This window comes from Pholcus phalangioides, unplaced genomic scaffold (genome assembly GCF_987345545.1).
Source record: "Pholcus phalangioides strain wild (caught in Gottingen) unplaced genomic scaffold, Ppha-v1.0 ptg000003l_1, whole genome shotgun sequence".
NCBI classification, from domain to species: Eukaryota; Metazoa; Arthropoda; class Arachnida; order Araneae; family Pholcidae; genus Pholcus; species Pholcus phalangioides.
Window position 1 is genome coordinate 45225015 of NW_028301596.1, and position 288358 is coordinate 45513372.

Consider the following 288358-nt stretch of genomic DNA (forward strand, 5'->3'; position numbering starts at 1 on the left):
GTCGGGAGGGGCCGATTTATTGTATAGGTTCGTTGGATCATCCCGTATTTTACGACAGACAGATTTTTCCTATATTATTCGGCTTTTGTGGGGGGAGGATGATCTCTCTTCCCCTCTAGATACGCAACTGTGAACCATTGAAATTTACTGCTACAGAAAGTGTCGAAGAGTGAAGTTCGCATTGGGTTGCTCTCCCCAAGGAATGGAAGAGAGAAATCTTGAAGAAACGAAATGTATCGCACACACATTCCCAAAAGGAAGATTCGGTGACATTTTCTTTGACTACTTTGGCGGGATAGCTCTTTTTTTAAAAAGAAACATGTTTTCCCGTTGTCCCAGAAGTCCCAGTTGTTTCTGCTATGACATTTTTTTCTGAAACGGAAACTCGCATTCGAACTTCAAAGTTGGAAAACTAGGGAAAACAATCTTTAGTCGACCACCACTGCAGGACTGCGGGTATCTATCGGGCTTTCACGATGGGAAGCCCGTTTCTGTATTTACAAATTACTCTTAAATTAAAAGAAATTTCTGAAAGTTTGTATAATCGAAATTGTCTCTGGGAGCAGGGCCGTAACTAATATTTTTGCCGCCCGGGGCAAACATGATTCAGCCGCCGCCACAACTTGCTACCAAACAATTTTGCTGCCCGGAACAGTTGCCCCCCCCCTCCCCCTCCCCTCCATAATAAATTCTAGAGGGGAGAACCTAACCCGGCCCTGCTGGGAGATTGTCTGCAACACTAATAATGCAAAGAATTGCACATTTGCAGTATGTGAAATGTTTTAAACTATATAAGCTTTTATCAAAAGTTAAAAACTAATTTTTTTTTTCAAAAAAATTAAAATATTGGACAAACAAGCGTACAGAGAGGAAAACAATAGCTTTTTGTGACACTTTTTTGATAGCAGTGGTTCTCAAAGCCGCTGTGCGGTCGTGTGGACTGTGAGATTCAAACCCGTTTGCGGCATAGTCAGAGCCGCCCTTCGGGGTATGCGACAGGTGCGATCACAAAGGGCCCTGCGTTTCGAGGGGCCCTACATTTACGGTTACAAATTAATTAATTAATTTTACAAATTCTGCATTTTCATCAATTCTGTAAATCTGCATTTTCATCAATTCTGTAAATCTGCATTTTCATCAATTCTGTAAATCTGCATTTTCATCAATTCTGTAAATCTGCATTTTCATCAATTCTGTAAATCTGCATTTTCATCAATTCTGTAAATCTGCATTTTCATCTAGGTAGAAAACTAGGTAGAAAGAAATAATTGTGGAATTAGTATTTCTTTCATAAATTCTGAACTTCCACCATGTGTCTGGAATTGTTCTTTTAATAAATTCTGAACTTTCATCAATTCTAGGATTCTGAAAATTTTCATCAATTCTGGGGTTCTGAAAACATTCATCAGTTCTGAACTATTTTTTTCATTTGTTGTGAATTTTTCCTCAATTCTGGAACTATTTCTTTCATTCATTTATTGATAATTTTCCTCAATTCCGGAATTTTGAATTTTTTTCAATTTCCAAACTATTTCATTCATTTGGTCTGTCATTCAGATTAGAATTATGGAAGAGTTCCAAAACTAGAATCTAACTGAAATTAGTGTATTGCTATAAATTATTAGTTACCATGGGGCTTCGGTTCTTCAGAAATTTAAGGCGTATTCGTTCAGATTTGAAGTTGTCTTCTGGCAACTAAGGAGAGGGGATGGGGGGAAGAGGGAGACGAAGAATTAGAATGGATCATGATACGAACTTCGAAACTACTTATGGGGGCAGAATGTTGCAAGAACTTGCATGAACTTGCGCTAAGCGGTTTGAAGACGTGGCAGTAACCAAGTGGCTTCTAATAGTGCGTGTGCTGAAGTGCAAGCCCAGCACTTCCGGGATCCAGGACGAAAGTATCCGTTCAGGCCCAAAATGAGAACTGATCGGCCAGGGCCGTGAACAAGATGGTGACCGCGCAGGCCTGAGAGGAAATGGCCGTCCAGACTCGCAAATAAGAACGGCCAAAACGAAGGCAAGAAAGACTGATGGTTCAAGTTTAAACTAGAATGGATCGTTTCGAAACTGATAGCAAACTGGAATTGCGGTGTCACGCCAAATTATTGGTTGCCGTGGCGTTTCGTTTCTTGCAATATAAACGAATATGCTTTAAAATTCCATTTCGAGAAGCCTCCCACAAAATGAATCATTGATCTAATTCTTCTTGAATGACATTCCACGTCCCAACTTAGGAGGGGGGGGGGGATGGTGGAAGAGAGACAGAGAATTAGAATGTATCATTATACGAAACTGAGTATGGGGACGATGTCCCTTATTGCTGCAAATTATTGGTTACCGGGGGGCTTCGGTTCTTTGAACGCATATGCCTTACATATCTGATGTCTTCTCGGCAACTAAGGAGAGGGGATGGTGGAGGTAAGTGTTATTAGAATGGATCATGATACGAACTTCGAAACTACTCATGGGGGCAGAATGTTGCAAGAACTTGCATGAACTTGCGCTAAGCGGTTTGAAGACGTGGCAGTAACCAAGTGGCTTCTAATAGTGCGTGTACTGAAGTGCAAGCCCAGCACTTCCGGGATCCAGGACGAAAGTATCCGTTCAGGCCCAAAATGCGAACTGATCGGCCAGGGCCGTGAACAAGATGGTGACCGCGTAGGCCTGAGAGGAAATGGCCGTCCAGACTCGCAAATAAGAACGGCCAAAACGAAGGCAAACAAGAAAGACTGATGGTTCAGGTTTAAACTAGAATGGATCGTTTCGAAACTGATAGCAAACTGGAATTGCGGTGTCACGCCAAATTATTGGTTGCCGTGGCGTTTCGTTTCTTGCAATATAAACGAATATGCTTTAAAATTCCATTTCGAGAAGCCTCCCACAAAATGAATCTGATCTAATTCTTCTTGAATGACATTCCACGTCCCAACTTAGGAGGGGGGGGGGATGGTGGAAGAGAGACAGAGAATTAGAATGTATCATTATACGAAACTGAGTATGGGGACGATGTCCCTTATTGCTGCAAATTATTGGTTACCGTGGGGCTTCGGTTCTTTGAACGCATATGCCTTACATATCTGATGTTGTCTTCTCGGCAACTAAGGAGAGGGGATGGTGGAGGTAAGTGTTATTAGAATGGATCATGATACGAACTTCGAAACTAGTTAAGAGGGCAGAATGTTACTAAAGAGGAATACAAGAAAGTGCATGAAATTGCACTAAGCGGTTTGAGAACGTGGCAGTAACCAAGTGGCCGTTATTAGGCTTCTAGCAGTGAGCGTACTGAAGTGCAAGCCCAACACTTCCGAGGTCCATGACGAAAGTGTCCGTTCAGGCCCAAAGTGAGAACTGGTTGGCCAGGGCAGGGCCGTCTTAAGAGCATCATGGGCCCCCGGGCCAAGTGATCTTTCTGAGGCCCTACCAGGCAAATTCTCGTAAATATCAACCGGATTTCATTTTTGTGAGTCCTCTTTTCTCTTGAGTGCCCGGGTGGGCCCATGCCTTAAGACGGGCCAGGGCCGTGAACAAGAGTGGCCCGAGCAAGGCAAGACTCGCAAATAAGAACGAAAGTGGCAATCCAGACATTTCAAACTAGCATGGTGTATTCTAGAACTGCAATCAAACTAAATTTCAAGAATGCTTAAAATTATTGGTTACCGTGGGGCTTCGGTACTTTAACTTCAAACGAATATGTCCTACATTTTTGTTTCTCGGCAACTGGACGGGGGATGGTGTAGGACACAATCAGCACGGATCATGAAACGAACTTCGAAAATACTTCAGGGGACAGTGTCTCTAAAGAGTACGAGAAATCGCATGAAATTGTGCTAAGCGATTTGAAGTTGTCATGGTGGTAGGCTAATAGCCGCTGTTAGACATGCGCTAACAATTAGCATACTGAACTTTGAAGTGCAAGCCCAATACTGACAGGAACGAAACTGGCAGTAGAGGCTCGCAAGCAAAGTGACGGTCCAGACCTTTCAAAATAGAATGCGTCGTTCCGTTGTTGTTACAAATTATTGGTTGCTGTGGGGTGGGGCTTCGTTTCTTGCAATTTAAATGAATGCCTTAAAATTCCGTTTGGGGATTTCCCTCACACACAAAATGAAAACGGGTCTGAAATTGTATTCTCGGCAACTAAGGAGGGGGAGTGGAAGAGAAAAGACAGAATTGGAATGGATCATGATGCGAAATTCGAAACAAATTACTGGGAGGACGACACCAAAAAAGTGCCAGAGAAAACGCATGGAAATTGCGGCTATTTGAAGTTCTCTATGTCGGAGCAGTAAACAAATGGCCACGGCTAGGCTTGAGCTTCAGTATGCACTTCTAAGATTCAGAACGAAAGTGGCCGCCTAGGCCCGCGAACAAAAACGTGTGTGGCCGTCCAAGCAAACAACGAAATTGGCTGTCGAGGCCCTTCAAATTAGAGCGACTCGTTCCGACCAGAAACTAATTGGAATACCGCTGTTGCAAAAAATTATTGGTTACCGTGGGGCTTCAATTATTTAAATCTGAACGCAGGGCTGCAACTAGATACTTGGTCAACCGAGGCAAGCACGCGCATTGGCGCTTCCCTGTAATGTTGGTGAGGTTAAACAAGGTCAAATTTGCACTCCTAGTCCGGCGCACCAGACCCGCCCGCTTCTCCCCCAGGATCGTTTTAACAGCAACATGGGCCCCCGGGCCAAATGTTTTTTCTGAGTCCCTACCTGGTAAATCCTAGAAAATTTCAACCGGATCTAATTTTTGTGAGGCACCCGGGCCGTGCGTGGGTCATAGGCGAAGAGACCTGGAAATCTGCGGGGGGGGGGGGGGTCCACGATGATGTCAATTTATATATATATATACATTAGATCAGTCGACTCCACCTTTGACGCTAGGGGGGGGGCATGCCCCAACTCCCCCTCCCCCGTATCTTCGCCATGGCCCGGGTGGGCCCATGCGCTAAGACGGCACTGCTCTCCCCCCTCTTAGTTGTGGCCGTTTGAACGAATATGCGGTAGTTTCTGAAGTTGTCCTCTCCGCAACTAAGGAGAGGGGGATCATGATACGAACTTCGAAACTAGTTAGGGGGACAGAACTCAATATTTCGAAAATAAACATTTAATTCAATTTTTTAAATTATTGATGTGGTGGAAAAACCCCCCACTAAAAATTTCCGCATTTCTACGCTAAAATCGGCAATTTTAACATTGATCTCTATAGGGATCATCTAGTATTTGCCTCTCAAAGTGATGCTGATGATGACGTCTATTCCAAAAAAAAGCCTCATTGCTGAAAATTATTACTTACCGTGGGGATCCGTTCTTTGCAATTCAAACGAATATGCCTTACATTTTTGATTCTCGGCAACTATGTAGGGAAAATGGTGGAGCAGAGATCGTGAACCACAATGGATCATGATTCGAAATGTAATAATTATGGGGGCCGAATGTCACTTAAGAGGCGTGTAAGAAATCCCATGAAAATTGCGCTAATCCATTTGAAGTTGTGTATGTTGTGGCACGACCACCAAGATAAACGTCGTGGTTGTGGCCGCTGTTAGACTCTGGTTTTCTGAGGTGGTTCAATAGTCCTAAATTTAATTCATGTAATCCGCTAGAAAAATTAGGTAACATTTTGTGAAAACTGGGGATATCATCTAAAAAAAGAAGTGGATATACTCAGAAAGAAAAGGCAAAGCTACAAAAATAGTGAAATTATAAATCAAGAATTTATTTCATAAATGAGCATTTCATTGCTAACAAAAAAAAAAAACAATGCCACTACTAATAATCATTATTGTTGTATTCCAATATAAAAAAACTGCAAGTATATAGAAATGTTGCAAAATTTTGATTTCATTGCATACAATTTAATTTCCACTCTGATAAAGATTCTCTGCATGACAGTTCTACAAGAGGAAGAAATTTCAAAACAGCTACTCAAACACAGCATCCTACAATGGCAACTGCTATTTTTGGCAGCAGTCAAATATCATTAACACAAAATACAACTTCAAGCAAAAATATATATCATATACCCAGCATGCTGTGAAAATCGGGGAAACCAGCTTTTTGAATGCTGGAGTCTGTTCCACATTTACCTATATTTATATTAAGTACAGGATATAAATAAGTGAATACATACAAAATAATGAGTTTACACTGTTCTGCAAAAGAGTGTGATAATGATCATAAGAAATTGAGCATTTACTTATAGCCCTGATTTGATTGCGGTCAACCAAATATGAAATACACTGATGGGGGATGCTGAGCTCTGCTACAGTTTTGACTTTGTATGATGCCTTACTTTTTCCCACATTAAAATTCTCTGCAAAATACCATGGCTAATTTTTTCATTGTCAAACACTTTCAGCCTATTGCCCATGTTGTTCCAGCTATGCGTGTTCGAGAATTATTTTGTACACTTTGATTTAAGGAGGGAGTAAACTTGTCAGTTCAAAGACCCAATTTCTGTACAAGTGATCTACGAACCCATGATGAATATCACAAGGAAGCATTCTACGGTTAAATGTTCATAGTTTTTTTCATTCATCTTTTTCCCATTTACAGAGCACACTTGTGTGGATATTTATGTCAGCAGCATGCAATATATAGGCGAATAAGGTATGAGTGAGCCTCACAGATGCATAGGTGCCAATACTCAGACTTGAAAAATCTGTAGTTTGTAGCGTGATGAAACATTTCCCTGAAAAAGAAAATATTTCACACAAATAAAAGGGAACATTAGAGATTTTTCGGGGTGTGTGACCCTATGACTCATTTTCCCAGAACATTCCGCATTTTCCTGTAATTTTCAACCTCCTGACCTTCTTGAAATAAAAATTGTCCTGCTTCTTCCCGTATTTTTAATGAAGCCTTACTTGAATTTTTATTATTTTAATCCACTGATTTGCAGTAGCATTTCCATTCTCACCACTTTTTGGAGATTTTAATATTAATTGGAAACTTTGCATGGTTTTAGTACCATATTTGGCAAAAATTTCATCATCAAACATCATCATCGTGCCCCCCCCCCAGACTTCCAAGTTTATCTCCACCTATGATGCAGCTCCATTCTTGTGTTCGAATGCGTGAGAGAAAACACAATTACATGGCACTCCTATTAAGCTTACGTTACTTATCCATTCCCATTGCGTTAGAATCTCAAAAATATGAATGAGAGACAGATTGGCAGGGCAGTCTCAACAGCACCATGGAAAGACTGGCAAAGAGATATTCTAAGGAAGCCCAATTAACTGAAAGTACCTGGTTATAAATTTTTATGGTTTCTCTTGAAAATCATAGCACCAAATAGCATTATCACACAGCCCAAGGGTTGTGCCCTGGTGGTACGGCTGGTTCAGACCATTTTCCAAGTGTAAGCAAATAATGTTTTGGTGATAAAAAACCACCCCTCCCCTTTAGTTCGCGCCCTAAAAAAATTGTCCTCCTTCAGTTGCTACATTAAAAAAAATCACCCTCTTTCAGTTGGTGCCTTCTGCGGGCCACAAGATCCGGCCCTGCATAGTGGGGCTCATACGTTATGACTGGTCAAGATTTTCATATGCGAGCGCATGGATATCAGCAGTGCAACATATAGGTGAGTAACGTGTCTATATATTTTCTTAATACTGCCATATTAGGAATTTTGTAGTTCAATTTCATTGTTAGCCAGCACTCTAACAAAAGAAGATTTGTTTAATGATGAATTTGCATTTGATCTCATTTCATTAATGATTGGTTGTATGGAATCTAATTGCTTCATCACCACCAGTCCTTCGTTATAAGTTGCAATGTAATTCAAATTGTCATCAAAAGTTTTTCTTAGTAGAGTTTTTAAATTTTCTAAAGGTGATTCTTCATTTCCAGATGAACTAAGAGGCTCATTACTCATTGAACTTTCAACATCTACTTCATCTTGTATTGGTATACTCGAACTAGAATCTCCATCCACATCTGTAACAATAACGTTCTCTAGACATGGAGTTAGTTTAACACTATGAGGATCAGTTTTCATTGATCGATGAAACCTTTGCGGATCGTCATCACAAGCAGAGTTTCTGATATCCTGTAAGATTGCTTCAAATGGCCGATTTGGCAGAATTTCACTGGCAACAGCCAATCTGTCTTCCTGAGAAAGAGGTGAATGACTTGTGTCATTCGAGTGACCAGTATGCGTAGAACAAAATGTGACCTGGCATTCATCGTTCCTCACAAGGACAGAGATCGAAGCAGGGCAATAGGTTTTGATCTTGCTTGATCCTTCCATTTCCAGATGCCGTAGAGGTCTTCCACGAGGAACACATTCACTGGAACGATGGCACGCATAATAATGATATTCATTATTGACGTGTTTACTGCGGCATGTATTGACGAACGTCGACCTGGTCTCTCTTTCAACATTTGCTTTCCACTGCAGGAATTCTTGGAAATCCTTAAATTCCAGTTCCTCCGAAACGCATCGCACGTCATGTATACGCTTTAAATGGTACAATATACTATCCTTCGGGAACCCTACCTTGCACAGTGCACAGCAATACATCTTGGGTGTCTTCGGGGTAATTATTGAATGGATTGTTTTCATGTGGAACGTCAAATGCTTGAGGTGGTTGAACTTTCTTCTACAGAGGCCACATGGGTGTTTATAAGTTTTCACTTTACCTGAGAGATGGATTTTCTTGTGACGGCTCAAACTACTGCTCTTAGAGAAAATCTTTCCACATTCTTTACAAATGATTAAACGTTTGTTGATTTCATTTAGTTCAGGTTGATTTGAGGAAGACCTGGGAATCGAAGCCATGATTTTTTTCGTTAAGTAGGTGAACTATTGAGTAATCAATTGATGTTGTTAAACTATTTAAAAAAAAGATAAGCAATAAGTGATTGATACAACGTTGAATCAATTGAGATAAGGCATAATGTTCATATTTGCATTGAGCACGTTTCTTTTTATGGACAAAGTGTCTCAGCTTGTTTATGTTTTGTGAAATCTATTTTATTTTGTGCCCTGTAGATACTCTGGACCTACCGTCTCTCACCGAGATCAACATCAATTTACTTTTTTTTGATAATTTCTTTCTAAAATAGAAATTATTGAAGTTTATTTGATTTTTTGGATTTTTCATCACGTATTTTATTGAAAAAATGTAATTGTGTGATCTAATTTCCACTGGAGAGGTGTGCCGCTTTTGCTTGATCAAAGTATGGTCAATATATAACAGTTTGTAAATTTAGAAATATTTATGGCAACGTGTAAAACGGCGCGCTTGTGAAATTGCTATGTTTACTACAGGAGTTGGAAGATAAATAAAGAGCACACATGTTGACAATGGCAGTGGCACGTATTTAATGTGCATGTAATAAATTTTAACATTTTACATATTTACTCAACATATTTTATAATATTGTATAGCGTATTTATTTTTCACAACGTTCATTTAATGTAATTTTATAGATATTTATGAATTGATGGGATTACCTTTCTTGCTTCAAAAATATCGTTAATGAATCCGTTTGATTAGACCAGGGGTCCACGGACCTCCCGGCAGGATCTGTTTGTTCCTCATAAGTCCTACCCCTGGGGGAAAAATATGAATTTTTGTAGTATTCCCCCAAGTATTCTTTGAAGCAGAGGCATGTACGCCGGGATGGGAGGGGGCAAACGTGTCCGTGTTTAAAATACAAAAGCTAGCTAGTTTTGGGGCCCCATGCATTTGTGGGCACGTGCCCTTTTTGCCATGGCTTTTGGCAAAGATTTCATAAACGGGGTTACTCAAATTTAGTTTGATGACAAAATTATTTAACTCATGTAAACAAACCTTTACACAAAGAGTATCATTCCATAAATGGTCAATACAGTGAAACCTGTGTGTAATGATACTGCCTATAATTTGGTCTCCGTGGAATTCTTATTCAATAAGAAATAGTGCAAATACTCAAACTGTTTACAACAATAACCTGTCTATAATATTTTTTCTAGGTTCCTACAGTATTGTTATATATACACAGGTTTTACTGTGTATGGTGTTAAAGGTCTAGATCGTTTGATCACTTCAAAGTGTAGTGTCTGTTGGACACCTGTTATTGGAAAGATGATTATTAGAGGTAGTTTTAGTTTTCATGGGTTTACTTTTAAACTTGTATTCCTTGTGGGTTTTATACTACTGTTATTTTTACAGGCACCGCAAGAAGATGGCATCTGCATTTGATGACTTTATCCAGCAGTTTACAATATCCTTTACATGCATATATTTATTGTATTAATCTTTTGTACTGAAAATAACAATATCTTCTATAACATGGCAATTAACAATTTCATGGGAACAAGAAAAGATATAAAGGCTTTGTTACATGTGTACAAATGCGTCTCATTGTTTAAATCAGTGAATTCTGAACATGAAATTTCACGATAAAAGAGGATGGGGTATAGTAAAGGGTGAGTGAAAAAGTATAATCATCCCATATCCAGGACCATTTTGGGAGTTTTGATTCATTTAACGGAAGTTTTATCTGTTGGTATTGAATATTGGTTTTTACACACTGTCCTCTAAAATTATGGCATATTTTGCCCTTGTTTTAGTGCTACAGTCAACGCCGCCTATTAGAATCACGGATAATGCTATCATTCGGGTATTATTATCACTTTTGCAAGTAATGGAATGGACCAATATTATAACGGGAAAATGCTCTAGTTATCAGGACTTCAGATAATGCTTAAAATTTTTTTCCCTGTTGAAAGTTTTTTGTGCATTGTGAAACTAATGTTTAACCAAACTTATTTTTCCCCTGTAAGTTATCATTATCAACCGGCATGACTAGGTAGGAGATTAGAAGTCTCCCTTGTTGACAAAAATTTTTGTACTCAGTTTGAAATGTCCTAATCGGGTCACATGTGATTCATACCACTGTTCCACATGTGTGAAAAGCAGTGCTACACGTAGTGGCGGCATGTGTAAGCAGAGCTGCCAACTGCTACTGATTGTCCGTAGTTTCTACGAACGGCCACAATAAACTACAGAGCTACGGGAGATACTCTCAATACTACAGGAATCAATTTAAAAAAAAAGGCCTGGGTTTCTTTTATTATCATTTTTTAAATTTCACCAGTCTTTACCATAGCAATGAATTCATATACACATGAGGGAGAGTTTGAGAGAAGATAAACTCGGAGCTGGTCTGTTTTGTCTGTGTGTGTGGAAAGCAATCTGTAAAGCCGGGTCTAAACCTGTCTCTCTTCACAATGCCCAAACATGCAAAAAACCTGTTTCCCATTGAAACCGCCCCCCACATCATGGGTTAAAAAAAGGTTTTTGAGTGGTTCTCAGCACGGTGAATCTGGGCCACTGCTTAATTTGCATAGGGCATGGTCAAACTCTCTGAACTTGTGTCGGAATAAATGTTTCTTCGTAGGTGCCATAGGAGCTCTGATACGAAGAAAACAGGGATGGGGGGTCTAGGGTTTGCTACACGTCCATATATATATACAACCCATAAGGATGTTTATAGGTTGGGATTGTATTGAATATTCACGAATTATTAAGGGACTTGGTGACTTCTGAAAGTTGTATCGGGAGTGGGGGGAAATCATATGGCTTGAGCCTTCTAAGTTCCAGTGCCATTGAAGTGCTGTATTTATTGAACTTTCAATTTGTTTTTAATTCCACTATGATTATGTTGTCTTGGGGGTACCCCATCCCCCCACGGAAAGCTTAACATTTATCACTAGTGACAAGCTTCAAGCCAATATTGGTATGTCTGTGTAAGGTAAAACAAGTCTATTTTTCAGTTCCTAGTCAGTTTCTTTCAACTGACTATATTCACAGAGTTCCTGAGCAGAAAAACTTTCATATGGGATCTATGAAACCTAGCATACTGTACTTTATAAAAAAGTATCATAATTCGTGATACACATTAGACAGTTCCAACCTCATTCCTTACAATTTTGTATTTAGAAAAAAGGTTTTATCTTGCAAAATAAAAAAATCCTATTTTATAACCATGTGACAAAAAAAAACAAACCGCACAATTTACCATTTTAACCAGTTATGTGGGAAGGACAAACAGAATCGTCCAGTTTTCATGTGTCCCGTTCAACCGAATGGAACATTGGCCAACTTGTGTACTACCAGGATTTTTTGGGATACAACTATCAATCTGTTATTGTTATCAGAATCCCGGAATCCTGATGTGATCACATCAAGCACCATGGATCGTATTCAACATGTCATTAGGTTTATTATCACATGCATTTAGATAATGTGGGATGAGATAGTTTTGAATTTTTTCATAACCATTTTAACATTTGAAGTTTGTAAATACTATTTTATTTAGTCAATTAGTTTTCTACCTTAACATTTCTTATGCTGCTTATGACCAGAATCAATATGAGGATCTTAGTGGTAAGTCTGAAATGTATGAGACTTGCTTTTATTGCATCTGAATTTCTTTTTGAACTAGATGTTTGTAAAATCTATTGTTTGTTTTTTTTTAAATTATTTCTGAATTTAGTTAAAGTTCAGTTTCTAAGAATATTATACTCTCTCTCTTTTTACAGAATTGCTTGAACATTTGCCTTCTAATTTCAATCCTGAGCAAAAATTCTGGGTAGAAAAATTCTCTTTAATTCTTTCCAGAGTGAGTAATTTAAAGTGTTTCACACATTAAAAATATATACGCAGTCAAACCTTAGTATAGAGTCATCCAGTTGAAAAGTCATGTTAAAGGTCACTTTGTTGATGTCTATGATTTTTATATTTATCTGTTTTGAAGCATAGAAAGGTAATTTATTCTTCAATTATTTTGGGCATTCATAATGCTAGTCCATCATCAAGGTCTTATCCTTTTTGTTTCTGTAAATTAGTTCCAGGAACATACATGCCATATTTTACATGCGGAAAAGGAACCCCTCTTTTTTTGCTGAAAATTGGGTCCTATAAATAGGGGGTTCCTTATACATGGATAGTGTTATAGATACATCATTTTCAACTCTCTTCCAAATTTTAAGCCCAAAAAATCAGGAGTTCCTTATACACTTAAAAATAGAAAATAACTGTTATGTCACATTCGAAATCTAACTGATAATTTGACTATAATGTCAATAATTGACTGTCCTGGCTGATTACCATAGAGAATACAAAGACTCTCGCTAATCCAGCATATATCAGACCAGGGTATGCCAGATTAATGGAAGTGCATTGAAAAAGCCCATTTAACCCATTAATGCTGGTTGGTTTTTTCTTTGCCAATAAATGGTGGAAGTGCTTCCACTCATTATTTTTGTTTAAAAAAAAAATCAGTCGTCGTTAATGGGTTAAATAATATAAACTTCTGTGCACAGACATGTTTTGTTTTCAAATACTTGAAAAAAAAAACCAGCCTAAAAACACATGATTACTGGATGAGCCAGACTAGTGCACAGCTGGATTATCAATAGTCTACTGTATTTGTTATTAAGACTGAAAATGCAGCGACTTCATATTTTTCTTTTTTTTCTTCTGTTTTTATGGAATTTTTCCCTAAAAGATCCTACGATCCACATTGAGGCAATTTTTCTCTGTTCTTTGAAAAAAAACACATGACTTGTTTAATGCTCTGACTTGTCCATTGGCATGACTCTTTTTTCGAGATTATGGGATTTATTTTGAAGTTTAGTATTTTGTCAATAAAGGTTTTGGTGTGTAAAGGGTATGGGTTAATAAAGGGAAATATAAATACTGTTTATAATACTTTTTTCCCCATAGTTGATTTTAATTTACTATTTAATGAAAAAAAATTTCACAGGGACCTGAATTGATAATGAATGTTTTTATACAAGCACACGATCCTGTAGTCTACGAGCCACTGAGTTTGGTGAGATATTTTTTTTTTTTTTAAATTATGAGTTCTAGGAGTTTTTACAAAAATATGTTTTACAATTTTTGTGATTTTGCAATTTTAGATTTGCAAATTTATCGATTGCCTCACATTATCCATGGATGCAATATCTAAGATGAGGTTTGATAACTCTCTTTCAAGCAGCCATGCTGTAGAGTACTTGAAAGTTTTAAAGAGCATCTATATTTCTAGCCAGGTATAAAGTCCTTTATTGTTAAAATGCCATAAAGTCATTTCCAATTAACTGAGACATTGCATAGAAGCATTTTAAAACTGAATTTTGTATTTATTATTATTTGGAAAGTTAGTTGTATGCAATTAATATTTTTCCTTTCTAGCATTTCTATATTGTTACAAAACTCTTTAATCAGGGCATCAATGTTTTAGATATATACAACTGGCAACATTTGTAGTAAAAAATTAAATCAACCAGAACACCAAATTATGGTTCATACTTTATTTTAGAATTCCTCTTTTTCTTTCCTCTAGATTAATAGTTTGTAACTAGGAGTGTGGGAAAGCATTTTCGGCAGGTGCGACATGGAAAAAAAACCAGCACTGATTATTCAGAAAAATTAAAATGATGAAAATTGAATTTTTCGATTCTTAAAAAAAATGAATTATATATACATTTTGACAACTTATCTTCAACTTTCGCTTTTAGAAATGTATCACATAAAGTTAGTTGCAAAAGTTTTTTTTTTCTATTAGCCGTTGTACTTTTGTTGTACATTTTGATTCAGAAAAACACCATTAATACCCAAAATATTTCATGGTTTATTTACATTTTACCTTGTGTTACTAGTATGCTGCTCGTTGATTTGATACTGTCGTGAGCATGACTCAGGAAGAACGTCGGAAGATCTAATCAAGTGCCAAACAAACACATATACAGGGTGTCCTGTAAGTGCTAACTCTATAGGACTTTATCTTGTCCATTATTCGTTGTAGAGGAAAATAGTTTCATTTTAAAAAATTCTCAAAACGTGTTCAAAAACTGTACTAGTTTTTTATTCCCAAAACCTGTACTAGTTTTTAGAGTGAAAATACAGCATGTCAGGTAATAAATTTTTATATGTGGACTCCCTGTTAAAAAAAAAACTTGATTACAGAGAAAATTGTTGTACTGTCTCTTTTGAGCTTCCAAGTACAATATTCACTGAGATATTTGAATTCATTGTAAAGGAACAACGTAAATGAGGGAAAGAAGCATTGGCCTTCACCATTAGTTTATGTCGTTCTTCCCTAATGTTTCTTAGTTTTTTAATTCCAATATCTCAGCGAATTGGAAATGTGAATTTTTATTTATTTGTTGTTTTTTTGTGGTCTTGGAAGTGACAGGGAAACTTTCTTGATTTGAGTTTTTTAGGACAAGGCATTCATATAAAAATTTAGATTTTTTTTATGACACACTATTTTGTAATCTCAAAAATGGTACAGGGTGATTTTTAACACATTTTAAGCATTTTTAGATTGGAACCTTTTCCATGGAGAGGAATGCTTGAGATAAAGGCTGAGTTAGGACTTACAAGACACCCTGTATATTGTTGTACTGGCTGCAATCAATAAGTGAAAAACAATTCATTGAAACTTTTTCCCAAATTTTGAAACGCTGAAAAAACAGGAACATTTTTAAATTCAGTTTTTTAATTTATTTAAAAAAATGATGCATAAATTAAATATTAACAGTAGCCGAAAAAAGGAATTAAATAACAAGTAAAAGATTTTATTAAAATTAATAAACATAAGATAATGTAATTGATTATAGATTAAAAAAAATGAATGGAAAACTGATTATCACTGGTAGTGAGATAAAGGTTAAGAACCACTGCTCTAGATGTTAACAAGTAGTAGTAATATATATGTTATGATAAAATTGATAAATCAGTAATTATACGTAATCACTAATCGTCTCAGTAAGTTTGATCAATTTTGCTACATTAAACACTTTTACAGAGAGAACTGCGAGAAATGTGGGTTCTATCACAACAGAATTTCTTATTCCAGCACATTGTTCCATAGGAACTCAGATTTATTTTAATGATATTCTAAACTCTTAAAAAATATATATTTTTGTGCTGTTTCAATTGTTTTGATTTGCACAATCATGGACTTCTAAACTCATATATATTTTTGTTCAATACTCTAACACCATTTTTTTCCCACCATCTTTTTTTCCTTTTATTAATTACAGTTTTCATCTGAACACCGAAGTCACAAAGGATTTCAACAATTTTGTACTTCAGTTTCAAAGTTTGAAGAGGTATATATTTTTGTAATAAATCATTTTCTTAATGTGTTGTAATGGCTTTTTGTGAAAAATGTTATTATGCATAAATTTAAATTTTAACATGTCTGTGTAAAGTAGATTGGTGTGAATTAGCTATGTATATATACATATTGTTGGTAGTTATATAAGGATAAGATTCATTAGCTCAGTGTGTGATGAGAAGTGGAAACAGACAAAGAAATGTGGAAGTGAATGGCAGGAAAACGGTTGTTCAAACGAAAAAAAGTCTCTCCACAGAAAAGAAAAAAGTCTCTCCATCATGGAGGTTGAAATGGTTGTTCAAAAGAAAAAGGTCCCTCCGGGAGGAGGGGGGGGGGGGTAGAAGCTATAGGTATAACAAGGATCCTATGGGTGAGATTGTGTTGGGAGAAAAAATTTCTGGAAAAGGGGGCGAGATGGGACAGAAAAGGTAACTATGTGCTAGACAGATGGCAGCATTTTTTGAACACTAAACATACATAACCCTGACATCATGAAATACAGTAGGACCACAAAATCAATACACACAGAAGCACTTCCAGGCAGGCACCAATTTGTTAGAAGTTCTCCCAGAGGAATGTTTAGCTCTCTATGGGGGTTAAATATATAGTAATATATTTTGGGGTTATAGTAATGTATCATTAATTAATATACAGTAAGTTATATGACCAAGTTGTTAAACAACAAATTTTCAAAAGAAAAGTTTTGAATATTCTGTTTTTCTCTATTCTTTCTATAATAATTTAGTGCCTATTTTGATATTGTTCAGCTGGAGTGCATCGAGAATGTGTACCACTTGATACCCATTATGTTGTTCAACCTATGGATCAAGGTGTACCAATCAAAATTTGAATCTTTTTATAGTCAAAGTATAAATTGCAATACGTTACTGAAAGTGTATTTCATTGATTGCATAAGAATGACAAGCAAAATTTGGAAAACAGTTTCGTAACCGATGATCATGAATTGTTTCTGTAAATAAGGCTTTAAGCATGATCAAAAAAATTTGCACTGATGTTGATTCTAGAACAGTAGCTAAGATCAATTATTATAACTATAAATAATTAAAATTTGGGAAACACTTTCATTTGCAATTTGTAGCCTTTTTACAGGTTGAGGATAATTCAAATTTTGGATAAATTGAACTTCTTTCCAGTAATTTTGGATTAACCAAGTTCGACTATATATATCATACTTAAATTTGATTGTCAGTATCATGACAATAAAAAGCTTTCAATTACCACAGTTTTTAATATTTATTTAAATAATAAATTGCATAATTGAAATGCAATATCATTTAAAATTACCAATAATTTCATTTTCAATTAAAAACACCAATTTTATTTATAATTCTGATGAATTTTAAGAAAATTGATATTTGGCTGCCAAATATTTGGTATTTGGCGAAATCACTATTTGTGCCATCCCTAGAAGCTCTACCAAGTAAGAATAAAATGTTCCTTTGAAGCATTTTTTATTTTGTTTTATTCAATTTTTTTTGCTTATTTTCAAATATTTGACTTTTATTGCATCAAATATGTAGCCTAATTAAAAAAAATTATATTTTTCTTAATCACTTTGTTTCTCATAGGTATTGTCATTTCTGTTTACCAAGTGCAAGCATTCAAAAGCGAAGAAAGATATACCACTAGTCTGTGATTTGCTTTCTGAAATCTTTGACACAATGAAACAAACTGATGATAAAAATGTAAAACAACTTTACTTTTTGGGAAAAATATATGAAAGGTTTGTTAGAAGCTCATCTGTTTAGAGAAGTGGCTATCAAAATTGATTACTTGAATATCATAATATTATTGACGCTTGTTATAATGGTATAATGAACATACCTTATAGCAGGGGTTCTTAACCTATTGTGACCCAAACTTGGTCCCCAAGAGCTTCTGAGATGGGTTGGACTTATCCACTTATGATTTGGTTATAAATCCATTTGTTGTACCATTTGTTTCAAGGGCATCTTAATGATTCAGGTTTCCTTGGTAACACCCAAACATTTTTGGATCCGTCTTGAGCCATGATTTTATTAAATATTATTTTTGAAGGTGTCTGCATCCGAATTCGCATATTATTACAGAATGTACTAAAATGTTGAAAATTATCCAGGTCTATATAAATAAAAATATGAAAACATTAAACAAGCATTAACGAAAATTCAGACATGATGAGAATTTGAAATTTGTATAGTTAATGTTAAAATAAATAATATAGAAAAAATAACTGCATAATGAATAGAAAATTATTCTAGATTTGATGAAAAATACTTGAAAATTAATGAAAAATAATTCTAAAATTGATGAAAAATGGAAAAATAATTGATAACTAAAGAGAAATACTTCCAGAATTGATGAAAAATTCAAAATTTATGGAAAAAATAATTTCAGAATTATTGCGGTTTCAGAATATTTTGAATTCAGAATATATTTCTTTCAGTATTTTGGGCCATGGATTGGGGCCCTGTTGACTCATCTGTTAAGACCCCCCCCCCCCGCCGCATAGTTGGTAACGACTGATTCCACTAATTTTGAAAACTAAACATTATGTTAATTAAAAACAATTTTTATAAGAATATTTTTGAATAAATAGACCGATGGGTTGCGAATTCGATCATATTGATTTTGGGCCACAGTTCAAAAAGCTTAAGAACACCTGCCTTATAGCAACCATTCTGTTATAATGACTAGTATTATAAGTCCTAAATGTTTTCATATAGTGTATCATTTTTTATTCACTTTCAATATAATGACCAACCGATTTAACAGTTTTTTTGACAGAACAGTGGGAGTCATTATTATTATGAGCATTGATTATATTATTTATATACAGTGAGTACACTGACTGTATATAAATAGTCTCTCAGTGCAACAGTATTCTGTAGGTATTCTCAAGTATTGTCAGCATAATCATTATTAACCACTGAATTTATGCTGTTATTGGCATCTCTTCTGAGTCAGTGTTGTTAATGGCACCAGAAAATGCACTTGTAATTATTTATTTGCCATAATAAAAAAATTATTTTTTATCAGTTGATTGATGAACTTCGGTTGGACGTCGTGCTGCTATAAAGGTGCTAACTACAATATATTTCTGTGTACTACACAAGAAAAAAGCAAATACTGGAAAATTCGTCAACACTTTCAGTAAGCAGGTAGTGCGAAATACAGCTGTTATCAGAGGCTCTTTGCAGAACAAAAACTGGTGACAAGTTTGAAAATATATTTAACACAATTTTGTGAGTGAGATTTAATAAAGCGCTATTGTAGGGGGTTTCAAAATCTCTTTCAAAATTTTCTTATAGAAGGATTTATTGTAATAAAGGTCATTTTTATACTGAGAGAAGTTTAGACTTAGAGAATAGGCAATGCCAAACAATATTTGAGAAAGTACCATTATAAAGGAATTTATCAACATATCAAGTATTGTTGTAGCGAGGTTTCACTCTATAATAAACTACAATTGATTGTACAGTATTATAATAATTGCATGATATAATGAGAATACAGTCAACGTACATTATAACAATCGTTATGCGAAAACATATGGGACTTTTCCTACGGGTCGTTGTAATGGAATGGACACTATAACGTGTGGTTGTTATAACAAGCATTGACTGTATCTTGCTGTGAATGTATTATCTATAAGGCAACCACTGTGTTGTCACATCTTCAATCGATGCCATAAGCTTCAGAAAATGAAACTAACTTAGAACACTCAACACAAGGTACACCTAAATGGTGGAGCACAAATCTGTGGTACTTGATAAACAAACTGTTATTTGTTATAATAATAGTCACGAGAATTAGGTTCTCTAGGTTCTTGCGATATTCATTATTTGTTCTGACATAAATTCAAACTTGAGAATTTGTAAAATTATTATAGAAAACAAAACTCTAAATACTCTCAGGAGATTCTTAATTTTGTGTCTTTGTACCTGTAGTATTTCCTAGTTTTTTTGTGTGAAATTTCAATATGACCGACATTTTTGTCACTGTTTTATTCACAGTTTTTTTGCTCTGCATCATTTGGAAATGGGGAAAAGTGTGGATTATAATGGAATGATTCTCTTGTTTTGTCGGATAAATTACAAATATATAGATTTCATACAGAACCTGAAAGATGCCTATTGCCAAAATGGTCATGCTGTTATTCCTCTCCACGTACGTACCCACATAAAATATCATTGCAATTTTTTTTTCATCTATAATTGAATATATCAATTATTTCATTGAATACATCAATTCAGTGAAATGGCTATATACTCAAAGGACTGGAGAAACATTGTTTTAAAGGAGTTATCATTATAGATATAATATACATTAATGCTATGAAATGTGCATTGGAACCAGAGAGTAATATATCACCATAGAAGGTATCGCTATGCAGCCAATGCTGCTTTTCTTATTAGAATCAGATAATGTCATTTGGGTATTGTTATCATTTTTGCAAAGAACGGAATGGACAAAAATCATAACATGGGGGAAAAATTTGTTTATTGTTATCAGGACTTCAAATAATGTTATAAAATTTTTTCCATCAAAAGTTTTTTGCGCGTCCTAAAGCTAAGGTTTAATCAGTCTTATTTCTTTTCCTGTAAGTTATCATTATCAGGCTGCAAGATTATATGTAGAAGGCATTTTCTCCCCCTCCGTTGTTGACAAACATTTCTGTACTTAAGGTCATAATCAGCCTGTAGTATTTGCAGTGATCCATGTACGTGTGGAGCTGCTTTTGCAATGACCTTCCTATAGTGAAGGCAAATTTATGATTAAAAAAAACCTTTCCTTCAGTTCTTGATCAGTTTTGCTCAGTTGACCAGATTTAAATTTCTTTTTCTAAGAAGAGGAAGGATCTATGAAACTTATTGTTCATTAAAAATATAGTAATTTGTAATATATTTAGACAGTTCCATTCAAACGCTTTGCAATGGCTGAATAACAAAAATGCAGGATTTTGGCTCAAAGAAAAAGGTCTAGTTTTAGAACTGAATTAAAAAAAAGGAATGATACTGAACATTTTGCAATTAGTTACTGAGGAAAGAAAAACAGTTGTCCAGTTTTACCAATTACCTGTTTACCATATGTTCCCTTTCAGCTAGATGGGATAAGGATGTTCTTGAAAACAGGATTTTTTCTGGTATAGTTATTGTTTGGTTATTGACATCAGAAACCCAGAATTCTGATGTGATCACATTAAGCGGTGTGGGCTGTATGATTTTCACTGTATAAGATTTAAATTGAAGATTTATTGGAAAATTTTACTCATAATTTATATAAATAAAGTCATATAGGTGAACTTTGATCAATTATCCGAGAAATATTATTTTTTTCAGGATTTTGTAGAAATCATCAAACTGTTTTCTGCATTTCCAAAGACTTTGTGTAGGTTACGGAGTTTGAATGATTATGATGAAATTACTGATGAATGCAGTCAAGTTTTCTTGGTAACTTTGAAACTGTACCAGTGAGTTGTCTTGTCAAATGCATCATTTTAAATAAAGGATAATATTTGAAATTATGAACTTATGTGCAATAGTTTTTTTTTTTAATTTAACAGGAACACATCTTGACGTTTTGTTTTTCTTGAATTTTACAGGCCCTTAAAAAAACAAACATTTGATTGGAATAGCACATTATATTTCAATGAAGTTGATTTTGAAGCATAAAATATATTAACAATAAAAGCAATATTGGAAATATTAATAACTGATCTTTTAAATTTTTTTCATTAGTCAGAGTATCACTGTCTAGAAATAGAAGTTCAAGTTGCATCCTACAGCTCACTTTTACTAATACAGTAAAACCTACCTTAATGGTCACCCCTCTTTTATAGCCAAATAATGATTTTCCCAAAGAAAAAATTCATTTAAGTAATGCATTTTTATCCTCCCTTAATGGTCGCCTTGAAATACGATCACAGGTGCTATTTTCATCATTCATTCCATTGGGTTAGAATCCCTGAACAGACACGATCATTTCAATATTCTTCCTCCCGCAATTCCTTTCAAGAATTCAGAAATAAAACTACAGCTTATATATCTTCAAGTTAATTTTTAGCTCTTGTGGCTTGCATTCAAATTCACAGCCTTATTCAATAGCTTTTTTTGCTCTGACTTTGAGGAACTTTTATGAAATTTTATAAAAAAAATTTTGTTATTTCCATTGTGGTAAAAAATATTTTTCCCCCCCAGGATAATGCCTAATGTTTAATCAGTATTATTATGAAACCCTCAAGGAAAATTTAAACGATAATTAAAAGTATACAATCATGTTTCATTCAATTGATGCTGCTGCTTATACAAAGCGTTGACGGTTTTCTTGAGAACTTTTTTCTCTGGCCATTTTTTTGGGTTCAGCTTATTTACAGAAAACTACGGTAATTTATATTCATGTTCCATTGTTAATGAAATTGAACGGTAAAAGTGGTAAACATTGTAAGTGACAAAAGTGAAAATGTTAGGAAATCACAAAAAACTGTTTTCACAGCCCATAGGTACATTCACTCTTGAGACTTGTTTATACACTCTTTTGAACTACTGTATATACTCGTGTATAAGCAGAGTTCCCTGAGAAAATATCCTAACAAAAATGACACGTTTAAAAAGAAATATGATAAACATGTTGTAGTAAATCAAGAAGCTATCCATACTTAGAATAAAACAACCAATAAATATTTTTCTATGGGAATTGCATAATATTTTATCATGCATATGTAGTTTTTATAGTTGTATTTTTAATTGGATTGCTGTATTTTAGAAATATATGACACCCATATTTCTTATGGGCATTTTTTTCAGCCACCTTGCTAGGCATTTTGCCTGCTAAAGCCTTGTATTTAGAACATGCAGAGCAGGGTTTAAGCTACGGTCACATTTTTTGCAAAATGTGAAAGAAAATCATAGAATGTGAAAGAAGTAGTAGCGACTTTTGCAAAAATGCATACAGGAGGTACGAAACGAGTAGACATCCAACCATCAATCATTACATTAGCATTGTAGCATTTTGCTAAAGCTTTCCCCCCCCCCATTTTCGCTTTTTTGCGAAAGGAATTTTTTATCCAGCTTAAACCCTGATGCAGAGGCATAAACAATGTTTTCAAAGCTCTGCAAAGAGCTAGAAATGAAAGTGCTTCATTTGTCAAAAACAATGATACTTGTTTTGAACAGTAAAATGTAAACAAATCCCTTTCAAAAAAAAAAAATGGACAATGCAGTAAAACCCATCCAGTTCAACTTGACTTATTTACATTCTAAATTGTAATTTACGTGTTTTGCACGATGCTTTTGTAGGTGGACTCGAAGGAGCAGCATTCTTAAAAAAAAAAAGATTCATAACAAAAAAATGTCTTTCTCCTCCAAACATGCCTTCATAATTTGCTGTGCATCAATGAAGAGAGTTGACAGACTTGATTTCGGAAGACTCCAAAAAAGAATGTAATATATTGTGAGGAGAAACAGAAAATCTGTGGTCGCTAGTATACACTGTTTTGGCCAAAATTGTTTTTGTAACCAAGTCATTTCTGTCATTTTGCTTTGGCTAGAGTCACTCTTATAGGATACTGAAATAGTGCTATGAGAAACATTTGTATTTTTAAATCTAAAAAAAAAATTTTAAGGGAATTTTTTTTATTTTGCTATGATTGTACGTTGCCTGTAAGGGGGGACACATCCGTCCTACTTTATCTAATTTTTTGAGTGGGAGCCCTGACAATACCAGCTTCACACATGATCTCTAACTTTTTTAAAATTGAAACTTTATTTATTAAAAAATGAATTACAGTCGGCCCCCTGTATTCGCGGGGGTTATGTTCCGAGGATGACCGTGAGTACGGAAATCTGTGAATAACCGAAACCATAGGTTTCTCTTTGTATATCTCGTTTACTAAATATCACGAGAAAGAGCAGGGTGATGCAGAGGTAGAAGGGAATGTAAAAGAGGGTGCAGTGATTCTTGGCGATGTTCTTTGAAAGAGCATAGTGATTTTTCTGTTTGCCGTTTCTTCTTCATATCATCAAGTATGTTGGAATATGTTGACAAGGCTTTCTCTACTAATTTTTCTACATGTGAAGAACGTAAAATATAGGGATCTATGTTATGAAAATAATCTATTGCTTATTTGAGCTGAAGCCCTTCCGCTATCTTACTTGTGGTGAACTTGTCTTTGACATCTCTATCTTGATCTTCTTCGTCTTTCTTTCATCTGGTATTGCTTCAGTTTCGAAACCAGTCAGCTGCATTAATTCGTCCTCGGTCAATCCAGTATGAAAAGAACTTTGAATGGCACGTATTCACTCCCAAGGTACCACCTAACTTCCGGAACGAAACACTGTTTAAACCAATCCAGGAAAAGTGTTTTCGTAGTCTAAGTCTTTTCATTGTTCGTCCAAAATACTGGGAGTTTTGATTTACCCTTTCCCTTCAATGCTCACGGATTTGCAGATTTGAAAATGACGGTAGGCTTTATCATGTACCCATACACATTTGCGTAAAACTACAACATAGTAAGTCTATCTCTACTTGCCTTAAAACCATGAGCTCGCTTTTTTTCTCTTGCTTAACTTCTTTACTGCATTTTCTTCCAAAATAGTGTAGTTTCGTCAGCATTAAAAACCTGCTGAGGTGCACATAACCCTTCTCTTCAATACTTTTCTACAAGTCTGGAAATTTTCTAGCTGCCTCCTGGTCAGCAGAGACTTGGTCTCCAGTGACTTTTACATTGCGTGATCTGAATCGTTTCTTAAACCTATGAAACCAACCTTAACTTGCATAAAATTCTGATGAAATAGACTTTTTAAATTTTTTGCTTTTTCTGTTATAATATTACAATCAATTGGAATACCTTTTTGTAGCAGTATTGTACCAACAACAAACAGCATTTTCTGTATGAGAAACACATAGATCCTGTAGGCGCTGCATAGTTTTGACTGACATGGGTGCAGCTACAGCTGAACGAATTTCAGATTCCTTTTCCTTGATATATCTCACCTAGATTCATTGATTCCGTAATAGCGGACCACAGCAGTTATTGATTTACTTTCATCAAGTATAGTCAATACTATATCCAATTTTTCTTGTCAAGTTTTCACTTTTATTTACTTTTTCAAAGCATTATCAGTAGCACTAGAACGAGCCATCCTAAACAAGCACAACTCAAATTTTGTAAACAGACACGTGAATAACAATTGCTGAGTGTTGTCAAAAAAAAAAATTCAATAACGGAAAAAAAAAAACCGCGAATATGGAAACTGTGAATATGGGGGGGGGGGGGGCGACTGTACTTTAAAGGATTCAATAACAACCTTATTTTAAGGGTTGAATTTTTTCTTTGTCCCTTCATTGTCTGCTAAAGAGGGGTTTCGATATACTGTTAGTTTTTTACAATTTATTACTATGTTTTTTCATGTAAAGAATGTTGCACAAATATATATTTCTTTTCAGACTTATAATTATTGACTTCTCAAAAGAAATACCTACAGTCGAATTGCTGGAGACATTATGTGAGCACTTGGCAGTTTTCATTATTCCACTTCTAAGCAGTATACGAGGGGACCTTATTCATCAGTTAGTCATGGATAATAACTCTGTGTATGGTAATCAATGATCCATTCTTTTTTATATACATATTTCTGTGTTTAAAAGTCTTTCTATTAGGTGATTTACCAGCACTAAACTGATATGTCTGACATTTGACATTTTTTAATTTTATTTTTTTACTAATTTGTGTATATCTTGTGTCTTTTTGCTAAATTACAGTTGCACCTCAATTCTATAAGTTCTATCCACTTGCAACAAATACGAGAGCTAAAAATATTTTATGAAAACACTCTAACTTGCCCTACAAGCAAATGAGAAAAAAACTCATTTGCTTGCAAACACTCAAATCTTAGACACTTTAAATAAGTCATATAAGTCAAAAGTTTTTCATTGTCAAAATAAAGTGTACTTTATTTTTCTTGCGCACAAAATTATTTGGCATAAAATATATTGCACAATATGTCATACTAGCTTTTTTCCCTTTTGAACTAAACTATGTTAATTTTAGGTCATGGCTAAAAAAAAGGATAAGCACCCCCAGTTTAGATAATACTGTATTACAATTGCTTGGGAAAAACAACATTTGGAGGATTTAGCCATCTTTCTATCAGTTCTTTTAGAAAAATGTTCATCGCTGTGATTAAAAATTTATTTTGCAATGATTTTACGATTATCATTAATGCAAAATCTGTTCCAAGATATTAAAAGAATGGGAATAATGTCTTTTATTGTTTTAACCTCCCATGTTTTAGACAGCTAAATAAACACTTTATTCTGAATTTTGTCATTTAGAAAATTAAAACTGAAAATAACACATGTAAAGCAATAATGTAATAATATGGTTCTCTCATGAAAAAGTTAATATTAATAATTGCAATATCTTTTTTATCATAGGTATCTTGTGCAACCTCAGGATTTTAGGAATTGAAATTTTGAATTATTGGTTTATCATCGTAATACTAATGATTGATTAAAAAAGTTTAAAGTAGCACTTGATATAGGAAAAAGTATGTTTAGGTAGTTAATTTTTTTTTCGTAATATGTTTTTTCTTGTCAGCTTCACCCGAACTCCATGTTTCATACTGTTTGGCAGTGCTTACGATGTTATCACAGCAAAACAAGCAAAGTAAGGGTCGTTCAATGTTACAATTTCTGTTAGAATTCATTCCATTTGAAGGCTGCAACCCCTCATCGGTTGATATATATATATGTGTGTGTGTGTGTGTGTGTGTATATATATATATATATATATATATAACAAGAATCAGGATTCTGTCTAGTCTAGCTTCTAGATTTAGATCTGTTTTCCAGGCTTTTCACAAAATTCTGAATCTGAGAAATGATTCTTTTACAAAATACAAATTGGCAAAACCGTAAATTTGAATTTCTTTTCTTTTTTTCAAAATTAACTAGAGTGGTTTCACTTCCAACAAAATTACTTTTTTTCAAATAAAATTATCATTTTCATAAAGACAGGACCCTATACAAAAAAGTTCAGCTAGTCCCCCTGATAATCTCTGACACGTTGCCTTTCGCAATCAGCAGAAAACTATATCTCATAGCCCTAACTCTATAATTAGCCCTCAAGTGTGGAAAATGACCAGTGGTGAGACAAAAATTATCAATGATTATATGCGTTATATTATTATATAGTATAACATATACAGGGTGCATAGGTAACAGCACACACAGCATTTTACTGGCGAACTGTTGATGCAAGAGACATACTTCTAATTAGAAAAATTTCCAAATAACGTGTAGAACTCAGATACTTCATTCATGTTGCAAAGGGTTGTATAGGTGATTAAAATATAAAAATGAAATTTTTATTCACACATCTTGTCCTCAGAAACCCAGTTAGAAAGTTTCTGCCCTCTCTCTCCTGAGGCCAACAAAGAATGTTTCTAAGTTAAATATTCATATATTTGAGCTCAAAAACTGGAGAAAAGTTGGAAAAGAATGGCTTAAGCTAACAGACAATGTTTCTTTCCCTCGTTTATGCTATTATTTTCCAACTTTTCTTATGTTATTGAATTCAAATATCTCAGCAAGTATTGCACTTAGAAACAACATTCTTTGTTAGCCTCAGAAGAGACAAGGCAACAACTTTCTAATTGGGTTTGTGAGGACAGGATGCTTGTATAAAAAGTTAATTTTTATATTTAAATCAACTATACAACTCTTAGCAACATGAATGATGTATCTGAGTTCTACATGTTAGTTGGATGCAGTTTCTAATTGGAAGTCTGCCTTTAGGATCAACAGTTCGCCAGTAAAATGCTGTGCATGCTGTTACCTATGTACCTTAAATATATTGTACTAGCTCTATTACCCGACAGAGCCAGACCGGCTCTATTACCTGGCGCTGCCCGGGTTTTCTTCAATTACTGAGAGGATTGAAAAAGTGACACACTATTACAAAGGCATGAACTATACTATACAATATCATTTTGGGCATTTGCCCTGCTCTGACGAACTTTTAACGTAGCCTATCATTCAAGTCTGGTCCCATTTGGTATATATGCAAAGTTTGGTGATGATAGATCTAAAATAGTAGATTTTTGTATAGAGAACACGCATGGACAGACAGACAAAAAAATCAATTTTATATATATAGATATGTGTTATATTATGTACAAAAAGGCTCAATTTCTCTAATTTTTTTACATTGGTGTAAAGTATATTTAATCTTGTGGTAAAAAGATCAAGATTTATTGATTGATTAGAAAAACACAAGTTTCAAACATGTCCTCTTCACCCCTGTACCAAAACTCGCTATCAACAAAAAAATTTTGATTGGTTTGTGTTTATTGTATGTGAAAATTCTCCTTAAAAAGAAAATTTAATTTTTTAAAATTAGTTAATTAATTTGGGTTGATATTTTTACTAGGACCATCAAAGTTAGGTACACATACACGTATCTCAGGTCTTGAAAGAAAAATTATTTGAAACCATTCAAAACCATTAAACTCGAGGGTCCACATACCTTTGGAACGAAAAGAATACAGTAACTGCTATCAGCTATCATTTGAAATAAAATTCATTCCTTATGCCTTCTAATAATAGACTTTGTCTTGAATTGATTTCTGATGTGAGGTAAAATATCTCAATGAAGATGTACCACAAAACATATTGGTAATTTTATATTTCAGTTTAATGTCCATTATTTTTGAGTTCATTATTTGGAATAATTTTTTTTTTTTGGACATATAAGTACTAGATACATGAAATTCCCATAGTTATTTTAAAGAAATCTAAATGTTTGATACACATTTCAAGAGTATTATAATCACATTTTGTTGGTATTTTCCCTTTAATGCATGCATGTTTACTAAAGCGAAATCACTTGATGTACTGCGTATAGTATTAATCGATGAAGCATGATTATTATTTATCATAGTTTATCTAATTTTGCATATTTGTGCTGAAAAATCTAGGCATCAATTCCTTTTTCAAGAAAAATTTGTCGAAAATTATCTCCCTTTTGAGTTTTTTTGACATAGCGACCCTCTTCCATGTTGGTAGGAGAATTGATATAAATTTTAAAAAAATTGTGTTATCCTCAGACTCTAATTTAATAACCACACATAGAAACATTTAGGTGCCATTACCAATTTTTTTCACCATTGCAGCTGCCTTGTGCTTGGAATCTAACACACTCCCTGCTTATGTAATGTAATTTTTTTTTGTGCTAAAGGCATGTTATTCACGTAACAATATTAACTCATTGTATTTGACAATAGGTCAATGCTGTTTCTGTGACCAGTTTGGAGAAAAACTTTTAAAGAGCTTGTTTGAAGTCATAGCTAAGAGTAAGTATCTGTTATATAAAAATTTATAACACCGTGCTCGTTTTTTACTGCAGTACTCGTTTATTTGTTTTTGTTTTGATGCCCTCATATTTAAAAAAATAGCATCGAGAGACTGACAATTTTTCTACTGATAATGACACTTGGCATCAAAAACAATTTCCAACACTAAAACAACAAAAGCAGTCCTTCTGACCGCAAAGCTACTTTGACATGCAATTACATCCAAACGCAAAAACTAGGTTCTAGAAATTTCATGATTTTCTCATCTTCTTAAGGCTTTTGAATTCCTAAAATATAAATGTTCTAGGTTTCTTAGTTGAGTGGTAAAACAAAGTTCTACCTAGCCACTATAGAGATATTCAACTAATACGATCACAAAACATGTTGAAATGGACAATTTTCTTTATGCGAATATTAATATTAAAAGAACAGATGTTCCATCATAGTGTTTGCCATGATTGGCCTTCATACTTTGGCTTTTTTTTAATATTTTGAAATAGGTTTCAGTTCTTGTGATATGTTTTAAATTTTTAATCATTATCTGTTTAACCCTTTCAGTGGTATGCCCAGAAATATACTTCCTATAGTGTTTCTATAGTCTTCCTATATTTTCTCATAGTGTTCAACAAAACTCACCACTGAGGGGGTTTAAAAGTTACTAAGGGTTATGTTATGAGGCATATTTTTATCACATAACATTATCTTGTACTAAGTTGGATTATGAGGAAATGTCTATTTTTCCAAAGTAGCTTATTTATTTTTCTTTATGTCAAAAAATTCTTTATAGCTATTCATTCATTTCCATTTAAACAATATTTTTAAAGTATTTATTTCTTCTGTATCATCTCAACAGTTAGAGGGAAGGAGGTGATGTACACCAAACGAATATGTGTTCCATCCTCTCTTAAAGACAACCAAAATGAAAACTGCATGAGGTATAATTATCATTTAGGTCATCATCATTATTGTTATTACAAATACCAACATAATAAAATTTAGATCTGCAGTGAAATACTGGGTGTTTGTGAATTATTGTCTGGGTTTCATTGTCCTATAACTTTTGAATAAGTGACATGACCGAAAAATAATAAATAATTACAGAATCATAAAGTACAACCAAGGATGATATCACTTTTCACTGTCCACATGAAGGTTTTCAACAGCTGACTGATGAGAAGACAAATTTAGAAAAGAGAAAATTCAAGACCACTAAAGTACAACTCAAAAAATTTCAGCAATCATATTTGTTTGCCTAAAGTAAAAGACATTACATCCATTTTTGAAATAATGCTATCAATTTGCTATACTCTCGTCAGGGTTGGCAGGTTTTTGATGCATGACAGTTTTTGACGGTTTAAACTGTCACTTCAAATATTGATTTTCCATATAAAAGTTCCCATTGGAAATGCACACATTAATTGCATCTGATGTTAAGAGTGACTATGCTATACAAAGAATAAATACTTAATATGATTGTAAAATAATTTTCTATTTTTTACAAAATTAATTTGGACAAAATATTTTTTTTCCTTATAAAATATACAATTTGAATAAAGCATAGTACAAAAGCTGAAGGAAAAACTATGAAATGAGTTGTTCTTCAATTCAAGATGATTCTTGACCTTCCAAAATTTCTTTAACTGCTTATACTATATGTGTATAGATATAAGAAGCATCTGCTGTACACTTTTCATAACAGATGGGTGTTTAAAAATATTTTACACCATATATGTAATGTTTATTTCTGCTATTATTGAATTATCTAGATAATCACTGATACTTAAAACCAAACCTGTATTGTGTATAACATTATAATATATTTAGCAATCAAAATACTAGATTGTAGGACTGAAATGTCCTTTAATTTGGCAGTGCTGGCGTGCATATGATGCTTACGAAACTCCTATAACTTATTTTTAGTGCAAAAGTAAGAATAGCTAAGTGTGACTATGATATGGTATATTTACTAGCATTTGTAATGCAATGGTTTTTCAATAGAAGCTCTATGGTATACTAAACATGCAAAACAATGCTTTGAGTATCAATCCAACACAAGTAATCGGCAGTTTAGATAAAGTGAACCATAAAATTATATATTATCCATTCTAGACTCTTCATTTGTCGAAAAATTTAAAATTCGAATTATAATTAATATTTTGTTTTAATTATTGTTATAAATTAATGTTTAAAAATAAAATAAAATATACAAAAAAAAGTTTCCCATTATGTTATATGCCTATTGTTTTAAAATTATTATCCAAAAGCATTCATTTAGGTTTTTGACAGTTTAAACCAGTTTTTGACGTCAAAAACCCAACCCTGACTCTCATTACACTACACAGAGGTGCAGTGATACCTCTGTTTTCATCTGGAATCTTTCCAAAATCAATGGGTGAAATCCAAAACCGTGACAATTATTTCCATATGAATCAATGTAAATAATGCCCAATTAATTTGTTCTAGACTCTTCAAAATAATACCAAAAAACACATTTTATAAAGAATAAATGTAGTATATTAAAAGCGGTAAAAAATTTATATAAAATGAATATAAAAGACTAATGTAAAGAATAAATGAACATTTAACATAGAATTTACATATTTATACCTTTCATGTGGCTCTTCTAGGCATATGAAAGACATCAAGAGGAGGGGGGGGGGGGAAGAGCGACTTTTTTTTCCATATATTATTGTTTGGAAGGGGGGAATCCCTCTCCATAAGATCTTAGGTATCAAGGCCTATATCACTATTTAGATATATATCACCTCATCACTATTTAGGGTCACTTTCTGGACCACTATCTGGTTCACTTGAATTCGGAAATAAATTTTTCGGCTCCAAACTTGTATCTGCGCCTTGCCTAGTAACACTGTATATGCCACCATAACTACAGTAATGCTAGTTTTGCTTTACAATTCTGTAATTTTTTTTTCACTTTTTTCATTCAAAAGTTATAGAACTCAGACAATAATATATAAACACCATATAACTGCTCTATACAGAGCATAGTTCATTTATTTGGCATCTGCAGTTATGATAATAATTGAATAGGCTTCTTTATGCTGGATATCTGTAATTAAAGTGCTTCTTTCTTGCAATGTAGGGCGCAGTAGCCCATGTTGATAAGGTACTCGCCTAAAGTGTTGAGAGGTGTCGCGAGTTTGATATCCGGTTCATCCTTGTCAGAAAACTTTCCTGACACAGGGGTACAACAGAAACGGTGACATGACCGCAGAAAAAATTGCTACCGCAGGGAGTCCCCCATCGAGGGGTTAGCGCACCAACCTCTCGATGAGTATAAAAATAAGCCTGCCATTTGGAATCGGTAATAAATTGTAGGTCCCAGTCTAATTAGCCCTCGTGTGCAGAAAATGACTGTGGTGCGACAAAAATGATGAATGATCTTGCAATGTACAGCAGAATATACTAAACAGAATATCATAAAATATTTTGTTTTCTCACTAGAAACTTTGTGCTGAGATATAATTGATGATGTGTCTTGGCAACATTTGCTAACTCTTTATTTCTGATTTTGTGTCTAATCCACGTTATAACTGCATTTATAAAATTTTATTTTGAATCACCTTACAAAATAATATTTAATTTCCTACATTCCTTCATATTTATTTCATTTTTGCTGTTTCCATAACATTCAAAACAGTTTTCATGCAAATAAGTAAATATTTTTCCTTATACGTGATCTTTAAATTTCAGGTTCATGAGTTTATATGAATATTTTCTCCAAAAACTTTGTTTCATCTTCAAAAAAACCTGTACAGTCCATTTTAATTCCCTGGTAAGTCATTTTTTTTTATAAATTAAGGAATAATTTTCTCCATCAAATAAATCTTCTTAACCCATTAAAGAAATTGTATTTTTTGCATAGAATGAAATTATTCATTTCTAAGTATGTCAAATGTACCTGAAAATATCTGTTAAATTTGTTTAGTCAGTGTTTCTTCACATTTTTAATCTTTATACCCATCCCTTAAAATAACCTCACACTCTAGGGAAGCCCTATTCTGAAAATTGTTTTCTAGAATTGCACCAAATTTAGAGAGATAGATGGCTTTTTCTCAGCCAAGATATCAAGGAAACATTTTATTTTCTGGATATTATGCTGAGGTGAACTCGGAAAGAAAAGTTATCTTGTCCCGGCGGAGACAATATGACTTTTTGACCAGGTAAGCAAAATGACGCATTATCTGGGTGACCCACTAGCGAGGTTTGGCGGTAGATCTTATAGAAGGCACCACCAAAAAAAGGAATACTCAGAGGTGTAAAAACTTTTTTTCTTGAAGAAAATTGTTTAGATCTGATATAAAAGTGACTAATTCTGCTTGAAGATGTAGCTGTTACTTTTAATAGAAAATATACATTTATAAGCTAGCTATGGACTATAATAATAATAATGCATTATATATATATATATATATATATATATATATATTCACACATTAATTTTTGCTTAAATAGTGTTATCAAGGTTTTACTAACAGATGTGATCTTGTGTGTAGTTTTGATATAAAATTAGTAAATCATAGATTTTTTAAATGAAATTTCAATATTGGAAAATTACATCTCTCTTGACACTGACTACAATAATATTTACCGTATTCAGCATCTAGCAATAATAATAATGCATTATTTATTCCTCTTTTAAGGAAAAGATCTTGCTCACTCATTTACTCGCTCGCAGACAGATCTTGTCATTTTTGATCTGTGATGTCTGGTGCTGTATTGTGCGGTATGAATTTCAATAACTTCTGAGATATATTAATCACATTTTACATTTTTCAGCATTAATGAATTTTTTTTTCCTATTTTAAAACTAAAACTTCTTCACAAAAAAGAATCAAATTAGAAATAAATTCTAACAACCATGCTCATAGTTGATTCAAGTGTGAATCAACTGTGCTTGTAACGGTACGGACCTGCGGTGGGTGGAAAGGGACCACTCCATTGAAAATAAGTGCTTATTGATTAATTATAACCTTAATAATTAATGATTTTTCTCATTATAATATCACAATTATCCAATATCTGTCCGATGTCATCGTGATGCCGTGCCATCTTCCGGAAAAGCTCACCTGATGGCTTCGCCTGAATCGCCATTGTGTTACTGTTGCTATGTCATCCTTCCAAAGTGAAGAAAAGAGATTTACAAGACATGTAATCTGGCTTGATCGGCGCTGATTGGTCGCCTTCTCCATGGCAGTGATGAGGTTGTCTCTGGGCTTATGTTTCCTGATCGCAAGCTTACATTTCCTGATCATATCTGTTCTCTAATGATCATGTAGTAGAATCTCGACTCTGCCTGGGGAACCTGAACCTCCAAGCTATGGATTAATTTTCCGTCGATTCCGTTCCTGTGTCCGCAAGTGCTGCTTCTCAAGATGGGGATAATTGGATGAAAGGAACAATTGATTTTGTTTGAGGACTCAAAGAGGACTTCCGAAATATGGTAGAGACTGTACTTTCCATCCACCGGATTTAGTGATTGACTAGTTGTATCCAAGGACATATCTGGTGATAAATTTCATTTTGTTAAATTCTAAATTGTGAACTTTAATTGCTAAATTCTGTTAATTAAAAGTAATTTAAGTTAATTCATGATCTCGACTCTTGTTGGGTTGGATTGATTTCATGGTGATCGCTTTGATCCCGGGTGTGACAAACTCATTACATGCTGTTAAGCTGAAATCAATAATATTTATTTTGAGGTAAGATAGAGTACCATTATACTACACACACACAGTGCCTCTCTGTAACTCCCATTTGAATATTTTGGACCTTATACTAAAACAGAGTTTAGAATTGAACCAATATCACAGAAACTAGATGACGTAATCAGCCATGTTGCTCTTTTGCTTTGTATCCTGACTATGGTCCGTTTCAGGTTAACTTTGCAGTGAAGAGGAAGCTACGAGGGAACCGCATCACTCATTGCTATGACAACGAAAGCCTCTTAACCTATGTATCGATGCACGGCTGCGGTAAGGTAAAATATTCTATATAAATGATCATCATAAACCTCAGATGTATGGGAACTATATTTTGCGGCGAAGGGTTACACTCTCTACCTTTCTCTCCACTGCAAAGTTAACCTGAAACAAACTATAATCATTAGTTGTTACTCAGACATTCAGACATTGGTGCTAAGAATGCCAGCGTTTGACAAATTAATAATAAAAAAATAATAAGATAGCTTATGTTACATACAATTTATATGTTTAATTCTAGCTAAAATTATCAGTTATTAAAAGTGGGTACAGATGGTATAGATTCATGTGTGAAAAATATTTTTTATAGGCTCCCTTTCACTTTGTTATAAGCAGGGTCTGACTATACCAAAATTTTATTTATCTGATTAGGACAATCCAAATTCATCAAGAAATATGTGTCTACGAAGAACATTCGTGAGGAAATTACTATATTTTTTTATCCAGGTACAGTCCACCCGAAGTTTGTTATCAACATTTCTTGATGCTGAAAAGATTGTTGAAAATTGTTGCAGATGTTGAGATTAACTTTTGGGTCTATATACTACTGCAGAGGATATTTTGCTTCTTAAATAAACAACAGAAGGTGATAATTTATTTACTGTTTTCTTAATTTGTTTTTCCATGTACTTCAATCAAATTACTTTTTTTTGTAGCACATACAATTTACAGTGAGACTTGCAAGAAGATTGTTAGCAACAAAACCACTTATTAAATCCAGTCACTAAAAATAAATTTTAATCACTCATTAATTCAGTCACAATCATTTTTTAATTGAAAAAAGATCAAATTTCAATAATTAAGTGCTTATATCAAGGATGTAAAGCATTATATTAATAATTTGATTTGTTGACTTGTTTGCAATCGTTAAATAAAATAGCGGGTGATTATTGAGAATTTTATACAGTGGAACTTTTTGGTTTATGAGCATAATTCGTGCCAAGTATGTGCTCATAATTTGAAATGCTCGCAAATTAAATCAAACTTCCACATAAAAAGAAAAAAAACCCAAATTGTTCCACACCCATCTTATCTCACTCACGTCAGCCATGATTTTTTTTTTGGTTATAGTGTGATTTGGTTTATTTTAAGTTATTCTGTTTTTGCTTATTTCATACTAGTTTTTACTGAAGGTTCGAATCTTCCCTGAATGATATAGAAGAGCAAGGGTTTTCACTTTAGAAATTTTTTCCAGCTTGCATTACATACAACAAGGGGGTGAGACAGTCTTTCATGGGATTGTATTACAAGAAGGGTCAAAAATCTGTGAAAACTTTAAAAATTCATAAAAACCGAAAAAATAACCGAAATAAAAAATGGTTTGCAGGGTTAGCATCACTAAGTTACTGGAATGTTTTTAGACAGGAAGAAAAACATCCAATAGGTAGCGCTGACCTACACGAGTCAAAGGAAAGATACACAAATAACAAACAAGATGCCTCCAAATGCTTGATTACAGCAGTATATGTTTCACATGACCACCACCACAAGAGATAACACATTGCAGGCAAGTCACAAATCCAGCAACGGCAAAGTTCAGCAGGTCCACATACACCAGTGATTCCCAACGTGGGCGTTAACCCCCCCCCCCCCCACCCCGAGAGCAATGGAATGTTCCAGACAGGGTCGTAAAAGCTATGGGTATAACATAGGATTCTATGGGTTCGATTGTGTTGGGGGGGGGGGGGGCGATAGGCGAAAAAATTTCTGGAAAAGGAGGCAATGGGACAAAAAAGGTTGAGGAACTATGACATACACAGTTTAAAATGGTGAACTGGTTGGGGATTAGGAGCGCAAGTTCTTATAACAGTCTCATTTGCATATTTCCACCTAAGTCCTTCATACCAGTGCTACTTATCTGCTGTTTTTGAGTTTTTTCTCCTGTCTTAAAGAAACTCTGTTGACCTAGCAATGCTAACCCTGCAAACCGTTTATTTTGGTTATTTTTCCTGTTTTTATTCATTTTTAAAGTTTCTATAGACTTTTTGCCCACCCTGTATGAATGCTAGAGATGGGAAGAATATTCAGCTGCTATTCTGCATTTGGCAAAATATCTGTGAATCTAGGAACAACAAACTAATTAAAAAAAATTATATTAATTGGAATTTTTCCCTTCCCATAAATTAAAATTTTACTGATTACATTTTATTGTGTGTTGTACACCCCTTTCTGTGAAAGAAGTTATGTTGGTGAATTTCTAGAATAAGGAGAACATGGAAACGGGAAAATATAATCCTACTGTAATTAGGTATTAGTACTTATTGTGTTTATTAATATTACATTAGTCAATTTCACCACTGAAAGATGCACCTAGACAAAAAAAAAAGATAGGTATTGAGCTACTGAAAGGGGAAAAGAACATCTAAAGAGAAAGAATAAAAGTAATATTAAAGTACAATATATATCATTGATAATTTGATTGTCAGTATCATGGCAAAAAAAATCATTCAATTACCAGTTTTTTTTATATTTATTTAAATAATAAATTGTAGAATTTTAAAATCCAATATCAATCATTTGAAAAATAATTTTATTTTCAATTGAAAATACCAATTTTATTTATAATTGTGATGAATTTTAAGAAAACTGATATTCGGTCAAAACATTAGCAGAATATTCTGCATATGGTTATTCTGCCAAATCGCTATTCATCTCATCCCTAATGAACGCCACTCCTGCAGTCAGTGGTGCCTTAAGGAGTGGGGGGGGGGGGGGCCCAAATCAAACAAAGCTCTTAATCTAATTGAGGGTTTAGTTAATACATGTTTGTATTAAATATGTAATTTTCAATTTGGTCTTTAATTAAAATAATAAAAAAGTAGCTCTGAAAAATGCTTGAGTTTAGTCTCATTAGGATGGCCTTGCTTGCTGTAAGAGGAAAGTGAATTGTCTGGTTTCTAGTTGTGATCATGTAGTGCTCGACAGACAAGAGTGAATATGCGAAGCTATAGTGCTCATCTAGGAGTCTTTAATATATGTACTACTCTTGTTGCAAGAAGTATTTTGTTTACAAAGTCAAAATCTTGAACAATTCTAAATTTTTTACTCATATTGCGAGACATTACTTGTTAATCAAGTCAAAATTTGTTCACAGTTTTTGCTCATCTTGCAAAACACTCATAAATCAAATTACTCATAATCCAAGGTTTTATTGCACTAGAAAGGTTCCACATATTTTACTATTTTCCCACCCCCATATTTTAATTTTTCTGGATACAGTTGTATTCTAGAAATTACAGTATCTTGAAAATAACAATATAAATGTTTCAGATGTTTGACATCATGTAATTTTAGTGTCTATGAAATATACAATAAGAAATTTATCAAAAAATTTTTCATGAGAACATATAGATGCTGCATCAAGCAAATTGATGCGTTGTGTTCAGAGTTTAACAATTTATCAATCACGAATAAAAATCTGGTAGTGTATTTCATTGTACTTATCTAGTATGAGTTTGTAAATTGTTTAGCTTTGCAAGGATACAGGTTTTTCTGCAATTTATTATAAACTCCGGCCGTGAAAGTCTACCTTCTCATTTATTTTTTTTTGTCTTGCAGAAAGAAATTCAAAGCATTCACAATGATTTGCTTACTTTTGGAGATCATGGACAGTGTATGAATCCAGGGGTTCTATTTTTTTTGCAGGACTGTAAGAAAGATGGTCACCAGTTCTGTAATTCTGCTGTAAGCTTTATTTATTTCGCAGGTTTATTAGCTATACATATCAAATTTATTTTCTGTCTGTGTGAATGCTCTCTACATAAATCTACAGATTTAGATTGATCTCTGCCAAATGTTACATATAGACCAAACAGGACAGACTCAAACAATAAGCTACTTTAAAAGTTTGTCAGAGCTGGAGAAGTGTCTGAAATGGACAAGAAACTGTCTGCAATGATGGTTCACAAGCCTCGATAACAATTTTTGGAATGGTTATTTTGATTACTGTGACTCTCCAAAAAATGTGTTTCAGATTAGTTTATTCCTGTGTCAAGAAATTTGTCACCTATTAAATGCTGCCAGTGCATGGAGGAAACCCGGCAACACTAGGTATTATAGCTAGTTCTTTATAGAATGAACTGCACCTAATCTGCCAAACGAAAGGGGATTATAAGCAAGCCCAGGTGAAACTATAAAACGCCATAGTAACCCTGTTATATCTCTAACCATTTTTGAGTTTTGGCGGATAATGAATTATATATGGAAGGGAAATACATAAAGTCTGGAAAACACCCAAATTTATCAAATTTTCAAAAGACCTGCACACAAAATAAGCACACATTTGGAAAGAACAGAAAAATCTTATAAAGTGACATTCTGATAGTGCCGGACTCGTGATGCGAGGATCCGGGTTCGAACCCCACAGTGGTGGTCGGCTGAAGTTGGTTTTCTGTGGTTCCCAACTTCAAGGCGCAAATGCGAGCCGATCTCCCCGTTAAAAAGTCTCGCCACAGAGAGCAACAGTCCTACAACGGTAAATCATTCAACCATGACACTTCACTCATAGTTAGTAAAACTGGGGGCAGATGACAGCACTACACATAACAAGCATTACACAGAAACAAACTTTACGTCAGGTTGCACTACAAGTACACGCACATTCCCGCATGTACCGGTTTGTTGGGGGGTTCCGGGGGGAGTGCATGTGTGGTGTAGCAGTAGTAGGTAGGGGCTCGGGGATCCATGATGTTCTTAAGTCAGCCACCTCGTTGGGCAATTTGCCTGTTGTGGCGTTGTATTTGTATTGTATTGTATTAGAATATCTGCATTTAATGGCAAGCCACAAGAGCGAAAGATGAGAAATTTAATTTTCGCCAAAAAATTTGTAACTTCTTATTCAGCAAACACCCTTTTAGCTACAATTGGTCAAGTTTAGCAAAACTTCTCCATTCCAACAGCTTTCAAAAGAGCTTACAATAAACCGTATCAGTGTTCAGGAGAAATTTAGCCTTTGTTCGCAATACATCACTGAAATCTGTGCTCGTCGAAGTAGTTATTTGACAAAAATTTGGAATTTAATGCAGTTACTGATCTTGGTGACAGTTTGATTTTAGGGGAAAAATTCTATAAGCACCATCTCTTGCAGGATATTTGTATTCAGTGGTGAGCTACAAGTGCTGAGAGATTAACAAAGCATGAAATAGAATTTTCACTATAGAAAATATACTAAAATGTGTGTGTATATACTTTGACAAATGCTGATTTCTGTGATGTATTGCAAACAAAAGATTGAATTTCTCCTGAACTTGAACACTGAGATAGTTAATTGTAAGCTCTTTCAGAAGCTGGTGCAATGAAAAAGTTTTCAATAAATTTGACTGATTGTAGCTAGAAGGTTGTTTGCAGAATCAGCGATTACAGGTTTTAGCAAAAATTCGATTTTAGGGTTCTTTTAGGATTTCTTCTGTTCTTTCCAAAAATGTGCTTATTTTATGGGTAGGTCTTTTAAAAACTTCACAAATTTGGGATTTTTTCCAGACGATGCATTTTTCTTTCATTATGGCTCACGAACCCGCTGCATAGCATAGAGAAGACTGTTATACCTTGGAACATTATTTTTCAAACTTTTTTCTCAGCCAATTTGTATAGTAAAATTCCACGTGGTAATTAATTTTTAGTATCTGCATACTGTATGAAAGATCATATAAAATGTAAATTGTCTTTCTTACTGTTACTTTTCAGTTACTTGTTAAAAGTAGATATTTCACTGCACGCCAGCACCTGCCATATCTCTATACTTGCCATTTGATGCCACTAATGACTTCAGTTGGAAAAAAAGACACCATCTATTGGTTGCCTCAAGCTCATTAGATAAAATTACATATCTGTATACTTTTCTCCCAGTTTGAACCTGGGACCTGATGGCAACCTTCACGGTGGTAGATAAGCATCTTACCATCATGGCACTCTGGCATGCTGAAAGTAGCTAGATTAGGGATTTCCCACAAATTGATGTTTTGTTTATTTTCTTATCGCTTGATTATCTTGAGAATAAGCCAGCAGCATTATGTGAATGAGCGAAGATGCCTATCTGATGCTATATCAGAGAAATGCTTGAGCATAACACACATATGTATGATGTCAAAATGAAAAAAAAACAAACAAAGAAATAATCAGGTGACAGAAAATAATCAAAATAACAATTAATCCCTTATCAGTCAGCTACTTTCAGTAAGTAACTGAAATTACTGCTCACTGTGTTGCCGATATCTTTCTGAAATTTTGTGACGTTCAACTGGAATTTTTATTCATGTTGCACTATATATATGGCAACCAAATTATAAAAAGATAAAATAGATATTTCCCCTGTGCATTTGTTATTAAAAATCATCAACTTAAATGATCAACTTAATCTCATTGAATACTAAATTGTGTGTGTTACATTTTAAATTTCTTTACAGTGTGCCACATGTATTAGGTAAAATTTTCGGTAAGTTTGCAAAAATTGGTTGAAAACTCGCCATGTTATAAGCAAAAACATGCAATGAAAATTGGAATTTCTATTAGCAACATTTATATCTTTGTGAATATGTATGCTATCTTTTTTTTTTACAAGCGTGCATACAGGTATTGCACAAAACAAGTAAAATATTCTGTGAAAATTACAAATCATTTTCGGCTTTTTATGGTACAAGGTTGGTCAAAAATATTTTTTTCGGTCCCCACTAAAAACATTTGTGTCTGAATCTGCACTGGAAAGTTTCAGTTCAAATATCATGTTTACATTCCCGAAATTACAAAACAATGAGATGCTATTGCTCATTTTCTTGAAACTGTCAAGTAATGAAGTGTCTACTCAGTGTATAACAATATTCAAGGGACAGGAGAAACATTCTTATAGGAGTGATATCATTATATAAGATTTTTACTGTATCTGTTATTCAAAACTAAGGTTACATTCCACTTGCAGTGTGAGAAAAGAGTAACTTCTTGATATATGTGCTGTTGCCTGTGGCTTAGTCTCCCAGTTCCCCAGACCTTAATCCACTGCATTTCTTAATGGGACACATGAAACATGTGTAGTGTACACCCACATGCTTCACCTACCGCTTCATTAGAAGATCTTGTAGCAAGAATCATTACTAGGAACATGAGCAACACCAGAATGAGAGTCTATGATATATATTTTGAATATTCTTATTCATCACATGCAATCAAAATTCCGCATTACGGATTGCTTCTGCAAGTAGAAGTTGACTTTGCTTTCATTTATCAAATTTTGTTTCGTATAAAATATATATTATACGGGATATTGAAATTACTTCAAGACATAAAAATTTGTGCTCTGTTTTTCAGGTCAATAGATTGTATCACCTTCAGCATTTTCTTAAAAGTGAGAGTATGCCTAAGGTAGCCAAAGCTTGCTTGGATGAAAAGATTGCTGTAACGGTGCTTAAAACTACTACACATTTAATTCCATCTTTTCCAGTTGAAAATGAATCTGATGGTGAAAGACTTAGAATGGTGAGCTCGGAATGTATTTTAAATACATGTCGGAAAATGTAGAAAATAACTCATCAGTGTTGACAATTAAAATCCTCTTCAGTGTTGACAATTAAAATCCTCTTTTGGGTTATACTTGTGTTGTCTTATGAAATTATAGGACTAAATTAGTTTGCCACAATTGTTTTCCTGAAAGAAATTTCTGGATCAAAAAGTTCTGGGCATATTACAATGAACTTGCTTTCAACTAATTTAAAATATATGATATTAAGATGCAAATAAACATCCAGTATTTTGATGGAAGGATTTCATACTGTTTGGCCATCATGAATGAGTAAAACTTTACGCTTTTCTCACATGAAGACAGTGATCAGTATTTATTTAGTTATCTGGCCAGGCTTGCGTTGCTTTGATGTGATTGGTCGATAGTACTCAAACTGTTTGATTGTTTCAAATTTGGTCCACACGGGATGCAATTTTGGTACAGTGCTTGAACTTATGAATTTTCATTGTCTCTGAATATTTGGAAGTGGAGGGTGGGGGGAGTAGTTTTTATTTGTGAATAAAATCTGGGTATTGCTCAATAACACATTGTTGTCATTATTGCCTTATGGTCTTATAAAATGTGGAGGTATGATCAGCTGCAGCTTCTCGTGTACTCAAGTTCTAGTTGCCACGGATCATTCCATGGTTACAATATATACCTGACCACTAGGGTGGCCCTTATTTTTAAAAGTTTTCTTTTAAAAATAAGGGCTTTTCTTAAAAGTTTAGCTCCCCCCACCATATTGGCAGCACAAAAAATTCACACAAAAAACACTATATATGCACACACTTCCAACACAATCCGTAGTAAATCGCCCATGACGGTAAACCAGAGTTGTGTTCCACTTGAAAGAAAAGAAAGACACACCCCCCCCCCCCTATATCTTTTTCCAATCAACCGGGAAAAAAAAATCTGTGTAACATTTTAGCTCAATCGAACAAGTACTAAGCGACCCTCAAGTGCCTTGAATTTGAACATACAATGATTTTTCACTTATGCGTTAGTACAAGGGAACAAGAAAATAAGACGCATAAGTGAGAGAGGTGTATAAGTGAGCAGTATTTACCTATATCTCTGATCGAGAGTGCAGAAAATCATCTTATAACTGAGAGAAACATATAAGTGAGAGATTCCTATAGTAAGCAATGCTTATTCCTTGATTAATTCTGATTAATTCAATGATTAATTCTGTTCAAAAGCAGTATGCTCTTTCCTATCCCAACCATTTTATTTTTTCCTTCTTGGAAAAATTTATGAGGACACATCCAGGCAACCCCAGTTGTTTAAAACATTCTGAATCAAATTTCCCAAAAGTTAACTAAAATTTTAAAAATACCTGAAATAACATGAAAAATTTAAGAAGTAACTTATGCTTTTTTAACATGCAACTTCTATAAGAGAAACACATTCTTATTTACATCAATAATTATTATAGTATCAAAACAATGTGAACAAACAAACACATTGAACATTATTTTCTCTAAAAGAAGAGTTAGTAGAAGTTGGGTGTTTTTTTATTGTTTCTAGCAACAATCTCCAAAACCAGTTGTTTCTCAGTTTTACTTTTTTGTAAGAATGAGCTTTTCTTTTGATTTTTGTATTGATTTTTTCGAATTTCCCTTTTAACTTCCATGTTGAAGCTACCATATGAGCTACTATAGAGAAATTTGCTCGCCAAAAGCAACAATTACTATGCAATTCGTAATATATGGAAGGGTATTATACCAAATAAAATGCATTAATTTGCTAGTTAAAAAATTCAGACTTGTTAAAAGCAGGCTTGAATGTGCATACATATAGGTTACTGCCATAGGTGTATTTGTTTCTGATTTACTCAGAAGCCCCTTCTGCTTTTTCAACCTTATTAACATCTTCTGGTCGGAAACAAAATTCTTCTAATTTTTCACATCTTCATTAAAAAAGTCCCTGAAAATCTGCAAATTGTGCTTCACAAAAATGAAAAGTCCCTAAAGAAAATCCCTCAATCCTTGCGATTCTCATAATTTCTCGACTTAAAAACATGGTCAAGTGAGACATCAAAAAACACTGAAAATCATCAATTCTTGTTAAATATGATGGCAAAAATTAGTAAAGCTGTGCCAATTATTGCAAAAATTGATAATGATGAGAAATAAGTGCAAATCAAAGGAAATTAAAATAAATTTTACAAAAGAAGAAAAAAAACGTTTAGCATGAGGCACACACATGTGAGATAAATATTCATATTTATAGCCATAATATATTATCATAATGTACTTCTTCCAATTTTTTCGTATTTTTATAGAAAAGTCCTGAAAATCCTCAAATTGTGCCTTGCAAAAATGAAAAATTCCTCGGTCTTTATAATCCTAGGCTTACAGTTTCCTCGACAAAAAGATACAAGAAATTGGGATTAAAAAAACTGTAAATCATTGATTGTTGCCAAAAATGAGCAAAGTTGCCAATTATTGCTAAAATCAGTAATGACCAGAAATAAAGAGTGCTACTGGATCCAAATCACTGGATTAAAATGAATTTATATATAAACAATATATTTAGTATGACAAATATGTGAGATAAATATTCATATTTATAGTCATAATTTTAATCCTTGGTTTTAATGAAGAATAAATATTCAAATGGGTTTTATTGAAAATACGAAAAAAAAAGAAAAACAGACATCTTAGAAAAAGGCTACAATTAGGAAAAATATAGGAATGTTCCGGGAAAACGGGTTATGTGATCATTGTATGTAGTCACTCAAAAATCCCCATTTTTCACTTTTATTTGTATGACTTTTTTTTTTTTTTGCAGCAAAATATTTTGTCACTTGACAAACTACAGAAATTTTCAAGTCTGGGAATCGGTACCTATGTACTTTATAAGATACTTTACTTGAATATATCTCTTATACCAATGAAGTTTAATTTATTGTTGAATTTTTTTTTTTTAGATTATAGATATTGCTAATCAATTATGGCAACCAGAAAAAATGTCTATTGTATTGACGGTTCTATCCCTTCTAAACTCTATGGACAAACTTTTCATTGCTCAGAGTGTTGATGAGAAACTGGTAAGTTTCAAAAAAATAATAATAATCCTAACTAGTGCTATTAAAATGAAATATTGGTGTTTTAAAGCTCAATGTTTTATTTAAATGAAAAAAATGTAAATCAATATATTAAAATTTTAATTCATAGAGATAATAATTGATTTATTCAAAAGTTTCGAATGCTTTAGTTAGTGTTAGTTTTGAGACTCAATGAAGAAGCCAAGGATGAAGGGGGAAACCCTTTATTTGGCATTGTTGCTCTCAAGCAACATGAGTTTCTTAAATTTTTCAAGTGAAAGCATTTTATATTTTGAGCTCATTTCATCATCGTTGCTTTTAAGCAACTCCTGAATATTCAATTTTTACATGTGAGTTGTTCATAAAATTTCTATAATTGCCTGCAGAATGGTTCAAGGGTACACATATCTCCTATTTCTTGATAAGCCAAGAAAGAATGATTTCTGACTCTTGCATTTTGGAGGGAAATACCATGTGTGAAGGAAACATGTTGCTGTGCATTCTTGATCAATGATAGACAACTAAGTTGGTAAACAATAAATGGCATTTTTATATTATTCAAATCTAGGTAAATCATACAAATACAGTATGTTCCCGGAAGTGCAACATCCTATATTTTTTTTAAACATTCACAATAAACTTTTTTTTGTAATGTTTTTGTCTTCAGGGTACCTCATTTGCTTAGTATAATCCCCTCCAAATTTTTCATATGAAAATCAATCTCCTGTCCAACCTTTGTGAAAATCAACCTCCGGTTACTTTGACCACTATCTGTCCTAGATTGGTGATCTCCAACATGGGGCCAATTTTAGAATGAGTTTTTCCGTTGAGGCTTGGGAACTTTTCAGAGAACTCCCACCATTTTTTTATATCTGTTCAAATTTATATTTCAAAAATTTCTTGGAGACTTTTATTTTCCCCCTTTCTGTATTTTCTTTGGAAGGGGCTTGACCATGGTCCCCACAAGGTCATGGCAAAAGCAGCTCTGCACGTACATGGCTCATAGCGTCTATTACGGCCCAATCAGGGCATTATGAGCTGAGAATGAAAATGTGTCCCAACAAGAGTACACCTTCTAACTGACCTTCTACAGTCTTGCAAGTTGATAATGTTAACTTAAAGGGTGGGGGAGGGGGGGAGAGATCATGTCTGGTTCAGCCTTAGCTTAAAAATGTGTAAAAAAATTTGGATGAAAAAAACTTCATTTATTTGATAGATAAATTGAAATTTAAATAACTATAAATGAAACTTTTTCCATGTTATGATATAAGTCCATTCTGTGCTTTAACATGAGTGATAACAATACCCAAATAATATTATCTGTAATTCTAATAAATGGCGTCTGCTGTTTTTCAAAAAATGTTTTTTCCCTGTTTTAGAAGCAAGGCATACTCACAGACTTTTCAAATCTATTTTTGAAGATGTTGATGCATAGCGATCAGATAATATGCAACGAAAGTATATATATTCTAGCAAAGTTGGCATTCTACAACTGCAACAAGGAGATAATATTGAGATGTAAAATGGTTTTCCCAGATCTGCTGGAGAAAGTGAAGAACTACTTGGTACTAAAATTTTTTTACCTCTTTAGTTTCTTTGTTCTATCAAATGGTTCTATGATGGTTTTGATTTGTGATCGATTCTCAGTTCAATGGTTAACTACTTCTTTAATTGCAGTAGCTAATTTAACAAGAAATCAACAGTTCTCTTATTTAATAGTTTGAGTGAAAATTCTTGATGTTGCATTTTTATCATCAAGATGATATAGGTAGCTACCAACTTTGGAGAATGAGAATTAAGGAGGTTTTCGCACAGGTCCAAATTCTTCACAAAAGTAAATATAAAAGGGATTTTGAGAAATAATATAGGGATTTTTCACTAATAAAAGTAAAAATGTGGGGATATTTCCTTTTGCAAAAACATGACTTCTTGCAAACCATCGCGATTAGAATCAAGTCACCAATCATCGCCAAGCAGGCGGTTAAATTACCTGTCATTACTACTCCCAAATCAAATCACGCCAACAAAGAGATCATTATTGGGCTAGAAACGAGACATAGACTTAACACAGTGGTTCTCAGACTTTTGTCCCCTTGCCCAATTCCTGGTTTATCTGCAGCTCCCCATGGTAGTTTAGTAGATACTTTCACTTATGAAATAACTTCTTTAAAACATAAATAAGCACACCTCACCATCACGTCCCTAAAAACCGCAGCGTACACTTCGAGAAACGCTGAACTGGACATACGGTCAAATTAGATACAAGTCATCTCACGGATGCAACTCCCTGCAGAGACAGAGAGCGACCATTCCTCCTGTGAGAGACCACTACCAACCTTTCATCACAATTCATTCAAGCCCTTTGTCTCGAAAGACTTGTTAACTACTCCATCAGTGTTCATCCCACAAGACTGTAAGCAAACCTCTACAACAACCATACACCGGTCCATTTGAAGTTATTTCAAGAGCTGATAAGTATTTTATGGTGAACATCAATGGTAATCATGAAAAATGTATCCATTGATTGCCTTAAACCATCTTTTATGTTAAATACTGATTTTTGAAAGTCACATAAATTATTGGTTTTAGATCTGGCGAAAGAGTAAGATCTCTGATTGACCCTACGAAGTTATAGGATTCATAATTATGTATAATATATGTGTTACAGTATTATTATTCAATTTTTCTTTTCTTAAATGTTTGTCTTTGACTGGAGGGGAAGTACTGTAGTGTATTATTGTCTGTATAGATGGCGCAGTCCCATGCTTCCTGCTCGTGATTGTAAAAGTCAGTTTTGACTTGTACCACCGATATGTAAACATGCGTTCCTTTTCTTTATACTTCTTCCTCAATATATATTAATAAATTGTTAAGTTTTTAATGTTTTTTATCTTATGACTACAAGCTTCAGATTAGCTAAATCACTATATCTGTAGTTGGTAAGCAGAGAAAATATAGGCCATGAGGACACTGCATATTGAAAATGAAATCATGGACGATGGATTGTCCAACAAATTGATTTCACGACTATTTATGATCTTTCATTCCGCACATGCAATCTCTCGATGGTATTATATTTCAAATCTTGTCAGTGGACTATAAAATGTAAATTAGGCAAAAAATTACAAGAGCTGAAAGAATTATAATTAAAAAACCCATATTGAGGTATCAAAATACAAGTTTGTGGTGTTTATCATACTCTGAAAATTTTTGTCTAGAATGGCAAAAAAGAAATAATGAATTAGGGTTTATTAGAAAAAATTCCAGTCACTCCAGGGAGTTCGAAATTTCTGTTGTAGGTTAAATTTTCATGAATATCTCTGCAGTAGAAGCTCAACCTACTTGCTTTATGATTGCAAATAGAATGAATATTTTTCATCCCCATTCCCACAAGTGTGTGTCTTCCTGAGTGGGATGGAGGGTGGGGGGACTTGGTGCATTCACACTTGTTGCACACCCTTAAAGGTGGTTGTATGTTCACATCCAAACTTATAGCCATGTCATCCTGTTCTTCGCCACTTAATAAATTGTTTTTGCTCTTTCAATGAAGAAAGTTACTTATGATTAATGATATTATATCATATAATTTATATATATACATATTCTCACCTTTCTCAGGTTCATAAGATGAACTTCCGGCGTGAAGAAGATAACTGGAGAGAATGGAAAAAGATTTCATCTTTGTTGAAACAATACCCCAAGTGTACTAGTCTTCCGAATAAGTTTGATTTTAGTCTTGCCCATAGCACTCTCCGCTTCAAGTTGGCAGTTTCTGAAAAGTCATGCAATACCAATTCAGAGGTAGAGGTACACAGCGTTATTTTCTAAATTGAAATGACCCTGTTGATTAATATTGCTTCTCTGCAGGCTTACAATTTCAACCTATTATTCTAATTGTCTCATGATGTTACCATGTTTTTCTGGGATGGTATGCGCAATCTTCTTACAATACTCAATGCTAAGCTTATGACATGGATTCAATTTCAGTTTTACAGACACTTTAATTGTTATCACTTGAAAATCTGTTTTGATTTGTTACCTATGCATCAATCTCTTTTGAGGAAGCCTCCTAAGTAAGACATTGTTGTCCATTATTGCATGTGCGATTTCATCTGAGTAGCTTCACCATTAAGTTTCTGGAAGTTTAAGTCATACCTTGGTTTGAACTTTTTAAACCTCCCATAAAGGTCATCTCCAAATGATGGTAACCTCTAGGCAATGGCTATATTTTCTTAGAATGTAGAACCCATCTTATTGGGTACAGTATCAAGGTTAGCCTCTGAATAAGGATTTTCAAATAATGACCACTTTCTGACATGAAAATAAAAGCAAAATGATACATATCATAAGAAGAATAACCCTCAAAATTTTCTCTGTGAAGGATTTTTTCTTAATTGAACGCTGCAGACATAAAATAAAAGTATTTGTTTTTTCTAGTAATTTCAAAATATGCCCCCCCCCCCCCAGACATGGGGTTCCATAAGTAGTTAACAGATGTGCTAGATGTGTTCCTGAAAAAAATGAAGCAGAAATTAGGGTTAAAATATAGTGTTACTTTTACCAGGGAGTCTTTAGTATCTACGCTATTTGATGAGTGATGCTTAAGTAAGCCCTATCTGAAAATACTGTCCTAGATAACAAATAGCTGATTGCATCAGAGGATGAATCTGATCTCAACGAATGCAGGTCTGTAGGGGACAAGGATTACAGCACAGTACTATGTATTTTCTTCATGAAATTATCATGGTTTTTGGCAATTGCATTTTGTATCTGCTAGCTTTTTTATACTCATTCCGGTAAAATAGAAATTTCTAAGTTTTTCACGAACAAAAAAACTTAATTATCAAGGATAGTAATGACATCTTAGCACTGAAATTAGCTTAAATTTTCTGATGGGGATGCACGAAATAAAACAAATTTTGAATAACAGTTCAGTGTTTATTTGGTGTAGGCTTTTCTAAAAGTCTGCAGCAAAAGCATCTAAATAGTTGCACTAAAGAAATCAACAACTTGTTGTTTGAATGAGATTAACGATAAAAAAAAGTCCAATCATAAATTAAAAGTTACCGTGGAAAATTCATGTATCTTCAAATCCCAAAAAAAAAAAAAAAAAAAAAAATGTGCTACTAAAAACTGTTCCTTTTAATTAGGTATAGCATGAATTGCTATAATTTTCATTTAATAAAAAACTTTGAATTTTTTTCCATTTAGAAATACTGAATTTCTTTAACAATGGTAACCTTCCAATAACAGCCACATTTTCTTGGTCCGGTTAGTGGCCATTGTTGAGAGATTTCACTATCCATATGTTGAAGTTTGTTCTCTGGCTTAATTTTCTGCAAGGACTGAAATATGTTTGTGATATTATGCACAAGAGCATGACGGGTGATAATTATAACACCAGTTTCAGATACTGCAATCAAATTCTTAAACTTTGAATATTTCTGCTCAATAATATTTTCACATGATTTCTAAAATAGTGTTATAACATTAATTATGTATTTTCAGTTGGATTTTGTCATGTCATCCTTAAGTGAAGCGTATGAGAGGATACAAAGTCTCCGAAACATATCACCTTCATGTCAAGAGAAGATTCGTGAATACTGTCAGCATATCCTCGATTCCACTTAGGACCATTTTTTATGTAATCTTTGTATTTCATTTCAATGTATTTATGTGCGTTACTTATTTTCCGATGTGTAAAACAATTGTATATGTAAATTACAAATTAATTTTTTTAAATGTACATTTTAATTTACATGGAACGATTTAGAGATAAATGATTTACAACAAAGTGAGAAGGAATTATATAGGTTAAATTTATTTTTGTCATATGAATGACTGCCTACCAATAATATAATAATCCAACCGCTCATAAATATAACTAGTGGTTAGTTTTGATCTTGACATTTTCTATACTATTAGTTTTGATCACAGGTGAATACCATGTCAGTACTACCAGGGGTCTGTCCAGCCAAAATTTGGGTCCCATTTCTGGACTTTTCACATAATTTCTGATTGGAAAAATAAACCCTTCACAAAAATCTGGATATGAAAAATGAACCCTTCACAAAAATCTGGATATGAAAAATGAACCCTTCACAAAATACAAATTAAGAATGAAACCACAAATTTGGCGTTTCATTTTTTGTGATAAATTATATGTATAGATTATTTCTCTTCCCATAAAATTATTTATTTTTCACAGAATTAATGACCCTTTTCACAAAAACAGGGCCTTACAAAAAAAGGTTTGAACAACTCCCTGGTTCTATACAGTAGAGTTGGTGATAGTATGGTGTATTGCCAACCCAGTAAAAACTTTTTCTTTCGAACCGAGCACAACTGAGATCTATCATAATTTATGGGCGATTTACTACATACTGAGTTGTGCCAGAAGTGTAAGTGTGTGTACCCAACAGTCTGAGTGCGTATCTAGTGTTGTGTTTGAGTTTTCAGTGCTGCCCTGTCTATATTTCAATACACCACACCATGCTACAGAGGAACAAGCGAGAATACTCTTTCAAGAAGACTTATAACCTATTTCTGGATGCCTTCATAATGGTGTCGCTTTTCCAATCCTCCCAGTAATGGAAGAAACCCCATGCAGCGCCGAGTGTTAGAGCCAGTTATAAATGTTTCTTATATTTTAACAAAAACCAACTTTTGTAATTTAATTATGCATATTATAGAGCGCTCAAACTTTTTTTGGTCCTGTTTTTGTGAAAATTTTTATTTTTGAAAAGGGTCAGTAATTTTGTGGAAAGAGAAGCTTAACTTAAATTATTTTGTGTTTGAAAATTCTTAATATTAGCCTATTATTAATCATATACAGGCTGTCCCAAATTGTTTGCGCCACAGATATCTTTGCAACCATTGGCTTTAGAAACTTTGTTACAAATGTTTTCAAATGGCATGCAGTAACTTTAAAATCTCAATTTATTTCAGGGGTCATCCACATTAAAAAATAGATATACTATCGACAAAAACAGAGATATCACTGTACATGTTTACGTTAGACATTTTGAGGTTATGGAAAATAATCAAATTAATCGCTATAATACAAATTTTTCACCGAATGGGGCATTGCCTCTCCCTTTGTATATCTGCCTATTCTCTAAGATATATTGGATAGCTCACTTGTCTGGATTGCTTGAGAATGATTCCTGGCGGAGGCAGCTGACTTTTATTTGTCCATCTTGGGAAAAATACAGTAAAAGCCTGTTATATGAGAGCTCACAATCACACGAGGAAAATTATCATTGTTGAAAGCAAATTCTAATTTTTTGCTCTGTTCATCTCAGACGAATTTTTATGAAGAGCGTGTGTGTGTGCACTTCATCCTTAGTTAAATATTTGAAGATAGAGGCGTTTCTGAGAATTTTTGTTGATGTTATAGCGAAAGTGTTCCAATTTTCAACTTGTTATAACCTAATATTCTTGTATCGCCGATAATTATTTGCAGATAGCTAGCTCATTACAGTGAGATTCTCGTAATAAGCTTTACTCATTATATCAGACATTTACTGTATTGTGGGTAGAGGAAAATCTCTCTCTCAACAAAGTTTACACTAAAATTAGAAGAAAATTATTTTTTTAGCTGCAATAAAAGATTTAATACATTTCTGACAAGAGAGACATTTCATGAGTAAAATAGAGAAATATATGATGCATGGTATTAACAAATGTGATGAGACATCATGGAGAAGGCATCAATTAATTCAAGTTTGAAAATATGTTTGAGGTATCATATTTTATCCAGTGGTTATGCAGAATCTGATGTAGAAGGAGACGTGACTGGACTAGGTGAACTAGCTCTGCTTCCTGAGCTACTGTTACCAGCTATCAAAGGATTCGGCGCTGGTAATCTCTTCTGGCCGATGCTGCAGTCTTTCTCGACAGGTTCCTCTTCCTCATCTAGTATATTGAAAACCTCAGGACAAGCTTGAACAAAACAAAAAAAAAAAAAATTTTTATTGCTCTTATTTTAATTGTCTAAATCATCACATACATAATTTCTCTCGTAGGAAAAAAATGGTTTGTGTGTGTGTTGTTTTTAGTCTTGGTCTGAATTTTTTTGTATTGCAGGTTGCACTGTTCATGCCTACCATAGAATGTCTAGAAATGTTCTGGAGCAGTTTCGGCCAGTTATTTTAAGATTCCATGGTTCATTTGCACAATCAAGTATTGACAATAATAAGACAACAGCCTCTGACAACCATTTTTCCTCAATACAGAAATCTCGACATTAATATAGGGTTCCCAGAAAAATTCTGCTAGGTCATTTACCCGACCAAAGCTAAAAAATTTCCCTGACTAAAACTGCTGAAGAAAGAAATATAATTTGAAATCTTGACTGGCCTAATGTTTTTCGAGTTTTGTTTTCACTCCACAGAATTTTTCGATCTTTTCTCAAATCACTTTCTCTGAACATTTTTCATTTCCAGGTTGCCAGAAACCCTGTAATACGAGTGAGTATTCTACAGGAATTCTTTTTGATTGGTGCAATTCCTTTTGCTCTGGTGTTTTTTTATTTTGAATTAGAATCCTGTTTCACCCCCCCCCCCCCGATTTCCTTGATGGTTCGTAAGGAGAAAATGAGTCCAGAGTTATCTGGAATATAGAGAACTTTCATTTGACAAGGTGTCTACCACATATTCAAAGGAAAATTGTGTGACTTTTTTCCTTGACTTATATGGCAATATTGGCAATTTAACAGCCCTTATTTGGTGGCATCATTGGCAAAAAGCTCTTTTGCTCGCAAAATGGAACATCTTGTCAACATATAATGACAATTGAAACACTGGTTGTCTGCTGCTTGCTGTGGGGACATGTTTTTTTCAAATGGAAACCGACTCACTTTCACGCTTCTAAATTGGGGAAATTAATCTTTAGCTGATCACCACTGCATGATTACGGGTATCTATCAGGCTTCCCATTGCAAAAGCTTGGCGGGGGGGGGGGGGGGGGGACTTGTGGGAAAGATCAGAAAATTGATGCGTAAAAAAATCTGAAACATTTCTTATTTCATGACTTTTCCTTGACTCCCATGGCCTTTTCCTTATTTTGCTACTTTTCCATGATGAAAAACACCCTGATTAGTAGACAATAATTGAAATATACAATAAATTTACTTGTGATCTGCAAACTTTTTCCCTGTACATATCAAGGCCTAATCTCATGCCGCTTTTGAACTTTTGTCTTTTATTAATCATCACCCTTCTGCAAGCCACCTGGCAGTGGTGGAAGCTAGCCCTATGGGCATGGATGGCTTAGTGATTCACTCAAACATTTAGCCCCTAGACCAGTGGTTCTCAAAGTGTGCATCAATCCATGATGCATTGTCAACCTCTGTCAGAGGTGTCTTAAGGAATTGGTGTAGTGATTTGTGCCCATGTTCAGTGCATTGAAGCAATTCTTTTGTAGACTATTCTGGGGAGCTGCAGATACACTATGATAAGGCCAAGGGAGCAGCGGATGGGAGAAGTTTGAGAATCACTGCTCTGGACTGACAATGTTGATTTCTTAGAAAAAAGTATTTAAAAAGAGCAGCAGAGATAAGAGCTTCTTGGGCACACTGCTGTCTAAACCTAGCCATTTCTTCAAGCATGCAAAAATCAGGCTTTGTTTAACATGCACTCTCTTAAGACAATTTTTTAGACAAAAGTTATTCATTCCTTTTTGTGTTGTTTTCCGTCTCTGACGATTGTTTTTTCCAGCGCAATAATTTTAGTTGATTCTTTCGATAGAATCTCCGGTTTCAAGTCTTTCAATTGGTGCTAACCCCCCCCCCCCCGATACATTTATCTTTAGTTTTTAGTTTTTTGCTAAAACTTGCCCGGCCACACTATAGGGAAGGATGTACATCAATTACAGACCATGGTCTAGCCATGTGCCTCAATTAATTGATGTTTTACTATTCCAATTATATATTCGGGAAAAATTTCAAAACTTTCTGAAAAAAAATTCTTGTTTCAGACTAATATTAAAATTATGATTTCAAAAACAACAGCTTTTCATGGCACATTGCAATAAAGCACATACAGGTACTTTGTGTCTTTTAGTGCAAATTTTATTCACCAAACTGAATTGGCTTTTCTCCTCAAAACTGACCTGAATGCAAGCCAAACACCCCCTCCCCAATATAGGAACAGATTATTGAACAAACAAATGTGGCTTAAACAGAAGTGTATATGGTAATAAAAGAATAGACAAGCACAGGAGTACAATTATGTGATAGCTAATACCAATTAAAAAATAGAACTAACCTGCAAAGGCAGACTCATATTGTTGTGATAATTTCATTTTCAGGAACCTGATGTGTGATAAAAGAAAAGTTTTACAATGATTAAAAAAAAAGATTAAAATTTTAAGTAGCCAAAATGTTGTCAAACATGAAGGCCTACAACCATTTATGTTATTACTGTATTGCTTGAAGTATAGATGCAAATTTTAGTTGCTTTATGAGAGAAAAAAAATAGTGAGAGCTTGAGCTTATCAGTTATCAACAGCCCAAGCAATAGAAACCATTACCAAACTATAATATTGATCATGTGCTAGGGATGAGCATATCGTTGCCATTTGTGCAAAATTTCATCTATCAAGGTTCTCAATTTTTTTTTACGCCACTAAAAGCTACTACTACTAAACTATACATGCACCTTGTCCATATTCCTTTGCAGAATTTTTAACGAATTCGTACATGTTGGAATGTGTGTGTGTGCATGTGGTGAACATAACGTGAAGTTTGTATGCTGCTATCTACCATCAATTTTTCCAACTATAAGTGAAGTTTAATGATTGAATAATTGTATCATTGTAGGCTTGTTGCTCTCTGTGGCGAGACATTTGCGCCTTGAAGTTGGGAATCACAGAAAACCAACTTCAGCCGACCACCACTGCAGCAGCAGTGGAGTTTAAACCTGGACCCTCGCGATGCGAGTCCGTCATTATGACCACTTGACCACCATAGCGGCATTTAAAAGCTTCACATATTTTATCGTGTTCTGTAAAAATGTATTATGATACTTTTACAGAATACTGGAACACATGTGAAGAACGTTTTAGTGGTCTAAAAAATTGATAATTTTACCTATGACATTTTGCATGAACGGCAACGATATGACAGTCAATTGAAATTCCCAGATAATTGAATACGCCATTATTCAATCCCAGCAATCTACTATAAAGTTTCCAGGGCTTGACAAATATAAAAAAAAAAAGCTGCTTGCCAGGTCTCTTAGGAGTTTACATTCAAGAAAACCTTTAAAAACTTTGTTAAATAAAACTTTTTCAACTTTCTCGGGGTCTTAATATCACCTTCCTATATTAAAAGATGCACTGTCGTGAAATCAGAAAATGTTATGCTCAATTTATCAATCATAAATATAAAGCTTTAGGTACCAATATAGTTTTTCTAGTAGCCATGGCAAGCTGTTAATTCCTTCAGATTTCTGACATGGATTTCAGAACACATCTTCAAATTCACTGTGAACCGAAATTTGACGTACCATTCTTTTCAATTATTACAGTTGTTGAACATTAAAATTTCTTTTGCTTCTCATTCAGAATTACAATTTTTTTTCTTCAAAGGACTGTATGGGTGGCGTAGGCGCCAATGCTTCTTGTTTTTTAGCCTTTTTAAAATCTTGTGGTCAGAAAGCAGATTCTTCCGATTGTTCTAAACAAGTCCCTGACAATTCTAAAATTGTGCTTCGTAAAAATGAAAATCCCCAAACCTAGGCTGACCATTTTTCCTTGACAAAAAATTGGGATTTTAAAAACATAATCATCGATTTTTGATAAATATGATGTTAAAAAATGAGCGATAATGACAGGTAATAAAGTGCTACTGCAAATCACAATGGATTAAAATGAACAAAATAATAAAAATACATTCAGCATGATAAATATATGAGATAAATAGTCATGATCAATACCTCACAAGTACAAAATCTGGCAAAATGATTCAAACAATTGAAAGTCATGGAAATTATTAGTGTTGAGGATGTAGAGAAATTCCTAACTACATAAGTCAAAGAAGAAATAAGCTTTTCTATTTTGCAAGACTGATAAACAAGGGAAAAAAATCTCATGGGCTATTTACAATGTAAATACACTGTACATCGTTGTCGTTCGTGCAAAATGTCAAATTCTCGATTTTTTTATCATGCCACTAAAAGCTTCAAATGTGTTTCCATGTTCTGTAAAAATGTCAATATATATTTACAGCTGTTTATTGGTCTTTCCATTGGTTAGAAACATGTAGCATTTTTACAGAACATGGAAACAAGAAGCCTTTATTATCATAAAAAAAAGAGAATTTTGATATTTTGCACAAATAGCAACAGCTTAAGTATATAATTCATGTTACAAATAGTAATTCATTTCAAATCAATCGATAACCAAAAAGACAGAGCAACAATAAATACCTTATCCTCCGAAACACAGAATCTAGATCTTTCTTCATTTCAACGAGTAAGTGAATGTGCTTTTTCAGTTCTTTATTTGCTTCTCCATAACGGGTAGCAAGTAAGGCGTTGCAATTCACCAACATCTCATTTGTTTTTTCGAACCTTGCTAACCTGCATGTGACATAAGAAGAAATTAACTTAATGAGAAACTGTTTTATCGAATACTAAATAATATATATTTTAGTGTGAATATGGCAAGACAGTTGTATATCTGCAGGAAATTGGTTCCAGACTCTTACGTGATGGGTTCGAATCCGGGCATAGAACATTAGAAGCAAGTTCTTTATCTACCGAGCCTAAGGTGACCACTGATGGATGGAGCCTTCATTTCCCACCCAAATTCACTGGTTGGAAATTGCCGTACGGCGATATATGACTGGAGTTGGCGTGCGGTGTAGTGTAGTAGACTCTTCCATGGATAGTACCTGAAACTGCTGGGTATACGTCAACATGAGGCTTGATTCTACATATTTCTGATTCATGAACTGACACATTTTTATGAACTGGTTTTCGAGTTGCTGAATGTTATTCTTCCTGTTTACAAACTTTTCTTCTTATGAACCAATTGTTACATTAGAGACCAGTGGGTTGCACAACCTTTCAGTCTGCGGGCCAGATATGTGATATTTCTGCCTCTCACAGGCCAGAAACTTGTACATGCAGAGTAACCAATAGCCTACGACAGTAATATAAATATATTTATCTCTCATAATTGTCAAATGCAGTAAAACCCCTGTTTTATGGCCAAATAATAATTTCCCTTTGTATAATAAAAGTATGCATTTCAAACCTCTGATTAACGGTCACTCCTCTTTGACAGATGAATTTTTTTTGTCCCACCGGTGTCTACAAAAAGGTTTACTGTACATGCGTTTTTTGACTGGTAGTACCCATCATTTTCCGCGACTGGAAATTTTTCATCAATTTTAGGTGCCATTGACCAATTTATTGGATGTAATTGGCAACTTTACTTGCATTCGATAATATTTTTGGCTGCAATTGGCAACTTTATTTGCCTTTGACAATTTTTTGGCTGTAAATAACTCCTGTACACGGCTTTGATAAATGTTTTTGGTTGTAATTGGTAAAATTACTTGACTTTGTGATAATTCTTTGCTGTAACTGGCAACTTTACTTCCCTTTGATAATTTTTTATTCTAAAAATTTCAACTCGGAAAATTTTCTGGTTATATCAATCGCAACTTACCAAGTTTCTTGGCTGTGAATGGCAACTTTACCTGCCTTGACAACTTTTTTGATGATATCCCATATATTTTATTAAAAAAGTATGATCAGCTTAGGTATCTATCATGTTGTGTGTATTGATACTTTTGTATTGGAACAAGTTGTGCAGGCTGCATTTGGCCAGAGGTTCCATGGCCACTAACAAAATCGAATCAGTGATACTGTAATTGTAGAGAGGGACCACCCCATTCAAATAAGTGCTTATAATTTAGATTATTTTCAATATTTAATTTATACTTTCAATGATTTATTTATTTTTCACCTTGGGAAGTCATTTATCACTGGCCTGTGAGCGAGTGTGATGTCACATCAAGTGCCGCCCATTTGGCTGTTTGTTTGTGCTAGAGATAAACATAGCGTCAATGTTCCTGCTGCCATGTGATAATTCCGAAATTGTGAAACTATATATATATAAAGCAGTCAGTGCTATGGTTTATGCTGTAGGCAGGTGGCCAGTTCCTGTCACTAGATCGTCTCAAAAGCAACTGGCTGGCTGAACTAATAGCAACCGCATGAATATTGCTTCACTTTAGTTCATTTTGCATCTTCGTCACTTGCCTCACTGGTCGTGTTTTCGACTAACTTGGAGAGTCAGCGCCTCGGAGCCAAAATGTAGCCCTCGATGTGTTCCATTCCAAAATTCCAGGGTGCTTCATTCTGTAAGGCATAAAGAGCTAATGGAACCGCCGTCTCAGTACTGAGGAGCTCTCATTGGACTTCCGGTTACACTTTGAGCTGATCCTGATCTCAACGACCGCGAGCAACACATCGCATGGAGACTGATGGGTGAAATTAAATCATTTTAAATCTGTAAAATTCTGTTTAGTTTAATTCCCAATAAATTATTGATTTTGACATCTCAAATTTTTGACTTTAGTTGTGCTCTCTCATGATACTCAACTGTATTCCCGGTTGTGTGAGACGACGTTTGTCGCAATACAACTAACAGTATCACTTGCCACTTCCTGTCCTTATCTCATGCTTATATACACATTCACAAACACATGTGATGCAACGAATATGTGACTACTATGAGTAGACTTTTGCGATGTGTATATTTTAAATAAAAATATTATATTTTTTTATGCATTTCTATCAGAAACATGACAGCATACGATGAATGTTGAAATAAAAAAAAAATATATGGTTCTCAAATCTTTTTATTTTTTTTAAAATGCGCCTTTGAAATGGTGTGTGTACACTTTTGTGACTACTACTAAACTACACGTGAACCTCGTCCATATTCCTCTGTGGAACTTCTAACGAATTGGTACACACGTTGGAATGTGTACATTATGAACCTGACATGAAGTTTGAGTTGTGTTCAGTTTTTTCTAACTATAAGTGAAGTGTAATGATTGAATAACTATCATTGTAGGACTGTTGCTCTCTGTGGCAAGACTTTTTAATGGGGAGATCGGCCCGTACTTGCACCTCAAAGTTGGGAATCACAGCAAACCAACTTCAGCTGACCACCACTGTGGCAACGGTGGGGCGTACGTCTCTAAAGACTACTACTACTAAACCCAGACATGCACCTTGTCCATATTCCTTTGTGGAACCTCTAACGAATTGGTACATGCGGGAGTGTACGTGTAGTGAAACCTGATGTGAAGTTTGTTTCTGTGTAATGCTTGTTATGTGTAGTGCTGCCATCTTCCACCAGTTTTTCTAACTATGAGTGAAGTGTAATGATTGAATAATTAATCGTTGTAGGCCTGTTACTCTCTGTGGCGAGACTTTTTAATGTAGAGATCGGCTCGCATTTGCGACTTGAAGTTGGGAACCACTGCGGTGACGGTGGGGTTCGAACCCGGATCCGTCTCTAAAGACTGGAGTACAATGTAATTACAGCATGAGCTATAGATGGTAAAAAAATATGGCAAATCCTTTGCTCATATGACAACAAAGGCAATCTGACATTGCCCACTGAAAATAACTTCTACACGCTACTCAATTCGTGACTGCACTCTATTGCAGATCAGTGCATTTGATAAATAATCTTGAGGAAATATTAACAAAATTAAAATTTATATTAAAAGTCCATAGTTAATGAGACATCTCATGTAAACTCTGAGAACAAACACATTCTTGTTGTAAATAAATGAATAATTATATTTAATCGATTATTACCTACCATCACAACCCATGAACGGCAATTATCAAATTATCAATTTACATGGGGGGGGGGGGGGAGAGAGGAGGAAGATAAAGGATAGGTGAGGAAAAAAAGTACGCAACCATACTGCACAGATAATGCAAGGACCATGTACTATATAGCCGCCCTGAGCTGATGCGCCAAGCTAACAAAACACAAACGCGCAGCGTGATCATGTAACACGTTTCCGCCAATGCGAAATGGCCCAATTCGGTTTACACGGCGCAAAAGCCTACTCCAAGGAAAACGGCTTTAATCACATAAGCCGGGTTTTCCTAGGAGCAGGCTTTCTGTTCCGCACGCAACATGATCCGCCCAGCTTGACACGCCGTCCACTCACCAATAAGAAAATCAGTATGACTGTTTTCCTACAAAGCGCAATGCGGCTCATGACAGCGCTTTACGTCGGGCGTTATTGGCTGACTGCTTCTGGAGGAGTCAAATGCGTCGTGCGCCACGCGTTTTGCCGATGTTCTCTTCATTCTTGTGTGCTTTCTTTCCCTTCCCTTCAAACCGGTTACATGCAGATGACAGAGTAGCTGATGCCAAGGCCATATACTATAATATAGCCACGCTAGGAAAACACAAACGCGTAGCATGATTATGTAACAAGTTTCTGCCGACGCGAAATGACCCAGTTCGATTCACGCGGCGCAAGAATCCTATTCCTAGGAAAACCCGGCTTTAACCCGTGTAAACAGGCCTTTTTAAATGCTACGATAATCCGTGCGACGTCACTTCCGTTGCGTCGGCGACTATATACATATCCTCAACCAATAACAAGTGATCCACGGGCTCAATGTGTAACAAATAACCAATCGATGTGTTGTTACAAAATCGAACTCAACGTTTGTGTTGTTACGAAATCGAACTCAACGTTTGTGTTGTTACAAAATCGAACTCAACGTTTGTGTTCAATGCAACTCACATGTGCTTTTGTGATTGTATTAGAGCTTGAACGTCTTGTTCATTGACTTGATGCTTCAAGGCTTGAACGAAAGTAACGGCGGCGGATTGACTAGATAGGTTACCGCTAGCAGAAGAAAGATCTTGTTGGTGGAAAGACGGCTGGTGAGCCATTTCCGAATCGCTCAGAGCCCTCGCTCAATATGATCGACCATAGATTAAAATTACGTATACGAGTACATAATGCAAACTTGTATGTCAGACGACTCGGGAAATGTAAACAATGCATTAATTAAACGGCTTTGACTTTCTAAAAACTTTGACATCGTCATATAAATCCGAAGCAAATATATAAATATTTTCCTTTATTTTTTTGATAATTTTTAGGAAAAAATCACATATTTATTCATAAGCCTTGATATATAAGAAAATTTATATCACTGAGTAGGAGAAAAATCAATTTTTAAAGAACAAAAAAATGCAAGAAATTATTAATGAATTTTCATGTCATAAATGTTTATTTCTCTTATATTTACAAAAAATTATAAAATTGGGAATAAAATCGATAAATTTTTATTATTTTAATCAAGGAAATTAATTTTTTGTGACTAAAAATGATCTTCAAAGTTTGCTTCAGGCTATAGCATTTTTCAGCGATTTCTTTCTATAAACATAAAAAAAAACTTCTATACATTCAATACCTTAAAATATTCTTAAAGTTACTATTTTGTGACTTTTCGTTTTTTTTAAATTTCATTATATACTATTTTTGATGTTATTTGCATAATTTCACACGCTATTACAAAGGCCGTATCAAGGAGCTGGGAGGGTTGGAACTTGAACCGTTTTTTGTGTTTGGCGGTATTCGAATTCCGTTTTTATTAATTTTAGCGCTCGTAGTGCAACTTCTTCGGAAGTTTTTTATATTTTTTTAACGTTTTTTTAATTCAACTGTTGAAAGTTTTTTTTTAATTTTAAAGAAACCCGTTTCTTCGCCGCAAAGAACTCTCAAAACAGTCAACGTTATCAAAAGAAATTTGAACTGCTTTCACTGGTGAAACTCCGGACAGGACATGAATCATAGCATGTATTACTCGGACAAGTATTTCGATGACAAGTTCGAATACAGGTAAGAATTCGCTTAATAAATGCCCGATTTGATTAATGAAGTGTAGTGTAAGTTCAAAATGTGTTTTAATTGCGTTGCTTTCAGTGCTATTATGATGATTAATGTTAATGATTACAAGGAAAATAATGTTCGCTTTGCTAAATAAATGGTGTTCTCTGTGGTTAGGTTGCTGTTTAATGGAAATGGGAGAGGGAAAGGTATAAAAGATGGTTATGATTTACTGAAAAATATGTACCAGTTCTAGTTACCTTCATTGTTACATTGAATAAATCTTGAACTATGGATTCATGTACAGTTGAGTCCGCTTATAATGAAATCGGATATTAGAGTGCTAGTTCTAACAATTTTTTTCCATCCTAGTTAACCTGCAATACCTAAATGTTAAAAATCTTGCATGTAACTAATTGCCATGTTCATGAATATTAGATAGAATGGGTTCACATCCTTTGCTAGCCAAATGCGGTTCGCCAACGGGTTCCATCTGCCCATCGCATAGGTGGAGATAGACTTGGAAGTCTGGGATGTCAACCGGGGTTTAAGCTGGATAAAAAATTCTTTTCGAAAAAAGGTGAAAATGGAGGGAAAAGCTTTAGAAAAATGTCTTTAGAAAAGTCTACTCGTTTCATACATCCTGTACGCATTTTTGCAAAAATGGTTACTACTACTTTTGCATTCTACGATTTTCTTTCACATTTTGTGAAAAATTCGACCGTAGCTTAATCCCTGATGTCAACTCATGTATACATTAGATCAGTCGACTCCACCTTTGACTCTGGGGGACGATGTGCCCTCGTATCTCCGCCCATGGCCCAGCAAAAGGCAGTTTTGGTAGATATCAACACACACACATGATAAATGCCTAGCATCACCACGTTTCCTTCATAAAAACACTGGAAATTGGGATCTATTCAGGACATTGTCAATCACTGTAAAAAATTCTTGATGCAAATGTTACCAATTAAATCCACAAAACATTGCCAAAGGCCAGTATTTCAATGCTATAAGTTCGATTATAGGTAAAAATTCATATAATGAATTCATGATTTGTTAAAGTGTAGCTCAATGTGTTTTAATTACTTTCTGTGCTATAATCATGCTTGATAATAATTGCGAGGAATAGTGCTTGTTTTACTAAGTAAATGGTGTTCAGACTTCTCTGGGTTAGGTGGTTGTTATAGTAAATCTAATTACAGCTGAAAAATTGTCAGTGTCAAGGAAAGTTGTAATGGCAATAGTGATTGTTATTGAAAGAGTTGACTGAGTTGAGTTGCCTGTTCTCCTTCACATGGCGCTATTATAAAAATATTCAAAGCCCGGGAAACAGTAAAAACAGCAGAGTCTGTAGTTTTCCTTATCTTCCAGTATTATCTTGTTAACCAGGATTTCAGCTCAGGTAATAGTTTCTTTATTTCAATTGATATTATTTTGAAATGACAATAAAATAGTAAAATTGTATAATTTTTATTTGTTTTGAGTGATTTCAAGGGAGAAATTCGTAATAAAATGTTTTTCCCCTCAATAAATATACCTCTCGGTATGTATATGTTGGATTTATCATTATATTAGTTTATTGGTTAAAGTAATGTCACGTAGGATTGTGAGTAATTTCACATGATAAAGCAGCAAAAACTGCCGTTCCAAGAGGCAAAAAATAAACTGTAAAACTAGAGACAAACAGCATGAATTGTTTGTTTTAGAGAATGATTTTCCCGAATACTCCCATGTACAGATGTGTGTGCACGTGACTTAAATTAGACATTCTAAGCAAGGGGGGAATCAGGGAACATCCCTATAGAACATGTCATATTTTGAAAATTCCTAGAGGTGCTTATCCAGGGCCGTTCGTCTCAAGAGTACCTGAGTCATGTTTTTTCTGAGGCTTTACTTAGCAAATTCACTTGGTTAATCCTGAAATTTTTTACCAGATATAATTTCCGTGATTCCCAATCTTTTGAACCCTCCTCCCGGGGGTGCCCATGTGTTAAGACTGCACTGTGTTAACCACAGACCTGTCATTTATGGAAGGTCAGTAGGCAATAGCTTTCAAAAGTACACTAGAAATGGTATACATACATGGTGAGTATATGCTCTTTGTCCCCTCCCCTGGAAAAAGTTAAAATGATGGGTCTGGTTTACCATTTTCATCAGTGGCGTCGGAGCTGTGGGTTGCTTAAGCACCCATGGTAATTTGTGACATGGATCCGAGCAACACCAGAATTGATTCAGAAATTGAAATTTCCGATATAAAACTAACAACAAGCTCTCACAGTTTTGAAACAATTCTGACGTGTCTGATTTCAAAATAATATCAATTTAAATAAAGAAATTTACCTGCGAGCTGAAATTCTGTCGCAATTTCATTAAATTCTTTTTCGGTGATCTTTTTTTGACTATTCTTTCAACTGAATCATTTATTTTAAATCAGCGGTTCTCAACCGGGGCTCCGCGGCGACTCGAGGAAAATAAAATGAATCGGTAAATTTGATAGATGAGTAAATAAGAGATGCCTACAAGGTTTTGCCATAAAAATTAAGTACGAATTAGGGCTCCTTGGGTAAAACAGGGCTCCGCCACAGAAATTATATACTAAAAAGGGCTCCGCGAGTAAAAAAAGGTTGAGAACCGTTGCTCTAGATGCTTTTCAATTTCCGAAACGAATTTTTAAATTTAACGCTGGGTCACCCACAGGGTTTAAGCTAGATAAAAAAAAATTCCTTTCGCAAAAAAGTGGAGAGAAAAGCTTTAGCAAAATGCTACAATGCTAATGTAATGATTGATGGTTGGATATCTACTCGTTCCATACCTCCTGCATTTTTGCGAAAGTGGCTACCACTTTTTTCGCATTTTGCGAAAAATTCGGCTATAGCTTAAACCCTGGTCACCCATCATCTAAACTCGAATGACAAATATGAAGGGATGCTAAGCAGTTTCGCAACAAAAGTTGGTATGCAATTAGCGTGTCAGTCGCCAAGTGACTGGGTTGCGTTGGATATTTCGTTGCCAATATGCCAGTTTCCTCGTGTGAAGGCTTCCATAGCAGTATACGATAGAAGCTACTGGTATAACATAGGATCCTATCTGTTCTCTCGAGTTGGGGGTGATAAGGGAAAAAATTTCTGAAGAAGTGGGCAATGGAACAAAAAGTTTGGGGAAACTATGTTCTAAGCCAGGGGTTCTCAAACTGGGTGCCCTGGTGCTGCTCTAACCTTTGTCAGGGGTCCCATGGAGCTGTGACCCTGACAAAGGTTTTCGAAAATATTCTTTGTTAAACAGCTCTGGGGAGCCGGTGGAGCTCATGAATAAGCATCAAATAGGGAAAAGGGGACACCTCGGGTGGAAAAAGTTTGAGAACCCCTGCTCTAAGTCAAGGGGTCTCAAACTGTGTGCCCATGAAGTGACAGCCCAGACACTTTTTCACGAGGTTTTTGGGCAATTCTTTATTAAACGGTTTAAGGGAGCCGTGTATAAGCATTGACTGGAGAAAGGTACGTCACGAGTGAAAAAGTTTTGAGAAACCCTGTTTTAAACAAGTATTCAAAATAAAATGGAAGGGCGGGGATGCATGCTGGCAGAAAGAGTATATAATTGAGGCCTTAGGGCTAAAAACTGGTTATCTACCCAACAGCCATTTCTCAAAAGTCATATTGTGGAATTGTAGAGCGGGGAGGGGGGGGGACAGGCACACTTGTAATTGTTTTGCTGAGCAACCAACACTATTATCCAAATTTGCCGAATATTGCAGAATAGCTTCTTTATTACCATGAAATAGCAGTTTGATAGTTATTCTTGGGTGCCAATGTGAACCTGCCATCCACCAGGGTGTCCAAGAATACTTGAGAAATACAAAAACCAGTTTTAAAGTGCTGCAAAGTTATTTTTACACTGGGTTGCAAAATATTTAGTTCTGTTTCTGAATACAGTCCATGCGACTTAATGTGATCACATCTGGAGTCTGGGTATCTGATAACAATAACAGATTGATAACTATATCTGAAAGCTCCTGGTTGTGAGTGTGATGACTATATGTCCCATTAGGTCGAACAGGACGTATGGAAATAGGATAACTTTTTCTGTTCCGCATAACTGGTTTAAAATTTTTAAATCGTGTCATTTTATTTTTTATTTTAAAACTGGATATTTTTCTTTAAGCTTAAATCTATTTTCCCCCTCCCAATAACATTTCAAAGCAAAAGCCCCATTATTTCAATGGAAAATTGGCATCTCAAAGTTTATTTATCAGTGGTAAAAAATACTTATTTGTTAAAAAATGTTAAAATTTGTTATAATATCAACTTCATTATAATTTTTTTGTAACTTGTAGGCATGTTGTGCTGCCAAAGGATAAAGCCAAAGAAGTTCGGCCTACACACCTCATGACCGAGAAAGAGTGGCGAAGCTTGGGTGTTCAGCAGAGCCAAGGATGGATTCATTACATGATTCATGAGCCTGGTATGACTTCATAGTCTATATATTAATCTTTCGTGAAATTGTGTTTTGATGGTGTTCCATCAATGCGTGTCCTGTTGTGGAACAGCTATTTGTATTTTGCCAAATTCAGTCTATTATACAAGGGCTCCCACTCCTTTTTGGTAAAATGTTCTTTTGTCTTACTTTTCCTACCAAAATGGTTCCCAGCAACCTGGAAAGTCAGGGAATCAGAAAATGTTCAGGGAAAATGTTAATATTTGTCAAAAGTCAGGAAAAATCTGAAGGGGAAAAAATTAAAAAGGGATGAATTCCTATTCCAATGGTTGGTTTTCTTTTTTCCCTCCCATAGAAGATTATCTCTTTCAGATCCTCTGGGAGAGGAATAAGGAAGCCGTACCGACAATCTGTATCTGTGTTTTCGTCTGGATTCCCTACTGAGAGACTGGTGTACATGAACAAAATGTGTTATTAGTTGAAGGGCGAGATTTTACATAGTGGGAACTAAATGCTGATCAAGGTCACTGAAACTGATTTTTCAATAAATGGAGGAGGGGGGGGTGTCTAAAGCCGGGATCACACTATAACATTTTGATAAAAGATCTTTTATAAAACTTTGAAAATTCAACCAATAAGCGCATCAGTTACATTCGAGCAAATGCAACCGGTGATGTTGAATTTTTTTAGTTTTATCAAAGAGCTTTTACAAAACTTTTATAGTATAATCCAGGCCTAAGGAGGAGACCCTCTTTTGCATTGTCCACTGTTGAAAACAAAGCCACTACCAGCTCTAATTTCCTTTCTATCTCTTCTGAGAAAATGGTTTGTCCTCTTTCTTTTTTTGCTGCCTCTGTATAGGGGGCAATTCAAATGTCAGGGTTCTACCTGTGGGTTGTATGGAAGGCAGCTGAATGGGATGAAACAACTCCTCAGTGATATATATTTTTTGTTTATAGACTTCTCTTTGCTACACACAGTTCAGACATTACAAGACCACAAATGGGTAAAATTGAAAGATAATTATTTTCTCTGAATTTTTTTAGTAAGAGATGGGTTGAAATTCACTTCCAAAAGGGACAGTATAGTGCTATAAACATTTGTGACAATGTGTTATATAGAACAAGTCTCTGAGGTAAACCTGTTACCTCTATTGGCCTGGCAGTAAAAGATGCCCCATTAAGTGCGAGATGAGTTTTTAAGACTCCCTCCAAAATGCAAGTCATTTCTAAAAAGATTTCAAAGCTCCAAACATTTTGCTCTTTTTTTGTTTGAAGCTCTTTTCAAGATCTCGTGTGAAAACTTATTGCAAGATTGGAATCTGATAAGTTGGCGGCTGCAGCTTTTGCAAAAAACTTCCTGAAATAGATCTGGATTGGAAGTTTTCCCTGGTTTTAATTTTCCTGAATAATCAGTCATGTTTTTTTTCTTATCTCGCACCCTTAAAATGCTCTTTCACACTTATAGTTAAGAACCTCTGATTCCAAGTTTTGTGACTCTGATGCTACCCAATAGCATTAGATTGTCTTCTGTATTTTTAGAACATGTAGAGGCATAAATAATGTTTACAAAACTCTGCAAAGAGCTAGAAATGAAAGTGTTTCATTTATCAAATTATGACAGTGGCATTGAACAGTAAAATATAAACAATTCCCTTTAAGAAAGATTGGTAGTGCAGTGAAACCATCCAGTTCACCTGGACTTATTTACATTGGCCTTGCAACTTAAGCATTTTGCACTGGGATTTTTGAAAGTGGTCTCATAATTTGGCCTTCATAATTTGTCGTGCATTGCGAATGCACACACTGTACTCTCTTAGTAATACACCTTCTAGTTTGAGGGTACAACAAGTAGAATAGTGATTAAAAACTTCTACCTGGTTGAAGAAATTTTGTGATTACAATATTTCATAGTCTTAGGCAGTAACATTCATCATTCAAAACTATGGTGCACATTTTGTGTATAGGTGACACAACAGTTTGTATAACAAAGCATTTGAGTACATAGGTCTATTCTAGATTTTGTGACTCTAATACCCAATTGTCTTCTGTATTTTTAGGGCATGCAGAGGCATAAACAATAGTACAATGCTTAGCAAAGAGCTAGAAATGAAAGTGGCTTTATTTGTCAAAACTATTACACGACATTGAGCACTAAAATTTAAACAAGTCCTTTTTGAGAAAGGGATGGACAATGCAGTAAAGCACTATCTGCCCACTTTGACTTATTTATATCGAACCTTGTAATTTATACATTTTGTACTGTGATCTGAGGTCATTCTTAAACTTGTCTTCATAATTTGCTGTGTGCATTGTCAGAATTGACAGACTGGACTGTGGAAGACTTTAAAAAAATGTCTTTAAAAAATCTGTGGTTGTTAGCACTTTATTATGGCCAAAAATTGTCATTTTACTTTGGCTCGAGTCAACCTTACAAGGTACTGAAATAGTGCTATGTGTGGGAAAAAATATTTTTTTTATTGCCCTACTTTTTTCTAATTTTTTGAGTGGGAGCTTTGATTATATTTCCAATTTTTTAATAAAGAAATTCTTTTCTATATTATATGTGAAAAGTATTTGCATGTATTTATTCCCATAAAATATGATAAAGCTTAAACACGTATCGCTCAAAAATAAATGTTAAAACTACTTAACAATAAATAAACCTATATATTCCTGTGGAATTTCTGACATGACTTGGAAGTATTAACTGATAAGGAAACAACTTTTATGATGTGAAACTAATTATCATTCCAAATACTTGTGATTACTCGTGCTACTAATACAACTAAATTTTTTTACAAAAGAAAAATTATCAATACACTTAATTTTGTTCAGTATATGAAAGAATGTATTTCATTAAATTTTTGCTCAATCAAGTTCACTGATCCCCCCCCCCCCAAAAAAAATTGCTCTTGTGAACCAGGAACCCATGCCCTAGTGACTTTTATCTCTTCTTCAAACTTGGGTTTCTTTGAGGAAGATGTTTTAAAAACAATGAACACAGAGATCACAGCATTTCTTCATGGAATGATGGCAGAAGACTGGTTTGTGATATTCAAAAGCTTGTTACAAAATATGACAAGTGTTTGAATTTAAATGGAACCTATGTAGAACAATATCATATTGTTCCAGATAATTTCCGCAAGACTTCGAGATTGCAAAACAAGAAGTGGTTCGACGGACAAACAAATTTATTTATAGAACAGCAATTTACATGTATTTGCAAACTAATCAGAGAGCTAACAACTTTCTCGTGAAGTTCAATCACAACTGACTTTTCATCAATCTCTCTAATCTGGAATTTTGAGAGCCATCGAACGAATCGTGCCATCTATCGTCTATAGATTGTAACAATATATATAAGATGAAAATGCAAAGAAAAACGTTTTGTAAAAAAATACTTTATTTCAAAAAGGAATTGCTTTCCCAACTTTTCTTTGTATCAATAACTCTTGGTACATCATGATGAAAATCTTAAACACCTTGCATTTGACACCTGCATTTTTCAAGCCACTTTTACTCGCTAGGTATTAAGCTTTTGACAATATTCTTACCCCGTATGAATATTATGAAAATTGTTACTCGCTATACATGAAGCTTTTTACTACATTTTCATAGCTGCCAAGTCTCCCGAATTTTTCGGGAATCTCCCGAATTTTAGCTTCATCGCTCGACCTCCCGAAAAGTTCTTAAATCTCCCGAATTTTTACGAAAATCACAAAAATCCCTAATTGTCTCTTAAAATTCCCTACTTCATTAAAAAAAATCCCCGCTTATGAAAACAATCCCTAAGGAATTTCTTGTGGGGCATGAAGTCTCTTTCTTTTTCCCTTTCGAAATGACGTCACACGTCGTAAATCGGGGCTAACGAGAAAGAGACGGGGCTTTCTCGTTAGCCCCGTCATAAATGGGGAAATTCCCTTTTTAAGGAAGTTTTACAAACCCTCTGATGGTAACAAGAAAGTTGTTTGTCTTATCGCGCAGGGAAATGGCTTAGCAGCCAATAGTCCTGGATAATAATTGAAGATTATAGTGACGCAAGTGGTCAAAATTTCTTTTGTTGAAGTTACGTACGTGCGATATAACAAAGCATGAATAATGATAAGCAAAAAAATATTTAATCAATTTTAAAGATACTTATTCCGATGAATTTACTTTCATCAAGAAAAGGGCAGACGTTTCCTTTTTGTACAAGTTGTGTTACGGACATAAACATCGGCCATGGAAAGACTGCCATCATCACTCGTGAAATGAAAAAAAAAAATATCAAGCAAGTGTCACAAAAAGTCAGTGTTCTTCAAAAATTGACTGTGTTTTCCTTCATCTTCCGATGGTTTTGGGGTCATTCGCTCAGAATGTTTGTTCACAGAGTTTCTGATTGAACACGATATTTATTTTTACGTCATTGAAGTTTTGGCCTCCAATTTCACTTGTTTTTTGCACAGGAATTTTATTCCCAAGGGTTTAACTTCCATGTGTGTAAAATCCCTATTTTAATTTGACTTCAGTTTTTGAGTAGGGATTTTATTCCCTACGTTCTAACTTTTATACTTGGAAAATCCCTATTTTATTTGGAAAAATCCCTGTTGTATTTATTAACGAGTGGTTTTAGCATAAAATACGGGTTTGCGCGAAAATCTCCCGAATTTTCATTTTCAAAAGTTGGCAGCTATGCATTTTTAATCTCTATATAACTAGCTTTTAATAATCACTCCTTTGTATAAGAACACCTATTCTGCAACGATTACTTGGCTGATTAAAAATGTTCTGTGTAAAATCCCTTGTAGTTTTTTTTATGCAGAAAAGTTCTTATATGTTAATTTTTGGCATACTATTGAACACAATAGGTATATAACATGATGAAAAACTTTTTGCTTGTTACAATGTTTTATTTTAAAACACTAATTTATTACAATAATTAAAAAAAATATGAATTATAATTTGCAATTTTGAATTTTTTGACAAAGAATGTAGAACAGATAAATAATTTCATGGTTAATTTTATCTAAACTATTGATTCTGTGTTCAATTCACCAATTGAAGTAGAGCTGCTTATTCAAACTATGTGTGATCAGGGTTAGGTTTTTGACATCGGAAACAGTTTTGAAACTGAAAAATGTCAATGTTGTCAAGTATTTTTTTTTTAACATAACAGATATATTAAATAACAAAACACTTACTTTCTGGTAGATTAACGTGTGTATTATATTTTGAATTATAATTACTGGGTGTAAATATATATATTTCGATGTTTTAAATTTTCTGATCTGCCCAAAATGTTGTTCGACATTATAAATTCTTGCACAGCTTCTGTCAGTGCATTAATTAATCTCATTTATTCTCATCTCAAAATTTCTTAGCTAAGGTTTTATAAATTCAGAGTTTTAAAGAGTATTTTCAATCAAAGCAGAACTTGATATAATCAAAGCATTGTTTTGCATGTTTAGATACAGCTTTAATTGGAAAAAAATTACATTATATAAATGCCAGTAAATATAGGCCTACCATGTTTACAGTCAAACTTATTCTTACTTTTGCACTAACAATGTTACAGGAGTTTCTTAAGCACTATATGCAAGCTAACGCTGCCAAATTACAGGATATTTTAGCCCTACGATTTAGTATTTTGATTGCTAGATATTCTAATGTTATGTACAATAAGGGAATTGTTTTAAGTATCAGTGATTATCTAAATTCAATAATAACAGAAATCAACATTGCATATATGGAATTTTTAAACAACTATCTGTGTTATAAAAAGAGTACTACAGATGTTTATAGCCATACACATATATGAGCAGTTGAAGAAATTTCGGAAGGTCGAGAATCATCTTGAATTGAAAATCAAAAAGTTCCATAGTTTTTCCTCCACTTTTTATGTTATGTGCTATTCAAATTGTATATTTTATAAGAAAACAATATGCAAAATAATTCTTTAGAGAGTAGAAAATTGTGTAAAATAATCATATTAAGTATTCATTCCTTGTATAACAGTCCTAGGGGTATATTTCCAATTAGAGAAAGTTTTCAAACAACATGCAGTACTCGGATATGTCATTCATTTGTTCAAGGGGGTTGTATAGTTAATGAAATAAAAGAAAATTAACTTTTTATACAGTCCATTGTGTCCCAAAACCCAATTACAAAGTTGCCCTGTCTCTCCCGATGCCAACCAAAAAAAGTTCTGTTTCTAACTGCAATATTTACTGTGATATTTGAATTTAAAAACTGAGGAAAGGTGGGAAAAAAAAAACGTTAAATACGGGTGAAAACTATTTTACCTGCGTTTAATGCTGTTTTTAACTTTCTTCCATTTTTCAAATTTGAATATCTCAGTGAATATCGGCAACAAGAAAAAAAACAGAAAAATTAAATTATTAGAAACAACTTTTTTGTTGGCGTCGGGAGATACAGGACAACTTTCTAATTAGGGTTTTGAGAATAGGGTATCCATATAAAGAACTTAACATTTTTCTTCTAATAGCTATACAACCCCTTGAACATAAATGACACATCTGAGTACTACAGGCTATTTAGAAACTTTTCTAATTGGAAGTATATCCCTAGGATCAATGGTTCGCCACTAAAATGCATTATGCCCCGTTACCTATGCACTCTGTATGGCTTCAATAAATTAACATTTCAAACTCTAAATTTAGGTGATGAATACAAATTGAAAAATCCAATTAATTTTTTCTTTGAATCATAATGTTCATCAATCACGAAAGGAATGCCATTGAATTTTTTAATTTCACCTGGAATTTTTTTTATTTTCATTGAACCATGGATAATGTGTAGTCAATCCACTATGTCCTTATTAAAATGTTTTGTTTTTTTTACTCTAATAGAACCACATGTTCTGTTATTCCGTCGGCCACTCCAGGGACCACCGCCGAGCCAAGAAGACCAGGCAAAAATGAACTATTGATTTTATTATCCTGTCCATCTATGTGCGAGTATGTGCTGCAATTGTAAATGATGTACATTTTTATATTATGTCTGCCGAAAGGTAGATTTTTATGTTATGCTGTTACATTGTCTTCCAGTATGTAATACTAGAATCTTTTTGGTTTTTTAATTCAATGAATGCTGTTTGGTTTTATGTGTGGTAAACTTCCTATTTTATTCTCTTGTGTTGTCTTTTCTTTTTTTTTATTTCACTTCCGATCTTTTATTGAATCACATTCAAGGCTTGTATATTTTTAATTTTGCCATTAGAAACCATTCAGTTTGTGTTATCTATCCATTGGTTTTGAGTCAATAAATGTTTTAAAATCCCATACCGTGTTTTGGAATAGTGTTTTGTATACAATGGTCCATAATTGGTGCAGTCAATCTGAGTTTTCAAGAATTTAAATAAAGTTTGATTTATCTTCTATAGATCAGTGTTTTTCAACTGCGGACTGATGCCAATCTGAGAAACACATCGACCAATTCATAGATGCCATAAAATTAGTTTTTATTTTAAGTAATATACTGTATCTATATTTAGCTTTTATTTCTCTTAGACATCAAGGTCTCAAAATTATATTTATTTTTTACCCATCTGAACATTTTTCTTTATTTATTGGCAGTCTGTAAATTGTTTTATTTATTTTTGTTGCCCATAAATTACAGTAAGATCTCTGTATAACATCACTTTTGACATGGTATGGCCTATAACCTCATTTTTTATGTCCTTTCCAGCAGAATTAATAAATAAAGGTTACTTGTTAAGTCACCCTGTTCATGGAGTAATTTTTATTTTGTCATCAGGGATTGACGTTATACCAAGTTCTGACTATACTTCTATTTATTTCCCTTCCATTTACTTCTTAACAGTCCAGAAATTATTTCTCCTGTTTCCACTAGTCTTTCAATTAAACTGGTGCACAGGTATCAAAAAAAGTTTAACACTGCTATAGATTGTATCGACAACAATATTTATAAGGCTAGATTTACACTGATCAGACAAGCTTAGTCATTGTTTATGTTGATTTGTATGGCCCAAGGCACACCAAAATCTAACATGAACAATGACCAAGCTTGTCTAAAACGTTTTTTTTTCTGACCAGTGTGCACCCAATCTTATCACTGCTACCATGCAATTCTTCGTCAATCAAATAAGTATCACAAGCATCTCGTTTAATACGATCTGTGTCGATATAAACAAAAATCAGATTTCCAAAGGATTTAAACTTTTGTTTTTTGGGTTTTTTTTATATGAATAAGTCTTTTTATTTATATATATAAAAATCATCTGAAGATACTGGAAGGATCCACAAAAAAGTTGAGACAAAATGCAAGTCAAAAGCAATGGCATCATGAGGGGCAGAGGTGCATTCAATGATATTACTGGTTTTAATATCTTCTCATCTGGGTATCAGGCCTGCTCTCCCGATTCATAAAATTGTTTTCCCGCTGTATCTCAAAGCACTTTACGACATAATTCAAGGCACAAAAACTGTTTTCACGGCAAAATTTACAGCCATGTCTATGACAAGCCTACTCCGATTTCCTCCCCCCCCCCCCAAAAAAAAAATGTAACAGTGGTGACTTCATGTTAGGAGCAGGTGGTCTTATAATCCAATAGACACTAGTTGCCCTCAGAAGACACAGACCAGTGTTATCAAGGATCTACTGTGCAGTAGTAAGTGGTTTATGTATATAATCGGCTCTTATACAAGTTTTGATTCCAAAATATAAGAACCACTGGTCAGAATGAAAATCTGCACGGATACTCTTGAAGCAATGGAATTTTCATTGGCAAAAAAAATTTACTATTTGATAATTCTGTACTTGGCTACCAGTATGATCCAAGTCAAAAAATATTTAGGTCTAATTTTCTTGAACATAAACTATGAAATTTGGCTGTCTAAATATTTTTTCTATTTGTCAAGGCCTGGTTTAAACCGGTAGAATAAGCACGTCTGCGTAGTGGTGGAAGAAACATTCATTGTAAAAGAAATGTCTCATTCACGCTATAACAACCAGGAAAGTTTCAATAGTTCTTAGAGAGACAGGCATATTTACTGGCAGGTAGACCAAGCACAGGACAGTGAATTTGAGAAAAAAAAAATGGTCAAGAAAATTAGACTAGAATAAGAGAAAGGCAGCAAAACCATAAATTCGCCTCTGATTGTATCATATAACAAAGTTGAACTTAATATCGGTATAGACACATTGAGATCATTCTTGTTTTACCGATTTTTAATATTTGGAGATTGCTGTAAAAACCAATGTTCTGTTTTTATTAAATCTGGTTTCAATGTGTGCTTAAGCACTGCCTAAGTCTAAATTCAAGATTTATGTGAAATTACAACCAGGTTTAAGCATTATCCATGAATCGATGTGCTTATAAGTCAGAATTTGGGATGTGGCACACTTTTTTCCCAAAATGATCAATCATTTCATCATCAAATGATGCATCAATCTTTGAAAATGATAATACAAGTATTAGGAAAATATGAGTTTTTTTTTCTTCTGGCATACATGAACGTTATATATACACATGAGTTTTATAAGTCATCATGTAAACTGTTCAGAATGTGGCTTTTTTTCTTTCCCTGGCGGGTTCGATATCTACTGGTGGTCCCTTTAAAACAACTGCATCACATTTTTTACCAAGCAACTCTACTTGAAGCTCTGTTCCAGGGGTTCTCAGGAAAGGAGGAAGGTACGCATATGCAACTGCATGACCAACTGTATAGCCATAAGCACCAGATGTTGTGTTGCCAACAACCTATCAAAAAAAGTTATATAAAATTAACTGGTGTATATTTTGGAGATGTTATCACTGAAAGTAATTCAAGAATCAATTATGGCTGTTACAAATATATATATGTGGGTGAAACTAACTGGCAAAAACTGAGTTGTTGGCTGATAGTATCTTTTCAGTAGCTCATAATATTCTGCAGGGCTCGGCACGGGTCACTTTTTCCCCTAAAAGTCACTTTTTTAGAAGCTGGTCACTTTTATTACCTATTTTCGGGCCCAGGTCACTTTTTCCACTTTTTTTAGCAAAAAAACCTCGGTCTCGCGCGCTTTTCGGCTGTCAGTGTTTTTCTTTTCTTCAAGGAGGAACTTTACCGGTTCAAGGTCGCTAATTTTCTCCCTCCCTTCATTGAACTACGATCGTACAAGGAACCCCTATATATATATGAAGGCGTCTTTATCTTCCCGGGAGCATACCGTGTGACGTCAGCATAACTTGATTTCAAGGCGCTTGGAAAGAAAGCTCCTTATAGTTAAGAGTCGTCATTTTATGGAAAAGCCGGTCGGAAAAAAATAGCGTAAAAGGCGTATTTACAACAAATAATTTTTTCCCCTCCTCTACTACCATTCTTTCTTATTTCCCCACTCGTTCTTTCATTTTTATCTTATTTTAAAATTGATCCTTTATTTTATTTGTTTTAAAAAGTTTGTCCTAAGGGCCGAATTCCTTTCTTGGAGCATCGAGCAAGTTACATTTGTTGTTTGTTCTATCGTTACTTTTGTTAATTTTTTTTAATATTTGAAATGACGATTTAAAGGCTCATTTACATTGAGCGAGTTTATAAAGAGAGCCCGTGCAGAAACTAACTTACGCGCAGCGGGAGAATACCAAAGCGCGCATATTAAAGATGCGTACTATTAATACGTATTAAGCGTATTATTAGTACGCTTTGGAGAATACTCTTGTAGCTGGCCAACGTTAAAGAAGCTCGCAAGTATTTTGAATTTACTTACAATAAAAAAAAAATCATCCGACTGAAAATCGCGATCTATCTAGAAATAAAATTCGTGCTATTTTTCTAACTGGATTTAAATCTCAGCAAGAAACCGTAGCCCCAAATTGGATCGAAAGGAGAACTGTTTATGAAAAGATCACAGAATCCTGCAATTCAACGTTTATGGAAGGATGACGTCACTCTCTGCTACCATACGAAGGTTTTTAACAACTGGCTGTTGCGAAGATATATTTTGGAAAGAGAGAAAATTCAACTGCCCCTGCTGGGAATCGAACCCACGTCCTTTCACTTTCCGGTTGAATTTTCTCTTTCCAAAATATATCTCGCAACAGCCAGTTGTTAAAAACCTTCGAATTCAACGTTTAGTTTAACCAAATCAGATGAAAATTGGTCATCAGGCTGATGAAAACTCAGTTAACCTGCATGCGGAGCCGTTCATAGAGGCAGATTTAACGGTGGGCACAGCCAGGGGCGTAGCCAGAAATTTCGTTCGGGGGGGGACCAAAGTGACAGAACAATGATTTGGCCATCTTTTTCCCCTTTTTCGGTCATTTTCTCACATTTCGGGGGGGGGGGGGACCAGACCCCCAAGTCCCCCCCCCCTGGCTACGCCCTTGGGCACAGCGACCGTGCCTTTGGCCCCTACTTTATACTTTTTTCCTAATTTAAGGGGCGTAATATTAATTTTTTTTATGCCCGGGGCCGTCAACAACTGACCTTTATCCGCTTCTGGCCGTAACTTGATTTAGGGCATCTTCACGATGCTGATTGTTGACTTAATATCGACATATTGCGCTCCATTCTCCGCGCGGTGTTGTGTAAAAAATCCCCTTTTCAGACCTCGGAAGTTATTACAACGTTTTTGTCTCGAGTCGCTGTTATGACCGCAATAGGAGAGGGCGGGGTCTGGTTCCACGGGTGTTGAACGAGGAAGGGTGCCAGGGTGCCGAGTTTACTCTTTTTTCCGTTGTTAAAAATGGATACCGGCCCCGGGCGATAGTAAATTTTCGTTCGTACTTGCGGCCCGGGTTGCTACATACCGTGATCAAATCCGAAACTGGGGGGGGGGGGGCAATGCCTCGAATGGAATTTTTGATGGAATGGTATATTTAAGAAAAGGAAATAAATTCCTTTGTAAAATTATCGAATTTCACAATCAAGGGGCAGTAAGATTACGTTTCCCCTCCAGAAAAAATATCGTATTACGGCCTTGGTAAATCGGGTGCCCCGGGTGGGGGCGAATTCACTGTTTTTGTTCTTTGAAAATTACGGGAGGAGTCCGAGCTAACTTGGCGACTTTTTTTCGCGCTAAAATAGGTAGCCCTGACAGCAGCATCCATAAACTCTATATCAACCGCATTTATAAACCCCGTATGTCGTTGATTCGATTTTTGTGTTCATTTTATCCTAATTTTCCGTATTTCCCGATATATTTCTATCGATTTTCGCATATTGCCGCATATTTGGTTGATTCATGTTATAAATTATATATTTTTTTGTAATTTTATCTTTGTCAGCCATCTTGAATTGACCGCCGCAAAACGGCGATTGGTTGGCGCGGAAAAAAGTCGCCACGTTGGTGCTTACCAGGTTCATGGGAAATTTACCGGGGAAGACCGCGGAGTCTTTTTCTGTTAAAAATTACGGGGGGGGGGGGGCAAAATTATATTGTTTCTGGGTAAAGTAGTAAATGTTTTTTTTTGCAGGGGTGTATGTTGTGTGTAAAAAAAAAAGGAAAATATATATTTACAAATTTTTCTCTCAAAAACCAAACAATTTCAAAACTGATTTGTTTTCTCCCTCACCCAAGAGCAGTATTATTTTGGAGCCCCCTCCGCCTGTAAAAGAATAGACCCACCCACCCTTCCCAGTCCAGCCATAGGTGCAGATAGACTTGAAGGTCTTAGAGGTGTGGCAGATGACAATTGATATACATCAGTAGGCTCTGCCATTGACGTTGGGGGGAAGGATGGATTGCCCTCCCTCAACGTATAAGGGGCCGTTCAAGTATTACGTAAGCAAATTTTTAGCCATTTTTGACCCCCTCCCTCCCTCCCCCCCTTGTCAGCAAAATTTCGTCATCAGCTCTGCCCCTCTGAATCCTAACTCATATTTTCATAAAGGGTGGTTGATGACGTAAGCATTATCTAAACCCCCCCCCCTTGTCAGCAAGTCAGAAACCCCCCCCCCCTCCATCGATGATGACGTAATGCTTGAACGGCCCCGAACAATTAAAATAATTTAGTTAATTTAATGATTTAAATAATTTATTTAATTCAGTAGTTTAAGTAATATTTTAATTTAATAATTTAAAATAATATTGTTAAAAATGTAATTTTAGTTTTTTTTTAAATCAATCATTATAGTAAATTTCTTAAAATTTGTTGGAAGATATTATACAAACCTAATTATGTAAATCAATTTGTACTAGTTAAAAAAAAGTGTGAGTACATTTTATATACTGTCATTCATACCATAACATAATGAAAAATCCACTAGAATGTAGATGGGACAAATTCTCTCATCAAATTTTGTGTTATTTCATTTTTTTTCCTTCTTTGAATGTGAAAATTTTTTCCCATTTTGAAGTTTGTCCTGCTTAAATTGATTTTAAGCTGGGTTGTGGATAGCAATATGGGGCCATTCAAGTATTACATAAGGAAATTTTTAGCCATTTTTGAACACCCCCCCCCCCACCCATCAGCAAAACGCTGACCCCCCCCCCCCACTTGTCAGCAAAATTTCGTCATCAGCTCTGCCCCCCCCCCCCGAATCCTAACTCATATTTTCATAAAGGGTGGTTGATGACGTAAGCGTTATTCAACCTCCCCCCCCACCCTGTCATCAAAAGTCAGCAAATCGGAACCCCCCCCCCCTCTATGATGACGTAATACTTGAACGGCCCCTTTGGGGGGGGGGGGAAAGGCATTACTACTGTTACTTAGAAAGGATGTAATGTTACTCTCTCACACATAGTTGTTGATAAATTTGATAAGTTATTCAAAACTTTTCTGGTTAGCAGAATGCATTCGAGTTTGATTTATTTCACCCTACTATATGTAAAAAAAGCAATTTCGATGAGCTCCATTGAAATACAAAGTTTAGTGAAAACTAAATTCAATTTCAATTCATTCAATTTGGTAATAATCAAAATTCATTGTCCATTTGGTCTCTTTCTAAAATTATTTTGGTCACTATTGGGTCACTTTTTAAACATTTTGGTCACTATTTGGTCACTTTTTTAAATATTTTGGTCACTATTTTCACTAGTTTTGAGGCCATGATCCGTGCTGAGCCCTGTATTCTGTCTCTGATCAAAATTAAGGCCTTCCTTGCACAGCGAAGACTCTATGTCCAGGCAGCACAACACATGTGTTTCTTAGACAATGCTCAGATGCAGGACCATAGACATTTGCTTAGAGATTTTCCTCAAGGAGGATAGGTTCATTTTTAGTGAAAAAACAAATGCTTCGAATCTCAGCTGGAAAGGGGGAGTCTGCGTGCACCAGTGCATACGAGTATTGGTGACTAGAAAACCTACAGGAGCAGTTGATTAGAAACTTGGCATGCTAGTCTCCTTGCTTCTCTAGTTTTGCAATCATCTAATTGCAGAAAAACTTGAAACCTCTCAAATGTGGTCATCTCTCTTTTACGAACAATTTTTTTTTCTCCTGCTGGTGTCCACAAAAGAGATGTTTTACTGTATTTCTTCATATTCTTATGCAGTGGCATCTTAATGAGTAGGCTGACAGGGGGGGGGGGGCAAAATTACTGAGCACTCATTTTTCTGGAAGTAATACAGTTGATGCTTGACATGAAGACCCCGTCGGAAATGGATGCTATATTGAGAGCATTGTTACATCAAAAGCAAAACGTATATGATAACCTTTCTATGAAAACATTTAGGACTTATATGTTGTTAAAATGTTAAATTACTCATTTTGAGAGTCATAATCACAGTTAATAATTAAATTACAATTATGAATATCACCCAGTTAGTACATTACAAACCATACATATACAATACATGTAACATGTCTTATCTACATGTATTATACCTTTGCAATGAACTTTGATTGTAAGCAATGAATTTTCAACATCAACTCATTGACATTGTATTCCAAATTACTCATGATTTAGAGATTCTCATTATGAGCTGCATTCATTACATCAGAATTTTATTTGTATTTCTGAGTCTCATAGGAGATATTTAAAGGGTTACCAGGTTCCCTATTCTCAAAATGCAAACACCCTCCACTGACAATACTTTGAGGTGATTAAATTGCCACAATCTAATTAAAAGTTGCTGGTTTCCGACAAATGATCAAGTTAGGTATTGCAAAACTGCTGTGTTGAAGTCTTTTTTTTTATTTAAAACAGATTTACACCATACAGTTAAAATCCTATATGTATAATGATAACAGATAGCATAATATAACGATATTATCATCTTGTTTGACAGTGGTAATAATGCATATATTCTACAAATAAAAATATAACTCTATTAAAAATTATACATCTCTGATCTCTTGAGTGTCTTTATATAGGGTTTTCACGTTATTTAAAAAAAATAGGGACGTAAAGAGTAAGAAATAAAATAGTATGATACAAACACAGACCAGGCCATCGAAATCTGGTAACCCTAGCATTAATTTTTAGTTTTAAACAGACTACTAGAAAAATTATCAAAAAAAAAAAAAAAAATGTGAGCAAGAGACAAGCATATACAGTGGCATGAAACTCAAATTAAAAAATAAAATCATAATCATAATTACTCTTCCAGAGCACCACACAGATTCGTTACCCTCCGGATCGACATCAGTAGTTTCCACTCTGAGGTATGTGAGTCTTCTCTGTAGGCCTTGCCTAAGGATATTTTGTAAGGCCTGTTTGCCAATGAAATTAGCCTTTTTGTTCATTTTGATGAAAAAATGAAGTCCAGCTTCCAACGGATTCGTATCCAGATTCATCTGCGAGATTAGATGCACCAATTTATATATATTTCAAACATGTTGCTCATAAATTTCAAAAGGTTTTTACAAATTTACTGAGCAGAAAAAACCTGTTACAGTGAAATCTTTCTGAATGGTCATCCTTTATGACCAAAAAACAATTATTTTTTTTAAGCTCTTCAATAAAACCCTTTTCTCCTTTACCAGATGTGGTCAATCCCTCTTTTACAGACAAGTTTTTTGTCCTGGTGTCTACAAAAGAGGGTTTTCATTGTATTATTATGACTACATGTTCTGAATTGTAAATGCAACCACCATAATTCCTCTGTTGCCAAGAACTATTATCTATCATAGCTGCCATCTCCTGGATTTTCTGGGAGGCTCTCGCGAATTCCTACTCCTCCTCCCGCAAAATTCTTGTATCTCCCGAATTTTGACCATGATTATAAAAAATCCATACTTTTAGGGAAAATTATTCCCAAAGAATTTACTTGGAAGAAAAAAAAGACTGATTCTTTCATTTTCAACCTCCAAAATGATATCACAAGCTTGATGTAAATTGTAACCATTGTGTCAAATAACAAAAAAGATTTTCAGCAGTTCAAACAGCATCAATTCGGCCTTGCGACATCTAAAATCAGCGTTACGACTCATATTCGCTTCTTTTGACCGCATATCCCGTTTGGAGTCGATGACAATTTTTTTGTTTGCATGATGTGAGTTGAAAGTAGTAATGAGTGGTAATTTAGCCTACTGGTTAGTGATGATTGGCGACTTGGCGCTGATTGGTGTCTTGCAGGATGTCATGTTTCTGCAAAGGGGAAAAATCCCCCTACAATTTTACTTTCCTTCATGAAAAAAATCCTATATTTTTTTCCAAAAATCCGTTTTTATAAATTTTTAAACAAGATTAATTAATTTTATTTTGGATTCTTGTAAAATCATCCCTAATTCTAATCCTACAAAGGTGGCAGTTATGATCTATACATCATTTGCAGTTTTAACAATGAATGGACAAAAGAAACAGTTTATCACACCTTTCATAAGTAAAAGATAAGTGTTTCTACTTACTTCTGCTCCCCACATGCAAAAGCCCTTCTCCAATCTGAGCGTGTTTAAGGCATACGTCCCAAAATCACCAATGCTGAATTCTTGACCAGCCGATAACAGTGCTTGATATAATGCTGCAGTGTGGTTCTTGTCATGATATAACTCCCATCCAAGCTCACCTATGAATACTCATAATTTTTCACACAATTCGCTTTGTTTCATTAATAGTTTATAAGAATGCATTATACAGATTCAAGTCTAATTTAACCCTCCGAAAAACTTGCCCAAAACCTGATAGGCTCAATGTCCTTTTACATCTTTAACCCTTTAAGCAGCACAGCAAAAATCCCTAAACCCCCCTTCAAAATGTCATATCTTCCTAATGAAGTAGGGTTTCTTCCGATTTTCAGCAGGTTCAAACTAAAGGGGTAGAGAGAAAAGTGCTCTCTCATCTCTAAAAACTGTTAAAGGGTTGAAAAAAAACATCATACTCTGAGACATTTATTTTTACTTAAAATTTGATTTTTTTTATGTTCATACGGATCATCACATCGGAATAAAAAAAACTAAGAAAACATTCTTGTGTGTCAATTTTCTGGACAGTAGTGTCAAAACATAACTTTATTTCGATCATGACTTGCAAACGGTTTCCGGGTTATTAGGCCATGGTCTAGGAGATTTTCTTCCTGACATTTCCCCCACATCTGTGGCAGGCATCATCTGAGGTTATTTGGAAGGATTTTTATTTTGAGGTTATTCAGATGATGTCTGCCACACATGTGAGCGAAACGTCAGGAAGAAAATCTCTTAGACCATGGTCTAATAACCCAGAAACCGTTTGCAAGTCATTTAACGCTGGCCATGAAAGCCTCAGACAATATTTATTTCGATCATTTTCTGCTACAGAAATACTGAAACTGAGCCTGTAACGATTGAATGTTCTCCAGAGCATTAAATAAAATACAGTATGTATATAGACTCTTGGTAATCCAGACCTGCACTAATCCAACCTGTCCAATAATATTTTATAATATAAATAATAATTTTTCTTCTAGCACAGAAGAGGAAAACATGTGATTGCATGTCTGTGCGCAGAAGTTTATACAGTGCATGCCGCTTAATGTTATCACATCAGGACTCTAGATTTCTAATACCAATAACCAATTGATAGTTATATCCGAAAGAAATCCAAAAGCAAATATGATGACCACACCTCCAGTTTAGAACTGGACGTGTGAAAACAGGACAACTCAGTTTTTCTTTTCCACAAAAGTGATTGTAAAATGTTCAATCTGCCATTCTTCTTTTCCATAGTGTTCTAAAACAAGATATTTTTTCTATATATATTTCATTATTATTATTCAGCCATTATGAGGAGTTTGAATGGAACTATTTGATGTGTTTTATGATACACAATAATTTTTTCAATATACAATAAGTTCCATAAATACCCTGAGACAGTCGGCCAAGTAACTGTGAAACTGACCAAGAACTGAAGGAAGGGTTTTTGTTTTAACATTACATGTGTCTTCACTATAGGTGGACCATTGCAAAAGAAACTTTGTTGCTTACATCGATTATAGCTGCTTCTACTGCCCAAATAGGGCATTGTAAACCAAGTATGCAAATGATTGTCGATGAGGAAAGACTATCTTCTGCCCTCCTACATAGTCTTGCAGGATAATTTATCAGGGAAAAGTCTGGTTCAATCTCAGCGTCAAAATGTGCAAAAAAACTTTCGACAGAAAAAAAAAATTGATAACATAAACCAAAATCCTGATAACTATACATAAATTTACTCTTATGTAATGATATTGGTCCATTCCATACTTAGTAAAAGTCTTAATAATATCTAAATGTTTGTCCATGATTCTAATAAGTGTACTGTATTATTTAAATGGTTTTGCAACTAGCTTCCAGAAATCCGGCACACTCTAGTCTGATATGTGCTAGATTAGCGAGAGTCCATTGTATGTGGGATACACACCTGTGTAACTGATTCGAATTGCTCTAACAGGAATTCCTGCAACCTCGATTGTCCTTGCATTAAGGAATGGGAAGTTCTTATTATCTATACCAGCCTCAGTTAGCTTTGAAAGTACATGTCTTGAGAAGGGGCCAGCTATACTTAAGCAAGCCATCTCATCTGTTAGATTATGGAAAAAGACGTCATAGTTCCATTTCGCCGCTTGATCTTGCATCCACCTAGAAGAAAAGATGTTGTAAATAATGAGTACGATACATTTGCATGTGTGAATTGATGCCACCTTATATTTTAATTATAGCACAAATCAACTTGAACGTAGCTGAACTAGTGTGATAAGCTTGAATGACAGACATGTTCAGATTGCAAACGTGTGTGATACGGTGTACAAGATGCGACAAATTTTATTGTAGGACATATTTAACCTCATAATTTTGTTGGCTACACATTTTTCATATTAAACAGTGTAAACCTATGTGATTGACCTTACAACAGTCTGCGGTTTGACCACCGCTGCTCCACCGAGCCTTTTAGCTATAACCCAGAAATCTTCAACATGGTGTTTACCGAGACACCCACAAGCACTCAATGCTTATGCACTATTCCTGAGGTATATTTACAGATTTCCCAATTACATACTCAGCCTGAGAATTGTTTTTATGGAAATATTGGCTATAAAGTCAATCTTTTTTTTTCTGGCAATGATTATAGATGGTACTCGCTACTCAAAAAAAAAAATGTTGAAGATTAATTCTTTGATAAGAATATTAAAAAATTTGTTTTATTGAATAGCAACTTGCCTCAGATCATGAAGCTCAGAACCAGATCCAGTCACTAGGAAATAATGGTCATCAGACAATCTTGTTACTGTGATTTCGGCATAGACTCGTCCTTGTTTTGTCAGCATATGCGATATATTTGTCGTCCCCACCTGAATTAAAAATATACAGGCTCAGAAGTACAAAATGAAAAAAAAATTAAATTCATGTATTTTTTTTATCAGTTTGGGAAGCAACTGAACATCTGTTCTGCTACTATGTGTGACTGCACACATATTTCTCATAAACATTCCTCTAAGGAACTAATAGTGATAAACACAGTAGAACCTCACTATAACAGACTTTGCTTAGTATAAACCGCTAAAACAATTGTAAAATTTTCATCTGGTGAGTTTAAAATTTTTTCTAAGTATTTAAAAAAATATATTAACCCCTTCGCTTACAAGCTTTTGGAAACAAATTTGGATGATCTCTATTTGATGAATCGGTGATAAATCTGGTAATCTTGTCCTAACTTAACCCCAAGTTAGAAAAAGGAAGAAGGGGAAAGAAATAAAAGGGAGAAAAAAATAGAAAAGAAAAACAGTGTACAGTCAAATCCTGCTGCAACAAATTCTAAGAGACTTGAGAAATCCCTTCACTATAACAAAATTTTGTTTCAAAGGAATTCCAGGTTTTTGCATTGTTCCAATACAAACTTATTTGGGGGGGGGGGATTAGAAAAGTGTTCATTAAAAATATTTTTTGCTATTTTTACTATAACAGTATTTGTTTGCTAAAATGGGATTTGACTGCAGTATGTAAATAGATAAGTAAAGTATATAGTAGATTTCTCTTTTCACGCACACCCTATACATGTGTTCTCTTTCGCTCTTACATGTAAAAATAAATCGAATATAGAAAAAACGGAGGGGGAAGAAACAACTGGCTCATACGGTTACAATAAAGCTTCGTGATGATGAGAGAGGAAAGAAAAAACAGAGAACTGGATTGAATTTATTCCACTGGCGTTTTGACAAAATAGTTCATCCGTGATCAGAAATAGGTTAGAAAAAGTATTAACTCATTTAAAAAGAATTTCCAAGCGAGAGATCAAACATTGTGATCGTTGTTTTGCGTAAACCTTGATGTGTGCATAACTGATAAGGATCATTCAAGTATTGCATCAGCATCGATGGGGAAGGGGGTTTCGGTTTTGCTGACTGATGACTGGGGGATGGTGGGTAAATGATGCTTACCTCATCCGCCACCCTTTATAAAAAATATTTAATATTGTTATAAAGGGTGTGATTATAACAATTGGCACTGGTATTGAAACCAATATTATGGGACAGTTAAAAGAAGAAAAAGTGATGGGTGTTTGAAGACCAAATCTCAAAGATTTATTTAGAGAAACTATCATGGATACCTATTAGACGACATATTATGGTGGAAAAATATAGCATATATTATGTTCCCATAACAGAGAGGTGTGTTTTTTATTTTCTAAAAATCTATTTTGCTACTAAAAACGTGTCAATTATTATATAATGAATATGTTTCCCTACCCTTCAGAAATAAACCAATGGATACTCATCATTTATATGATAAAGGATAATCATATATTTTAATTTCATTTACATTACTTTTTACATATGGTGGTTAATGGTTGTGAAGCATTTTTTTTTTAATTTTCCCAATCTTTTGGTTGTAAATAAGTTGCTTCTATGACATATGGAAGGGCTTCTACCTGGTCTGAAGCCATAACTAGTGGCTTCAATATTCTTAATGGCATCTTACTAGGTGTGCCAAAAACGAGAAAAACCTTTCCTAGTTTGGGGGTCCTAAACTAACACATTCTCATTACTGATAAGTTCTCTATAGAGCTACTTTAGAGATCTTTAAACGTTCTAGGGATCCTTCAAGTAACCTGAAAATGTGCCTGGGCTGCTCTAGTGCTCTAGAAATGTGTTGCGAGCCACTTAAGTGCTTCTGGAACTATGCCGCATGCCACTCAAGCAATCCGTAACTATGTCGCAGATCACAAGTAATCTAGGAATGAGCCGCGGGTAACTTGAGTGATGTAGAACTGCACTGCAGGTAGCTTAAGTGCTCTAAAACTGTGCCACATGTCACTTAAGGGATCTCTAAATGTGCCACAGGTCACTCAAGTGATCTGTAAATGCGCCTTGGGTCACTTAAGTGATCTGTGAATCCTGATCTAAATGAATAACCTTATTTTTATTGGTAGGAGAATTTCAGACATCAGCTATAATTTTCTCATTCCGAATGACAAAAAATTTGCACCAAGAAAACCATAGTCAGCTAATGGAAAGTTCCAGATAATCAAGGTTTTATTGTATTGAATTTTGGTTTTACGTATTGAACCTAAATAAATTCTATGAAGGGAAGTTGCTTTTGAATAGTCTGTAAAATACAAGGTGTGTGAATGGTATTTAACTTGCCTTAGGAATGCTGTTGGCTAGCAACTGATCAAGAAATGTTGTAGCATCTTGTCCTTTGACATCAATTTTTGCAAATGGTGTCAAATCAATGATACCAACATTATTCATTACGGTGTAGCACTCCCTGCAAACTGGCTCAAACCAATTCGTTCTTGTGAAGCTAGGTTTATAACTTGCATCATCATCATCTACAGCAAACCATGCTGGCTGCTCCCAACCTAATATAGTAGTGAATACATTATTAGTTTAGTAACTTTTGGAAACGTTTCAGAGGTGGTTGGAATTTATCGATTTGGACTGATGTAAAGAGATAAACAGCTTTTTTAATTACTGCATTCCCCGCATTAGACAGTATGCTACTACTAAACCACACATGCACCTCGTCCAACATGCTGTAAAAGGGGGGAAAATATCTATCTGTCTCCCCATGAATTGTTGAATTGATATTTAATGAAATGTTAACAATTTAATGAATTGTTCACACAGTCTAGTCAGTTTTATTACTTTGCCTTAGCAGGGCGAGAGGTTTTCCTCCTCTACCCTCTGAAAGTTTTTTTCTTTAGGGGCATTGCTTTTTTTTTGCCAGAAGCAATTCGAGCATAGTAACCAGTATTATTTGCATCATGTTTTCTTCATTTCTTTTGGAAGAGGTACCCCCCTTCTGTACACAGCATCAGTTGTTGGTGAGCAAACAATGGTATTCTCAGAATGTATGTTGCAGTTATGTTCTTCCAGAGTTGTTTTTCAGAATTTTCATATTATTCTGGAGCAAGCTGGGCTGTGGTTAAAATAGCATTTGCCCTGTTTGGAAGTAAGGTTTTCAGGTTTTTTTCCTCAGGTTTTCAGTAACTTTCACAGAATATTTTACTTGCTTTGTGCAACACTCGTATGCATTTTCTTGAAAATTACACATACAGTAAAAACCTTGATAAGTTGTCACCTCATGTTATCAAAAAACTATGGCGGCTTAAGTGGAGTGATGACTTAATCAAAGTGCCATCAGTTTCAATATGTAATATTGTGAAAAAAAATCATGTAAATTTAAAGTAATATAACATTTATTAAAATATGAATTAAAATTACAACATTAATGAAATTTATAGATTGCAAAAGAAAAAATTGAAGTTTTTACCTTTTTAGAGCTCTTATTACTTAACTTATTGAGAACACTTATTGAGTATTAATTTAATACTGAACTTAAATCAATGTGTACACTTTGATTTGTAACTAGTAATTTTTAATTTAGACTAATCAGAGCAACTGTTAAAATACATAGCTTTTCTTCACAACAGAACTACTGCACATCAATTTTACACATACACAAAATTTAATTTTAGTGTTTTAATTTTTTATCAGTAGTTCATGAAACAACTACAAGGTAGTGTTGGTACAATTTATCCAGGCAATCTTTCACATGCTAACTACAAGGTAATCTCAAACACAGGGTCTACTTTGAGGGGCCCAGGGTGGGGGAAAAGCACAAAGACCTCAACTTTGGAAAAAAATGTTCAACAAAAATATAATTCGTTCAAATTTGAAGCCCTAAATTAGTGGGGGCCCATGCAAAAATCAGGTTCGAATGTTTCAAAAACTCCCCAGCGTAACTTTTGTTACTCAAACTGTTCCGTTTTGGAACATAAGGGCTTTATTAACACGCTATTTTTTTAAGGAAGCCATAGAAATTATCTGTTCCCTCTATTTCAAACCTTTTCATGGTGATGAATTAACCAGGATTAGCGATGAGTATACAAGGGTTTAATAGCAGTTGTCTATGAAAGCTGGACAGGCCTGTAGAAAAACTACTACTTAACCGGAGTGACGGCTTACCACAAGGTTTTACTGTATATTCATCAATATATGAATGTGTTTCTTATAAAAATTCCAATTTTCACAACATGTTTTTTGCTTATGGTATGCAAAGTTTTCAACAAATTTTTATGAAACTTACAAAAAGTTTGACACAATCCATGAGACACATTGTAAATAAATTTAAAATGTAATAATTTAATATTTAATGTGATATGAGCATTTTAGCTAAATTATTTTTAATTAGGCATGTGTAGAAAAAAAATATCAATTTCATTTCTTCATAATTTGGTTGCCAGATCCATATACAGATACATAGTGCAAATTATATAAAAATTCAAGTTGAATGACACAAAAATTTCAGAAAGATATCAGCGATACAGTGAGCAGTAGTTTCAATTACTTGCTGAAAGTAGCTTTATAATAAGAGATTTCCCACAAATTGGTATTTTGATTATTTTTTGTCACACTTAATTATTTCCTTCAGTTTTTCATTTGACATCATACATATGCGTTATGCTCAAGCATTTTTCTTATACAGCATCAGACACGTGTCTTTGCTCATTCATATAATGCTGCAGAATTATTCTCGAAATAATCAAATGACAGAAAATAATTGAACTATCAATTTGTGTGAAATCAACTATCATTCAGCTATTTTCAGCAATTAACTTAAATTACAACTCACTGTCTCGTCGATATCTTTCAGAATTTCTGTGACATATTCAACGGAAATTTTGGCAAAGTTCCCCCACCTATCTGAGGTAACCAAATTATGAAAAAATAAAATTGATATTTTCTGCACATGCATAATCAAGAATCATTTACCTAAAAAATGCTCATATCTCATCAAATACTGAACTGTTACATTTCAAATTTCTTTACAATGTGTCTCATGTATTGTGTCAAAATTTCTGTACGTTTCGTAAAAATTGGTTGAAAAATCTATAAGTTTATTATAGCAATTACAAATATATAAGCAAAAAAAAACATCTATGAAAATTGGAATTTTTTTATAAGAAACATTCATATCTTCATGAATATACATGCAATTTTCATGAAAATGTGTGCAAGTATTGCTCAAAGCAAGTAAAATATTTGGTGAAAGTTACAAATTATTTGTAGCTTTCTATAATACAGAGTTGATCAAAAACATATTTTTTCTTTTTTAATATTTTTTTGGTCCCCTAAAAACATTTGCTGGAAAGTGTGAGTTTAAGAATTAAATTTATATGCCCAAAATTACATAGCGTTACCCCATAGCTCATGTGCTTAAAACTGTGAGGTGGTCATAATAAAGTGGACAATCAACAATATATTGCATACAATAACAATATATGTATTAAGTAATTTTTTTATGTCTCAGTTATTATGTTCAATCCAAGGATCATACAATGAAAATGGTTTTAAGTATTAATTGGTTAATACAGTTAATTACTAATTAAAATCTTTTATAACAAAATAAGTTGATAATTTTAAATTAACTTGAAATTAAATTTTAACAACATGCAGAAAACATGGACTTCAATTTTTTGTTTTACACCTTCAATAGAATCCCTTAATTTTTCAATTTGTTAAGTTGAATTGGAAAATTACTGAACTCATGATGTCATAAACAACCAATGGAGACAGCGAATAAGGACAATTTAAGAGACAACAGGCATTAAACCATAAAAGAATGTTTATCTTTAATAGATTCAAATGGAAGCTATTGATCCTATCAAATTTTATTTTTCTGATAGAAAATTTATATTTTATTTGAAACTATTTTGTTACACTTCAGATCAATATAAAACCTCTAGATTGTGATTTATTCTTAAATATCAAATATAAATGGAAACATCTATATCTCTTACCTGCATGGAAGCCCATCTGTGCTCCACGATTGATCATCAAATCATATGCACCAGAAACTCGAGAAGTAGGTCGACCAGCCCACCTTTCTTCTTTCGGGTAAGTGTAATTATTATTCATGCCATATGTTTCACGAGTCTTTGCATAAACGTACTGTCTTTGAAAAAATTAGATTATAGCATTAAATATAAAATAAACTAAATTATCTGAGTACAAAATATAAGCACCATTTCAGAATCATAACTTTCAAGACTTGGAGCCTTTCATTAGCTTGTAGTTTCCCATACTTTTTGTTTCATGTTCTTTAGAAATTTTTTTCTCCCATCGCCCAGACCCGAGCAAACTCATAGGAACCTATGTTATACTCGTAGCTTCTACCCCCCCCCCCCCGGACCCTTCCATCGCCCACCTGGGGGGCGATATTGCCCACTTTGGGTAACACTGTATTAGCTAAACATTAAACATAACATACTCTATAAAATTATTCAAAGGCAAAAATCACAATATATATTAAGCAGAACTGGAACTTCGGGGGGGGGGGGGGGAGGGCACTTCTTTGGCAACAAACTTTAGGGGGCAGCAAATTGTAGTCAGAAATGAAAAACACTTGTAAAAATATCAAATTTCAAAGAGAATGAGGTGGAAAACACAAGTTTTTGCCGCCGCCCCGACAAAAATTACAGTTATGGCTCTGCTATCAAGACAAAGTAGCCCATATAGATACCATCACATACTAGAAACTTTAAATCAGCATGTTAAAATTTATAAAGCAAATACCTTGTCGTCCATTTTCCAAAACGATTGGGGTCAGTTTCGAGGAGTTCATAAGGGGGTTCGCCATCAACCATCCAATGAGCCAAATACTTGCCAGCACCACCAGAGTGAATAATTCCATAGCTACCAAATATTTATTCAATGGAATTAAAAAATCATCCATATTATTAAAGTGAATGAGTAATTTAAAAAAAATTATACAACACATAAACTACAACATATATTTAATCTTAGAAAAAACATTTATACTTACGTGAAGCCTACAGCCATCCACATGTTAGGCATTTCAATATATGGTCCCAACATTGGAAGTAAATCTGGCGTGTACATGATTGGTCCATTAACGACAGTCTTTATGTTTGCGGAATTCATCAGAGGTAACAAATTCATGGCGATCTCTAGGTAATCTGAAAGGCGATCTAAATCTGGTTGGAAGAGCTCTTTTCCAAATCCTAAGAAAAATTCTTGATATTAGTCTCTCTGTTTTTTTTAATATATTATACTCAGGAAATACCAAGAACTTATATTTTGAATAAGCCCTACAATACACGTATTTTAGTCTATCGGTTGGAGAAATCACAATGCAATGATTGATATTAATTCAAGTTATCAAAAATTTGAGTTACAGACATTCGACTTATCACAGTTCAACTGGCGTAACAAGTTTAGGATCTATCCCAAATGGACCAACCTTTCGGAATGCCATCTTCTATCCAATTGTCTAAAATCTTCATTTTGTTTTCATGCTCATATGGCCCTACTAGAATTCCATCTCTTTCTGTTCTGAGATAAAACGATCCTTCCAAATGTCTCAATACAGGTGGCTCAGTCTGAAAGAAACTGTTACAGTCATTTAAAGATATAGAATTATTGAAAAATAATATATTTTTATCAATCATGAAATTTTTACACAATAAAGTTTACGGAACTTATCTGAATGAATTTGATATGTCATTGTTGATGGCGCATTTGACTCCAATAATTGATAGTGACGTTTTTTTTTTTTTTAAGATACATAAAATTCAATTAAATGTGATTAATAAAGCATATGTACAACAGCAGAGAGAGCAACTACAAATGTAAAACGTACAGTGCACCTTAAAAGTTTAGGCTGAACACTGATTTTGAGTTTTAAGTTATTTAATGTAAATTGTGAGGCACATTTTGTGCAGAATTCCTGTGACAAACGAATAACACATAACAAAAATAGAACACAAATCTTGAATATTTGCTGCATTACAGCGAAAACAATGAAAATGTATTGCACAAAAATTTAGGCACAAATTTTTAATTTTTTTTGGAAAAAGGTGAACAAATTTTAGTAAGTTGTGATTGCCATTGCTTTTTACATCAAATACACACATTTTCATTGAATTTTTGAAAGATTTTATAGTAATTCTTGACAAATCAAACCATGCTTTCTCAATTGCAATTTCGAACAATTTCTCTTGAAATATTCAATCAGTTCTGTTTTATTTCACTAGCAGGGTGTTTTTGTTGCAGAGCCAGTCTTTGTGTTAACTGGTCACTCAGTGTCTTCCAGGTCTTGATTTTGGTTTGTAATTATCACCATGTGCTAGCACTCTATAGATGCTTCACTTAAATCTATTTAATTCAACAAAAACTTGAGAAACCGATTTACCTTGTGAACCTCAGTACTCATATCCACAATAATTCCTTGTTCGAGGATTGAGTGGATTTTGGCATGGTGCATGATCCACGAAAACATTCAAGGTTTGTGTAGCAGTAATAGGAAACACCCCTTTGTGATGTAAACCTATGTGGTATATTGAAATTTACATAAATTTGATTGCGTGCCTACATTCTTAAGGCACGTAAAATTCAATATTTTAATTTTTTTTCTTTGAAGTTTCAGTTTTTATGAAACCTTCACCTCATATATTCTAGAATTACCTAACTTCTGATCTTGGATAAAATTATTAACAAAATCCATCAGTTATTTCTAATTTTATTATAGAATACACTGTGTGCCTAAACTTTGCACACTGTATGAGAGCTGGAGATCGACTGACTGATACTAACACACCTAGCCCCTCAGACCCGCTAAAGGAACACTTGATCATCTCGTGCAGTACACACATTGAAGTTCTTTCACGGGGGACCAGAGTGTGCTTGGTATGAGCCAATGGGAGAGAAAATATATGAATGTAGAGGCTTTACACAGATTCAATAAATTCTCAACTCAATTTATTTAAATTAAAATACAATAAAACAGACTAAATTGTTCTACCAGTATAAACGGAATCATTTTTTACAGGACAATACCTAATTCCTTTCATAAGTAGACCTCTCTATTTTAAACCTATAATTGATTCGAAACAAAAACAGTTAATAGTCTTGGAGTATATTTTTTTTACAAATTTAAGACAATGAAATTTGCTAACAAAAATATTTCAAGAGCATTAAATTCTCTCTTACATGTTCACTACACTAGACAAGTAACCAAATATTGTTTGTGGCATTCTTAGAATATTTAACAGTGTGTATACTAAAAACTAACTGATAATGATTTTGTATACATGTTTATTATCATGTGTGACTTGTTATTTTTAGTTTAAACAAAATTTTATCTTTGTAACTTGACCACCTGTCTATAAGTTGACCATAAAATTGTTCAACAGCAGGTGGTCAACTTACACAGGTTTTTGCATTCTCAACTATTCTCTATCAGGGTGAAAAAACATTTTTACCTTCAATGCTTTAACTTCGGGAATTGAAGAAGTGATCAAATATTGGTGTTGTACAGGAACAAGTGGAAGCTCCAATCCAATCATTCTACCAACTTCTACAGCCCAGAATCCTAAATAAGAAAACATACACCCCCCATTAAATAAATATATATTGTTATAGTATATTGTATCGGGGAAAAAAGCCTATGCAGTAATCTCAAGACTGGAATTGCCTTTAATGTCTATCATGAAAATAAGAGCAAGGCGACATCATTTCTCATTGGGTTTTGAGCACATGGTATCCCTATAAAATGTTAATTTTTTTTTATTTTAATAACTATAACCCTTTGCCACATAAATGAGACATCTGAGTTGTACACATTATTCGGATACTTTTTCTAATTGGAAGTATGCCTCTAAGATCAACAGTTCAATAAATGTGATGCTTGCTAGTAGCTATGCACCCTGTATAGAGGGCAGCAAAACTGGGGACTTGAACAATAGGCTACTTTAAAAGAAGTTCATACGAACTAGAAATTGGTGAAAAACCCGTTGGTCAACAATGGTTAGTGGGCCTCAACGATAACTTTCAGAATGTTTACTTTGGTAACCATAGTTTTCAAGCAATACCTTTTAGCCATATTTATTCTTTTACACTGGTTTGCCACTTTATCAGTGCATCGAGTATTACAGCTACTTAAAAATATTTTTCTTTAATCATCTCAAAAACCATAGCCAAATACTGACAAAAAAGTTTCTTCCATTGGCAGATCTACAGGCTTAAGGTCCAGTTTCTAACTATGGTCCTATTTATAGAATAGCAGAGCATGCACTACCTCAAACTTCACTACAAAAACAAAGAGCATTATGACTCCAGCTGCACTTTCATCTTAACATTGCTACTGGTCGGATACTGCTAGCATGTTTCATAATTATACTCTAATTTCACAGCCTGAATGTTTTTAACTTTGTTAATCAATGTTTGGTACTATCTCCTGAGCTTTCGATCCTAAAGGATGTAAAAAAACCTTTTATGAATATGAAGTCCTGCCCAAGTGGGAGTTTGACATATTTACCCTCATTCATCTTCGCTGCACATGGTGACCTTGAAATTATATGATGAATAACTATCGATAGCTTTCCCCATAGATCTTCCCGACAAGATCTTCTATGCAAGTCTTTTGTCACAGCGTTAAGACCCATATTCCATTGCCCAATGAGAAAAGTTCATACCATACAAAAATTCATGAATGATGAGTATTCATCAATTTACCAGATGCATTTACAACATGATCTGTTATTATGGATCCTCTATTTGCTATGACTTCCCACTTATGATCATGAGTGCGCTTCAATGATTTAACTTCAGCTCCCAGAAATATTTCAGCACCATACCTTCTCGCACCAGCAGATAACGCCATTGTTAACGAGTAAGGATCGATATGCCCATCGGCTGGATTATACATGCCACCCAAAATCTGAAATCATTTCAAAATAAATGAGAGGGTGTAAACACAACTTCTGACATTAGAGTTCAAAATATTATTCATACAAGTGATTTTGTGATAAGTGGAATAAGCTTTAGATAGGAGAGAAAAACAAAGTATCAATGAAATAGAAAGAAATCAAAACGTCACAAAAAAGGTTTCAGTTGAAAATTAAAGCATTCTCAGAATACCCTATCAACAATTAAAAAAAACAAGTACATTAATCATGCAAGATTCGTTTCAAACATGAATGAAAATCAAAAATGGCTATTTTTTTTCCCCGTAGAATAATCTTGCTTTCGCTTTATTTTATGTGTTTTGTTTGTCCAAGCATTGTGTGTATGTTTGTATTCATAATATAGTATGCATGTAATATAAGTTTTTTTGGTTTTTTTAAATTCTCATTAAATAATTAAATATGATATATCATTGGAATAATTCATCCTCATCAATTTTTTTTTCAGTGGTGTGACATTTTTTACTAATAAGACATTCATAAATAGCACCGTTATTTTAACAGATGTTTTTTCGTTGCCAAAATCAGAATTTCTGATAAATCAAACTAACAATAACTTGAGGCATTCAGGATTCAAACTATGTGCTATTTTTCCTGTTACTTAAGTAGTGTCATGTAAAGTTCAAATAAGTTGGACACAAGTTTTTGTTAGTTAGAATGCAATAATATCTAAAACAAGCGAGCATCAAAACTATTAAAATCACATCACAATGTGTGTGTGTCGATTTAAGATAACAAAGTAACCCTACAAAACTTTTGTGAGAGTCAATGAAAACATTTTTTCCCCCCAGTCTTTTTTTCTCGGCTCATAGTTTTTCTTAGGCAATGTATATTAGAATATTTTTATAGAAAGAGGATTTCACATGAGCAATGGTCAATGGACTTTGACAATGTGGGCACTGTGGCTGACTCTCTCGTAATAAAAGATATGATTGTGTGATACGACTGTGTCCTATGCGCAACCGGGCAAGCAAAACTTCCTCCTTTCAGTTAATTCTGCAGCCTGAACGCCAATGGCCAAGTGTGGGCTTGATGGCATACAATTTATTACTAACTTGATTATTCCTAACACATTTCATTAATAGCTGTAGTGTTGCTTATCCAATGAATAATAATGTAAAATTTAAATCCTGTGTTCTGAGACAACGCATAAAACTTCCGATCAAAATAAAACAATGAAAATAACTTTATTATGACTGGTGAGTTATTCGAGCAGGCAATATTATTGCTGAGAATATCTTCATTTCTATAAAAGCCATAATTTTGAATAAGAAAACTAATCATACAACAGAAATTTTTAGATCATTACCCTTTTATACTGTCATTCTGCCTATATCGTCCCCAAGGGTGTAAAGACGGTTACAATATATTAAATCTTTAAGCATCTTTTATTTTTCTATTAACTTTTGATGTACAACATGTAATACTAACCCCATCCATGTTGAGCAATGGGAACATCTTATGAATTTCATCGGGCGATACTAACATCTGAGGAGCCTGCTGCCAGCCTTGTCTTTGCATTTGATAACGGAATTCATTCATCCTCTCATCTGTGGTAGCGAGTCTTATGCTTCCAGGCTTATGGAAACTTAAGAGCTGAAATAATAGACACAATTATAAAACTGATTTACAATAGTTTATTTTCTAATCATGTTGTACCAATATAGTCACACCCAAACTCTTACATCAGTAGTTCATTCCAAAACTGACAATGAGAGCCGAGGTAAACTTTTCCAAAAGTAATAACCGTCTCTCCTCTGGAATAGACGGGAGGAAAATTTTCAGATTTTATTCATTCTTTCTAACCTATTCATCTTTTTTTTCAATATGACTAGCTCAGGAAACATTTCTATCAAATAAAGCGATGTCAAAAGCCTTCAAGTTTTGCTCTAAATGCATCTAGTTGAATAAAATCATTTTTAGTACCAGACAACATAAATGCAAGATGACGTAAATGGAGGAGACATTAAGTCTGGGTATTACTGTATTTAAGAAAAACTTCAAATTGTGGGATCAATACATTGTTCTTAGTACAACAAAAATCAAGTTGTTTTTTTTACCCATGAAGTTACACCCAGTGCAAGAATCACTACCACTGCTGAACCCATACATGCGCAAAAATTATACTATGGTTCATGAAAATTCCTCAAAGGAATTTTTAATGAATTATGACATACTTGAAAGTGTTGTGTGTGTGCCCCATACGTATTTATGACGTCAGAGTTATGTTCTGCATTAAAGGAAGTGCTGCCATCTCCCTTCTATATTAGAAGTGAAAGTGGCAGATACCTGAACTTCCATGCTTCTGTAAGTATCAAGTTGCTACAAATGAGACAGTCTTCCTGCTTCTGACTCCAAAATCTCAAGTTAGCAAATCGGTGCGATTTCAACTTATGAATGAAACTGGAAACAGACCATGATTGTACATTTAAATGAAAACGATTGCAATGACTCTTACATCTCACACAGGTTTATTACACTTCAATAAAGACAGATATTTGTAAAAAATCAAACTACAGTAGAGCTTCTAAAACAACTGAGGCATATCATCAATTACCAACCTTTCGCTGGCTTAGCACGGTGCAAGACGAGTAAGGATAGCAGTCAAAACTTGTAATTTTAAAATATTTTTACCTACTTTTTTTATTTACCACAATCCATCTATATTCTGAATTTATTCGCAATTAGCAGATATTTATTTTTCACATTTTTCATGAATTATCTCCATTAACCGAGGGTATCAGCACCCATTACCCCTAATTAATTAAGGCGAGAGGATCTACTGTACAGGACGAAAAGAAGAAATCAAAAGTATTTTGATCAAAAACTTGAGAGGAGGCTACATAGTATTAGGACATGAAATCTGATGTGTTTACATGGATCATTAAATTGAAAATACAATACAATACAATACAAATACAACGCCACAACAGGCAAATTGCCCAACAAGGTGGCTGACTTAAGAACATCATGGATCCCCGAGCCATTTTTTGGAGGCCCTACCTACTACTGCACACTACACATGCACCCCCCCCCCCCGCGGAACCCCCCAACGAACCGGTACATGCGGGAATGTGCGTGTACGTGTAGTGCAACCTGACGTAAAGTTTGATTCTGTGTAATGCTTGTTATGTGTAGTGCTGTCATCTGCCCCCAGTTTTTCTAACTATGAGTGAAGTGTTATGGTTGAATGATTTGCCGTTGTAGGACTGTTGCTCTCTGTGGCGAGACTTTTTAACGGGGAGATCGGCTCGCATTTGCACCTTGAAGTTGGGAACCACAGAAAACCAACTTCAGCCGACCACCACTGTGGGGTTCGAACCCGGATCCTCGCATCACGAGTCCGGCACTATAACCACTCGACCACCACAGCGGCAAAAAAGTGTAACTATTTGGAGGTGGGTGGGTTTGAACCCATGTACCCTGAACTCTTCCCATCTTTAACTCTGTATCTTACCAACCCACCACTACAGTACTATGTATAGGAAAAAACATGTATAGGTACGCCAAATGGAACCAATTATGATCTGTAAAATTCAATTCGCTTCTGGGAACAGTCTCTTGCAGAATTTTTCTTTCTTTCCTACTTTATTTTTCAGCAAAAATGTAATTGATAAGATAGGTGCTTGTACAGCTATCTATTTATAAGTTAAGATGTTGTGGTCATGTCGCTTGTTGTGCCCATTTGACCATTTCTGAAAGTCTGAGTAGGCTAAATAATGATTTTTTGGTATCAGTTTTTCCCTTTCTCATTATTTTATCTGTCATTTTAGTATGATTATGATGTTTCTTCAAGGAAAGGAGGAATTAAGGAATTTATACCCAGCCCCTCCTGTTTTTCCTCTGGTGAGGCAAGTGGAACCCAATGCAATTATGCGAATTCTGTTCCTACTTCCACTGGCTTTATCAACTGTTGTACAAATGCGAAGAACTTCATAGACATAATGTCAGAAGCCATTTCAGAAGCAAAGGTCAAAAAATGACTGGATTCTCCACAAATTTACAAATAAAAATTCTGTATAGATAGATGTTTGTTGGGCAACTAACAGACGGAAAACAAAATTTGGAAGAAGAATCGGTACTACATCTACTTTTCAATGGCCCAACATACAAGAGACAAAAGTATGATTAGAGGCAATGAAGTTCTGTCATTTCCTTCACCTCTCAAGTTTGATACACCGAGAAAATCCACATTTCCTTTTTCATAATATCGGTTGATTTTTAAGGGGAGGGTATTATAATATTGTGAGTTTTCTAAACACCAAAGTTGTTAACCACTTTACGATCAAAGGTGTAATATTGTGTCCAAATGCCAGTGGAATAAATTCAAACAAGTTCTCTTAATTTTCTTTCCTCTCTCCTGATCATTGTGAAAACTTTGTTGTAACCCTATAAAATAAAGTTGTTCTTTTTATCTCAGTTTATTTCTAAACTCCTATTAGTGATTCTTTTCTACATATGATGTATCCTTATACGGTATACATATAAGAGCGAAAGAGAACAGGTAGGGCAAAGGTAAAAAGAGATATCTACTCCATACCTACCCTCTTATCCATCACTGCTTTTCTTTCAATTGTTTTTTTCCTTCTTTTCCTTTTTCTAATGCACGGTTATGTTACTACAAGGTCGCCATATTTATCACGAATTCATCAAATGTAGATCATTGGAATTTCTTGCCAATAGCATGTAAGCGAAAGAGTTAATTAACATTGAGAGTTTATTGAATACTAAGAGTAGTATAAATTAGCTTTTAATATGGCCAAATAATAAGATGTTTAGGGTTTTTATGGTTTAAATTAACTTTTTCCCGTTTGTTTAAATTTATTTCATTTATAAATTGTTTATGATAATAAAAGCACAATCAGCCATGGGAGGAGAGGCGAGCGGAACCAGCACCCCCACTAAAAACTAAAATTAATCTTCTACAGAGGACACCGAAAAAATGAGGTTAAAGCTCTAGTCCTAAAAATAGAACGATACAAAAAATCTGCTGCCATATTTTCAGGAAGTTTCAGTGGCTTCTTCAACTTGAACTGATGAAAAAAAAAAACGGTTCCACTTACCTCAGCATACCTTACTTAGTAAATTATATTATTATAAAAAAAAAGTTGGTATATATACTTGTCCTGTTTCTTCTTCTAATTGAGAATATAAGTTCATGCTGTAGTAATGAAGTTTCTTCATGTTGATTCCTCCATTGTACAGGGCTGTCAAACCAGCCTAGATATATACCCGAGAACACAGAAAAAAAAAATTAATTTAATGATCAAAAAATGTTCATTAAAACCATTTATTTTAACAATTGTAATAACATATGTGACTAATGACATTAAAGCACCAAATCAATACTTCCTCTCCTCCCCCCCCCCCAAGAATAATGGATTATTCAAATTGGCGTGACTTAGAGCACTTTTGATTGAAGCCTGGTGTTCCTATTCATGCCTGTGATTTAAGTAGGTTCATCCTTTTGTTAAAATTTTTTCAATCATTAAAACAATCCAAATAAGGCTTGACTGATTTTTTCATCACCAACTGGAAGTCATCCTGATAAGCAAGCGGTACTAAATGATGTTTTCATTGTTTCAATAATTGCTAAAAGATTCACACTTCAGTTCAAGCTTCAATTTAGTAATTATGAATAAAAAATTTCAGACATAATACTGAACAAAGACACTTACCGCATGCCATGTTGAACCAGCCGTCAACTCAGACTTCTCAAGCAGTACGACATTCCTCATCCCGAGTTTACACAAATGATATGCTATGCTGGTCCCAACGGCACCCCCTCCAATAATCACAGTGGTAGCTCTTTCCTTCCACTCTTGCCCTTGTGTTGAAGCATGTCTGTTGAATAATAAATGCTATCAAGTTATCAGCAGAAAAAAAAACTAGATCAACTGTATCCCCCTACTGAATAGTGTAGCACTGCGAGGTGAATACAATTGCACTGCTGCCAACTTTGGAGAATGAGAATTCAGGAGGTTCTTGCGCAGATCCAAATTCCATACAAAAATAAATGTAAAAGGGGATCTCTTAAAACATTTTAGGGATTTCCCATTAGTAGAAGGGAAATTTTAGAGACATTTACCCGTTGCAAAAACTGTGCAAGCCATCACTACTCGTGGCCAACCAGTATGTTAAGTCCCTGGGTTAAATTACTTCTCAAAAATCAAATCTTCAAACCAAAAAATCTCAGTCGAGCCCAAAATGGGATATATAGATAAAGCAGATACAAGCGATCATGCCAGTTTTGGATTTTCAAAAGCTGGATTGACGCTTGCTGATTGGCTATTTTTGTGTTTTCTCACCAAAAAATGAAATATTTATTTGTGATTTGATGAAATGGTGACAATTTACACAATGCTTATGAAGAAGCAGGTTTTTTTCCAGGTAAATCCTTGGGCAATAATTTTTTACAACCACAGGTGAAATTCAGGAGATATAAGAATTTTTTGCAGGTCCAGGAGATAGAGTAGAAATTGGGGAGCCTCCCAGAAAATCCGGGAGACTTGGCAGCTATGCAATTGGCCACTAATCTGGTGGCATTTCAATAAAACAATGATGCTTTTAAAAATCAAAAGACTAACAAATATTATTACCTGCACATAACCTACAAATTTCGCTACTTCAAGAAAAATGTTTTTTGCCGTTTCTCCTGAGGCCAAAAAAAAAAATTCTGCTTCTATGTGCAATATTTGCTGAAATATTTGGCTTCAAAAATGTGAAAAAGAACAGCAAAAACGAATGAGCAAAATGCTTCTCTCCCTTATTCAGGCTGATTTTTTACAATTTATGAATTGAAATATCTGTGAATATCTGCACTTGGAAACAGGTTTTTTTTGGCTTCAGGAGAGACACGCAACAACTTTTCAATTGAGTTTTTGAGGACAGGGTGTCTGTATAAAAATATTTATATTTTAATAATTATACAACCCGTGACAATAAAGTTCGGTGAATAGTCCTGTAACATTAACGTAGATGAAATGTTAACGAAAGTTATCTTACTGTCCTTCGAAATAGTCACCTCCCATTACTATGCACCGCTGAGATCTCCTATACATGTCCTGGAAACTTTGCAAGAAGTCTTCTTTTGGGATGGAGTTCAAAAGCCTCGTCACGTTTCGTTGGATGTCAGGAATATCGTCAAATCTCTTTCCTTTCAAAGCAAGTTTGAGTCATGGGAATAGGAAGAAGTCTGGAGGATTGAGATCTGGCGAGTATGGTGGATGTTCAATTTGCATTACCCTCTTTTTTGCCAGGAACTGTTTGACAATAATGGCTGTGTGAGGGCGAGCTTTGTCGTGAACAAGGAACCATGAACCTTGTTGTGCATACTGAGGTCGTACCCTGCGTAGACGTTTCATAGAACAGGTCAAAATTTCAATGTACCTTGCAGCATTCATTGTCATTCCCTCAGGTAGAAATTCCTTGTGGATTTTCCTGTTCTCAGTTAAGAACCAATGCACTAAACAAGCACTTTGTAAAACAAGTTTTTCACGGAACACAAATGACGCTCAACTGGTCAACGGTGGCGGCAGATGGTCAACACCTGCCACTACGCATGTGCAACATTTTGCTTCGCCAGTGTTGCCAGATCGGCCGTTCTGACTTCATTCACCTAACTTTATTGTCAGAGGTTGTACAACTTTCTCCTTGCAATATGAATGCCTTGTTTGCATGTCTACATGTTAATTGAATACTCTTTCTAATTAAAAGTATGCCCCTAGGACTACCTGTTTGCCAATAAAAAGGGGCCAAGGGATCAGTGCCGTCTGAACATGTGGGCCCAGGCACAGACCAGAGCCTGTAAAGAGGGGAGGCCCTCACAAAAAAAAAAGTGATTTGGTTGGAATTTGAGAATTCGCTAGGTAGTGATTCAGGAAAATCAAATAGTGAAAATGGTCAATCCTAGCTTTGTTGATTCATAATCAGAGAGGGAACACGCATCAGAATGTAAACGCTTTGGAGATTACAGTTTATTTTTGCCTCTAGTCACAGTACTACTTTATAATATCAGGAATATAAATCCAGACATACAGTAGAACAGGGCTTGACAAATCAGGAAAAAAAATTAGGCAACAGACAGTTTTTAAGAGTCGATCATTTCTTTCCCAAGAAAAAAATATTCCAACATCGGTTTTTCCCTCTCACTTTTCCAGGTTTCGGTGATATTTTTTTCCTATTAGTGGACACGCTGACATTAGTCCTGAGAATTTTGTGTTGCCTTTCAGGTCAAATTTAATCGTGCATAAAATATTTGGGTGCAAATTCCATTTATTTAGTTGCCATGGCGACGGGATTTGTCAAATCCTGCAATAGACTGACCATGATAAAAGTTTAATGTTAGACACCTGTCCTAAAACAAGATGTCTATCACTTACCTGAAAGAAAATTTGGTGACTTTTCCTTGGCTTATTTAGAATTTATTCCTTGAACTTCTACATAGCGCACAAATTTGAATTTGCTGACTGGAGCGCTTTCGGTTAACAGATGTTTTGGTTGATCGTATTCAGATAATCGATGCTCTACTGTAGATATCTTTATTTTTCAAGATAACTGATATTTCAGTTAGATTTTTTCAACAGCTGAATATTAATCGGGCCGGACAATTAACCCTTTCTGGCAAAGTGTCCCCATTGTGAGACCATGTTTTTATATTGTTTTCTATGGGTTTCGGAAAAATGTCTGCCCTCCAAAAAGCTAACCTGTTTGAATTTCTTTATTTTTTCGATTATAACAAACCTGAAAGTTCATGGAATAATTGTTACGATAAATGCATTAAATAAATACAATAATAAAATCAAAAATGTGCAATAAAAAAACGACAAAAAATTCAAAGTGTCAACACGATATGAATGAATGTGAAGAGAATCATTTAATAGCAAAAAATAGCATTTTCTCGGACTCTTATTCAACACATTCATGTGTATATAGACTACACAACTCATTGCCAATATAAGATAATCATGACAGCTTCGTTTTTTTCTCAGCTGGTTGTTCTCCGGTGGATTCTTCCTCATCAACCTCATTAGGTTTTTGAAAAACAGGCTGCGGTTGAGTTTTAGAGTAGGCCGGAGTGACCCAATAAGGATTATCTTCAGCATCCTTTGCATATTTCAAGATGGCTTCACGAGGATCTACAGTATCGTCCACTCGTTTTTTTAGCCCAAGATTCCTCACAATGAATGACGACAAAGTGCTCCCGGCAGAAGCGAGTCTTCCACCTTGGCCAGGTCCAGTCACGGGCAGGTCGGGTCGGCGTGACTTCAATGGATCTTTACGATCTTTTTCCATTTGCTTCTTAGTACCCTGTGGTCTATCAGTTCGAAACATTGGTAGTGCATGTGGTGTGATTATTTGCTGCTCTGCGACCATTTCCACCTGCTTGATCTTGCGTTTCGTCCTGACAACGCACAACTTGGCTCCCCGTTCGCTCATACTGGGGTTGTAAAAAACTTTAACCTCACCCGATTTGGTGGCTGCAATGATTTGATTGAGCTTGGGATGCCACATGCTGCGTACAACATCAGATTGTCCGACATCTATCTCATAGGATACTTCAAAAGTATCTCGGTTGAGAAAAACAAGTTTTCCAACTTTCTCGTTCCTTTCCAAAGACAATCCAGTCAAAACATATCTGTCATCGGGACTAAAGCTGCAGTCAGTCATCGGATACCTGTTGAATAAACCAGTAGCCGTTTTTACTGGCTTCTTAAAGCTCCTGAGGTCCCAAAGTTTCATGGTATCGTCACAACCCCTAGAAGCGACATAATTCCCGTCATAAGAAAACGATAAAGACGACGTATCTGTGCCATTCTGGTGAGCATCCCGTATCAGGAACGCAGTATTCACGAAATGCTTTCGGTGATCCCACATTTGAATTGAACCATCTTGACACGCAGTGGCCACGAGCATACCATTACGACTGTACTGACAAGATATCGGGATTGCTCTAAGCCCTCCTTTTTGCCTCGGCTTTATAACGTTCTGCTGTTTGGCGATTTCTTCCAAACACCAAATCCTCAAGCTACAGTCATTGGAACATGTTAGAAACTCGCCTCTTTCTCTAGGGTGCCAGCACCCGTCGTTCAACATAGCACAATGACCCTTCGTCCTCGCCATGTCCGTGATGTACTGGTCACCTTTCGGGCATTCAAAGATTTCAAAACCATCACGATCGAGTAGTTTAGCCTGGGAGTTTCCGGACACTATCAAGATGCTATCCCCAGTTATACTGTAAGCCAGATTTTTAATTTGATGGCACTCGCATGGCCGTAGAGTACGAAACGACTGCAGCGTCGCATCCATGCCGGCGAAATCCCAAAACTTGACATCAAAGTCGTAACCCCCACTAACCAATCTGGCCCCACTCGGATCCATACTGATTGCGGAGACTGTTTTCGAGCCATGCTCCAGGCATATCTCGTGACTGGCTGGTATAGCGCTGTACCTGCTGTTGGCTGAATCAATGTCTTCGTCAGAGTCATCATCACTGTCATGTTTAGTGCCGGGCACAGTCACTGATGGGGTGACCAACCCCGGAGGAAGTGGTGGGCCAATCAAAGAGTCATCCGAGGAGCTACTGGAGGATTCATCAACATTTTCGGGTTTATTCGATCTGTTTGAAGTTTCGAGTGGATGTTTGTCGAGATCACTGCTTACGGCAGCGAATTTTTCTTTGGCCGCTCGGCGAGTTTGTTCAAACATGGCTTCGAAATCGAATGTCCTAGCTTTCTTACCGAAGCTTGAAAATCCCATCTTTGAGGACACGGCAGCATCATCAGTGTCCTCTCCTTGTCCTCCATCAGTGTCCTCCGACGCTTTTTCTTCGTATCTATCTGGCTTGCGATGATGATTGCGGCTTCCACGGAGCGCTCGCATTTCTTCGAGATCCTCTTCTTCCATATTTTATTCACTGAGGAAACACAATTAACTCAAAAATAAACAAATCGGATAAATACACAAAAAGCTATGTTGTATTTACTTAAAAAGTTCAGTTCGGACGGTGAAGGAGGAGTAAAGTTTCGATGTAGTCGATAACCACAAAATTAATTTCTCGTCTGGTTTTTTTCAATCATCATCACTGATGGGTGACCATACTTAAAAAAACAGGACATTCCATTGATGTAAAACTCGCGTGAAATAATGAATTGAAAAATTTATAAATGAATGCTGTTAGTATACTTGACAAAAATGAGCATTTTTACCAAAATGATGGTTAACCAAATCCTATGGAAAAAATTTATCAGTCCCGGAAATACGGGACGTATGGGCCACTTCTTTCCCGATATCGTTATTGAAAAAAAATCGGTTAATGAAAAAAATTAAAGATCTGAATTCAGTTTTTTCTTCTGTGTAATTTTTCACGTTAATTCATCTTAAATGAAAAACAAAGACGGATTGAGATTAAAAAATATATAAATACCGACATATATTTTCAGTCAACTTTCGGTTTGGAACTTCGAACGAACTTGGCCGCTGTGGTGGTGGAGTGGTCATAGTGACGGACTCGCATCGCGATGACCCGGGTTCGAACTTCCACCACAGTGGTGGTCAGCTGAAGTTGGTTTTCTGTGGTTCCCATCTTCGAGGTCTGAATGCGAGCCGATCTCCTCGTTGAAGAGAACAACAGGCCTCTCTACAACGACACACTTATTCAATCGTTACATTTCCCTCATCTTTAGAAAAATTGGCGGTAGATGGCAGCACTACACATAACAAGCATTACACAGAAAACAGACTTCATATGAAGTTCACAACACTTACATTCACAGCTTCAAGCATGGCCCAGGTCTTCTTTGACCACCTGCTAAAATTTCTTCATTGAGAGAGAGCAGTAGGCAATGATCTGGTTAAGAGGAAGGTTTACGAACTCGCAGCCGGGTTTTCCAAGGGGCAGGTTTATGTTCCACATGCAAAGCGAATCGCCCAGCGCAACACGCCGCCCACCCACCAATAGGAAAAGCGGTATGACTGTTTTTCCTACACAGCACAACACGCCTCAGGCTAGTGCTTTAAGTCGGGCGTGATTGGCCGACTACTTCTGGAGGAGTCAAATGCGCCGTGCGCCGCGGATCTTCTCTAAACTTTTTTGTTCTGTTTTCTTTCCCTTCCTCTGTCTCCTTTTATTGAACGTGAATGTGCGCGACACACAGAATAGATGTTGCGCCACGCTAGGAAAGCACAAACGCGTAGCATGATAAAGTTACACATTTCTGCCTACCTGAAACGGTCTTATTCGGTTCACGATTCATCGGTTCTTTTCTGGCAGGGCCTTAGCATGCCTTCTTGGGGTCCTCCTTGAAAGGGTTATTACTATGCAAAATAAGTGTAAATTTTTTTGGGCCCCGTAGTCGTCTCGGGGCTCTGAGGGCAGTCGCCCCACCTCTCCAGCCTAGTTATGGGCCAGTTTTTCGGGATTTAATCCATTTTGCATGCTTGTAAAACTTGCTTTTCACCGGCTTGTGTGTAAACGAAGACTAGTTCGTAAACCGAACTATGCGCAAATCGAGCCACACGTTAACCGAGTGTTGACTATTTCTCGGAAAGCAATCAACTTATAGATGAAAGCACCAATTATCGCATGAACGTGTGCATTAATCAAAAAAGTCTGGAATTCGTCTTTGTTTTAAACAGATGGCATTACAGAAACAACTAAACCCTAATTGCTTTTCCATAGGTTTGCCAAATCCATAAACTGAGAAGAGAAGACGCCTGCGCACGCACCCAGGGTGATGTCAATTTTTTTAATTTTCACAACAGATGGCGCTACGGCATTGACAAAAAACCAGCCAACGCAATACTTTTTCCCAACTAAAACAGACCCATTGAAGAAAAACAACAAATACACACTGATCCAACTCCCTTCGCTAATAATGAATTGTTAAAATATCATCTGGTTAGTTTTATTGCTTTGTGGCTCTTTCCTGGAGCATGGCGAAGTTTTCTCCGCCTCGCCGTCATAACACGACAGTTCTTCACAATCAGAGGGAAAATTGCCGTTACAATGGATTTCTACAAGTACTTACAAACGAATTTTAGTTTTTTTTGGAATAACTAAACATAAAAAACATATAAAGGGGAAACATAAATGGGGGGGGGGGGACGAACTAGATATATTTACCTTTCTTTTTCCTTTTTTATTTTGAACTACTTTTCTTTTCATCTATAAAAACAGAAGGTAGGTTTTCACGGCTGGAGTTTATTATAAATTTCATACTTTTTTCAGGCGGGGGCTGTTATGCCGTGTTCCAAGCATCTTTCATGCAGACGTTTCGTCCACTACTGCGATCGACATCTTCAGTGCGGTTTTGGTGAGCGAGGAGCCGAAACGACCTCCTTGAATGATCGTTGTCCATTGACTCTTTCGTTGGCCATGCAGAAGGATCAAATTCGTCCTTGAGACTTCGAGCAAGTGATATGTTGATGGGGACTTCTGATTGGGTGGGTGGGGATCGGAGTCTTCAAATTTTAATTGGGGGGGGGGGGTGTCCGAATTCCGAAGAGTTCATTTTCCAACCATCCTGATCTTGGTATTTCGGATGCCATATTTTGCTCAAGTGCAGCCCTTCTTCCTTCCTGTTGAAATTATCGCTGTGCTTAACGATCTCAATAGTTTCGTGGTTTAGTCGGGAGTAGAAGTAGGGTTTCTCAAGAGAGAAACAGTGTCTTGGAAGTGGTTGTCATGAGGGTAATAATAATGAACGATAAGATAACCCTCCTGAATTCGTCATCGCCCATTTGCGCCCCATTCATTGCAGCCTTTAACGAAACCATGCAGTTGATCCGCTAATGACTCATAAAGATTTGCACATTTTTACATTCACGTCATTATTCTGTAGAACTTAGTAGGTTTACTCTTGATACACGGGGCCTCACCCGGACACAGCGCGAGGACTTCATGATCATTAGATCCGTTTACAATTTGCGAGAGTTAGCATGCAAATTGGCAGGTAGATATTTTTAGCTAGGTTGGGAAGCTAAAAAAATCAGTCAAAAAGCTCTCAGAAAAATCAGTTTGCCTAAGGGCCCCATGATGCTGTTAAGGCCCAAGCTTACTTTATAGAAATTGCACGAAATTTCATTCCAAGAACTCAGTTTCTCATGAATTATTTGTTACTGATAGAACTTTCCCCGTTCAATCCCAGAAATGCTGATTACTCATTTATAATAATGTGAGGTCAGCGCGAACGCTAACCCCGCTACCAAAAATTGTGCGCCCCAAGCAATCCCAATTAGCGAATGTGGCAAAATTCAGCCAACCGGAGTGCAATGGAAGGCCTCATCCCGGGAAAGCCGCCTTCTTGATCACGGCATCTCCAGCGCCAGGTAAGTATGAATAATTTACAAAGGCTCAAATTCTCATACAAAATTACTTCAAAATTTTTTTAACAGATTATTTAAATCTTCAAAACATTATTTACAATATTTTTTTTTAATTTTGAGAGCCATATATAGATTTCTAGAATTTATTTTGTAATTTTTTTAACTTTTATACTGACTTACACAATATTTTTCATAATCTCTCAACCAACTTGTTGATGGTTTTGCACAATAGATGGCAGTACACACGTTCGTTTCATGAAGTCCTAGCTTCCTCTGAAATATAAATCATCATCTATCTATCTATCTATATATATAAAATTGATTTTCTGTGTGTGTGTGTGTGTATGTTCTCTATACAAATCTACAATTTTAGATCGATCGTCGCCAAATTTTGCATATATACCAAATGGGACCCGACTTGAACGATAGGCTACTTTAAAATTTCGCCAGACCAGGGCAAATGCCCCAAACGGGCAAAAAAACTGTCCGGCAACAATGGTTTTTGGGCCTCAACAATCACTTTCCGAACGTTTACTTTGGTTACCGTGGTTCCCTAGCAATGCGTTTCAGACGTGTATATGCCTTTACAACGGTTTGTCCCTTCTTTAATCCTGTTAGTATATGTATAATAGTTTATGCCTTTATAATGGTTTGCCACATTTTCAATATACTCTCAGTAATGAGGCTTTTTGAATAGACGTCATAATCATCATCAGCATCGCTTTGAGAGTCAGGAAAAGGGTGATCCTCATAGAAATCATTGCTAAAATTGTCGATTTTACTGTAGAAATGCGGAAATTAGTGGGATTTTCCGCCCCATCAATAATTTTAAAAATTGTATTGAATTCTCGATTTTTAAAATATTCAGTTCGCTTAGAAATATACGAAGCCCAGGAGATTAAATATGAAGTAATTAGCCAAACGCAGATTCTTTACCAAAGTTTATAACATATTTCTCAAAAGAATCAAAAATTGCTGCATCGCAATCAGTGATGGAAGGTCAAGTGAATTTCAATATTTTTCAAAGAAAAAAAAATACGATATACTCTACACCAGTGTTTCCTCAAAGCTGGCAATATCGATTCCCCCGGAGGCGTCCCCCGGAGTCGATGGAAGAGTCCTGGGGCGGGGGGGGGGGGCAATAGAACCAAAGGGTTTAGTACAGGATCGTATGGGTTGACTTGTGTTGGGGGCGATAAGAAGAAAAAAAAATTAATGTGGGGGGAATGGAGCAGAAAGTTTTCGAAACTAAAATGCTCTACACCAGTGTTTCTTAACCGCCGGGTCGTGACATCGATCAAACCGGGCCGTGAATGATTCAAAACTGTCTCATTTTTTCCCATTCATTCCCTATTAGTCGTGTGTATGACAGGGACTTCCTTCCCCTCACAAAAGAGAAATCAACCTTGCCGCGGGCTTCCAAAGCTTGTGAACCACTGTTCTGTACACTAAGACGACTGGAATAAGGTCATTTGATCATTTTTGTCGCACCATGGTCATTTTTTGCACACGAGGGCTAATTAGACCGGGACCTACGACTGGAATAAAGCTATAACTATTATCTAGTGGCTAAGATCAGCGGTTTTCAACCTATTTTGACTCGCGAAACCTTTTCTGGTCAATAAATTTCTATGGCGGAGCCCCGTAGGCCTATTTTTTTATTTATTCATCAAAGTTGCTGATTTATTTATGTTATTTAAAATATTTATCACTATTTTTTTTTTTCAAATTTACTGTTTTTTTTACTTTGCTCGAGCTGCCACGGAGCCAATAAAGAGTGCACACGGAGCCCTTGGGGAGCGAAGAAGCGGTTCTAGATCCATGTGTCCTTAGCAGGGCAGGATTAACCATTAAGCAAAATGAGCACGTGCTTAGACCATCAGAAGGAAAGGGGCACCACAAAAAGGTCAAATTGAATTTTTAAAGTACATTTTTTCAGCTTCAACCATACGATGCGATAGAAGATCCTAAAATTTAAAGAACACTTGATTGTATAGTTGAAGTTTCCGAGTTTTACATTTTCGGATGCACCTCTCATGAACCTTGGGGAAGGTATATTCAGTGATAGCAGATTTTTCTGTTTGCCCCAGAACCGATATTCTTTCTTCAGAAATCCACTTCTACTCCCGATTAAACCGCGAAGCTATTGAGATTAAGCACAGCGATAATTTCAACAGGAAGGAAGAAAGGCTGCACTTGAGCAAAATATGGCACCCGACAAACAGAAATACCAAGATCAGGACGGTGAGAAAATCCACTCTTCCGAATTCAGACCCGCTTCATTCAAATTTGAAGACTCCGATCCCCACTCACCCAATCAGAAGTCGTCTCGTCCCATTAACATCAACACGTCACTTGCCCACCGTCACAACGACGAAGTTGATCCTTCTGCGTCTCCAGCGATAGCGTCAGTGGACAACAGTCATCTAAGGCGGTCGTTTCGGCTCCCCGCTCACCAAAACAGCACTGAAGATGTCCACCGCAGTGGTGGACGAAACGTCTGCTTCAAAGAAGCTTGGAACATGGCATAACAGCCCGAAAGGTATGATATTTATTATTCATGCATAGTTAGCTGCTTATGCATACACAACGTTGATTTTGATAACAAATTTTTTGCACTTTGTGGAATGCAACGGTTTTTGCAACTGGAGTATTCATTGCACTATAAAAGTGTCCAATGACATCCAAGACAGAGAAAATTATACGATCTATTTGCCTTGTGTTCAGTTTTGGAAGTTTCTAGGTGGGGGGGGGGGGTTTAAAGGGAAATAGCAATGATGTCAAAACCGGAGGTCGTGCCCCACCTGCACAGCCAACTCACCTACAGATGAAATGATGTGTTTTTCTTCACCTTCTACAGTATAAGATGACAAGAATATCCCTTTCAGATCCGCATCAAATTCACCGGAGGAAAAAAAAAATTTATAGCAAAAATTATATTTATATAGAGCTTATATTAACCCCATGCAGAAAAAATTATGAAAATTCAATTTTTAAAGAAATTAGTACAGCTATGTCTATTGAGATGGACACTGGGTCTCAACGGTTGCAAAACTCGTGAAATCTTGTTTTTAATGTCAGTCTAAAATACTGTGAAATATACTAATAACTGCAATGTAGATTCAAAAATAGTCGTGTCTGAATGCGGGCTTCATGACCCTTCATGTAAGAGCCCTGTCAACGCATGGGCTCACCAGGGCATGGCCTGGGGGTGGGCCTTTTGGTGCCCCAGGAGCTTCTGATGACCTTTCATAGAAATTAGCATCAATTGTAAGAGGGGAATAGGGTCCATTGGATTGCTCGGGGTGGGGCCCATAACGTTGTCAATATGGCATTGCCCATATGGTGGTGGGGGAAGGGGGTGGTCTGGTTGCCCGTCACGAATTTTACTGGTTTTGTTTCCTCGCACTAACTTATAAGTTTATAATTAGAAGGGCCGTGGAAAGTCCTGGACTCTGACCCACAAAAGAATCCAGTTTATAGGGATCCAGAATAGGTGGGCCATGAGTTTATTGATATGAAATTTCTGTTCGGTTTCATCGCTTTTTAACGTGTCAATATTTGATACTTCCGATTGATTATACAGGTTGGGCCCGAACACATGCCATAATTTATATATTTATATAAAATCACCGAGTTTATGACAGGGCAGTGAAATAAACATATTGCTACAGATTTTTTTCTGGAAAATGGAAAAAAAAGTTCAAAATTTCATGCATAGATTTGTAATTACATACATGCTCTACCGTTTGTAATTGGTTAAAATTAACAACTTTGACATGAATCATGAGAAGAATCGATAATTTATTACGTATAATCTCTACTGCAGATCATGTTAGCAAATGCATGAATTGAAATAAAGCAAATTTAAGATACGGCTTGGTTGGCTTGCAAATGTTATATAGGTCAGTTCTTGGGGAAAAGCAGGTCAAAACTCAAATGCGAGCTGTTACTGTTTGTCAAAATTTTGCTTTTGTATTTTACCTGTTTTGAGGTATAATACAAGCAATGCATGAAATTTTGTGCAATTTCTTCTAATACCCAGGAAATAACGCTTAACCAATGCACTGCAAGCATCACTGTAAGTGTAAGATGTCAGTTTGTTGATTTTATATTAATTTTTTTTCAAATAAGTTATGGAGTTTTGGCTCACCCTGTACATTACACATAACCGCTGAAATGTCTTGCATATCTTTCAATCATACTTTTTTTGAAAATTCTTTGTCATGACAAATAGAATGATTCTATATAGAGTCAGTTTTCAATGAAGATATAATTAAAATTTCAAGCATAAGAACATATGAAGACACCAAAATGCTGGAAGGAAGAAGTTTTGCTGCCTTTAAGTCCCAGTGTCCATCTCAATGGACATCACATTATCTTCATGCAAATGCTTAAATACGAGTGCAAATGAAAGTATCTTCTATGGTATAAGAAGTATAGGTATATAGAAACGCTGTAAACAGTGAAGAAAATTCCACCATAAAAGAATTTTTAAGAGAGAAATAAAAAATATAAAAACGAATTTATTGTATAAGCCAAGAAGCACGATTACTAACATAAATAGTGGCAACGTTGCCACCGTAGTGTTGTCAACGTAGAAATATAAATCTTATACAGTGGAGGGATTGTTGCCAATACCAAAAAGTCAATAATGTACCTTATCACATGATAAAATATCAATGATAAAATATTTCATAACTTTCCATATAAAATTAATAATGAAAATTAAATATATTGTGTGGTGCACGTTGCACGCGGCACAGAAAACCTACTCCTAGGAAAATCCGGCTTAAAGCCGTGTGTGTCGCACGCAACGTGAATCACTCAGCGCGACACGCCGTCCAATCACCAATAAGAAAAGCCTCACAACAGCGCTATACGTCGGGCGTGATTGGCCGACTGCTTCTAGGGGAGACAAATGCGTCGTGCGCCACACGTTTTCCCAATGTTCTCTTCACTCTTGTGTGGTTTCATTCCCCTTCCCTTCAAACCGGAGCATGCAGACGACAGAATAGATGATGCCAAGGCAATGTACTATAATATAGCCGCCCTGATCTGATGCGCCATGCTAGGAAAACATCACGCGTAGCGTGATTATGTAACACGTTTCTGCCGGCGCGAATTGGTCTAATTCGGTTCACGCGGCGTAAAAAGCCTATTCCTAGGAAAACCCGGCTTTACATTTTTCTGTCAGCGCAATAAGGAAGCAAAAACAAATAACCTAGAAAGAAGCAGACGACAGCAGTTCATTTCAGCTCCCTATGAATAGAGCCCACAAACTGAACTTGGTTTACAGTTCAGTTTTTGGGTCAGCACATAAGGAGGCATATAAAACTAATAGCCTGCGAAGAAGCAGAAGACAAGTGAACATCTGTTCATTTTAACTCCCTATGAACAGAGCCCACAAACTGAATTTGATTTCTAGTTCAGTTCTTGGGTCAGCACACAAGGAGGCATACAAAACAAATGGTCTCCGAAGAAGCAGAGGACAGAGGGGGGAGGGGGAACGTATATTCATTTCAATTCGCTCTATGTATAGAGCTCGCAAACTGAACTTGATTTACATAGTTCAGTTCTTCGGTCAACAAAATAAAAAAGCCTTCAGAAACTAAAAAAAGTTGAAATGCAAAAATATTCGAGATTGAAATGCTGACCATATTTCTTCGAGAAAAATACGGGAAATTACAATCCCAAATACCAAAAAACTGACTTTTGACGCCATAAATGATGCCAAAGCCGAGCAAAGTTGCCAATTACCGCTAAAATCACCGAAAAATTCGTCAATGGGGAGAAATTAAGCTTTACTGGAACCGCAGTGGGTTAAAATGAATTATGCGAACAAAAAAGTCAATACCATAAATACGTGAGATGAATATTCTGATATGCATATTTTCAGTCGTAATTATCGTAATAAAAAAAATAATTAGTGAGTCAGGAAAGAAATTTTTATCTTGGATTTCAGTGAACAATGAAAGTTCAATTAGGTTCCAATGAAAATACAGAAAAATAAAAATGGGGCAGTTTTCATAAAAAAATCAGAATGGCCGAAATTACGGAAAAATAGGGGCACGTTCTCTCTGAGAAACACAAGCCATATGGCCAGCCCACACATCACCCTTATTTTGCAGGACAAAATTATTATTATTTTTTGCGATATTCAGCTCATTGTTTTAGCAAAAATGTTTTTTTCCCCAAAATTTTCTATATATAAATCGGGAATCTCTAAACGAAAATATATTTTTTTTCGTAGTAGTCTAAACAAGGTGTCTCAGCTTCAACACTGATTTGGTTCTGCAATCTTCATCAATTCTGGGTTTTTTACTCTCATTAATTCTGGATTTTCATAAATTCTGGGATTTCCTCTCTCTCATTAATTAAGGGATTTTTCTCTCATTAATTCTGTATTTTCATCAATTCTGACATTTTTTTTCCCCCATCAATTCTGAATTCATCGATTTTAGGATTCCTCCTCATTAATTCTGGAAATTTCCCAGACCACTTTAATTACCCGTGGCTGATTTTCAGACAACTCAAGTGTCCTGCGGCACATTTTCAGATCATCTGAGAGGCTTGAGACACATTTCAAGATAACTCAAGTAGCCTGCGACACGTTCCCAAACCAATGAACCGTCCAGCATTATCAAAAAAAAAGGTTGACCATCCTTAGTCTGTAGTTTATCGTTATGTTCCGTATTTATTTGGATTAAATATGGTCAACAGATACATAAGAAAATCATGGTTTCCGATAGGCTGTGAGCTGGAGTATCGTCGGGAAAGGTCATGTGATGAGTGTAATCCAATCACAAAAAAGCGCGGTTAACTGGACTTTCGTGAAATCGGGTCAAGGGGAAGAGACGCCGCCATCTTTTTCGTACCTGCTGACGTTCTTCGCCATCGTTTCGTCGCGTCGGAAAAGCCAACGAAATATGGAGTCAGTGGAAATGGTAACGGATCAACCATTTATTTATATATTCAGTGTTTTATCTCATTTCAATTTTAATTGTTCATGTCATGTATACTCAACCCGTGGCCCTATGAGATATCTAATGTGGCCCGCGAACCAGGGCCGTAACTGGGTATTTTGCCTCCCCCACCACTTTAAAATTCGATAATTTTATAAGAGTGCCCTTTGTTTTCATCTAAAACTGCCGCCCGGGGCAGTTGCCCTCTCTGCCCAGTTTCGGCCCTGCCGCGATGTCAAACCTAATTTAGTAAAAGGGCTTGCCCTTTAAGTAAGAGGGCTTACCAGATCACTTAAGGGAGTCATGATATATTTAAAGTGACTCGCGGTACATTTATAGATCGCATAAATGGCCCGTAGTAAATTTATAGATAATTTAAGCGAGAATTTCATAGCCTTAAGTGGACATGTTACATTTATAGATAATTTAAGTGACGCTTGGCACATTTGCAATTCACTTAAGTGACATGCAATACAATTCCACATCACGTAAGTGAACCGCGGCACAGTTCCATAACACTTGAGCGGCCTGTGGACTAGATAATTCAAGTGACCCTCGGCACAATTCCATAGCACTTGAGTGGCCCATGGTACATTTATGGATAATTTAAGTGACCCGTGGCACATTTGCAAATCACTTAAGTGACCTACAATCAGGGCCGTCCTAAGAGTATCATGGCCCCCTGGGCCAAGTGATTTTTCTGAGGCCCTTCCGAGAAAATTCTCAGAAATCTCAACAAGATCTCATTTTTGTGAGGCCCCTTTCTCTCTTGAGGCCCCCGGGCCGTGCCCGGGTGGGCCCATGCCTTAAGACGGCACTGCCTACAATGAAATTCCACATTACGTAAGTGAACCGCTACATATTTAAAGATCACTCGAGTGGCCCTTTTTTTTTTTTTCAAACCGAGCACAACTCAGGTCTATCGCCATAAGCAATTTACTACCTAGTGAGTTGTGCCGGAAATGTAAGTGTGTGTACCTAACAGTCTGAGTGCGTATCTAGTGTTGTGTATGATTTTTCAGTGCTGCCATCTATATCTCAGAAGTGTAGTGAGTGATGTGTAACAACTGAATATTTGTACTGTTTGTAGGCCTGTTGCTCTCTGTGGCGAGACTTTTTAACGGGGAGATCGGCTCGCATTTGCGCCTCGAAGTTGGGAACCACACCAAAACCAACTTCAGTGCGGCACGTTTTCAAACCAATGAGGTGGCCCGCACTCTCCTCAAAGTTGAGCACCCGTGGTCTAAGTATATGCTTGAGTGAATTGGTCTATTTGTGAATAGGTTTTGTTTCCTTTTTTCCCATCTGAACAGCTCTCATGCGCCACCCCCGGTAAGTGATGTCCAGGGCCGTAGCGTACTTTCTCGGGGCCCTGGGACAGGATTTTTCTAGGAGGGGCCCCGAAAGGAGTACTTAGAAAAGGAGAGGTTTGTACCCCGTCCCCCAATTTTGCAGATTATTTCAAACAAGAAACTGTCGTACAAAATCAGAGTACATTTTTTTGGCACCCCTGTTCTGCTTGGGGTCCAGCCTCCAGCCTAGTTACGGGCCTGGCCTAGAAAAAACATATTTGTGGGGAGTTTAGGGTTGTCTCGTGTAAACAGAATTCAAGAGAGCTGCGTTGCATTCACCAATTATTGGGGGGGGGGGGAAAGCTCACAGCCCCTAAAAAATTTATTTAGGTAATCCTGAGCTCTCACGTTCCGGCCTTTATGTGTAAGCCCGTATTCCGTAACTAGGATTTTTTCCGCCCCCAAAACATTAAAAGTTCATAATTTTACAACGGTGCTCTTTGTTCTCACCTAAAATTGCCCCCTCCCTAAATTTTGCCTCCCTGGGCCCTCCATTTCCGGCCATGAATGTGTGAGCCTACCGATTTAAAATAGAATTCTCGAAAATGTTAACATCAGATACTATCATGCTCAAGGGGTTACTGTGGTTGGATGGATCCATAGAAATAGAATAAATTTATTCTTTGTCTGGCCCCTGCGCACCGTGGGGGAAAGGGGCGAGCCCGAACCGAAAATTTTGAAAGATGTTATGTAGACCAGTGTTGCTCAACCTTTTGATGTAGCAGACACCCTCCCCCCCCGTTCAATGTTCAGCAAAACCCTTGTAACGTCAGAAGGTTAATTCCGACATCAACTCCCACAAAATTTGAAATGTATTGTTTTTTTTTTATAATTTTGCATTCATAAAAATCTAATGAATTGCAATCTCACGGTACAAAATGTGCCATTCATCCTGCGGACCCAAAGTACTCACGGACTCCCCTCTCAGGGGTCCACAGACTACAGGTTGGGAAACATTGATGTAGATCAGTGATTCCCAGCGTGGGCGTTAATTCAAGTATTACGTAAGCAGATTTTTAGCCATTTTTAACCCCCTCCCTCCTTGTCAGCAAAACTCAGCAAAACACTGACACCCCCCCCCCCCCCCTTGTCAGCAAAATTTCGTCAGCAGCTTAGAATATTTCATATCTTCAAAAAGGGTGGTTGATGACGTAAGCAACCTTCAAACCCCCCCCCCGTCATCAAAAGTCAGCAAATCCAAACCCCCCCACCCCTCGATGCTGACGTAATATGTAAATGACCCCTGATGTAAAGATGCGCTGGCATAAGGTGATATAATTGTTTTTTTTTGGGGTGGGGGAGCGGATTACTCAAGTCATGCACCCTCTCCACATACGGCAGCTGGACCCTTTGGCTGGTGAATTTATAGTGAAAAATTATCCCGGGCAGGAGCCCTGCCAGCCCCCTTTTTTTGGGGGGGGGTGCTGTGACTCAAGTGGTTTTTTTCATTGCAAAACCGAAAACGTAGTTTTGAAGTTTACAGGAGGGGGGGGGGGTGTACGGATGAGGGAAGAGCCTTTAAAGCTGTGGAAGTATTAAAAATATCTGAAAATAATCTCTTATTTTGATGAGCCAATCGTTTAATTTTTCTGTATGAAATGTTCTCGCACAATGAAGTCCTGAGGAGGAGGAGCCCCCACCCCCTTCAAAATATATGGTGCCCAGCTCTCGTCGGTGGAGGGGGGGGGGCATTGTCATGCTTTTCCAAATTAGTGTGATTAAAACGGTAGTTTGGTGTTAGAGGCGCCGACATGAAAACATTGAGGGGGCTGAAATTTGCCTGTTAACCCGTATATATATCGGACTCGAACCTGAACGCAGGAGGGGAGGATTGTGCGGCATTGAATATTCATTAATTATTGGGGGGGGGGGGGAGAAGCGCAGCCCTTTAAAAGGGGGGGGGGCTCAGTCCTTACAAAATTTATTGAAGGGGGGAATTCAAATATCCTCAAGTTCAGGCGCCTATGCTTCGCGTGCTTGTGACGCGGCGACTCTTTAAATTGAGTCTAAACAGCACCTCCTTGAGATAGATCTCTTGAGATAGATCTAGAGATCTATGAGGTGCTGGTCTAAACTAGTGGTTCTCACTAACCTATGTCAGAGGTGTGGCGGCGAACTTTGAAGTGATTCTAGATTAGACCAGGGGTCGTCAACGCATGGCCCGCGGGCCACATTTGGCCCTCAGAACTTTTTGTCGTGGACCGCAGATCATTTTCAGAAAGTGGATCAGAAAATGGATGAAAGCATTAGAAAACGATTAATCCTGGAATAAATGAAATAATTTCGGAATTGATGAAAGAAATAATTTTACAACCTTTGAAACAAATAATTTCAGAATTAGTGAGGAGAAATAACATAATAAAATAAATAATTTCGGAATTTCTGATAGTTAATAGGAAATTACGAAATATACACTCATAATTTCAATAAAAGAATAATTGCGTAATTATTGAAAGAAATGCTTTCAAGGCTTATTGAGAAGGAAAATAATTTTGGAATTGCCGAAATAATTAAAAAATCATTTGAAGGGATTTCAGATTGAAGTTATTCTCAGAATTAATTTACTCAGTAACTAACAAAAAACGTTTTCAAAATTATTGAACAAATTATTTCAGAACTAATCTAAATTGGTAATCAATAAAAGAAATAATTTCAGAATGAAGATGAAAGTCTTCAATTATTTTTATCTCTGTTTAACTCGAAGCCTCATTGGTCCCTTCTATTAAGATGTCACTAAATTACATGAGTTGGTTGTTCGCGGGCTTCATGGGAAAACAGAAAAGTTGAAGACCCCTGTATATTAGACAATTCAGGAGAATAGACAATTAATAGACAATTCTGGCGAATTAATGTTTGCTGAGGCAAGGGGGCCGCAGACTCGGTTGGTTTTTTTTTCATTTAAAATTGGGATACTGTACTTCCCTTTTATATCAACTCTCCCGACGATTAAAAACTAAGCCCCGAGATGTATCGCCGAGGGGAGTTGCAATAATCTCGCCTTCATATTAACTTGGCGGAATGATAACGGTGGCGAGCAGGGACCGCTATAACAAGTACCCAAATTGGTAGTCTTCCCCGATAACCGACCAGTAGAGCATCAAATTACTATCGCCAACGAATATTAATATTTCTACATCACTCGCGAATGCGAGCCGGTCTCGCCACAGAGAGCAACAGTACAAATATGTGCTCAATCATTAAACTTCACTCATAGTAGGCATCACCATAACAAACATTACACAGTAACAAACTTCGCGTTATGTTCACAACAAGTGTAAACATATTCCAACATGTACAGTGTGACCACGGAAAGATCTCTGAACCTTGACCTTGATTTCAGAAACTCTGACCTTGGCCTTCATGACGGAGAAAAGGATTGATTCAGTCTTCAGTAGAGAGAAATTGGGGGTGGGGAAGGACATAAACATCCTCCAGGGTTGCCGCTGGAGTTCTTCCCCCCCCCCCATTCCTTTCTGCTGAAGAATGAACCCTCGCTTTTCGTGATGAAGGTCATACAAGGCCGGAGGTAACTTTTTGTGGTCACACAAAATACCAATATACCAATTCGTTAGAAGTTGCGCAGAGGAATGTGGATCAGGTGCATATGTGGGGTGGTTTAGCAGCAATAGTTCTATATGAGATCACCTGGAGCCTGCAGCTTCTGAATTAGTAATCCTTGCGTCACCCCACAATAAAATAGACTCTCTTTACAAGTGACGTGCTTTAGTCCGATCTGGTGGTTGGAAAACTATGTATCGCTTTTCAGATAGTCTGTATTAAATATTTATTTCTATTGTAGGGATCGCCGAAAAGCTCTGTATCTGATCTCGACGAGGATATGTGTGCTCGCAAGTTAGAAAAACTCTCAGACAAAGCCGAACTTATCCTAGTAATTATTTTTACTTATTTCTCAATATTTCGTTAAAAAAAAAAGCACTGATCTATTTTATATATATATTTTTTTTATCAAATATGCTTCTTATTTATCGTCAATTCCAGGGGCGAGTTAAGTCAGGAGTGCTGTGCACCCGGGCAGCAGCTTGGACTTTAGTCGGACACCAATTTCTTAAAAAATTTCCAAAAGTAAAAATTCACGTAAGATCACGCTTTTGAGCCGTGGTCTGACGTCAAAATTGTTGAGAAAACTTGAGGGAACTGGCACGGCCTAGGACCCTTATATCAGAAACAATGTACCTGCTCCACCACAAGGGGCAAGTGTGCATTTTGGTGCGCTCAAATAAACATTTTTTCGGACTGGTGAAATGAGGCAAAAGAATCCTGGAGCACCAGAATCGCCTTTGAAATGAATTTATTAATAAAAATTGCCTCGTTTATACATGTGTTTTTTCCTCCAGAAATTGAAGGATCACGCGATGACTATCAAGAAGCACGAAGAGGCGATTCAGCTGAAGAATGAAGAGATCGCCAAGCAAATGGAGCGGATTCGTCTCCTCAAAGAGAAGCTCGATATAACGCGTGGATTTCTTACTGAGGCACGCGAGCAGCTGAAAGTCATCCAGAGCGTGAGGGTGTTTCAGTATTAACATTTATTAATTACAGCCCGAATTATATGCGCTAAAGATGTGGAAATATGCACTAAAAATTTTCAAGTTTGTACTAAAAATGCTGAAATATTCGTTTAAAAATTTTGAAATATGTATGTAAAATACCGAAATATGCATGAAGTGCCTTAAAAATTCTTCAATATGCCTTAAAGGGTATATGCATTATAGGTATATTGAAAAATGTACGTGAAATGAAAAAATATGCATTTAAAAATGCTGGTTTCCCTAAAAGAAAATATGTTCAAAAATGGTTTAAAAAATGCAGAAATATGTCCAAAAAATGAAAAATATGCACAAAAAATATTATACATAAAAAGAAAAATATGTATAAAAAGATAAATATGCATATTAAAAGCACTGAAGTATAGCCTAACCTAAGAGAAATAACATGCAGTAAAGCTGAAAAAAAAAATACGCGGAAAAATTAACACATGTAGGTAAGTGCAAAAATATGCATTTAAAAATGCCAAAATATGTGTCCTAAAATGCAAAATACTGAATGGTGAAATAATTTTTGTTTGAAAAATTGAAAAAACTTGAAGAATGAAAAGATATAATCTTACAAACATTATTAGTGCAATGCGATAAATAGAAAAAAATTCACTTATTCTAAAAAATTTCGGTGATTTCATGTATTTATATGCACTTAAGCGTGTATTCATATGCGCTTTATATTCGAGTGAATGTAACAAAATTATTGGTTGAATTTTTCAAGTTTTATAAAAGAACTTTTCTAAAACTTTTATAGTGTAATCCTGGCCTATCCATAAAAAGTGATAAAATATGCAATTGCATACACACCTATGCATTTGTATATAATCCGGGCTCTACTGATGATATTTTATATGTGCATATTTTAATATTTATATCTATCTGTATAACTCTAATTTTGTATTTAGAGCAGTGGTTCACAGGCTGTCTGGTCCGTGTGGAGTGCGTTACAGGCCATTCAGAGGAAAATAATCAGCAATGGAGGAAAAAACGAATTAAGTTAATTTTATAAAAAAATCATTTATAGATCACTTCAGTAACCTGCGGCTTGTGATTTACTGATCACTTAGATAACCCGTGGCACATTTGCAGATCACTTAAGCAGTCCGTGGTACCCTTACATACTACGTTTGTAACCTATGAAGTAGCCCACACTCTCCAAAAGGTTGAGCACCCTTGGTTTAGTCGTTTGAGAGAGGTGCCACTCTTTATTACCCTCGTGCGGTTTCTTGTTATGGATACGAATCCTAAACCGTGAACCAACCAGAGGGTTATACAAGAATAGGGGGGGGGGGGTCGTACGAAAGTGTCGACAAGCTTACGCATTTGTAGAGGGTATATACCGCTCTTTCTTCACACGCATTTCAGGAGTTGGGTTACACAGGGCCTACTTAATTGCATCGTCAGAGCCCCCCCCCCCCCACCACCACCAAGAGCCCCCGCCCCGACCGTGTCCAGGTGAGCTCATGCGTTAAGATGGTCGAGGGTACGAATGCCTCTAATCTATAGGCATACGCATATTTTCTACGCATGTCTAGAGGTACGCAAGCATACTAATATTTAGGTGGTACCTGTAGCACGAAAGATTAGAAATCACTGGATTATATGGCTTTTTTTCCCACGTGGTTTTCCTCAAAATTTGGACAGCACATTCCCTGATTAAGATACATTTTACCCTAGCCTGTTTGCTTTTTTCCTATGGTAAGAACCTTAGGAAAAAGTCTTTGTTGGGGCTGGCCAGCATCTGGGATTTTTTTAGGTTGTAGTGGTTATTCAGAGTGTTAACAGTAAGCATTTTTATTTTTTCCCCCAGTTTCGTAAAGACCAATTGAAGACCTGGAACGAGGACACTGTGCGAATAACAGCTCTGATCGAAGCCCTGGACATACCCGATGATCAAGATGAAAGCTCAAGCGGTGACGAGGGAAATATTAAAAACAATAATGACGCGCGATGAAAGACATAAAAATAACTTGTATGTATTTTATTTGTTTCAAGGTAGTTATTGACTCGAAATGACAGGTCATTCTGGACAATTATTGCTTGTGATACATGTGTACATCTCCAACGTGTGAGCGAAGTGTTGAACACCGCTCTTCGGCGTTTATATGAAGCGCCGAAGAGCGGTGTTTCTTAATAGTTTTTTCGTCCGCGGTTCCCCTCCGGACAATTTTTCAAAGCATATTAATAATACGCTTTGCTATTTTTTATTTTCGTGCTCCCTTTCCCAACCTCACCAAAGAACGAAGCTCTTCCTTCATGTTAAATTGATCTTTTTGAGTAAATTTACAGTGAACAAAAGTTTATTAATCTAATCCGCTGTGGTGGTCGAGTGGTTATAGTGACGGACTCGCGATGCGAGGATCCGGGTTCGAACCTCTCAGTGGTGGTCGGCTGAAGTTGGTTTTCTGTGGTTCCCAACTTCAAGGCGCAAATGCGAGCCGATCTCCCTGTTAAAAAGTCTCGCCACAGAGAGCAACAGTCCTACAACGATAAATCATTCAATCATAACACTTCACTCATAATTAGAAAAAAAAAACTGGTGGCAGATGGCAGCACTACACATAACAAACATTACACCGAAACAAACTTTACGTCAGGTTGCACTACACTACACGTACACGCACATTCCCGCATGTACCGATTCGTTGGGGGGTTCCGTGGGGGGGGTGCATTTGGGGTGGAGCAGTAGTAGGTAGGGCCTCCAAAAAATGGCTCGGGGATCCATGATGTTCTTAAGTCAGCCACCTCGTTGGGCAATTTGCCTGTTGTGGCTTTGTATTTGTAAGTCGATCTCCGGATCCTTTATTCAGTGAAGGTTGCATGCAGGGCTACTTGCTACACCAGGAAAAATGTTTTTCTAGAGCTCCGTACTTAGTTTATATGGGGTGCAACTAAACTGATGGTCACTGATACAATTGTAAGGTGATAGAACTCACCAAAACAAACAACTTTCCACCATACAATGTGGGGTCGGAAAGCAAGCGGAGAGCCGCAAGAGGGCGCTTTCTCTGGAGTAGATGAAACCGTCACCTTTCGCAGAACCCGTCATTCAGCTGCAAAGCGTATTAATTACAATTTAATACGCTTTGTTCAGCGGCTATTCGTCGGCAGGGATGCAGCAATATTCGAATGCTTTTCAAGGCCGATGTGCACGTTATTTACGGAACTGTAAACGACAGTGCCGTAGAAGCGGTAAGATTTTACCAGGAGCGATTTCCAAACAGGGCGGTACCCGATCGGAGAACATTTCAACGCTTGTACAGTCCACTCGTGGAGACGGGCTCGTTCCTCGCCCAAAGACGATACAGGCAAAACAAGGAGTGTCAGAACGGTAAATCTGACAGAGGCAAACTTTAATGCAGTGGATGGACCAGCCTGAATGATGCTAGAAATCCTCCGTGTACGTGATTCACTCCGTCACCGATGCGACGCCTGTATTGCAGCTGGTGGTCGCTCATTTCTGTGCTCAGATAGCAAAATGTTATGTCCAGAGTTCGGAAGTTTAGGCACTAAAAATGGTCGAAATATTATCCAAGTTAAATTGATTTCAAGCCCGAAATGAAATGTTACTAGACTCTCAGAATTAGGTTAATTACGGGGCCACGCTCACCCATTGCCGTCTTAACGCAATCGGCTAGGAATAACTGCTCCTTCGAGTTGCGAAAAATTCTCGTTTATTTGTTTTGTGTATTATTTGGAACAATCATTATCATTTCTATAGTTGAAACATAGCTACTTGTTCTGTTGTAGTAAAAACACTAACTTTTATTTTATATTACCACATATGCGAGACTCCTTCAAGCGCTTGACCCTGTGTGGCCGCGGCTGTCGCACACCCCTGAGGGCGACTCTGGTCAGTTTAATTGAATACTAAATATGTATGTAAAATAAATAGCCATGGTTGATTGCATGCAGTGCATTTATGGTGTAAAAAACAAAATCAGAATAACACGGGCTTTAGAGCGCTGTCTGCTCCTACCCAGCTTGTGTGAGCCATTCTGTGAACTGATGACCTTTTGGGACAGTCATCGGTCAGCTATACATATGCAATGCAGTCCAATGTCTCAGCGAGACATGTGAAGTATGTGGAGAAGCAAAAATGTCCAATTTTGCTCTGCTTTTCTAACATGAGCTGCGTTCATCTGCAACAAAATCATTTACGTCTAACACTATCCGGTTAAAGCAAAAGTTAATGCATGGAAACACGATCTCTCAGATCAGTTATTCACGTTATGCCGCCTTGCAGTCGAGTGGTTAGGGAGCTAATCTCTCACTGTGCCAGGTCTGGATTCGAATCCCGGTTCGGGTATGTTAAAATAGGCATTCATGTGGCAAGAAAATTTTAAAAAGGCATTTCTTACCAAAAAAGTTTGAAAATAGGCAAAAAAAGGCATTTTGCCTGAACTGGCTCTAGTTATGTCACTTTTTTAAAATTTGAAGATGGCAAATTTTTAAATGATATTTTTCCAATATGCGATAACATGGCTGTTTGACTTATTACTAATTTGCCTCCGTTGTTTCCTCATAAACTGAAACAGAAAGGGAATTTTGCCATATTTCAAAATTTTTAATGTACGAGACTCCGAAATGCGAGCAACACAATTTTTTGGGAAAAACGACTTTTTTTATATATACACACTATCTACCAATAAGTATTTGTACACCTATGCAAATGACGATATCTGCGGTCCTGAGATACGTCACGCCCTCCGCCGGTATATATCGTGTAGGAAACAACATCGGCATTAGTCGCATGCAAGATGCCGCGCAGTTCGGAGCTCTCTGATTTCGAGAAAGGTATAATTATCGGGTATCACAAAAATGACCGATCCTTAAGGGACATATCTAGCGAGCTGAAGTACCAAAAATCGACAGCGGTCTATGTGATTAAGAAGTGGAAGGTGAGCTGTGATTATCGGAATTTGCCCCGAGTCGGCAGACCAACGAAACTGGGAGATAGAGACCGACGGGTGCTGTCCAGAGAAATTCGGAAGAACCGCACCCAACCGATGGCCCTCATCCGCGAGGAGTTTCAACAGGCATCCGGGAGTATTGTTTCAATGAATACCATCCGTAAGGAAGCACATCTGATTGGTTTTCATGGTCGTGCTGCTGCCCATAAGCCTTTGATCACAAAGTCCAACCGCGTTGCTCGGTTAATGTGGTGCAAAGCACATCGAAATTGGACCGTAGATCAGTGGAAACGGGTTCTTTGGAGCGACGAATCAAGGTTCACCCTCTACCGTTCGGATGGCAGGGTCTGGGTCTGGCGTCTGCCTGGAGAACGTCTCCTGCCAGAATGCATTGGTCCAACAGTCAAGTTCGGCAGAGGTGGAATTATGGTCTGGGGGTGTTTCTCCTGGTATGGACTGAGACCCTTGGTCCCCATTCATGGTAAGCTCAACGCCGATGCCTACTGCACTATTTTGGATGACAATGTGCTTCCTACGTTGTGGCAGTTTTACGGGGTGGACCCCTGTTACTTCCAGGACGACAATGCCAGCTGTCATACTGCGAGGTTAACCAAGGCTTGGTATGGTGCCAATGGGGTTCATCGAATGGACTGGCCTGCCCAGACCCGAACCCTATCGAGAACCTCTGGGACGAGTTGGATTGCCGAATTAAGGGGTGCCCTATCCGTCCAAAATCGGTGAAGGAACTGACATGTCTTCTCCAAGCCGAGTGGAAGAAAATACCACTAGCCGTCACACAAGGACTTGTGGAAAGTATGCCCAGGAGGGTTCACGCTGTAATTGCCTCTCGTGGAGGCTCTACCAACTATTGATTTTGAATAAAGTTAGTTTTTCTTTTCTATCACAGGTGTCCAAATACTTATTGGTAGATAGTGTATATTATTCGTCTTTACTGTGTTCTCAATTTTCCACTACGTAGACACTCCCTCGCCGCTTGCTTTTCCGACCGCCACCCCTTATACAGTTCTGACCATCAGTTTAGTTACTCCCTGTATATTTACACACTCCTGAAAATCATGGCACCAGAACGAAACGATGGACCTCTCCCTGCGCTAATTGTACGAAGTACAGGTGACTGGATGCCAAGCGAAGATAATTGGAAAGAAAAGTCACATTTTTCTCTGTGGGGAATCGAACCGCTACCGTTCAGCTCTAAGGAACACAGTACGCTTAAGAAAGAAAATGAATATTTTCTGTAGCTTTTAATGGTAGAGCACGCTCCCGGAAAGTGCAAGGTTGGTGTTTCGATTCCCCACAGAGGGATGTGACTTCTCTTTCCAATTATCTTCGCTTGGTATCCAGTCATCTGTAATCTGTACTTCACATGGTTTCATTCATTATCTAGGTCCCCACGGACATCAGTACTCGGATGAGCCCCTATACAATCAGATGCAGGGCCGTAACTGAAGGGGGGCAACTGCCCCCGGGCAGCAAAATTTAGGGGGCGACTTCGGAAAATTCGTCCTCTTAGGTGGGAACAAAGAACACCATTACAAAATTATCGAATTTTAAAGTTGTGGGGGCGGCAAAAATCCTAGTTACGGCCCTGATCAGATGGCCTTGGCTTTATGCAGAGCTATCTTAATAGCACCAGGGACCCCTTACTTAGCTGGAAGTACTTGCTTCTGAAAAACTTTCTGTATATATGCTTTACTTATTTTCGAAAAACATAGTATATCAGATCCTATATTACAATGAGGCCTCTCTCTCATATGCATTCGAAGTGCCCGGGCCGTGTCTGAGTGAGGCTCAGCGTTAGCTCGGCAATTATTTTGTGGGCGCTTCTGCTGGATTCTAAAACTACAGTCGGCCCTCGGTATTCGAGGATTTCATATTCGCGTTTTTTGTGTTTGCGGTCTCGTTCCCAGTTTTCTCAGAAAACTCTGTTGCAGTGCTAATTCTCGTATCAGAACGAAATATGAATTTTCTGTGTTAAATAAACGTGTTAAAAACTACTTCTGAAGCTTTTGTTAGTGCTTAAGTGCTCTACATGCCTTTTAACTCCACATCGCACATTCAGCTGTTTGTTCGGATGTTATGCCAACATTTATGTCTCGCTTTCCACATCAGTCATTGATGATTGTGCAGGCATTTGAAGAAGATGCAAATGCAGGAATCGTCTTAAAATCCTGGATGAATTTCACCGATGCCATTAGCGTCACTGATGTACCTAGCAGTCTGAGTGCGTATGTAGTGTTGCGTCTGATCTCCAGCTCGGAAGAACTTTTGGCCACCCAATATGAGATTTTCTCATCTTTACAGCTTCCACAGCTATAAAGTATCACACACGCACACTTTCTGCTCAACTCACTAGGTAGTAAATTGCCCATGGCGATAGACCCGTAGGGACGTAGTCACAAGAATTTTGGGGAATTGATTAACAGCAATTCAGAAATTGACGGGAGGGATTAATTGAACTGAATGCTCCTGATACAGCATGATGATCAAGACTAAGAAGTGGTCGACAAGTTCATTATAAGCAACATATAGCCTAAGGGCTTCATAAATTTAAATCGGCAATGGATTGTTTCCATGATAGACCCATCTATGGTACATTTTTCACATGTAGAAAAATTGGAAGAGGAAGCCTTGTTACCATACATATTCTTTCTTTCAAACCGAACACGGTCAAGGCTCTATCGACTTTGACCAATTTCAGACATTGCCCCTGTCGTGGGGGAATTTGTCATATTCATACAAATTAATTAAAATGGAGAAGAAACGGCAAAGAAATGTTATAATATTTTTTCAGAAAGCTTCGCCGAGAATCACTGGACGCCCCTTCTACTTCTGCTGCACAAAGCAGATATAAAAAAATTCATAGTTTGTGTTATTCGCGGATTTTCCGTATTCGCGGTATTCGGGTATATACCTACCCCCCCCCGGAACGTAATTCCCGCGAATACCGAGGGACGACTATATAGTTACTTTTTTCTTCATATTTCGCTTAGAAGCTTTATAATCTGAATTTTTTTTAACGGCTCTTTGTGGGCTTCCTTGGCAGAGATTGTCATAGCTGTCCTTCAACTTCATTTTTACCTGTGACATCCCTTGGAATATCTCAGGACCACAGGGGGTGGAGGGGAGCTTATGGTTGAGGAAACTGCCGTAGAGAAAATACTCGAGTATAATGACGTGTCTCAAAACTAGGATTGTCTTGTATTATGTACTAGCTATATATAATATAGCGCGGCGCTTTTTCCGAAACGCATTGCTAGGGAACCAAAGTAAACGTTCCGAAAGTGATTGTTGAGGTCCGGGAACCATTGTTGCCTGGCAGTTTTTTTTGCCCATTTCGGGCATTTGCCCAGCTCTGACGAACTTTTAAAGTAGCTTGTCGTTCACGTCAGGTCCCGCTTGGTACATATGCAAAATTTGGCGACGATTGTTATAAAATTGTAGATTTGTATGGAGAACACAGCCACAGAAAATCAATTTTATATATGTAGATTTAAATTCACTGACAGATAAGCGATTTTTTCCCCTGATGCTTATCAGAGCAATAACCAACCTCTGAATAGAGTCGAAGCGCAACGTGCTTTGACTTATAACTGCTGTCAGATAACCTTCAGATAAAAGAACTCTAAGATAAAGTTCGATTGAGGCTCGTGTTTTCAATTTTTTTTTTCATGGCTGACTCAGGGTTCAAGCTCAAGTTTATGTGACCTTAGATGCCCTTTTCATTATAGTTGTGTGAAATATTTCTACGACTGAAATAGCGGCTCATTTTTATGAATAAATAAGTTATTAGTATTTCCGAGTTTCTTTGCTAGTAAGGATTGAATGATTTTGCTAATTTTTTAACATTTGATTCAAAGGTACATGCATGCAAGCAAATTTGGTATTAGTAACTCCAAAAAAGTGATACTGGATCACCGTTGAAGAAATGTTAAAGTGATGGCCGTTGCCGTCTTAACGCATGGGATTCACCCGGGTACGGCCCGGAGGATTTAAGTGCAGAGGGGTCGTCATAAAAATGAGATATGGTTGAAATTTTCGAAAGTAACTGTTTCGCCAGGTAGGGAGGCTTCAGAAAATACACTCTGCCAGGGGGCCCAGGATGCTCTTAAGACGGCCCTGGCGATGACCACCAACTTTTTGACATCAAGTGGGCGTAGCTAACGGAACACAGCGAGGGTTACGAGTTGGCTTCGCATGAATGTAAAGCAGAGGTGCAAAATCTCCGCCCGCGGGGCCAAAAGCGGTCCGCCGATGGGTTCCATTCGGTTGAAAAGTATCAATAAACTCAACACGATAAATACCTCAGCTAACCATATTTCTTCCATAAAAATACGGGATATCGCAAAAACAATTTGCCAAATGCACGTAAAGTTGCCATTGAAAGCTAAATCGATTGTCAAACGCACATTAAGTTGCCATTTACAGCTGAAACGATTTGTCAAAGGCAAGTTAAGCTAGCAGTTACAGCCAAAAAAATTGTCAAAGGCGAGAAAAGTTGCCAACTATCGGTGAAATTGCCAATCGCGGAAAACCATGGGCACTGCAAGTCAAAATGTAATTGGCCAAAATACCGTACATATTTGACAGTGATATGTAAAATGAATATATTTATATGAAATATAAATAACTATTTATATTCCTATAAATACTAATCATTTTAGTCATATTCTAATTATAATTAGAATATGACTAAAATGATAATTAGTCATAATTATCATAATATAATTTATAAATCATGACTTCAAAAATTCTAATAAGCCTAATAAATTCTAAAAAGTTGGGACGGCCAAAAATTACGGAAATATCCCGTAAAATACGGCCGCTTTTTATATACAAGTTTCTGGTCCGTGAGCGTGAGTGCCAGCAATACCGCATATCTAGCCCGCTTACTATAAAGGTTGGGCACTCCTAGTGTGAAGTGTCATGTATTTAGTTGTTACTACTGCAACCTTAACAATGTCAGTGTACCAGCTCTCCAAAAAAACAAAAAAATTGTTGGATTTTCAGCCTAGATCACTACTAACTGATGATGACATTATTATTATCTGGGGAAAATGGCATTTCTGGAAGTACCATAATGATACTTCCAGAAGCCACTTTTAACTGTTATGGTTATGAATCAATCTTTGCAAGGGCCGCCTTATGAGCATCATAGGCCACTGGGTAAATTGATTTTTCTGAGGTCCCTATCTGACCAGCAATGATTACTTGCCGATTTGTATGCTTAATCTGGAAAATCTTAACGAGATCTCATTATCACGAGGTGCCAGGGTGAGCCCATGTGTTTAGATAGCACTGTGCAAATCATGGGCATCGATGAATGTTGATTGTAGTCTCTGGGGTGTATGGAATCTTCCATAATGTTAACGGTATGCTACGTGACCTTTGAAATGTTTGAAAATAGCTGGACGACTATGACCAAAAACGTTCAAGTACTTCCCTGGTCTTCCCGATTTCTGAAACTTGAACCCAATCGAACACATTTGGGACCAACTCGATCGTCATGCATGCATTTTCCAGTAACTATTGAATGGACCGCCGTCCGCTTGGCTTCAACTACCTATTTCCAGACAGGGCTATCTTAACAGCATCATAGGTCCCCGGATAAAAAGATGCTCTGAGTATCCTTTACAGACCTGTAGTACAAACCATACACGTTATTTCTAAATGTTTAAATTAATTTTTTTTTCAAAATTTAGTGCCTTTAACATATTTTATATGAACATGAGCTTTTCCATGAACTTGGGGGCCCGGGGCCGTGCTCGGGTATTCCCCCATGTTTGAAGATGATCCTCTTTCAAACCAACCATCTAGCTGCTGACGGGACAAAACCCCGTAATTCTGGATATAAATTGGTGGTTATATTAATGTGACGACTATGTACAGTTACATGAATGAATTGCGCCTTTATTCTCCACTCCACTCCCTCCCCCATGAGCTTCTCGATTTTCGTTTCATTTACTTATTTATTGGACTATCACTGATTGGGCAACTTATCAATAAAGCATAGGTAGATACGCTGTAGTGCGGATTCGTTAGCCGTTTAAGCGGTATAGAAGAATGTGGTACTTGTGATGCTGCTTGTCTTATGCAATTTCTATGTTTTTTATGCCACCCACTAGCTAGGCATTATCTAGTGTTTCTTTGCATAGGAGTTCAGTCTGACTCCGACCATCGACCAACATGTAACAAAATCTTCTTGTCTTCTATTTCTATACATTAAATAAGTTAAAAAAGAAAAGAAGTCATACATGACTCAGTCTATTGTCAAAACAACGAGACATCCACCAACACTCGCGTCCCCGTACATTCGACCCTCTTCAAAATGCCATATACATATTTTTTTTAATGAAAAGTAGGTTCTCTTCTGATTTTCAGCAGGTGCAAAGTAGGGGGGATAAAAGGAAAAGTGCTCTAATGAGAAATCAACTTCACAAAATATCTGGGTTTGTCAACGCTAAAGTAAGAGGCTTTTAAGAAGGCGATATATCTCGTCAACGCCGCTTTAAGGGTTAATGCATCAATGTTAATATCGATGCTTTTTTTTTTTGTTTGCGAAAGTGTCATCGGTGAAGTCCAGAAACATTCGAATTTTTACCTGAAATAGGCGGGTCCCGCAAACAGTAGGTTGCGACTCCGTATCAGAGGCGAAATCGGAACTCGCCGAATAAAGCTCATATTGTTGGTTCAGCGGATTTCCTATTTCAGCCGCGAATCTTTTTCAATGATATCAGTTGACATCTGTAACAATGAAAATAGTTAGTCACGTCATGAGCATTAAAATAAAATCCACACTTTTGATGTAATGGCGAAAAAAATAGAAATGAACTCTACAAAACATGATAAAGCATTTGCTACTCTATACTGCCACAACATTCACTGTTTTATGATAGGCTGTGCAAACAGCAACTGCATTACACCTAGACCAAAGATACATTCGCGTGTGACTATACCAATGCTATTATTATTACATAGAGAGTAGCCAGTGATTCAAATTTAACCGAAGGTCTTCCGAATTTTCGGCCTTATTAAAATCTTCCGGTTGGAAACCAGATTCTTCCGCTTTTTTAAAGAAAAATCCTCGAATTGTGTCTTATAAATAAAAAATCCCTCAGTCCTTACAATCCTACGTTGATCAAGCTTCCTTGAGATAAATACGGGAAATAAGAATTCTAAATACGAGAAGTCGCCAAATACGAAGCTATGGGGCTGGAAGAGATCTTGATAACGGGATAAGTCAAGCGATAGAGTTCTAGCGTTCATTCAGTGGTCACTAAATACGATGCCAATAGTAGTGAAGCTTCCAATTAACGGTGAATTCGCCGGAAAATCGCTAATTGTGGGAAATAAAGAAGTGCTACTGTAAATCAAAGTGAATTGATATGAATTCTACAAAAAAAAAAAGGTTTTAACTGACTAATATGTGAGAAAAATATTCATTATCATAAAAATTTGCCCGGGAAAACTGATCATATGGTTCCCCTTATGCCAGTGATGAGTGAACTTTTCTAGAACCCCCAACGAATCGGTACATGCAGGAATGTACGTGTAGTGAAACCTGACGTGAAGTTTTTTGTTTCTCTGTAATGCTTGTTATGTGTAGTGCTACCATCTGCCACCAGTTTTTCTAACTATGAGTGAAGTGTTATGATTGAATGATTTATCGTTGTAGGACTGTTGCTCTCTGTGGCGAGACTTTTTAACGGGGAGATCGGCTCGCATTTGCGCCTTGAAGTTGGGAACCACAGAAAACCAACTTCAGCCGACCACCACTGTGGGGGTTCGAACCCGGATCCTCGCATCGCGAGTCCGTCACTATAACCACTCTACCACCACAGCGGCAAAAGTGTTATTTTCTGGAGGTGGGTGGGTTTGAACTCACGTACCCTGAACTCTTTTTCCATCTCTAACTCCGCATCTTACCAACCCACGACTACAGCACTAATATCTTTCTCTCTCTCAGCTGACAATTGGATCACTCATAGTGTTTGGCATGCCTGCTTCTAGAGCTTTATGCCACTCATTCTGGGTCCAGTGTTTGTCTCGAGCTTGGCTGCCCCACGTGCAAAGAAAGCATAGAAATTTTGTGAATCCTTTCTGTTGGCGAAGTAGGATGTTAACCATTTTCAGGCCTATACAAGCGATCCAATTATGTACAACTAATCTGCAAGAACTAAGCTAGTGTTAGCCGATAGCACGGGACCTTTGGCCATGTATTATGACTTAACAGGGTATAAAGTTAAGTCCTTAGACACCCTTTATGTTTTGAACCGTTGGTTATAGAAGCATACTTTTTCAATAAGAAAATTTATCCAAATAATATGTCCATCTTGAATGTCATTCATTTTACTAGGAGCCATATATGTATCGAGACACAAAATTTAATTTTTATACGCCCCCCCCCTTATCTAACTTTTAATCAGAAAGATGTTAGCCTGTCTCTTCTGAACCCAACAAAAAAAATTCCATGTTTCTAAGTGCAATATTCACTGAGATATTTGAATTGGAAAACGGAGGAAATTTGGGGAGGGGGAAGGTGAACAGCTGTAAATGCGGGTAAAATGATTTTTCCGCATTTAACACTGTTTTCCCCCAAATTTCCTCTGTTTTCGAATATCTCGGTAAATATTGCACTTAAAAACGTGGAATTTTTTTGTTGGGATCAGAGGATTTGTTGGCGACAACTTTCTAATTAAAAGTTAGGGAACGGGGGGACCGTATAAAAAAATTAAATTTGTGTATCTCGATACATATACAGCCCCTAGTGAAATACATGACATATCTGAAAACCACTTCACAGCGAAATCTGATTACATACTTCATACGGATGCGGTAGTCCAGGTCGATAAGATACTGGCCTAAAGTACCAAAGGATGTATAGAGGTGTCGCAAGTTCGATACCCGATTCCTCCCTGTCAGAAAATCTCCTGAGGTAAAACATAAACGGCGACAACACGGCTATACAGATAAAGATTGCTACCGCAGGGAGTCCCACACCAAGGCGTTAGCGCGCCAACCCGCTTGGCGAGTATAAAAAAAAAGCAAAATGCAGAACGCTGCCGTTCGGAATTGGCAACAAATCGCATGTGTCAGTCTTATTACAGCTCATGCGCAGAAAATGACCACGGTGCGACAAAAAAAAAAAAAAAGGATCAAATGAACATATTTCACACGAAATGCCAAAAAGAGCCTCGGTCACCATTTCCAGTTCCCCTGAGTGTCTGACTGCCCATCTAATTATCTCTTCTCCGTCACTTCACCCATCAGAACACTGACGCTGTTTCTTTGATACAAGCGTGTGCGAACAAATCTTGAAAACTCAAAATAGTCAATACACAAGCTAACCAAACAATTAAATTTCCTCACTTATTTTGATGACTCCATGTGTAACACCAATGACGCACATCGGCGCAGAGTTCAGAAAAACATTTTATTCGTAAGAACATTTGTGGGGGGGGGGGGTTGACCGATTCCAATGCGTTCCTTAACCCGATTTGCGTCATCGTTTTACGTAAAACAAATCGTGTGAGCGTCCGAATCAATATAAACATTTTCTTAGAAACTATTTCTCTTATTATTTATCAATATATAGCGTTACGGAGAGAGGGCTTTCTTTTGAATTCGAGAGTTACGCACACGAAATTGATATCGGAGAGACGACTGATGTGCCGATCAAATATATATTTATTATTACGGCGCATCCAGACGAAATTCCTTTTTGTTTTTGCTTCACCCGTTATCATTATTTTCATCATCGGATAATGAATGGGAAAAAAACAGTCGCGTGACGTTTGTGGAGGAGAATATTCTGCTGAATCCGACAAAAACAAGATAAACAATTCAAACTTCACAGTTGAAGAATGCGATCGTGATCTTATGCCCTTAATAATTATTATCCTTCTTTTTTTTGTGTGTGTGGATAAAATATTCACGGTCAATAGAGATAGAAAAAAAGAAGAGATAAAAATAATTGTGAAATAACTATGACTGGGATAACTGCGCCATTCAAAATTGTGTTATGTGTAGAGAGAGAGAGAGAATTGAATAGAAACCACATAGAATTGAATCCCATTACATAGAAACCTCGATACAACGATATTCTGACGACCAAAGAAAAAAAATATTGTTTTAGAGAGGTTATCGTTATATGGAGAGGTAGCATCATCATCATGTCCCCCCCCCCCCCATCAGATCTAATTGTGCTGTACCTAAATAGCTGAATGAAATTCTGTAGTTGAACATTTCACTGCACGACACATTTTGTGTACTACACAGAAAGCAGCTTCACGGAAACTTCATTAAAATTTTTGAGACCTTGAATGGTGGAACGACGGTCCTCGCTGAGTGCAGGGCCGTCTTAAGAGCATCACGGGCCTCCGGGATAAGTGATTTTTCTTACGCCCTACCTGGCAAATTCTCGAAAAATTCAACTACTTCTCATTTTTCTGAGTCCCCTATTCTTTTGAGGTACCCGGACCGTGCCCGGGTGGGCCCATGTGTTAAGACGGCACTGGCTGAGTGTGGGCTCAGCTGATAACCTCTTCATCATATCCCCGTAGCGCTTTTGGAGGGAAGGTAGAGAAAAATACCGATGTTATCGAACACCCCCGAAAGGACAAAAACTGGGGAGGAATTTAAGAACATGCGTATCGAATATGATTTTAATCAAAGTATAAATAACTAGCTATAATACCCGGCGCTGCCCGGGTTTTCTTCAATTCGTGGGAGGATTGAAAAAGTGAAACCCTTATAAAGGCATAGACTATTGTACATAATACTGGCAGCATTGAAGAAGAGACAACACATTGTAAAGGCATGTGCATGTAACGATAGACAAGTTCGTCAGAACTGGGCAAATCCGGCAAATGCCCGACGAAAAACCATTATGCAACAATGGTTCGTGGGCTTCAACAATGGCTTTCGGAATGTGTTTACTTTAGTTACCGTGGTTCCAAAACAATTTGTCTCCGCCATTTTTATTCCTTTACAATGGTTTCTTACTTGTTTTCTATGCCCCGGGTATTATAGCTAGTTGAAATCTGTACTCAGATGGCAAAATGTATCAAGTAACTTTTTCAAAATTTCACGAGGGCAAAATTGGATACAATATTTTGCCAAAATGTGATACTGTGGCTTTTCGACTTACTGCAATTTGCCTCCGTTGGTTCCTCATAAACCGAAAGAGATGGACGAAATTTTGTCACTTTCCATAATTTTGACAAACGGGATTTGCCGCCTGGCAGTCCAGTGGTTAGGGAACTAGCTTCTCACTGTGCAGGTCTGGGTTCGAATCCCGGTTCGGGCATGGATGTTTGCTAACACTAAAAAATTCCCTGGACGGATCATGCTGATCCCTTGGGAATACGTGTGGATCACGTTATTATTATTAAGATTCCAGAATGCGAACTCAATTTTTTGAGAAAAGTGACTTGTATCTGACCACAGAAATATTTTATCAGAGAATATGGATGTTTCACAGAGGGTTTCTGGAATGTATAAAAATTCTGCAGTTCATTCTAAAATTAAAGTAAAATGCGAAAAAAAAAAAAATATATATATATATATATACTTATACTAGGGGGGGCTCTGCCCCCCTTCCGCCTTTGGCGGCCAACCCCCCCCCCCCACTTCTCTCCCGGACATATCTTGTTTATTTCGTCCCACTTCATCAGCGTGCTATGGAAAAGGGGAAAGGGACGTGTGAAAGCACCAGCCTACTGAAGAAGCGAATTTTAATGAAAATAATAATAAAGCAACAAAAAACAAATGAGATTCATCAAGTATCCCCAGAAAACTTCCCCATGGGGGTCCCCAGATTCAATTCGCTGAATTTCAGTGGGGCCCCCACACTGGATATATCTTGGGCTACCGATGTGTTGCAAATTTTACAATGTTAAACCACAAAAATCAATGAGATACATTCAGGGGCACTGAATTACAACCTGCCAACATTTCCATGAAGCCCTGACCTGCAAGCTTGTCGGACACCCCCCTGTGAGAATTTTTCATTTTTATCAATTTTACAACGAATAAAATCCAGGGCCCCACATCCAGTAGCGGGGACACAATACGCAGATTTTTAGTGGGGCCCCAGACTGGCTATATCTCGGGTTTCGGCTGTGGCAAATTCTACAACAGAAAAGAATGAGATTCATCCAGGGCCCCCAAAATGAAACCTGTAAACATGGGCCCCGACTTGGAAGCTTGTCGGTCATCCCCCGGAGCGAGTGCCATGAAAAATTTTCATTTGTATTCGTTTTACCAACGAATAAAATCCAGGGCCCCCAACCAATTACCCGGGACACCAATTCGCATACTTTTGGTGGGGCCCCAGACTGGCTTTATCTCGGGCTTCGGCTGTTGCAAATTCTACAACAGAAAAGAATGAGATTCATCCAGGGCCCCCAAAATCAAACCTGTAAACATGGGGCCCCCCGACTTGGAAGCTTGTCGGTCATCCCCCGGTGCGAGTGCCATGAAAAATTTTCATTTGTATTCGTTTTACCAACGAATAAAATCCAGGGCCCCAAAATGAAACCTGTAAACATGGGGCCCCCGACTTGGAAGCTTGTCGGTCATCCCCCGGTGCGAGTGCCATGAAAAATTTTCATTTGTATTCGTTTTACGAACGAATAAAATCCAGGGCCCCCAAAAAATTACCCGGGACACCAATTCGCATACTTTTGGTGGGACCCCAGACTGGCTTTATCTCGGGCTTCCGCTGTTGCAAATTCTACAACAGAAAAGAATGAGATTCATCCAGGGCCCCCAAAATGAAACCTGTAAACATGGGCCCCGACTTGGAAGCTTGTCGGTCATCCCCCGGAGCGAGTGCCATGAAAAATTTTCATTTGTATTCGTTTTACCAACGAATAAAATCCAGGGCCCCCAACCAATTACCCGGGACACCAATTCGCATACTTTTTGTGGGGCCCCAGACTGGCTTTATCTCGGGCTTCGGCTGTTGCAAATTCTACAACAGAAAAGAATGAGATTCATCCAGGGCCCCCAAAATCAAACCTGTAAACATGGGGCCCCCCGACTTGGAAGCTTGTCGGTCATCCCCCGGTGCGAGTGCCATGAAAAATTTTCATTTGTATTCGTTTTACCAACGAATAAAATCCAGGGCCCCAAAATGAAACCTGTAAACATGGGGCCCCCGACTTGGAAGCTTGTCGGTCATCCCCCGGTGCGAGTGCCATGAAAAATTTTCATTTGTATTCGTTTTACGAACGAATAAAATCCAGGGCCCCCAAAAAATTACCCGGGACACCAATTCGCATACTTTTGGTGGGGCCCCAGACTGGCTTTATCTCGGGCTTCCGCTGTTGCAAATTCTACAACAGAAAAGAATGAGATTCATCCAGGGCCCCCAAAATGAAACCTGTAAACATGGGCCCCGACTTGGAAGCTTGTCGGTCATCCCCCGGAGCGAGTGCCATGAAAAATTTTCATTTGTATTCGTTTTACCAACGAATAAAATCCAGGGCCCCCAACCAATTACCCGGGACACCAATTCGCATACTTTTTGTGGGGCCCCAGACTGGCTTTATCTCGGGCTTCCGCTGTTGCAAATTCTACAACAGAAAAGAATGAGATTCATCCAGGGCCCCCAAAATGAAACCTGTAAACATGGGCCCCGACTTGGAAGCTTGTCGGTCATCCCCCGGAGCGAGTGCCATGAAAAATTTTCATTTGTATTCGTTTTACCAACGAATAAAATCCAGGGCCCCCAACCAATTACCCGGGACACCAATTCGCATACTTTTGGTGGGGCCCCAGACTGGCTTTATCTCGGGCTTCGGCTGTTGCAAATTCTACAACAGAAAAGAATGAGATTCATCCAGGGCCCCCAAAATCAAACCTGTAAACAGGGGGCCCCCCGACTTGGAAGCTTGTCGGTCATCCCCCGGTGCGAGTGCCATGAAAAATTTTCATTTGTATTCGTTTTACCAACGAATAAAATCCAGGGCCCCAAAATGAAACCTGTAAACATTGACCCCCCCCGACTTGGAAGCTTGTCGGTCATCCCCCGGTGCGAGTGCCATGAAAAATTTTCATTTGTATTCGTTTTACCAACGAATAAAATCCAGGACCCCCCAACCAATTACCCGGGACACCAATTCGCTTACTTTTGGTGGGGCCCCAGACTGGATATATCTTTTGCTTCCGCTATCGAAATTTTTCAACGTTAAAGCAGCAAGAAAACAATGAGATCCATCAATGGCCCCTGGAAATGAAAACTTTTTACTTATACGTGAAATCTTCCCCGGGTACCCCGACCCTGTGTTGGGAGCACTGCTGTTGTGTGTGTATATTATACATATATATACCTCTCGGCATGGACCTCCCCCCCCCCTCCACAAAGGAAGGGCTGACAGGGGCCACAACGATTCTTATCACTTTTTGATTTTTCACACTATAAATTAATCACAGAGGGGCCCCTGAAAAGCTGGTTTGGGGGCTCGAAATCTAAATTCCAGCCTAAGGGCTCTGCTGTAGGATGTAGGAGCCTCTTGGTACATGCACATAACATGGTCCCGATGGGTCAAATGGGTCCCGATATGTGAATATCGACCCAATATCGATATATGAATGTGAATATCGATATATGAATCGAACCCACTTCCGTAACAGACTTCCGTCACTCGGTTGCTTAGCAACAGGCCCTTTTCGAGTTTGTTTGTGATTTTATATTATAGAATAGATAAATGGATGAAAGATATTAATGATTAAAATTAATGAAAAATAATTATTGAGAGGGAAGATATAAATATTTTCATTCTGCCTCCAATCAAAAGATGCCAGAAACGGTAGTAAAATTTGAGCCTCTTTTTTTATCATCAGGGCCGAAAAAACATTTTTAGCCCCTAACATAAATTCCACTATGGAATTTTCTTTTCTCCATTTTTTTTCCACTTTTCTACTTGCTAAGACTCAAAATAAATGCAGAGAAGGTCGTTAAATTTTTTTAAAAAAGAATTTCAATTATCGATATCTGAACGAATTTTCATTCAATAATTAAAATTTCATTTCGGTTTAGAAGAGAGAAACTCAAATTTTACTGACAATTGTCTGTTGGGAGCTTAGAGGAGAAATGAAGTATTTATTTATATTTCTTCTTAATGGTTGGGAGCCGTATAAAAACTTCAATTTGTATATAGTCGAATCACGTTATAACGAACAAGAAACCAGAGAAATCACTTCGTTATAAAGAAATTTCAGGTTGTTTGCATTGTTCCTATGTTCGTTAAAATGAGATTTTCGCTATAACGGTATTCGATTGTATTATTTATTCTTTAATGAAACCGAAACCATGTTCTTCATTCAGGTTTTGGTTTCGTGTGTGTTTTGTGTACAAACAATTTTGTTCCCCCCAAGGACATGCCGAAAATAATCCTACTAACACACTTTTTTTTTTACTTCTTTCTCCTGTAATCGCGTTACTCCCGAGTTATCTCTCGGGTTTTGAGAATGGAACCGGCTGGATCCGGATCCATCATGGAAGAGATCAATGAAAAAAAAAAAGAAGCTCTTTTCGTCCTTTTCTTTCCCTCCAAATCCAGAGACGATGATGGTAATTTTTGACGCAATCTGACCATTTGTTTGGAATGGACAGTTGCGATACACATCCTGAAGCTGATCGTACTCCATTAGCCTCACCCGCTTCTGATATGCTGAGAAAAACGGTAAAAAAAGATTGTTGTACTGTCAAAGAAATTGACAATAAAATTGAAATACATAAAAAAAAGAGCTCGCCAAGTTCATATTATAATTTCCTGCCAGAAAATCGTGCTACTAGACGTATGGGAATTCACCAACACCTTTGAGTAGGTCTCATGTTGCACATGTTTCGTAAATAAAAGGTTTACAAAAGATTTTTTACTTTAAACAGTCGGACTCGCTTATAACGAACACAGGTGTAACGAAGTTTTTCCCGTGTCCCATGAATTTCGCATTGCTTATCCAAGCTATTTTGATTTCATATAACAAACACCGATTTCAGCAAAGTACGTCTATAACGAATTTTTGACAGATTTTCAAACATGGAATTGTCACGAATTTCTTTGTGATCTTATCTTAAATCTTCTCTTGCCCGTAAATTTACCTTTCTGCAACTGATAATTGTCCCCTTTTTACCTTGGAAAACATTCTAGTAGGACTGTTTTGCGGACTGTAAAATTTTATTTTGCTTCTTTTTTTTCCTACTTTTCTCTGCTAAATCTTATATTGTTTGCAGAAAACCTCATTATAGGAAGAAAGGATTGAGGTTATTTATTCCGAAGAATCTAAACCACCTTTCTTGCCATTCTGAAGCTAAATTCGGACGTTGGTTATAATCATTGGCGTACGCAAGGGGGAACTCCCCCCCCCCCCCCCCGAGCCAAGATTATAATGTTATTTGCAGGGAAAAACGTAACCTTCCCCCAGAAGGAAAAAAAATTTCCTTGGTCCGGAATACCAAGCTTTGGTATTTTTTTATTTACGGGGTGGATGAATATCACATAAAATTTTCATCATTTATGTGCCGCTATTATAAGTTATACTTTTGACCCAAACGTGAAGGTTTTAAAACACTTTGGTGACAACTGAAAAGTATGGATTATCTGCATGTGGAATGATTATTCTATGCATTCTTATATAATGCTGGGTTACAAATAAAAAGTTGTAATTTCTGAACCCGCTCTACGTCTATATTTTTTGGAAGAGGGAAAATTTGTGTGGCAGATTCAAATTAAATTTGCATATGTGCCGTCGTGTTGTGAACGTGTGTAGTTTTTTTTGCTGTAAAACTCGTAAATTCTGAAGACTTGACTCTTTAAAATCTCCTCAATTTTTATTTAGGAAATTTTGTGCTATGCCAATACTTTTGACGACGTGGACTCCTGCCCGGGAAATCTTGGTGTCTGCGATGGATCCACATTTATAGCAGCAGAAACTAGTCATCTATCAGCGAGTATATTGTCGAATAATCAAGGACATCCTTGATTAGACTGTGAAGCGGGATTGGAATACCGAGAAAAAAAAAATACTTTCTATCGAAAATTATGAAATATGCAAAATATGCTCTATCACGAAAAAATAGCGAAATATGCAAAAAAAAAAAAAAAAAAATGTGCAAAGACATAGGAATCCGAGCTCTATATAGTAATAACACATAAAAAGATATCTTCCGAAATTTTAATTTTTTTAAAAATATTTTTTGCACCAAATAATAAATTTTTGATCGTTCGAGGGGAAACAAGTCCTCCTATGCCCCTTCCCCCTACGTACGTCTCTGATCCTAATATGCGTTAGGAGGTAGGGGGCATGGCTGATGCTGACAAAGTGGGGGCTCAAAAATGGCTAAAAATCTGTTGATGTAATAATACTTGAACGGCCCCTAATCCGGCTCGCCCTGGTCTGATATATGCCGAATTAACGAGAGTCTACGGTACGTAAAATAAGATTTTACTTATAAAATGTATTACTACAGTATTTACTATTCAAGAGCCTGTAGAAAAATCCTGGTTTTGGTTCTCAGAATCCGTTTCCAGAATATAAAGAATAATCCTCAATGAATGGAAATTTATAGCTATCCATTTCTTCCAAGTAAAAAATTCTTAAAATCTCAAACTCTAAAAATAAATTTTAAGATATAAATATAATATAATATAATGTAATGTAATGTAATGTAATATAATAATAATATAATAATAAATTTGCAATATAATAATTGTAACTATAAAAATTATAATTAGAAAATAAAATTATGAAAGTTGATTAAATTTCTTTACTGGCTAGTACGAAAATGTACAGTGATCGAGAAAATACAGTGGAATTCGGTTATAACTAAAGCCCGGATTATATGCACTAAAAAGTGGCGAAATATGAACTAAAAATATGCAAATATGCACTTAAAAATGCCAAAGTATTCACTTGAAAATGTCTAAATATGCATGAAAGACTTCAAAATATTCACTAAAAAATACTGAAAAAGTTAGAAATTCAGAAATATGTACCAAACAATGAAAAAAGTATGAATTGAAAAAATCACCATGCAAAAAAAAGCTTGCAAAAATATTTGTAAAATGTATATTTTCTATTTCTTAGTGTATATTAATTTACGAAAAAAACCCACATATATGCAAACAACATCTATCTATTTTTTACACTTAGGCATCTATAATTTCTAGTTTGCTGCTCAGTAACGAAACACCAGTAACAAAAGAATTTCGACACTGTTTCTGAAAAAAAGATCGAATACTTTCGACGTACGTCTAGAGATAGCCTTACACAATAATATACTTGGAAAATACAGTATTACCTATCAATTAACTTATTCCCACTAGCGGGAAAAAAAACCTGTCATGACAATATTATGAGCAATATTTATGTGAAAAATTATAAAAAGAGTGATTAAGCTTAAATAAACCTTCAAAAATATGCACTTATTATGAAAATTCTTTGACTTTATTCATTAATGCCAAAAAAACACCAAAAGCATATGCCGGACTCTAGTTATAACTATCTGGGCTGTAACTTGGGTTTCTCTACCGCTCGATCACGCATCTAAGATGTAATTTGGGAATCTTACCGTAAATGGGCATCTCGAAATTCGTATTCGAATATATAAGAAATTCTGCTGCACATTTCCGACAATACTTAAAGAAGTAATTGAGGAAAGACAGTCAAGCACAAATTGGTTTTTCCCCCCTCATGTAAGACACTCCACAATTTTTGGTCAGCAAGACAAGACAACTGTCTAACGCTTTCAAATTTTACCAAGAATATTAAGAACTAGCTGTAATACCCGGCGCTGCCCGGGTTTTTTTTTTTTTTTTTTCAATTACTGAGAGGATTGGAAAAATGGCACACCATTATAAAGGCATAACCTATTATACATAATACTGGCAGCATTAAAGAAGTGACAAACCATTGTATAGGCATATGCATGTTGTATAAAACGCATTGCTAGGGAATCACGATAACCCAAGTAAACATTCCGAAAGTGATTGTTGAGGCCGAGAAGCCACTGTTGCCCGACGACAGTTTTCCGCCCATTTCGGGCATTCTCCCTGCTCTGAGAAACTTATAGAGTAGCCTATCGTTCAAGTCGGGTCCCGTTTGGCATAAATGCAACATTTGAATACGATAAAGTTATTTGAAAATATTATGGTGTGAAAATAATATTTCTACGAGTTTATTACGGAGTTGGTATCAAATACTTGGGGAGGTCAGGTCCGGGGCTCGGATCCCCCATGGGGACCGGTACAAGTTTACGCATAATGAGATCGACAGACAGAAAGAACATGCAGCAACAGGTTCAACGGTACTTACTGGTCTGTATTTCTTTTTTTTTTCTTTCCTTCACAAGAATATTTTCACTGTCATGTGAACACGCCTCTCTCTGAAAAAGAGACCTTGGACAAGGAGGGGGGAAAAAAAAACAACCGCTGATTCTTCATAGATACGCAGGATCAGTCCATTTTATCATCATTACACGGGGAGGGTGAACAAGTTTGAAATGAGACGAAATATCCGACGTCGCGCTTTAAACCAATTAACATCAATTCCGTAAACAATGGAAGAATCAAAAACTATTCGTTAATTTCGTAGTAACGGGTGTTTGGCTGGCTGGAATGGCCCATTCCGAAATCTCCAACCTCACCTCCCTTGTACTCTATACCTGGGTATTACGAAAATGGGGGAGGGTTGAAAATACGCATCACGTGAACAAGTCCCCCCCTTAAAAGAGGGTTGTTAAACGCCAAATCCAGATATTACAAGATTCTTCACTGGTTAGAACTGGTCGAAGATAGTAGCGTTATATTGCTTCGGAACAGAAAAACAGCAACCAATATTGAAGATGGCTCCGGTAAGTTTGCCTTTTAAAATTGCATTATATCTATTTCTCACCATCACTAGCTTTGGCCAACGTTTCACTTGATGGTTGTAAGATACTTAAAAACTTTGAAAAAAAAAAATGGTTCTAAAATATTTTCGTTTGCGCCGTACGTAGAAATATCCTCGAAGTTCTGGGTTTGAGCCCTTGCTGTGAATCGAATTCAGTGCCTTTCGATTCAGTTTTGGTTTCTTGTTATGTTTTTATTCTTGATCCTCCTCTCGCGAGATAAAACAATCCTATTCCAGTATTGTTTGCGTGTAAAAAAATCGTTTTTCTTTCCTCTTCATTCGGCGTCCAAAAGTTATCTATGGCCGCAGAACCGGCTGGATCCGGATCCCATAGGAAGATATATGAAGTGGGGTTACGTGTTTAAGTATTATGTAACATATTCCTCTTCTTCATTCTCTGTTTTTCTCTCTCTCTCCAATATATATCTCAACTTTAGCGTATCGAAATATCATGCCGATGATTTGAGTGATAGAAATGTAAATCTTTTTTTAGCATATAAAAATATGATTGTCAGTATTTTTAGCATATCGGAATCCGATGTCACATCGGTAAAGAAAAGAAAAATTGGGGTTCAAGGCGTTCAAGCATATGGAAAATATGAAGATATATAGAAATATATGATATAATACGTTCGGAAGATAGTTAAAAGAAAGTATGTTTTAAGCTATAAAAGTTAAATAAAAGATCTTTCACAAAACTTGAAAAAACGACCAATAAGCATATCGGTTATATTCACTCGAATGTAATAACCGATACGCTTATTGGTTGCATTTCTCAAGTTTTACAAGAGAACTTTTCTGAAACGTTTATTGTGCAATCCCAGCATAATAAAATAAAAATTCAATTTCAGCAATTCAAACATATAAAAATGCGATATCGCTGATATTTAGAAAACAAAAATGTGGTCAGCATTAAAAAACATATGATGCCGCGGTGATTTCAAAAATTGTCAGTTTTTGAAATATGATGATATCAGTGAAAACAGTAGTGATTCAAGCACACAAAATGCAATGTCGTCGATATTCAAATATGATGATATTGGTAATAATAATTGATTTAGAAATATGATGGGATATTGGAAAAACTTATAGCGAGATTCAAGCATATAATTATTATAATGTCGTTAATTGTTTAAAAAAAAGGCCAATTTGAGAGTTTAAAAAAATGTATGATGAAGCTGATTTTAAAAATTATCAATTATGGCTAAATATGAGGATATTTGGAAAACGGTAGTGATATTTAAGCATATAAAAAAAACAACAATGCCACATCCATATTCAAAAAAAATTTCCAATTTTAGCTTAATTGTTGGTAAAACTAATAGCAATTCAGGCATATAAAAATACGATGCCGTTGATATTAAAAAAAGATGTCAATTTATGTATATAGTCGACGCTCGATACAACAACCCCCTTCGCTTCGTCGAAAACGGACGTTATATTGGGAAGGGTCGTTACATCGAAAATAAAACATATACAATATTTAGGCGGGCGCGGTAGCCCAGATCGGTAAGATCTCGCCTAAAGTACCGAAGGATGTTTAGAGTTCGATACCCAGTTCGTCCTTGTCATAAAAGTTTTCTGACAAAGGGGTACAACAAAGACGCCGCAGAAAAAATTGCTACCGCAGGGAGTCTCCCATCGAGGGGTTACGGCACCAACCTCTCGATGAATGTAAAAAACAAGCCTGCCGTTCGGAATCGGTAATAAATTGTAGGTCCCGGGGGGGGGGTGGTCTAATTAGCCCTCGTGCGCAAAAAATGACCATGGTGTGACTCAAATGATATTTAGGCTGACCATATATTTGCTCGAGAAAAATATGTGGAATTGTTCTTCGAAATACGGGACATTGCCAATAATCACCAGAAATTATACCAAAAGTAAGTAAAGTCGCCAACTTGTGCTTAAATCACTGAAAAGTCGCCAATCGAGGAAAATAAAGTGTCACTTCTCTCAAATTGTAGTGAATTACAAAAACCATGACAAATATATGAAATAAATGTTCTTATTTTTAGTCGTAATTATCGTAATGCATAGTTTCAGAGTTGGGAAGATAATTTTAATCGTTGATTTGAAGAATAAAAATTCAAGTTGGTTTCGTTGGAAAACCGCGACATTTTTGCGGGACAGCCAGAAAAGCAGAAAAAACCGGGACTGTCCCGGCAAATACTGGAAGTATGGTCAAACTAACGATAGCTGTTCCATGAAAAAAAATTTGAGACTCATCCTGCCAGTCGTTGTAATGGAATGGTCGCTATAAAATGGGGTCGTTGTAACGAGCGTCTAATGTAGCATAAAAATATGATACCTTTGATTTACAAATTGCCAATTTTGGCGTACAGAAATATAAAAATATTTGTGAAAGAAAAACTAGTAGTGATTCAAGCACATAAGAAATACAATGCCGTTGATTTCAGAAATTGCCAATTCAAGCGTATGGAAATATGATGCCGTCGATTTTTAAAAATTGCCAATAACGTATCGAAATATAAACATATTGGTGAAAATTGTAGTGATTCAAGCATATATAAAAATACAAAAAAAAAAAGTCAATTTTAGCATAGGGCTATATAATGGGAAATGTGATGATATTTGAAAAAAGAATTGGGATATCCAAATATGATATCATTATCGGAATTGATGAAAGAATTTTTTTCAGAATTAAGGAGGGAAGTTATATTTCAGAAATAATGAATATTTTTTCAGAATTGATGAAATTTTTTCAGAATTGATGAATATTTTTTCAGAATTGATGAAATTTTTTACAGAATTAATGAATTTTTTTCAGCATTGTGATGAAAATTTAGAATTGATGAAAGAATTATTTCAGAATGAATTAGAGAAATTATTTCAGAATGAATTGGAGAAATTATTGCAGAATGAATTAGAGAAATTATTTCAGAATGAATTAGAGAAATTATTGCAGAATGAATTAGAGAAATTATTTCAGAATGAATTAGAGAAATTATTGCAGAATGAATTAGAGAAATTATTTCAGAAATAATGAATTTTTTTTTTAAGAATTGATGAAAATTCAGAACTCATGAAAGAAACTTTTTCAGGGTTAATGAAAGAAATTATTTCAGAATTTATGAGGATTTTTTTTTCAGAATTAATGGAGCAAATTATTTCCCAATTATGAGAAATTTTTTCCCAATTAATGAAATAAATTATTCCGGAATTTGTGAAAGAAAAATTTTCGGAATTTGTGAAAGAATGTATTGCAGCATTAATGAGAGAAATTTTTTCATAAAAAATAAAAATTCAGAATTTATGAAAGAAATTATTTCAGAAATAATATGTCTTTTTAATAATTTTGGGGAACCCGAGCCTTGGGTTGGCTCACTCGTTAAGACGGCCGTAACACGAAAAACCAATCTATAAGAGAAAATCTATTAGAGAGAACGTTCGACATTTGGATTATATATTACAGTAAAAAACGTTGGCTTCGGAAGATTTCGGCTTTGAGAAGACGTTGAAAAGACGGAAATGTCTGAACACACGAGTTTTACTTTTTGTTTTGTGAATGTGATTTCATGAAAAGACGATTTTCCTATTAATGAAGCAGTCGATGGACATCGATTTGATGGGATCGCGGACGTCTCGCGTTTGTTGCACACCATTCCCTACTTCGGAAGAGTGTTACGCAATGGTAACTATAACCGTCTTAATTCACGTTATCTTCCGGTGTGTTACTCATTCCAGCAGGGTTTGACAAATCGAAAAAAAAATTGAGGCTCCAGGAGCAAGAAAATTATTTTTCTCACGGCCAATATAATGGGCCCTGGTGACTTTTTTCCCTTATGTTTGTGGAAACGCTAACATAAGTCCCAAAAAATTGCGTTCTTCTCATACTCCAAGTTCGCCATCACACATGACATTCGCCATGGCGACCTGGCTCCCAGATTTTTCAAGCCCTGCATTATTAAAAAAAAACTGAGCTCTCTCTCACACAAACGTTTTTCGTATATTTTCCAGTTAGGAGAATTTTTTGCACTTGCAATGGATGTGTTTACGAACAAATTACGCGCGGCTCTTGCAAGGAGGAGGCCGAGAGGGCTCAAGCCCGTGGCCCGTGGGGACAAACCTTTCGAGACTATTTACGCTGAAGCTGCATTAATTCTGGCCTATGAGCAGAGGCGGATTTATGGTCTTACTGCCAGTGGGCTACACAAAATTTTGCCGCCCTCTTCTGTTCTAATTCCAGCTTTCTTGACAACCTCATTCCTCAAATATGCAGCTCTTTTCAATATGCCTATGGCTCTAAGTCACTCTTATGGTCACTCGCATGCTTTGTCACTCTTTTCATCACTCACTAACCTGGTTTTTTTCTTCGCTTTCTCGGTTTTTCTTCGGTCTCTCTCTTTTGTCACTCCCATGCTCACACACACTGTAAATCACTCTTTTGGTCACCACTTACCCAATGGTTCCCCCTCGCACTGTAGGTCAAGGTCACTGTTTTGGTCATTCACATGCTTGCATACGCTCTGGGTACCCCCTTTGGGCGCTCACTGACCTGTTTCTTTTCTCTCTCGAGGTCACTCACTGACCCTGTCTGTCTTCGCTCTCTGGGTTACACGTTTGGTTGCTCACTGCCAAAAGCGCCTTCCACACGTGCCTGTTGTCTCGTTATTGGTACGCGTGCTTCAGAATGACCACCAACTGCTATTACTGCTGGCGCCTTGCTCTCTAGATCAGTATTTCTCAACTTCCGAGCTGCTGCCCGGTACCGGGGCTGACATCAATCAAACCAGGACATGAGTGATTCGTCATTTCGTTTTCCCCCCATTCATTTCCCATTAATAATGTGTTTGATCAGGCTTTCTACTCACAAAAGGAAACCAACCAGGCCCCGGGCTGAGAACAACTGTTCTAGATTACTCACTGACCCGGTCCTCTGCTTTCTAGGTACCTCTTTTGATCACCTGCATGATTGCAAACTCCCTAGATCACTCGTTTGATCACTCACTGACCAAGGTTTCCCCCCCCCCCCACAATGTCCAATTTCACTAATTTTCTTAATCACTCGTTCCTCAAATATGCCGCCTCTCCGAATTTTGGGGGGAACGCTAAGCGCCCTTCCCCCACTGTAAATACGCATCTGAGTATGGGTTCACAGAAAGATGTCGGGACATATAAAATGTCCGTAAAAGATTTCAGCAAAGGAGCTCGGCTGCAGCAGAATGTCAGAGCCATGGATCTTTGAGACGACCGGTGCCCTCAGTCACATTCATAAAAGCGGGGATTCCCATATTTATTACGTCCGCGGAACCGTTGGGATTCATCGGGGCCGGAAGTTGTGCTTATTCTTATTTGTTTTTTCTTCCTTCAGAGAGACTGTCATTTTCATTAATTATATCCAGAGCGAGCTGGGCCGGTTAGAATAGCATCTGCCCTGCTTGGGGGCAATTCGGGTTCTTTTATTCTGAGAAATTTCAACGGCGATTGGTCAAATCGTGTAAACGTATGTTGAAAAAACACATAAAAACTCTCATATCAATGAAGAGGCATCAAAATATAAGGAGGGCGCGTGAAATGACATCAAAAAAGAGTACACGTCCTCCTAAAGAAGACGTTCTCCTAAATTAGGACGTCTGGTAACTCTATTGTAGGGATTTAACCTCGCAAGCGCCGCCTATAAGCGTATTTCTATAATTTGTGACAATTTGTGACTTATTCTATTATCATTTCAGGCAAAGAGAGGACTTATAGAAAGACTGAACGAAGGCGTTGTGATTGGAGATGGAGGCTTCGTGTTTGCCCTCGAGAAGCGAGGTTACGTCAAAGCTGGTCCCTGGACACCCGAGGCCAGCGTTGAAAACCCCGAGGCCGGTAAGAAAACAGTTTTTTACGTGAGAAATGAATATTACAGGCAGTTATTGATTGGTTCGTGACATAACTGCAAGGGGGTGTTCAATCTTTAGGAGAGTGCGAGCCACTTGAGTGATCTTAGCATCGTGGAGGTTACTTAAGTGATCTGTAAATGTGCCGACGGCCACTCGAGTGATCTGAAACTGTGCCACAGGTCACTCGAGTGTGATCCGGGAATGTGTCGCGGATCACTTTAATCTGTGAATGTGCAGTAGGATACACAATTGATCTAAAAAAATGTGCCATGGGATACTAAAGCGATCTGAAACTGTGCCATGGGATACTAAAGCGATCTGAAACTGTGCCGTGGGGCACTTAAGTGATTTTAAATGTCCCACAGGTTTGCTTAAGTGAGCTGTAAATGCCCCGCGGGTCGCTCAAGTGCTCCGGAACTGTGCCGCGGTAATCCGTAAATATGGCGCGGGACACTTAAGTGATCTGGGAATGTGTCACGGGTCACTCGAGTGATGCGGAACTGCATCACAGGTCTATGTGATCTGGCAACACCAGCTATAGCATTGTTGGATCTGGAAATGTGGCACTTGGTTCATTCTTACGAAATTAGGTGTGAGGTCGCGGGCCACATCAGATGGCAGAGAGGGATCCTGGTTTGAGCATGTATGACATAGTGCATGAATATGTAGTGATTAATTGATTTTATTTATATTTATTTTATTTATTGCTTTTGTTTCCCAGTTCGTCAACTGCACAGAGAATTTTTGAGAGCGGGTTCGGACGTGATGCAGGCGTTCACTTTCTACGCCAGCGACGACAAACTGATCAACAGGGGAAACAAAGCCGGCAAATCATACACAGTGAGTTTTTATTTGCTATCATCAATCACAACCATGAATTGGATGTAATCGTGGTCGGTTATCACAGAGTTTCCCGGTATGGGCGATGGAAACCGTTTAGGTGGGGAGTTGATAGAATTCACAAATTCATTTTGGGACCTCACGTGTCATAGCTGTAAAGTCTCCTGGCGGCTCCCGGGAGAGACATTATTCGGGGTTCGAAGCAATGGCGACGACAATTTATGGATGTGATGCCGTTCTGCAGGCGGGACCGGCACCCCGAAAATTGTTCAATCTTCCGAACTTTGAAAGTGATTGACGAAAATTACAACTGTTGGGGCAGGGCAACCTGATGCTTGGTCATTCGGGGGGGGGGGGGCGAAGAGGCAAGCTCGCATTTTGGAGCCCCCTTGTAATGTTGAAGGAAGGTTAAAAGGTGAAATTGGCGCCCTCTCTGGTTTGGCGCCCGTTGCTCTCGACCCACCTGCCCCAGTTGTGGCTCTGGTTGGAATTAACCTCAATGAAAAATTCCGTTTTGTTAGTGCCGCACCCCCTCTATCGTCTGGAGAAAAAAGCTCATGAAGAAATGTTTCATTTTGGCCTCGCTAAAATGAAACATTCAAAATAAGACCAAAATTCACCTAGCAGCCCCGGTCAGTTCGGCTTCTCTACAGTCGGAATTGGCAGAATGACCTGTGTCCTGGATGACAATACGTCCCGTTTAAGCTGTCCCGTTCATTGGCGTAAACTTGTATCATATGGCCCGAGCACCCCCCCCCCCCGTCCTCAATATTTGCCTTCTTCATAGTAACTCATGAAAATATTAGATTTGGGCCCCCCCCCCCCCCACCATCCTTCCCAACAATTCTGAGCCCTCCAAATATTTCCAATACTTTTACGCCAATGGTCCCTTTAGCAATTCTTTTGTTAGCGTGATTTTGATTTAAGTAGAGTAACTATAATATTACTCAGCTCCCATTTATGGTGAATTTCTCCTATGTGATAGATGCCACTGTGGTGGTCGAGTGGTTATAGTGACGGACTCGCGATGCGAGGATCCGGGTTCGAACCCCACAGTGGTGGTCGGCTGAAGTTGGTTTTCTGTGGTTCCCAACATCAAGGCGCAAATGCGAGCCGATCTCCCCGTTAAAAAGTCTCGCCACAGAGAGCAACAGTCCTACAACGATAAATCATTCAATCATAACACTTCCCTCATAGTTAGAAAAACTGGTGGCAGATGGCAGCACTACACATAACAAGCATTGCACAGAAACAAACTTTACGTCAGGTTGCACCACACATACACGCACATTCCCGCATATACCGATTCGTTGGGGGTTCCGCGGGGGCGGGGGCTCGGGGAAAAATGGATCCATGATGTTATTAAGTCAGCCACCTCGTTGGGCAATTTGCCTGTTGTGGCGTTGTATTTGTATTTGTAATAAAATGCATTCTAACCAGGTAATTTGTTCTTCTATTCAATTGGTGACTTCGAATGACCGACTGAATCAGGAGTGCCGAGTATGTTTGCCCGACTTTGTTCTCGTTCGAGATATTATTAGACAAGCAACCAATTAAGCTGCCCCCGTTAACAAATTAGTATCAGGCCTATGATAATTCGACTTCATGAATATGTCTTAACATGGCTTCGCAGAGGCGCATTTACAGGCAGTAAGTCAGTTTGAAGGGCTATTGCCCAGAGCGGCAAACTCGAATGAGTGACCAATTTGCGGAATGAGTGGCCAAAAAAATTGTAGTAGAACGGCAAAAACCAAAATCCGCCTCTGACTAGAGGGTGAGGGACAGGTTGGTGAGAGACCAAAAGAACGCTCCTGAGAATGAGCGAGCGTGTGAGCGAATACACAACAGTGACTTAAGGAGTGTTTAAGCATAGGAGTGACCTAGAGAGTTTATGAGCATGGGAGTGGCCAAAATAGTGACCTAGAGACAGGGGGGGGGGGCTATTTACATGGGGGGGGGGAATCTAAGAGTGAGGGACTTCCGAGATGGGTCGAATGAATTCACTTACATACAGTAAGAGATTCTTGAACTATGGGTCACGACTCAAACTTGGGTCGTTACCCCATAGCTCAAGAACCCCAGGCTGTTAGTGGATTTGAAAGACAGCCCCGACGACCCATAGGTTGAGAACCCCTGTAGTGGTCTAGTAGAACTAAGAATGTAAGCTTTGTAATTACTCTTCCCTGCATGCACCAATTCTTTCAATTGATAATAATTCTTTATTGGTATTGTGTCCGGCTGCCCATAAGTCCGAGTCCCTCCCCCCCCCCCCCAACATTTTTCACTTCACATCAATGCTTTAAGTTTCATATTTCTCTACACACATTGATTAATACCTCTGTTGTTGTTCGGATACAGGGTAGCGACATCAACGAGGCAGCTTGCAAACTCGCCAGGGAAGTTGCGAACGAAGGAAATGCCCTCGTCGGTGGCGGCATCTCTCAAACGCCATCTTATTTGAGCGGCAAAGGAAAGAAAAATGTCCAAGAGGAATTCAGGAAACAAGTCCAGGTCTTCGTTAAGAACCAAGTCGACTTTCTGATCTGTGAGGTAAGAAACAAATATTCATACCTTTTGTAATTGTGGTCTCTCAACAGGAAAGGTATAGTTTGAAAGAAAATCGTGTCGAAATATTATAATAATGCGGAACATTGCATGTGTCTGAAACTGAAACCCGTTGTGTGTTTCAGTACTTTGAGCACGTGGAAGAGATCGAATGGGCGATCGAAGTCTGCAAGGAAACGAAGCTGCCCGTGGCTGCGACCATGTGCATTTCAGCCGAAGGAGATCTACATAATATATCGTCCGGGGAATGTGCTGTTAGGATGGCCAAAGCAGGTATGTGAAAATAATTTTTTGTACTGTAGTTCGTATATCTCCTCGGCAGTTTCACTCAGTATTTCCAGCCTCCACCGTCGCCACAGTGGCGGTCGGCTGAAGTTCGTTTTCTGTGGTTCCCAACTTCGAGGCTCAAATTCAAGAGCCGACCCCTCCGTTAGAAAGTCTCGCAACAGAGAGCAACAGGCCTACAAACAGTACAAATATTCAATCATTACACTTCTCTTCTGCCACTGAAAAATCTGATACAACACTACATACGCACTCAGACTGTTAGGAACACACACTTGCACTTCCGGCAAACTCACTAGGTAGTAAATTGCCCATGGCGGTAGACTTGAGTTGTGCTCGGTTTGAAGGAAAAAAAAGAAAGCATTTCCAAGAACTCCTCCTCCTCTTTACCAGATCATGGCCTGCTGCTCTGTCTCAAATTCTGTCCACGACTGTCTCAACACACAAGAGGCTCTAGTGCATAGTGTGTGGGGATAATGATATTTGGAACTATTTTTTCAAGAATAAGTATGCACATTGTTAAGCCCTTACTTTCAAAAGACAAGCAAACTTCCCCCGCTCTCGCTCCGATTACAGAGCTAGACGCCGGAAGCGTGTCGGACCGGGTGTCTTCCGGGAGAAAAATAGTAAGGCGGCGTCAAACTTCAGAGGAATATGGACGAGATGCGTGTCTGGTTTAGTATTAGCCCTTACTTTCAACTGCTTTGAGGCTCCTCAGAATATCACTTTGCCCGTCGGCTAACGATGCCTTCCTTGGCTACGATATTTGTAAAGGACATGTAGTGCGTTTTTTCCCCAGAGCCATTTGAGGCCCCGGGGGTTCTCAAGCGTAGAGGGCTCATGAAAGCGACATCTGATTAAAAATTTCGAGAGCAAGCATGAAAATTGGTGGGCGGGCATTTCTATCCAGATGGGGCGGGCAGCTCAAAAAAATCACTCCGCCGGGGGGGGGGGGGGGGTCCATGATGCTCTTAAGATGGTCCTGATTATACCTGGATATATTTGTGTGGCCGCCTGAATTTTTATAACTCAATGTTCCTGGCATAATCCCACGTGGATGTTTCTTCTGTGACTGAAAAAAAACATTCTGGGTGGAGCATTGCCATGTGACTGCACATGGCAAAAAACTGAAAAAATGCGCTCGACGTGAAAAGAGTCCAATTGCAGCACTTGGTTGTACAAGCTACGTAGAATGAATTTGGCTGTATAGAGTTTCCCAGCGACCTGGAAAGTCAGGGAAAGGAAAACCCCATTAGAGAATACATAAATTTTCCCTCTGGGTCATTACCTCCTAGACTATCTCTAGGAAGTATTGGTTTTGGTCAGGGAAATTTTTTGTGTTTTGGCCTTGTAAAATCTGGGAATGTTTTGAGTAGATTTAGTATGTATGCATTCAATAAAATTCAATTTTTTTTTCTCTGCAGGTGCAGATGTTGTCGGTCTGAACTGTCATTTCGATCCATTCAAGACATTGGAGGCCATATCGGTGATGAAGGACGCACTCACGAAAGCTGGTCTTTCCGTGCATTTGATGACGCAGCCATTAGCCTATCACACGCCCGATGCTGGAAAACAGGGCTTCATCGATCTCCCAGAATTCCCATTTGGTAAATCACGTGTCTTTAATGACAATATTGTTCTTTGCTGAGAGGACTATATCGATTTATTTGAAACTCGTGTCGAATTGTATTTGATTTGATCTTACATTTATGTAAATTTTTCAGCCCTGGAACCTAGAGTATGCACCAGATGGGACATGCAGCGCTACGCTAGAGAAGCGTTCGATCTAGGCGTGAGATACATCGGAGGCTGTTGTGGATTCGAACCTTATCATATCAGAGCTGTTAGTGAAGAGCTCTCAAAAGAGAGGGGTGGCGTACTTCCCGAAGCCTCGTCCAAACACGAGCCTTGGGGTGCAGGCTTGAAGATGCACACAAAACCGTGGGTTAGGGCCAGGTAAAGCAATTTATTTTCAATTAAAGTCGTTCAATTAGAAAATATTTATACCAAGAGACTTCCAAACGTATTTCTGGACATGCGTTGGCCCCGTATTTGTGAGGCAAAATCATTACTTTCCATATTTTCAGTTTTTTTTTGGGGGGGGGGGGGAGAGTCATTTTTTTCCAACGCATCGTCCCCTTTGGATCCGCGTCTGTTGCAGCACATTAACAAACTGTACAGTCACTCGAATAAAGAGGGAATTTAGATTCTTGTGGTTTGTCGTAATATCGTCAACATTGGCGGTGTTCTTGGCGAAGTTTGAAACGAAAGTAGAATGGAGGTTTCTTTGTCTCATTTTTGTTGCCTATTGTTCTTATTTTCTTGCGTGGTTGCTGGCGCTTTCTTTTGGTTTATTAACAAATGAAACCAAAAGAGGGGTTTAGAAAGCGAAGACCAGCTTCTTCCAAAGCTCTCTCTTCCCTGGCTTCATTTCTCGTAATTGGCAATTTTATTTACCTTTGACATCGTTTTTGTCTATGATTGGCGATTTTTCGGCGATATTAGCAATTGGCAATTTTATTTGTGCACCTTTGGTGTAATTTTTGTCAATGATTGACGATTTCCTGTAATTTCCCGTATTTTTTGAGGGAATACGGTCAGCTCTTACTTTGTAAAAGCATATTTTTAGGTTTTACGGCATATTTTTGGGGTTTTTTTTGTAGGGAATAAATGCATTTTTATGGAGCATATTCTGTAGGTTTTTAGGTCCCAAAAATCCTAGCGCCACTAATCAATAACGATAAATTGCTTATCGATATTTTGTGTTTTACCGATATTACCCATGTGTGGGGAATTTATATTTTATCTCGATTTTTTTATTTTCACCATTTGTATACGCAACAGAGCGAGGCAATCCTACTGGGAGAAGCTGAATCCAGCGACTGGCCGCCCATATTCAGCATCGTGTTCGGCACCGGACAACTGGGGAGTGACGGCAGGTTCCGAAGAACTGATGCAAACGAGTGACGCCACGTGCGACAAGGAGCTGCAAAAATTCTTCAGTCGTGCTGACTGCAAATGAACTCATAACTCATTGTTTTTGTTTTCTTAATAAGAATATTTTGACGGAAAAAAAGGATACTTCCGGATATATCCGTCTTTTACTCTACGAGTTATCATTTCACTGGGGAAAAAAAATAAAAAGTTATTTTGTGCATTTTCCCGATTCATTCGTTTTTTTTGTGCCTGCGTTTCAATGACTTATATAGTTTCCATGATGTACTCCAGTGGGTTTTCAACCAGGTGCAATATAACCTCCTTGTGGTCTTGACCCAAGTCTCTTGGAATAACCTAAAGAGGCCATGGGTGAAAATGAGGCCACAGAGAGCTGCAAAAATAAAATGTGATGTGAAAGAATAAGGTTGTAAGTCGAAATCTGGGGAAAAAGTGTGAATATTGTCTGAATATACAGTAGTAAAATCAACCATATAACCAGAACCGTCCAACGCATGGACCATCGGGACCTCATGTCCATAAACATAAAGGTCTCTATGATACGATCTGGTACAGGATTTTCAGGAATAAGTACGTAAAATACATGCGTTTGTTCCCCCCCCCCCCCCCAGCTCCTCCGAACACCACTTCTTCCAGTAGCCCATGATATTGAGGCAGCCTTGAGTACAACCAAGAGAATATAAGAACTAGAAATGAAAATGCTTCATCATACAAAAACTATCATACTGGCATTGAACAGTAAAATGTAAAAAACATCCCTTTTAAAAAGAATGGACAGCGCAGTAAAACCATCTGGTTCACCTTAACTCATTTTGCCCTGTGCATTTGGAATTGGGTTCCAAAAATAAGGAGCATCATTCTCAAAAAAAAGACTTACAGGTCTTCATAACTTGCTGTGAATCGTGGAAGAGAGTTGACAGACTATGCACTTTGGAAGACTCCTCGGAAAAAAGCATGTAATATACATTGTGAGGAGAGGGACATAGAAAATAATTATCTGTGGTTGCTACTACACTGTTTTTTGACCCAAAATTGTTTTTGTTCATTTCGGCTCGAGTTAATCTTATACGATACTGAAATAGTGATATGAAAAAAAATGTAATTTCAAACATTTGTTCCCCCCCCCTCCATAAGGCTATGATTATGTTGTCAGGGGGGTATGCCCCGTCCTACTCTTTCTAATTTTTTGAGTGGGAGCCTTTGCTTACAGCGTAAATAACAGAAAACAAGTTTTTTTCATTATTATTATTTGCTGTTATGGGAGGGGGGGGGGCATTTATCAGCTTGCAATTGGGAAAAAAATATATTCTTGAAAATAGGTGGAAATTTTTAGAAGGTTTTTCTACTGTGGCAATTATAGTGCAAATCAGGAAAATTTTAAAAAATCGTTTAAAGCGTTACTAGTGAACAATTAAGAAATAATGACAGAGGAAAAGAGAAACAATAAGAATATTTTTATTTTACAAAAGTTTCACTACACCGACACACAACTAGTAATTTATTACATAAATAATATTTAATGTAAGAACATCTGATAACAAAAAAGAGTGACCGAAATAAGTAGCGAACATTCACGATTTTTTTTTTTTTAATACTTACAAGCGAGAAATGCTCATTCTATACTGATAATTTGATACACAAACACTAAACAAATATTCTCTCTCTATAAAATACAAAAAAATTAAAAACCAATAAAATTGACTATAGTACAAAAAAAAGTGCTCGGGGTCATCATCTGTAGGAGTTTATCCTTAACGGCTACTGGTTAACATCATCAGGAGGTGCTTGTAGTTCTGCGATCACAGAGAATGAACCGAGAAACCTCTTCTTCGATCAATGACTGCAGAGGAAATCTGATCAGTTACTGACTATAGAATGAGATTTCTTAAACTTGGAAAAACTTTAAAAAAACCTTTAGCCCTCAATTTTCTTTGAGTAAAACATCACAAAATAATTTTCCACTGATGTCTTTATTAGATAAAATTCGAAGGAAGATTTGTAACAGTTCAAACAATTACAATGTGCTCAGGGTATCTTTCCAGCTCGAACGTATTGAGGTACAAACTTTTTGGACAATAATGACCTGGTATGTTCAGATTTTAACGTGTGGTGGATTTTGGACCGACTGGGTTTTTAAGTAAATTTTAAATCTCGCTAATAATTTGAGATTACTATGAAAAATCGATTATAATCAATGGAAACATAAAATGCTATCTAGGTAAGAAAACCTCATAACGAGAAAATTTATGTACAGTAGAACCTCAGTTATCTGATTCTAGCTCATTCGGATTGTTCCGTTATGTCAATTTTTATAAGCTGTATAATTTATTTCTTTAAAGATGAGAAATTAAGGAAATGAAAATCTGAAATTCAACTGCCAGTGGAAAAAAACAAAGCAAAGGACAATATCTAATATGTGTGCATCAATCTCACTAAACCTACGTACATTTTTGAAAATAACTCCACGATCATAAGACATCATGAAAAAAAAAATGAATACTCAAAAAGAAGGTGAGTAAAGCTATAAGAAGCAGTTTTACACCCCAAAAAAGGTTTTGATAAATTATTAAATGACATTCCTCGGTTGGGAAGTAGCTGTAGTTTTGCTTGAACAGATTTGTCAGTTGTTGCAATGATTTGCTTCGAATAGTAAAAAATTAAAACCGCACTGATTTTATCAACACACATTATTCACGGAAAAGCTTTGCGATTTTCAAAAGAAAAATTCACATTTTAGGTGAACTTCAAGATCGCGAGAATATATACTTAACGACTTGCAAATTTAAAAAATACAATTAAAATATTCAGGGGCATAGAATGTTTCTCAACATTCAGAACATTAAAAACATTCAACTTGAAAATATTGGGGGATTTTATAAATACCTGATGAATGGATAAGTAATTTCTTCTTAGTATGTTCTGGCATTACGTTACTAAGTTAATCATATGAATATTTCACAAACGAAAGCAAGTATAAATTTTATTGCCTGTTAAAGCTAATCTATTTTTTTTTTGCCATAGAATGCTGAGCATCTATAAACACGCCACAATAATTTCCTTCAAATTTTTGAGTGTATTTACATGTTTGCCTTTACATCTGCCTTTTTTACATGTTTTTTATTTAGTTTGGAAAATATACCGGAAGGAAGGATCAATCCTCGGGTGTTACAATCTTGTCACTTTGATTCAGCCCCCCTCTTGGTGGGTTATCATACTTGCCGATTATGAATTGTTACATACGCAGGGGGGGGGGGGGGAAGCGCTCTGAATTCACATGACTTATCGTCTTTTTGAAGAGATTTTGTGAAAATAAGCACCTTTTTTTGAAGAGGTTTTGTGTTCGACCCTAAGCCGTTGATAAGGTTAAGAAAAGCGGAACTGACCAGCGATTCATTGATGAAGTCGTTTGTGGTCTCAAATTGTTACATTTATATTGACGACATTTTAGTGGTTAGTGAAGATGAAACCACACATCTGCAGGACTTGTGCAAAATTTCTGAACGTATCAACAAGTATCGTGTTCTCCTCAACGTCAATAAATGTATATTTGACCAAACAGAATTGTACTTCCTTGGTTGTCTCATATCTTAGAGAGGTATATCGCCATTACCCAAAAAGGTCAGTGCTATTGCAGAATATCCGAAATATTGCAGAATATAATAATCGTCTTATATGATCGTAACATGTGTGTGTGTGTGAGGTTTATATCGAGAATCTGATATAGATCTTTGTCAGGTTCACGATATAGATCAATGTTTTTCAAACTATATTAAAATAATTTATTGTCCCAAGTTGTTGTCCTTCAAAGTAAAGATTATTCGTATGGAATCAAATACGTATTCGACTGAAAAGTTAAAGACTTGATCAATTAATATCATAAATAATTTGCACCATATAGGACGAGATCGTTCTATATCATAGTTATGACATCTGATATTCCTCTGACATTCCGATATATAACTATATGTTCCAGATATTGTACTACGTCGTTGTGCTACTGGGGAAGACAAGCCAATTCCCTTTTTTGATTTTGAGCATTAAATTTATTATTTTCTGTTTTGGTCTATATTGGGTCTGGTCTACCCCCGTGAAACCATTTACTACTGTCCTACTTCAGCTATTACTTTGTAGCTACATTAAAATACAGTATTACGTTAAATAGTTTGTCCCATAAATTCCTGAATAGTTTGAATCAATTTCCTGAATAGTTTAGTTTAAAATAGTTACTTAGTTAGACCTGTCCCTGACACATTGTTACAATCTGACTTTAGGGACACATCATCAGAGCCTACAACATCTTCTTTGTGGGCACCAGAATGCCGGGATAGTGCGCCAGTGACACCGTGGTAAGATGCTCATCTTCCACTATGAAGGTTACCATCAACGTCCATGAGTTCGAATCCGGGCATAGAACGTTAGAAGCAAGTTCTTTACCTACAAAGCCTGGGGCGACCACTAATGGATGGAGCCTTCGTTTCCTACTCAACTCCTCTGATTGGAAATTGGTGTATGGCGATATATGACCGGAGTGGGTGTGCGGTAAAGTAGAATGCCGGGAAAAGACAAAGGATGTGACGTGAGCAGAGAAGAATATGAAGCAGTCAGTTACTGCCTCTTCGCCTTCAATCTGATACCTGACATGAGCGACTGAAGGCACGTGCACCTACAGAAGCACGGTAATTTGCTAGTGAACTCAAGTTCTCCTCAGTTTCGACAAAGACAATGTCGGTTATTATATTTGCCGAATTCTAATCGCTGGTGCAAATAACAAAGTCCAGAAGCGTGTTGTGTGACTTTGCAGGATGAACACTAAGCAGATAGATATACCCTCTGCTGGGCTGTCATCTATTTCATTAATATAGATGGCAGCATCTAATAGATCTAATCTAGATACTGACTGCATAATATCAGCAAAGATTGAAAAACGGGAAAAATTGGAGCTTGAAAAAATACATGATATCATTCGTGAAGAATGTCGAATTATGACTAAACAGATGGAAAAAAAATTCTCTGAAGAATGCAGTGTGTTGAAATCCGAAATGATCGAATTGAGAAAATCAATCGAGTTCAATGATGAAACACTCAGGGACATGAAAGCTGAACTATCGGAGGTAAAGAAAGAATTACAGATAATGAAGAGATCGAACGAGGGGTTGCGAAGTGAAAATAATGTTTTGAAGGAAAAAATCAAGAACATATACGATGAACTGGATAAAATAGAGTTACGATCGAAATCAACCAATATAGAGATACAAGGAATGCCGGAGGAAAAGGGGGAGGATGTGATGGAAATAGTGACTGAAATTGGTAAAACTTTGAATGTGTATAAACCGAATGATATAATGAAGCTACATAGGGTAAATTCGGTAAACAAAAATAGGATCAGACCAATTATTGTCCGATTTAGAGACTCCGCGGTGCGAGATGAATGGATCGAAGCTAGCCGAAGCAAGAAGGGACTAAATGCAAGTGAAATTGATGAACGTTATGGTGATTCAAGGCTATTCATAAATGAACATCTTACTAAGACTCTCAAAGACCTTTTTTATCACGTCCGGAAGTTCAAGAAGGATAACGACTTTGACTTTGCGTGGGTGAGGGACGGCAAGGTCTTACTGAGAAAAAGGCAGGGTGAAAAACTTCATTATATTCGTAACATAAATGACTTGGATAAAATTAATCAACAGCAGAATTCCCAGGAATCAATAATGTAAGTATCAACTCATCTTGCCTTGAAACATTCGATGATTTGGTGAGTTTTTCAAATAGTCCTGAAACTTTCAATATATTGCATGTAAATATTAGAAGCGCTCGTGAAAATTTTAATAATTTATTATTGCATTTAGAAAAATTAGTGGTTCCATTTGATGTTGTATTACTGTCTGAAATTTGGATCAAAGATCATGAAACTGATCTGTACAATATTTATGGCTATAATAGTTTTTGTGAATGTCGAAATAGAAATAGATCAGGCGGCGTTATTGCATATGTAAATAAAAAATATTCATTTTTAAGTACTGCCTTGAATATGAATACAGCTGAAGGCTTATATTTGTACAGTGAAATGTTAGATCTATGCATAATTTTAATTTACAGATCCCATGATTTTTCTCGAATGGATTATATTATTGAGTTCAGATCAATTATTAGCAATTTAGGGTATAAAAATATTATCTATACTGGAGATATTAATATGGATATATTGAAGTCTGACACGGACAGTGATGAATACATGAGTCTCATGTCTGAATTTGGTTTTTTATCATACATAAATACACCAACAAGAAAGTCAGCGTGTTTAGATCACGTTTTCATTCGAAACGCGAGGTTAAATTATCGATTTGAAACAGCAGTATCAAAATTAGAGATAACGGATCATTTACCACTGGTTATTAAATGTAATCTTGGAACTGATACAAAACTTTTAAATAATAATCAAAATAATAAAAATCGGTTTTGTCAAAATGTGGATTATGATAAGTTTGAAATATGTGTAAAAAATTATGAATTTGATGAAAACATTTTCAATGAGACTGATGCAAATGTATTATATGACAAATTTCTTGATATTGTGTTTAGGCATCGTAATTTCTGGACAAAACAGTCTAAATGCAAAACAGGAAATAATTTGAAAAGTGAATGGATTACATATGAATTGAAATGTATGGTCGATACTAAAGAAAGACTTTATAAAGTTTTTAAACGAAATCCTTCAGATCGTGATAAGGAAAATAATTACAAAAACTATAACAAACAGTTAAAAAAGAAGCTAAAAGCTGCAAAGGATGCTTTTTACTATAATAAATTTATAAAATGTGGTAACGACGTCAAGAAACAATGGAAAGTTACTAATGATATCATAAATCGAAAAATAAATAAAATAGTACTTCCAGTAAATACTAATCCTGAAACAGTGAATGAAATGAATGAATTTTTTATCAATTCTGCAATAACTGAAGATTCTGAGTTAATAGATGAAATAGAGCTTCTAGTACCAAACCAGTATAATTCTATAGTTGTTACTGAGATAGAGGAAAGGAATGTAAAGAATTTAATAAACATACTTGAGAATAATAAAGCGGTTGGTTATGATGGAATCACTCCAAAAATGCTAAAAATTGTCAGTAAATACCATTTGAAGTTTATAACCCACATTATAAACTCTTCAATTCTCAATGGAGTTTTTATTGATAAATTAAAATGTGCTCTTGTTATACCCATTCATAAATCAGGTAATGTCAATGATTTCAAAAACTATCGTCCGATCTCTATTTTGCCCGTCTTTTCGAAAATTTTGGAAAAGATAATGAAACACAAAATTATAAATTTTCTAAATCAATTTAATTTTTTTTCGAGCAATCAGTTCGGTTTTCTTGGAAATAAGAATACTGAGATGGCAATTTTGAAATTTTCAGCAAAAGTATATGAAAGTATTAACGAGAGCAAAAGAACCCTTGCTATGTTTTTAGATTTAAAAAAAGCCTTTGATAGTGTCGATCATCCAATTCTTATGCATAAGTTATATTGTTCAGGTCTGAGAGGCAACACTTATCACTGGTTTAAAACTTATCTGTCAAATAGAATGCAAGCAGTTAAAATAAATGATACAATAGGTACATACAGGATTATTAAAACTGGCGTCCCACAGGGTTCTGTTCTTGGACCGATTTTATTTCTAATCTTTGTTAATGATATCAATAACCTGGATCTACATGGTGATTTGATTAGCTATGCCGATGACACAGCTATTGTTTTGTCAGAACAAACGTATACCATGCTGAAATCTGATACTGAAGAAGATTTAACAAAAATTAACACTTGGTTGAGGCATAATAAGTTAACCTTGAATCTCAACAAAACTAAATACATAAATTTTCAATTATACAATAGAAATATTGAAACACTTATAATTCGATGCCATGAGTTGGGATGTTCTGATGACCAATGTTTTTGTCCGATTGTCTCGGAAACTGAAGAGTATAAATATTTAGGAGTCACTATAAACAAAAATTTGAAATGGAACTCTCATGCAACTGCACTTAGTAACAAAATAAAATACATGAATGTTCGTTTATATTGCTTAAAAAATATTATATCTCCTCAATTTATTCATACACTTTATTTTGCTTGGTTCTACTCACTTATCCAGTATGCTATATGTGTTTGGGGAGGTGATTATGAGTCCAATTTAAATGTTTTAATAAGTGCTCTGAAAAAAACTATAAATATTATTTCCTCTCGTAACCCTACACCATCTGCCTATAATTATAAATCAGACTATAGATTTAATATTGAAAAATTGTATATATACCGAAGTCTAATGTTTATTTATAAAAATCCTACTTGGTTTGAAATCAAGCAATGCCCAACAAACACACGTCTCCGTCGAGGTTTTCAATATAATATTATACAACCTAAAAAAACATTAACCCAAAAGCAATTTATATATTTGGCTCCATTATATTTTAATAACCTGCCAAATGAAATAAAATATGAAAATAAATTAAGAGCTTTCAAACAATTAATTATCAATTATATTAATATTTTACTACAATAGGAAGGTACTTCTCGGCCCCCAGTATACAGTGTTGTGTCACCTAGGCCTTTGAAATATTTGTCTATTTCTATACTTGTATTTTGCTTAGTACTTGTTAGTAGCCTATATGAAAGTGTTTGCCACCACAGAAAAATTTATGTTTGTATACTCTGGACGGATCAAGCGATCCCTTGAGTAGAATACTGTATTTATATATTTATATATATTGTTTTATTTTTTTTCTTCTCTTCTCTTAATAATAATCTTAGCTTGTTTACAATGTTTTAATGATTTCAGATTGTTGTCTGTACTGCTTCTGTGTCTCTCGCTCTCTCAAGCATTCGTAATCATGTAGCCAACATGTTAATATCTATCTCTTTCGTGCTTCTTCGATTATCATGTGTGTATATAATGTTATAATTCAAAGAAAGGTTGAATAGTCCCTGTTGAGAAGTCAGATTGAAGATCGGGACCCATTGGAGTTTCGATTCAAAATCATCGATCATGAACCATCTGGAACCAAAATTGAGGGGGCAGCAATTTTAGGTGGGAACAAATGACACGGTTATAAAATTGTTGAATTTTGAAATTGTGGGGGGGGGGGGGTGGCGGCAAAATAATGTTTGCTGACCTGGGTAGCCGAATCATGTTTGCTCCACCCAGCAAAAACCATAGTTATGGCCCTGCTTGAAGGAACTGGCAGGGCCTGGAACTGCGCATTTTGGGGTTCCCCATCTAAATAAAACTAGCCTCTCTCGTTATACTTCCTTTTTTATAGGATAAGTGAAAGTATAAGATGGTTCATCAGTAAAACATGTAAGCTAATGTGGATCAAGTTATCGGCCACATTTTAGAACAGTAAAATAATTCTTAACCAAAATGCAGGACAGTTCCTTTAAAAGTAAGACATATGGTCATTCTCATTATCTTGAGAGCAATGGTGTTTGTAAACTTGTAAACAATGGTGTTCGGCTTTGTACTAAAAAAATATTAGGTTTTTCCCAGGGTCACGCCAAGGCTAAAGCTCTGCCAGCTCTTCAACCCTCCCTCTAGGGTCATCTTAAGAGGCAGTAGGTAAGCTTGAACCACTGTTGGACACTTGCCGCCTTGGTCATTTCGCTCATGAATTACGCATAGTGATGAACAGTTGCAGTTAATTTTCTATTTGAATTTTAATTCAAGAAAATGTTCCAGTTCCATGAATTTCCCTGTCGACCAAATGGCAAGGCAGTAAATTGTTGGTGGTGAATTTTCCCCTTCAACAACTTTTGAGTTTTTTTTAAGCATTGCTTGGTTTGAGCAGCAGCAGCAACCAATGATTCAAATCATCAGACATTATATTGCAAAAAATCGTCGCGATACCATTGCACAAATCAAGCAAAAGATGATAAAACTGCCTTCTTGTCGTGGAATTTGATTAGTATCTATGACACTGTGCTCTCAAATTTATGTATATCTGATCACCCAAAAATTTTGATTCACTGACATAGACTCATCCTAATCACATCAGATAATCAAGGTTTTACTGTACTGCCAATAATGAATAAAACAAAATACACAATACATTTCGGGTTTCAAGAACAGAGGAAAAAGGAAGGAACAACCCGTTTGTAATAGTAATACAAAACATTGCGATGAGGAATGGTGAAGTATGCACATTCAATGTTTTTTCCTTGGGTCTACCACTGGAAGGATTAACGCATCAACATCAAGCTCTTTCTGCCGTTATTGCACATCTTCAATCTGTGCACAAAATATGTGTGACCATCTACATGAAAAATAAAATAAAAATTGGCACAGTTTTGTGTTGATGTGGTTGGGACCGGGGGAGGGGGTGCTAAGACAAGATGATATATGTGTGCATTTTTTCTCTGGAGGGTGATGACGAACTATGAGTAAAAAGTTAGAACTGATGTTTGATTGCCTCGAATCAATAGGAACGGAGGCATGTCTTTCGTCAGCATTTCCATCCAGGCCATGTAAAGGGCGGCAGAACATGTACTCTTACGTGGCATCGGTAGAGTCCTACAAAATAGATCAAAGAATAAAATTAATTGTTGATAGCGAGAGACAATGGTGCTGGTTTGATTTGTTCCTGAAAACTACTCATCTTTTTATTATATAAAATAATAGTGATTGCCCTGTTCCATATCTGCATGTTATTTATATGAAAATTAAGTACCACGGCACAGTGAAGGGCTGGAACAAAAGGACGTCAACTGCCTTGGTCAGGAAATTTTAGGTGGTGGAAAATTTCAGCAGGGCACAAACACAACTTTATAAAGTTATTGCATTTTAAAGTGGTGGGGCGGCAAAATCTTATTTGCCCCCTCCACAAAAATCTCAGTTACGACCTTGACACAGTATGTTATATTCAGAAGAGTCTAAGAATCACTGCCAGCTTCAATTCATTGAAAGCTCTTGAGCTTTCCCTCATCTCCCCCCATCCCCGGCCAGAGTAAAACTTATTCAGTTAACATGATTGCTTAGCAATGCGTTCAAACATCACAGGAATTAATACACCGTGCAGCTGCGTGCATGATCCAAAGTGATCCCTATCCTTATTGGTCTCTGCTTATAATCAGATAGTTATCAGACTACTATAGAAAAAAATAAACAAAATTTCACTAAAAACGATCAAAATTTTATATTACAATTTTGCATCTCTAGGGAACAAAAATCTATAACATATGAAAATTAACACAGAAATTGTAATCACTACATGTATAGACTCACATGACAACTAGCACAGACTCCTTTGAATACTGGTCGAGAAGTTCACGCAAGCGTATGTGGCGATTCGTCTGGGAAAAAAATTAAGAAATAATCTCTGTTACTCACAAATATAAACATTTTTATGAAAAAAAAAAAAACAACAACATTCATTAGTCTACATGTGTTTCCTAAAGGGGGTGATGGAAGGGTCCAAGGGGGTGGTAGAAGCTATGGATATAACATAGGATCCTATGGGTTGTCTTGAGTTGAGGGGCGATAAGAAAAAAAATTACTAAAGTGGGGGGGGGGGAGGCGATGGAACAAAAAGTTTGGGGATACTCTGATCTACATCAAATAGATTTTGAGATATTTTTCCCAATATACTTCAGCGAAAGAAAAGCGATCCTCTCAGTTCCAGCATATTTTCAGTATATATTATGGCAGACCATCAAAAAAAATTCATTAGACCTAATTTGTATTTTTTCGATTGATAAAAATTTTTTTTAAAAATCCTATCATATATTTTGCACAAGTAAACCATGCCCTCTCCCAACCGATATAAAGGGAGGATTGGTTCTACTGTACGTCACAACAAACATTCCGCTCAAATTGACAACAAATTAAGAGACAAAAGATCTTTTCTTGGAAAGGTAATTTGGTTGACATTACCCCCCCCCCTTTCAGTATTCTAGTTAAATCTGAGATAAAGAAAAAAAAACTTGCTTGCTAAAGACGACTGAATTTCAATACAATTAACACCAACTGTACTGTACAAAACAAAATACATAAATCCACTCCTAATACGCAGACTCTAGCTAAATGAATGCTTGTTATAAGTGGGTCCTACGATGATCGAGGAATTAAAACCTCTGTCAAAAACATGTCAAAATTGTGAATGCTGTCAATAAACATCCCGAGTAAAAGACATTTCGATGAGAGACAATATAAACTGCTTGTACAGTTGAAGAAAAGACTTTATCGGATTTTGTCATTAAAAATGAGCTACTTTTTTTGTTTTATAAACAAACGTTAATATAAAGTTACATACTATATTTTCCTCCATATAATCTGAAAATTATCTGTTGAAAATGTGGTTAAACATTAAAAAATGTGGATTATCTACTGCTGCGGGCAATCTGCAGAAAATTATGTTATCAGCCGCTACTAGCACAGCCAGTGAAGTTACAAAGCTTTTTTTTTCTGCAGTTGCTATATATCCCACACAAGCAAAAAGACTTTTAATATCGCTGGTCAGCGAGTGAGACTACATCAGATTTAGGAATAAACAGGCCGTTTAAAATCAAAGTTAGAACCTATTGGGAAGAGTTTTTTTTTGTATGACTGAAGGAATTCATTCCTATACAAAAGGAGGAAATTTACACCCAGCTTCCTATGCTGCTGGGTATGCTAGTGGGTTAATGCCTGGAGAAAGAGGTGACTATAAAAACTATAGAGACTTCATTCCCCAAATGTGGATATAAAACTTTGGGCCCCAGTGATTCCGATTCTGAAAGTCCTCTTGACAATTACTCTGACTCTTTTGAATTCTGTGAATAACGGTTATGCTTATTTAATTCCAATTCAGATAAGTTTGAATTTGAAGTTATTTGATTGAACTGTAAATTTTGTTTTGTGTGCAAATAATGATTTTGTTTCATAAATAAATTTCACCAATTACCCTACCAATGGATTGATTATTGAAACCCAAGGCAAGTTTTTATTTGATTTTTTTAAATCCTGCAGATAATATGCCGCTGCTGATCATACATTGTTTTTTTTCCCTTTCTTCAAATCTCTCATGCTGATTATGCACTACCGCGGATTATATGCAGGGAAATATGGTAAGTTATGCCATCCCCCTTGTACCAGAAACATAAATGTGCAAATTTCAAAAACTTACTAAATTATGTTGGAATGAATGATTACTTTACTCATGTTACTCTATGTGAAAGTGGTTTTAATAAAATATTTTGTAACACATGTTTCAGTAGGGGATACACATTTGCATTTTTGACAAAACTTAGCTATACGTATAAGGCAGGCGTGACCAACAGCTGGCCTGTGACTAGGTAAAAATACTGTGTATTAAATTTAATTTCTGATCAATATTTGAGGTACTAGTTCCTACAGCAGACTTACTGATTAACCACACTATTTACATGGTGCTCATACACCATACTGCTTTTACTAATATACAAACTGCTTTCAAAGTTTTATACAGGCATTTTTGCCATCTTTTTGGGCAAGTTGTGTGTTAAACATTGTAGTCTTTGTGTTTCTGTGTGTATGTGTGTTGTAGTCTGTATATTTGTATCTGAATGCATATTTGAAGTTCTGTGTCTGAATATGACATAATTATATCAAATATTACACAATTCCAAAGGGCAAAATTGTGTCATATTTGATAGTTGGATTCATATTGTGCTATTGACCAAGGGAGTTACACACCCAGACATTATGATGACACGTGCGTAAACAGAGAAGCATTCACATTTCTGAATTTTGATAGAACAGGTTGTTGTTGACATTAAATGCTGCATCATATTTGCACTTCAAACTGAAATATCAATATTCTGGTTGAAGAATGTGACTCGCATGATAAGAATACATATATTGCAAATTTGATTTCGTGTAATCTTATGTATATACAGGAGCACTAGGTAATCATGTGTGCAAACATCTACAAGTAGTCTGCTTGGTCCGTGCAAAGTTGTCTGTCCAATACCATACTAGAGATATATCTTATTACAGATATCTGTAGTTTGGTGTTGGATTTATCTTATCATGGTTCATGTGTTTACCCATTGCGGATGGTCAATAACATCCTGCGGTTGGCTTCAGGCATGGATTATATGCATTTTCATCCCAATAGTCAAACTCTTCTTGAAGTCTACTGGTGCATGAATCAATTTCTTCAGCATCTATTTGACTCGTGCAGCTGCACAGGACGTTGCTATAGGAGGGCTGCAAAATCTCTCATGAATAAGGAAAACAAATAAATGCAGAACAATGTGAAAACCTTTTGTCCATAAAATTCAAACTACAGATGTATTGGATGGAATAATTTACAGAAGAAATTGTAATTTTTCACGCATTGTATCTTGCTGGGAATGCAACTAGAGTAATAATGAATATCAATTGTGAATTTATGATATATCAGTGCCAATTTATGAAGAAGTGGGGGAATACATACAAAACTCAGGGTAGAAGCTAAATTGACCATGTTTTTTCAATATCAATTATGACGTATACAAATCAGAGTTTTCAGGGTCATTTTATGGATGAGGCTTGTGAAGCAGCAGCTGATTATTAAGTTGGCCCTTGAACAGAAAAATGTTGGCCACCTCTGATATAAGGGATATAAACCTAGTTGACAAATCCAAAAATACAAATTTGCACATTCATGTCTCTGAGAGGGGCAAACAATATATAAGTAAGTTGATAAAAGTTATAGCATGTTAATATAGAGTTCATACTTTGTCTTTCAGAGCCAGTAGCTCAGACTCTGTGATTATAGCCTCTCTTCCATTCTCATTGTTTTGCCACTTCTCTATTATAGCTTCGAATTCCTTCTTACTGAAATCCACAAAATTATTTGTTGTTAAATAAAAAACAAATTGACACACTCTTTGCCAAATAAATAGTGATTATACATAGAAAAGATTATTTATCAACTTAATTTCATGTTGAGCATAAAACTAATAGACTGTATATTAGGGCGCTGGACTAAAATTTACATGAAATAATATGCACCCAAATAAGCATTTTATATGCCAGCATTGGACATGTAGTGGGGAAGAAATGTATGTCTGGTGGAAATTTTTACATTCTCCAGGCTTGTCAGGAAATAGAGGCAAGGCTGGTGGTATATCGCCGGATGCGAGAATCCGGGTTCGAACCCCACAGTGGTGGTCGGCTGAAGTTGGTTTTCTGTGGTTTCCAACTTCAAGGCGCAAATGCGAGCCGATCTCCCCGTTAAAAAGTCTCGCCACAGAGAGCAACAGTCCTACAACGGTAAATCATTCAACCATAACACTTCACTCATAGTTAGTAAAACTGGGGGCAGATGACAGCACTACACATAACAAGCATTACACAGAAACAAACTTTACGTCAGGATGCACTACACGTACACGCACATTCCCGCATGTACCGATTCGTTGGGGGGTTCCGCGGGGGGGGGGGGGTTGCATGCGTGGTGTAGCAGTAGTAGGTAGGGGCTCGGGGATCCATGATGTTCTTAAGTCAGCCACCTCATTGGGCAGTTTGCCTGTTGTGGCGTTGTATTTGTATTTGTATTTGTATTTGTATTTGTATTTGTATACAGTGATATACAGCAGCCCTGATGTGTATCAACTTTTTCAAAGCACCCAGGGTTTTTGTGAGTTGAACAAGCTTCCTCTCATATAATATTTCATGCTTGTTAGTTTGTTAGTTTATATAGGATTGCAAGTTAAAATACTTCTAGGCAACTCAGTTTTTTCTACTGTAATTAAGATTACTTCTAAATAAATTTACCGCTGTAAATAAAAACATTTGAAATGCAATTTTATGCCTATAGGCATAAAACATTGCTATTATTCTACAATTCAAAATTAAGAACACTTATACCGTAAAACCTGTATGAAAAGGAATTTCTCAAAGGCCAGAAATAATTTCCCATTTCATAAAGCTAAACACCAAAATCACCAATCACTGATAAGAGACTATCATTTTATTTCGTTCAAAAACAGGCTTCTCAGACCACTTTTTATTAGTAAAAAGAGTTCTTGTCTTTCAATGTGAATATATTCTGTTTTCATTAATAGATTTATGACGCTGAAATCTACTTTTTCCAAGATTAAAATCTGGACATAATATCTAAGCTGTATGCATATGTGTGTGTCTTTTTTTTCGAATATGCAAGTAACGAAATTTTGATTTCAGCAAGAAGAACTATACCTTGCATCTAGAGGAGGATTCACTATACCAGGAACCACTGTGACATCAGAGTAATCAATGCGGAATTTGCTAAGCAGCGCTGCCATGCTATTAAGAAAATAAAAAAAATTTCAACTATTAGCACTGAAAACAAAATTTTTTAAATATTTTTGTCACATGTATATATATATAGTAGATACTTTCACTTAGAAAAGAACCACTTCAAAGCATAAATAGGCACACAAATCAATATCTCTATCTTGCTATGATGCCCACTGACAAGGATGTACAAAATACTGCTATAAGCAAAGGAAACCATACCATACTGCTGAGCCTGGGAGTAGTAGTCATGATTCCCTTAGTAAAGGGGGTTTTCAACATTTTGGTCACTGAAAGTAAAATTTGAACTTTCCATGAAGCCTGCAAGCCACCACAAGCCATACTGCGGTGTTTGGAATTGTAAGATGGAATCCAGGCTCACGAGGACTCAATATTATGTACAGTCTGAACTGATTAACTGAAAACAAAAAAAGGGAAGAAAAACCCACAGTAACCCGGACACAACCCGCTTTCCATCTCAGAGAGGTATCGAAGCGACCCACAGCAACCACAGGGTTCCCAATATTTGAAGATTTTTATTTGTTCTAAAATTTTGTGATTAATTAGTTCTTTTAATAATTCCGAAATTGCTTTTAATAACTCTGATATTTATTTCATTACTCCTGAAATTATTTCTTTCTACGGTTGTCTCGGTAATCAATGGTAGACAGCAACCAAGACCACCTGGAATTAACAAACACTTGGATTATCTGAAAAACTTTAGAAAATGGCCAACAGCTCTAACTTGTTTTCTTTAGACCTAGTAATTTAAAACTTACTCTTATGTGCTTTGTTTCTAATTTAATTCATAAAAGATTAAGGTTACCAGTAACAGGGCATCTTTATAAGAGAGGCTGACTGAGGCTCCAGCTCTCACGCCTGATATGAATATTACATTTTTTTTTCACTATAAATATATTATATGTGATTACCACAAAAAATTACCATAAAAAATATCACACTATGAGCCTGTAAGAAATTCTGGCCTAAGGGTCCACTGAAGGATAGCCTCAGCCTAGGGATCAAGATGCCTTTAAACCGAAATTAATTGCATTTGTAGAAAATGAAACAAAACACGCTCTTTGGAAAATGGTAGTGTTGAGAAGGAATTTGGAAAAACTCTAGAACTTTGGATTATCCAGGACCTCAAACTATCGAGACTATACTGTATTTATCTCGAAATTATTTCAGTAATTCTGAAATTATTTATCTCCCTAATTTTTGAATTATTTCTTTTGAAAATTCTAAAATTATTTCTTTTGAAAATTCTAAAATTATTTCTTTTGAAAATTCTAAAATTATTTTTTTCACTGGGGGGGGGGGTTTGAGAAATTTCTGTATATATATATATACCCCAAAGCAGAATATACCGAAGTCTGCGATGTACGTCACAGAATAAAATATAAAATAGGGGTAATATAAACTGAAGAGCCAAAAAAACTGGTACAAGCATGCGTATGCAAATAAAGAGATATGGAACCAATCAGAGTACGGCGCTGCGGTCGGCAACGCCTATATAACACAACAAGTGTCTGGCATAGTTGTTAGATCGGTTACTGCTGCTACAATGGCAGGTTATCGAGATTTAAGTGAGTTTGAACGTGGTGTTATAGTCGGCGCACGAGAGATGGGACATAGCATCTCCGAGGTAGCGATGAAATTTGGATTTTCACGTACGACCATTTCATGAGGGTACCGTGAATATCGGGAATCAGGTATAAAATTAAATCTACGACATCGCTGCGGCCGGAAAAAGATCATTTAAGACCGGGAACCAACTACGACTGACGAGAATCATTAAACGTGACAGACGTGCAACCCTTCCGCAAATTGCTGCAGATTTCAATGCTGGGCCATCAACAAGTGTCAGCATGCGAACCATTCAACGAAACATCATCGATATGGGCTTTTGGAGCCAAAGGCCCACTCGTGTACCCTTGATGAATGCATGACACAAAGCTTTACGCCTCGTCTGGGCCCGATAACACCGACATTGAACTGTTGAGGACTGGAAACACGTTGCCTGGTCTGACGAATCTCGGTTCCAATTGCTTCAAGCTGATGGACGTGTACGGGTATGGAGACAACGTCATGAATCCATGGACCCTACATGTCAACAGGGGACTGTTCAAGTTGGTGGAGGCTCTGTCATGGTATGGGGCGTGTGCAGTTGGCGTGATATGGGACCCCTGAAACGTCTAGATACGACTCTGACAGGTACGTAAGCATCCTGTCTGATCACCTGCACCCATTCATGTCCATTGTGCATTCCGACGGACTTGGACAATTTCAGCAGGACAATGCGACACCCCACACATCCAGAATTGCTACAAAGTGGCTCCAGGAACACTCTTCTGACTTTAGCTGGCCACCTAAATCCCCAGACATGAACATTATTGAACATATCTGGGATGCCTTGCAACGTGCTGTTCAGAAGAGATTTCCATCCCCTCTTATTCCTACGGATTTATGGACAGCCCTGCAGGATTTCATGGTGTCAATTACCTCCAGCACTACTTCAGAAATTAGTCGAGTCCATGCCATGTTGTGTTGCGGCACTTCTGCAGGCTCACGGGGGCCCCTACATGATATTAGGCAGGTGAACCAGTTTTTCTGGCTCTTCAGTGTATATATATAAGCTGTGTGATAATACATGCAGACTTTTCCCTCAAGAGACAATGAAATTGAGTTCGCAAAAAAAATGTTTGCCCCTCTCCCAAGATGGCCCAGCTAATGATATCAGATGTGTTGATGATAGTGGAATCAGGATTTATCAATTTGCTATTAATTTTTATTTAATCTTTCTCAGCTTTAAATAAAGCTTTAAAGCTACTTCCTTAAAATTATCGAAGGCCCACAGCAAAGAGTTCACAGACCATTTGGCTTGCTAGCCCCATGTGTTAAAAAACCCATCCCTTAGCCTATAGACAATGACTATGAATACTGCTGAAGCTTGGGAGCAGTGGGTGCCAAAAGTTTGCGAGCTGACGGTGTAAAAGATCATCGAAAAAACAGTTCATGAAATAAAAAGCGCCTTACTTCCTCTGTTCCCGATCAAGCTCTTCTTGCTTGTTAGCAAGGGCAAATATCCTCAGCCTACAGTTACTCCACAATGACCTGGTTGTCAAGATGTGAGGAATGAGCATTGTCAGCCCTGAAAATATTTAAAATACAGAAAAAACAATTTAATAAAACAAGGAAATCCAACTTGCATTAACAGTGCATGTGATAACAATATAACAGTGAAAATTTTTTTATTTCTATGACTAGATCTTCGAAGTTTCAGAGGAAAAAAAAACGAAATTCAGCAAGATAATTATACCTCCATCATCATAAAGCCACCAAACATCAATGTTTCCTTTCTTCTGCTTGTGCTGGAACCTGTTCACCGCCAAATACACATCCTTTGGTATAGACGGAATGCTGCTACTACTGGTCGACTTCACTTCATCAGTAAACTTCTCGGTACTACCAGAATATCCGAGGTTGATATGTCCCCGCGGGTTCTCACAGATTACACCATTGGGTTCTGAACGCAGAGTGCATGGTGTGGAAGGTGGCGTGGACTCCCTCGAACTGTTGTCCAGTGTGCCAGACACTAAAATCAAAATTTCAGCACATTTAAAATACTTTAGTTGAAATTTTCACTCAGCTTCAGAACTTTTTCCATATTTTAGTGCTAAAATTGTCCCTTTAATTGAAGCTGTTTTCCTTTAAGTTGAAGTTTTTGGGAATGAAAAAATTTTGAAACTTATAGCACTTAGCAATAGAATTCAGCATTTAGCAAAAACAGAAATTCACATTTAGCAAAAACAGAAATTCACATTTAGCAAAAATAGAAATCCACATTTAGCAAAAATAGAAATTCACATTTAGCAAAAATAGAATTTAGCATTTAGCAAAAATAGAAATTCACATTTAGCAAAAATAGAAATTCACATTTAGCAAAAATAGAAATTCACATTTAGCAAAAATAGAATTTAGCATTTAGCAAAAATAGAAATTCACATTTAGCAAAAATATAATTTAGCATTTAGCAGTAGAATATAGTAATGGAATTTAGCATATAATACTAAAAGTTTTTTTTTGTCACCCACTGCATATTCGACTTATCAAGATTTTGACTGTATTGAAAAATTGTGGTATGAAGACTTAGAAGCAGGATGATGTCACTCGTGGAGATTTGGTAAGAGCCAATTAAAGTTAAAATCTGAAATTTTTATTTCCCCCTAAGTCAGATATTACTTTTTACCAACCTGTTGACAGCTCAGACGATGACTTGTTCCTGAATAATACTGCATGGTTCCATTGCTCATCATTCTTCCCCGAATCATTGGACTTGACGAACCTGTTCTTTTCTTTCTTACTGAGTGCATGGAATTTCCTGAACTCTCCAGCATACTGTGAGTAGTCAAGGCCATCTGGGAGTCTAAGAATACCGATAGACATGTGCATGTCCAAAGCATCACTGTGGAGGAATTATAACAATAATGTGTTCAGTCATTCATGCACACTTAACACCATAATCAGTATTAGTTAATCACATTTGCATACTCTGACTTATTATTCAGTAAGAACAAAGGCAAATTATGCTAAACATCACCTGAGAAATGGTGGCCTCTAAGGCATTCACTAGACTTTGTCACTTTGGTAAGTGGTTAGATTGGATTTTCGCTTTAATTGGTGCAAGCACCTAAGGTCCTGATGCATCTCCAAATCAAAAACATTAGTTAGTAACTGAGCAGCAAGTACTCTCTCAGTTAGTTATCACGCACAGTTTAGTAAGTACAACAACAGCAGAGACCCATAGTAGTGCTATAGTTCACTATCAGGATGTTTGACCATCATGAGCATGGTATTCAACGATTAATCTACATCAGTGGTCCTCAACCTTTATTGACTTGCAGGGCCCTTTTTATACTATAATTTCTATGGCCTCTTTTTTTATACAATTTAAAAATCAAATTTTGACTGGTTAATTTTATTTTAAGCCGCACAGCCCTAAGGGCTCCGCAGAGCACCGGTTCAGAACAGCTGACCTACATGAGTAAAAGAAATCTTCACAGGGTTAGCAACCAGAAGTCAAGAACGAGTTATTTATTTACGTGTGCATCAGGACAGATTTGTGTTGCCTTGCTGGGATTTGTCAAGAACAGAGACTGACAAAACAAATAAAATTTCAGGTGCCAGCCAAATTTCTTAGGGGAAGAGCATATTTTTTTCCAGAGACAACCGATTAAAAATGTTTTCCAGGATTCAAAGATCCCTTTTCCTGTTGGTTGACATGCTTATCAAAATTAAGAGAATGTTGTGTTTTTCCCTCTGACTCAAATGTAGTAACAATGCCTGGAAAATTTTAGGCAACAGTGCAATTTTTTTTAGTCACCTACACCATGGAAACCTAGCACCTGGAATTTTTCAATCCCTAGTCAAGAGCATTTGATCCATATGAAAATTCAGATTCCTTTGTGAATAGCGGGTACCATCCCCAGATTTTCAGACGAATCTTAATGCAATATTAGTAAAACCAAAAACTTTGTTAAAAAAAACAAAGGATTAAAATTAACAGCATTTGCATTCCACTACTAAGAATGAAAATTGCACCTAGGCTGGGACATGAGCTAAGCAGCTAATCAAATAGTTTGAGTGTCCTTAACTAATCACAGTAAAGCAGTGCAAGTCTGACTGGACATACACTTAAATATAGGCCTCGTCTTCAATTTCTGATCAATGACTCTTGAAAATGCCTGTCACTCATGCTGACAAAACATAAAGCATGTCCGCTCATTCACGACAGCTAAATAGCCTGAAATCCTTCGACAGTAACACTACAATAAACATTCAACTTAGCAGGTTGCTCAATGTAATTTATTCTGGTAGTGGATCATTAAGAACTGAGCGTTTCTAATTAATATTTTATTGAATAATGTTTGCTAACTGTGTATAAATACTATAATAAAAAAAAAGAGATGTTTTTTTCTCAGAAAACAACACATCTAAGAGAGATTTTCTGGCAGGCTGACAAATCCCAGGCATCAGGTCACTATGGCGACTAAAAAGTGAATATTGGAGCCTTAAACATTTCTATGTGTCGTTTCTAATTTCTTAATTGTATTCTGAAGACAGCACACAATTTTTAGGAAAGGCATTGATAGCAAAATCCCAAAATAGTCGAAAAAGAGTTTTTAACATTTTTCTTGAAAAATAATACTCTCTCTTTTTTGGCTTCTAAAAACTCTTTTGCTGGTGCCTAAATGTTTTGATTTTTCAAGCCCTGCTTTTTGGAATTATGCAGAGTGCAGAGACAAACTTTGGAAACAAAATGATGTCTCCTGCAGAAACCAAACTCAGGTCATCTTGCAAACCTAGTATGCACACTAATACACTAGGAACGCAACTATCCTCTCCTTACAACACACATTAAGTATTGTCGAGGAGATATGATCAAAGTGTTCAAAATTTTCAACGGGACGGATAGGATGGATCATGAACTTTTAGTAAACCGCCAATCGACTGCTTTTACAAGGGGACACCAGTATCGATTGGTTTGGGACAATGCAAGGTTATGGTGTCTCAGGGAATTTTTCTCTAATAGGGTTGTCAATAAATGGAATAGCTTACCCCCGGAGGTAGTAAATTGTAACACAATTGACACGTTTAAAAAGAATTATGATAAACATGTTGGGGTAAATCGAGAAGCTATCCATACTTAGAATAAGACAACCACAATATTCTTTATGGGCATTGTATAATATTTTATCATGTGTATATATTGTTTATAATTTTTGTAATTGCATTTTTAATTGGGTTGCTTTATTTTTGAAATATATGACATCCATATTTGTTATGGGCATCTTTTCTCAGCCATCTTGCTGGGCATTTTGCCTGTTGTGGTATTGTATTTGTATTAATAGCTAGATAGCAACAACAATGCTTCAGTAAAAATAGTTATGAACAATTTATATTAAAAAACACTCTAATTAAAATTTGTTGAAAGATAGAAAATAATCAAGGTTAATAGCAGCAATCTGTGATAACAAACATCAGCACTTACTGGATAACATTGAAATATTCCTTCACTTCCTCATAATCACAGCCTTCCCAGTTGCTTTTGTAACCCATTAGCAGCATGTTAGGGCGTAACTTCCCCATTCCAGCAAGCTATGGAAGATAAGATGTGGGGAGGGGAACAGATCAATAAAGCATAAATTTCATTAAGGGTTGCAATTAGCGCAAACCAAACTAACAATATTTCTGGAGATGTTATGAATTAAGTAAGATACAGTGAAAAATTCTATATAACAATTCACTCTATAACAATAATTGTCTATAAAAAGACTGTTCTCTGGTCTTGATTCACTTTGCATAGTGTTCATACATTCCATCTATAATCATAACTCCTTTATAATGATACATTTCTTTGGTCCCTAGAGTATCATTATATAGACATTTCACTGTGTTACTTAGAGACACAATCATTAGGGATATATATAAATTTCACAAATATAGTTTCATAACAGGAAATTTTGCATTTATTTGCAAAAAAACCCAAGAAACTTTCAAATAAAAAATTTTGCTAGCTAAAAACAACACATTTTTTTTCAAGTATAATTAAGGCTGTTTTTTTAATTCTAGCATGTTTTTGATTTAAATTAATAGCTGCCCTTGAAAAGTTGAAATCTACTACTACTTATATATAACTGTACATACAACTCATAAACATTCCTTTAGGAAATTTCTAATGAATTGGTCATGCAGGTGTGTACATGTGTGGTCCTAACATGTTTATGTTGCCAAAATTATGCATATTTCGAGTTATATACTGTTGGCATTTAAAGTCTGCGTGCCATTACCGAAAGTCTTTTGGTTTACCACCAGATGTAGCTGTCTGTTAACATGATTGTTTTCTCCCATTCCATGTCTCGTCTTTATGAAAACATTTCTCGGGAAAGGCTTCCAGTAATAAATTTGGGTACAAAGATGATGTAGGTGTTGCAGCTTGAGATGACCAAAATATCTATATGCCGGTAGATTTCATCCACTGCATCGGATGCCATGTGTAGAGTTAATTTTTTTATTTGAATAATTATCTGCTGCTGTCTTTAGCATAATATTTTACCCTTCTTAAATTCGCCATTCTCATCTGTCTAATTTTTTGTCTTTTTTCAAATATGCCCTTACTTAGGCGTTCAAAAGATTTCAAGACAATTACCTTACTACACAAAATTTGCGTGAATGGGTAGTTTGATCATTCCAAATTGTCAATTAGTTCCATAATTTCCTTAGGCCAGTGTGTACCCGGCTTTACAGAATTCAGAAACAAAAGCGAACTGAACACGTATCATACGAGTTAGAACTTCATTTTCAAAACTGAAGGAAAATTACATGAACCCGGCACATTTATTTTGCAAAACAATCACGTACAAAAAGGTGATCTAGTTTATCAAAGAAAATATTGCATTTTAAACACATGCAGCCAACATTCATTTTTAAGAACCTGTAAGGGCTCGATAAAATTATAACCAACTGGAAAAGTATTTTTTGTCAAAATTCACAAATTTCGCATTTATTTCCCAAATTTTACATTTATTGCACCTATTTTGTAAATAAGAAATTTATGTATCCCTAATAATAATACTAAATTTATATGATTTTTCCAAAAACTGTAACTATCCCATCATTCTTTACAACCCCTACAGTAATTAAATTACACAGCAGTAATATGCAGTTATTTTGGCTTTTGGTAATGGATGTTTGTTGTTTTTTATAAGTAATGATTTGTCATTACCTGAATTAGAGAAGAAACACCTCTTGAGAAAGACTTGTCTTCAACCATGCTGTAGAAAGCTTTGATGTGACGTTTATTCAAGTATTTTTGAGCCTGGTCAAGGAACATAGACCTTTCACTGTGCGTTAGATGATCCTAAATTGATGCAGAAAACAAGATTAATATATGTACGAGAGAAAACCTACGATGCATATCCAACAGCACTGATATTCATTCAATCATGCAAAATTAACTGAACTTTAAAAACCCATATCTCAATATAAAATTTAGATGCTTTGAACTGATTTTATACAAAAAACTGAAAGAAAAGTATTTTGAATACGTAAAGGGATATATATATTGTTTTTAATTCAGTTAAAACAAAGTTTTGCTCCAAAATAATGTTAATATTATCAAATTCTTAAAGAAAACTTGAACAGCAAGCCAAACATGCAACATTTAATTTCATTTTGATATGTTTTTGAATGAAATTAGTCTTATACAAAGCTTCATCATGCGAAAAAAAAGTTGCAGTGTTTTTTTACAAAAATCTTTTATAATGTCTGGTATTCCTCTTATTATGGCTTATATGTCCAATGGTATATTTATCAGAAATTATGGTATTTAGTATCAATTATAAGCATTACAAAAACTACCAACAAGTGATCTTCTGTAGATGAAAGAATCACGCTTCTATGAAGACAAAGCACTTACTTTTGTAACTATGTTGCCACATATCATTAGACTCAATTTTTTGGCAATTGTATTGCCAAAATCTAGGAGCTGAGGCCTGTGACTAGGATTTCCTGTAAGGATCAAAAGCTGAGGCCTGCAACAACAATAAAAACAAACTTATAATACTGTGACACAAACACTTAAGCATACGCTGACGTTATCCTTAATATTGTGTTTTATTAGTAAGTAATAAGACACAATATTCAGGAATAGTAAAAAATTCTTCCATCAACCCTTTCAGCGGCAATCCCAAGATATCTAGTGAAACTTGATCTGTTTTATTTATGTCACCCAAGATATTTCATCTTCTAAATGCGCAATAAAGCTGTTTCTACAATAAATCATATTTTCCATCTCCCACTCCAACTAATCAACTGCAGTGGGCAGAGTCAGCTCTTGTTCAACGTTAGATAACAAGGAGTGAGAAAAATAGAGAAAGAAATATACACTCAGTATAAATGATACAAAAAAAAGTATTTCTCTTCCTAGAAAGCCACGACACACATGGCACGTGTTTTTGTATCATAGTAAGGGAAATAAAAGTGATGGGCGGAGTAAATTTTCTTGTTGGGGGGGGGGGGAAAGCAATTATATGCTCACAGTCGGAATTTTTTTTTTTAAATATGTGGCGATTTGGGAAGGTTTTGCCATTTCAAATGTGGCAGTTATAATGGGGATAAGGAAATTTTCAAAAACCGCTTAAAGGGTTAACAAAATTCAAAATACAAGAGATCATAATAAACACTCAACTGTACAAGAAATAAGTATAGTCAAAAATACCTGTAGTTTTTCACATGATCCGCTACTTCATTGAGTTTCATGACAGCATTAAGAGCTAAAGAATACGTTTGCGCCTGAGTGGAAGAGCCCCAGTTGACATCTGAAACGACATTGTAATGATAAAACATAAAGATCAGACATATTTTCTTTGATTATAATCAAAGACATACGTTCTAGTATGTTCTCTCTCTACTTCTCTACATATGGGAAGTAACAACATTATAGCAAATTAATTGTTTCACTCCACTGTCTGTATAGAAAAGTTCTTAGCCTCAATCTTCAGCGACCCTGTTCGCTGCTTCATCTGATCAAACATATCAATAACCTTTAATATGATGAAAAAGTATTTAAAAAAACTTATCAGAGCTCTTGAATATTTGAATTCTAGGGTTCACATTACACGATAAGTTATCTTGATTTAAGTGAATGATTTTCTTTGATATTATTTGAAACTAATAGACTTTCTCGATCAGTTACTAACTATTACTTAACCTTTTAAGTGGTATAGTAGAAATCATTAAACCCCTCTATAAAATGTTGTATCTTTCGAAATGAAGTTAAGTTTTCTTCTGATTTTCAGCAGTCAAAGAGATTGGCTGAAGCTGGTTTTCCGCAGTTTTCCAATTTCAAGATGTGAATGTGAGCCAATCTCCCATTTAAAAAAGTCTTTCGGCACAGAGCAGGCAGACCTACAACAGGATACTGACATAGCATAAAAATTCAAGCATTTACAATCGTTGCTTATAGAAGGCAGATGACAGCACCAATCAGAACACGAAACAAGAGCAAATGCTGCCTATATAAATATGTTAGGGCCACACACACACTCAGCATACACATTCCAGCATGTACCAAGAAGAGATTTAGAAATTACGCAGAGGAATGTGTACGAAGTGCATATACGGTTAAGTAGTAGCAGTCAAAGAGTAAGAATGGTGATTGCTACTACTACTTAAAAAATGTTTCATTGAAAAATCAACTTTACAAAATATCTCGCTTGTGAATGATAAACTAAGAGGCTTTTAATGAGGCGAGATATCACATCAATGCCATTTAAAGGGTTAAATTTATTCCAGCTAAAAACAATCAATTTCACTCATGACATATAAGCAGTTCTATAAATTCGCCTCACCTGGTTTCCTATGATATATACAGAGATAAAGGACGAGAACTACGGCAAAAGTGACAAACGCAGTGACCCAGTTCATGATGAACATCACTACCAGACACAACAAAGCACCAATGAAGCTCAACCACATGCTATAATATCTGAAAGCTGGTCTGAAACCTGAGAGGAAAACATGTGAAATAGGTATTTAGGCAAAATAGACGAAAATTTATGATATTTGATAATATATAAGCAAGTTTCTACGATATGCAAGAAAAAAAAAAGAAAGTTCACCTGGTGACTTCACAAATGAGGCATGGAAACATGAAAGGTTGATAAGACAGTAGGCCGCCAGGAAGAAATTTGAGATCAGTGGAGCGATGTGATTGAGATCACCTACAATTTAGATATGAAAAACATGGTTAGTAATTGTAAGACATTTTTTGAGATAAAAAGTTATGTAAATTTAAGATTATACTGTATAAGTCACACATTCACTGCATCAGGGATTCCCAAAGTTTTTATGTTTGCGGGACCCCCGCCTGATCTCAAAGAACTTTGGTCCTAAATTTCTGTGACTCCCTAATTGGGAATCATAGCCCTATAACATCATTCAATACAAATTCATCCTCCAAAGTATCTTGATACACTCCTGATCAATAAGATTCAATCTTGTCATCCCATGCAATAGAAACTTTCAGCGTTTCAAACTTATGTAGTGAGAGCATTTAACATCTGTTAAACACATTGGCCAGTGAACGCGAAATCATCAGAGCCATTGCAAAATACAGGGGAGACAATTCAATGCTAAGATAGTTGGCAAAATACATAGAAAATTCCTGAAACCAGCACAAGGAACCACTTTAGCAAACATTACAGAGAGACCACTCAAAGAAAGTGTAGTCATACCCTATGATCCTATAATCTCACTAAAGATCAAACTGATTCTCAAAATGTTTAACCTAACGACAACAGATGTGCTTAATAAAAACGTAGGTTTCAAGCCCACTAAAGATGCTGTACAACAGCATAAACAATGGGGCATTTGTAACATTCCATGTGGTGATCACCCTCTTGGTTATATAGGATAGACAAGGAGACCCATAGAAACAAGAGTAAATGAACACGCTCGCTGTGTTACAAATCAGAAATGTGAAAAAGCGACCATCACTGCTCACTGTTAGCAAGAGGGCCATAGATTTAAATTTCAGGGGGGGAGCAAGAGTTTTCCACAAAGCAAAATCCACAGCTGATTTAGCTTTCTACAAAAACACATATATTCAAAAATATATAGTAAATGGCAAATAAATCAATACCATCAATTGCAATGCTATGGCTTAGATTCATTATGAGTGGGAATTCAAAGAAAATTCAAATAGACCAGTTAGGTAGCTCCATTTTGCAAGCGTCTAATCAGGGCACGGCATTATTCTTACACACAGGCTCTCAGTTTCATTCTGACCACAACGCTTGAAGTGAACAGACACACTGTTTTCCCGCTGAGCAACTGAGGGTTAAGATTTGGTATCCAACATAAGTGGGATCCTTGGTCAGCATTGATTAGTGATTAAATATTTTTTCCCCTGAAGACGACACTCACTGTGTGTTAAAATGCATTAGAAGTTTTTGTATTTTTTCTATATTTGTCTTATTTATTGGTGACTTCTTAATATTGAATCTGTAGCATTAAAGTTCACTCATGTCAAGCTGGAAATCAGAATGTCTATTCCATCAAAGGCAAAACATTACTAGATATTTTAACTGAATAGGAGCATTGACCAGAAACCATGATTAAGTTTTCTATGAAAATGATTAATTGATTAAATGCATGGAATGGCAGGGCTGTCTTAATGCATGGAGCACAGCCCAGGGGCCTGAAGAGAAGAGGAGCCTCACAAAAATGAGATCTGGTTTAAATTTTCGAGAGTAAGCATGTAAACGCCTGGTAGGGAATCAGAAAAATCACTTGGCCAGGGATCCATGATGCTCTTAAGATGGCCCTGTGGAATGGTTGTGTTTATGAAAAAGTTTATAAATGATGCATGATCATGGTTGTTGTCGCGAGCATATTAATATTGTGCTATTGCATCCCCCTGAAAAAAACTTCCCTTGGGGCAAAAGTGACAGTCGAATCTGGTCTTAGTGAACTTCACTACCCGAATCTCATATTTCTACCATCTACACTATCATAACCAGTGTTATCCGAAAAAATAATATTTAAAGTAATTACACTCTTCGCCAAAATTTTAAAGGGTAATTTTGGAAAAAAGAGGAGTATTTTTTCCATGAAAAAAGAAAGAAATAACTCTATTAAAAAATTACTTAAAATTTGAAGGAGTATGTTTGCCCTCTCAACAAAATTTGGAAGAGTATAATTGAATTTTGATGCATGAATCGCGCATCTAGATGTATATTGGCGAAGTCTGATCTGATCATAACCATACACCGGATGTTAACATCATCATCAGGAATTAAATGCTGAATTGCAATAAGCAGAATAGAATCAAAACTATCATGCCTTGGCCAACTGAATCATGGAAATAAAGCAGCTATTTTTTGATTGAATCAGCTCGACTAGACTTGATTCATTGAGATTGCTTATTTACCATCTAGAATGCAACCACTCTGCATTCTGTTGTTAAAAAAAGAACCAAGTAAACAACTCTGCTACTGGAAACCAGGGAGAGCATTCTGGAAACATGGTAAGCAATCAATCAATCTCACCAAGTCCAAGCAATTGGAGTCAGAAGAGGTCAAGAGAATAGAATTTTTTCATGATTCAATCGGTTGATAGTAGTTTTGATTCTTTTCTATTTGTTGCAGCCAAGTTCCCATAATATTGACGTGGCGATGCCAACTGCTGGTATTGCCAAACATTGAGCTGATACTCAAATTCACAATGAGGCTTTACCTCAAGAAAATCTTATTCATCAAATAACAGCCATTCTAACACTATGATTGTATAAACATAAATAAATCCATGAATATATGAAATTACCAATGGCACAGCAACCCAAAGCAATAAAGAAAGCCAAAATATAAGCTCTCCTTGGTTCATTGTTTTTCCCATAACCTTTGGCAAACAGATATATGCCAGGGAACAACTTATCTTTGCACAGAGCCTGCGGAAAAATTGAAATCATTCAAACATTTGGGACATGTATTTGTAAAATATCACAGAGCTAACAGAAAAACCAAAACACTATTATGAAAAGATATATAAAACATATTTCTTTGATAGGCCGATATTACACTATATGGAAGAGTTGAAACTTTGCCCAAGAATATTAAGAAGACACCAACGAATAAGGCAAATACACGAAAATAAAAAAGTGTAAAAAATACACGAAGATGGCACCCATTGGTGTTGAAATCATTAGGACTTTTTGTATTTTCTTGTATTTGCCTTATTCGTTGGTGTCTTCTTAATATTACACTATAGTTTGATAAAAGTTCTTTTATAAAACTTGAAAATGCAACCAATAAACATATTGGTTACATTTGAGCAAATATAACAAACAGGTTTCTTGACAGTTTTGTAAAAGGTCTTTTATCAAACTTTTATAGCTGAACTTCCGAAAGCTGTACCTCTGCCTCCCCATTCCAGTCAAGGTGATAACCGTTCCTAAACCCATACATTGCACAAATATAAATATGCCTTTCCGTATGTGCAAGAAAGCACCTCCATCTCCCTTGTATCGCAAATCATAAAAAAAAGTAATTCAGCAACATATGCTCACCATTTATTTGCAATGGGAGAAGTTTCATTAGAAAAGAGCAAGGAAGAGAGATTAAAAAATATTTACTGAGTATTTCTGAAAATTTGATTTTTTTTCGGCCTTCTCAAAAATGCGTGCACCCCATTTCGGCAGCCATTGTATCTTGTTTGCAACTTCAAGGCACAAATGCAAGCTGATCTCCCCATTAAAAAGTCTCGCCACAGAGAGCAACAGGCACACAACGGTACAATTATTCAATCATTCACTTCACTTATAGTTAGAAAAATAGATGGCAGCGCTACACATAACAAGCATTACACAGAAAAAAACTCCATGTTAGATTCCCAACATGCACATGCATATTCCAACACGTACCAATTTGTTAGAAGTTTTGTAAAGGAATATGGAAAAGGTGCGTGTGTGGTTAAGTAGCCATTGTATCTGAAATAAGAATATTTAATCGATACCTGAAAAATCTTTGGTGCACTGACAAGACTAGCAAGAGCTGATGAAAGTGTGGCAGCGAAAATTCCTCCATATATAACAGGTGAAAATGCAGAGACCATTTCCATAACCTATGTAAAATAGTAATAAAAAATACCATAAAGTTTATATCAAGCAACAAAGAAATAAATAAATTGAGCAAAAAACATTTCTCTATAGGCTGGTGCAGTTTTCTGGGAGCCATTTTAAGTCAATGCCAAAAATTTGCTTTTTTCGAACACTCTGAGTGAAACGTGGCCCCCTAAGGTCCACTATTAATATTTTTCCATCTTTATGGGTACTATCACCCCTCTTATATTGTTAAGACAGTCAGCTAACAATCTGCAAAATGAAACCTTGAGTTGTGAATATATAGACGTAAGAAAATACTTGGTAATCTTCAGAATAAATTCTGTACACTTGAAATGTTATATAGTGATCTCTCACTTATGCATCTGTGCAAGGGAACTGTGGGAAAAAGAGGCATATAAGTGAGAGAGGCATATAAGTGAACAGCATTATTATGCCATATCTTTGACCAGGAGTGTAGAAATCATTGACCGGGATTATCTCTATAGCTGAGAGAAATGTTAAGTGAGAGCATGTATAAGTGAGAGATCACTGTACACATCATAGGTGCTGCAAGCCTCCAAAATTATAATAAAAAAATATTAGTGCCACCATAGATAGGCCAAGAAATATGGTACTAATATTGTGAAATGTTGAACCACTATCAACTAATATATTTACTTGAATCCATTACCCACTTTTCTTTTCAAAATGGAACCTATTTATTAGTGTCTTAGTATTAGAATAAGCGATATTATGAAAAATGTGAATTTTTGCAGCTTTAGAAATAAGGTGCTCATTAGATTTGAATGGTATTTAAATTTAACAATTTGAAATTAAACATTAAAATAAAATTACCTGATTTATTAGTGTCTTAGTATTAGAATAAGCGATATTATGAAAAATGTGAATTTTTGCAGCTTTAGAAATAAGGTGCTCATTAGATTTGAATGGTATTTAAATTTAACAATTTGAAATTAAACATTAAAATAAAATTACCTGATAGTCATTCATTAGTCCAAATTCGCAGGTGCCACTATCAGCTAAAGAGCAATTAGTCAGAAGGTCCAGAGTGCTGTTCTTGACATAATCCACAATGCCATTTGTGTCTAGCAGAACAGTGCTTCCAGCAACCATGGCAAATAGCATATAAGATATAGTCGTAATGAAAATGGCCAACAAAGTACCCTTTGGAATGGCTTTTTGAGGGTCCTAAAGTAACAAAGACGTATGATAAGCCTATTGACAGGTGGTATAAAAAATTTGATTTGATAGATAAAACAATAAGTCATTCACTTACTTTCAGATCACCCGAAATATTGGCTCCAGCTAAAATACCGGTGGCAGCAGGAAAAAATACGGAGAAAACCGAAAAGAAGGTTTGGTTATCTCGGAAATGTGGGGTCAGGTTGTTCATAGCAACCGTGACTACAGGAAAAAGAAAAACAATAAATTCAGATACAGTGACAAATATAATAAAATATTAAATGACAATATGATTGAAATATAGAAAAAATAGTAATAACAACATAACTATTAACAAATTGCTTTTTAATTTAAAGCTGCAAAATACATATGTATTGTTTTTTTAATATTGTCACAGATCCTAGCACACACACCCATTTGGAACAGATTTGGAGGGGAGAAAACATTTAATTCAAGTATGAATATGGTAAGTTGTTTATGGAAGAGTAAATAATCATTTGTGCCTGATATAATTCCAGAAGGAAGCAATGAAAAAATGAAAACCAATGAGGGGGGGGGAAAGCAAAGCACATAAACATTGCTTTACAAAAGGAGGTTTTTAATCTACAGGTTAAGAATGCAGCCGTGTGGCCTAATGCGTAAACAACCCTGTGACTGGGTTTTGTGGGGTGGGAGGGGGGGGGGGCTTTCAAGATGGGTCGTACAAATATATATACTTACAATGTACTTTGTTGCACCATTAGCTTCACCAATTTTAAAATTGAACACACATTTTGTCGATAATAAATAAGTGTTTATGATAATAAGTATAGTATAAGTATTGATAATAAGTGTTTTTAAATTGAAAACAGAGACCATGGGTAGAAAAGTTGATCATGCAGTTGATTTTGGGTCAGAGCTAGAAAAAAAGAATTAAGAACCTCTGGCATCCAAGATACCAGTTGACTGTAAAGGAGATCTCATCACAAGAATTGTTGCTGCAAACAAGGTCAACATAACATTAGGAGTCAACAAAAAGCAATACAACAGTCTTTTATTCACCGGTGTACATTGAGTAATAAAGGTCTTGGTCAGAACTTTGAGTCTTCCTCTCATATAAATGGAAATGCGGAACTCAAAAATTAGTCAAATTGTATTATTTTTCACCTCGCGAGGATCCATGTGGACATGTAACCTGACTGGTTATGGCACTATGAGTAGAACACACACTTTAAGTTCCATCAGCTTATTTTTTTAAGTGAAATACATGTCTTTACGGATGGTGAACATTTTCAGATCCATGGTGGAAAAAGTTAAATGGAGGAACAGAAGTGACATAGCGACCTTTCCTTCAATAAGAAAAGTGAAATGGAGGAACGAAATGACATAAGCTCTCATTTCCCTTAAAAACTGATGGTTGGAGCCCTTTTGAGGTTTATGTCGGGCAAAGACAGTTCATTACCTCCCCCTCAACCATGATGCCACTGGAATCATAGAACGTTCTTCTGTAGAGATGGTAGGATGGACAATGATGCAGTTTGGATGAAAATAAAATTGGGTTAGCATGGAGTGGGAAGGAGTGAGTATTCCACTGCTTCGATATCTTGCAACCAGTAAAACATAGGTATGAGGCGAGGTGAATGTAGTCATGTCAAAATCAGACTTAAACAATCTAGAAGTTGCACTTGAAGATAGAAGATTTCATAAGATTCTAACACCAATTTTTTTTTATTAAAGAGAAACTTAGCTTGCCAAATCGATACATTTTAAACATTGATCAAATGCTGAGCACAAAATCAAACACAATCATAGAGCATTCTGGGTACTTCAGGCAGCACCATGGTGCTTGTGATCAATGGGTTGAAGATGGTATTGAACACTGAACAGTAAAAAAAAAATCATAATTCATCTACCGTTCCAGCCCAGGAATCCTTTGGCCATCTGTTCTTCACTAGGAGTGAACATCGTCCCAGCCAGAAAATCAGCCATTGCTGCTAGTAATATCAATAGCAAAATAATCTGGGCCTGTTAAAGAATTTAACATTAATAAGAAATAGACTTCAGACATGGGTAGTGTTTTTAAACTTATTATATGCTCACATCTCATGACACATCAGTTATAAGTAAAACCCTTTTCTGAGTCGATTGAAAAAAAAATCAAAATTAAAAAAAAAAAAAAATTGTATAATAATTTATGGAAGCTGATTTACCTTTGTCTCCCATTCTGTTCCAACAATCGCTATGGCCATGATAACAAATACAGTGGAGCAGCTGATGATCCGAATATCATTGATCCCATTGTCAAATATTATGATGTCATTTTTCTATTGAAAAACAAAAAATGGGGAACTACTTTTCAGCGATCATCATCACAGATTTTAAGTTAACAGAGTAACTTAATTAATATAATAAGCTGATTAGACATCTAAAATAGCTAATCAATTTGAATACAATAGAGTTTCATTATACTGTAAGTGACAAGAAACATCATTCATGTCAGCGCTATAAGCTATTAATTCATTCTGGAACCCATGAGAAGTGCAGAAACTGACATGCATTGAACAAAACTTTAGAAGAAATAGTCTAATTTCATAACATGATGAATGACAGACTGAAGACTCAGATTTAGGGGATTGTCGATAGAAATCTATCAAAACATACTAGTTTTTGTTACAAGTCATGACCAAATTCCTGAGACTGAGCACTTTGAACATTAGCCAGATTAAAGACATCGGTCAATTTGCAAAATGGCTAGGAATCTGTTCATGGCTCTTTAAAGTGCCCAAACTTCTTCAGATGGTCGTCATAACTGAGCTAAAAATGAAAGTTTAGGGGACCAGTACTTTCTCCCCATAAAGACAATGGAAAATTAAAAATATAGAACAAAAAATACTTTTATATGTTATTTTTTAATCAATTTCTGTTAATTCAACCCCTTAACATGCAGGGACAAGATACCTCGGCCCTGTGTAAATGAAAGAAATGAATTTCAGCTCTCCCTCCATTCATTTAGAACTCTTCATTAGTAAGTTGACAACTTTCCTTGCTATGGTTTGAGGGGGGTGTACAAAAAATGAAAGTATAACATGCATAGGCAAAGAGTAGCTGGGCGAAGGAGAAATAACTCTACCATAAAGGGGCTAAAGTGATTTCTGTGTAAGTTATTTACTCAAAGTTGCCCGAGAATTGACATGTGCTGCCTCAATTTTGTATTAGAACAAAAAAAAAAAAAAATTCACACTTGAAGCATAAAAAACATTTTGGGAAAACTTATACTGAAATCAAAAATATCATTAATACCCATAATAAGACTTTCAGTGTTTCCGCAAAGCCCACAACATACATTGCCACAGCGACAGCATTAGCTACAGCAAATATACAGCCTATAGAGCCGCCAAATTCTGGGCCAAGACAACGAGATATCATATAATATGTCCCACCTGAAAAAATAAATAGAAATATCAGCATAAGCCAAAATTATTTTATGCTATATAAATGCGTAAGAAATTCCTATGAGAAGCGGATACTATACATACCGCCTTTGACTTCTCCATTTGTGCAGATCGCAGACATCGATAAAGTTGTTAATGTTGTCACGACGGTTGCAAGCAGGATGATCACACATGCCAGAACTGAAACAAAATTAATGCAATGAAAATTTAAGAATACTATACAATGTATCATAGGAAGATTCATCAGTGTGATTAACTAAATAGAGGAAGTTAATCATTTTATATTATAACGGGCATTTGAAGATCGATTTAGTCGAAACATTCAAACATAGTCTTGAACCCCAAAAGCAGCGATGTATCACTGTATCATTGAAATCTGCAAGAACAATTAGTGCTACTGCAAAACGGTCTCAGGAAGAATTTCAAGAAAATATTTTTTTTGCATGGAAACACTATAAATGAATTTTTATCGCATTTTACATTAACATTTTCATTCAGCTGAGGGCTCATTGCAGAACAATGCAAAATATTCTGCTTTGACCTTCGTGTCTGAAAAAAGGCTTCTGCAGAAATGCAATATATTTTTGTTATTTTTAGGGTGATCAGACATACTTGTTTCATCATGGCATTACTAGTTTGTAGGACTTGTCTTGATGTCCCAGCCAGTTTTTGAGTAGGCCCAGTAAAAATAATAGGCCTACAATATAATGTTCTAATGGACTATTTTAAAACTTATTGACATTACATATCGTTTTGTAAATGTACTAAACTAGCGATTACCAAAAGTGCACTTCGAAATTGGTTGGAGGGGGGGGGGGCGTGCCTCAAAATATCTCAGAGATAAAATGAAGATCATTGATGGAAATGATACTGAATGCACAGTAGAACCTCCCATACTGGACACTCCTTATTAACGGGAAACTCACTCACTCACTCTCACTTTTTTAAATTATATCGACAGTACTCAATGTATTTTACTATCCTTTACTGGACACTCGTCTTATTTTTGCTGGCCAGGAGGGGAGGGGGGAATCAAAAATGGCAGAAATTCTGCTTACATAATACGTGAATGTGGCCCCTAATACATGGAATATTTCAGGCACCAATATAAATTTTTTAGACACCATGGTAACCAGGCACCCACAGGATTTGTTACGCCCTTAATATAAAGCCAAATGTTTTGGTTCTGTCTTATCAAAATTTGGTCATTTGATAAATTTCAAAAAAATTTACCAAATCGGAACGTGATATTTTGATTCAGTGAAATATTTGTCATTCTACTACACAATCATTGGAATGTAATATAAAAAATTGCATGAAAAAATACGATTTGACTCCATATACTTTTACAGATGATCAATATTTATAACTGTTAGGACTAGAGATGTAAAATTCTCGAGAATAATCTTTAGGAGAATATTCTCTGGAAGGACTACTATTATAAATAACTTGAGAATATTCTTATAAATTCTTGATGAGAATATTCTCCTGTTATTTATAATATAGTTGTATACAATATTGTTGAGAATATTCTCTGTAAGGACTATTTTTATAAATTACTGGGGAATATTCTCTTATGAAAAATAATAAGAATTATCCTGAAGTTATAGAATAATAGTCTTTCCACAGAATATTCCCAAATATTCTCCTCGATGAGAATATTCTTCAGTTGTAGAAGTTCTTCCAGAGAGTATTCTCAAGAATATTTATAATAACATGTATTACAATAAATAATCTCTATAAATAACTTGAGAACAATTATTTTCAATAAGCATATTCTCTAGCAATTTATAATAGTAGTCCTTTGAGAGAATATTCTCTGTTCCCGTCTCTCTCCCCTCGATGGGAATATTGAAGTTTGTAGCCCGCAATATTGAAGATTGAAAGCAAGAAAATTAAACCAACAGGGCTGAATTGCACAACTTTTAAAGAAATGTGAGTGATACAGAATTTAAGTGTATGTGCATTGAAGAAAACAACAGTTCCGTATCTTGCAATGAAGGTGATATAAGAATAGCTTCCTCCATCAATCACCTTTAGTTTAATTTTTTATTTTGAACTTTGAAAATTTATCTAATTTTAAAATAATTTTTTAAGGTTTTAATCTTAAGGCTTCTAAAATCTTCATAACCAAACTTCTAAAACTTCTCATCATGACCGAGAGAATATTCTCAAACTAAAAGTCGTCATTAGGGAGCGATTATGAAAAAAAAATTGCTTTGTTTTAAATGTTTAAGGCAATGAAAAAAAATGATTTATATTTCATAATATAAACAAAATTAGTAAAAAAAAATTATTATTTAAAAGAAAAATGATTATTTTCAATTATTCTCCAATTTTTACATCCAGGAGAATATTCTCACCTTCCATCTCTAGTTAGGACAAATGGTTTTGTTACATTACACACGATAAAGTCCAGTGCGAGAGATAAATATAGTACACATACTTATGCCAGACTGACCGACCACCCATGAAAGACGAAGGAACAACATAACGCCCCATATGTTCAAGAGACATCTTACCTATGGATGGAAATTTGATACGCATATATGAAATGACAAGCATATACAGCACTAGTAATGTGATTAGTTTATGGCGCATTAAATTGAATAATCCATAGAGCAGTAGTTCTCAACCTTTTCTGGATCGTGGAGCCCTTTCCAGTGTATAATTTTGATGGCGGAGCCCTGTTTGATTCAAGGAGCTCTTTTTAGTTTTTAATTTATACGTAGCGAACCTCTTTAGGCCTCGTTTTTTAATTTGTTTATCAAATTTACTGATTTATTTTATTTTCTTAGAGTGGCTGCGGAGCCCCTGGGAAGTACACACAGAACCCCAAGGGCTCCAAGGAGCACCGGTTGAGAATCGCTGCTTTAGAGATATGAAAATTTCACCCAAAAAAAATTCCTAATCAGAAATTTTGTATTTATTTGCAAAAATGCAAATTTTCAAGTTAAGATTTTTGTATTCATCCACAAAAATATTTTTCAAATAAAAAATTTCACATTTATTTCGTAAAAAACTTTTTTTTGTAATCAAAAATTTTGCATTCATTCGTAAAAATATTTTCTGAATGGAAAATTTTGCATTCATTTGCAAAACAGAACTAAACTAACGACACAATTTTTTTAATAGTTTAATTATGAGGTCACAAGTATATTAAAGTACTGTACTCAGTTGAAAGTTCTAGAATTCAAGTGTTCAGCAAAGATGGTAACTATTTTCGTTTCAAAAAGTGTAAATTATCAAGATTTTATAAATAATTTCATAATATAGTATGATAAATAATAATAATTTCAAATTTCATAAATATAGCTGCAGCAGTTTCGACTTGACGATGATGAATGAGTCAGTCAAGACATGCTATTTTAAGTTTATAGATATGTGATATTTCTTATGAACATGATATAGATAAATAAGCAATATCAAATTGCAAAATAGTGCTTACAAGAACTCCTTGAATCCATCCGAACTTGACTGCTGCCTGTTTTTCTGTAGCTATCTTTGAAGATCTTCGGTTCATAAACTGAAAAAACACATCAGAATTACACTTCTGATCTATACATAACGATGGCCATGTTAAGAAAAAGAATAGATAGTGTTTTAAATCTACAAAACTCAACGATAAATCTCATCAACAGAATTATTTCCTTATAATACAGGGTGTTTGAAATTATACTAACACTACTTAGTCATCTGTAGCTCGAACTAACAACTGGAATAACACAAAACTTGATGGAGAGAAATAATGATAACGTAGCAAGGATTCCGAAAAAAAAATTGTAATACCAAATGCTGCTAATAGTAGAAAATGTTGTGATGTTTCAGTGTACATAGCTGACAATTCACATAAAGCACTGGTAAGAATTCAAAATGCAAATTCACACACCTATGCGGGCTACAAGCCAACATCACAGTAATTAAGGCTCTGGAGGTGTAAATGAAATTCAGAAAAAAAAAACCATTCTGTGGACCAGATCTTACCTTTAATATTTGACGGAAGTTTTTGAAGGGCAAATTAATGAGAGATCAGAGAGTCAAAAAAGTTGGGAACTATAGCATAATTTTTTGTCAATTCCTTTGTGAATTTTTTCTTTCGTTAATTTTTATTAAAGTGAAATTTTTTCTTTTTAATCTACAAACTAAAGGTTTTTGGTGATTTATTGCAATTTCGGCAAACTCTTTCAAACGAATTCCCAAGAACAGTCATCTGAAGGGATATAGTCGGTTCCTTACAATATCACATGATGTGCTATGCAATATTAAATACTCAAAATTTTAAAAAATGAGACATGAACTTTCAATACTGTATATGAGAACACCCCCCCCCCCACACACACACAGAGTACTCTTGCTTGCCAAACAAAGACATGTCTCAATAAATTGGGTTCCAAATTGATATGCCATTATATTCTGAGTGATGTCACGTTCTCTTTCAAGCCAAACACTACACTAATCCTATTACCATGGGCAATTTACCACCAAGTGAGTTGTGCCCGAAGTGCGGGTGTGTGTATCTAACAATCAGTGTGTATCTATTGCCGCTGTGGTGGTCGAGTGGTCATAGTGACGGACTCGCATCGCAGGGACCCGGGTTCGAGCCCCACCGTCACCACAGTGGTGATCGGCTAAAGTATGTTTTCTGTGGTTCCCAACTTCAAGGCGCAAATGTGAGCCAAAGTCTCGCCACAGAGAGCAACAGTCTTACAAACAGTATTCAGTCATTACACTTCACTTCTGAGATATAGATGGCAGCACTAAAAATCATACACAACACTAGATACGCACTCAGACTGTTAGGTACACATGCTTATACTTCCGGCACAACTCACTAGGAAGTATATTGCCCATGGCGATAGACCTGAGTTGCGCTCAGCTTGAAAAAAAAAAGAAGTGTGTATCTATTGTTTCATCTGATTTTTCAGTGCGGCCATCTATATTTCAAATTGTGAGTGAAGTGTAATCAATCATTCATCAATTCTGTAAATTTGCAATTTCATCAATTCTGTATGTTGCGTTTATTCTGAATTTTTGTAATTTTAATTTTCTGAATATTCCCCCCCCCCACCCCCTCTCTCTCTCACAGAAGAAAAAAGTCAGGGCTAAAATCCAGCCCCAGATCCCGCTATTATTTTCGCACCAAGCCCTGTGTCCGGTAAGGGCGGCTTCATAGAAAACTGACCCTAAAGCCGGCGTTTTACTAGGTGTACGCTATTTGCGCTGCGTGAACCGAACTGGATCATTTCGCGTCGGCCGAAACGTGTTACATAATCACGCTACACGTTTGTGTTTTCCCAACTTGGCGCATCAGCTCAGGGCGGCAAGAAGGAAAGGGGAAGAAAACACAACAAAAAAAAGTTGAAGAGAAGATCGGTGAAACGCGTGACACATTATTTAACTCCTCCAAGAAGCCGTTCACTTCCACAGTCCACCAATCACGTCAGACGTAAAGCGCTAGCGTGAGGCGTGTTGCGCTCTGTAGGAAAAACAGTCGTACCGCTTTTCCTATTGGTGAGTGGGCGGCGTGTTACGCTGGGTAATTCACGTTGCACGCGGCACAGAAAATCAGGCTTAAATTGTAATATAATAATGCATAATTGATGAATTAATATTAAATCAAATGCACGTGGGTCAGTAGAAATAATTGGCAAGTGGCAACGTGTGGTATGGAACTTACAAATCATTTTGGAGAATAAACAAACCCGCTTTCGAAAAGAAGGGACGATGTAAACACAGACGGCCGTGACTCTTTCTTTTTGAATATGTAGTTATTTCTGGGCTTTTTCCTTGTTCGCACGTGTCTACAGTTAAGCATCACCCAAAAAAAAAACTTTTAATTTTTGTCAAGAGATGATAGTAGTACTACGTCACCTACAAGTGGGCCACTTAGTCAGAATGGTAGAAAAATCACTAGCACATGTAGTTTTTTTTTTGTATTTTCTAGATGGCAGCAGTGGTTCCAGTGTGACAAAAAATAAATACTTGATTGGGGTTACCGGGTTCGAAAACTGAGAAAGGAGAACGCACCTTAACGTCACTTTTTCCAATTTTCACAACAGATGGCACTTCTATTCTGACCTATAAAACCTATAACAACGATGATTTTTCCAACTAACCACTAAATTTTAGTTTTCTTTTAGTGATTAAAAGAAAAGCAAATACAGAAAAAATTCTGAGAATTTCGATGTTATTGGTAGGGTTACCAGATTCGAAAAATGAGAAAAGGGGACGCCTGCGCGCAACCTTAGTTACGTCACTTATCCTTGGAAATGTAATGCGTGACATCATTCCCATGGTTTGGGTAGCCTTAGTTCTTACGTGATTTATTTGAGGGACGAAGGATAATGATTGGTTTAGAATACATCCCAAATATTTCACTTCTTTCACAGGTCTTATGGCTTCTCTGCCCACGTAGATTGGTGCTCTAGTGAATTTGGTTCTTCTTGTTAGCCAGATGAACTGACACTTGGCATGATTAAGCTCGACAGCATTATCCTCACACCAGTCTTCAACCTCCTCCAGAGTCTCCTGAAGATTTTCTCTGCATTTATCAGATTTTCTGTTGTTGGTGATAATAATTGCATCATCCGCAAAGAGTCCCAGTATGCCCATTTGGGGGGCAGGGAAGTCATTGATGTAGATGGAGAAGAGCTGAGGCCCAAGAACTGATCCTTGGGGAACCGGGGCTCTTATTGGACGAACAGAAGAACAAACATTTCCATTTTTTACCAGAAAATGCCTGTCTTTAAGATAGCTGTTGAAGAACAACACGTAGTGGTCAGGAAAACCGTATTCAACAAGCTTGGCCAACAGAGTTACGTGATTCGTTTTGTCAAACGCCTTGCTAATGTCCAAGCACATTGCGCAGGTGAATTCCTTGTGGTTGAAGGCTTGTACGACGTATCGCGAATTCTACGACTCGATGCAGCTGTGTGACACAAGAGTGGTTTCTTCTGAATCCATGCTGCTCAGGACGAAGAAAATTAGAAGATTCGAGATAGTTATTGAATCGTATAAGAAGAATACCTTCAAACAGCTTAGATATATTGCTCTAGAATTTCAACAATTGTTTTCGGACACAGACAATCCACTGAGCTGTATAATTTTCAGGTGGCAGCAGTGCTTCCTCCTGGTAACAGAGATAAATACTCTTTTTTTTTTATACAGGTGAAAAATCAAGTTGCGATGGACCCCCCCCCCCCTGCTGCCACCTATGAAATAGAACCAAAACTATTCGTTATAATTCTACAAGTAAAACTGAATGTTGGTTTCAGACCGGTTTTCCGAATAAAAATTAACAATATGAGCTATGATATCAATGTAAAGACAGTACATGTTCCAATCTCAGTCATGTTTTTAAATTGGCTATAGAATTTCAACAATCATTTCTGGTGTGAGAATATAAATTAGTCGGAACCCACACACAGGCACAGGGGAAGCTTAAGCGATGGGGCAAGGGGTGCGGTGGCATGTTGTAAGGAGCGGCAGCGTAGACTTTAGTTAAGACTCTAAAATTTTTAAAAATTTCACAAAGAAGAAATTCACATGACACCACGATTTTGAGTCATACCTCGACTACGGCTTGAGACAAAATCTCTACCCATGCGAGACTTATTTTTTGCGTCTCCTGCCCATTCCCCCTTCCTCCACCAGAGCCCCCTACATCCTGCGTCAGGGCCCTTAGACTGGAATCTTTCGGGGGGAGGCTCAAACCAGATTTTTCATGGGATCCTTTTCCACAGTTTATTCATAGTATGAAAAAAAGAAAAATGATAAGGATGAATCTCGGGCCAGGGGCTGAAGTCCTTGAAGTCCTGTCAGCCCTACCCTTATGGGTCATGCCCCTTCCTCACAACATATCACAACTATTTCTAACGAAAAAATCCTTTATTAAAAAAAAAAATTATTTTCGCCCTTCCATGTCGGAGTTGACACCTCTCCAGAGAGGACAGAAATAACGTTCTTTGATTTCTTTTGGCCAACGAAACTCTTTTCACCCATCCACTTCAGATTCAGCACCCCCCCCCCCCCTCTTGAGCGGCAACCCGTACGGCCGCAATGGGTCACATGGCCCAAGAGTCACCCCTGTACACTATTAAAAGGGACAAGTTACGGGACATTTTACGGCAGACAAGCCCTAACGATGTTTTTTTTTAATATACACGGTGGTCCAGAAGTCAGGACCTGTTTTTGAAGAAAAAACGGTTAAAAAAAGCTGTTAAAGAGACAGGGACAAACGGTTTAAAGCATTTGGAAAAAAAATTCATATTTTTTCTTTTTTTACTTACTACAAAATTTCTACACGCACCTTAAGGGACGTGGAGGATGACAGGTCTCTATAGAATTTCTTGCCATGTTATTTGTACATGGATGTTAAAGAATAGACGTAAGGATGAAAGTAAAATATAAAAAACATGAAACCTTTTCTCTTTCCTGCAAATGCTGTGAGCCGTTTGTCTCTATCTTTAATCGATTTATCTAAATGTTCTTTTCAAAACAGGTCTAGACTTCTGGACTACCATGTATTTTGTAGTTGGCAGCAATGAATGAATGGACGCCAGGACTCTGAAACCGGACTTTTCGTTGCAGCAGGAGTTCTAGTGTAATATTAACAGGCTTACCCTCAGGTAAATGGCATTGCAAAAGAGCCGTTTTCATTTCCGAGTTTCGAAATCTCGTAACCCTACATGCGTATGTCCAGAGTTTCCATTTTCTATGTGTATATGAAGCACTGTTATTTATATTTCCAACTGGAAGTGACAAATAGACAAGTCAAGGTGTCTAATGAGTGTATTTTTCAATTGTCTATCCTATCTGACTGTTTTTGAAGGAGGGACCTGCAAGCATTCGAATCAAAATGGTTGCATATCTTCCAAGCCTCGGAGAATGAGAAGTCATAACGCTTTTTTGCGATAATTATCCACCAGGGGGCCCATGATGCTCTTAAGACGGCCCCCCCCCCCGATCAGGAAAGCTAAACTGACCGTAACTTATTGTAGATCCACCATTCGCAGCACGTACAACAAAATTAGAGACATAAGAAGACACATAGGAGCAGTGGCGTATTTTTAAAGGGGGGGGGGAGAAGCTTAGTGGGCCAAATTGCTCAGGGCGGCAAATCGGAGGAATGAGTGAACAAGAAAATAAGTAGAATTTGAGAAGGGTGGCAAAATTTGTATAGCCCACTACAAATCCGCCTTTGCCTAGAGAGCAAGGGACTAAATCAGTGAGTGACTAAACGAGTGACCTAGACAGTTTGCAAGCATGTGAGTGAAGGAAAGAGCGGACAAGCTCATGAGTGAGCAAAAAGAGTGGGTAAGAGCGTGTACAAGCATGTGAAGACGATACTCGTAAGAGTGATCTAAAGCGAGTGCAAGCACGTGAATGATCAAAAGGTTGTCCTAGAAAGTGAGGGACCAGAGTCAATGACCAAAAGATTGATCTAGAGAAAGTATGATCATGTGAATGACCAAAAAAGTGACAAAGAAAGTGTGCAAGCTTGTGAGTGACCAAATGAGTGATTTGGAGTTAGATGCGTAATTACAAGGACGTGGGGGGGCCAAGCGGGCTTTAGCCCAGGGTAAGGCGACTAGATAAGGATAGCTCCCTGGGCTATAGCCCAGGGAGGAAAATTTGAGGAATGAGTGGTCAAGAAAATTAGACTGTGGCAGAAGGGCTGCATGCAGGGGTGACACAATCGTAAAAATACTCCTCTGTGCATAGGAGAAACTTTTATTGTCGATTTTGACGATCGTGTTTCCCGTGAATAAACATACTAAGATATGGATATTTAGCGATCGGATGGACACGTCCGGTTAAAGGAATCATGACATTATTTTTTTACTTATATTCTTACTTTGTCCCTCGATAATTTGCGAGGTACTGAAAGAAGACATAACACGCGGTCATGAATATATCATTTCGTGTCTGTCAGGCAGAAGAATACATGCACAGGTAGAGATAAGAGGTTGAGCAAACACACGGAGCGAGAGCCGTCGATTCCGGGAAGTGCCATATAAAACAGTACCTAATAAGTTGTGTCGTTCGCTTTTTTATTTGCCCGCCACATTAATAAACTTCCTCACTTCCAAGACGCTGATGTATATGTACGTAAATATTATATGCAGGCCAATTTAGGGCTTTACAATTGCGTCTTTTTTTTTTTTTTGGTCACGTAAGCACAATCGCTGTCCATATTGGTGTTATTAACCCTGAATATTTTCGTATACAAGGTCAAAAATAAAAGAACAGGATATCCTTCGTCACCAGAGAGTCTTGGAAAATTTTTTATTGCATTGTAAATGTGACCCGGATATAGGGGAATATCAATGAGCAATTCGTGTCCGAATGTGTAGCCGTGTTGCGTCCGATACATACAGGGTTTTTTTTTTTTTGAGAAATTTGACAACACACACGTTGAAGAATAAATGGCTTTTGATGTGTTTGCCACGATTACGGAATACACAGTACTCATAATGGAATGACTTGTCTGCATTCCTGATCACACAGTCAGGAATTTCTAAGAAATTGTGTTCATGAAATTTAGAGCACTAGCGTTCGTAAAAATTTAAAAATCTCATTCAAAACCTGGAGCCGCGTTAATCGGCCAAGAGATCTTTGGTGGTCTCTCATGGAATCTATTTATATAAAATTGACATTTTTTCTGTCTGCCTGTGTGTTCTCTATACAAATCTACAGTTTCAGACCGATCGTCACCAAATTTTGAACATATACGAAACTGGGGTTGACTTGAACGATAGGTTACTTCAAAAGTTCGTCAGAACTGGGCGGGAAAGTGCCAGAAGTAGGAGGAAAACTTTCACCCAAAAATGGGTTTTGGGTGACCTCAATAACGACTTTTGGAATGTTTACTTTGGTTACCGTGATTCCCAAACAACGTGTTTTATAGGCATGTTTATCCCTTTACAATGGTTAGTCATTTCTTTTATGCTGCCAGTATATGGAGAAAACCCGGATACGCAGCACCGGGTAGTGAACTATAAGATACAAGATACAAATACAACGCCACAACAGGCAAATTGCCCAACGAGGTGGCTGACTTAAGAATATCATGGATCCCCGAGCCATTTTTTGGAGGCCCTACCTACTACTACTACACCACACATGCACCCCGCCCACACCCCCCCCGTGGGACCCCCCAACGAATCGGTACATGCGGGAATGTGCGTGTACGTGTAGTGAAACCTGACGTGAAGTTTTTTGTTGTTTCTCTGTAATGCTTGTTATGTGTAGTGCTGCCATCTGCCCCCAGTTTTTCTAACTATGAGTGAAGTGTTATGATTGAATGATTTATCGTTGTAGGACTGTTGCTCTTTGTGGCGAGACTTTTTAACGGGGAGATCGGCTCGCATTTGCGCCTTGAAGTTGGGAACCACAGAAAACCAACTTCAGCCGACCACCACTGTGGGGTTCGAACCCGGATCCTCGCATCGCGAGTCCGTCACTGTAATAATGAAATTAAATCATAAGGGGGGGAAAACTGGAATTGTGTAGCAAAAAACGACTTTTATAAGCAGCATTGTTGCAAAACAATTTCATTTGTACCATTGCTGCAAAAACGTATTTGTTTATCCCATTGTTAAAAACTTTTGCATTCAATGCATTATTAAAAAAAACTTTTGCATTTAGAGCGTTGTTAAAAAAATTGTATTCAGAGCATTGTTAAAAAATTGTATTCAGAGCATTGTTAAAAAAATTGTATTCATTGTGAAAAGCTTTTGCACTTAGAGCACATTGTTACAAAAATTGTATTCAGATCAACTGTATTCTGGCACATTCCCAGATTACTTAAGTGATCCGCGAAATAATCACGGATCATTTGTATGACGCGCGGCACATGTGCAGAGCACTTAAGCGGCCCACGACACATTTCCAGATCAGGGATAATGTTAGTTCAGGTGCTCACAAAATATGTAAAGGTATTACTCGTTTTTGGCGCACTGACTAAGATGCCATTAAGAATATTTAATATTTTTATAAAGGATGATGATGATGATTTTTATAATGGTTGATGATTATCCAAACCCCCCTCCCCCTTGTCATCAAAAGTCAGCAAATCGGAACCCCCCCCCTTCCCCATCGATGCTGACATAATACTTGAATGACCTCCATACTGCTAATACTTATAACTGCTAATCCTCAGAAGTCGGTGATCAAGTGACTCCTCTTATTCATTTTCCACCGACTCCCGATGACACTCGTCACACGTACGGACTAAACGTTGGATTTATGCATGTAATCATTCGCGACGGCGGAGCAGCACGAAATCATTCAACGATATAATAACGATTTTATGAATTCAATTCTAACGACGGATTGGTTGTCATTACTCAGGAGTCACGATTCATGTCTTCCCATCGGTACAGACACACATGAAAATATCTTGTAAAGATTCACGAGATGATCTCGTGCGTCAGATTCACGAGCATCAACACACACGCACGCACACACATTGATTATCCATGTAAAAACGCATAAAAATCTTGTTCAATACGTGAAGAATAAACATGGAAGAACGGTAAAGGAAAAGAAATTATACACACACAAAAAAGTATTTTTTTGCGCGCGTTCCACGCTCGTGTGTCATTCTTTAAGCAAACGTTGTGCAGTAATCAGTTGCGTACACAGAGTTTATCATCCCTCCCGCGCATGAGCATGTTTGATAGTGCGCGGGCACGAAAATAAAAATTCATTATATGGGTTTTTATGACATATTTTCTTCATTATATGGTATTATTTAAATTTTCTCTTTCAGATGAAAAATCATGGCGACGGATGTAAGAAAAGAAGTGAAAACACTCGCGTTGATATCTTCTATAAGGGCCGTATTCACCGACATGGTTTAAACTGTAGTCACAATTTTTGGATAAGAGATCAACATAGATTGGTTAAAAACCTGAATTTTTAACCAATATCCGTGTCGATCTCTTATCAAAAAGTTGCGACTATAGTTCAAATCATGTCGGTGAATACCGCCCTAAAGCACGTGTAAAGATTCGTATTAGAAGCTCCCCCCTCCCCCCCTCCCCAGGTTTACGGAAATTTCGCCTCTGACATTTCGCCCTTGGCACGTTTTGTCCCCGGTGCATTTCGCCCCCGACATTATTTTGCCCTTGGTACGTTTTGTCCCAGGTGCATTTCGCCCCCCAGGAATTTCACCTCTAACATTTCGTCTGCGCTGACCATGTGGTGGGTGAGTAATCGTACGATTGAGTGGGTGAGTGACGGTATGAGTGACTGAGTGATCGTATGAGTGGTCAAGTGAATGTGTAAGTGACAGTATGAGTGGTCAAGTGAATGTGCAAGTGACAGTATGAGTGGTCAAGTGAATGTTTGAAGTGACCGTATGAGTGGTCAAGTGAACGTGTAAGTGACAGTATGAGTGGTCAAGTGAATGTGTAAGTGACCGTATGAGTGATTAATTGAATGCGTGAGTGATCGTATGAATGACCAATTGCAGGGGGTGATTGCAGGAAGTGAGTAAATAAGTGTGTGGGTGAATAACCTTGATCAGTTATAGTCACTCGCACACTCACTTGGTCACTCATACGGTCCCTCACTCACTCATACAATCACTCCTTTGATCATTCATATATGGTCATTCACTCAACCATACAGTCTCTCACAAGTGACCGCATGAGTAAGTCAGTGTGAGAGACTGTATGGTTGAGTGAATGACCATATATGAATGATCAAAGGAGTGATTGTATGAGTGAGTGAGGGACCGTATGAGTGACCAAGTGAGTGATTGTATGAGTGAGTGAGGGATTGTATGAGTGAGTGAGGGACCGTATGAGTGATCAAGTGAGTGTGCGAGTGACTATAACTGATCAAGGTTATTCACCCACACACTTATTTACTCACTTCCTGCAATCACCCCCTGCAATTGGTCATTCATACGATCACTCACGCATTCAGTCCCCTCACACTCACTTACTCATGTGGTCACTCATACAGTCACTCAGTGGGTCACTCATACAGTCACTCAGTGGGTCACTCATATGGTCACTCACTTACTTACTTGATCATTCATATGGTCATTCACTCAACCATACAGTCTCCTCACACTCACTTATACGGTCACTTACTTGGTCACTCACTTAATCACTCCTACAGTCCCTCACACTCACTCACTTACTTGGTCAGTTATACAGTCACTCAGTCGGTCATTTATATGGTTACTCACTTGGTCACTCATATGGTCAGGGCAGGTGAAATGTACTGGGGCGAAACGTGGAAGGAGACATTTTTGTGTCCTTTTCTCCACGTGTCGAATAATATACCTACGAATGATGTCGTAATTTTATGTTTGGATATGTTACTATATCCGCGCGTGCTCCGTAATATAAAGTTATTTCCAGACACATTTCTCTCTCTCTCTCTCTCTGTGTTATATTCAGAAATGTTGACTTTGAGTATACAAAATATTTGAATACAAAAATTTTTGGATGTTTGCATCACGTTCGAATATCATTAATCTCGGACTAGATGTTGACTCAAATATAGCTGGTTCGGAACTAGTATTTCTAGTCAATAACTTACTACCAAAACCCTCTTTTTGTTTCTCTCCGCGCATATAATCATTAACATAATCCCGTAACATGCCTCGTTGTTATATGCGCAAGAATCATTTGTCTTTTTACCATACATAAACACGGATTTCGGTTTGTTTTGTGTTTTTCCCTTATTTATTTAACAGTTCCGCTCAAGCGTGGTTCAATTTATCGCACCGTCAAACGTCGTGTCGCGCAAAAGGCGAAGGCTGAATATAACGTAAAGACGCTTCCACAACACACCGTTATTATTTATTTATTTCACAAACGGTGGTTTTTGAACAACTTGTTTATCAAGCCATTGTTATTTTAAGCGTTTATGATGAAGCGACAATGACGACATTTCACTGATATTTCCTCGTTTCTCAGTGATGGAGAATCTTTTCGTACAAGCCTTGAAGCTCGATATCCAGACCCGCCACTAGGGAAATGGAGGTGAGTCTAGCCAACGCCATCTATAGCTGAAGAGACGAGAGTGGGGGACCCGTTTAATTCATCTTTCTATTCGTCGTCTATAGCTGAAGAAGGTGCCTTCGAGGTGGGGGGGGGGGACTCGTCTGATTAATATTTCCATTCGCCGTCTACAGCTGAAGATACAGGTGGTGTGGTGGTTTAGCCCCATGGGTGACGGACGAGAGGGGACCCGTCTTTGGCCGCACACATAGTGAGGCGACCAAGAGGTACGGAAGTGTAGAATAGAGATTAGGGATTAAAAAAGTTGCATTTGTTTCGTTCTACACCGCACAATCTCGATGAGAGAGACAAAGGAGAGGAAGAGGCAGCTCAATGATGTGTGCGCGACTTGAACAAATAAGTTTGCTTTTGCCTCGATTTACTGATTGATCGGTTTTTTTCCTTCTTTTTCTCTATCTCTCTTAAAAAAAAGAGCTTCTGCAGAGGGATCGTCATCATCATCACACCCTTATATTTCAGAACCTCCTGCCCGGTCACATTTTCTCAATCTTCTCTCCTTCTGACTATGCGCGGGCATCTCTTCCTCCACCCCTACGCGATTTTTTCTCCCTAGTCGCAATTCTCGTCCCCCGTACTTCTTCGTCCCACTATGTACGCAGACCTACTCATCTTTCAATTCGTCGCCTGTAGCTGAAGATGTATGTGGTGGTGGTTTGGCACCATGGGTGACAGATGAGAGGGGACCAGTCTAATTCTGTATCTTTTACATTTCTTATACAACTCTTACATTACGGTAAGCGCAAGGCGGTCTCAGCGGCATCATAAGCCCCTCCCCCCCCCCCCACGAGGATAGAAGCGTTTTAGGGTCCTCTACTTGACTGAAAGTACCGACAAGAATATTAATTACCATACTTAATCGTAAATATACGAGTGAAACAACCAGATCTTTTGTCATAGGGTGGCGAGCACCCTATTCATCTGAAGGTCTCGGGGGTCAGACGTGAACAGGGAAGACGATATTGCGAGACATGTAAGTGGAACATCTAGCTTATCATATAGCAAATTATCGTGGATAGTCTCTCCCCCCCCCCCCCCCAATCACCATTAAGAGTAAGTCAAATTTTCTGTCTCCTTCTCAGTCTTACGATTGAATCAAACTCAAGCCAAGAAATCGTCAATTCACGATAGTAAGACCAAAAAGACAATATATATACGTGTGATCATCTCAGCATGAATCGTTGTAATTACTTCTTTTATTTCATTTTTGCTGACCAATAATAATACACTGCAACGTTGATTATTCGGATTATTACGGTAAGCGCAAGGCTGTCTTAGCAGCATCATAAGCCCCCCGAGGATAGAAGCGTTTTAGTGCCGTCTACTTGGCTGAAAGTACCAACAAGAATATTAATTATCATACTTAATCGTAAATATACGAGTAAAACAACCAGATCTTTTTGTCATAGGGTGGTGAGCACCCTAGTCATTTGAAGGTAATTTAGATGAATAGGGTGGATGTTAAAAAGTTTTAATAAATGTCATTTGTTTTAACGACACTGCTTTTTTTTTGTAATTACTTACATACATTTCATTATAATGAAGAGCTAACCTCATTCCACCAATTAATTAACAGCGGCGTCGTAAGTGGTATTCATTTGTGGGTGCTCGAATTGAGTATATATGTATAAGTGATTTTTATATATTGGCAGATTTTGATTTCTAAAAAAATATGGGGTGTTCACAAACCGTTGGTATAGAATACTGTGGGTGTTTGAGCACCTGGATCTGACGCCATTACAAATTAAATCACTTTTGTAGATTGAAAGATTGAATGATACTCATTAAACCCCCCCCCCCCAAAAAAAAAAACAATTCTTCTCAATGCCGCAATAAATCATGAAATCACCGTAAATTGTTATGTAATTTTGGCGGCTGGGAAATTCGAAAGTGTAATCGACGTCTTCCCTCTAGTTCTAATTATACTTGTTGGGCAAGATATCTATTTATACTGCTCCGTTTCGGTTTTCGCATCACCGGGTTTCAAATGAAAAATATACAAAAAACAAAATGCATGCCCAAAAGAAAATCAGCAAATACGCACAAAGCCTGAGCAAAAACGGATGATTGTGAAATAGATCATCGGGACAAGGTGTTACGACCGATAGATCGACGTGCCCAGAGAATGCGCCCGACCCGATTCAATATACCGCAGAAAAAGGTCGAATCAATTAGATACTTCACCGATTTTTCCATACGTTTGACCGTTTTTGTTATAAAAAAGCGTGTGACCATAACCTTCCTGCCATATATTTTTATTCTAGTTCATTTGATGATGGAGGGGAAAAAAATAGAATAAATTCAATAATCGACCCCATGTATAAATAAAAATACACCCGCAACGATCAATGGTTTTGCAAAAATGAAAATAACAAACTTTTTAGGGCTAACTTGAAACAATGATATTAAATTTTTATGAAATACATACTTCCAAAGTGAAAACTCAAGGTGTAACTTACTAATTCGAGTGTCTTTCGGAAACAGTATAACGACCATGACATCTTTAACTACGCAAATATAACAGTGATTTTCTTTTTTAAATCTTCTCTTTGTAATTGTTGAGAAACTTTTTTAAGTTGTATGACATGACATTGAAAGCCAGAGAATTCTGTTACCATGTTGTATTACAGTCTTGTTTTGTGTGTGTGTGTGTGTGTGTTTTGGAGTTATTGTTGAAAAAAAATGTCATTTGATGAAAGAATAAGAAATTATTTGGAAAAGATTATTTTTGAGTAATTTATTGGTATAATTTTGAGTAATTTATTGGTATAAGTTTGAGTAATTTATTGGTATAAGTTTGAGTAATTTATTGGTATAAGTTTGAGTAATTTATTGGTATAATTTTGAGTAATTTATTGGTATAATTTTGAGTAATTTATTATTATTTTAAATCATGTCTTTGTTGACTTCGACGACACAAAACAATCATTAATTTAAGATGTTCTTTTTTATTTCGCTTCAAACCAGATATTAATTCATATTGAGGTTTACAAAATAAATTTTCATGTGCTATTACAGTTATGCAAAATAAAGTTTTATTCCTCGAAAAATATTTTGTCTTAATTTTAAAAACGATTTCATCTTAATTTTAAAAATGATTTCATCTTAATTTTAAAAATGATTTCATCTTAATTTTAAAAATGATTTCATCTTAATTTTAAAAATGATTTCATCTTAATTTTAAAAATGATTTCATCTTAATTTTAAAAATGATTTCATCTTAATTTTAAAAATCATTTCATCTTAATTTTAAAAATCATTTCATCTTAATTTTAAAAATGATTTCATCTTAATTTTAAAAATGATTTCATCTTAATTTTAAAAATGATTTCATCTTAATTTTAAAAATGATTTCATCTTAATTTTAAAAATGATTTCATCTTAATTTTAAAAATGATTTCATCTTGATTTAAAAAAAAATGTTTCATCTAATTTAAAATATTTTTCTTAATTTAAAAAATATTTTACCTTATTAAAAAGAAATTATTATATCTTATATCTTAATAAGAAAGAAATGATTTTATCTTAATGAAAAAACAGCGACTTTTATTTAAATTCAGAAAAAGTCCCATTTTCTCCGTATTTCAACGGAGCTTACTTGAATATTTCTCCTGAAAATCAAGGATTAAAATTAGTCTCCTTCATAAGTTATAAATTACAACCGTATAAGTTTTTCAAACTAAACGCTTTTCTATGAATTGCATTTAAATCCACCACGATTTGCGGTAGCGCTTCTTTTTTCGCCATTGGCGATTTTTCAGCGATTTCAGTGGTAAATGTCAACTTTGTTGACGTTTGGTGATAATTTTGGCCGGTTTTTTCAGTAGGGATTAAGATTTCTCATAATTATCTCCTAATTTCTCATCTTATTATTTTTCTCAACGAAATATGGTGAGCCAAGGGCCGCCCTTACCAGATGCGGGGTCCAGCACGAAAATAATAGCGAGGACAGTCGCGTCTCAATAATTTTTGGGGTACCTAAACTTTTTAGGACTTCCTTTGCCCGATTTTATATATTTTGTGAGGGAGAGGAATCAGCATCTATTATTTCAGAATACATACAGGAATACTGATAAATATCCACACAAAATGTTTTTATCCCAATATTAAATGTAAATTAACATAATTAATCGATGGAAATTCAGAATTAATAAATTAAATAAGTCCAGAATTAATAAATTAAATAAGTCCAGAATTAATAAATTAAATAAGTCCAGAATTAATGAAAATTCAGAAGCAATGAGAAAAATAATCCCAAGATTAGTGAAAATTCAAAATTAATGAAAGAAATAATTCCAGAGAATTGATGAAATTCAGAATTAACGGAACAAAATTCAAGAATCGATGAAAATTCAGAATTGATGAAAGAAATAATTTAAAAATTGGTGAGAGCCTCCAATAATTTACCGTGAGTGCGGGTCCCCATCCTTCACGAGGCCCAGTGCGCACGCCCCCTAAGGGAGGTTCTGGGTCAGTAAAGGAAAAACATACAATCTGTATATTTCATGGTATTTGTGACCACAATTTCATGGGTATTGATTGATTATCGAGTGACCTAAACACGTAAAAACACTGTCTTTATCCGGTATAATGCCGATAACAGACACAAACTCGTAATTGGAATACCTCGCGATAAGAATGTCGCGAGCGTTTTGGCAGCTCCTTTCACGCTCGGACGAATATGTAGGAGAAATCTCTTTTCTAGACGAGAATAATAACAATTATTATCATTATCAGAACGTTGTAAGACAATTAATGTCTGAATAAATAAGATGTTCGGATGACAAATTTATCTCACCGTAGATAAATTTAAGACACCCGAAATATCTATGAAGAATTGTTTCTCGAAGAATAGCCCCTGTGCCCAAGGTCACCGAAGACCGATTTACGGATCAGATGTTACGGGCTAATTGAATTTTAGTACCGTGTCATAAACTGATAAAATCTTACAGCTTACCAATTAAAACTTATTAGGCACTTCATATGGCATTAGTTTGTGTATTTACTAATTAATTGTTCATTAGCGCATCATTTAATTAGTTCTGGCGCTTCACCGCTTGTACCCCACGGGGCCCCCCCTAATTAAACAATGGAGGAAGAAGTGACTTCGTTTCGTAATCGTTTCCGTGGTAAGGATACCAATGTCGTGTTTAATGACCGATCGGTATTTCAGGACAAATATTAACATAACATCTTGTCCCTGATCTCGATCCAGTCGCATTCCAGGAGTTTTTTTTATATATTTTTATATTGAAATAAAATAATCGGCAGCTGTGGTAAGATGTCGTTGTCGTAACTGTGTGTGTTGTGTGTGTGTCGTTTTGTGGGTCGCAGCCTACTTTTCTTCTTCTTATTATTATTGGTATTTATTCAAATAGTCGTCGATATATCAATGGACGGTATTCGAGTAGATATCGTTTAGTTTGAAGAAGGGAATCGTTTTTTCCTTAAAATATTATTGTTATTTTTGTTTTCGACACCTGGTTTTTCGAAAATTGTTACGCATTTGGCAGTGGCGTATCGACCCTGAGTTGTTCGATGGTGATTATGAGGATTGCCCTCATTTTTTTTTTTGTTATTGATATCCGAAGAAATTTCGATTCTTCAAGGAATTCGAATGTTGGTTAGCTTGGTCATCGTACGTTAATACGTATTACGAATAATACGTTTTTATCTGTTAGAAAATTCAGGTTTTTTTTCCTGTAATTGATTATCCAATAATTAATTTCCATGAATTCTTTTACTTATTGTTTAATGTCTTTTCGGCTATGTTTAATATTTAAGGGGGGGGGGGAGTGTTGGCGCACGTAAATTTTCCAAAAAACAATTTTTTGATTTTTAAATACTATGAAATTTTCTGCGTCTAACTGTGTTAAAGTTTTTGTTCTACCTGTACTAAAAATATTTTTAAAATATTTTAATATCACTGCTGGCAGGCATTAACACATGCTAATGGTTTTCTCACTAAAATTCTTTTTTTTTTTTCAAAACTAAGCTTTTTATTAGATAAGGAACACTACTCATTCAAATGTCGGGGAACTTTGATCGTCTCTCGACACTATGGTGTTACATACCGTATATACTCGTGTATAAGCCGAGTTTTTTTGTGGAAAAATTCGTTCCTCAAGTGGGGGGCGGGGGGACGGCTTATACTCGGGTCAGTTTTTGATGAGAAAATATCGACCCCCCTAGTCAGTAGTCATTTTTGTAGCAGTGTTCGAGAAACCGGCATTATTGGTATGGGATATGTTCAAACCCCACAGAACCGATTATGCCAAAGCCGAGGCAAACAAATCGAAAACATCATTGGCTGGTGCTGTCTAACACGTTGATTGTACAGCCTTTAGATGTGAGCATCAACAAGCCTCTCAAAGACTATTTGAGGAATTTGTGGATCGAATGGATGAGTTCCGATGATAAAGAAACTACAAAAAGTGGTGCCTTGAAGAAACCTGACATTGGCCTAGTGTGCCAATGGGTACATGAGGTGTGGAATTCTGTTTCTGCCGATCCTTCAAAAAGTGTTGCGTCAGCAATGCGATGGACGGAACTGAATATGATATCCTCTTTGAAAGTGCAATGTCGATGACAGCCCAGATGAAGATAAAAACGAAGATGCCGCACCCCCCCATGATGATCTGATGGATTGCGATGAGCTTGGAGACTCAGAAGAAACGGATTAAAAAGTTTGAACCACTTTCTACTGTAAATTTCCGCAAGCTATTCATTTTGCATGAATTATTTTTTTCTCTAAAATGCACGGATTTTTTGGGGTCGGCTTATACACGGGTTTTCAATTTATTGCGGTTTTGGTGGTCCTGAAGTAGGGAGGTCGGCTTACACTATCTACCAATAAGTATTTGGACACCTATGCAAATGACGATATCTGCGGTCCTGAGATACGTCACGCCCTCCGCCGGTATATATCGTGTAGGAAACAACATCGGCATTAGTCGCATGCAAGATGCCGCGCAGTTCGGAGCTCTCTGATTTCGAGAAAGGTATAATTATCGGGTATCACAAAAATGACCGATCCTTAAGGGACATATCTAGCGAGCTGAAGTACCCAAAATCGACAGTGGCCTATGTGATTAAGAAGTGGAAGGTGAGCTGTGATTGTCGGCATTTGCCCCGAGTCGGCAGACCAACGAAACTGGGAGATAGAGACCGACGGGTGCTGTCCCGAGAAATTCGGAAGAACCGCACCCAGCCGATGGCCCTCATCCGCGAGGAGTTTCAACAAGCATCCGGGAGTATTGTTTCAATGAATACCATCCGTAAGGAAGCACATCTGATTGGTTTTCATGGTCGTGCTGCTGCCCATAAGCCTTTGATCACAAAGTCCAACCGCGTTGCTCGGTTAATGTGGTGCAAAGCACATCGAAATTGGACCGTAGATCAGTGGAAACGGGTTCTTTGAAGCGACGAATCAAGGTTCACCCTCTACCGTTCGGATGGCAGGGTCTGGGTCTGGCGTCTGTCTGGAGAACGTCTCCTGCCAGAATGCATTGTGCCAACAATCAAGTTCGGCAGAGGTGGAATTATGGTCTGGGGGTGTTTCTCCTGGTATGGACTGGGACCCTTGGTCCCCATTCATGGTAAGCTCAACGCCGATGCCTACTGCACTATTTTGGATGACGATGTGCTTCCTACGCTGTGGCAGTTTTACGGGGTGGACCCCCTGTTACTTCCAGGACGACAATGCCAGCTGTCATACTGCGAGGTTAACCAAGGCTTGGTATGGTGCCAATGGGATTCATCGAATGGACTGGCCTGCCCAGAGCCCAGACCTGAACCCTATCGAGAACCTATGGGACGAGTTGGATCGCCGAATTAAGGGGTGCCCTACCCGTCCAAAATCGGTGAAGGAACTGATATGTCTTCTCCAAGCCGAGTGGAAGAAAATCCAAGCCGAGTGGAAGAAAATACCACTAGCCGTCACACAAGGACTTGTGGAAAGTATGCCCCGGAGGGTTCACGCTGTAATTGCCTCTCGTGGAGGCTCTACCAACTATTGATTTTGAATAAAGTTAGTTTTTCTTTTCTATCACAGGTGTCCAAATACTTACTGGTAGATAGTGTTATACGAGTCGGCTTATACACGAGTATATACGGTACTTTAACACGAGCTTTCAGGGTTTTAATATTGTTGGTTATTTTTTTTTTCTTGAATTTTAACTTTATATATAACAACATGCAACTTTTTTCAAAAATCCCCAAAATTTATCCATATTTTGTGCCATAAAATTTTTAAAAATAATTTCAATGAAAAATCCTCGTGTTAAAGTATACAACACCATAGTGTTAAGGGGTCATTCAAGTATTACGTCAGCATCGGGGGGGGGGGTTTCGGATTTGCTGACTTTTGATGACAAGTGGGGGGGGGGGAGGGGATTTGAAGGTTGCTTACGTCATCAACCACCTCTTTTTGAAGATATGAAATATTCTAAGCTGCTGACGAAATTTTGCTGACGGGGGGGGGGGGGGGGGGGCGATCCTGTATGGATCCTGATTTTCTGTTTCCCGTATTTTTATGAAGGAAATATGGTTAGCCTAGATATTTATTGTGTTGTGTGCATTGATAGTTTTCTACCGGAACACGTTTGGTGGGCTGTATAGAATCCCTTGATGGGACGAATTTAGCCCTCAGGCCGCAGTTTCACCATAACTAACCCAAGAAAGGATAACATACAGGGTGTCCTGTAAGTGCTAATGCGGTCTTCCGTCGTAGAGGTATAGTTTCAATTTAAAAAATGCTCAAAAGGCGTTTGAAAAGTACCCTGCGCTAGTTTTGAGAGTGAAAGTACAGTGAGTCACAAAATAAAAAATCTAAATTTTATACGTCCCTCTTGTCCTCTAACTTCCAATTGGAAAGTTGATGCCCTGTATCTCCTGAGGACAGCAGAAAAAAATTAAATATTTCTAAGTGCAATATGCGCTAAATCGGAGACACGTTATAAAAGAACAGCAAAAACTAACGGAAAACGCCCCCTTTCTCTCATTTATACCGTCCTTTACCAACTTTTCTCCAATTTTTGAATTCGAATATCTCGAATATTGCACTTAAAAACTTGAAATTTTTTCTGTTGGCCTCAGGAGATACAGGGCGACAACTTTCTTATTGGAAGTTAGAGGGCAAGAAGTACGTATAAAGATTTAGATTTTTTTTGTGACACACCGTATCAAAACTGGTACAAGGAAGTTTTTGAACGCTTTTTGGGCATTTTTTAATTGAAAGTACAGTAAAGCTTCGATTAACCATCACTGTCCGGATGGACGGACAGACACATACACACACACACAGAATGTAAACTTCAATATAAGGTCAGCAAAGGCAGTGGCGACATTGAGAATAACGTCCTTTATGTTGCATCGCTTCCAAATTCTGATGACATCATCAGATGAAAGCAAGCCTTCGATAAAAGTTCTTCTGTAACGTCGTTTCATATTTTTAATTATGCTCTGGTTCGAATGGAGTTGCATTCACTGGGAGAAAGAAGCATGTTATTTTGGGCAATCATCACTTTTGAGTTCACAACAGGGGTATTGTCGGGCGCATTGTCCATCAACAGCAGTGCTTGCAGTGACAATTCTTTTTCGGCCATATGAGCTCTAACTTGAGGCCCGAAAATGCTGTGGAATCATTCTGAAAAAATTGTTTGGTTCATCCAAACACTTTTTTGGGCATAATAGTTCACAGGCAATGCGTTCATATTCAAATTTTTGAAAGCACGTGGTTTTTTGGGTTTACCAATTATAAGCAGGGACAATCTATGATTGCCGGTGACTTTTGCACAGACCATAGCAGTGATCCGATGTTTTTGGACCTCAAAACCTTTGGATGTTTTTCCGTATTTTTTTCAGGTGGATGACAAAAACTGACGGTTAAACGAATGACGGTTAATCAAAGTTTTACTGTATACCTCTACGCGGACAGTTGATGAGATAATAGGCCACATTAGCAATTGCAGGACACCCTCTATAAATTGACATCATCATCACAATAAAATAGTGCTGCTTCTTCTCGAGATAATCAATTCCAGCGAATTATTTTCTGAGAAATTCATCCTACACCCGAATGATTATCACATACATACTTTCCTCTCCTCAGAATGTATTTTCTTTTCTTAGTAATTCATATTACACGAACGGAAGAAAATGGTATTCAAAAATCAATGATAGTTTGCACAGTATGACCTAAGAAATCCTTACAAAACAATTTCAACGGGCCACCTATCCTTTACTTTCTCCTTCAATCGTAAGATTTCACTTTTTCCTCTTAACTTCCCTTCATCAGTAAATTAGTTAAAAGAAGGTGAAAGGGAAACATTATATAAACGTTATATAACGATTTAGTCGTAATAACAGGCGGAACGAACAACTTATACCAAGAAGATCTTGGAAAAAAAAAGATCGTTTAAAGGAAGAGAGAAGGTCTTAAGCTCTTAAGAGACACAGTATACATATATGTCATATTGCATTTAAAAGCTATCAAGGTTACAACACGGGAAATAATATGTGTGACTCCCTGTCAGTGTCTTCGAGAGTCACATTCCTTTGTCTTTATGCAAATTCAGTCAACGGTGAGGAAGGAGAGAAGAACATTTCTCAACACATGTCTGCCGTTTTTATTGAATGTGAAAAGAAAAGTTAAATGCTCTTCGTTTGTTTTTTTTATTAGAGAAAATCTCCAAAATTTCTTTAGATCGTGTTCTTGAGATGGTTTAGTTTGTAACGGAGCCGCCCCTGGTGTCTGTCGCATCGGGCAATGCGCTTCATGGGGTCCCCGCACTCACGGTAAATTATTGGAGGCTTTCAACAATTCTTAAATTATTTTTTACATTAATCCTCAGTTTTTATCAATTCTGGAACTATCACGCTTGTTTATTCTAAATTTTTTATCAAATCTGGCAGCACTTCTTCCGTAAACTCTGTATTTTCATCAAATACAAATACAAATACAAATACAACGCCACAACAGGCAAAATGCCCAACGAGGTGGCTGATAAAAAGATGCCCATAAAAATATGGTTGTCACATGTTTCAAAAATACAGCAACCCAATTAAAAATGCAATTAACACAAATTACAAACAATATATACACATGATAAAATATTATACAATGCCCATAAGGAATACTTATGGTTGTCTTATTCTAAGAATGGATAGCTTCTCGATCCACCCCAACATGTCTATCGTATTTCTTCTTAAACGTGTCAATTGTGTTACAATTTACTACCTCCGGGGGCAAGCTATTCCATCCATTAACAACCCTATTGGAGAAAAATTCCCTGCGACACCATAACCTTGCATTGTCCCTCACCAATCGATACTGGTGTCCCCTTGTAAAAGCAGTCGATTGGCGGTGTACTAAAAGTTCATGGTCCATCCTATCCATCTATATCCAAATATTCTAGAATTATTTATCCCATCAATTTTGAATTCTAACCCGTTCTGAAATTATCGTTTGCACTAATTCTGAATTTTCATCGATTCTGGAATTATCACTTTCATTAATTTTAAATTTTCATCAATTCTGGAATTATTTCTTCCTTAAATTCTGGAATTATTTCTTCCTTAAATTCTGGAATTATTTCTTCCTTAAATTCTGGAATTATTTCTTCCTTAAATTCTTGAATTATTTCTTCCTTAAATTCTGGAATTATTTCTTCCTTAAATTCTGGAATTATTTCTTCCTTAAATTCTTGAATTATTTCTTCCTTAAATTCTGGAATTATTTCTTCCTTAAATTCTGGAATTATTTCTTCCTTAAATTCTTGAATTATCTTTCCCGTTAATTCTGAATTTTAATCAATTCTGGAATTATTTCTTCTTTAAATTCTGGAATTATTTCTTCCTTAAATTCTGGAATTATTTCTTCCTTAAATTCTTGAATTATTTCTTCCTTAAATTCTTGAATTATTTCTTCCTTAAATTCTTGAATTATTTCTTCCTTAAATTCTTGAATTATTTCTTCCTTAAATTCTTGAATTATTTCTTCCTTAAATTCTTGAATTATCTTTCCCGTTAATTCTGAATTTTAATCAACTCTGGAATTATTTCTTCTTTAAATTCTGAATTTTCATCAACTCTGGAATTATTTCTTCCGTTAGTTCTGAATTCTAACCCGTTCTGAAATTATCGTTTGCACTAATTCTGAATTTTCATCGATTCTGGAATTATCACTTTCATTAATTCTAAATTTTCATCAATTCTGGAATTATTTCTTCCTTAAATTCTTGAATTATCTTTCCCGTTAATTCTGAATTTTAATCAATTCTGGAATTATTTCTTCTTTAAATTCTGGAATTATTTCTTCCTTAAATTCTGGAATTATTTCTTCCTTAAATTCTTGAATTATTTCTTCCTTAAATTCTTGAATTATTTCTTCCTTAAATTCTTGAATTATTTCTTCCTTAAATTCTTGAATTATTTCTTCCTTAAATTCTTGAATTATTTCTTCCTTAAATTCTTGAATTATCTTTCCCGTTAATTCTGAATTTTAATCAACTCTGGAATTATTTCTTCTTTAAATTCTGAATTTTCATCAACTCTGGAATTATTTCTTCCGTTAGTTCTGAATTCTAACCCGTTCTGAAATTATCGTTTGCACTAATTCTGAATTTTCATCGATTCTGGAATTATCACTTTCATTAATTCTAAATTTTCATCAATTCTGGAATTATTTCTTCCTTAAATTCTGGAATTATTTCTTCCTTAAATTCTGGAATTATTTCTTCCTTAAATTCTGGAATTATTTCTTCCTTAAATTCTGGAATTATTTCTTCCTTAAATTCTGGAATTATTTCTTCCTTAAATTCTTGAATTATTTCTTCCTTAAATTCTTGAATTATTTCTTCCTTAAATTCTGGAATTATTTCTTCCTTAAATTCTTGAATTATCTTTCCCGTTGATTCTGAATTTTAATCAATTCTGGAATTATTTCTTCTTTAAATTCTGAATTTTCATCAATTCTGGAATTATTTCTTCCGTTAGTTCTGAATTTCCGCCAACTACGAAATTATTTCTTCCGTTAATTATGAATTTCCGCCAATACCGGAATTATCTGTTCTTTAAATTCTGAATTTTCATAAAAATTCTGGCATTAATTCTTTCTTAACTTTTCATCAATTCTGGAATTATTTCTTCCATTAATTCTATTCTAATTCATATGGATACCTCCACAAGCGGATACAAGCTCTTCGAACGAAGGCGGTGGTTTTATAGTGAATGAGGGGTCAGGCGGTCACTCCTCCCCACGTACCCGCCTATGAATACCTCATAATTTTTAAATTTGTTAAACAAAATACCGTCTTTATATTGATTTTATTTCTATCTTCGTTAGCTGGTGTCAGCGAATTATTTCCATTTCTTCATTTTTACCAGTCCGTGAAATATTTATTTTTTGCCGATCCACTTTACTCTATCCGCTCCAGATTATTTCTCTAATTTATTTATCATTTTTTGCACGTCTATAAGTTATTTCTCCTATTTATGAATTTTTTTCCGGTTCCGGAAATTATTTTCCTTTCATTTATTTCTTTAAGGTCCTCAAATTATCTCTCCTGTTTGTATGTTTTTTCTGACCGGTCCGAAAACTATTTCTCCTAATTTTTTGCTGGTCTGCAAGTAATTTAGATAATTTTTTTTGCCATTCAACAAATTATTTTTCCCTTTTTACTTATTTTTATGCCGGTCCGCAATTTTTTCTCCCATTTATTTTTTTTTTGCCGGTCCGCAAACTCTTTCTTCAATTTTCGCTGGTCCGATGGTGAAAAAGAAGTTGAAGAACACTGGTATAGCCGTTAGGACCTAAAACTCTTTCAACTTGTCCATATACATTGAAAAAAAAATCACCTGGAACTTCTAGGACGACCCAGTACTGTGTATTACGGTATATAAAACGCATTAGAGTGATTGCTGGGTGATTAATCGTCTTTGGTGTGTAAGTTGATAAAGGAATGAACTGTCATAAAGATCTGATTGATGATGATAATATATGGCAGCTTATATTGCCAATTAGGCCGATGGTTTTTCCAAGTCTTAATTATTATCCATATTTTAATGAAATGGCCGGGGCACAACAGGAAACTTCCCGAAAACCGCAGAAATTTTTTTTTTTTGTAATTATAACTCAAGTGTATAAACAACAATTTATTTAACTTATTCAACCACAGAGTTTCAATTTAAATTTTGTAAAACCAAGGACTTAGCAAAGTTATATTATTTTTATGATTAACATCACTGAATTTTATGTGCTGAATGCATTTCGACGAAATTGAATTGGAAGAAATGTACGTCTGACATTCTAGAATAGAATTTATGAAACTTGAAATGAATAAATTTTAAGTGTAACCCCTTATTCTAAAGATGATAGAAAAATATCCTAAGTTTTACTACAAAAAATTTAAAAATATATGCATTCAATTTAAAGTAAATAAACAACTAGAGCACCATTTTACTAAAGTTTTTTTAGGCTATAAAACGAATAAAAACAATCAAGGAACTCGTAGAATACAAATTACTATGTTTGGACTTTCACTGACCTCGATAAAGCCTCTGACAGTACATCTGCTGTGGTCAAAACTGTTAAAGCAAATGGGAGAGAAAAGATCTATTCATATAGATATCATTGAGGTCTTGGATAAAGCAACCGCAATCATTAGTTTGGATAAAAGAAAAGCAAAGATGCATGCTGACGAAATGGCAGTTCTTAATTCCCTCAGATTAGAAGGTGGTGTTTCGGAGCTTTTAACAGACCTTTCAACCTCGTCCCACAAATGCTCAATTTGGTTGAGATCGGGTGACTGAAGAGGGGGGGGGGAGGGCATTGAAGCAATTGAAACTCTGAATCATGTTCCTCAAACGAATTTGAGATAATTCCAGCCCCATGGGAGGGTGCATTGTCCTGCTGGAAATAGCCACCATAATCAGGAAACATTATGGCCATAAACGTGGTCAGCAACAATGTGGAGGTAGGTGCTCGATTGATAGATGTTTCCAGTGGAAATACGAGACCAAGAGAGTATACCAAGAAAATGCTCTCCGCAGACCGTTATTCCGCCGCCACCTGCCTGAACAGTTGTCATGTGGCATGCCGGGTCCATGGCTTCGTGCTGCTTGCACCACACACGGATCCTGCCATCAACATCATGGAGAAGAAATCTTGTCTCGTCAGACCAGACAACCTACCTCCATTCATCAAGTGTCCAATTTAGGCTTTCTCTAGCCCACAAAAGCCGTTTTCTTCGGTTTTGCCGCGAAATCAAAAGGACTATTGTTGTTCGCCGGCTATCAAAACCAATTCGTTTTAAGGTTCGTCTTGTAGAGCGTACGGATATGCTTTGCGATGATCCTGAGATGTAATGTGCTGCAATTTGTTGCGTTGTTGCTCTACTGCACACGATGCGCGTCAGTCGCCTGGCACCTCTTTCGTTCAAAAGCGATTTCCGCCCACTATGCAAGTTTTTTGGCTTAGTTGCCATTCTTTGAAGACTCGAGATGATGTTGTACGAGAAAAGCCAAGAAGGTTAGCGGCTTCGGAGATACTGAAACCACCCCTTCTGGCGCCCACAATCATGCCGCGTTTAAAGTCACTCAAATCTCTTGCTATCCTCATGAACAGGCAAATTGCAACGTTAACTAGTGCTTCCGACCAGGATAAAGCGGTTTAACAGCAAATCTGGTTTATTTCGTCGGCGCACGTGCTGCACGGACTAAGGCGCCTTGATAAGGCTATAGCACGGGACTACAGCCACTTTAAATAGACTCCTTATCAAGGCGCCTTAGCGCGGTCGAGTCGAAGTTTGAGTGAGGGGTGTTCCTATTTCTTGGAAACTCAGTGTAATTCAAGGCCATCAAAATGTATTTAAAGGAATGAAAATTAAATATGTTCCACCAGTAGTTATTAACTATATTAGAATTGTAAGAACTATCCAGTTTCACAAAAAAACATAAAAACTAATTTACGGACACTTTTTTCAAATATTTTTAATTAATACTCTTTTGTGATAATTTTTCGATGATCATTATAGGCGGCTTAACTACCAAAACATTATCGATATAATATATAATAAAAGGAAAAATATCATTTTTACGACTTTCATGTAATCTCACCTACGATGAAGTCTCACTTTGGGGTCGAACTGGTCATACTTGCTGGACCGTCTTAACGCATGCGCCTACCTGAGTAAGGTCTGGAGGTCACAGGTGCATTAAGAGTCTCGTATTAGTGAGACCAAAATTAAGCTCTTTAGGATCGCGGGCGAAATACTTCATTGAAAAACCAGTGACATAAAGTCAATCCAGCTCTCTATGTTTTCTTTTCTCTCTCCTCACCATCACGAAGCTTTATTGTAGCCCTATGAATCGAAAATGTTTTTTTCCTCCTCGTTTTTCTACACTCTTGTTAGTGATTTTTTTCCCCACATATAATGAATCTTTGTACTATATACATGTAGAAGTGAAAGAGAACACGTAGGGTGAGGGTGAAAAAAAGAAATAATTTTTTACTCACTTTATCTATAATACTGTTTTTATTTTTCTATTTACTTATTTTTTCTTCCTTTTCTATACGTGTGGTTAGGTTAAGACGAGACTACCAGATTTATCCCCGATTCATCAAATAGATATCAGCCAAATTTGTTGCCAAAGGCTTGTACGTGAAGGAGTTAAAAATAACTTTATAACAGGGTACAGGATTCCAAATTATCGGTTATTGACAAGAAAATTTCAGTAAGGGGAATGCATGAACATAAAAATAGGGAATCTTTGTCAGAGGGCTTCTTCTTATCTTAGAATCCGTGCTAAAGTCCCATCATCTTCTCCATGTGGGAACCCATGCTCCGTCGAACGGCAGGAAAACCACCAACAATATAGCCTTAGGTTCATCATGTACATTGTATGAAAAATTTCCGATTTCTACGAATGTTTGCGAAGGCTTACTTTCACAAAAGTGACCCCCACTAAGCGGAGTGTGGAGGCGCATTATCAGGAGTTCAATACCATAGGAACGCCATAGAAGGCAATAGTTATTTCAAAAAAGTGACCCGCTAATGAGGTTTGACTGTGATAGCAAAATAACGAGTTGATTGTTATCCCACCCAAGCTCAAATACCCATCGGAAACTTCTCAAGATTCCCCAAGGGGTATCCACAAATCGCTGGTTAAGAAACCCCTGCACTAAAAGAAGAGACCAAAATAACTTCGATTAAGTAACCAAACAAAGGGAAAAAGCAGTAAAAGGGATAAAGCAGTAAAAAGAATTTTGAACCATAAATAGTGAAAGTGATTACAAGAAAAGTAGTATTTAATTTGAAAAAAAAAATTTCTTAAGGCAACTGATTACGTTCAAATAACGATTTTTTCCAAAATTGTCGAAAATTGTTTTATATATTCATTTAGAAGAATGAATAATTTACTCAGAATCCAAAACTGCTTTATTCTTGTGCATGCAATAAGTAAAAACAAAGTTATGGCTGATTTAAATCATCTGCAACAATGGTTTCAAAGGCAACAAACAATTTTCGAACGCGCGTTTTTAAAGATTTTTCGTTACTTTATTCCACGCGGAACAAAATTTCTCAAAAAAATATTCAAGATATATTCATGATATTCAAGATAATCTCATGAAAAATTTCAACAGTGTTCCAGATAACGTTAGCTGTGCAATGAATCTTGGCCATATGTTTAGAATTAAACATTTTTCAGCTGTTTAAATAAAAAAAAAATTGAATTTTTTTGTTAAAATTCACGTATTGTTTCACGAACTTGTTTCTTAGAACTTTTAATTCATTGCACAGATAACAATCATTGAAACATACAGTATCAAAACTATTCAAATAAATTGTGTGGTTTGGCTAAGTACTGAAAATGAGCCAGTTTTCAGGACACAATTTAGAATATCTCAAAAAGTTTTAGACATTTCAGAAATTTCACTGGATTTCATTATTTCATAAAGTATCTTGATTCAAACCCCACTTGTTTTGTGAAAATCACAGTGTTTAAATTTTTAAGAGTTTTGAGAAAAAAAAAACTATAGAAAACGCTACATACGTAATATGCATTTTTTTGCTTTTTATTGCAAGTAGTTTGTCGCAATCTTTTGATCGAATATCATACGAACGTGATGTAAGTATTTCGATCCGATCAGTGGTCAAAACACGAACCTAAGCAAACACCAGCCAGAAAAAAAAAAAAAAAAATTAAGTAAATAAAATAGAGGAAAGTATGACGTGATTATTCAAATATTTCAAAAATCTTGTATGTGAGCACGAAACGGCAATACACACATAAATTGAACGTTTCACTATGGAGCGATATCTCTTCCAAGTGGTAGCTGGTAGATCTTTTCAACCCCAACGCAGTTCCTTCCGAGAAATGGACGGAAAAACAAAAAAAGCAACGACCATAAAAGTGACGGAAAAATCCGCGTATTGGCCGATCGAAATCGGACGTTTTTCCGCCAAGGACGTTGGTCTTTTAAAGACCTTGGGTTTTATTTATTTATTTTTTAATTTCCTTTTCTACTAGATATTGTAATGTTTTATGCAATATTTAATGACCTTCGGAACTATCCTGCACTGCAGTGACGAGGCTTACACACGGGGGGGGGGGGGGGGGGGAAGGTAATCCAGACTATATAATTATTACCTGAAACGTATGAAAAAAACTATTATAAAATGGAAAATGGGTGGAGAGTTGAGAAAAAATGAGAAAAAAAATTGAAATTTTATACAAGGTATCCGAATACCTTTCTGTTATCACTTTTCTATAAAATTGTAATTTAATAGCATTTTTTTGATAGAAAATGACGAAAACAATAATAAATTTTGGACTACGGTACTTAAGATAATTTTCTATGAAAAAAAAGAAGCCATTTTTCATGTCAAATTTTAAACAAAATTTATGTAATATTCTCGAAACACGATTGCAAAAAAATTCTATGAATGAAATGTTTTGTTATTTTCATAGCACGTTTTGCAGCTGAAGGTTATGAATCAAATTTAAAGAGTATTGTATGATAAGTACGTATGTAATAATCTAATAATAATATGTAAGTGCTCATAATAATAAAAAATGCAACCAATAAGCGTATCGCTTACATTCGAGGGAATGTAATCAATAAGCTTATTAGTTATTTTTTCAAGTTTTGTGAAAGATCTTTTATCCAACTTGAAAAATTCAACCAATAAGTGCATTGCGTTACATTTGAGCGAATTTAAGTAATGCGCTTATTGGTTGTTTTTAAAGTTTTGTAAAAGATCTTTTATCAAACTTTTATAGTGCATGCCGGCCTTAAGATGGAATTACACTATAAATGTTTGATAAAAGTTTTTTTATAAAACTTAAAAAAATGTAGCCAATAAGACTATCGGTTGCATTTGCGAGAATGTAACCAGTACGGTTATTGGTTGCATTTTTCAAGTTCTAGAAAAGAACTTTTATCAAACTTTTATAGTGTAATCCCGGCCTTACACCAAAATCTGTTGATGAATGTGTGAATTTTTGAAACTTTTATTTTTACATCTAGTGTATAAGTCCAGCATTACATTGTATAAGCTTTGCAGAAGATCTTTCTTTTATCAAACTTTCATAGTTTAATCGCGGCCTAAAACACTGCATTAGGCCAACGTTACATTATAAAAGTTTTGCAAATGTTCTTTCATAAAACTAGAAAAATGCAATCAATAAGCGTATCGGTTATTGGTTGTTTTTTTTTCAAGTTTTGTAAAAGATCTTTTATCACACTTTACAGTGTAATCCCGGCTTTTTTACAAATACCTTTGATTGACCTTACATTGTGGTTCATAAACTTAACAATACATGACAGAATATCGCACTGAAATTTTGTAATGATACAATCAGCCATTTTGAAATCATGTTTCAAACTCAAATAAAATGTCAAAATAGCATTCTACCTAATGTCATTTTCTGCAAAAAAATCATTTTTATGTCAAATTTTAAGCAAAATGCATGTAATATTCGAAACGCGATTGCAAGAAATTTCTACGAGAAAGAAATGTTTCGTTAACTTCACAGTACATTTTCAACTAGTGATGATGTAGGTTATGAACTAAAATTTAAAGGATTGTATGGTACGCTCGTAAATTACGCTCATTCTGTTGAATCCTCCTCCCCCATAAACTAGGAAGAAAAGCATTGTCCGTTGATTCATCCTGTTCTTTCCCCAACTTTCCTCCGATTTTTGAATTCAAATATCTCAGTGAATATTGCACCGTGGAATTTTTGCATCAGGAGAGACAGGTACAACAACTTTCTAATTAGGCTTTTGATAACAGGGTGTCCGCATAAAACGTTATTTTTTTTTATTAAATTTTAATAACTAAAACTTGTAACACGAATGACGTATTTGCATTTTACTCGTTATTTGGATGATTCTTCCAACTGGAAGCACGTCTCTAGGATCAATGTTTTGCAGTAAAATGCGACAAAGGAAATTAAGTAATAACCCTGTATATTTACAGTTGTGTCAATCCGATTGGGCGGGGAAAAGTTTTTGAAATTATCACATTAATTCAGCGAGGAACTAATTAACATTGCCTCTATGGAATACATTTTGCCCGTTTAAGGGGAGTATCCGTTACCCGATTATGCGGGACCAAGACCAACTTTATTTTCAATTTTAGTTTTGATTCGCCGGTTATACCAATCAGCCGCTCATTAATAAAATCAAAATCATCTCCATAAAAAATGATTTTAATAAGCGGCAAGCACCGTATACGTCAGGGGTAGCCAACTTCTTTCTGTTCGCGGGCGAACATAATGGTCAGCTATAGCGTCGCGGGCCGCATCAGTGGTGCAACTTCGGTGTATAAGCCGCTCCATTATTAATTGAATTAACTAGTTAGTTATTAAATTAATTTCGTCACTAGAATTAAGGAGTTTGTTAATCAAGAAATCTGCTATTGGAACCGATAGTTCAAATAATGATCACAAATTCAATTTTTTCACGGTACTTTAACCTCGTCGCGGTCCGAAACAAAATCACTTCACGAGTCAGCTGTTGGCCACCCCTGGTATACGCAATCCACGTCCACCATTCTCTACTATTGGGTACAAGGCAATCGCCTACTTACTCAAAATTTCATTGATGAATTGCCAAACGATCCGAATAATGATTAACATCATTTCTATGCAACTAGCCGCTCTAATGAATGCTTTTCCATTATCACATTTGCCTTCAGAGGGGGGAAAAAACCCAGCATCACGGACTTCACATCGAAACAATCTAATTTCAAAGAATAGGAGGAAGCTAAAAAAAGGGTGTTTCCACGTCTTTAGGCTCGATCCTGAACTCAATTCATCGAAAATTACTGTCTCTGGAAGACAGTTTTACGCCAATTAAAGGATTGGACCCATCCAATAGCCTCGCTGAGAATAAATAATTCCGGAAGGGGTAGAGGAAAACCGCAAAAGAGTATTAACGAAAGATAATTTGATTCGCCATTCAATAAGGGGAACAAAAAAAACGAGTTCCGTATGAAATATAATTAGTTCTCTTTTATACAGACGTCTTTATTATATTTTCTTGAACGTCCAGCGGGGCAACCGCAAACAGCCAATAATGTGACAAGGTGGAAGTAGAGTTCTCTGTTGGAAATTACAAGCCATTGTCTTATTCGTTCATATTGTCTTTATTCGCACAGCCATGTCTTCTTCTTATATGTTATTATTATTATTGTAAGTTCTTTGAAGATTCCCCGTAGAGTTGCCCTCCTTATGTCAATGACCGCAGTTGTAAATACGCTCAGCCTTTATACGCTTCTTTTTTTTTTTGACTGACTGATGTCCGATTCACCTTCCGCTTCCATTATTATTTATTACTATTATGGCTCTGTTCCTTTTTTTCCATTTTTCCTCCTACGTAGTTTTTACGTATGAGAGAGAGAGAGAGAGAGGTCGATAATTCTCTTCTTCGAGGCAAAAAGCAGACCGAATAAATTTTTGTTAAAATAACTTTTCAAAAAAAAAAAAAAAAATTGGGGTAGGCTGTGTCATAGGCACGGCCACAAGTTCTGGCGTGAATACGTTTTTGTGTCTTGAATCACGTGTTAGGTACTGACAGATGTCGTTATCATCGCCGTTGTCTTTGGAACAGCTAACCGATACCGATGCCGTTTATTTTGGTTGTGAATTGCTCGAGATATAGTGGAAAAATTTTTGTGTTACGAATCAGGGCAGCGGGTCTGGTTCCCAGATGGAAGAGATATTGAAATCAAAGTGGGTGCACATTGGGTGCACCTTTGCCATGTGCATCTGACGATACCGTTGCTTTTGACGTGCGTTGCGTACTTTTTGAGATACAGCGGAAAGCAATTTGTTACGAATCAGGGCCGTGGGCCTGGTGCTCAGACGTCAAACCGAAAGATACCCAGCCCACATCGCCATATGGCAATATCGACTCATTGTCCTCACGGACTGGATACCTCTGGCAATTTATTCATAAAAAGCATACATTACAAAATATACATTACAATCACAACAACCATAAAATCATAATCTAAGTATAAAATCATAATCTAAGTATAAAATCATAATCTAAGTATAAAATCATAATCTAAGTATAAAATCATAATCTAAGTATAAAATCATAATCTAAGTATAAAATCATAATCTAAGTATAAAATCATAATTACTGAAAAGATACCGGAACCGGAGTGATATCATTGGATGCACCTTCACCATGTGCATCTGACGATACTAGTGCTTTTTTTTTCAATCACCTTTGCCATGATGAATGAGAAGATGAGTAAATGAAATTGCCATGAATGTAAAAAAAAAAACTGATATGAATGGGAAGATGAGTAGTACACGAAAGCGATATGAATGAGAAGATGAGTGAAAATGAGCAAAACTGAAATTGAAATGAATGAAATGATGAGTGAATATGCAAATTCAATTGAATTTGAAGATTAGGGAAAAAATAGTAGACGAAATAGACGTATTGAACGAATTAGCCAGATGTCTGGAAAGAAATGAACGAAATCGGCATTAATATATAAATGATATCGATACGTATCAGTATCGTATTCTTGAGCTAAAACGAATACATACAATTAAAATCACGATCGCACGTAGAAGAAATGAGAGGGAAAAAAAGGAAGGAAATGAAGATTGAGCTTTTTTTGGGAAATTTTTTTTTTCACTAATTAATGCATAATAAAAAAAAATGAGAATAAGACATAAATTCATGTTCGTGTATGTGTTTCTAATGTAAACAATGCAAAAAGTGACAAAACGGAAATAGAAACTAATAAAAGTAATGCAATACGTAAAAAAAAAGAACGTAGAAGAAAGAAACCGAAACCAACAACAACAATAAAAATCTATAATTACTAACAATCGAAAAAAACGACATGTCAACTGTCAACAGACCCCAGACATTTCCTATTGTTGCCTTAAGATAATTATGTAAGTAAGCATGTGTGTTGAGAAAATCATAGACGTCTGGCTCGTGTGAAAAACTGAACATGAAGGATGGGAAACGCCTTTCGCAACTATTTCTCCCCCTACCGTCTTTTTTTTTTTCTTTTCTTTTACTTCATGTAAACCTTGATCTTGACATTAATAGCTGAAATGTGATCGAAATTTTCTTCGCCGAGATCTCAAGGCGACAAAATTTATGCACATGCCGAGTCGGAAAAGTGAAACTTCACGGCAATAGTAAAACGTGACAGATGATTGGTTAGTGTGTGTGTGTGTATATATATGTATTCGCCGGTTCATTTCCTCCAAACTTCCGAGGATCGATTCGAAATTCATCGCACGTTCGAATATTTGCATGAAATAGGAAAAGAAGAAGAATATTTCGAGGCCATATTTGCGGGTTTTTTTTTTGTTCGACGATGGCAACGTGAAAAGGGTCAGAAAATGCCATTGACGGTTATGCGAGCAAGAGATTATGAACGATCATAATTAGTTACATCAAATACAGAGGAGTCAAAAAGCATTCAGATTTGAGGTTTTCTTTCTGTGAATTCATAAAGAAAAACTAATTAAAATTTATACAATTTAAAAGCCATGGTTTAAATAAAAGTTATCTCGAAATGCAATCTAAATTTGAATAATGATGTGGTAGTATTTTTGTATATTTTACTTAAACTTTTCTTGACACTAATTTACATTTAATATTGAGTAGGCTTAATCGAGGAATGAAAGGTTGTCAACTCACCAATGACCTCAGTGGCCTAAACAAGGCATTATTTCTTCCAAATACTGCATTTCTTTACTTCTCAACGATGAAATAGTTCTTTAAAGATTTTTTTTTTTGACTTGCCTTGACGCCAAGTGGTTGGTGTACTATTTATTTCATTTTGTTTTTAAGATAATTAAACTGTGTAAGTCACAAAAGACTAATTTTTAAAGAATTATTTTATCACTGGGAAGTCCAGAAATGCACACCACTAGGTAGAATTTTCATGACCCTGGGTGATGATGACTTGTGAACCATGAGACATTTATAATAGCTGAAACACGAAATCGATTTACGAGGGGTAGCAGTAAGAATGTGTCGATTTATGATGGATAGATAAAACGATGGGCTGGTGAATAGTCTTTACTTGTTAACTAGGAGAAGACCCTTCAATTGCTTCATTTTGAGGACTTGAAGGAATCGACTAAGAGCACAGGCTTAAGATTCAATCTGCACCTTCCCGTGGTGCAGCCCGTAAGTAGTCACGTTTAACACGTGGTGAATGGACGGGCTTCCCCATGGCCCCCCACATCCTGAAGCAGGGCCTCTAGGCTGGGATCTTTCACGGGGCTCCCTTTATGATGAATTTATAGCGTGAAAAAACAAAAAAATGATTAAAATCCCAGGGCCGGAGCCTTGTCAGCCCACCCCTTGTGGGGGCCATGGGCTTCCCCCAACTCGAACTGGCCAGCGTGAGGGGGGGGGGGGATTACGGCCAAAAACCCCTCTAAAAAGAAATATGAACTCTGCTAAAAAGAAATATGACTTGCCGACTACAGTGTTATTATTAGCGGTAATCCAGACGAACTAGAAGAAATGGTATAAGAACTGGCGAAGACAAATATTCAGGTGGGTTTGAAAATGAATCGGCAAAAGACTAAGGTTATGTTCAACTCCTTTGCGTTGAAGAAGTCGATCTTGCTCAACGACACAGAGATAGAGGAAATGGAGAGCTATGTATACCAGGGACAAGAAATTACCATGGACAACGGAATCATTAATGAAATAAACAGGAGGATCATGATCGGATGGAGCACTTTCGGCAAAAACTGTGTAATTCTGAACAGTAACATGCCATTACGCTTGAAAAGAAAAGTGTTTAACCAGTGTGTGCTACCAGCACTGACTTATGGAGCTGAAACATGGACACTCACAGGCGAGACGATAGATACAAAAGCTACAGACAACACGAAGGAGCATGGAAAGATGCACGTTAGGCATCATAAGGAGAGTCAGAAAACAAATCACTTGGATAAGAAGCCAACACAAAGGTATATGATATCACGGAAAGAATTAAACGTCTAAACTGGAAATGGGCTGGACATATTGCAAGAAGACAGGACAACAGATGGACCACAAGTATTCTACATTGGTACCCCGTAGTGTTAAACGTCAGATAAGGCTGATCCCCGAAAGATGGACCGATGAGATCAGAAAAGTGGCTGGAGATAACTGGAAGGCTAAAGCATCAGACAGAGTAAAATGGAAAACTTTTAGAGACTTTCACCCAGCAGTGGATTGAAAATGGTTGATGATGATGATATGAAACGATGTGCCGATTTATGACGGATAGATGAAAGAATGTACCAATTTATGATGAGTAGATGAAAGAACGTGTTTATCTATTATGAGTAGCTGATTGGATTTGTCGATTATGAGTTGTTGAAACGATTCGTCGATATATGATGGATAGCTGAGAGGATATCATCAACTCATATTCTCTATATTGATGATCATGCTAAAAGCACCTTGGTTAATCAGAAACCATAACATAAGAAGAGCCACTAGCATCAAAACAATACATGGATATGTACAAAGACTGGCAGAAAGATTTTTTGGGAAACGAGGAATCTGAATTTGAATACCTGAGAGAAATCTCACATGATGAGATTTAAAAGACAGGAAAAACTTTTAGATGATGAGCAGGCCACGTTTCCCAGGCTTGTAAGTATCTACATAGTCTCTTTTGTTCTAATAGTTAATATAATTTAATACCTAATATATTAAAGTAGTAAAATACCCTGATAAGTGCCCTTTTCCGATTCTTTTGCTGTTCGACCACCGCTTAAGCTTTCTTTTAAGATCTGGAGTTATAACCTCATGTAAATACTGTAAATATTTGTGAATATTCTATCCTAGTATAAACATTCGTACATTCTCTTAATTTCATCGTAGCACTATCCCATGTTATATTTAGCATATTATTTATATTAGTGATAGATCATGTTTGTGGGCAACAAATACTATGGCTAGGTTAAATGGCTATCACTACCTAAGGATGAGATGTCCGGCTCATCGTTGGAAAAGATTCATAGGACAATAAATCTCTATTTCTTGGGGCATAGCTTCCTCTTTAAAACTACGTAAACCAAGTCATACAATACTGTCACGGATAGGCAGGGATATGACTTAAGGGGCACGCATTGTGTATCTCATTTCAGTTGGCACGCCGGTACCACCAATCAAGGTTCAAGTTCAATGAGTTGATGAAAGAATGCGCCGATCTGCAATAAGTTAGTCAAGAAAAGTTGGTCGATCTATGGACGATTAGACGGAACAATGTGTGTGTAGATCGATCTACGATGGATAGCTGAACAGAGGTTCTAAATCGAAGGAAACGTTTCGGTTGCTAGACGTCCCTTATATACGGGATTCAAGTGCATACTCGGACCATTTGCGTTTCATTTTTTGTCCATGCATTGTCCTGAATGTTATGTTGTCAAGTAAGCATTACTAAAAAAGAAATGACACGAACATGTTTTGGGACACGTTCATAATTTCATTTGAAGTGAATACTAAGCATATTCAAAAAAGACATCTTGTAGGAAAATGACACAAAACCTTCCAAGTCCATCACGAGTGTGCCTTGATCAATTTTTCCGTTGTAAATCCTTCACTCCAATCTCTGATTTTCCCGAATTTTTACTAAAGTACACATAATATATGGTACAATGGCTTGGGATTTTCTTCTTCGCAAAACGGGATGAGATAAATAAGTGAACTCTACAATGTGTGAAACTGACACAACAACAACAACAAAATATTTTTCGCATCCACCACGTGAAAAAGATCTATATTCTGAACCTATCAAGGTGGAAGACGCTGATACTGCAGGATATTTCACCAGACGCCTTAAAAGGTATATAAATAAATATATTTCTGTGTGATAAGGGGGTTTTATCAACAAAAATAAAATGTGAAGCCTCTCTTTTCAACGCTCGTGGAAAGGTATTTCGCGTCATGGCTGTCAGATTCAGATGGAGGATCGAGATGTTCCTTTGCTCGGATTTCGACGATAAATCTCCGGAAATTGTGACGAGTAAGGAAGAATTCGGCTGTGATCACCTTCAAGTAAACAAGGCTCTCAAGTCTATTTCATTTATTTTTTGTTCGGCAGCTGTTCAGCGAGGATTAGAGCCAAGTGCCTCAATGTCTTTGTGGCACATCGATATGCGTACGGAGAAAGAGGAGAGGGTAGTGATAAATAATCCCTCTCTACGGAATTTCTGAATTCTCTGATGAATCCTTTCCCAGATATATTGACAGAAAATGATAGAATGAGATCAAACAGGAAAGACGTCAAACATATTTACGATCAGTTTTGACTGTCCTACCGCTGACGTAACGTGAACATTTACTTACGACAATGATAGTAGATTGATACCTCGGCTAACCACGATGATTCGTTCCGAAATAACGTTCGTTAGCTGATTTCCCATAGGTTTCTATGGAAAATCATGTGTTGGGGTTCGAATTGCCCAAAGTTCAAAGATACGTTTTTTGAAGCACCGAAAAAAGGACGAAACTGACCGAAGGCTAAAATGAGCAGCTTCAAATTTGAATAAATGAGAATCTATAGAATCATGAGAGATAATCAAGATCTCTTTTTATTTTACAACAATGGGCGCAACCTACAATGTACCTGGTGTTGACACAACCCAGTTGAGTGAGTAAGTGTCCCCCCCCATCCATTTGTGATTTTGACGGCTCATTTCTGGGTCTGATACATGCAGATGGAAAAGAAAATCTCTTAGAATGTGTACATACTGTTCAGTTTGATGCAAAGAGTCTTGCACTGAAAGAACGCGGGATCTAAAAACATAGGCTCCTTTTGTTTTCAATGCATTTACTATTGACTGAATCTCAGTTTACATGAAATGGTTCAAAAAATTTCAGAAAGAAAAGTTGGGGTACATCTTACTTACTGAACACGGCCAGGCCAACACCTTCTATTGCAGAAAGCCTCCGCGCGAAGCTCATGAAGTCACTGACGTCGTCCATTTCACCTACAGTTATTGAATATACTGCAAAAAAGAGTGAAGATTCCGCATACGTCGGCGTGCTATATGCAAGGGCTACAGGTGAAATGGACGACTTCAATGACGTCAAAGCATCGTGCGGAGGCTTTCTGCTATAGAAGGTGTTGGCCATGCTCTGTCACTTGCGCAATTTAAGCACATTACTCCCAAGGGCGTGGCGTGTCGGAAAAATTTTATTCATTCGCTCAATTTACAATAGCATATTACTAGCCGCTGTGGTGGTCGAGTGGTCATAGTGATGGACTCGCATCACGGGAACCCGGGTTCGAGCCCCACCGTCACCACAGTGGTGGTCGGCTGAAGTTGGTTTTCTGTGGTTCCCAACTTCGAGGCGCAAATGCGAGCCGATCTCCCCGTTAAAAAGTCTCGCCACAGAGAGCAACAGTCCTACAAACAGTACAAATATTCAGTCACTACACATCACTCACTTCACTTCTGAGATATAGATGGCAGCACTGAAAAATCATACACAACACTAGACACGCACTCAAACTGTTAGGTACACACACTTAACTTCCGGCACAACTCACTAGGTAGAAAATTGCCTATGGCGATAGACCTGAGTTGTGCTCGGTTTGAAAAAAAAAAAAATAGCATATTACTATACATATCATTCTATTGATGTTCAAAATATAAATATTTGATTTTTTTTTGAGTGGCCTATAATAACTCCGCCATATTTGTTTACATTTTTGTTCACTTTTAAATGACTAGAATCAGTGGTAATTTTTTTCATAACTTTTTTTAAGACGTCACCTTGGGACCCTTTCCCTGTTAGTACGGCAGCGCGTATCGCCTCTCAGATTTTACTTCTGTCTTCATGAAAATTGGTTCAGGAAGATGGCGTTTCATGAAACGATCGATGATGGTGCATCAGAAAAGGACACAAATCCACACAGTTAGCGTATTATAATAAGGCTCAGGTATTGTTCATTGTTTGACGCAATAGATACTGTATAGAGAGGTATCAATAGAGAATAGCTCGAGAATACGATGACACTCGAGATTTTTATACCATTCAAACATGCGACAATTCAAATAAATGGGAATATGACACATAGTCTCAAGGCCGACAGAAAATGGTAGCATATACACAACACAAAATTATCCCTAACACGCAAAAAAAAGTATTGAAGTTTTCAAGGGCTTTGGATACATTTACAATGGGTAACAATAACAATGTACGGCAGCATCTCTCCGAATGCTGCCGCCGATAAATCAAACACGGCAGCATGTCAGGCTAAAGCCGCCTGCTGATCAAACATCGAAGTGTTCAACAAACCATGAGATGGACATCACTTCTTTGGATTTCGCAATAGGTATTTGTTGTACATGTAAGGCTATTAATCATGAGTGCCGTCTCGTGACAGACGCCAATATAAATATTGAATCGACAAGGAAAGGAGTTCATTCACAATGACACGTCTTCTACATTTTTTCACGCCTACCCAGAGAATACCTGTATTGAGAGAGAAATTATTTCCCAATACAATCTCTTTATTACAATTTTTAAATTATCGAGATCAATTTCCGTTTATGATAATTGAGTTGATTGAAGTGTAATAATGAAAATTATGGTAGGAATTCTTTTGATACATCACTGGAAGAATTATCGTGATACACATTGCATATAAAAAAGTACAAAGGCGCTCTGATGATTAACGGAAACATATTTTACAACAATTTTAGCAGAAAAGGACAGATAGAGTGAGTCGATCTATGATGATCAGCTGGAAGTGCATACATATCGATCTATATCGCTTGACAAATGCTATGGAACAGTGTTATTTTTTGTCATACCTAACGATAGACATCCTTCAAAGAAATGGAACTTAGCACATGTTTAATAGACATCCTGAAGTATCATTATTAAGCAAAATGAAACAGATATCGTCACGTTGCAAAGAAAAAGATAAGCATAATAGAAAAAAGATGCTCATTACAGCAATTTCAACCCCTTCGCTTACACGCGAATTGGCAAGAAATTCGGATGCTCTCTATTTGACGAATCGGCAATAATTATTGTAACCTTGGTCCTAACCTAATCGCACGTTAGAAAAAAGTAAGGAAAAAAAACCCACAAATATAAAAGAGTAAGACAGTATGATAAGGTGATAAGAATGTAGGTACAAAGTAAGATTTCACCCTCACCTACCTGTTCTCTTTCACTCTTATAAGAAAGATATATCATATGTGAGTGAAAAAAATCACTATCAGGGTATACAAAAAAAAGAAAAAAATTTTAGGTTGCAAAACAAAGCTTTGGGATGATCAGGAGAGAGGAAAGAAAACAGAGTGAGCTTGTTTGAATTCATTCCGCTGGCGTTAGAACGCAACATTACGTCCTTTGATCGTAAAGTTGTTAAACAGCTACGGAAAGTGCTCGTTCTGCTGGAAATAAGGACAGATATGGGCTCTTCAGAGTATGAAGCGTGACCTCCTCGGACACTGATGCATATTTTGCATCTGGTGTGCATGTTGCCCACTAAATTGTTGAGGAGAGGAGCTTGAGGGAGTTTTGTCCGATCCGTCCTTCAAGGCGATTTTGGGTTCCTTTATGGTTCGAAGAGGGTTATATCTTTGAGTAATACGTGTGCCGGGTGCTGGAGACCGCGGGGGGAATCGCCACATTCTCAGTAGGATAAATATGTTAACCTAGCGGTGAAAGGAAACAGAAATGCTACTTCTGGACAGATAGCCGCAGATCTTGCTAATGCAACTAGCACTCGCGTAAGTGAGAGAGCAATTTCAAGGCGATTGAATAATGTTGGCTTGTATGGACGGAAGCCTGTAAAATGCATTCGGATACGAGCATCGTCGAGAAAGATTACGTTGGTGTAATGAGCGTATTCGTTGGGATCAGCAACAGTGGTTCAGAGTCGTGTTCTCTGACGAATCACGTTCCAGCGTTAACAGTGATTCCAAACATCAGATACTGTGGAGAGAGCAGGTAACTCGTTACCATCAGCACAGAATGTCTAGTAAATTTATCGCTATCTCGTCCACATAGGACAAATGAAGTATCCGACACATAGCTTCCTTCCTTCTAGCAAGGGAAGATATTGAGCGCGTGTCATGTCCTACATATTCGCCGGGCCTACGCCTATGATGCACTCGGCAAACGTATTGCTCAAAATCATAGCCTTTCTCAAACATATAGGAACAGAAAATCGTCTTGACGGACGAATGGGATAAAAATGCCTCAAGCTCTACTGAACAATTCAGTGGCAGCTTGCACAACAGATGCCAGTGTCCGAGGAGGTCACATTTCATACTGAAGTATTCGTATCTGTCCTTATTTCTAGCGGAACGAACACTTTCCGCAACTGTTTACAATTGCTGTAAGAACCATCTTTTCTTGTTTTGCTTATCTTTTTCCGCCATGTCGCGATATCTGTTTCATTTTGCATTATAAATATACTTCAGGATGTCTATTAAGCACGTGTCAAGTTTCATTTCTTTAAAAGATATCTGCCATTAGGTATAATGAAAAATGGCATTGTTCCTTAGCAATTGTCAAGCAGTGTATGAAGAGCGGCGGAAAAATGTGTCGATTCATAATGAGAAAAATGTGCCTATTCCCGATTAGCTTAGAGACCGTGCGTTGATCGATCATGATGGATAGCTAAATGCATTTACCCATTTATGATAAGTCGCTGAAAGAATGTGTCGATTCGATTCCTAATGACTAGCTGAGAGTCTTTGTGCTGGAACTCTCGTTGATCTATGATGAGAGCTGGCCTCTTGCTATGAGGAAGGAATAAAGCCAGGACCACACACTATTGTCAAGGCTGGCTCAATACGTTCCAAGGTTTGCCATGGGTAAGTAGTGTGGCCGCTCCACCACAGGCAATGATCGTCAAATGTTGGGGCCTGGAAGATATTGGAATGCTGGTTGAACAAAACGACCAGTACCTTCCAGCTTCCAACCCAAGTCAAAGTTGCCGCCTTCCTTACTTCCCGATCTTCAAAACCTGGCCACACATTGGTCGAAGAACGCCAAAAGCCATAACACTGAGAGTGTTCTGGAAGCAAATATTCGCCAAGGAATATTGGACTAAGCTGGGCCAGTGCGTAGCTGCTGCTGCGTCTTTGTATCAGGGGAAGCAAATATTTGCGAATGACTATTGGGCAAGGCTTGACACGAGTGTTGCCGTGGCTTAAAAGAAGAAAATTAATCGACCAGTCATGAGAGTAATTTATGCATACTATAAGTAATCAATGATGTGCAACTGAGCAAATTAATCTTCGAGAACACTTCAAGAATGTATCAGAATGTATCGATCAATCTTGACAATGTATCGATTAGGTATAAGCAATCGACTTGAGTGATCTATAAATGAGCCGCCGGGGCGGAGGAGCGGCGTCACTAAAGTAATCTGTGAATGTGCAGCGGGCCGCTTGAGTCTAGAACTGTACCGTAGGTTACATCAATGATCTATAAATGTGCTACCGGTCGCTTAATTGCGCTGGAACTCTTTTGCGGGACACTTAAGTGAGCTGGAACTCTACTGCGAGGCACTTAAGAGTGCTCTGTAAATGTGCCACGGGCAACTCAAGTAATGTGTGAAGTGCACCACGACTCACTTGTGTGATCTAGAAATGTGTCGCTTCGTTCATTTTTTTTTTTTTACAAAATTAGGTTTGAGGGCCACATTTGGCCCCCTGATCATGGGTCGAGCAAGTATGATGTAATCAAACACACGAGTTTCTGATCGGTTATCCAGGAAAAAAATCGTATAAAAGCAGACTTTATCCAAAACATCTAATGACCGATAACAAACGCAACTTCCGCATACAAAACGCTTCCGGGATTCTCCATTTTTTTTTGTTTTTGGTCAAATTCGTAACCGTCGAAATTTATCGTCGACGTAAATCGGACGTTCCTTTTGTCCGCGGTTTAACCTGATTTCCATCCGAGAATAAATAGAAAATAAAAGTTCCGTTTCACGCTCCACGGCATCCATTTTTATTTAAAATAAAACCCCAATGTTAAATAAATATAGAAACCCCTTTTTTTTATTAACCCAAAAAAAACCCATAATGTGTGTACTGTAACTAACACAAATAGTGTATTGCTATATTACATTTTATTAATACTTTATATACAGTACTGTATACGTAATCTGAAAAACGGGTGGGTGGGAATTTATTTATGGACGATTACGTGCGCCCGAAAACGAATACATTTCAGTGAAGATTTACGTTCCTCACTACGATTATAATCCGATTTCCTACTCAATTGTATAAACAAACATTGGTATTGAACACACATACGTATTAACATGTCACACGTGGATAACCTGAACCGATTTCGTGAATTCTTCGATGTTGTAATTTGTAAATACACAGGGTGTTTCGTAAGGAGCACATAAATTCCACTGAGCAAGTTCTCGCATGAAATAGTGTCCAAATTATCATTCCAATACAAGACATAGTTTTCTGAAGAAATGTGTATGCATGGCGTCATATACGAACGTGAAGGGGAAGAGAGAGAGAGAGAGAGAGAGAGAGAGAGGGAGAGAGAGAGAGGGAACAGCGCCATCTATACAATCGCTTCAAAACCTGGCCGTGAAGTATGAGACAATTTGATTGGATCTTTTTTTTTTTTTTTTAATCATGTCACAACGTATTTACGTGCCGAAGATTGCTTCTGTGAGTTTGAGGAGGCATTGTCAGCCACCGTACGGACATCCTTGGAAATACAGACTAGTCAAAAGATCCTTTGAAATCCTGGGAAGTACTTGAACACATGCACTACTTCTGCTACCACCTAACTGTACACCTTCCTTTGCGACATTTCTAACAAATCGGCACACGCAGGAACATGTTGTGTGTGTGCTTGCGTGACTCGAATATTTATATTGTCGGAGTTGTGCTTGTTTCGTGTTTTTTTGCTGGTGCTGCCACCTGCCTTTCATACTTTGAAGCGACGATGGTAAATGCTGAAATTTTTCATGTCGTGAAAGTTAGGGTTACCAAACGTCCTCCTTTAGGGAGACATGTCCTCCTACGTTTCGAAAACTTAGACTTTTTGTCCTCCTTTTCAGGTTTCCAGAATTATTTTCCATTTTTTTCTAGGAATTTTTCCCCCCCCCCTATTTGAAACACATATTTCTTCATTGATATCAGTGTTTTTGTGTTTCTCTCCCCCCCCCCCCCCACATGCATTCACCAATGCCGTCGAAATTTCCCATTTTTTTCTGTTTCTGCTTTTTTTAGCGGTTCTGAGTTTGGGAAAATTATTGTTGTTGTTGCCAGTTTTGTTGGTCGGAATAGTGGCGCCATCTGTTTGGGAAATTGGGGTAATTGAGGTCACTAAAGATGCGTGCGCAGACGTCCTCCTTTCTCAGTCTTCGGATCTGGTAACCCTATGTAAGTATCATATAAGAGCAGGTCTGCCTGCTCTCGACGGAGAGATTTTTTTAAATGGCATTATGTCATTCAAACAACACGTGATCAAGTAGCCTACAGCACAGACAAAGAAAGAGGGGAAAAAGAGAAAGAGACTGAAACTATAGTTTCCCAGAACAGAAGAACTAGAGGAAAGAAAGTGAAAAGTTTTATTTATATAGATATCGCACAAGAGGTGATGAGTGGCCAACTGTTATTATTTTTGATAATTCTTTGTGGCTTTAATAATTGCATTCCGCCGCTAATTTTTTGTTTTTATGTGTGTTTCTGGGTGAGATGAATGCTTATAAAGTTTTTAATAATTTTTTTGAGGGACGACACCTTGGGACCCTTTCCTTATAAGAAATTAGACATCACATTGCCGATTGCTCACAAAAAGGAAGAAAATCATAGAAAAACCAAAAACCGCTACACGAAAAATATCGAAATAATAAATATATAAATAATACACGTAGAGATTGAATAGAAACCACACAGAGTGGGAAACTGTCAGAGACTTAAGCATATAAAATGACTCAAAATATAAAATTTTAAATATGTATCAACGTGTGCCAACCTACAATACCAATAACTAGCCCCCCCCCCCTTCTCGTATAAGTGGTAGTGAACTAGGGGAAAAAAATCGGCAAATTGGCAACTTCAGCTGGTCACCACTGTGCCGCCAACAGGTTTTGAACCTAGATTCTAATGGTGAGAGTCCAGCACGATGCCCAGTAGCTCCTCGGTCATACAGAATAGTCCAGGGATTTCCAAAAGGAGGTCTCTTTACACACAGACACATTTTGAGTGGCAAGTTCTTCGGCTGGCAATAAGCTTTAAAGCTAACGTAGGGTCATAGAAATATGGTTCGATAGGCACTTTTCATCTGTTCCGAAGAAGGAACCTTATGGCGAAAAGCGTTATGTTTCGCTTAGAGTCTGGGGGGGGGGGGGGGTTATGCACAGAAACGCATTTATGATTCCGCCGAATGCGGGCGCTACACGAATTTTGCCGCCCTTCACCCATTCCAGTCTAATTTTCTTGACTGGTCTTTCTTCGAATTCGCCATTTTGTGCTATAACCGAGAAAGCCTTAGTCTCTCGCTTAGCCTTCCTCCACTCCTGCAAGTACATTTGTGTCTCTGAGGCACTCTTCAAGTCACTCTTTTAGTCATTCACATGCTTTCGCATTGTTTTGGTCACTCACATGCTTGCACACACTCTAGGTCACTTTTTTGATTGCTCACTGACATGGTTCCTTGCTGGGCCACTCTTTTGATCATTTACGCCTTTACACTTGCTCTAGGTTACTCTTTTGGTCATTTACATTCTTGCACCCACTCTAGGTCACTCACTGTCCTGTTCCCTCAGTCTGCAGGTCACTCTTTTGGTCATTTATATGCTTGTACTCTAGGTCACTCACTCTGCAGGTCATTCTTTTGTTCATTGACATGCTTGTACGTACTCTAGATCTAGATCACTGTTTTGGTCATTCATATGCTTGCTCATGCTCCAAGTCATTCTTTTGGTCATTCATATGCTCGCAAACTTTCTAGGTCACTTTCTTAGTCACTCATTGACTTAGACTATAGCTGTCTCGGCAGAGATGTATTTATTGAGGGTTATACAAATTTTACCGCCTTTCTCCCATTCTACTAATTTTCTTGGCCAATCATTCGTTGAAGCTTGCTCAGATATACATCAGCTAAATGGGGCTGCAAATTCGTAACGAACTATTTACTAGGCACGATCTCTGGCCATACATCTGTTGTTTGCGTGATATTTAAGATCACACACATCTGCTATCATGCAAGATCCATTATTAAATGTCACCGGTCCACACGCTCCAAAGTTTGACTATTCGGCAGTTGTGAGTTTTCTGGTCAGTCTCTACACACAAAGAGTAGACAGACCATCATCCCGATACTTACATAACATGAAAATTTTGGCAGTTGACATTTTCACTTCAAAATATGGAAGAGGGATGGCACCACCAGAGTGCAACAAGAAACACATATACAGCGCGTTCCTGCATGTAACCAATTCGTTAGACATTCCACAGAGGAATTTGCATACGAGGGATATGTATGTAAAGTAGTAGTAGTTTTCAGGTATAGAAATCGTGCACTGTACAACTTTCGAGTAGCTTGCTCAGTTCCGTTCGCCATTATTCCCCCCGCCCCCTCCCCATACATCAGATACATGTTGGCCAGTTTTGAATTCGCATAGCATGCCGTTGAAAATCCAAGCGTGCAATGACGCATTTCATTCCAACCCCAGCCATGTAGTCATTGCCTGAACTTAATAGCGCTCTTCGATGGATTTTCATTCCTATGCCATAGCTGCCAACTTTGGAGAATGGGAATTAGGGAAGTTTTCGCGAAGGGTCCAAATTTTCTGCACAAAAGAGTAACAACGTAGGGATTTTTCATTAATAAAAGTAAAATTTTAGGGACATTTCCCCTTTGCAAAAACGTGACACCGTGCAAGTTATCGTCTATTAACGCCAAGTCGCCAATCACTGCAAAATTACCTGTCATTACTACTCTCAAATCAAATCACGCCAACAAAGAAATCGCCACCAGGCCAGAAACGGGACGTATAGTCAAGTCAGACACAAGTTATCTTGCCGTTATCGTATGTCGAAAGGCCGAATCGAACGGTGGCTGTTTGGCGAATTTTGACTTTTTCCAACCCTCACCTCCTGAAAATGAAATATTTTTTTTGTGTGGTTTGATGCGATGGCGACAATTTACATTGTATTCCTGAAGTCATTTCAGTAATAAAAACAAAAGCAAAATCGACAGTCCCTTTTTCCGGATAAATTCTTTGGGAATATTTTTACTTCTCCCTCAAAAGTAGGGATTTTTTTACAGTCACGGTCGAAATTCGAGAGGTATAAGAATTTTTCAGAAGTCCGGGAGATGGAGTAGAAAATCGAGAGCCTCTAGGATAAATCCGGGAGACTTTGCAGCTATGATATGGGCGTGGGGATACTAACTTTTTGGGTCCTTTCTACGTGGGTGGGGGGGGGGGGTTCCTTGAAGAGACTGGGAGTGGGAAGCTGTGCCCATTTTAATTCTGACATAGGATACTCTGCAGCGACGAACAAGAGCATAGTGACCATGATCATACGCACATGCCATATCCTTGACTTTATTGCTGAAGGGAAGGAGAAAAAAAGAAGCATAATCCCCGCGTGTCCAGACCCAACAAAAACACATTTATTACATAAATATACCTCGTAAGATGGGATTCCTATTCCGAATTCTGATTCATGATCTCCGCCATATTGTTCTCGTGCTCGTCATTATTATTATCATCATCTACTCAACGGGATGTGTGACCGCGTGGCTTATTTATGTCCTTCCAGAATATTCCGTTGGCTTGTTATCCGATTTTCTCTTATTTACGGAAAAACGCCCTTCACATCTTCATCGTGGATGTTGTGTTAGGAATGTGCACCATTACACGTAGGATTATTGAGATTTGTAAGGAAGGAGGATTACATAATTATTATGCCACGTTCTTTTCCGACTCTCTATGTTTTATGGAAAAATTCTGTGTTTTTCTTAGTATAAACTGTTGCTGAAAATAAGAAAACAACGGACAAGTTTCAGCGCCAAAGCAAGGTTCGTAAATGGGTGAGACGGTTCAAGGAAGGACTTTTGAATTTTGGTATCTAAAAAGGCAGTGCTCTCATAGTGAGACGACTATGAAGTACGGGAGTGCATAACAGAAACTAGGGACGGCGTAAATAGTGTTCTACACTGCACATACTCGAGAAATGAGAGAAAGGAATGAAACATGCCACTCAACGTGGTGCGCGACTTGAACAAACCTTTTCGTTTCACCTTGATTCTCTATATTCTTTCTCTATTTTTTTCTTTCCTTCTTCCGCGGAGGGATCATCATCCTCCCACCCTTAAATTTCAGAACCCCTCCGGGTATTTTCTCTATCCCCCCTGCTCTTTTACTATATGTGCGGACATCTCTATCTCCACCCCATGCATTTTTTCTTCCTCTAGTCGCAATTCTTTTAACTCGTACCTCTTCGCTCCACTATGAACGCAGGAACATTTTTGTTCAACCACCTCACCTCGTTGAGTGTTTACGTTGTAGAACAAAACAATACAACTGTTTTCGTCTCTAGTCTCTATTATGCACTCCCGTACCTCTTGGTCGCCACACTATTTGCACGGCCTAACGCACGGATAAGATCGTCCGTGATTACAAATGAAAAAACTATCGCTAATCGATCCCAATTCGTATTTTGCTTGGAAACTATTGATCGTAGAGGTATGGTTCCTTAGACATTTTTTTTATGTACTCAGCACAGAGATTCTTGTTCTACACACAGCAGTGGTTCTTAACCTTTTTCCCATCCCGCACCCCACAGTGCAATACGACTTTACCTTCCCGCACCCCTTTGGATAATGCGTTTTCTATCTGTTGGAAGATTTAGTTTTTCCGTAATTAATTACCCATTAATTAATTTATGTAAACTCTTTTACTTATTATTTAATGCTGTTTTTGGCTATGGTTAATGTTTGATTTTTTTAATTAATCCAAAAACTAAACCAAAAAAAAGGAAAAGTTTTTGGAAATTGGGGGAAAAAGGTCCAATTAATAGTTCTGCGCTTATAGATTGCAGCCGGATCAACAACACATAAATTCGTTAAATTTTTTGGCGCTTTCCTTCATTAGTGCTCACACACAATCGAATCTAAGTGCAGAATATGCATAAGAGGTACAAATGTAAATAAACGGCGAAATGCAGTGGAACTTCGGTTAACGAGCTTTAAAAATTTTAAACAAATTTTGACTCGGTCAACGAGCGATCTCCTTCGCACGCAACAGCAAGAGTTTATGTACTGTATCTCGTCTGAGGAAGAGAGAAGTGAGGCGAAGTCCCCCCACCTTCCAAATGAGATTGCAGAGAGGTATAAAAATGTGGGAATCTGTGCAAAATTTTGCAGAAAAGAAGAACCAATCAAATAATGCTTGGGGGTCATTCAAGTATTACGTCAGCATCGAGGGGGGTGGGTTTCGGATTTGCTGACTTTTGATGACAAGGGGGGGACGGGGGTTTGAAGGTTGCTTACGTCATCAACCACCCCCTTTTGAAGATATGAAATATTCTAAGCTACTGACGAAATTTTGCTGACAAGGGGGGGGGGGGAAGGGGTCAAAAATGGCTAAAAATCTGCTTACGTAATACTTGAATGGCCCCTTGTAGCAAAACAAGCAATGAATCTGTCCAACGACACAATGAAATTTCCCATTTCCGAGAAATCGTAAAAAGGAGGCCAAACCACGTGCCTCCTAGGTTTTTTTTCAAAGTTCACTCAAATTTACTAAAACAACAAACAATTCCGTAAATCGTCCTTTATACGATAGTCCTCGCTCTCGTTGTTTAGAGTAAGTTAAATTGTAAACATTCTTCTATTGTATGTTGATTTTTGGCGTTATTTATTTATATTATATATTTTATTGTAGCATCTGTTTTATTAGTATTGTATTGTATTATTAATCGAATGCAGTTTTTATTAGTAGTTTTTATGTAAATGAATAGTTATGGAATGAATTATATCCGAGTTCCCATTATTTTTCTAAGGGGGAAGTTTGATTCCATATATACGAGTGATTCGGATAACGAGCACGTTGACGGAAATTACGGGGGGAAGGTGGGGGGAGAATAAAGCTCCTTAACCAAAGTTCCGATGTGCTTTAGGTGTGAATGGTATTGTTTTATAAATCGAAGTAGAAATCAAATACGATTGTTTAACGAAAAAGAAACTTTTGTAACGCAAATTTCACGTGACACATTTTCTGTAGACGGAAGCTAAAAAATAAGATGTCAAAATGTCAGTATCGGGGTGGCTTAAGCGAGGGTACAAGGGGTGGGTGCACCCGAATGACAGGTTATAAGGGGCTGCAGCCTGAACTTTCGTTATGATCAAATTTTTGACAGTAAAAATTCACAATGCGACACGCTTTTGAGCCATACTTTGACAACGGAAATGTTGAGCAAACTTAAGAAAAAAGACAAATTCTCTGACCATAATACCAGAAACAAGAAAATGCTCTATCATAAGGGGGCAAGTGTGCATTTTGGTTCTCATAAACAGTAATTTTTCCAGAACAGTCAAATAAACGCAATGGAAATAATTTGGCTTCCCTGGAGCACAAGAAACGCCCTTGAAATAAATTTCTTAATAAAAATCGTCTCGTTATACATAATTTATACAGGATAAGCGTAAGTAATGATAAATCATCAATAAGTCCTGTTTGTGGATTGAGTTATCTGACATAATCAAGAATGGTAAAATAAACGAAAAAAAAGTTAAACAACTCTGATTTAGAAATGAAACATCTTCTTCAAAAGCGGGACGTATGGTCACGCTTATTTTCTCAGTAAACAATTTTGTGCAGCTTTCTCCTAAAAGCAAAATATATTTATCCCAGGGTCTCCCAGGATATAGTCCTTCCTGCCTCTCACCAGGGTCATCTTTAAGGGCGGCTCGTGAGGCTTTGCACCCGGGCGGCGGGTAAGCTCGAGCCACCCCTGGTCAGTATGATTTATATTTTTTGAAGAGAATAGAAAAATTCAATTTTTTTTTTATCATCATTTCAATTTTCAGGAATACTCAGTCATGTATTTTTTTTTTCCATCGCGCCTCCCGCGGTTAAGAACCACTGTTATACACAGTTTATTCAGACTTTATGGAATCAGTCTTCACAGTATTCAGAGTCGAGGATAAAAGTCATTAAAAAGATTCTCGCGATCCTGGAAATTTCCCTGAATTTGAAAGCGAAACATTTATTTTTTCCTATTTTTTTTCCAGTACCTATCTCGAATTTATATTGACCGAAAACATTACGAGGTTTTAAACGAGAAAAAAAACCACAATCGAACGAAAATGAATAAAACTATGAATTTACCAATAGGAAGGTTCCGTTTGGTACCAGGCAGTGGCGGATTCTGCAATTGTACGCGATAAGACCTTACTAACACGTTTTGTGTTTTTACTGTTTGTTCAATCGTTGTACGGGAACTGGGAAAATGATTTCGAAAAAAACCCAAACACGCGTCGGATGAGAACAACGACGTAAAACAAAGAAGCCATTTGTGAACCAACATCAACAGTGGAAACGACGTTGTTGGCACAAGATGGTGGTGAAAATCATTGAAATCATTTGTAAGTCACGGTTGTTTCGAAGAAAATATTTGCTCGCAAAAGTGTTTTGAAAAAACACTAGAAATATTCCAAACAACAAAATTGAATTTGTGATTTGGTCAGAATGTTTACTCTCCGTGCAATGTTTTTTGGAAATCGTTCTGACTAACAAAATGACAATTTTCAAGCAACAATTACATTACATTCTCCACACAAAGTTATAGTTTATAAATATAATCTCTATGTAGTTTTTTCCCTCAACAATGCTATCTATAAGAATACTTCTCGAACGCGATGCTCTCTATAACAATATTGTTCGCTCTAGCAGTTTCTTGACGATACATCACACACAGCGGTACATCAATACACAGCATTTCTTTTCAACGTGAACCGTAAAAATGGTTCCCCAACAATGTCTCTAAACCAGTAGTTTCTTAGTAATGCTGTCTAAAACAATAGATTCTCAACGATGCAGCAATATTTCCTTAACAACGCTTCCCCCCAATGATGATTCCAACAAAAATATTTCTCCAGCGATATTCTCTACAGCAATAGTTTCTCAACAACGCTTTCTAAAACAACATTCTTAATAATGCTCCACGCAAAAATGATTTGTCAAAAAATGAATTTCTCAAAAAATAAATTCTCTCAAAGATATTCTCCATAACAATATTTTTTAATTGTACTCTCCGCAACAATACTGTCACGCGTACTCTCAACAGCACCGCTTTTCTAAGATGCTTCCTTCAAAAATAACTCTTCTACAATGCTATAGAGCATTAGGTAGTTTCCTCAACAATGCTATCTAAAGCAATAGATTCTCAACAGTGCTATCTACGAAAATAGTTCTTGAACAGTTCTCTTCACAAAAATAGTTCTCTAACAATACTCTCTATGACAATATTTTTTACACATACTGTCCATTGCAATATTTCCTTAACAATACTCACTGCAATAATAGTCGATGCATCCCTCACAAATACTTTTCAAGCAATGCTGTCACACAATGCTGTCTACTAAATAATTTCTCAATAATTCTTTCTACAAAATAGTTTCTCAACAATGGTCTCTACAAAATACGAAATATTTTTTTCGAAAATGTTATCTGAAATAGTTCTCGAAGAATACTCTCGGCAACAATAGCTTCTTAACAATATGCTCCACCTCAATTATTTCTGAACGATACACTTCATAGCACTATTTTTTCAACGATGCACTTCATTCACTATTTTTCAATAATGCCTAAACCACAGTAATTTTCTCAACAATGCCCTTCACAACAATAGCTTTTGCAACACACACACACACACACACAATGTCATCTACAGTAATTTTTCTCAACAATGCTCCTCACAACTGTAGTTTCAAACAATGGTTTTCGCAACAATATTTTCAAACAATGGTTTTCGCAACAATAGTTTCAAACAATGGTTTTCGCAACAATAGTTTTCAACAATGGTTTTCGCAACAATAGTTTTCAACAATGATCTTCACAACAACAGTTTTTTAACAATACGTTGAATTGACAATGTTTGTCTAAAACTGAAAAGATTTTTCTCCCTCTGGTCACTTCTCACTTCTGAAAAGAATGTCTATCTCCAGGGGGATGGATGTCACCTTCCGTCTTTCTAGTGTTAAAGTGATCGTCACATCCGGGGCACGGAATCGGGACTCAGCAGCCTACCAATCACCTACGACGACTGCCCGGAACAGGTTCTCTTGGCGGTGTCAAGAAGCCGGATGTGACGTCATAAAAATAATTTCTTCACGTTTTTCTCGAAAACTGTTGGTCGTAAACTGTTGAGTATCTATTCTACATCACGTACGCATATAAAACAGTTTTTTCTAAAAATGTCTCGAATAGTTTGAAAGAGATTTCTCTGCGCCCCACCACCCCCACAAAACCTGGTTGGCGATTTGACATAGTGTTAAACGCTTCGGATCACTGCGTGATAAATGCGACAATCGATCCAGTGAGTCGTGTTGCATGTTTGAAAGGCCTAATAATGCACAACATGATATTAATCAGGAATAGTTTCATCCCGGAGGAAGTTGACCTGATATGCATGTTAGATATCGTTTTCTGTTTGATCGCGACTCTTTATTCTTTATCAATAGAAAAACCAGCTCCATTGTATTGCATTTCCTTTATTGAGGCCTTCGGGCTGGCATTCCGAGGAATGCTCCGCTTATATTCGAAATTCGGGTGAATTTACATTTCCTCTTTGAAATAATTCCGGCAATTTATTCGATCAGAGATCCGTCGTGAATACTAAATACGTACCTATACAGTGAATTCAAATACAATTAACACAGTTCGATTCTGTTTTTACGTTTTCAGGTTATTAGCATATACGAGTAAGTAATTGTTGGCACGATGAATTGGTTAGAAAGAGAATTTTCTTGCTTTCTAATATGATTTTGCAATAATGGCTGTTGAACAAACCTTTTGGTTATTATCTTCCCAAATTTTAATCAAACAATCACTTAGAGATTGATTTTGAATAAGTTTTTAAATTATTTTTAACATCCAATAAATTTTCAGAATTAACGATTTTGCTTAGGAAAGGGACGTTATATGGACACTTTCCCTTAATCGTTTCGGACAGTGAGTTGGATAATTTCACGGACTCCAGTGAATTGGCAACAATCATTTATTTGGACAACAGAAGCCACCGGTCATTCAGACAGCAATGACTTTTGGACAATCACACACATATTTTTAAACAAAAAAAAATTTTTTTTTTCTATTTTCCCTAAAAAACTGCTTTCAGAAATTTTTTTTTTGGATCAGAAAATTAGATTTATAGAAATTCTAACCCTGTGTAACTTCACTCAGGAAGTGGGCATTGTCTTACAACAATCATTCAGACATGAGTGGATCACCGAAAATCATTTATGCAACCGAAATAATTGTTGAATGGATAATTTAAAAACTGATTCACACACACAAGTAACTCTCAGCTAATTACCTAGTGCTGCAAGCGTAATTGTACTAAATAAATTTTTTGTAACCAAAAATAAGTAATCAAAACAACGCAAATTTTGGATTTTCATCAAAGGTGTCCTAATTATGTCCTCTCTTCCCCACCCTTCCACCGAAAATCATAATGTAATCATTTATATAACCCATAGGATCCCATATTATACCAGTAGCCTCTACCACCCCCCTGGAACATTCCATCGCCCACGTTGGAAATCACTGATCTAGATGATGAACAGATTCCCAACAATCATCCAAATGATGAGGAGATTTGAGATTTACAACAATCATTCAGACATGGTTGGATTTCTAACGATCATCCATATAATGAAGGGAGTTCCAACAGTTATTCAGACAACACTATCACAATGAATTTTCAGGAAAAATTCATCCTATAAATTCCATAAACTATAACACCTTAAAGTAATCTCTGATACACATTCTCACAGAGCCGCCTTTATGGGGGTGTGACAGGTGCGATCCACCGAACCCCACGTTTTGAGCCCCCCTCCCGCATTTACCGTAACAATAATTTCTTTCATTAATTTTGAATTTTTATAAATTCTGTAAATCTCCATTTTCATCTAGAAAAATAATTATGGAATTAGTCATTTGATCGTTTTTTCGCACCACGGTCTGCACACAAGGGCTAATTAGAGCGGGGCCCGCAATATATTGCCGATTCCAAACGGCAGCCTTTTTTTATACTCACCGAGAGGTTGATGCGCTAACCCGTCGATGTGGGACTCCCTGCGGTATAAATTTTTTTCTGTGGTCATGCTGTCACCATTTTTGTTGTATTTCTGTGTCAGAAGATTTTCTGACAAGGACAAACCGAGTATCGAACTCACCACACCTTTGGTACTTTTAGGCGAGTATCTTATCGGCCTGGACTCTACCGCAGCCATTCTGGAATTATTTTTTCCATCGATTCCATTATTCTGAAAATGTCCAATTTGAAAAACTATTTCTTTCATTTGTTGTGAATTTTCTTCAAAATTCTGGAATTCCAAATTTTTCTCAATTCTGGAATTTTGCATCTTCATCAATTTTGGAATTCTGAATTTTCTCAATTCTATGATTCGGAATTTACATAAATTCTTTACTTTCCTGAATTCTTGTGTTCAGGATTATCCTCAATTCTGGAATTCTGAATTATCCTCAATTCTGGAATTCTGAATCATCCTCAATTCTGGAATTCTGAATTTTCCTCAATTCTGGAATTCTGAATTTTCCTCAATTCTGTAATTCTGAATTTTCCTCAATTCTGTAATTCTGAATTTTCCTCAATTCTGTAATTCTAGATTTTTCTCATTCTATAATTTTGGATTTTTCTCATTCTATAATTCTGGATTTTTCTCATTCTATAATTCTGAATTTAGATCAATTCTAGAATTCTGAATTTAGATCAATTCTAGAATTCTGAATTTAGATCAATTCTAGAATTCTGAATTTAGATCAATTCTAGAATTCTGAATTTAGATCAATTCTAGAATTCTGAATTTAGATCAATTCTAGAATTCTGGATTTTCCTCAATTCTTGTATTTTGAATTTTTCCGAATTCTGGAATTCTGAATTTACATCAATTTTGGAATTCTGAACTTTTCTCAATTCTCAAACTATTTCTTTCATTTATTCTGAAAATTTTCATCAACTCTAAAATTTTCCTATTATTTATTTTTTTAAATTTAATATGAATTATCTGAAATTATTTTTTTCTTGTATTTATTCTGAATTTTCATGATTTTCATTTTCTGAATATTTTTGATCTCTCCCCCCCCCCCCAGAAGAAAAGAAAATCGGGCTAAGGTCACCTCACCCCTCCCCCCCCCCGCTATAATTTTCTCACCGGGCCCCGCGTCCGGAAGGGGCGGCCCCGAATCCTCAAGTAAATGCCCATTTCATCCGGAACACGAAATAAAAATAAAAACCAACAGACAATACACCTACATCGATTGCATTCTCGGTGTATAAAACAATACATCTGTTCAAAACCAATCACAAAAAGAACTTCTAAGAAAGTCGTAAAGAAAAAAAGGAAAGTAGAATAAACTATTTCTACCTTCTTCAACATCGAAACCAATAAATAATCAATCGATTATTATTACTTTCATTATTGTACGGTATCAGTAGAAGAGATAACCCCCCGCTCACTGATTTCAGACTCTTGGGGGGGAATATTCGAAGACGATGCAGCCCTATCTCCATATTGGAAATCGAAAATTCTTCGGTTATTTCACACGTAAGACGGAGTGTAAATAGTAGTGTTTCCTCTTTTCACACACAATGGCGTAACCCATGAAAATGAGACAATGGGAACCTTTCTATCTATACATTATGCTTCGCACAAATCACGTGGACATTCCCACGAAAGCAGATGCAAGTTTCTCTCTGTCCTGGTTTGGCAATTTTGTCGTCACATAAAAAATTCGGGGGAGTATTATTATTATTGTAAATATATATACGTTATCTGATCTGATACCTGTGAAAGAAATGATATTTCTAACGTAACTGGCGTTATATGACGACGTTGATTTTTTGTCTCGCGGATGAGATCGAAAGTTCGTTTTGTCTCCCAATAGATCTTTATTCTCAGTTTGGAACTCTTTACAAGAACTTCGATTTTAGATTTTTGAATTTAATTATACAGGGTGTTGTTGCCTTAAAGTGGCGACAAACTCAGAGGGGTGATATTAGGAATCAAGAGGAACCAAAATTGACATGGAGCAAGCATGGTATCGCTAACCACGTTTAGTCAGCGAAAATCTCGTAAAAATACGTACTTATGGAGGGTGTGACGTCGAGTGGGACAAAGAAGCCAATAAGTAGAAAAACTTTAATTTGACAGCATGAGATTACAACACATCCTGTGATGTCAACAACTACTGTAATCATTTCTCTTACATTGTCTACTTTCTTATATTGAACTGTGCTGCACAGGCTGTGTTTATTTTATTTTTGGACTTATTTTGTACACCACAGGCTGTGTTTTAATCATATGCTGCCAAATAAATGTTTTTTCTACTCATTATTGGCCTTTTCGTCCCACTCGACGTCACACCCTTCATAAGTATTTTTACACGGTTTTCATCAAGTAAACGTGGTTTGCGATACCATGCTCCATGCCAATTTTTGCTCCTCTTGATGCATGATATCACCCCTCTGAGTTTGTCGCCACTTCAAGGCGTCACTCTTTATAGATAATGTAAAGAGTGTCGCCTTTATTTAGATTCTTTTATAAGATGTCCGTGACGGTCATCTTAACTCAATTGCCAAAACTTGTATGTGAGGATGCGGAGCCCGCACTTGGGTTTTGACACATGCGGACGACGTCCGGACCCGCATGAACATTTCGTAGGTGCGGGGGGAATTTCGGATCGTCTGAAAGGCTCAGTATATTCCAATTGTTAAAACTTCTTCCGGACCCGCGTCTGCATCCGCATCCGCTCCGTGTGAATGGGGCCTTATTGCCACAAGCGATCCATAAAATACGAAAGGTCAAGAACCCCTGGTATGATTGTTTATGGGCGAAGATACGGGGGGGGGGGGCAATGCCCTCCAGCATCAAAGGTAAAGCAGGCTGATCTAATGTATTCACGTATATATGAATTGACATCATCATCATCATGCCCCCCCCCCCCCCGATTTTCAAGTGTCTATCTCCGCGTATGAAAACAATGTATCTGACGCTTCAAGAAAAGTGTCAACATTTGGACTGGATTCAAAATTTTAAATACGAGCCCTGGAGCAGATTACCAAATACGGAAGGTGCCTATCGAATCATCAAACACTTGTCCGAGAGCTCCAAACTGAGGTGGAAAGTTAAGTTTACTGGGGCAAACCAAATTTATGATCTCGTCCATGAGGGAAAAGCCAACGTAGGATTCTTTACACAATCCTCTGATTTGGAGAGGTTTAATTTTGATACCCCTGGCATTTATCTTTCACCACGCTATTAGAACCAATATTCAGTTGTCCGAATACCTATACCAGCAGAAAACACCAAAACCGCACGCTGCCTATTCAGAAACTATAACGTTAAGAAGACATTCAAATTTTTGACAAAAATTAGTTTCATGTTAGATGACATGTAAATTAGTTGATTTCGAGTGAAACAATCTTCAAAATTCACATTTAAGCCGAGTTTTCCTAGGAGCAGGTTTTCTGTGCCGCGTGCAACGCGAATCACCCAGCGCGACACGCCGTCCACTCACCAATAAGAAAATTAGTATGACTGTTTTCCTACACAGCGCGATACGCCCCACGACAGCGTGATTAGCCTTACTTACGTCAGGCGTGATTGGCCAACTGCTTCTGGAGGAGTCAAATGCGTCGTGCGCCGTTCGGTTTCACCTATCTTGTTTACATTTGTGTTGCGTTTCCTTACGACAGTGTAGCTGATGCCAAGGCCATATATGAGTACTATATAGCCGTCCTGATCTGATGCGACCCGATAGGAAAACACAAACGCGTAGCGTGATTATGTCGGCAGCAGCCGCTGCCGCACGAAATTATACAGTTCGGTTCACGCGGCACAAAATACCTATTCCTAACACAACGCAAAAAACAGGGTGATTCAGAAAAGGTGGGAAAAACTTTTAGATACTATGCACTATTAGTGACTATTAGTAACTTTTAGTGGTAGTACGCACCAATACAAACATTTGCCATCAAAGAATGCACGGGTCTAACATGAACCGGCCTCTCAGCAAACGTTAAAACGTCGTTCCCGTTGAAATTTATCGGGAGAAAAAGAATACTATGCACGCAAATGTAACCTGGGGAAGAAGAAGAAACCGTATGAAAATCTGCGTCACAGTGCATCAGACCGGGAAGCAAGAAAGGATCCCGTTTCGCACAGCTGCTGATGCACGCGCGCAACTGTTTCGGATTGGGCAACCGCCTATGGGGAAAACGCTCACCGTACATACATTCATGCTGCCTCTGTGGTACTTCCGTTTGCAGCTCCGTAAATGAAATGCATGTCTGATTTTTTCCAGTATTACTAAAGTGTGCCATTATCACGTATGTTACAACTGTTAGAATTCTCTCTGTTGCTCACTGAAGTAACTTCACAGGGCTGGCGTCCGCGACTTTTATTTACTGTGGCGCAGATTTACAAATGGTTTCTTCTTCTTCCGCACGTTATATTTGCATGCACGGTGTTTTTCCCGATAAATTTCAACAGGAATGCCGTTTTAACGCTTGCGGAGCGTCCGTTTCGAAACGCGTTTGCATTTCATGTTAGACCATGCATTTTCTTTGATGACAACTGTTTGTATTGGTGCGTACCATCACCTCTTAAAGTTTTCCCCCATCTTTTCTGAATCACCCTGTATTATACCGCATATTGGTCATGGGAAAACAAAGAAAAGAATGTCACAAATCAAACTTGACCTGGATCAGGAAGTGACACCTGAATAATAATGATAAAGACGAAGATTGATACATCGTATGTGTTCGAGATAATACACGCTGATACATATATCAAACAGAAATGTGGAGAACCGCGAACCCCCAGCGAAAATATGTATTCAAAGCTTATCGGAGGGTGGAGGAAAAGGCCAAAGGAAGTTGACCTGTTTGGTTCCAATGGCCTCAGGTAGGCACTTGCAAAGCGATACGAATATACACCTAAAAGATAATACTCATAACAGGCGGCAAACTCAAAAGACTCAAAAGAGATAATCACTTTATTCAGCGATAGAACCGAAACTAACGCACGGGGCTAGTGATAAGAAAAATAATAACGTACACGCGTTTATCAATTAGCTTTAAGGGGGCCAAGATCAACCGAGATAATACGTAAAGATTTTTCTCGTGAAATTGGAACACTTGTTATTTTTGTTTTTTCTCCTGAAATTTCAGTGACATTTGATTGACGGGTGATGACAGATAACCATCTTCTCTCGAGATAACGCAGTAACTACAATGGATAGAATGATATCTCATCTAACAGAAGGTGAAAGTAATTTCATACTATAAATACCATCGACGGAGGGGGGAGGGAAATCAAATCGCCAATAATTCTAATTCATGAATGCGTGTTACTGCCTAAGTCCGAAATTGGCCAATTCGCGGACTGCAAAGTTAGAAATTCGAGCTTTCGCCGGCCCCTGTATATCGATCCTTATGATTCGGAGTCATCTCCACGTTGGCGTATTCTTTGTGTGATAATTATAGCCATTTATAATTATGGTTAACTATGGCAGCCCTAAAGATCAAAGGAATCGGAATATCGATATCTTAGGGATCGATATATAGGAATCGATTTTAGGGGACGCCCAGAGTCTGGCCAAAACCCGGCGAAAGCTTGAAATTCGGACATTAGCTGGGTCAACTGGACAGGCCAGTTCGTGAATTAGCCAATTTCGGGCTAACATATAGTTTCTTTGTAACATATACAGTTCATCAAGCCCCCTTACCCAGTGAGGTAATTGAATCCTGTTTCTACGGGACATTTGGTGCTAGCAAAAATTATTAGCAATGTCACTTTGTTATAAGCACGGGGAGAGTCATTAGGTGGTGATATTTCGAGATATTAGTTCAAATAAACTATCATGAGGTATAGTAGGTGTGCGTCCAATATAAGAGCTGGGGATAGGCATTGGATGAGCTTTCGATATTAGCTCATATAAACTCAGGATAAGGTAGGTGAGCTTTTTTGCCATAGCTCAAATAAATTAGGGGGATAGTAATGACGTGCGCGCGTGCGCGTAGGTGAGTATGCGATATACAGTGTAAGCTCCACGGATAATCATGAAGAAGGGGTTCCCAACTTCGAGGTGCAAATGCGAGCCGATCTCCCCGTTAAAAAGTCTCGCCACACAGAGAGCAACAGGCCCACTACAGTGTAATTAATAAATCATTACCTTTCACTGATGGTTAGAAAAATTGACAGCAGATGGCAGCACTACACATAACAAGCATTACTTCACGTTAGGTTCACAACACGTACACACACAGTGCGGCATGTATCGATTCGTTGAAATTCCGTTGAGGAATGTGTATGTGGTGCGTGTACGGTAGCAGTAGTAGTCATATGGAAGGGTGAGCTTTCGATATTAGCTCATATAAATTCCTTGGATAGTTATAATACAAGTAAGTCTTCGATATTAGCTCAAATGAGCTCCGGGGGCAGTCATAAGGCAGGGAGCTTTTGACATCAGCCCTTATAAGCTCCGGATGAACTTTCAATATTAGCTGATATAAGTTCCGTGGATAAGGCAGGAGAGCTTCCGATATTAGCTCATATAAGCTCCGGGGGCAGTCATAAGGCAGGGAGCTTTCGATATCAGCCCTTATAAGCTCTGGACGAACTTTCAATATTAGCTGATATGAGCTCCGTGAATACCAACTCATGCAAGATACAGGCCAGTCATAAGGCAAGGCAGCCATAAGGACTACCATAAGGCAAGTGAGCTTCCGATATTAGCTCATATATAAGCCCCAGGCGGGTGAACTTTTGATACAAGCTCAAATAAGTTTCAGGAACAGTCATAGCTAGGCTGACCATATTTCCTCGAGAAAAATACGGGAAGTTGAGATTCCAAATACGGGAAAATACGGGACATCGCCAATTATCAGCAAAAATGACGCCAAAAACCAAACTAAGTTGCCAAATATTGTTGAAATTACGGAAAAATCACAGTGGTGGGAAATGAACCATTACTGTAAATTGCAGTGGATTAAAATGAATTCCACGAAAAAAAACGACACAAATGTGGGAGATTAATATTCTCATTTATAGTTTTATAATTATAATAAAATAATTGATGAGTTGAAAAATAATGTCAATCTTTGACTTCAATAAAGAATAAGAATTCAAGTAGGCTTCGTGTGAAATACGGGAAAAACCGGGGCACTTTCGCCAAAAAGTCGGGACAACCAAAAAAAACAGAAAATACCGGGACTGTCCCGGGAAATACGGGACGTATGGTCATACTAGTCATAGCGCAAGTGGACTTTCGATATTGATTCAAATAAGCTCCGAGGATAGTTATAAAGGCGGGTTCAGCATTGATACCAGCTCATGCATGCTACAGGGATAACCACAAGGCAGGTGAGCTTTCGGTACTAGCTCAAATAGACTGGGAGGGAGGATAGTCATGAGTAGGGTGACCATACGTGCCGTATTTCCCGGGACAGTCCCGGTATTTTCTGTTTTTTTGGCCGTCCCGACTTTTTGGCAAAAGTGTCCCGGTTTTTCTCGTATTTTACACGAAGCCTACTTGAATTTTTATTCTTTATTGAAGTCAAAGAGTGACATTATTCTTCAACTCATAAATTATTTTATGATAATTATACAACTATAAATGAGAATATTAATCTCCCACATTTGTGTCGTTTTTTTTCGTGGAATTCATTTTAATCCACTGCAATTTGCAGTAATGTATCATTTCCCGCCATTGTGATTTTTCCGCAATTGCAACAATATTTGCCGTCGTTTTTTGGCGATAATTGGCAATGTCCCGTATTTGGAATCCTAATGTCCCGTATTTCTTCGAAAGAAATACGGTCAGCCTAGTCATGAGTGTAAAACCCACGGCAGATGACTTTTCAATGATAGTCAAAAGTAAACCAAGCTCCGTTCGAGTCTTAGCAAAATTAGATTTGGATGTTAGCTCAACTGAGCTCAGGCGGGAATGTACTAGATTTACGACGAAAACGAAATGAAAATTGAACGAACGTCTTCTCAACTTCACAAATGATAGACCGTGAAAAAGAAAAATCACGGCTGACCTCCAAGAAGAGAAGCTCTCGAGTGAAGAATTTGTGGGAAATATGCAAATGCAATTCGCGAAACGCTCGTCTTCCCTTTTTCTGATTCTTCGTGTGTGAGTGTGACTTCTTTTTGTTTTGTGCGCACGTAAGAATAAACCTTCACCTCGACATAAACACTGTCATAGGGTGGTTTTTTTTTTTGAGGAATCCGACGATGTGTGTCTTCACGATGTATTTCCATTCGACTCTTCTTATTGTTTTTGTATATGCTCCTCACTTTATTTCCGCGTGACGTTATAAGCCACATGTAACACTTGTATGAAGTATTGACCTCACTGTATTTATCTGTTGCGTCATGTCTCGTCAATGTTAAGTCGAATCATTAGAATTCGATTGCAGCCATTCCTCGTTGGGAAGGTACTTGAAGGCTTTTTTTTTTTTTTTTCAAACCGAGCACAACTCAGGTCTATTGCCATAGGCAATTTACTACCTAGTGAGTTGTGCCGGAATTATGTGTGTACCTAACAGTCTGAGTGCGTATCTAGCGTTGTGTATGATTTTTCAGTGCTGCCATCTATATCTCAGAAGTGAAGTGAGTGATGTGTAGTGACTGAATATTTGTACTGTTTGTAGGTCTATTGCTCTCTGTGGCGAGACTTTTTAACGGGGAGATCGGCTCGCATTTGCGCCCCGAAGTTGGGAACCACAGAAAACCAACTTCAGCCGACCACCACTGTGGCGACGGTGGGGTTCGAACCCGGATCCCCGCGATGCGAGTCCGTCACTATGACCACTCGACCACCACAGCGGCAATACTTGGAGGCTGGTACCTCCAAATCCACTGCCCGACATGCCTGGGGCATGTAAACATTTTGACCGGTTACGTATGTTTTTCAATCTCATGCCCGTCGCTAACATATATAATATTGATTCGGGCATGTGAATTTTTGGAGATTTGTCCAGCCCTTGGAAGTTCTAATAGTAAGAAAGAATATTATTCGGTGATAATGATGTTCAGAAGTATTTTATATAGAGATAATGAAAACCCTTGTTTTTTTTTGTTTTTTTTTTTGAGTCCGACTCTTTCAAAGTCTTCGATTGAAGCCAGGACCACACTCGTGTCAAAGCTGGCCCAATACGTCCCACGGTTGGTCATGGGCAAGTTTTGGCATTTTGAAAAAGTAGTGTGGCCGCTCCACCATTGGCAATGATCGCCACTGGAAGGTATTGGAAAGCTGGTCGAACCGAACGACCAGTACCTTCCAGCTTCCAACCCAAGTCAAAGGTTTCGCCTTCCTTCCCGATCTTCCAATCTGTCTGGCCACACATCGGTCGAAGAACGCAAACAGTCACAGCAGGTGCATTAAATTGTTATGTGGAAGCAAATATTCACCAAAGAACATTGAACTAAGCTGGGCATGTTCTCCCCCCATTCTGTCACAAATTTTATGAATAAGGGTAGTTCTCAAGACTTTCGGGCTAGATACCCGTCATCCCCATTTCATTTCTTTGTGGGACGGGGTGGGAGGTTCTATGGGTAGTCATACTTTGCCCCTTTTTCCCACTCAAATGCTTCATAACTGGTTTTTTTTTCCATGCGTCTCTGCGATCCTCTTAATTACCTACCATGACCATGGCCAGGCGCGGATCTAGGGTAAGATATCGGGAGAGGCAATTTCTTGTATAGGTTCGTTAGATTATCACGTAGTTTACTGGAAAGACCAATTTTGACCATGTTATTCGCTGCTCTTGGGGAAGGCGATTGCCACCCTCTGTGGAACCTCGCCTGGCCATAGCTTTTCTTTTGATGGATTTCACCTGTGGCTTCCTCAGAATATCCCAGGGCCGATATCCGATTCGTCCTTGCCAAAAACTTTGCTGACGCGGGGTACAACAGAAACGGCGACACATGACCACAGAAAACGATTGCTACAGAGGAAAATTTCACACCGATGTGTTAGCGCACCAACCTCTCGGTGAGTACAAAAAAAAGGCTTCTATTCGGGATCGGCAATAAATTGTAAGTCCCGGTCTAATTAACCCCTCATGTGCGAAAAATGACCGTGGTTTGACAAAAATGATCAAATCACTTATCTACAGTCGCGTCAGAGCCAGGAGTGCTGTGGGTACTCGAACACCCACAATAATTAGTGTCACACCTCAGAGCACCCTAGAATCAATTCAGAAAAATCAATGTTTCCTACGTAAAACTTGAGTCGAGCAACCCACGGGTTTAAAACACTTCCGACGCACCTGTTGGTCTAGAAACCGTCGGATACCTCTCCCACGAGTGTGCTATCCTCCGATTCCGGTCTATTTGAAACTGGGCGCAGTAACCCATGTCGATAAGATACTCGCCTAGAGTACTAAAGGACGTTCAGAGGTGTCGCGGGTTAGATACCCGATTCCTCCGTCAGAAAATTTTCTTACGACAGAAACATTGACAACATTATCATAGGAAACGGTTGCTACTACAGGGAATCCCACACCGACAGGATTGGCGCCCAAACCTCTCGGTGAGTGTAAAAAAAACTGCCGTTCGGAATCAGCCATAAATTTGTAGGTCCCGGTCTAATTAGCCCTCGTGCGCAGAAAATAGCCGTGGGCAACAAAAATGATCAAATTTGAATCAAAGTCAAATAAAAATACACCGTTAAATATTATTCCAAGTTACTAAACATTCGAAGTAAACAGTTCTAATCAACTCCTAAACATTATTGGATCCTTTTATAAACATAAAAGCTATTTATAAACATTATTTAAGTCTTTCTTAGCAATTCGTGAAATTACCCTTCCCCCCCCCTCCAACAGCGAGCTCTAGATCCTCCACCCATGCATCGACACTGGCATGTTTCATCAAAACATGATTTGTGAGCTGTTCATTGGGTCTCAATAACTACTAGCATAATGACTCAAAGGTACACACGTCTTCTATTTCTAGACAAGTCAATAGAGAACGACCCTTGCACTTTGGAGGGGGAATACCATGTGTGGAGGAGACATAATTGCTCTCTCCAGCGTGGTCCAACCCCTCGGGGTAAAACGCTTACATCCCTCTTGGGACAGAGCGTGGACCATGTCTGGACTTACAGACATAATTGCTGCGCATTCTTCAAAAACAATGGGAAAAGTAAGTTGCCAAACAATAAATGACATTTTTAAACAACTCAAATTTATGTAACTTATATAAATACAGTGTGTTCCCAGAAGTGAAACATCCCATGTTTTTCTAAACACTCACAATAATTTAATTTTTTGTCGTGTAACACACTCGAATCCCGTTATAACGAAAGCCAAGAGACCGGAGGAATCACTTCGTTAAAACGAAATTTCGTTATAAAGGAACTCCAGGTTACCTAGCATTGTTCCTATGTAAACTTATTCGGGGGATTAGAAAAGTGTTCGTTAAAACGAGATTTAAGCTATAACGGTATTCGTTAAAACGGGATTCGACTGTAGCAGTGCCGTGACTAGCCATTCCTGTGCCCTGTGCAAGAATTTGCATTTAGGGGTTTTTTGGTCCATTCTTGGGCGGGAGGTCCCCTTCCAATGCCGGTGCACCTGCCTAGTTACGGCACGGTGTAATAGCATTAAAGGCACCCCCTCATTTGCTTAACATATAATCCCTCAAAATTTTTCTCCTCTGTATATTTTCTATGCTCCATAATTAAAGGGTAAAAATAAAAATTAGAAAAACAATTAAAATAAATATACAGAAAATTAAAAATGTTTCGAAGAGGAATCTTCAGAAACAAAAAAAAAAAATTAAATCACTCACTTTATCCGTTGGGTACAGGTTCCCATCATGGAGTTCCTCGAGCGTAGGCCTCGGATAATGCGCGTGTAATGAATGAATGTTCCTGTAATGATCGAGCCTCGGCAGGGCTTCGTTGGTGTAATGTCTCAAGCTCAGTGCATTCCCGGTCTCGAAACCAGCCTGCTCTACGGTCAAATTGACGACATTGGTGACCGGTGTCAGTCCGCAGCCGGTGTTGTTTTCCACGACGGTCACCTTATTGAGACCGTCTTCATAATCCGCTATTTTGTTATTACCATTATTGCAACAATTGTTCTCGACCGGCGACGGGGGAGGTTCAACAATAGCGACTTGGAAACGGGACATTTTCTTCAAATTCACCGGGTCCATAATAACTTATACAGTCTATAAAATTTCTTAGTCTAATAGAAGAATCTTTTGACGGAATCGAAACCACTTCTCGAGTGGTCTTGAATCACCACTAGATCACCACCACTCACTCACTCACTCTCTGTCACTGTTATGAGTCTCTGTGAGGTGAAGACACGGCTATTTGAATGTGGAATTGCACGCGGGCAGCAGCAGGTGAAATAGTGACGAGAAGGGAGGGGGGAGAAGGAAAAAAAAAATCATCGGACAAAGAACGAAACCTTGCGGGAAACCGCAATCGCAGCGCCACCCAACGGCGCTCGGGCGAACCTAGTTACCGCTTCTTTTGCCTCATTTTTGTTCTTTTTTCGTGTCGTGTTTGCATTCTCTGTGTTTAGCACACCTGTTGGTGCTCGGAATTGACCTTCTACCTGGCGATTGCCTCAAACACGCAGGCCGATATAGAATTCCTCTTTTCACCTAAAACATAAAAAAAAAAAGTGAGTTCGAGTGTATATATTTACCCAAAAAAAACACTGGTTCTCGCTGGAAACAACACAGTTTGTGTGATGAGAATTCTTACCGTAATCAGTGACGTATATGGTCATGTGTAGTTTTTATTTGAAGTGGATATTGATTCATGACGTCTAAATCATCAACAAGTATTTTTCGGACGTTTATATGCGGTGGTGGATTCGTAGAATTTCACATGAAATTCGTTATAAATCATTCGTGAATCGCTTATTACTCATTTTCTCCTAGTGAAAATAATTGATGTCCATTTCGAGTAATACTCCAAAATGTTTGTCGACGTCAATTTTTTGTTGACCAACCCCGAATTTCCTAGACACAGGCTTTGATGGGGGGGGGGGGTGGAGGATCGAATCAATGAGGATTTTTGGATCACGTGATATTTCCCTCTTTCTTGAGGGACATACATGGTAACCAATATGGCAACTTCCTGCTCGACTCATGAAAGAAACAAATCTAAATTAAAGAAACGTAAAAATGAATAGGTTTTTTTTTCTCTTTATGATGGGATCTAGATGTTTCGAAAATTTTCTTGAAGATATATGTTATTGTTATATATCAAGTTATAATATATGTTATATACTGTATCAAGTTATTCATCTGCCTGTTTTTGTTTCAAAAAATGCTTGAATAAAGCTGCACTATTTCTTCAATGAATTGAAATTTCTTTCAATTTATGGGCCCATAATTAATTTCAATACATCCTAAACTGATGCAGTTGGATATTATAAGACAAGGCGACAAGACGAAGACAATTTCCATTTTCGTACAAGAAAAGATATAAGTAAAAATGTTGAAATCAATGTTATTGCATGAATATCCAACTCAAAAGTAGGTCCGGCTAATTATTTTGTACTTAGTCTTCTGGACTCCGTATCTCTAAGAGAACTCGAAAGAACTTTCGAAAATGCAGAATTCAATTCAATTTTTAAAATTATTGATATGGTGGAAAACCCCACCAAATTCCCGCATTTCTACGGTAAAATCGGCAATTTTAACATTGATTTCTATGGAGTCATTCCATGGGTGGAAATACGGGGGGGGGGAGGGGTGGCGTTGCCCTCCCCCCAGCATCAAAGGTGAAGTCGACAGATCTCATGCATATATGTATCGACATCATCATCATCTTGCCCCCCCCCAGACTTCCAAATCTAGCTCCGCCTATGGGTTATTCAAGTATTACGTCAGCATCGAGGGCCGGGGTTCAGATTTGCTGACTTTTGATGACGGGGGGGGGGGGGTTTGAAGGTTGCTTACGTCATCAACCACCCCTTTTTGAAGATATGAAATATTCTAAGCTGCTGACGAAATTTTGCTGACAAGGGGGGGGGGGGAAGGGGTCAAAAATGGCTAAAAATCTGCTTACGTAATACTTGAAAATGGCCCCTATAGCAATCATCCTGTGCTTGTCCCTCAAAGTGACGCTGATCATGATTATGACGTCTATTCGAAAAGCCTCATCCGTTTAGAAACGCATCGAGTTCTATGCAGTGATAATAAAAAAACTTTAAAAAGGAAATTTTTGTTCCCTGAAATGGGAAAAGCAACTCTGAAAATGTTTTTTGCAAAAAAAAGTCGGGACAGCCAGAAAAAAAAAACCCGGGATGGGCACCTTATTCATAATGAATATTTAATTTTTTTTTAGCAATTTGTAAAATCACCCTTCCCCCAATAGCGAGCTCTAGATCCGCCGATGCCTCGACACTAGCATGTTTCATCAAAAGCCATGCCATGTCAATCATGGTTTTTTCTGATAAAAATAATTACTAATTTATCTCTCCCAGTAAAGGATACCAACACAATTATGTTCAATTATACGAGTAATTTGTTTATTTAAATTTACGACTTCAATTCAATTTTTCCAGTTACGTTTTATTCCATCTTTATTCTCACAACTTCAAGCTATTCTACGGATATTTCAAAAAACTATATGTTTTCTTGATTATAACGAATCCAGTTATAACGAACGCCAAAAGACCGGAGGAATCACTTCGTTAAAACGAATTTTCGCTATAACGGTATTCGTTAAAACGGGATTCGACTGTATATATAGAAGTGAAAAAAAAAGATTAATTATTTATTGACGATTCTTAATAACTATCACGATTTATATATAGACGATTTTTATTGATTTATCATCCTTTATATGTAAACGATTCTTAATGATTCATCATGTTTTATACCAGAGGTCATCGACCTTTTTCTATATATAATTGCGAGCACTGTCTGTTCTCATTATCAAAAAGAAGAGCACCCTTACAGAAAGTGGGACATGCGAATGCATGAAATCAGGATGATTTCAATCCTTGAATACAATTTGCACAAGGTGTTTAATTGGAACGTTGATCAAGTGCTCGCGACCAACGGGCTGAAGATGTATACTTTATACAGTGCAATCCCGTTTTAACGAATACCGTTATAGCGAAAAAAATCTCGTTTTAACGAACACTTTTCTAATCCCTAAGATAAGTTTACATAGGACCAATATAAAACCTGGAATTCCTTTATAACGAAATTACGTTTTTCGAAATTACGAAATTATCTCCGGTCTCTTGGAGTTCGTTACAACAGGCTTCGACTGTATATGGACGGTTCTTAATGATTTTTCATGAGTTATTATGACTTATACAAACACAATTCTTATTTCTTTTTTTATTTTGATGTGAGCAAATTTGTGAGGTTTGTTGGATTTCCCTATGCAGCCATTTCCGGGATACTCTTCGAAATCTCCTCTGGAGATGTGAAGCGGGGGTGTTACCCGTCCATAATTGTCAATGTATATGTTACTGCCAAAGCCCGAAATGAGGCGAGTTCACGACGGCGAAGGACACTTCACGAACTGGCCAAAGTCCGAATTGCAGAAATGATTCGGACTTTGGCCGGCCGTTTCTTGAAGTGAAATCACGAAAAAATACACCAATCTGATGATAATCCCAAATCATGTTTTGTTATCGGACTTTGGCCAGAGATCACCTTCCACTTCGCGAACTGGCCAATTTCGGGCTTTAGCAGTAACATATATACCAGCGGTTCTCAACCTTTTTTGCCTCGGGAGCCCTTTACAGTTCATAATTTTTATATCGGAGCCCTGTTTGACTCGAGGAGCCCCTTTTGTATAAAATTTTTATGGCGGAACCCTGTTGGCCTCTTTTTTTTTTCATTTATCTATCAAATTTACTTATTTATTTTATTTTCCTTGAATCGCCGCGGAGCCCCTGGGAAGTGCACACGGAGCACCGGTCGAGAACCGCTGAACAATTATACTATAATTCATTAATTCTTTCTTTCATTTTGGAAGAACAAATTAACTGATTGACACGAAATTTTTTTGCATTTCATTTGCAATTGAGTGAAATACTTTTTAGTCATTTTTGAAAAATCAACTTCCCTTAAGTTATTTTTATGGCTATATTAATGCCAATATAGTTTATAAGTTACGAAAAAACTATAATTGTAATCTTTAGTTTTAATAAAATATTAAAAATTCATGTAAGCTTCGTTGAAAATACAGGGGAGGGGGGAAATAGCGTAATATTAGAAAATTGTCAGTACAGTAAAATATTTTACTTAAATGCAAGTTTATGCAATACTAATTTTATATTTTTATTTCACTATATAGTAATTTTGGGCAAGATAAATTCATAAATTTCTGTTCTTACTTATTTTATTTACTTATTTACTTAATTTTGGTTGTCCATGGTAGGTCCAAATCAGCTTAAATAATCTGGGTTCTACTGTACTCTATTTAACAATCTTTAGACACAATCATTTAACAATCATTTGTCCCTCAGAGCTTTTTGTCGTGCCCCCCCCGCCGATCATTTTCAGGAAAATGGTTGAAAACATTGAAAAACGATTGATTCTAGAACTAATGAAAGCAATTGATGAAAGAAATAATTCTAAATTAAGTGAGATAGTTCCGGAACAAATTGATGAAAATTCAGAATTACTGGAAGAAATAATTTCAGAATTAGTGAAAAAAATAACTTATAAATCAATAAGAGAAATGATTTCGTAATTTATTATAGAAATTATTTCAAAATCAATAAAGAAGTAATTGCATAATTATTGAAAGAAATTATTTCCAGATTTATTGAGAAGGAAAATAATTTCAGAATTAACGAAATAAACAATTAAAGAATCATGAAGTTGGTCATCACTTCAAAGAAGTGACAAATCATCATCATAAAGTGATTTCTCATTAAAATTTATCAGATTAATTGATTCTGAGATTAGTAATTGATCAAAAAACTTTTCTGAATTGGTAGAGAAAGAAATAATCGAAACTGAGATAATTATCAAAACAAATAAAAATCTTCAATTATTTCTGTCCCTGTTCATCTCGGGGCCCCATTGGCCCTTTCTATTAAGATTTCACTAAATTACATGAATTCGTGGCCCACGGGCTTCGTGAGAAGTTTCAATTTGGCCCACCATGTCTGAAAGGTTGAAGACCCTTTGCTCTAGACCAGTGATTCCCAATGTGTGCGTTAACGTTCCCCTAAACTAAATTAACGATGAAATGTTCCAGGGGGCGGTAGAAGCTACGAGTATAACATAGGATCCTATGTTGTACTCGTAGCTTCTACCGCCCCCATGGAACTTTCCATCGCCCCCAAGGGGACGTTAACGCCCACGTTGGGAATCACTGCTCTAGACTCTAGAGCAGGGTTTCTTAACCTTTTTTTGCCCGTGGCCCCCCTTTGAACCATATTTTTTTCTCGTGGCTCCCCTGTCTTACACCCCAGAGTTTTCAACTCTCATCTAGAAGCAAGACACTTCATACGTTTTGAAATGATTTTTTTCAGTGAATTTATACTGAACGAAAATTTTGCGAAGAAAATTGGCCTCCAGACCAGTAGCCTAAAATTTATTTATCTCCCCGCTATCCGAGTTCTATCAGGGCCGTCTCAATATCATGCCCCCTCCCCCCCCCCCTTAGGCAAAGTGATGCTATGGTAGTCCCATACTTTAGCTGGAAATAAACAGCCTACATATTTCCTATTTATTTTCAAAATTAATTGCACTATACAAAATATCATAAGGTGGGGTCACTTATGGGCATGAGGCCCCTCACAAGAGTGGGACTGACAGAGCTACAGCCCGGGGCCTAATATGGTTTTCATCTTTTTTTTTTTCTTTTTTTTTCATACAATAAATTTCATATAGGGTCTGAAAAATTTAGCCCGGGACTTGAGAAAAACCCCATCCTAGGGAACTTGTTGCAAAATGTAGACGGTGAGGCCTGGGTGGTTCCATGCCCTAAAGAAGGCTCTGGTTTTATGGTGGTTTTGATGGATTCTTTCTCTCACTGTAAGTGTTGGTCACTAATATAAAATCTTTATTTCTTCACACCTTAATTTTTCTTCTCAGCTCTCCAAACCACCTGTCATGGCCCCTTTCTCCATTTTCTTCCGTGGCCCCCTTGAAGTATCCCAGTACCAACGGTTGAGAACCACTGCTCTAGAGCATTGTTTTCCAAACTTTTCGTTCCATCGCCCCCTTGATCAATTCTTTTTTCTCTCATCGCCCCCCCGACTCAAGCGAACCCATAGGATACTATGTTTATACTCGTAGCTTCTATCGCCCCACCTCCGGACCATTCCATCGCCCACCAGCGAGCGATATTATCCACTTTGGGAAACACTGCTCTAGACAATAAAATGGAAATTTTAAATTTGCAGAAAATTTATTTTACAGAAATTGAATACATTAATATTTTTTACCTTTTCTAAAATAATCATAAAATTTTTGTTTTGCTCAGAAAAGACGAGGAAAATCTATTCGAAATGTATTTTTATTGCTAAAGAGGCGAAAAGAGGCATTTTTGGAGGACAGGGGGAGCTATCATTCCATACATACCGTTAAGAAAAAAAACGTTAGAAAAAACAATTTTTTGTCTTCTTTTTACTTAGAAAATACATTAAGGGGCGTAGAATTCCTAAAACTCAACGGTAAAGAAAAGAAAATTACTAACGGTAAGAAAACCTGTAATTTGGCTCCGTTAAGCATTATGGATGACTAAATTGGGTTATTTATACACATAAACGTTCTCGTATGACCTCTCTTCTTTTCTAGTGAAAGTGGGGGGGGGGGGAACTTTCAATTTTTGGTTATTATTATTATTATTATTATTAAAAACATTTTTTGTGAAAACTAAAGTGATCTAAAATTATGTCTTTGTAAAATACTAATGATTATATAATTCCCTAAAACATTATTGCAGCACAGAGACTAGCTTTTGTAATATATTGCGTGAATAATGGCACTAGATAACAAATTTTGAAAACTTTTCTGCGTCCTGAATAGAAAGTAGAAACAGTCAATTTCTATGTAATGCGGTGTGATGAACATGAATCTGACCACAAAACGAGGTGGATTGGTTCGGGTTTACTTTGTAACTGCACATTTAATTCATTTATAGTGAGTAGTACAATACAAATACTTTTAAACACAATGGAAAAAATAATAAATATGCAAAAAAAGAGCATAAATGTATAGACACCGCTCAAATATATAATTAACATAATATGTAATACACAATATTAATATACATGAAAACCAGACACGCATCTACGCTAATATTCCTCAGGAATTATTAATATGCATAAAACACAACAAAAAAAAATTCAAATAAACACAACAAAAATGCATGCAAACATAAACATATTACAGCACTATGGTTTATTCATTCTTAACATGGTAATATCACCAATAAAAAGACCGATAGAACTTTTTCATGGCTATATTCGTGCTCAACAGATCAAAACCATTTGGTAATGTGTATTTTTATGTCGGACTTTCATTGTTGGACTTTAATGTCGGCAATTGTTGTACACAGATACCGCGTAAAGCACTTTTAAATACCCTTTGCACGGTAATATATCAAAGAAAGGCCGATAGAACTTTTCACGGTGATATTCATGCTCAGCACGCCAAAACTATTTGGAATTGCGTATTTTCATGTCGGACATTCGTTGTAATCCACAGATACCGCTCGTAAAGCAATTTTTTTACACTTTACATGGTAATATCTGAAAACACAAGAGCCAATAAAACTTTTTCCTAATGATATTCGTGTTCAGCAAGTCGGAAGCATTCGGAATTGTATATCATGTTGGACGCAATTGTTGGCCAGTGAAAAATAATCATTTTACCGCGAAATTTTGTTATATACATGATGCAATGTTTCTTTCCATTGAGAAATATCTACTCTTTAATAAAAATTATTTCACAACAACGTTTTTCTTTCGTTATCAGCAGTTTCTAAAATAAACAATCCAGTGGATATTTCTTTAAAATTTATGTAGTTTCTCTCATTTCGTGAGTAATTCCAACACAACTCCACAACGTTTTTTGCTAATCGCCGCAAACTTTCACATGAACAAAGAAGTGGGGAAAAAGCAACAATTGTACAGGAAGTTCCGGGTTCAAATTTTTGTTCTTTTTCTATCATTTATTGATCCCACTTCAAATTATGAAAGATTCATCAATTACAGTGTTCTTCAACTTTTTTACTATTGTGGGCCGGTGAAAGTAATAGAACAATTTCACGGACCGTGAGAAATTGAACACATCAAAAATAAATAAATAGTTTTTACGGAGCGGCAAAATATAAACAGGATACAAAATCAGCAGAACAAATAGTTTGCGGAGCGGCAAAAAATGAACGAGATAAAAAATAGGAGAAATAATTTGCGGACCGGCAAAAAATGAGTAGGATAAAAAAGAAAAAGGGAAAATAATTTGCGGACCGGCACAAAATGAACACGATCAAAAACAAATAAATAGTTTTTGAAGCGGCATAAAAATAAACAAGATACAAAATGAGCAGAACAAATAGTTTGCGGAGCGGCAAAAAATAAACAGGATACAAAATGAGCAGAACAAATAGTTTGCGGAGCGGCAGAAAATGAGTAGGATAAAAAAGAAAAAGGGAAAATAATTTGCGGACCGGCAGAAAATGTACACGATCAAAAACAAATAAATAGTTTTTGAAGCGGCATAAAAATAAACAGGATACAAAATGAGCAGAACAAATAGTTTGCGGAGCGGCAAAAAATAAACAGGATACAAAATGAGCAGAACAAATAGTTTGCGGAGCGGCAGAAAATGAGTAGGATAAAAAAGAAAAAGGGAAAATAATTTGCGGACCGGCAGAAAATGTACACGATCAAAAACAAATAAATAGTTTTTGAAGCGGCATAAAAATAAACAGGATACAAAATGAGCAGAACAAATAGTTTGCGGAGCGGCAGAAAATGAGTAGGATAAAAAAGAAAAAGGGAAAATAATTTGCGGACCGGCAGAAAATGTACACGATCAAAAACAAATAAATAGTTTTTGAAGCGGCATAAAAATAAACAGGATACAAAATGAGCAGAACAAATAGTTTGCGGAGCGGCAAAAAATAAACAGGATACAAAATGAGCAGAACAAATAGTTTGCGGAGCGGCAGAAAATGAGTAGGATAAAAAAGAAAAAGGGAAAATAATTTGCGGACCGGCACAAAATGAACACGATCAAAAACAAATAAATAGTTTTTGAAGCGGCATAAAAATAAACAGGATACAAAATGAGCAGAACAAATAGTTTGCGGAGCGGCAAAAAATAAACAGGATACAAAATGAGCAGAACAAATAGTTTGCGGAGCGGCAGAAAATGAGTAGGATAAAAAAGAAAAAGGGAAAATAATTTGCGGACCGGCAGAAAATGTACACGATCAAAAACAAATAAATAGTTTTTGAAGCGGCATAAAAATAAACAGGATACAAAATGAGCAGAACAAATAGTTTGCGGAGCGGCAAAAAATAAACAGGATACAAAATGAGCAGAACAAATAGTTTGCGGAGCGGCAGAAAATGAGTAGGATAAAAAAGAAAAAGGGAAAATAATTTGCGGACCGGCAGAAAATGTACACGATCAAAAACAAATAAATAGTTTTTGAAGCGGCATAAAAATAAACAGGATACAAAATGAGCAGAACAAATAGTTTGCGGAACGGCAAAAAATGAACGAGATAAAAAATAGGAGAAATAATTTGCGGACCGGCAAAAAATGAGTAGGATAAAAAAAGAAAAAGGGAAAATAATTTGCGGACCGGCAGAAAATGAACACGATCAAAAATAAATAAATAGTTTGCGGAACGGCATAAAAATAAACAGGATACAAAATGAGCAGAACAAATAGTTTGCGGAGCGGCAAAAAATGAACAAGATAAAAAAAAATAGGAGAAATAATTTGCGGACCGGCAAGAAATGAACACGATCAAAAATAAATAAATAGTTTGCGGAACGGCAAAAAATAAATAGGATACAAAATGAGCAGAACAAATAGTTTGCGGAGTGCAAAAAATAAATAGAATAAAGAAGAAAAAGGGGAAAATAATTTGCGGACCGGCAAAAAATAAACGGGATAAAAAATAAAAAGGGAAAATAATTTTCTCACCTGCTAAAATAAATAGGATAAAAAATTGCGATTTTTTGCTGTTATTTGATTATTTTAAGAATAAGCTCACAGCATTATGCGAATGAGTGAAGACGGGTATCTGATACTAGGTATGTAAGAGAAGTGTTTTAGCATAACACGCGTGTACGATGTCAAAATGAACAAACTGCAGTCAAAAATGAAATAACAGCAAATAATCGTATACCAATTTGTGGAGAGGCCCTTATTACTCAGTTTACTCCCCCCCCCCCCCCCCACAAGTGTCTAAATTAAAGCTCACAATATCGCATAAATCTTTCTGAATTTCATGACATGCAACTAGAATTTTCATATAAGTGCACTATATATTGTCGAATTCCGTTATAACGAACTCCAAGAGATCGGAGAAATCACTTCGTTATATAAAGGAATTCCAGGTTTTTGAATTATTCCTATGTAAGCTTATCCGGGGGATTAGAAAAATATTCGTTAAAACGAAATTTTTTCTCTATAACGGTATTCGTTAAAACGGGATTCAACTGTATCTAGCAATCCAATTACGGAAAGTAAAATTTATTTCTTATGCACGAGCTATTAATGATTGTTTAATAAAAATACTCATTGATTAATAATTTGTCACATTTTAAAATTTTATATTGTATTATGTCTCGTGTAAAGCGTACCGAAGGATGTACCGAAGAAAACGAGGAAAACTTTTCCCTAGTTTGTGGACTTCCTAGTGATAAGTCCTCTATGGAACCACTCTAGTGATCTCTAAATGTCCCGCTGATCCTTCAGGTGATCTACAAATGTGTCAAGTGTTTTAGAAATGTGTAGCGGGCCGCTTAAATGCTCTGGAACTGTGCCGCGCGTCACTCAAATGATCTGTAGATATGCCGCGGATCACTTAAATAATCTGGGAATGTCCCGCGGGTAATTTGACTGGTGTAGAACTACACTGCAGGCCGCTTAAATGCTCCAAAAATGTGTTACGGGCCACTTAAGGGATCTCTAAATGTGCCACAGACCGCCGCTTAAGTGTTCTAGAACGGTGACGTGGGTCACTCAAGTGATCTGCTAATGTGTCGCGGGTCACTTAAGTCATCTGTGAATGTGCCACGGGCATAATTGAATGATCTGAAAATATGCCACGGATTGTTTAAATGCTCTGCAATTGTGCTACGGGTCATTTAAGCGATCTGTAAATGTGCCGTTTAGTTCATTTTTACAAAATTAGGTTTGAGGTGGCGGGCCACATTTGGTCCGCGGGCCATGGGTTACCGTATATCGCTTAGAGGGTGGGTAGCAATGAATATCTTAAAGAGAAATTTGGAGTTCTTATCCTTCAAATAGCGTTGAAATTAACAGAAATTGCTCTTATAACAACATATAAAGGTATTTCCTTCCGAAATTTCAATTCGTTTTTAAATATGTTTTTCATCAAAAAAAATGTTGATCATACGGGGGGGGGGGGTAGCATAGTGGGGGCTCGTGCCCCCCCCTCCCACATACGTCTCTGATCCCAATATGCGTTGGGAAGTAGTGGGGAAAGTGCTGACAAGTGGGAGGGGGGCCAAAAATGACTAGAAATCTGCTGACGTAATACTTGAAAACAGCCCCTAATCACCGTAATTATTTTTAGTACTGATGGTACGTATGGAATTCGAATTCAACCGACTACTTCACAGCTCGATAAATGCCCGAAATTACAACAAAAAAAAAAAACTGCACAGCAGCTATAGGACAATCCCAACAGTTTCACGCATAATAGAGTAACATCCATGAAGTGCAGAACCGGAAGCCTAATAGGCTCTTTAGCAACATTATTTGCTATCGACAAACATATTAGAGTATAAATATTGGGAAGAAGAGGAGGGATTTTCAATACTATTTTAATAGCGGCGGGTCGTGACCATTTTCCCGATCATGTCCGACACACTTTCCCACCGAAAAAAAAAATGTCAAAACTCACCCGGAGTCGTTAACTTCGTGATTCAACGTTTCGAGAGGAAACTGCGTTATTCACCTACAAGAGAGAAGAGATGTTTCGTCATTACCGTAATATTTATTTGTACATACGAAGACTTTCATTGTGTTTTGTGGTCACTATTTATTTATTTATCCATCTCGGAATGACCTGATTCTTCTACCGGGGAAATCGAATGCTATATAGGTAGATCAAGACGAAAATCAATACGTGGGTGGATAAATATTGAATTTCCAAGGAAAGAAAAATTTTTCAGATTTTTGCTTATAATACTTTATTTGGAACGGATTATTCACAGAAATGCCACACAACAGTGAGTGTGTGATAAGCGAGGCCCGGATGTCGTTGCCCTCAAAAAGCCGCATTTATGATTTTGCCGCCCTTCTGCGATTCTAGTCTAATTTCCGAGTAAGTAAACTAGAGAATTGTTGTATAAGAGAGTCCGTGAATTTTCCTAGCGGTGAGCTGTGGGGCGGGGGGGGGGGGGGCGTGACTAGTACTGGAGGGGGATAATATGTTTTTCTGCAATGAAAAATTAAACCCCCCCCCTTACCCCTGAGAAAAATCCTGTGTATGTCTATGATTAGAAATCGGAAAAAGCATCATTATTTCATTTTCCAAGAAATTCAAGCATATTTTTTCTTAAGTGCTTCTCTCTCTCTCTCTCTACGCAATCAGTAATCATATGATTTTTTTCAATATTTTCTATTGCAGTATAAAAGTTAAAAAGTGAATAAAATACCGTGAAAATCATTACCCAAAATTTAAAAAATGCCCTAACAGTGAAAAAAAAAGCAAAGTAATGCAAAAGATGCAAAAAAAAAAAAAAAATGCAAATGTCATCAATATCCGGTGATGAGTCTTTTCGGATAGCATGGGGGGTCTTCAACCTTTCAAACACACACACATCGCGGGCCAAATTAAAATTGCCCACGAGCCAACAAGTTATACTGTGGTATACTTGTAGATTCACACCCACGGTGTTGTCTTTAACGGGTGGGCCCTCAACGGGGCCGAGCGTTGCGAGTGTGAACAGAGGGCTCTATTTTATGTGATAATATTTCATTTATATATGTTCTGAAATTTTTTTTTCCCATTGAATATGAATCTTCATTAATTCTGAAGTCATTTCTCATTAAAAATACTTCATTAATTCTGGAATCATTTCTCATTAAAAATACTTCATTAATTCTGAAGATATTTCGTGCAATAATTCTGGAAATACCGTATTTCATTCATTCTGGAAATATTTTTCATTTATTCTCAAAATATTTTTCATTAATACTGGAAGTGCTTAAAACTCGTATTACAGATCATTACCCAATCCTAGGATATATTGATTTTCAAGACCAGCAATGTATTAAAAATGACCCGGATTACATTAAGACAAAAATTAACTATAAAAGATTTGAAAATTTCATCTCAAACATATCTTTTGCAAATGATCATTTGATCATTTTTTTCGCACCACGGTCATTTTCTGCACACGAGGGCTAATTAGACCGGGACCTACAATTTATTGCCGATTCCGAACGGCAGGCTTGTTTTTTATACTCGTCGAGGGGTTGGTGCGCTAACCCCTCGATGGGGGACTCATTGCGGTAGCAATTTTTCCTGCGGTCTTGTCGTCGTTATTTTTGTACCCCTGTGTCAGGAAAGTTTTCTGACAAGAACGAACCGGGTATCGAACTCGCAACACCTCTAAACATTCTTTAACGCGCCCGTTTTGAAAATGTTTTTTATGAAAATGAAACCAAACAAAAATATCGACGTTTCCTAGACATAATTACTCTAAACTCTAATCTGTGGACTAAATCATCATCAAACATTACTAAAACAAGAACAAATGGATTACTAAAGAACTAATAGAAAAGATAAATATCAAAGAAAAATTGTATAAGAAATATAGAAAATACATATCGTAATGTAATATCGTATGAAACAGAATACAAAAATTATGATAAAATGTTGAAAATTTCAATACGAAAAGCTAAACAAAAGTATCAAATGGCTAAATTTGTTGAATGTACTGACAAACGGAAGCAATGGAAATGCTTAAACTATTTTGTGCTCTATAAAAATAATGGAAAGCAAGTTCTACCAATTCATCAGCATCCACAAGTTTTAGCAAATGAATTTAACAAAGAATTTATTGAAAGAAATCTAAATAATACAAATGTTGGTGCAAGTACTTATCAAAATGAAAGCAGGAATAATGTTATAAACTCGATGGTATGCATGGATATTGACATCCCTTTCTTGAAAAGAACAATAAATGAATTAAATGAAACTATAGCAACTGGATATGATGGCCTAACTCCAAAAATGTTAAAAATAATTGCATCCTACAATATTGATGTACTTAAACATTTCATTGATTCATCTATCAGTGGAAATTATTTCTACAATGAATTAAAGTTTTCTCTTGTCTACCCAATTTATAAGAAAGGAGACCCAAATGCAATGATAAACTACAGACCAATATCGGTTCTTTCAGTTTTCACTAAAATAATCGAAAAATTTATAAATCAATAACTAATAGGTTTTTTGAACCATAACAATTATTTGGCGCCGAATCAATTCGTTTTCAAAAAAATTAAAAACACTGAAATGGATATAATCAAAATCTGTCACTATTTAAATACCAGCTACAATAACAATAAATACTCTATTATTGTTTATTTAGACCTGAAACAAGCATTTGATCATGTGGATTTGACCGTATTAACAGAAAAATTACACAGAGCTGGTATACGAGGACGAATATTGGAATGTTTCAAAACATGTATAAAAAAGCTGTGTATATATAACATCGATTTTCTTTTTGTTATTTTATCTTAATGAATATTCCATTTCAAGTCATCCTGTATTGTTATTCCTAAGTATTCGTGTTCGTGCACTCTTTGGATTCTTTGGCAGGTGCAGTTTTGTTGTGCTTGAGAATGACAGATATGAATTTTAATGGGGATTTCTGTGTTGGAATTTAAGCCTCTCGTAATATGTTTTGAAACATTCCAATATTCGTCCTCGTATACCAGCTCTATGTAATTTTTCTGTTAATACGGTCAAAGCTCAAGTATTTGATAGGGAAGGATTTTTTGAAAGATGCCTTTTACTCGTGGGTTTTCTCAATTATAACTTATGGTTTGTGTGTGTGCGGTGGAGCATGCCATTGTAATATTATGCAACTAAGTAACACATATAACAAGGTAAGAAATATGCTAACACAAGCCTATACTGGAAACGATAGAAAAATTAACTGTCACACACTAGATATCAGACAATTATATATTTACCGAACGATAAACTTTGCGACGGAAAACAAAAATTGACTTCAGAGAAAAACAAATAGAACAGCAGCGAGATTCAAACATGATTTTGAAGTGCCGAAAACAAAAAACATCTCTTTCAAAAGTGTTTCTCATTTACTGC

At 36.8% G+C, this 288358-nt stretch overlaps 9 protein-coding genes and 1 non-coding gene across 16 annotated transcripts; 4 read left to right on the plus strand and 6 right to left on the minus strand.

The window, feature by feature from the left end:
- Positions 1-6020: 6020 nt before the first annotated feature.
- LOC149088671 (uncharacterized) lies at positions 6021-8532 on the minus strand. The gene is made up of 2 exons (XM_089252189.1): positions 7881-8532; positions 6021-6091 (listed from the first exon to the last, which is right to left on the minus strand). Exons 1-2 carry the CDS (start codon positions 8530-8532, stop codon positions 6021-6023), a joined length of 723 nt encoding a protein of 240 aa, XP_089108315.1.
- Positions 8533-9259: 727 nt separating this feature from the next.
- Positions 9260-51934, plus strand: LOC149088672 (uncharacterized). Its single transcript, XM_089248798.1, has 23 exons — positions 9260-9346; positions 10169-10220; positions 12352-12388; positions 12544-12623; positions 13770-13838; positions 13927-14058; positions 16057-16125; positions 17723-17877; positions 20150-20303; positions 21476-21606; positions 25581-25732; positions 26734-26802; positions 29420-29488; positions 30342-30423; positions 33203-33284; positions 34153-34235; positions 35938-36076; positions 39049-39174; positions 42787-42954; positions 45912-46031; positions 47408-47593; positions 49647-49829; positions 51537-51934. Exons 1-23 carry the CDS (start codon positions 9339-9341, stop codon positions 51657-51659), a joined length of 2469 nt encoding a protein of 822 aa, XP_089104924.1. The 5' UTR covers positions 9260-9338; the 3' UTR covers positions 51660-51934.
- Positions 51935-52951: 1017 nt separating this feature from the next.
- LOC149088673 (kxDL motif-containing protein CG10681) lies at positions 52952-63271 on the minus strand. Its single transcript, XM_089248805.1, has 4 exons — positions 62833-63271; positions 58460-58612; positions 56297-56343; positions 52952-53972 (listed from the first exon to the last, which is right to left on the minus strand). The coding sequence occupies exons 1-4, from the start codon at positions 62982-62984 to the stop codon at positions 53794-53796; spliced, it is 531 nt and encodes a 176-aa protein (XP_089104931.1). The 5' UTR covers positions 62985-63271; the 3' UTR covers positions 52952-53793.
- Positions 63272-63649: 378 nt separating this feature from the next.
- Cks30A (Cyclin-dependent kinase subunit 30A) lies at positions 63650-75643 on the plus strand. The gene is made up of 3 exons (XM_089248810.1): positions 63650-63939; positions 68261-68388; positions 75212-75643. Exons 1-3 carry the CDS (start codon positions 63884-63886, stop codon positions 75289-75291), a joined length of 264 nt encoding a protein of 87 aa, XP_089104936.1. The 5' UTR covers positions 63650-63883; the 3' UTR covers positions 75292-75643.
- A 1568-nt stretch (positions 75644-77211) lies between these two features.
- LOC149088675 (dimethylglycine dehydrogenase, mitochondrial-like) lies at positions 77212-151190 on the minus strand. 5 transcript variants are annotated; one of them, XM_089248817.1, is made up of 17 exons: positions 150364-150703; positions 137642-137784; positions 104587-104752; positions 104030-104128; positions 100340-100504; positions 98679-98883; positions 97427-97536; positions 95407-95545; positions 94969-95167; positions 94719-94838; positions 93944-94098; positions 90282-90499; positions 87859-87989; positions 87062-87279; positions 85096-85253; positions 83848-84042; positions 77212-78084 (listed from the first exon to the last, which is right to left on the minus strand). In XM_089248817.1, exons 2-17 carry the CDS (start codon positions 137719-137721, stop codon positions 77884-77886), a joined length of 2559 nt encoding a protein of 852 aa, XP_089104943.1. In that variant the 5' UTR covers positions 137722-137784; positions 150364-150703; the 3' UTR covers positions 77212-77883. The 5 variants fall into 5 exon arrangements, with proteins under 5 accessions (XP_089104943.1, XP_089104967.1, XP_089104952.1 ...); XM_089248841.1 differs by lacking the exon at positions 150364-150703 and adding an exon at positions 150943-151190 and having other exon boundaries at positions 77572-78084; XM_089248826.1 differs by lacking the exon at positions 150364-150703 and adding an exon at positions 140410-140441 and having other exon boundaries at positions 77572-78084.
- On the minus strand, positions 107763-109909 carry LOC149088676 (WD repeat-containing protein 70). Its single transcript, XM_089248852.1, has one exon. The coding sequence runs from the start codon at positions 109811-109813 to the stop codon at positions 107873-107875; it is 1941 nt and encodes a 646-aa protein (XP_089104978.1). The 5' UTR covers positions 109814-109909; the 3' UTR covers positions 107763-107872.
- On the minus strand, positions 113083-113244 carry LOC149088677 (U1 spliceosomal RNA). The gene has a single exon (XR_016195450.1). It is a non-coding gene; the product is annotated as a U1 spliceosomal RNA (small nuclear RNA).
- Positions 119999-128163, plus strand: LOC149088678 (uncharacterized). The gene is made up of 4 exons (XM_089248862.1): positions 119999-120180; positions 125350-125439; positions 125906-126073; positions 127920-128163. The coding sequence occupies exons 1-4, from the start codon at positions 120022-120024 to the stop codon at positions 128061-128063; spliced, it is 561 nt and encodes a 186-aa protein (XP_089104988.1). The 5' UTR covers positions 119999-120021; the 3' UTR covers positions 128064-128163.
- LOC149088679 (betaine--homocysteine S-methyltransferase 1-like) lies at positions 150818-163632 on the plus strand. The gene is made up of 8 exons (XM_089248861.1): positions 150818-150901; positions 156633-156771; positions 157507-157625; positions 159984-160175; positions 160316-160463; positions 161900-162082; positions 162200-162431; positions 163320-163632. Exons 1-8 carry the CDS (start codon positions 150893-150895, stop codon positions 163495-163497), a joined length of 1200 nt encoding a protein of 399 aa, XP_089104987.1. The 5' UTR covers positions 150818-150892; the 3' UTR covers positions 163498-163632.
- Positions 163633-173468: 9836 nt separating this feature from the next.
- Positions 173469-273142, minus strand: LOC149088680 (solute carrier family 12 member 2-like). 3 transcript variants are annotated; one of them, XM_089248863.1, is made up of 24 exons: positions 272635-273142; positions 203447-203524; positions 202445-202520; positions 200083-200178; positions 199847-199986; positions 198757-198870; positions 198460-198571; positions 196662-196789; positions 196361-196573; positions 195277-195384; positions 194089-194212; positions 191385-191486; positions 191115-191270; positions 189983-190082; positions 189182-189296; positions 188489-188623; positions 186755-186861; positions 183957-184168; positions 183023-183298; positions 182740-182854; positions 179623-179709; positions 178158-178257; positions 174703-174770; positions 173469-173991 (listed from the first exon to the last, which is right to left on the minus strand). In XM_089248863.1, exons 1-24 carry the CDS (start codon positions 273001-273003, stop codon positions 173856-173858), a joined length of 3267 nt encoding a protein of 1088 aa, XP_089104989.1. In that variant the 5' UTR covers positions 273004-273142; the 3' UTR covers positions 173469-173855. The 3 variants fall into 3 exon arrangements, with proteins under 3 accessions (XP_089104989.1, XP_089104994.1, XP_089104999.1); XM_089248868.1 differs by lacking the exon at positions 272635-273142 and adding an exon at positions 205676-205761 and having other exon boundaries at positions 173733-173991; XM_089248873.1 differs by lacking the exon at positions 272635-273142 and adding an exon at positions 203682-203769 and having other exon boundaries at positions 173733-173991.
- Between the last annotated feature and the right edge of the window lie 15216 nt (positions 273143-288358).

Coding starts and splice junctions, on each gene's coding strand:
- LOC149088671 (XM_089252189.1), bottom strand. CDS start 8,532: ATGTATTGCTGTGCACTGTGCAAGGTAGGGTTCCCGAAGGATAGTATA. Junction 6,092..7,880: donor AGATGTTGAAAGTTCAATGA/GTAATGAGCCTC, acceptor ATATAAATATAG/GTAAATGTGGAACAGACTCC.
- LOC149088672 (XM_089248798.1), top strand. Junction 25,733..26,733: donor GGATAATAACTCTGTGTATG/GTAATCAATGAT, acceptor TTTTCTTGTCAG/CTTCACCCGAACTCCATGTT. Junction 46,032..47,407: donor AGAGTGTTGATGAGAAACTG/GTAAGTTTCAAA, acceptor TCCCTGTTTTAG/AAGCAAGGCATACTCACAGA.
- LOC149088673 (XM_089248805.1), bottom strand. CDS start 62,984: ATGGCTCACCAGCCGTCTTTCCACCAACAAGATCTTTCTTCTGCTAGC. Junction 56,344..58,459: donor TCTGTGTTTCGGAGGATAAG/GTATTTATTGTT, acceptor ATCACACATCAG/GTTCCTGAAAATGAAATTAT. Junction 53,973..56,296: donor ATATGAGTCTGCCTTTGCAG/GTTAGTTCTATT, acceptor GTTTTGTTCAAG/CTTGTCCTGAGGTTTTCAAT.
- Cks30A (XM_089248810.1), top strand. CDS start 63,884: ATGAATCATAGCATGTATTACTCGGACAAGTATTTCGATGACAAGTTC. Junction 63,940..68,260: donor GATGACAAGTTCGAATACAG/GTAAGAATTCGC, acceptor TGTAACTTGTAG/GCATGTTGTGCTGCCAAAGG. Junction 68,389..75,211: donor TTACATGATTCATGAGCCTG/GTATGACTTCAT, acceptor TTACTCTAATAG/AACCACATGTTCTGTTATTC.
- LOC149088676 (XM_089248852.1), bottom strand. CDS start 109,813: ATGGAAGAAGAGGATCTCGAAGAAATGCGAGCGCTCCGTGGAAGCCGC.
- LOC149088678 (XM_089248862.1), top strand. CDS start 120,022: ATGAGTGTAATCCAATCACAAAAAAGCGCGGTTAACTGGACTTTCGTG. Junction 125,440..125,905: donor ACAAAGCCGAACTTATCCTA/GTAATTATTTTT, acceptor TTTTTCCTCCAG/AAATTGAAGGATCACGCGAT. Junction 126,074..127,919: donor AGCTGAAAGTCATCCAGAGC/GTGAGGGTGTTT, acceptor TTTTTCCCCCAG/TTTCGTAAAGACCAATTGAA.
- LOC149088675 (XM_089248817.1), bottom strand. CDS start 137,721: ATGAGCTTTATTCGGCGAGTTCCGATTTCGCCTCTGATACGGAGTCGC. Junction 104,753..137,641: donor GCGGGACCCGCCTATTTCAG/GTAAAAATTCGA, acceptor ATTATTCAACAG/ACATGCTTCAACACAAGGGC. Junction 87,990..90,281: donor TAGCCAACAGCATTCCTAAG/GCAAGTTAAATA, acceptor TTTTTAATTCAG/GTGGGGACGACAAATATATC.
- LOC149088679 (XM_089248861.1), top strand. Junction 156,772..157,506: donor CGTTGAAAACCCCGAGGCCG/GTAAGAAAACAG, acceptor TTTGTTTCCCAG/TTCGTCAACTGCACAGAGAA. Junction 160,464..161,899: donor TGTTAGGATGGCCAAAGCAG/GTATGTGAAAAT, acceptor TTTTCTCTGCAG/GTGCAGATGTTGTCGGTCTG.
- LOC149088680 (XM_089248863.1), bottom strand. CDS start 273,003: ATGGACCCGGTGAATTTGAAGAAAATGTCCCGTTTCCAAGTCGCTATT. Junction 198,572..198,756: donor GAACAGAATGGGAGACAAAG/GTAAATCAGCTT, acceptor ATTCTTTAACAG/GCCCAGATTATTTTGCTATT. Junction 195,385..196,360: donor GACTAATGAATGACTATCAG/GTAATTTTATTT, acceptor TATTTTACATAG/GTTATGGAAATGGTCTCTGC.